The 288358-nt window shown below is 41.4% G+C and overlaps 1 protein-coding gene across 3 annotated transcripts; it reads left to right on the forward strand.

Moving 5' to 3' along the window:
* Positions 1–1890: 1890 nt before the first annotated feature.
* ctif (CBP80/20-dependent translation initiation factor) lies at positions 1891–220814 on the forward strand. Of its 3 annotated transcripts, none has more exons than XM_060848810.1 (12): positions 1891–2014; positions 85065–85250; positions 89056–89136; positions 113178–113251; positions 114814–114921; positions 123255–123330; positions 154183–154259; positions 184339–184786; positions 191511–191810; positions 197138–197293; positions 217152–217205; positions 218671–220814. In XM_060848810.1, exons 2-12 carry the CDS (start codon positions 85074–85076, stop codon positions 218884–218886), a joined length of 1767 nt encoding a protein of 588 aa, XP_060704793.1. In that variant the 5' UTR covers positions 1891–2014; positions 85065–85073; the 3' UTR covers positions 218887–220814. The 3 variants fall into 3 exon arrangements, with proteins under 3 accessions (XP_060704793.1, XP_060704954.1, XP_060704878.1); XM_060848895.1 differs by lacking the exon at positions 1891–2014 and adding an exon at positions 2136–2151; XM_060848971.1 differs by lacking the exon at positions 114814–114921.
* The last annotated feature ends 67544 nt before the right edge of the window (positions 220815–288358 follow it).

Consider the following 288358-nt stretch of genomic DNA (forward strand, 5'->3'; position numbering starts at 1 on the left):
GTTGGAGGATCTGAGCTACAGGGAGAGGCTGAACATGCTGGGGCTGTTTTCCCTGGAGCGTCGGAGGCTGAGGGGGGACCTAATAGAGGTTTACAAAATTACGAGGGGTATGGATAGGATAAATAGACAAGGTCTTTTCCCTGGGGTCGGGGAGTCCAGAACTAGAGGGCATAGGTTTAGGGTGAGAGGGGAAAGTTATAAAAGAGACCTAAGGGGCAACTTTTTCATGCAGAGGGTGGTCCATGTATGGAATGAGCTGCCAGAGGGTGTGATGGAGGCTGGTACAATTGCAACATTTAAGAGGAATTTGGATGGGTATATGAATAGGAAGGGTTTGGAGGGATATGGGCCGGATGCTGGCAGGTGGGACTAGATTGGGTTGGGATATCTGGTCGGCATGGACAGGTTGGACCGAAGGGTCTGTTTCCATGCTGTACATCTCTATGACTCTATGACTCTTCTACAACTGTGTTAAATGGTGCAGGACAGGAAGAAATTAACGATGGGGAAGAACAACAATGGAGAGTTGTCCTTGTAGTGTATTTCATAACCTTTGGACAATGCAAATTACTTATGCTCAATTGGTTACATTTGAAGTGTTGAAAATGTGTTGCTGGTTAAAGCACAGCAGGTTAGGCAGCATCCAAGGAATAGGAAATTCGACATTTCGGGCATAAGCCCTTCATCATCTTGATGAAGGGCTTATGCCCGAAACGTCGAATTTCCTATTCCTTGGATGCTGCCTAACCTGCTGTGCTTTAACCAGCAACACATTTTCAACTGTGATCTCCAGCATCTGCAGACCTCATTTTTTACCCGTACATTTGAAGTGTTGTCAATGCTGTCATGGAAGGAAACATTGCAACCAATTTGTACCTAGCAAAGTCTCACAAAGTCATGTAATTTTGCCCAAGCTTAATGATAAACATCAATCATTGAGAACTTCTCTGTTTTTCTCTAATGGGATTCGATTTTAAACCTTTCATGGCATTGCTCCTTGCTATCTCTGTATTGTAGTCGTGAGGCTTAGGATTTTCCAAAGACTCTTGCACAACCCTGATTTTCATCACTCTATCATCACTCTATCTTAACTTTACAGTTTGGAATTTCTTTCCTGAACTTCTTTCTCTCTTTCCTCATTTAAGATGCTCTTTAAACCTACTCTGACTAAGCTTTGGTCATTTCTACTGTTTCTAAATGTGGGTTGGTGTCAAATGCTGTTTGAGAGTATTCCTGTGAAGTGCTTTGCGATGTTTGAATACATTCAAGTTGCTGCACAAGTTGTTCTGTTTAGAATTATTGATCTGAAACCTTAATTCAATTTTTCCTTTCACAGACGCTGCCAGGCATTGTATAGGTTTTATTTTGGTTACTATTACTATTGTTTAGTAGAGAGATATAGAGAATAAAGCAAAAAACTGTGGATGCTGAAAATCTGACACAAAAATGGTAATTGTTGGAGAAGCTCAGCAGGTCTAGCAGCAATTTTTGTTTTTGTGAGAGGTGGACAAGTTTGGTCAGGAAATACCAAAGCTTAGAGCCTGCACCACACTGACACACTGACACGTGATATTGGTTATTGTTCCTTTAAATCCAAGAAGTGAAAGATTTATTAAATTAGATCGAGCGAGGTGACATTTAAAACATTCCCAAAATTGGTAATTAAACCTGTCAGGCATTGATTCATTAGACAACGCTAATTTGTCGATGTTAAGTTGTAACACGCTGGAACAGCTGCAGTGGAAAGAAGGCTATACAGTACCTGTATTCATGTTAGAAATGAACTACACATCCCAGAATACCAGTGTGCAGCAATGTTCACATCCAGAGGGAGGGTGCCGGGGCCGCGTCACATTCCCGCATCATTGCGTGTACTTTGTGGCACTGGGATCTTGGACAGAAACCCTTGAGTCTGGGCTTCAGGAGAGTGATCCACTCCCAGGAAGGGGTAGTGGTGGGGGTAAACAGTGTTAAGACTGAGGAGACAAGAGCCGCCCCAGAGAATTTTTCAAAGGTCAGACAATGCTTTCTCGAACCATGAGCTGGAGTTTGCTGTTTCTGCGGATATTGAGTGTTACATTGTGTCTGTGAGAATGGCAAATGCTGTACTTTCGATTGTGTTGCCATGAGAGGATTGAAAACGCTACAAAAGTAAGATTGCGGATGTTTCATTGCGAAATGTTGTTGGAGAGGGAGTCACACTCATTTCGCTACCGGCTTGTGCCATTATTGGGGGAGTTGAGACGCGTGATCCGTGTCAACTCCGAATACGTTATGAATTGTTACAGGATGAATGGGCTGCTGGCTGCTGAAACGCAGCAACCAGGATTGTCTAGATTGCGTATTGCAGTGATTTTTTTTAAGGGATAAAGCACACCTTGCAGTATTCTCCAAATAACAGCAAACTGACTTATTCATTTATTTTCTGAAATCAAAGTGGGATTTGTGCGACTATTGAAGGGTCTGTGGGATCTAATGACAAAGGGGATCGATCTCCTTATTTCATTATATAGGTGCAGTAGGCAGCGACATATTTAGCTACGCATTACATCTCCAGCCGATTTCTGAACAGAAATATTGGCGATGGGGGAAGAGGCTATTTCAAACTGTATAATTTCCTCCTTTCAGAAGCGATACATTGTTGATTAATTGTCAACGTGTTGTATAACATTTAAAAATAGTGGTGAGGAAAGTTTATATTAATATGCATGCCGTGAGTGTATTTATATCCTCCTGTGGTAATTCCTATTTAACACGACTGATCCGCAATGACAAACTGTCCTTAAAAGGATCTGGGCGCGGCTGCTTGTCTGAGACCTTTTTTTTCCCCCAGCAGCACCTCGTCTATTGACGGGCGGAATGAGAGAACCCTGTGCTTTTTCAGTGCTGTGTCTCTAGGCTGGATGGTCCGGCCTACCTTCCTGAGCTGAGAGCTTCCAGTGCAGACTGTCTGAAGGAGAGAGGGGGGTGAGGCTGCCTCTCAGACCTTGACCAGCTGCTGCCACGTGACAGGCAGACAATTCCTCCAAACCAGGCATTTCCTGCAACAGTCCAGATGAGGTCAGCTTCACCAAAACCAGTTTGAGATTGAGCAGTGTGTGGTATTCTTTACAGACCCGCCTGCAACCCAATGTAATCAATCCCACTCCAGTTTACCCCTGAAATCTGGGATGTGCTCCCAGAGCTGTTTTGAGGCATTTCCAATGTCCTACTTAATTGCACGACAGACCTCGGCCAAAAAATGGTTATTTGAGCACGGATGGGGTTTCGAGATTGAGGCTGAGCCCATACAGACCATACAAACGGGATAAAATTAGGAACAGGGTTGCTGCCCGATTTCTCGAGTCTGCAGTTCAAAAACAATGTCTTATGTCCCTCATCATGTTAGCCAACTGAGCACAAAATGGGATTCAATTTACTACTTTAACTATTTTTATTCCTGGTGTGTTTAACATTGCACCTATTGATGGTTATTTTATTTGGATTGGGGGCACCAGAAAGACAAATTTTAAAAACTTAATCCTGTGATACCAATATCTTGCAGTTGATTTTTTTTTCATGAAGCAGCAACAATATTGCACATGTATGTTATACATGATTTGGAGGTGCTGGTGTTGGACAAGTGTGCACAAACTTAAAAATCATACAGCACCAGGTTATAGTTCAAATAAACCTGTAACCTGATTTTTAACTATGTATGTTATACTTCAACTTATTTTAAAATATATGTTGTTCTAAGTTCTAATGAAAACAATATATAATCCAATTTGAACATTCTGTTTTTTCATTACTGATATGGCTTGATACTTTGTAAAAACTGAAAGTACTATGGAAGTTGTTAATCAGAACAAAAGCTCAGCAGGTCTGGCAGCATCTGCAGAAGGAAAGCAGAGTTAACGTTTCAGTTCCGGTGACCCTACATCAGTTCTGAGATACTGCCAGCTCTGAACTTTTCCATCAATTTCTGTTTTTGTTTATGGCTTGAGATTTTACTTGGTTAGAAGTGCAGTTCTTGAAATTTTGCATTTTTTTCTTCTCTTTTGGAAAAGGTTAAAACATTCCTTGTTTTCAAGAATGACAGCTGTACTCCAATATGTCTTTTATTTGTCCGATTACTGATATAATCAGGCCTGTATTTGATCCTAGCCTGATCTCTCCAGGTGTACACTATAGTGTTGGGATGTGAGAAACCTAATAGACATTTGTTATTTAACCCAAAAGCTGAGTCCAGTCAGGTATTTGTGGGCTGTGACTTTTAACATTCTTTCATTGTACCTAGTTTTAGGAAACATCAAATTTGACAACACTCACAAAGACCACAATAGAAGACATTTTGCTATGCTTGGGTTTGGTGTGACAAGTGAAGATGATAATGACGCAAAGACCATGTGATTACAATGTTATCCAAGTAACTATCAGCTAACTTTGGTGAAGACTAACCCAGAATCTTGATCTGTGATAATTGGAAGGGGGGGAGGGGTGGAGGAAACCGAGAACTGTGGATGTTGGAAATCAGAAACAAAGTTTAAAAATCACACAACAACAGGTTATAGTCCAATAGGTTTAATTGGAAGCACACTAGCTTTCGGAGCGATGCTCCTTCATCAGGTGACTATCACCTGATTTTTGTACACCTCAGTCCAACACCGGCATCTCCAAATCAAATCAGAAACAGGCTTCTTAAGCCTGAAAATATAAGGGTGTTGGGAGGCGAAGTGGAGTCTCTTGTGGAAGAAAACTTCCAAGAGAGACTACTTGCAAGGTTAATTGGAGAATCGTATGATATTGCTGTAGCTAGAGTGAGTAACAATCAAAATACAACTGAAAGGACTAATGGGATGCCTCAGCTCTGGGAACCTTCAGATGATGAGCTTTTGGCTGATTTTGATGAAGATGATCTGCTTTTAGAGTCCAGAATGGATTCTGAAAGTGGGTATTGTAGTAGAACTGGTACAATGAGCTGCATTTCCAATTGCACACAGCCTTTAAGCAGCAGATGGCAAAGTATGAAGTCCCAGATTCCAGGAATGTCCAGATAATGTCAAAGAGAAAATAGAGAATTATTAGATTGTAATGATGAAGACTTTAATGAGTTTCCCTTGGATGAATTTGATGATTTGTTTGTGCAGGGTGAACTGAATGCAGAAACTGAACCTGATAGAGCAATGAGCCAGTCCCCAACATCTCTCAAATCCTTAGTAGAAGAGCCACAGAGAATTAACATAAAGCATGTTGCAGAAGCAGCAGATAACAGACCTGGTCCATGCCAAGAGCAAAATGTAAAAGCTGCTGATAATACTTCTGGATCTCAATTACAAAGCCAAGCTAAACATCTTAAAAGTGGTATACATACTGAAAATGCAGGGCCAGGTTCTATGCTAAGTGATCATAATTCCACGAAAAAGACAGGCATTCCTTCTGTAGATGGAAGAAATAATACAAGTGTTCTCGCTATGGAACTGAGAAAGAAGCAGCTTAACTCATTAACACTGTGTGAGTCCTTTGACAGAAGGCCAAAGAACGATTCAGTACTTGGCAATCTGTGCATCTCGTCTGAAGTAATTTCAGGTTCCTTTGGCAGTGGAGACAAATTTCATAATGATGGTGCAGAAATAAGCAATGTGAAGGAAAGAAAGTTCAACAATCAGTTTTTGAATTCTCCACCGTTTACATATCCAAACATACTGTAGGATAAGAAACCTAATATAATACCTGTGGTACAAATCAAAGGGTTCATTGTTACCTTACTGGACAAACTCACATGTAATGGTGGACTGTGAAATATTAAAGCTAGAGCTAGAATATCAGACAGTACTGCCTATATGGATGTAGAACTTGGTGATGACATTTTGAGAAGCTTGATTGGGTTCTCAGTAACAGAAATGAGAAACTCCATAAAATGCCCTAATCGACAGCAAAGGGTAACCGCGGAAATACAAAAATGCCAGCAGGATTTGGTGGTCCTTTGTTGTCTAATGACTATTGAATTTAACCCAACCTTAACTACTAGAGTTTTGGCTTTCCATGAAGTAACTCTAGAAGACCTGCAGTATTTAGAATGCCTGAACATTCGGGGGAAAAAACCCTGTAATTAAATAATTAAACAACTGGAGTTTGAGATTTGTTTTTCTGTATGCTGTTGCATTACAGGTTTCGGGGATAATTTTAACCATATTAAGATATATGCTTATGTTTAACTTATAAAATTTGGCTTCTGAAAAATAAACAGTTCTTAAAAAGGAAAAAAGGTGGGCGGCATGGTGGCACAGTGGTTAGCACTGCTGCCTCACAGCATCAGAGACCCGAGTTCATTTCCTGCCTCAGGCGACTCTGTGTGGAGTTTGCACATTCTCTCCGTGCCTGCGTGGATTTCCTCCGGGTGCTCCGGTTTCCTCCCACAATCCAAAAATATGCAGGTTAGGTGAATTGGCCATGCTAAATCGCTTATAGTGTTAGGTGAAGGGGTTAATGTAGGGGAATGGGTCTGGGTGGGTTGCGAGTCGGTGTAGACTTGTTGGGCCGAAGGGTGTGTTTCCATACTGTAAGTAATCTAATCTAAAAAAACAGATTGCTGAGTTTACCCAGTAACCATTCTTCAGGAATGGCTCTGTGCATTTTACTGTATTATTAAGCATATTTATCATTTCTGAATTTTATTACATCAGTGTAGTTGGGTGGAACTTTTATACTCCATCCACTTAACAATGGAAGATAATTAAATTATATTGTTGGCCTAGGCCTCAAATACAACTCCGTCATTGATAGACTTTTCTGTATTGGATGCAGAATTTTTTAAAATCAAACTGGTGAGAGTAGTCTCATTTATCACCCTACCTTAATGAAATGGTCCTTTTATTTTTGTATTAAATAACTAGTTATGCACAACTCAAAAAAAACAGCAGTTTTAAAAGGCAGAAGAACAAAGGAAGCACATGGTGAGGTCATTGCAGGAGAGAAAGATGGGAAGAAACTGACACTGCCTTTGCCGTTTGAATTCATGTATCACTGAACATCGGAGTGCATCTGGTAAAGTCACAAAGGGTGGTATGTGTATGGAATGAGCTGCCAGAGGAAGTGGTGGAGGCTGGTACAATTGCAGCATTTAAGAGGCATTTGGATGGGTATATGAATAGGAAGGGTTTGGAGGGATATGTGCTGGGTGCTGGCAGATGGAACTAGATTGGGTTGGGATATCTGGTCGGCATGGACGGGTTGGACCGAAGGGTCTGTTTCCATGCTGTACATCTCTATGACTCTATGAACTCCATTCATTTCATGTGGTACTGGGAAATGATCTCTTTAATCAATGGTTGAACAATAAGTTTGACCTTGTCAGCAAAGTAAGAGGATCACTAGACTAAGGGCATTTAACAATACCAGTTTTTATTGTCATTAATTGTGTGATCTCCAATTCTAATTAAAAGAACTGTAATCGTTATACAAAAGAACTTTCATTCAGAGTGTGTAGAAAAGAGGAATGCCTCTCATGCAGCTAAAAATTAACAGAAAGATGTGAAATATACTTTCACATGAGGTTAAAGTATATTGATTGTATAAGTGAGGAATGCAATTGGAGGGTCATGCAATTGGCGGTACTATTTTTATTCTGCACCTATAACCTGATGAATAACTCTTAAACACTGATTTTTCGTTTGAAAATCTCTTTGCATTTTTGTCTGTTTTGTTTACAGGACATAATTACCAGCACTCCTGAAGTGTTTGCAGCATTTTTTTCATCCACAAGTTTTATAATAATCATGTTAGTTGCCAGTCCTAGCTACAAAACTGACCATACTCCAGATTGAATTATTCTCCAATGCAGCGTTGTTCTTGTCGCACTTGCTTGCGGGTTTTTGAGGGGGCTGTGTTTTCCTTTAAAAACTTTTGGATTATATATTTTTGAAATCTCAAAACTGATCACTTTATATTAACAGCCAGCAAATGAGTTTCTAAGTTTTAATGTAATTTTGTTTAAAATTGATTTATGAGTAGTGGTGGATTCATCACACTGATTTAAAATGCTTGTTTTTGCGAAAAGTCATTTTCCAGCTATTACTCCATTATGAATCAACTTGCTGCAAGGTATTAATTAAATGTATCAAAGACCTTAATGCAGAAGAATTTGTAAAATATGTCAAATTATTCAGGACCATGGCGAATTTTTACATTTGGAAATGAGTTTGAATATTGAAAAATAAACACTTCTCAACTGCGGGTTGGACAGAAAGGTCTGTTTCTATGCTGTACATTTCTATGACTCTATAACTTTAAGTGCGATTTGCTGAAAACAGTGAAGTGGCTGTTTCTAGATGCCTGTTTCTGTCAGGATAGGTTGTAGCCTATCTAGTTTTATGTGGTCAGGTTCCCAACTGAAATGATGGAATTGCTCCATTAGTTTATAATGTAGGCTGTTTCAATTGATTCAGAATATTCAGAACATGGTCTTCAACAAGTTTCCATTAATGTTTAGTTCTAGAAAATGAGTTGAGCATAGACCACGTCTCACCAGTTAAATTTAGAGCTGGGTGAAAGTCCCGAAACTTTCTTCCTCACACTATGCTTGTCCCTACCCCAAAATGGTCTACTGTGTTTCAAGAAGGCAGCTTATAACCATCTTTGCAGGGGCAACTAGAAATGGGTTCTCTCTAGATGCTATCATTCCAGGGCAAGTACATTTGTCCTTAGACCAAAACTGCACACAGTACGCCAGGTGTGTGGCCTCACCAATGCCCTAAATAATTGAAATAAGACACTTTCATTCTTGTCGTCAAATCCCTTTGTAACAAAATTAATACCAATTTATGAGAGAAGTCTTCCTTTTCAATTGTGTCAAAGTATTTTGATTGTCAACCTGAATTACAGGCACAGGTAATTTAATAGATTTTACTCTCCGTGCAGCTCCTGAATATCTCACAATCTCATGCTAACACTCCAAATTTCTTAATTTGAGACAATAGTGCTGTTAGAGGAGCCAGTCTGGGATTCAATAGCAAACTGACAGTTCATGCATGCAGACGATATCATCATTAGTTTATCAGTTCTGTCTGTAAATGTATGTGTCCTTTAGTAGAAAGGAGATGTACTTGGGGGTATTAGAAAGTGCAATAGGTACCTGTAGTGATAAGTGATAAGTTATGGTAGGCATTCAAGTGGTATTTAAGTATTGTAAAAGTTTTCATTTAGCAGATTAATACTTGAGCATTTTCGTAAGCAGATGAGGAAGGGAAGTTAATTTACTTTCCCAGTGACGTGGAAGTGCTGGGGTGGACAAAGTTAAAAACCACACAACACCAGGTTATATTCCAACAGGTTTATTTGGAAGTACTAGTTTTTGGAGCGCTGCTCCTTCGTCAGTGGTAGCAGTGGAGCAGGATCATAGGACACAGAATTTATAACAAAAGACCGCAGTGTAATGCAACTGAAACAATATTGTTATAGTCATAGAGGGCAACTGCATAGAAAAAGACTGTTGGCCCATCAAGTCTGCGCTGCGATTCTATCTAAACTGTAACTTAACTCTATGCCCCTGTCATTGATCCTTCCACCAAGAGGAAAGCTACCCTCCTGTCTACCATGTCGATGACACTCAATGCTACACATCTCAATCATGTTCCCATATTTAAAAAAAAACTGCTCAAGACAAGACCTCATGCTGTTTTCGGTGGGGTTGGAAAGAGGGAGAGGTTAACATTGTTTCACATTAATTAGTTAACTGTATATCAGTGTTGGGATAAATGGATAATAAGTTATTCAGTGGGAAGATGGTGGCATTATGCTAATATAATCTTAGATTTGGGCAAAGGTATAGAATTCCGAAGATCCCCAATTGAGAAATTTCTCCTCATTTTAGTCCTAAATGGGCAACTCTTTACCCTGAGGACTGTGACTCTTATTGCTATAATATAAGGGAAACATTTATCCTATCAAGTCCCTTAAGAATTTTGTAAGTAATTAGAATGCTTCACATCCCTCTCACCTTTAATTTTTCCTCATGGGATGATCTTGTCCAAGGAAGCAGTTTAAGGAACTTTATTTACACTTCCTCCTTTAGGTAAGGAAATGAAAAGCACTCCAGCAGTACTTTTACAATGCCTATGCAGTAAAATTTCTTGTACTCCAAATCTTTTCAATAAAGGTGAACATACAGTTTGCTAATCTAATTGCTTGCTGTACCAGTATATTAACTTTCAATACTGAAATCATGTACCCGGTTTTGTTGCTGGAAATAGCTAAGGAACTGGTGTTGATTGTTGCAGTACACCATTGGAATATACTGCCAACAAAAAATAGCTCCCTCATTCCTACTGCGTTCTGCCTGTTAGCCAACTTCCAATCAATGCTAATGCATAAGTGCAGCTCTAATTTTATATAACCTTCTGTATAGTATCTCATCAATTGTTTTTGAAAATCTAAATACACTATATTCAATGCCTCCCCTTCTATCCTATCAAATACAACATGAAAAACTCATAAGATTATTTGAATTTCATTTCCCCATCATAAATTTGTTTTCTCTGCTAAAAGATATGATTTTCTGGGACCGTTACTAATTCCCCAATAAATCCTGCACTTAATCTACTACTCTGCTGATGCCATGCAAACTGATTTATAATCCCTTGTTTCCTCATGCATCTTTCTTGAACAACAGGGATAAGTTTGAAACGTTCCACTTTGAAGGGATCATTTTAAAATAAAGGGAATTCTGGAAGATCAAAACCAATGTATCCACTAATTATATAGGCTACATCTCAAGAAATAATAAAGGAAAAATTGTTGGTCCCTAATGCTCCAATTTATATGACTCAGATGACAATATAGATATTACTAACTCTGAAGTTATGTGTTTTAATTTGGATCTTCAAACTCTGAGCAGGACCTCATTCTAGTTCCACTTGTGTTGGGTCCTACATGGCCTGCAAAAACTTATTAGATTACTTACAGTGTGGAAGCAGGCCCTTCAGCCCAACAAGTCCACACTGACCCGCCGAAGCGCACCCAACCAGACCCATTCCCCTACATTTACCCCTGCACCTAACACTCCTGGCAATTTAGCATGGCCAATTCACCTAACCTGCACATTTTTGGACTGTGGGAGGAAACCGGAGCACCCAGAAGAAACCCACGCACACACGGGGAGAATGTGCAAACTCCACACAGTCAGTCGCCCAGGTGGGAATTGAACCTGGGTCTCTGACGCTGTGAGGCAGCAGTGCTAACCTTCAACAGTGCTAACCACTGAGCCACCGTGCCACACACAACTTGATCCTTCTCCTCCTTCAGAACTGGACCCTGTCAGAAGAAGGATCATTAGATTTGTTGACTGCTTTCTCTCCACAGATACTGCTAGACCTGCTGAGTTTCTCCAGCAATTATTTATTGAGTTTTTGTTTCAGATTTCCAGTATTCGCGGTTCTTTGCTTTATTTGAGATGCGTTTAAGTCAGACGAAGGGTAACATTGTTATTGTCACCAGTCCTTCACAACAAGGATGACATCTGTTGAGCTTCATTGCTTATGTGCCCCATGTGATTTAGCAGGCCAATTCTGCAGCCATGCGTTTTGGGTGTAGATTATGAGAGTAGCTGTAAGGAAGGGAGGTGCATGAGCCAGGGTTCTGCTCTCTCCTTTGGTTTTTGTTGCTTTTCTGTAGTAGAGGTTTGTAGTCAGTTACCACTTGTTGCATGATATTCCACCATGTGGTGCTGGTTGTGGAAAGTTCGGTCATGCACTGAATCAGTTTGACTCATTTTCCACGTGACCATTTTCTCTATCCTCTATTAGATCAAGTACCATTCGTAAATTGGCGGACAGGACAGATCTCACAATTATTGGAAGTCATGATTGCTGCTGCAGAGAGCGATAGCTCCCTGACTGTACTATCTCCTACCATTACCACATCACTCACTCCCCCTGCTTGAAAGGCCTCCTGTTCCAGTGCTGTGACCAGTTTGCAGATGCAGCAAGAAATGTGTACCAACATCCCTCCAGCACAGCACCTGATCCATTCGCCATCTTGTTCATAGCCACAAAATCCTGTCTCTTACCAATACTATGCCTGAACCATACTTAACCCAAACGGTGTGATTTGCCTCCTTTGATGTCATTTAATTTTCTTTTTCTCCTGTAGTATTCACTGAACCTCAGCTTTTTCAGTCCCTTTATTCCCTTTTTAAAGGGTAACCCATGATTTAAAATTGAACTAAAGGATCTTCTTGGTCTATTTGGCTTAATTTTTTGACTATCTATTGCATAAGACTATGATGTGCAAACGTTTGAAATGAATGACCTCCCTGGTGATAGTGATCACACTGCATGATGCATGTAACGTCAACAAGGATCTTTCATCTGGTGGTAGAAGAGTACAACTGTGCTCCTGCTTCTGAAATTCAGGCAAATGGGAGGGAAAAGAAGAAAGTGAACGTATTTCAAATTTGAGTTTTCTTGTCTTAATGATGCCTGTTAAGAAAGGCTGTGAATTGCTATCTGCTGGACTGGTTACAGTAGAAATGTGTTGTTGGTTTCACAGTGGCACTGATAACTGTCAGATAGTTTGTCAGCATTCAATGTTTACATCACATATGAAAAATGGCCACTTGGATGAACTGCAAGCAGATTGCCAATTCTCACATATTTGGCAGGAACCTGCTGTGGGAAACTGATTTATGCCTTGCTTTCAGGATGGCATGTATTTTGGCATTTTTTATTACAAGAGGATGTGTGCTATCTGAACAGTTATGCCAATAACAGACCTGTATTCAAACTAAATGATGTTTGAGTATTTTTAAAAGTTTTCACTGTTTGTGACCTGGCTGCTTCCTGCTTTTCTGAGAATCTCTCTCTTCATGCTGCATATCACTTTATTTTGCTTCCTCATTTTTCTTCCTGCTAAGAAAATGTGCTTGCTTCTAGCAAAAGTAAAACCTCAATGCTGTCTCTTGGAGATCACATCTAATAGAATTATACCATTTAAAAACATTACCTGTTCTTAACCTTATGAATCATAACTGTATTTCACAATGAAAACATTATTCACTCCTGTTCACAAAGGGAAAACCTGCTGAAGCATTTCTGAATTCCCTGAACAGCAATGATCTGCAAAATAGTTCGCAAAATGTTAATAACCTGCCATGCCCAGCAGAACTTGTAGGTTCATGCTATGATGAGCAAAATATTTGCTGTATTCTAACCTAATTCTCTTTTCTCTGCATAATAACTATGATAGATACAGCCAGGAGTGTTACCTGCAGTTCAGCCAATATTCTTGTCTGAGTACTTAGATTTTTTTAAAACAAACATTATGAAGGAATACTTGTTTATGGAGTTTTGGCAAATGGCGATAAGCCAAATATTTGCTGCTTGAAGTCACTATTGCAGAATTCTGCAATGTTCATATCTGGTAAATCAATGCAAAAATCAAATTATATAAACTGGGCAGCTCAACAACTTCAATCCCTGATCTGTAGTGACAGTGTAGTTCCTGTGTCAATCATCGAGATCTACAGAACAAAAAAGACCCATTGTGTTTGCACTAGTCTAAAACAACGATTAATTTGAACCATTGTCAATGATTTCTACTTCTGATCACCTTTTGCAAAGCTTGAATTTGTAGACAGATAGGGACAAGAATTTATCGATAATGCTGGTGATCAAATAGCCATCAGCCCTTCCCCATATGCACATGTGCATGAAACATTGCATGTAGCTCCACATGCAGTTGTACCAAAGTAAAATTCAGAACTTTCAACAAAGGAGATGGAAGGCAATTTACTATCTATCAGATGTTAAAACTCTATTTGTAAGAGCTTCTGTGACTTTACAATTTCTTCAATTACCCTACTGGCTGATTTAATGAGTAAAACAATGGGTGAAGTGCTAGTGCTAATGTAAATATAGCCTAGAAATCACCATCAACTATTGATAAATTATGGAGGAACCTCGATTATCCGACAAGATTGCAAGGTCCCGATGCTCGGCTAAACTATATTATCTGGAATTCGATTAACCGAACAAACTATTGCCTACCCGTGTCCTTTGGATAATCGAGGTTTCTGTGTCATCCAATTGAGAAAGGGATTTGGGTGATGATTATAATTCACATTTGCACATGTTGACAGATTATGCAGTTAGATCATTAGTTGATTTGCATATGGAGTACAGTAAATAAAATTAATGCGCATTAGGTTTGGGGGCGAATAGAGTCTAGATTAGAGTGGTGCTGGTAAAGCACAGCAGGGTGCCTCTATTCCTGATGAAGGGCTTTTGCCCAAAACGTTGATTTTCCTGCTCCTCGGATACTGCCTGACCTGCTGTGCTTTTCCAGCACCACTCTAATCTAGACTCTGGTTTCCAGCATTCTGCAGTCATTGTTTTTACCTTGGGGGAGAATATACTAGTAAGGATTGAGATTGATTAACAGACCAAAACAAACAGTGGCAATAAATGGAAGATTCTCAGGATGACAGACTGTTACTAATGATGTGACACACTGATTGGTGTTTAGTCCATAGGAGTTCTAATCTATACCAGTGATTCTCTGCAGTTTTTGTGGCACAATGGTAGTGTCCCTACCTTGGAGTCAGGAAGCCCAGATTTAAGTTCTGCCTCCTTTTTGGAGGTGTGTAATAATAATGCTGAACTAGTTAATTGGCGAATATTAGACTGGATGTGGGGACCAGTTATATGTTTCCAACATTGCTGATGACCTGAAATTGAGTTGGAACACAAGTTGTAAGGAGGATGCAAGATTGCTTCAAGCGACTAAATTAACCTGTGAATCGTAGCAGATTGAATATGATGAGAATAAGTATGGGAGTATTTACTTAGGTAGTAAAAAAATTGAATATTTCTTACGATATAAGAGATCAGGAAGTGTGGGTATCCTTGTTCATCAGTCCCTGAAAGCTAACATTCTAGTGCAGCAAATAATTAGGAATGTTATTCCTAACCGATGTCATCATTGCTCACATCAGATCCCAGAATGAAATCTGGCTTGATGGATCAATTTCTATTTTTAACATGGCAATCTTTCACTGAAAGATAAACCCAGATCTGCAGTCATTTGTTTAACAATGAAACAGAAGTGTACTGTACAAGATAAGTACAAATAAAACAAACCAAACTATCCATGTGTAACAGTTTGAAAGATTTCAAATACACACAACCAAATGAAGTCCCATCTACTTCACAACATGATCACTTCAGAGTCAAACTTCTTTGTCACTGCTTATTTTCATCTGCTTCTTTTCAGTCTGGTCCTGTGAGCTATAAAACCTTTTTCTTTGATTCACATAAACTGAGATCTCAGAATAACCAGTGTAAATTCAAACACTCCTAGTCTGGAATTTTTCAGTAACTGAAATCCTGTATTCCATCAAGTGAACAAACTCCTTTACCCAGCAGAACCTGTTAGATTTCCCACACCGACCATCCAGCTCATTTCACTACATTTTACCCCTGACGAATGCATCCAACACATTGGGCAATTCACCTGACCTGCACATTTTTGGACTGTGGTAGGAAACCAGAGTACCCAGAGGAAACCACTAATCCTATGATCAAGGGCATTTAAAGTAGATGAAGAAGCATTTCTTCAGTGAGGGTGGTGAACGTTTGGAATTCTCCATCCTAGTGAGCAGTGGAAATTCAATCGTTGAGTAAGTTCAAGACAGAAATTAATAGATTGCTGGACTTGAGAGAGAGTTCAAGTGATTATTGAGATCGTGTGGGAACCTAATGTTGAGGTAGATGTTCAGTCACAATCCTTTTTTTTATTATTAGATCTGTTTTTCTAATCAGCCTATTCAGAGACGTTATTACGCACCACAGGTGGGACTTGAACCCAGGCCCCTCTACCTCTCACCACAGGAGCCCCAGCCATAACCTTGTTGAATAAGAAGCAGGCTTAATGGGCTGAATGACCTACTCTTCTAATGATTGATATGCATTGTTAGCACAGCATTCTGTAATCATTCATCTCTTGTCAATTTATTTTAAATCTTTTCCTTCCTTCTCCCCAAACCCCATGTTTCTGTCCTTTCACAAACCCACATCAATGTTATTCCGCTGTCCTCCATTCTCATGTGTTGGTTTTGAGTTGGGTAATTGCTGATCACCAGCAGCCGATGTCATATAATAAGTGTTATGCCCTTTTAAGATTGAAAATGGTGCATCATATTGGTCTCTCTCCCAAAGAGAAAATTGTAGCTTCTATCTCTGATCTGTTTAATTGACCTTAGCTAGGACGTAAGACAATTGGCGTTGGTTTTCCTGGATGACGGTGTGAATCTGCAGTGGGCCCTGCTCTTGATTGTTATCTGGTTGTAAAGTAAGTGTGTATTTCTGTCTTAATTATAAGGTAAATTCACCATAGCCCTACTGAACCATAAGGCTGCTTTCTCATTCAAGAGGCAACTGGTGTTGATTTAACCTGAGAGTCACTATGCCTCTGGTGAGGGCAGAGGTTAAGGAGGAGAGTCCTTCATGGTAACCACAGCTGGTGCAGGAATTCAACCCACACTGTTGGCATTACCCCGCATTGCAAGCCAGCTGTCCAGAACAACTGATATGTTGATTGAGGATAAAACTAAACCCTTCCCCCTTATTTTTAAATAGTCTGCTACGATTCGCTTTCTGGGTGTAAGTGAAAAAGATGAATGTATATGAGATACCAGAGGGCTACCAGCCCTTATGAGATTGTACCTGAGCTGTTCATTTCTGTTAATTTGGTCTGAATATATTATCTATATTGGCAAATAATTTTTAAATAACACTGTTCCATATATTACACTAGGTTTATGACGCATTTCAGGAGGACAGAGAAAGTACTTTAAAAATAATCAACGTCTCCGCATTGCTGATTGGGACTGATCAGAATCGGGTTCTTTACTATAAAACTTGAGTAACTGTGCATTGTTTTTCTGCCCTACCACGAGCATAATTGTTCCTGTTCTGTGACAAAACCCCTGAAGAATGTAACCAGTTTACTTATTTGATAGTAAAACACACATGACAAGGACTGCCCAGTGCTAAAAAATAAAAAGGAGCAGAAAACTTACTCCTGTTTCTTGTTTTTCCCCAGAAGATAGGATCTGTAAGTTGATCCTGAAAGTCATGCATATTTTAGTGATATTTCCTCATTAGGACAGAATTTATTCCTTTTGCCAAGGCTATGAATTCTTTCTGGTGTGTTGTGTTCCCTCAGTGTTTATTTTGCTTCATGATTCTATTTGAGCATCATTGTAAAGCTAACAAACGATGCTAAACATGACATGCAAAATTAGCACACGATTCCCTGAAGATACCCCAGTCAGTAAATACTATAAATAGAGGGCAAATCAGTTTAAGCAACTCTCCTTGCTGAATCTCATGATCATCAATCATTTTGTGAAATCACAGTTGACGTCCATGTTCAAAAATTATTTGGACAAGACCCTTGTTCCTGATCCCTGTCTGGTGAGTGCCACCCTATCTCTGTGCAAGTGTTAACAGTAGGAAGTGCCGTGGTGGACTCATCTGTCATGTGCATCCATGCCCATCATTGGCAAACTGATTGGCACTTACTGTTGCATGCACATACACAGTCAGGTAATGTACTGGAGAACAGTTCAAATTGAAGGATAAAACAAGAAAGAAATGTAATGTGGAGAAAGAAAGATCAAAACTTTTAGTTAAAAAAAATAATTAATGCAGTTCCTTTAAACAGAATAGAATCAGAAAATGGTTACAGAACAGAAGGTAGCGATTTGATCTCTGCCTGTATTCCTGATGAAGGGCTTTTGCCCGAAACATCAATTTTACTGCTCCTCAGATGATGTCTGAACTGCTGTGCTTTTCCAGCACCACTAATCCAGAATCAATTGCATCTATGTCAGCTCTTTGCAAGAGCAATTTCACAAGTTTTACTTTCCTCTCCTTTCCCTGTAGCCACAGACCAATGCTTATCCAATTCTGTTTTCAAAGTCACAGTTGAATTTGTCTCCAACATACTATCAGGTAGTGTATTTCCTCATAGAACTAAAGAAAATATTGCAGAAGTACACCCTTTGAGCATGTTCTGTTGATCATTAGGATTATAACTGATCTAATTACTCCAGAATCACACCTAGCCCAAAAACCTTTCACTTGCCCCTTCCTTACCAAGAATCTATCTACTTCTGCCTTCACCACACTCCAGGACTGGCTTCTACCACCTTTTGAGTTGACCAAAGACTGAAGAAAACTGTCCACTTATCTGTTTTAATGGGGTGATCCCTCGTTAAATGATGACCTCTAGTTCTGGATTCTTTTACAAGAAGAAAGATCTTTTTCACAGACCCTCTGCCAAGAACTCCATAGGATCATGCATTTCAATCAAATCACCTCTTGCTCTACTAAACTCCAGTTTAGGTAAGAACAAGCACTGGAAAAGCACAGCAGTCAGGCGGCATCTGAGGAGCATAAAAATTGACGTTTCGGGCAAAATCCCTTCATCAGGAATAGAGGCAGGGTGCCTGCAGAGTGGAGAGATAAATGAAAGGGGGGTGGGGGTAGGGAGAAAGTAGCATAGAGTACAATAAGTGAATGCGGGTGGAGATGGAGGTAATAGGTCAGAGAGGAGGGTGGGGGAAGGTAGCAAAGAGTACAATGGGTGAATGGGGATGGGGATGAAGGTGATAGGTCAGAGAGGAGGGTGGTGTGGATAGGTGGAAAGGAAGATAGGCAGGTAGGACAGGTCATGAGAGCAGTGCTGAGCTGGAAGGCTGGTGCTGGAGTGAGGTGGGGGAAGGGAAAATGAGGAAACTGGTGACATCCGCATTGATGCCCTGGGGTTGAACTGTTCCGAGGCAGAAGATGAGGCGTTCTTCCTCCAGGCGTCCGGTGGTGAGGGAGTGGAGGTGGAGGAGGCCCAGGGCCTGCATGTCCTTGGCAGAGTTGAAATGTTGGGCTACACGGCGATAGGGTTGATTGGTGCAGGTGTCCCAGAGATATTCCCTAAAGCGCTCTGCTAGGAGGCATCCAGTCTCCCCAATGTAGAGGAGACCGCATCGGGAGCAACGGATACAAGAAATGATATTGGTGGATGTGCAGATAAGACTTTGGATGTTGAAGGTTCCTTTGGGGCCTTGGATGGAGATGAGGGAGGTGGTGTGGGCGCAAGCTTTGCAATTTCTGCGGTGGCAGGGGAAGGTGCCAGGATGGGAGGGTGGGTTGTTGGAGGCGCGTGGATCTGACCAGGTATTCACGGAGGGAACAGTCTTTGCGGAAGGCGGAAATGGGTGGGGAGGGAAATATATCCCTGGTGGTGGGGTCCGTTTGGAGGTGATGGAAATGTCGTCGAATGATGTGGTTTATGCGAAAGTTGGTAGGGTGGAAGGTGAGCACCGGGGGGTTCTGTCCTTGTTATGGTTGAAGGGGTGGGGTTTGAGGGCGGAGGTGCGGGATGTGGATGAGATGCGTTGGAGGCCATCTTTAACCATGTGGGAAGGAAACTTCTGTTACACCCTCCCCTTCCTGGACCTCTCCATCTCCATTAATGATGACTGACTTGACACTGACATTTTTTACAAACCCACCAACTTCCACAGCTACCTGGATTATACTTCTTCCCACCCTACCTCGTGCAAAAATGCCATCCCGTATTCCCAATTCCTCAGCCTCCGCCGTATCTGCTCCCAGGAGGACCAGTTCCACTACAGAACACACCAAATGGCCTCCTCCTTTAGAGACCGCAATTTCCCTTCCCACATGGTTAAGGATGCCCTCCAATGCATCCCACCCACATCCCACCCCTCCGATTCTACTGCATTTATATTTGTGCTTAAATTAAACTAATATTATGCACAGTACTCCAGATGTGATTTCACCAATGCCCAGTATAACTGAAGCATAGTGTCCTTACTTTTGTGTTCAATTTCACTTTGCAATAAATAACATAATTAGCTTTCCCAATTAGGCAGGCACATGGATGGGATAGCTATTGAAGGATACAGACCAAACATGGATAAATGGGACAAGTTTAATTATGAAAACTGGGTGACACGGGCAAGTTGGCCAAAGGGCCTGTTTCCATGCTGTCAACCTCACTTACTGTACCTACGTATCAACCTTTTTGCGATTTATGCACCAGGACAGTCAGGTGCCTCTGCACAGGAGATCTACAGTCTCTTGCCATGTAGATAATACACTTTTTATTCTTTCTACCAAAGTGGCCCATTTGTATTTTCTCACATTTACTCGGTCTTAACTTAACTGAGTGGACAATCAATATCGTTTTATAGCCTCCTTTATGTTTTCTTGCTTTCCTATCTCTCTTTGTGTTATCAGCGTTTGAGAGTCACTTAAATCTGTCCCCTCTGGTGCTTGACTCATCCATCAATAGTAGCAGTTTCTCTTCATTTACCCCTCCTAATGTTTGAACACTTATATGAAATCTCCTCTTGACTTTCTCTAAGGAAAACAACTCGAGCAGCATGGTGGCTCAGTGGTTAGCATTGCTGCGTTATAGCACCAGGGATCAGGGTTTGATTCCAGCCTTGGATGACTGTCCGTGTGGAGTTTGAACATTCCCCCTGTGTCTGTGTGGGTTTCCTCTGGGTGCTCCAGTTTCCTCCTACAGTCCAAAGTTGTGTAAGTTAGGTGAATTAGCCATGCTCAATTGACCATCGTGTTCAGGGATAGGTGCATTAGTCAGAGTAATAGGGTAGCAGAATGGGTCTGGTTGTGCTACTCTTTGGAGGGTCAGTGTGGAGTTTTTGGGGAGAAGGACCTGTTTCCACACTGTACTCCAGTTTCTTCAAGCTATCTAGGTAATGAAAGCCTCTAATCTCCAGGATTACTTTTGTAAATGCGTGCAACACCTTTAAAACCTTCACACTGTTCCTAAAGTGTGATGCTCAGAACAGTGCACTTGATCCATGTGAGACAGAACCAGTGATTTACAAATATTCCTTCTAACTTTCTTGTATTTGTACTGTCTGCCTCTCTTTCTAAAGTCCTGTATGCATTTTATACACTTCCTAATCAATCTGTTCAGAAACTTTATGACAAATCTCTGAAGCAGGTGAGATTTGAACCCAGTCCAGCTGGGTCAGAGAAAGGGTCAAATAACTGGAACACAGTACATGGAATTATATTGCCATCTTTGAAAAGTGTTATAACTTAGCCATTGGATTCTGTTTATCTGTTATAAAAGACTGGGTGTAATGTTGAATTATCAGCATCTGCTTCTGTCTTTACCAAATCAGGCTTTAAAAAAAGAATGATTTCAGATCATCCCAATGTGCTTTAAAGTCAGTGAAGTCATTGTAACATATGAATATCAGAAGGAAAATACGACAATGGAGAGCATAATTGGCATTCGCAGAGCATCCAGAAAATCACTTGTATAAGGGAGCAAGGAATTAAGTCATAGATACAAATCCAGATTTGTGTGCTATACTTGGCCTATTTATCCAAATTTGGTGTTGTCCAACCATTCAAGATGGAAGCCAAATCAAAAGATTCAAGAAGCATAACCAGTAAAGTTCATAGAGATGAAGTATTTGTAAAGATCCTAATTTAACAACTGAATATATTTGAAAATGTAGCTTGAAACCCATGTTCCAATTATTTGACCGAGGAATAGATTTTCCGATTGATGGAAGGAATGCAGTGGAATTTCCCAAGAGTCAGTATGAGGACCACTGCTTTTTTGGAGACATGTTAATGACAAAACATGGGTGCACTGGGTGGAATTTTAAAATGTATATATTTTTAAAAAATATGCAATGGGAACTTTAGTTACCTGCATGCTTTGCTTATTCCTGTAACACCCTGACTAACACATTTACAGATGCATGTAGAATAACCTTTTTTTGTTAGAGTGAAGTATATTTGCTAGAAAACCAAAAAGACAATTCACAAGTTAAAGTGCATGAACTGTGACCTTTGGGAGACCTCATTTGGATGTGCAGATTATTTCCAAATTCAAGCCAAGTGTGCTGAACATTTGATCTCATTGGCTGGCGCCTCTTAAACACACCAGTGGCGCGTGCTCTGTATGTTCAACTGAGTTGTGCAATTGCTGTCATTTATGACCCTGGATACTGTGCACAGGCCCCTGCAGAAGTAAGGATCTGAGCATTCAGGTGAACCGTACTTTAAGATTTTGGGGTTTACTTCAATTTTGACTTGAATCTTATAATTATATTGGATTTTGCAAATTCAATCTAAGCATTTCCTAGTCCTGATTACTTACAGTTCCAGATAAATGAATAAATTCTGAAAAAATGAAGTTCAAAAGAAATAATACTGAATTCAAGACGCTGGGCACAGGTCTCTTCTATTCTGCTGACAGAAGTTCTCTTGTCTTCAATCTTTCGTCTTATGCATCAAATTACTAAAAACCCTTTCTTATAAACCCTGACTAGCACTCTACTCACTGGGCATGATCAGAGGCATCCTGACTGCAACTGATTTAGTGCATGAATAATTCACGATCAGTCTTGGATTGGCCAGGTTTGTCTGTGCACATCCCTGATTTGGATTCTTAAACGTGATGGTCATGTTAAAAATAACATCACTTCCTATTATCTCCTCATTTGTTAGGATGACATCAAGTAACAATTAATATGTCTGCTTGGTTGTGCAACCTCCTAGCGATTGGCTGTCATCCCAAATGTCTCAGTTGATACATCTCTATGTTCTCCCAAATCTATGAACTATGTGGCACATTGGTTAGCACTGCTGCCTCACAGCACCAGAGACCCAGGTTCAATTCCCACCTCAGGCAACTGACTGTGTGGAGTTTGCATATTCTCCCCGTGTGTGCGTGGGTTTCTTCCGGGTGCTCCGGTTTCCTCCCACAGTCCCAAGATGTGCAGATTAGATGAATTGGCCATGCTAAATTGCCCGTAGTGTTAGGTGTAGGGGAATGGATCTGGGCGGGTTGCGCTTCGGCGGGTCAGTGTGGATTTGTTGGGCTGAAGGGCCTGTTTCCACACTGTAAGTAATCTAATCTAATCCATTAACGACATGTCACTGGTACCCAATGGCACATTTAGTCAGATGCCTATCTGGAAGACTGAGCTGCAGAAACAGGAAACAGGCCCAAATAGAAACATTCTCATTTCTTTGCGAGCCAGATGATACAGGAGTGGACCAGAAGAAACCTTTGAATCTTCACCAGCCTAGGATTTCCACCCAACAACACCCCGTTCTCCAAATCCAATCCAGAATTGGTCCCATGGGCCTAATGGCTTGATGTAACCCGAAGCTTTGCTTATGGTTGCCAGAAGCCAGCAGGTAAAATTCCTGACCCTTGTACTGATTTGAAATGTTCTGTTCTCATTCTATATCTCTCTTCTGCTTCCTTGCAATGTTTATCCTGCTACTCATTATCAGAAATTAGCCTTTTTCCTATTTGTAATGTAAGGACTTAAATTACAATCAAATGTACTTCTAGAATATGTCCTACCACTACAGTTGGTTAGCTAAGATGGAGGCGTTAAAGTTGCGTTGTTTTAGCTGCAGGCAGTATATACTACTCATGGGGCTTATCAATCTCTTCTCCCGTCCCCAACAGTTTATGGGCAAGCATTTGTTTTAATTGCACGAGGTTACCGACAGGCAGAGTCTCTATGAAAGCAGAGAAGTTCAATGAATCTGTTTAATGTGTGTAATAATCACGATCTTCAAAGGGGAGGGGGACTTTGACCTGTTGGCATTCTGTGTTTGTTTCACATATGTATTTAACCAGAATGGAACATATTATTGGTGTGTGTGTGTGTGTGTGTGTGTGTGTGTGTGTGTGTGTGTGTGTGTGTGTGTGTGTGTGTGTGTGTGTGTGTGTGTGTAACCTTGGCCAGTTATTTAAATGCAAGTTGAATTCCATTTAAGGAAATGACGGCTTGCAGTAAATGTCTGTGTTTAAAAGGGATTGGCGATGCAATCTGATCCTCATCCACCACCACATTAAGCACATACTGAAGTTAACTTAATACTTTTTTGCTGTCTCTACAGTAAGAAACTTTTGATTTGGAGGTGCTGGTGTTGGATTGGGGTGTTCAAAGTTTAAAAAAATCACAACACCAGTGTTGCTCCTTCATCAGGTGGTTGTGGAGTATAAGATCATTGGACACAGAATTTATAGCAAAAGTTTACAGTGTGATGTAACTGAAATTATATATTGAAAGAGACCTGGATTGTTTGTTAAGTTTCTCATCTTTCAGACTGGGCATGTTGGTTTCTGTTCTTTCATATGTAAATTCCAGAACTTTCTTAAAGTTAAATTCTCAAGTGAACTTTAACAATAGATGCCAGGTTGGCCCAGATAATGCATTGAAGGTGTGAGGTGAAACTTTTGCAATCGCCTAAAAAGATGCAGGATGGCAACACCTTAATTAATGACACAAAAAGTCCTTGTGCCTCCATCTTAGCTAACCAACAACTGTAGAGGTAGGTCAAATTCTAGAAGTTTGGGAAGATCTTAACATGGTCAGCAATAAATGATGGTGTATATCCAGATGATATGTTTCTAAAGTGGCAGCCATTGAGGCCTAGAGGCTCCCTGTAGTTAACAGATTTCTATTTTTATTAACTTGCTAACTTTACTGTTCTCAACTGATAGTGGCACTGTTACTGAAAGCACTAAATTACTAACTTTAAAATATTTGCAGGAAGAGACATTATGCTGTCAGATGTGTGGAGAGATTCTGAGGCATATTGGAGATTCTAACATAATTTCAATGCAGTGGTCACACAAACTGACTCGAAGTATTCTCATTCAGAGAGAGTGGCCCACTATGAGATTAGGAAATCAATTGATGTGCAGCAAAGTGATACAGTGTTTAAATCATTGCTAAATTCCAGTCACCACATGATGGTGATTTTTTGGGTTTTATTTGGTCATGGATTTAACCTCACTTTCTTTTGTTAAAACATGGTCACTGTGGGTGGAGTGTTCATGGTCAGGAGTGTGATGGAATACTCTCCACTTGCCTGGATGAGTGCAGCTCAAACAACATTCAAGAACGAGGATGCTGGGTAATCCAAGATGGAGGATGGGAAAAATTTGTGGCTGAAACAGTTGCACCTTTGTTTTTGAGGTATTTTAGATGTTGGAGGTGATTTGCTCACATTCCAGGAGCAGCAGTTAGTGTTTTATAAGCTGTGGAATTGTTTTGGAACTTTGGAGAAAAAAATGTCAAAACAACGGAACTTTTAAAAGGGAGAAGGACCGACAATAGGCAGCACATAGTCAATGAAGGAGAGAGAGAAAGAAACGCACACTGCTAACTGACACAGCAGTGAGCCTGCACACTTAGTGCCTTTGCTGTTTGAATTCATGTATCACAGGACATCGGAGTACATATAGAAAAACTTAACAAACAGTGACATTCACAACTGATCTTTGAGGAACCTGTTTGGAAGAGGTCACAGTACAGAAACAGATCCATATATAATTTTAAGTGTAGTCTTGCTGTAAATCTACAATAATGAGTAGATGGGTTCTTTCTTGATTATATGTTTTATTGAGTTCTGCCTCTTGATTATATTTTAAAAATATAAGCCAGAACTATTAAGTTAGCCTGGAGCAGTGTTTTGTAGAGCAATAAGATTATGCTATTTTCTGGGTGTGTAGATTGGGAGGAGCAAAAATGGCCTTTTAGTAGGGTGATATGCTCTTCTTGTCAGATGTAAGAGTCTAGGGAGAGTTTACATCTGCAATAAGTGTCATTGGTTGTGAATCCGATCAGATAGAATAGATCAGTTGGAATAACAGTTAGAGGCAATGAGGAATTTACAAGAGCAAGGGGGTGTGATGAATGGCAGTTATAGGAAGAGAGAAAAATCGCAGGTACAGTCACATAGATGGGTTAACTCAGGAAAGGTTAGAAGAGGTAGGCAGGTAGTGCAGTGTGGCTATCCCCATTTCAAACAAGTATGCTGTTTTGGAAAATGTAGGAGGTGATGGACTCAGAGAAATGTATCACATACAGCCAAGTTTCTGGTATCCAGACTGGCTATAATGCAATGAGAGGTACAATTGTGTTAGGGGATTCTCTAGTCAGAGGCACAGACAGCCGTTTCTGCAGATAGCAGCAACAATTCAGAATGGTATGTTGCCTCTCTGGTGCCAGGATCAAGGATTCTCGGAGAGGGTGCAGAATGTTTTCAAGGGGGAGAGGGATCAGCAGGAGGTCATTGTACACATTGGAACCAATGACATAGGAAGGGAAAAGGATGAGATTCTGAAGGGAGAATACAGAGAGTTAGGCAGGAATTTAATAAGATCCTTGAGAGTAGTAATAGCTGGATTACTCCTGATGGTACGAACTAGTGAGGGTAGGAATAGAAGGATAGAACAGATGAATGTGTGGCTGAGGAGCTGGTGTATGGGAGAAGGACTCACATTTTTGGATCATTGGAATCTCTTCTGGGGTAGAAGTGACCTGTATAAGAAGGATGGATTACATCTGAATTGGAAGTGGACTAATATACTGGCAGGAAGATTTTCTAGAGCTGCTCAGGAGGATTTAAATTAGTAAGGTGGGGAGAGTGGGTGGGGAGGTGTGGGGGGTGGGGGTGGGAGGCGTTGGGACGCAGGGAATAGTGAGGAAAGAGATCAATCTAAAACTGGTACAAGGTAAAAACAATGACTGCAGATGCTGGAAACAAGATTCTGGATCAGTGATGCTGGAAGAGCACAGCAGTTCAGGCAGCATCCAAAGTGCAGCGACATCGACGTTTCTGGCAAAAGCCCTTCCTGATGAGTGTTGATAGATTGAGTGAATCCACAGCGCCTGAAATCCGGGTTCAATTCCCGACTCAGGCGACTGACTGTGTGGCGTTTGCATGTTCTCCTCGTGTCTGCGTGGGTTTCCTCCGGGTGCTCCGGTTTCCTCCAACAGTCCAAAGATGTGCGGGTCAGGTGAATTGGCCATGCTAAATTGCCCGTAGTGTTAGGTAGGGGTAAATGTAGGAGTATGGGTGGGTTGCGCTTCGGCGAATCGGTGTGGACTTGTTGGACCGAAGGGCCTGTTTCCACTGTAAGTCTAATCTAATCTAATGTTATAAAGGCAGTAGGAATATACGTAAGAGGGAAATCAGGGAGGGCAAAAAGGGGACTTGAGATAGCTTTGGCAAATAGAATTGAGGAGAATCCAAAGAGTTTTTATAAATACATTAAGGTCAAAAGGGTAACTAGGGGGAAGCAGCTTTTGTGTGGAGCCACAGTAGATGGGGCAGATACTAAATGAGTATATTGCATCACTGTTTACTGTGGAGAAGAACATGGAAGATACAGAATGTAGGGAAATAGATGGTTACATCCTGAAAAATGTCCATATTCCAGTGGAGGAAGTGCTGGATATCTTGAAATGCATAAAGGTGGATAAATCCCCAGGACCTGATCACGTGTAACCTAGAACTCTGCGCGAAGCTAGACAAGTGATGGCTGGGCTCCTTGCTGAGATATTTGTATCATCGATAGTCACGGGTGAAGTGCTGGAAAACTGGAGTTTGGCAAACGTGGTGCCACTGTTTAAGCAAGTGGTAAGGACAAGCCAGGGAACTATAGATCGGTGAGCCTGACGTTGTTATTGGAGGGAATCCTGAGGGACAGGATGTACATGTATTTGGAAAGGTAAGGACTGATTAGGGATAGTCAACATAGTTTTGTGTGTGAGAAATCATGTTTCATGAACGTGGTTGAGCTTTTTTGAAGAAGTATATAAACCAGATTGATGAGGGCAAAGGGTGGACGTGATCTATATGGACTTCAGTAAGGCATTCGAAAAGGTTCCCATGGGACACTGGTTAGCGAGGTTAGATCTCATACAGGAAAAGCTAGCCACTTTGAACAGGCTTGAAGGTAGAAGACAGAGAGTGGTGGTGGAGGGTTGTTTTTCAGAATGGAGGCCTGTGATCAGTGGAGTGCCACAAGGATCGGTGTTGGGTCCACTGCTTTTCGTCATTTATAAAAATGATTTGGATGTGAACATAGGAGGTGTGGTTAGTAAATTTGCAGATGACACCAAAATTGAAGGTGTAGTGGACAGCGAAGAAGATTATCTCAGGTTACATTGGGATCTTGATCAGATGGGCCAATGGGCTGAGGAGTGACAGATAGAGTTTAATTTATATAAAAGTGAGGTGCTGCATTTTTGGAAAGCAAATCTTAGCAGAACTTATACACTTAGAGTCATAGAGATGTAAAACATGGAAACAAAGCCTTCGGTCCAACCCGTCCGTGCCGAACAGATATCCCAACCCAATCTAGTCCCACCTGCCAGCACCTGGCCCATATCACTCCAAACCCTTCCTATTCATATACCCATCCAACAGCCTCTTAAATGTTGCAATTTTACCAGCCTCCACCACATCCTCTGGCAGCTCATTCCATACCACCCTCTGCGTGAATTTTTCCAGATGCACTCCGATGTCCAGCGATACACGAAATCAAACATCAAAGGCAATAACTGTGCGGGTTTTCTCTCTCTCTCCTGCACTAACCTCACCATGTGCTTCCTTTGTCTGTTCTCTTCCCTTTTAAAACAGCTGTTGTTTTGACTGTTTTTTCCAAAGTTTCAAAACAATGCGACAGCATATGAAACAGTAATTGCTGCTCGAAGAAGTCACCTCCACCACCTAAAATACCTCAAACAAAGGAGCAGCTTTTACAACCAGTAATTTTTCCCATCCTCCATCTTGGGTTACCCAGAATCCTTTAATGGTAAGGTCCTAAAGAGTATTGCTGAACGAAGAGGTCTTGGAGTGCAGGTTCATAGCTCCTTGAAAGTAGAGTCGCAGGTAGATAGGATAATGATGAAGGCATTTTGTATGCTTTCCTTTGTGGTCTGAGTATTGAGTATAAAAGTTAGGAGCTGATGTTGCAGCTGTACAGCACATTTGTTCGGCCAATTTTGGCATATTAGATTCATAGAGATGTACAACATGTACACAGACCCTTCGGCCCAACTTGTCCATGCCACCCAGATATCCCAACCCAATCTAGTCCCACCTGCCAGCACCCTGGCCCATATCCCTCCAGACCCTTCCTATTCAGATACTCGTCCAAATGTCTTTTAAATTTTGCAATTGTACCAGCCTTCACTACTTCCTCTGGCAGCTCATTCCCTTTGTGTGAAAAAGTTGCCCCTTAGGTCTCTTTTATATCTTTTCCCTCTCACCCTTAACCTATGCCCTCTAGTTCTGGACTCCCCGATCCCAGGGAAAAGACTTTGCCTATTTACCCTATCTCATGATATTGTAAAGGTCACCAGGGAAAACAGCCCCAGCCTGTTCAGCCTCTCCCTATAGCTCAAATCCTCCAACCCTGGCAACATCTTTGTAAATCTTTTCTGAACCCTTTCAAGTTTCACAACATCTTTCCGCGAGGAAGGAGACCAGAATTTCACACAATATTCTAACAGTGGCCTAATCAATGTCCTGTACAGCCGCAACATGACCTCCCAACTCCTGTGCTTGATACTCTGACCAATAAAAGAAAACATACCAAACACCGCCTTCACTATCCTATCTACTTGCGACTCCACTTTCAAGGAGCTATGAACCTGCACTCCAAGGTCTCTTTGTTCAGCAACACTCCCTAGGACCTTACCATTAAGTGTATAAGTTCTGCTAAGATTTGTTTTCCCAAAATGCAGCACCTCACGTTTATCTGAATTAAACTCCATCAGTCCATTTTTCCAACTGGTCAAGATCCTGTTGTAATCTGAGGTAACCCTCTTTGCTGTCCACTACACCTCCAATTTTGGTGTCATCTGTAAACCCTCTAACTGTACTTCTTATGCTCGCATCCAAATCATTTATGTAAAAGTAGAGGACCCAGCACCGATCCTTGTGGCACTCCACTGGTCACAGGCCTCCAGTCTGAAAAACAACCCTCCATCACCACCCTCCGTCTTTTACCTTTGAGCCAGTTCTGTATCCAAATGGTGAGTTCTTCCTGTATTCCGTGAGATCTAACCTTGCTAATCAGTCTCCCATGGGGAACCTTGTCGAACACCTTACTGAAGTTCATGTAGATCACATCTACTGCTCTGCCCTCATCAATCCTCTTTGTTACTTCCTCAAAAAACTCAATCAAGTTTGTGAGACATGATTCCCCATGCACAAAGCCATGTTGACAATTTAAAAAATGAGGTCTGCAGATGCTGGAGATCACAGCTGAAAATGTGTTGCTGGTCAAAGCACAGCAGGCCAGGCAGCATCTCAGGAATAGGGAATTCGACGTTTCGAGCACAAGCCCTTCATCAGGAATGGAACCCTAACCAGTCCTTGCCTTTCCAAATACATGTACATCCTGTCCCTCAGGATTCCCTCCAAAAATCGCCCACCACCGAGGTCAGGCTCATCGGTCTATAGTTCCCTGGCTTGTCTTTACTGCCCTTCTTAAACAGTGGCACCACGTTAGCCAACCTCCAGTCTTCCGACACTCTCTCCAATGTCCTTACATCCTTTCTATAATGTAGCAACCTGAACTGTACACAATACTCCTGCTGAGGTCTAATAAATACCACATACATGACTCCTCGTCTTTGTGCTCTATGCCCCTATTGTGGGAGGAAACCGGAGCACTGGGAGGAAACCCAAGCAGACACTGGGAGAACATGCAAACTCCACACAGATAGTTGCCTGAGGCAGGAATTGAACCCAGGTCTCTGACGCTGTGAGGCAGCAGTGCTAACCACTGTGTCACCGTGCTGCCTATAATGAGCGTGAGTGAGCAGCAGCTTTCATGGTGGCTCAATACTCACATCTGAAATAAGAACATCTCCCCAGTGGAAAGGGTGAGCCCTGATTGTACCTCCTTTGCATCAGCTATGTGGTTTCTTACGTGTATTGTCAGTCATGTCTTCCGAGGGTAGCCTTTGTCTGCTAAGAACCTCCTGCTGACTCTGCTTGGAGGTTTGAAACCCAGTAGGGATGTGACTGGCACAGTATAACAATAGCATCAGCTTTTTCTTTGTCTCTACAGGCATGCTTTTAAAAGCATCTCACTTTTGAATAGCTCCCACTGATTTGTCATTGATTTTTTTCTCTTTCCTTCGAGTAGCTGCATCCAGCTTCTCCAGGTTACAACAGCTTTTTAAAATTTGTCTTCTCCCAATGTAGAACTTTTACTCATGTTCTATCTTTGCCCTTTTCTATAAGTTTAAAAATTTCACTAATGGGATGTGGGTGTCGCTGGCTGGCCTGGCCTGATCCTAGTTGCTTTTGCGAAAGTGGTGCTGAACTGCCTTCTTGAACCTTTACGGTCCATCTACTGTGGGTAGGTCCAAATTCCCTTAGGGAAGAAATTGCAGGATTTTGACCCAAATTCACTTCGATCAAGCTGGCAAGTCCCATTGAGGAAGTTAGAGTGGTCAGGGTATGGGTTTGAGATAGTGGTTGTGGGAAGGTAAAGGGAGGCATTGAGGTTTGGGGAGAGCTGCCTCTGATAGGGGGAAGTGCGCCTATCCCCCTGCGTGACCCCACTGCATGTGCTCAGCTCGTCAGACAAACTGCTTCTGCAGGTTTCACCACACCATGGTTAAAATAGCAGCAGAGGGAGGATGAGGTCCTTAAGTGATGGAACAGACATGGTAGAAGCAGGGTGTGGCAATCTCTGTCTCAGACTTGGATGACTGTGAAGGGGGCCCTCTCACGGTGCCAGGTCTAGATGGGCCACGGCACAAGTGTCCTGTGTGGTCATTGCCATTGGGGGATTTAGGGTCACTGCCAGAGAGACGAGCAGCTCCTGACAACATTTGGAAAACCTGAAGGAGAATTACTAAGTGCAGATACTGGAATTTGTATTGAAAACAAAAAATGCTGGAAATCACAAAAGGTTAAGCAGCATCCATAGAGAGAGAGCAAGCTAACGTTTTAAGTCTACATGACTCTCCGGTAACAATCCTTTGACCTCCCTTTGCACTGCCATGACATTTCTGAACACAACTGAATCCATTGATGACACTGACTGAACTTTTGAAGATGAAAGTTACTTTCTTGGGCTGTCAAACATTTTTTGCAGTGATATTCAGACATTTGACAATGTATCCAGTTCCTTTTTATTCTTCATTGGATGTGGGTGTCGCTGGCTGGCCCAACATTTATTGTCTGTCTGTCATCGCTCTTGAGAGGGTCGTGGTGTGATGCTTACTTTAACCACCGCAAACAATTTGGTGTAGTTAGATTCATAATGTCATTTGGGAGGGAGCTCCAGTTACACAGAAGGGACGGTGATATATTTCCGAGTCTGAATGGTGTGTAGCTTGGAGGGTACTTGCAGGTGATAGGACTTCGTCATAGAGCTGTATAGCACGGACACAGACCCTTCTGCTCAACTCGTCCATGCTGACCACATATCATAAATTAATCTAGTCCCATTTGCCAGCATCTGGCCCATATCCCTCCAAACCCTTCCTATTCATATACTCCAGCCGCCTTTTAAATGTTGTAAATGTACCAGCCTCCACCACTTCCTCTGGCAGCTTATTCCATACATTCACCACCCTGTGCATGAAAATGTTGCCCCTTAGGTCCCTTTTATATTTTTCCCCTCTCACTCTAAACCTATGCCCTGTATTTCTGGACTCCCCCAACCCAGGGAAAAGACCTTGTCTATTTAGCCTATCCATGTCCCTCGTGATTTTATAAACCTCTATAAAGTGACCCCTCAGTCTCTGACACTCCAAGGAAAACAGCCCTAGCCTATTCAGCCTCCCCTTATAGCTCACTTCCTCCAGCCCTGGCAACATTCTTGTAAATCTTTCCTGAAACCCTTTGAAGTTTCACAACATCCTTCCGATGGGAAGATCAGAATTGCACACAATCTTCCAACAGTGGCCTAACCAGTGTTCTGTACAGCTGCAACATAACCTCACAACTCCTATACTCAATGCTCTGATCAGTAAAGAGCTCTCCCACACAGGTTCCTCCAAGGTCAGCTGTGAATTTTGCTGTTTGTTCATTTTTCTTAGATGCACTCCAATGTCCAAAATACTTGAACTCAAACAGCAAAGGCAGGAGCGGTGCCGATTTCACTGCTGTGTCAGACAGCAGGGTAGGTTTCTTTCTCTCACTGACTATGTGGTCTCTGCCTTTGTTCTCTTCCTCCTTTTTTAAAGTGCCATTGTTTTGATTGTTTTTTCCCCCAAAGTTCCAAAAGAATGTAACAGCTTATACAATGATGATTACTGCTCCCGGAATTGGAGGAAATCAGCTCCCAACACCTAAAATACCTGAAAAAAGGAGTTAAAAATCATACAACACCAGGTTACAGTCCAACAGGTTTAATTGGACGCACACTAGCTTTCGGAGCGACGCTCCTTCATCAGGAGCGTCGCTCCGAAAGCTAGTGTGCTTCCAATTAAACCTGTTGGACTATAACTTGGTGTTGTGTGATTTTTAACTTTGTACACCTCAGTCCAACACCGGCATCTCCAAATCTTAAAAAAGGAGGAGTTTTTACAAACACAATTACTTCCCATCCTCCATCTTGGATTACCTGGAATCCTCATTCCACATATCTACTGTCTTTGTTGGATAGTAGTGGTCATGGGCTTGGAAGATGTTGTTTAAGGAGTCTTGGTAAATTCTACTGTGTACCTTGTATATGGTATACACTGCTGCTTACTGAGTGTTGTGGATGGAATAAATGGCATCACATGCACAAACATCAAGGGGGCTGCTTTATCCTGGGTAGTGTCAAGCTTCTTGAGTGTTTTTGGAGCCACAGTCACCCAGGCAGGTGTGAATACACATGACTTTTATGTAGTAGATTGTGGACAGGCTCTGGGAAGTCAGGAGGAGATTTACTTGCAGGAAGGTTCCTTGCCTTTGACCTACTCTTGTAGCCACATTTTTATATAGTTGATCCAGTTCAGTTTCTAGTCAATGGTAATCCTTAAAATGTTGATAATGGGGGATTCAGTGAAGACAATGTCACTGGTTGTCAAGAGGCAATGGTTCCGTTTACTTGTTGGAGATGGTTATTGCCTTGCACTTACGTGGAGTGAATAATTCTTGCCACTTGTCAGCCTAAGCCTAGATATTGTTCAGGTATTGCTGCATTTGGACATGGATTACATCTGTATCTGAAGAGCTCTGAATGGTGCTGGTCATTGTATAATTATCAGCAAACATCCCCACTTCTGACCTTTTGATGGAAGGCAGGTCATTGAGCTGCTGACGATAGTTGGGCTGAAGAGGAACTCCCAAAAGACTGACCTCTAACAACCACAATCATCTTTCTTTTAGGTCAGTTAAGACTCCAGCTAGTGGAGAGTTCTTCCCCAATTCCCATTGACTTAAGTTTTGCTAGGGCCCCTTGAAGCCATACTCTGTTATAGCAGCCTTGACATAAAGGAAAGTCACTGTAACCTCCACTCAGGAATTCACTTTTTTTTGTCATCATTTGAACTGAGGCTTTAATGAGGTCAGGAGCTGAGTGGCAGAACCCAAACTGAGGGACCAGTGAGCAGTTTTTTAAAAATTCATTGATGGAATGTGGATATCACTGGCCAGACCAGCATGTATTGCCCATCCCGAATTGCCCAGAGGACAGCTATGTGTCATCCACATTGCTGTGGATCTGGAGTCAAATTTAGGCCAGACCAGGTAGGCACAGCAGTTTCTTTCCCTAAAGGACATTAGTGAACGAGATGAGCTTTTCTGACATTCGATGGGTTTTAATTCAGAATACTTATTGAATTCAGATTCCACCATCTGCCATGGGGGGCACGGAATTCAAAGTCCCCAGAACATTAGGTGAGTTTCTGGATTAATAGTCTCGTGATAATACCATTAGGCCATCGCCTCCTCCCCTTTTGCTGAGCACATGCCACTTTGTAGCACTGTTGTTGATCCCTTCCATGATTACCCAAGAGTAGAATAATGGGCGGTCATTGACTCGGTTGGATGTGACTGTTTTGTAGAGAGGACATACCTGGGTAATTTTTCAAATGGTTGCAGAGATTCCAGAAGCTGGAACAGCTTGCAGACAATTCCTGACTGCATGCAGAAGTTTTGTTTTTAAACACCACTTTCTGCCCTTATAAATATGCTGCGTTCCCCGCTTGGAGATCAAGTGACATCAAAGTCATTCTACCAGCCTGATCTAGTGGCATACCCGTACACACTGTTATGAACTTGCTGTTGTATAATCAGGTTCACGAGGCTGCATCTTTCCTGTACCAGATTCTTGACTTCAGAGTCCACTGGTAGGCACATCCATGGTCGGACAAAATTGTGATTGTTGTTTAAGCCCAAGTTGTAAATGTTTTCATCATCCTATAAACATTCCCTCATTATTGAAGAGCCTTGGGCTAATTAGACATCCATAGAACTGACAGTTCACATTGTCTCAAGGAATTCCTGCAGCTGTGCCACCTTCAACCTTTTTCCTGGATATCTCTGATCAAGTGGACTTGGTGTGGATGGCAGTTGAAATGTGCTGAGCTAAATTTTAGTGTTTGTCTGCGCTGTAGGCTTATTTGCTCTAGTGTTTTCACAAGAATAATGCTTTTGCAATGCAAATGTTTTTAAGACTTTTAAGGGAGCTTTTGTATCATTTTTACTCAGCATGAACACCTTGATGTTGTTTACCCCTGAGACAGATCCTTAGAGAAGATGTGCTTATGGATTCTTTAATCATTCTAGTAGGAGACATTGCCTGCTTATATTGGAGGATGTCCAATTATAAAACTATATATGTGTCTTAATTACCTGGGTGAGGAGGGACAGAAGGAAATAGATTGGGAAGGGGATGGGATAGATATCTTTTCTGTTTTTACTTTATTTTTTCTTTTCCATCCTGGACTGACAGTGATGACCTTTGTCAAGAGCAACACAGTGGCTCAGTGGTTAGCACCGCTGCCTCAAAGCACCAGGGTCCCAGGTTCAATTCCAGCCTCAGGTGACTGTGTCTATGCAGAGTCTGCACATTCTCCCTGTGTCTGTGTGGGTTTCCTCCTGGTGATCCCGTTTCCTCCCACAGCTCAAAGATGTGCAGGTCGGGTGAATTGGCCATGCTAAATTGCCCATAGTGTTAGGTGCATTAGTCAGAGGGAAGTAGGTCTGGGTGGGTAACTCTTCAGAGGGTCGGTGTGGACTGGTTGGGAATCTAATCTAAAAAAACTCCTTTTGAGGATCATACTTGGTGTCATCTAGTTCATAGTGCTCAATATCCCCTGTGTTCAGTGTATTTAAAATCAAATTGAGAATTATTTGGAAAAAAAAAGTTAAAATTTCTTCAGATTTTAAGACAGTACACGTATGGTGAACAATTTGTCAAATCAAAAACAAATTGCTGGAAAAACACAGCAGATCTGGCAACACCTGTGGAGGGAAAGGAGTGTTAACTGCAGTTCTTCTTCAACCTGAAGAAGGGTCACAGAACCAAAAACATTAACTCTGCTTTCTTGCCACAGATCTGCTGAGTTTTTCCAGCGATTTCAGTTTTTGTTTCTGATTTCTAGCTTCTATAGTTCTACGGCTTTTTAATTTGACAAATCAGTAGTTTCAGTACAAGCTCCATGATTCTGTTATTTGAAGTTAATCAGAAATGGTAAACATTCCTGATAAAGAAACACAATGTTCTTAAGATATACAATTTATTGGCAGACTGATTCAGGATAACATTATGGATTTCTAAGCCTGAGATCAAATTTGAAGCGATATTGCACACTTAATAATGAAAGTTGCTTTCATCTCCGTATTTAACTGCAAACTCTTTCATTTGGAAGAAGCCATTTTTTTCAGGTTGGTAAATGTATATGGCTCTTTAATGGGGCTTATAGTTGGGAGGGGGCAGAATTTAGGTCTGATTTCAATAGTTTGATACATTGCAGTGATGCTCCAAGTGGGCAGCTTATCCAGGAGGTGTGGAAGCTGAATCATTCACAATGTCCAGGATTCTTCTAAATAACTTTCATTAAAGTCTCACCTGAACCCAGCCAAATGATCCAGCTGTGCAAGCTGAAGGCGATAAGTAGGAGGATGATGCCTGGGACCTGCGGGTTTGATCCCGGGGATTTTGTTAAGGATGGAAAGAGTTTAGAGTAAAGGAGGTCCAGTCTTCATTGTGGGGTCTGGTGAAGCAACCTTATTCCTTTGGGTCCACAAGAAGTCTGAATATTAAAAGTTGAAGCTTGGTGGATCTCCTCTGGCCTTCCATTCTCCACCAGTAAGACTAGTCTGCCAGAAGAAGTTAAACTCTGACGGTAGTTGTTGGTAAAACTGAACAAGTCTGATAGCATCTGTGGAGAAGAAAGCAGACTTAATGTTTTGGGTCCAGTGACCCTTCTTCAGAACACCTGAGGAACAACATTTGACAAGATCCACCATGGTAGGCTTGTCTAGGAGAACAAATCGTTTGGAATCCATGATTAGCATGTTGGATACAAAATTAGCTTGGTAATAAAGGGTACTTGTGGAGGGGTGTCTTTCTGACTGGAGGTCTGTGGGCAGTGGTGTTCTGCAGGAATCAGTGTTGTGACCTCTATTGTTCGCAGAAAAATTGGATGAAAATGTTGCAGGTCTGAACAGTAAGTTTGCAGATGACATGAAAACTGGTAAAGTTGTGGACAGTGAGGAAGCTTAGCAAAGGACGTAGCAGGATATGGATCAGCAGGAAAGTCTGGTGGAGAAATGGCTGATGGAGTTTAATCCAGCCAGATTCAAGGTGATGCGTTTTGGAGGTCATATACAAGAGAAAGGCCTACTGAAAATGATTGTACCCTTAAACGCATTGATATATAGAGGGATCTTGGGGTGTAGGACAATGACTCCTTGAATGTGGCAGTGCAAATTGTTATAGAACAGACCAAACACCCTCAAAATACACGAAGATGATAGCCTAGATCCCAACTACTTGATATTTTTAAAGACCAGTGTAAGGTGCTGTATTTTGGATGCAATTTGATTGGTCTAACTTGCAGCAAAGCACACTTTATTTTTACACTATAGTTGAAATAGAAACAAAGAAAATTAGAATAACTTAACTATTGGCAAACTTAACAGAATAATAGATTACTTCACTACTAATCAGCAGCTGTTCCAATAGTCAAAGTCTTTTTTTTCCCCAGGGTGAATATGTTAAACATAAGGGGACAAAAGTTTAAGGTGAGAGAGGGAAACTTTAAAGGATCTATGTGAGGAAAGTTTTTTTTGAAACACAGATGATAGTAGTAGTTGCCTGGAATGTGCTGCCGGAGGAGGTCGTAGAAGCGGATATCAAAACAAAATTGAAGAGGTATTTAGACAGACACTTAAACAAGCAGGGAATAGAGGGATACGGATTGTGCTAAGGCAGATGCGATTAGTTTGGAATGGCATCATGGTCAACCGAAAGGCCTGTTCCTGTGCTGTATTGTTCTATGTTCAGAGTGAGGCATTTTTAGGCTGATGAGCTGCAATATTGTGAACAGTTGGGCTTCTTATCTAAGACATGTTGGTATTGGACGCAGTCCAGATAAGGTTTACAATGCTGATACTACGTATGGAGGGTTTGTTTTATGAGAACAGGTTGAGTCAATTGAGCTTGTGTACGTTGGAATATAGAAGAATGGTAGATAACTTTACTGAAACATACAAGTTGCTTAGACATGATTTGGAGGAGCTGATGTTGGACTGGGGTGGGCAAAGTTTAAAAAAAACCCCACAACATCAGACTATAGTCCAAAAGGTTTATTTGGAGGCACTAGCTTTTGGAGTGCTGCTGATTAAGGAGCAGCGCTCCAAAAGCTAGTGCTTCCAAATAAACCTGTTGGACTATAATCTGGTGTTGTGGTTTCTAAGATTCTTAGAGGTAGCATGAAAAGGTTGTTTTTTTTCTGAGAGAGTCTAGGAACAGAAAACACAATTTCAAAATAAGTAATAGCACATTTAAGACCGATGAGGAGGAAGTTCTTCTTTGACAGTAGTGAATCTGTGGAATTCTGGCTATTGAGGGAGTGCAGCGTAGGTTCACGAGGTCAATTCCTGGAATGGCGGGACTACCTTATGCTGAAAGACTGTAGCAACTGGACTTGTATACCCTTGAGTTTAGAAGACTGAGAGGGGATCTGATTGAGATATATAAGATTATTAAAGGATTGGACACTCTGGAGGCAGGAAACATGTTTCCGCTGATGGGTGAGTGCCGAACCAGAGGACATAGCTTAAAAAATATGGGGTAGACCATTTAGGATAGAGATGAGGAGAAACTTCTTCACCCAGAGAGTGGTGGCTGTATAGAATGCTCTGCCCCAGAGGGCATTGGAGGCCCAGTCTCTGGATTCATTTAAGAAAGAGTTGGACAGAGCTCTCAAGGATAGTGAAATCAAGGGTCATGGAGATAAGGCAGGAACAGGATATTGATTAAGGATGATCAACCATGATCATATTGACTGGTGGTGCAGGCTCGAAGGGCAGAATGGCCTACTCCTGCACCTATTGTCTATTGTCTATTGAATACTTTCCCACAGGACTGTTGAAGCTGGGTCATTGATTATATTCAAGGCTGACATAGACAAATTTTTAATCATTACGGAAATTGGGGGTTATAGGGAAAAGGCAAAGATAGTTGAGGATTATTAGATCAGAAATGATCTAATTGAATGGTGCTATAGACTCAGTAGCCTCTTACTTTCATTTGTTATTGTCTGATGGACTCCAGGCTCATAGTAATGTTGAGACTCTTTAAATGTTCTCAGAAAAGCCAAGCAAGCACTCCGTTTCAGCAAACCACCACAGATAAATTGAATAACTCATGGGTGTGCCTGGAGTCGACAATGGCAAACCACACCCTATTGACCTGCAAAGTCATAATTACTGATATCTGGGAGCTTTGCCAAACTGGGAGACATCCCACAGACTAAATAAGCAACAACCTGATCGAATCATACTTGTGTAATCGTGCCAAACAAACAAAGTCCCAGACACTGCCAATGCCACCGTGGGTCATCATTTCCAACTACAGGACATAACCAACAGTGCTGATAGTGGAACTGGAACTGGTGTATATAATAACTAGGGAGTTGACTAGGAGTCCTCAACATCGGCTTTGGACCCCATGTCTAATGGCAGCAGGTCAAACCTGATTATCATCTATGCCTCTCCCTCAGCTGATAAATCAGTACTATTCCATGTTGAGCACCGAGGAAACAAATGAAAAATTAGTGGTTGCACATTTAAGACAGATGAGGAGGAAACTCCTCTGAGGGTAGTGAATCTATGGAGTTCTTTCCCACAGGACTGTCAAGGAAGCACCGAAGTTGGCAAAGATGCAGAATATGCTCTTGGTGGGGTACATAATGCCTCATGATCAAGGGTGACTTGGTGCACTACTAGAAGCTGATTGATTTATGAAAGATATATTTGTTAGACTTGGCTTATGGCAGATAGAAAGGGAACCAATAAGAAGATAAACCTTACTAGACCTTACTCTCACCCAATACGTCTGTAACAGTATTGTTGAGAATGGCCACCACATGGTTCTTATGAAAATAATATCCTTTCTTCACACTGAGGATACCTTCACAGAATCACAGAAGTCAGCTATTCTGCCTATTGAACCTGTCTCTACCGCATTTCCAGACAGCACACTCCATATTCTAACTACTCATGGTGTGACATTATTTTTCTCTCATCACTCATGCTTTGTTTGCACATCTCTTTAAATCTACACCCTCTCATTTAATTTGATTTGATTTATTGTTGTCGCATGTATCTAAGTACAGTGAAATGGTTTCTTCGTTTTGCATGCAGTACAGGCAGATCATAACATACAAGAGTATATCAAGAAACAATGGGAGACACTGGACACTGCAAAGGCTAGAGGCCCTGACAACATTTTGGCAAGTGTACTGAAGACTTGTGCTCCAGAACCTGCTGCTCCTCTAAATAAGCTGTTCCAGTACAGTTACAACACTGGTATCTACCCAACAATGTGGAAAATTGCCCAGGTATGTCCTGTACATTAAAAGCAGGACAAATCCAACCAGGCCAAATTCCCCCTTCATCAGTCTACTCTCGATCATCAGTAAAGTGATGGAAGGTGTCATCAAGAGGTACTATCAAGTAGTACCTGCTCAGCAGTAACCTGCTCAGTGACTCCCTGTTTGGGTTCCGCAATTCAGTTCCTGACCTCATTACAGCCTTGGTCCAAACATGGACAAAAGAGCTGAATTCCAGAGATGAAATGAGAGTAACAGCCCTCGACTTCAAGGTTGCATTCGACCAAGTATAGCATCAAGGATCGTTAACAAAATTGGAATCAATAGGTATCGGGGGCAAACTCTCTGCTAGTTAGTCATACCTGACACATAGGAACATCCTATAGTTATTGGAGGTCAGTCATCTCAGCTCCAGGGCACCTCTTCAGGAGTTCCTCAGGACAGTGTCCTCAGCCCGATGACCACCCCTCCATCATGAGGTCAGAATTGGAGATGTGCAATCATCAGTGAACAATGTTCAGCACCATTCATGATTCCTCAGATACTGAAGCAGTCCACGTTCAAATGCAACATGATCTGGACAATATCCATGCTTGGGCTGACAAGTGGCAAGTAAAATTCGTGCCATACAAATGCTAAGCTATGACCTTCACGAATAAGAGACAATCTAACCATCACCCCTTGGCATTCAGTGGTATTATTACCACTGAATCCCCCACTACCAACATCCTGGGGATTATCATTGACCAAAAGCTCAACTAGACTTACCGCGTACATACAGTGGCTACAAGGGCAGGTCAGAAGCTAGAGATACTGCAGCAAGTTACTCACCTCCTGACTCCTCAAAGCCTGTCCACCATCTACAAGGTACAAGTCAGGAGTGTGATGGAATACTCCCCACTTTCCTGGATATTTTGGGGTTGCAGCTCTAAAAACATTCAGAAAGCTCAACACCAGGACAAAGCCACCCACTTGATTGGTGCACATCCACTTGCATCCATTCCCTCTACCACAGACTGCTCAGTAGCAGCAGTGTGAACTATCTACAACATGTGCTACAGAAATTCACCAAGATTCCTCAGATAGCCCCTTCCAAACCCATGATCACTTCCATCTAGAAGGACAAGGGCAGCCGATATATGGGAACACCACTACCTTCAAGTTCCCATCCAAGCCACTCGCCATCCTGACTTGGAATTCCTTCACTATCACTGGGTTGAAATCTTGGAATCCCCTTCTTGATGGCATTGTGGGTCAGCCCACAGCAGGTGGACTGCAGCGGTTCCAGAAGGCAGCTCATCCCCACTTGCTCAAAGGCAACAAGGGACGGGCGATAAATGCTGGCCAGCCAGCCACACCCACATCCCAAAAAATGAATAAATAATAACCAATCTAGATCATAGAGTGATTGAACACAACAAGGCATACAAAGTTACAACTGCTTAGGAGGTGTACAAAAGCAAGATCAATATTAGATTTGAAATTTAAGAGATTCATTTAGCAGTCTAATAACAGTGGGGAAGACGCTGTTCTTGAACCTGTTGATACGTGTGTTTTAAGCTTTTGTATCTTCTGCCTAATGAAGGATGTTGGAAGAGATTATAACTGGGATGAGAGGTGGCTTTGATGATGGCTGCCTTTCCACAGCAACAAGAAGTGTAGCTGGAGTCAATGGATGGAAGGAAGGAGGTCGTCTTTTCTTTTATGAACAGGAACAGCTTCTCCCTGTCTACTCTATTCAGCCTGCTCATTAATTTAAACTATCTATCAAATTTCCTCTCTGCCCTCTCTCCAAGGAGTATAGTCCCAACCTCAGCCTGTCCCCACAGCTGAAGTTTCCCATTTCTGGAACTATTCTTGTAAATCCCTTCTGCACTCCCTCTAATAAATCCATTTTTTACCTATAATATGGCTCTGACAACTGTACACAGTACTCCAGCTGAAATCTAAGATGCGTCTTATACAAGCTCACCATCGCCACCTTGCTTTTGCAGTCTATGCCCCTATTAATGAATCCAGGGACACTGTACACTTTAACTTCTCTTGCCACCTTCAATGATCTATGCACATGTTCGCCCAAGTTCCTATGCTCCTGAACCTCCTTTCGAATTGTAACCCCTCGCTTATATTCCCTTTCAATGTTCTTCCAACCAAAGTACATTACTTCCCACTTCTCAGCATTGAACCTCATCTGCCACCTTTCTGCCATTCCACCAAATTCTCAATGTCCTTTCGGAGATTCACACTGTCCTCCTCACAGTTTATAATTCTCCCAACTTTAATGTCACCTTCCATTATATTCTGTTGTGCTACCATGGTTTTAAATGGAATAGATTCAGAACAGAATGAGCAGTTCAAGAGTGGGCATCCAGGAGCTGATGAATTATGTATGGTCACAACCTGTGACCTTATGACCCAGCATAATAGTCACTCCACCATCAAGCCAGAGATCAACTGTAATTCCATGAGAAGTATGAAACAGCATGTCAAGGGCAGAACCAGGGCTCAATAGGCTGCAGCTGGAACGGAGGTCTATTTGCATGCCAAATAGCAGAAGCAGTATTAGCAATCCCGAAAACAATGGATAAGATCAAAACGCTGCAGTTCTGCCACATCAGACATGAAAAGTGGTCGACAAGTAAACAACTAACTGGAGGAGGGGATTCCATGCAGTTATTGATCCGAAATGATGGTTGGATGAGTATGTAAAGAAGATGGCTGTGGGAGTCGATATGCAGTTAAATAGGTTAAGCAGAGGACTGAACAGAGGAACGTGCTGGATAAAAGGGACAGGAGGGGCAGTGGTATCAAAATCATTGTTGAAGCCTTTGGTTCCCAACACCCAAAAGGAAGAAAAAGGTTTATTCAACTCACAGATGCCTCATCTAGAGTTTTTGAAAGTAGCCAACTGGGAGCCTTCTATAAAACCTTGACTAAGCCTTACACCTAGGAGGAGCAACTTTTTGTCTAGTCTTATCTCATCAAAGTTTTCCATTTGGCTTGTACTGAAGAATTTGTTGATATCAGCAGAAAATAAATAGCTTTAACAGGAGCCTGCTGGAGAGCTGTGTTTTAAACCAACTTGAGCCTATTTGGTGTGTTTTGGATTTAGGTGAGTTTCAGGCTCATTTGTGGTTTGGATTGAATGTTGCTTTTTAATTGTTGAAACACCTACGTTGTTCTTTCCTGTGAAATATCTATTTTAATTATTGACCATTGACATTGGGAGTTGCAGAAGGAGAATGTTGTTGTCTGCCTCTTTTACTTGCTTTACTTACTTTCTCTTAGCTTGCCTGCAATGTTAAAATATTTGGTGTCATGAGGCTGAGTGATTTCTTCTCTCGCTGCTTTTCTCCCCCCACCTACCTACCACCTACCAAATGAAACTACCAAATGAAACTACCTTTTCTGGTGGAGCTGATAGTTCAGGGTTTGTTGTTGGGAAGCTGGTTAAGTGACTTTCTGGTATCTGATGTAATATTTTTCTCTTTTTTGGTTGCTAGGAAACCAGTTACTGTAACAGACAATTACATAGAGCATGAAATATCACAAAGCAGGGAAGAAGTCCTTTGACCCATTACACTTGTATCAGCTCTTTCAAAGCGCAGTCTGACTAGGACCCCTACTCCAGATGACCCCACTCCACTATTCTCGCACTCACTCTTGCTTGCTCGCACACACTCTTACACACTCATATACTCATGTAGACACACACATACACCCCCCACAATCACACCCATGCAAATACCCTCTCAAAGGCTTATACTCCATCACACAAACAAACATACTCACATGCACTCACACAGACACACTCACTCTCTTCCCCTACTCATACACAATCTCTCTCTCTCTGCCCCCTTCCCTCTCTCACATGTGCGCGCGCACACACACGTCTATGGAGTGAATTTGCATTTGCAGAATTGTGTTTGCAGATACATTCTATTTTGTTCAAAAAGCACACAATCTGCAGACATTCAATCCATGTGACATTTTATAACCTCCTACTTTGAAAAGAGAAAGACTCTGACTCAGGATTGGGTTAAAGATAGACCCTAACCTGAGCTGAGATGTCATTTTTTAAAAAATAAAACTTTAAGTTTTTTGAGAATGTGACTTGAAAGAAGTTCTGGGATTTACATATTAATGAACCAAAACTTGCAATCCATTCTAAAAGATGAAAGACTTAACAGCAATCTAGATTTGTTCGACATATCATATCAGTTTCATGACACTATGAACTTTTGCTATAAATTCTATGTCCTTTGATCCTGCTCCACTAGTTACCTGATGAAGGTTCCGCTAGTGCCTCTAAATAAACCTGTTGGATTATAACCTGGTGTTGTGTGATTTTTAAGTTTGTCCACCCCAGTCCAACGCCGGCTCCTCCACATCATGATTAGGATAGCTTTATCCCCACTGCAAATCAGTAATCTTCAAATAGATGACGTCTTGCCAGTTTAAAAGATTGAATGGAATTTGATTGCATGTTTTTGTTTCAGATCGTGCATTCCAGATTTTAACAATCCTGTATGTGAAAATACTTTCTCATCTTGTTCTTTTGCCATTTACTTAGAATGTATGATCTCTAGTCACTGACTGGCTGCTACTCTTTGGAAACAGATTCTCATTACTTGCTGTGTCTAAACCCCTCAGTTTTTAATTGCCTCTATTAAATCTACCCTTAACCTACTCTGCCCAAAGGAGACCAATCCTGGCTTCTCCAGTGTCTCAACTGATTTCACTCGTTGCCTCGAATTATACTCTTAAACCGTCTCTGTATCCTTGGCAGGGCCATGAGATCCTTCCTAATGTATGATTCCAGAATTGTACTGTATACTCTGACTGAGGCCTAACCAGTGTTTTATGAAAGTTCATCATGATTTCCTGTTTTTTTTAATTCAAATCCCTTTTTGCACAGCAAAGTATCCCATACGTAGCCTTACCTTGTTCTCAGCTTGCGTTGAGAGATTTATGAATCAGTACACTCAAGTCCTGTTGTTCCTGTAGCCCTCTCAAATTAGAACCATGTAGATCATACTTGCCTTAGCTAGTTGAGTGCCACAGGGATCAATGCTGGAGGTGCAACAATTTACCCTCATTCTCTTAATCTGAATCATAGGTTTTGGTAATGGTGCAAAGATGGGAAAGCGAGAAGATGTGAGGAGATGCCACAGGCTATGGGCCAACTGCTGAAAAAAATGGGATTAAATGGTTATGTATTTATTTTGGCCAATGTAGGCCACATTGCTCGAAGGGCCATTTCTGTGGTGTAGATCTCTATGATACAAAGAATCTCATCAATTTTGTGCTGTGACATGGCACGTTTGATAACAGGAAGTGCATTTTAATTAGATAAGATTGTGACATGCCTTCCCACATCTGCCAGAATTAAATCCAGTATGGGTAGACCTTTGGTCAGACATCCTAACCCTGCTGCCATTTGACGTCTTTGAGTGAGCAATTAATGACCACTTAAGGACCTTATCTCCCCATTTAACAGAGTGGTGGGCAGGTCTGTCTCTTTGTAGCATTCATGACCGATGTGGCTGTTATGGTACAGTGGTAATGTCTCTAACTCTGTGATACAGGGTCTGCGATCAAGTTCCACTCTGCTGAAAAGGCGTCATAACATGCTTGAACAGGTGAAATTTTTTTAAAAAAGCCTGGGACTTACATGACACTGAAATCACTCGTACTTTACTTGCTGTAGTTAGGAAATTAATAGGTTTTTAAAAAAATCTCTGCAGCCAGCTTGTAGCTACCGCATTCAAAGGCAATCAGTGACTGGTCAAGTGACATGATATCAGGAAGAGGGTGAGTGCTGCTGAGAACAAACCAAAGAATCTTGCTGACCTTGCCCTTACTTCTGATCCTGCTGAGTGCCTAATGTAGGATTTGATAGCCAAGGAAGGTTACACCTGAAGCAGTTACTTTTGCACTTCCTGATGCTGCCTGGCCTGCTGTGTTCTTCCAGCCTCCTGCCTGTCTCCTTTGGATTCCAGCATCTGCAGTTTGTTTTTGTCTCTGTCTCCACCATTCAATCATGGTTGATATGTTTCTCAACTTTATTCTCCTGCCTTCTCCCATAATCCTTGATCCCTTACTAAGTCAAGGGCCTGTCTATCTTCACCTCAAATGCATTCAATGACTTGTCCTCTTCTGATAAGTTCCACAAATTCACCACACTCTAGCTGAAGAAATTTGTCCTCATTTCAATTTTAAAGGATCGTTCCTTCATTCTGAGGCTGTACCCTCAGGTTCTAATCTCTCCTATTATTGGAAACATTTTCTCCATATCTACTCTATCCATGCCCCTCAGTATTTTATAAGTTTCAATCAGATCCACCCTCCCATCCTTCTTAACTCCTCAGAATATATACCCAGCATCCTCAACCACTCCTCACATCCCACAAATGAATTTTCTGAAAGTATCTTTTGAAATCCTTCACTACCACCACCCTCATCATCAGCCACTTCCACATGTGACTAGCCCTTCATCCCAGGATTATTCTTGTAAATCTCCTGTGGACCCCCTGCAAAGCCAGCACATCCATCCTTAGATATGGGGCCTAAAACTGCTCACAGTATTCTCAGTGCAGTCTGATCAGAGCCATACTCAGCAATACATGTCTGCGCTTGTATTCTAGGCTTTTTAAAATTAATACAAATATTGCCTTTGCCTTCCTAACTGCCAACTGAACCTGCATGTTAATTTAAGAGAATCCTGAGCAGCTACTCCTAAGTCCCTCTGTGCTTCAGATTTAAGAAGTCTTTCCCCATTTAGAAAATAGTCTATGCTTCAATTCTTCCTACCAAAGTGTTTAATTTTACTTTCCCACGCTGCATTCCATCCGTCACCACTTTACCCACTCTCCTAACCTGTCCCAGTCCTTCTGCAGCTTCCCTGCTTCCTCAAAATTACCTGTCCCTCCACCTTAACATTATATGCAAACTTAGCAACCATACCCTCTTTCTTTGTCCAGACCATGAATGTATAACTTGAGTAGTTGTGGTTCCAACACTGACCCTTGTGAAATTTCACTAATCACCAGTTGCTATTCTGAAAGAGATCCCTTTACACCCACTCTCTGCCTTTTGCCAGTAGCCACTCCTTATCCATGACAGTTCCTTGCCCCTAACATCAAGGGGTAAAAAATGAGGTCTGCAGATGCTGGAGATCACAGCTGCAAATGTGTTGCTGGTCAAAGCACAGCAGGTTAGGCAGCATCTCAGGAATAGAGAATTCGACGTTTCGAGCATAAGCCCTTCATCAGGAAAACATCAAGGGGTCTTAGCATCCTGCTGTGCGGCACCTTGTCAAGGCCTTCTGGAAATTAAAATAGATCACATTCACTTCTTTGAGGACATAAAAAGCAAGTTAAACAAAGAGTTCTTACAGATGTGTCAGGCATGATCTCCCCTTGACGAAGCTGTGCTGACTCAGCCCTATTTTTCCATGTACTTCCAAGTACTCCACCATCTCGTCCTTAATACTGGATTTAAAGGATTAGCATAGGCCTCTGGATCACTGGTCCAGAGACATCACTGCTACATCACTGTCTCGACAGATGTTGGTACTAGGCCATGGGGACAGAAACTCTATGATTTGGGCAAGAGATACAGGAGAGATGGGAGAAGAAACTGTTTTTATATGTAGAGTGTTGTAAATATGTGGAAGTGGCTGATGGTGAGGGTGGTGGAAGTGAATGATTTCAAAAGAGACTTTTTGAAAATTTGTTCATGGGATATGAGCATTTATTGCCCAAGCCCATTGAGAAGAGTTCAGTTGAGAATCAGCAATATTTCTGTGGACCTGGAGTTACATGTAGGCCAGACCAAGTGAGGACAGAAGATTGCCTTTCTTAACGGACACTTGTCAACCAGATCGGTTTTGGTAAAAGCCAACAATGTTTGCAGGGTTAGATTTTTATTGAGTTCAACTTTCACCATTTACCATGTTGGGATTCAAACTCCTATTCATGGAACATTAACCTGAGTTTTGGAGTACTAGTCCAGTGACATTACGCCTGTACCACTACTTCCTGTGGCACTTGATGGAAATGAACTTGCAGGGCTACAGGAATAGAAAAGTGCAATGGGCTTGATAAGATTGCTTCACAGAGAGCCAGCGTGAAATCCATGAAGTGTTTCCTGTTATGCTGTAATAATTCTGAAAACATCAGTGGAATGTGTTGAGCCTCTTTCAGCTGACTGCTGACAGTTTTTTGTCATGGTGAGATGACAGTATACATGGGATGGCCGTGATATTGCATCTAAGTGAGCCATACAGTCACAAAACTGTTTGGTGCCATTTCTTGAGTGAAGAGATCAGTTTTCTGCCCTTGGAATCCCACATGAAATTGCTGGAGTTTGTCAGCAGTTGAGTTGTACAAAGGCTATTATCCCATGCCTGTGGTGGGTTTGTGCGAAATGGCTGGTCTGTGTTTTAGCCCACCATGTTAATACAGAGCTGTTGTTCTAACAACATAACAGTGCAGTTGCTGCCTGGCAAACTAGGTAAATATTCACAGTAAATTCAGTCAGATGCTCAATGGTAATGAATAAACATTTCTTCACAAAAATGCATTTGTTTATTATTTTGCACCTGGGACCCAGTCCTGTTTTACATATCAATTTCCATGTGTCGAATTAGGCAGCAAAGTGCTTTCAGAGAACTGCAGGGGTTTTATTGAAAATCTGTGCTATAATACAAACATCAGTTTTCACCTTTCCTTTCAGGACACTTTTTTTTGTTTTCTTTTACCTGTCCAGAAATCCACTGGGGAAGAACTCCGTTTTTTTTTAAAATTTATATATTTTCAGAACTCTTCAACAGATGATCGTACCACCAAATTATCAATACTGTCCAACAGAAGTCAAAAAAAGGGAGGAGAAAAGGCTGGGAGCTAAATTAGAATATAATTGGTTAGAGAGAAAAATGCACACAGGTCTGGTTTGTCTCTTTGAAAGCTTTGAGGATGCTGGGAACACTATGTGCTCCATCTCCGAGATCACCCAGGCATGAACATAAACACAACAAACTCCTCTCTTAATCACAAGTCTGTTGAGCATCATCTGCTGTCAATCAACTCTTTGTGATTGAAGTGACCTCTATTCCTGTCTTTGACAATCCCATCCAACTAATTCCCTTGAGTATCTGCCAAGGACTTGGTCTGAATGCCAAGAGAGCTACATAGCTAGCTTAAATTCTTGTACAGTGTTCAACATTTAAATCTGTTTTTTTCAGTTGAGAGGGGAATAAGCAGATCTGCATGCCTGATCCCTGATTTTCATCCCTCCTCCAATAATGGCTATGCTTTCAGCTTTGTCTATCCCAAACCCTGGAACACCATCCCAGTCTTCCCCCGTTCCTTTCAGATTCTCTTTAAAATCCACCCCTTTGAAAAAGTTTGTGGTCTCCTCTTAATAGTCCTGCTATTTCTTCATGTCAAATTTCCTTTGGTTGCACTCTTGTCCAGGCTTGGGATGTGTTAGTACTTTTAAGGAAATACGTTGATTCAAGTTGTTCTTATGATTTATCTCAGCTAAATGGTCCTTTTTAAGTTTGCAGATGGCACCAAAATTGGAGATGTAGTGGACAGCAAAGAAGGTTACCTCAGATTACAATGGGATCTTGATCAGATGGGCCAATGTGCTGATGGAGATTAATTTAGATAAATGTGAAGTACAGCTTTGGAAAAGCAAATCAGAGCAGGACTCATACACTTAATGATAAGGTCCTAGGGAGTGTTGCTGAACAAAGAGACCTTGGAGTGCAGGTTCATAGCTCCTTGAAAGTGGAGTCGCAGGTAGATAGGATAGTGAAGGTGGCGTTTGGTATGCTTTCCTCTATGGGTCAGAGCATTGAGTACAGGAGTTGGGAGGTCATGTTGCAGCCACCGTTGGAATATTGCGTGCAATTCTGGTCATCTTCCTATCAGAAGGATGTTGTGAAACTTGAAAGGGTTCAGAAAAGATTTACAGGGATGTTGCCAGGGTTGGAGGATTTGAGCTACAGGGAGAGGCTGAATAGGCTGGGGCTGTTTTCCCTGGAGCAGTGGAGATGAGGGGTGAATTTGTAGAGGTTTATAAAATCATGAGGGGCATGTGCAGTATAAACGGACAAAGTCTTTTCCCTGGGGTCGGGAAGTCCAGAACTAGAGGGCATAGGTTTAGGGTGAGAGGGGAAAGAAATAAGAGACCCAAGGGACAACTTTTTCACACAAAGGGTGGCACATATATGGAATGAGCTGCCAGAGGAAGTGGTGGAGTCTGGTACAATTGCAACATTTAAAGGCATCTGATAGGTATATGAATAGCAAGGGATATGGGCCAAGTGCTGGCAAATGGGACTAGATTAGGTTAGGATATCTGGACGAGTTGGATGGAAGGGTCTGTTTCCATGCTGTATATCTCTATGACCCTGACTCTATACATAGTCTGTATTAGTCCCCATCAAAAAATCAGTAGAAAGCAGTGTGGAACATGCAACAGAGAAGCTGGTTCTCTCAAAGCTGCAGTGGTGCCAAATGCAGACTGTCCACCCAATTCTGATACTGTATTTGCTGACAATACAACTTGTTCAGTGCTATTTCTTGATCTGTTTATGGTCATTAATATGTCAAAAAATGTCTAGAAACATTCTCGATGATAAGTGGGTACTATAGAGAAAGGGGATGCAAAGGGACTATAGGAGATTACATTTGAGTGAGATGTAGAATAAGTACTTGGTTAGTTTTTTATTGCTTGGGAAATTAGTGCTGATGGGGAAGCGATTTTTTTTCTCTAACCATTTTCACCTTCTAATAACTGTATAAGACACAAGTGGTTCCTGAGTATTTTTCCAATTTCTCTTTCAAAGATGGAGCAATTTATTACAAATTGCAAAATTTTATTTTTAATGATGAGATTTACGACTGGCAAAGTTGATAGATTGGCTGTTGAATATTTCTTATTAATCTTAACTATGGAATTGCAATTGGAATAAGTAGAAAATTTATTGTAAAAGTATTGAATGAATATAAATATAGACAGGGCTAGAGACATTAACTTTAATTTAGTTAGTAAAATAATTCAATGTTACAAAGATGACTAGGCAAGTGATGTGGAATATGTGCACTTGTGGTCCTTTAGTCATCCAAGGTGCAAACATAGTCATACAACACAGAAACAGACCCTTTGGTCCAACCAGTACATGGCAACCATAATTCCAAACTAAACTGGTCCCACCTGCCTGCTCTTGGCCAATATCCCTCCAAACATTTCTTATTTCAATGTCTTTTAACTATTGTAACAGTACCCACAACCACCACTTGTTCATGAAGCATTCTCTGTGTAAAACAAAAATGTGCCTCATGGCATTTTTAAAATCTTCCTTCTCTCACCATAAAAATATGCCTCCTAGTCTTGAAATCTCCCACTCTAGGGAAAGGACATGTACAAGTCACCTTATCTATGCCCCTCATGTTTTTATAAACCTGCATCAGGTAACCACTCAATATCCTACACTCCGGCGAAAAATTTCTCAGCCTCTCCAGCCTGTTACCATACCTCAAACCCTTCATTCCTGGCAACATCCTGGTAAACCTTTTCTGAACCCTCTCCATTGGAATAATATCCTTTCTGCATTGTGTCTGCAGTTAGGGTACCTTTGGCTCAGACTAATTGTGCTGGATGCTAAGCTGGAGACACTGCAGCATATCAGGAAGGGGAAAGTTACCCGGACACTTAGTTCCAAAAAGTGGTCATAATTCTTAGGATAGAATGGTCTGGTCAGGGGCAGAACCATGTGACTGCATGTGTGGCAGGTAGGAAGATTTATAAGGTATTAATAATGAAGGCATCTCAATCTTTACAATTGTCCAACTTGATCAAAGTTATTTCTACCTGAATAAACCAACGTAGAAGGTGAGCTGACTGATCATGGCTTTGCGGTACAGGAAGCAAATTAAACAAAGGACGTTAACTGGAATGTAGTATTAGTTGAGAATTGTACAGATAGTGGATAGGGACTTCTCAGTGTAGCTGCGTGAGAATTCAGGAGGCTGCTGTCAGTCAGAACAGCTGGGCTGAAGAGGTAGTTATAGTGGGAGGGAAAGATTCAGTTGTTATGGTCCATGTAGGTACAAAAGATGTTCTGCTTGGACAGTGAACATCTAATTTTAAGGACAGAGCCTCTAAAGTAATCAGCAAGCAACTTGCAGTGGGTAAATAGAAGTAGAGAGTTAAATGTGTGGATCCAAGATTGATGTGAAAGAATGGGTTTTGATTCATGAGGTCCTGATACTGGTTCTGAACTGACAGTCTTCATATGAACTGTGTTGGCACCACTGTTCTGATGGGTAATACAAACTAGGGTGATAGAAAGGCCGTAAACTATGCAGTGTGGAACAAAGGATCAAGTGAGGGATGATGCAATAAAGAGGACAAAACAAGGGAAGAAGGTTGGAATGAGAAAAAGTGATAATCAGTGTGGCAGCAAAGAACAGTGTGCAAACCTAAGAGCATGCCACCTAGAGATTATAAAAATAATAGACACGTTATCTGAATGCAACAATGTAGATTAATTTATAGCACAAATAGCAGTAAAATCTTCAACGGCAGTGCCCAGCAAGGATGCATTTTCAAACCCCTACTTTAACCCCTGTACACTCATGACTGTGTAGCCAAATTTTGTTGACAAGTTTGCTGATGACACGACTCTTGAGGGCCAGGTATCGAGATGAGACAGAATACAGGAAGGAGATGGAATGCTTGGTGTCTTGGTGCAAAGATTCCAATCTCTCCCTCTGTGTTGACAAAACTAAAGACCTGACCATCTACTTCAGGAAGATAAGAGGAGGGCACGCCCCTACCTACATCAATGGAGCTGAGGTGGAGAGAGTCAAGAGCGTTAGGAGTGACTATAACCAACAATCTGTCTTGGTCCATCTACGTATATGCAATGGTCAAGGAGGCACAACAACTCCTGTTCTTCCTCGGGCAGCTAAGGAAATTTGGCATGTCCAAAAGGACCAGGGACTCTCACCAACTTTTACAAATGCACCATAGAAAGCATTCTACCTGAGTGAATCACAGCTTGATACAGCAACTGCTCTGCCCAGGACGGTAAGAAACTATTGAAAGTTGTGAACACAGTTCAGACCATCTGACAAGCCAATCTCCCATCCATTGACTCCATCTACACTTCACTTCTCATTGCCATGTAAAAGCAGCCACCATTGCCACCATCTCCCACCAACCACTTCCAGCCGCCTCCATCAGGCAGAAGATACAAAGATTAAGCATACGTACCAACATGTTCAAGAACAACTTCTTCCCCACTGTTATTAGACTGTTGAATGGAACCTCTCAAATTTCAAATCTAGTGTTGATCTTGCTTTTATACACCTCCTGCGCAGCCGCCTCATTGTATGCCTTGCTCTGATAAATCACCCTATGATCTGCATGTCCTTGTATGTTGTGATCTGCCTGTACTGGACACAAAACAAAACCTTTCACTGTACTTCGGTACATGTTTCAACAGTAAATCAAATAAGTAAAATCAGCATTAAACACATATGATTCAATTGTCATTACAGCATCATGGTTACAGGGTGAACAAGGCTGAGAACTGAATACTTGAGTATTTGACGTGTAGGAAGTTTTAGGCAAAAAGGAAAAGGAGTGCTGAGAACTGTTGATAATGGATGAAGTCAGTACATTAGTAAGAGAGATGATCTTGAATTGAAAGATTGAGAAATAGAAACAGTTTGGGTGGAAATGAGAAACAGCAAGAGAAAGCAAACATTCCTGGGAGTTGTTTATTGGCCACCAAACAGTAGTCAGAATAGTATAAATCAGGAAATTAGAGACATATGTAATGAATATAATTATGCAAAACATCAATCCACATATAAACTGCGTAAACCGAATGAGTACACATACTGTGGAAGACAAATTCCTGGACCATTCATAAGATGGTTTTCTTGAAAAGAATTTTGGTGAATCAATTAGAAAGTTGGTTCATTTCGATCTAGAAATTATGTAATGAGAAAGTACCAACTAATAATTTAATAAATATTGGGGGAAGGGTGACCATAATATGTAAAGAATTTTACATTAAGATGTGGTGTAATTTGATTTTTGAAGAGTTTCCGTAAGATCCCACATAGGTGGTTTGTACTTAAATTTAGAGCAGATGGGTTTTGGGAAATATATTGGCGTGAGTTGGTTCAAAGCAGAAACCCTACTATTCATGCTGGCAAACTGGAGACAATTGTTAGTTTTCCTGTTGATTGTCAGAACTTGCAGGATCAACAAAGATGATTCAATAACTGTATATTACAACTTGGAATGATTTTTATATTTTATTCTTTTTAACAGCATGATTCCTCAGGCCTAAATCCAAATATTTGCCTACTTCTGAACCATACTTTGACCCTTCTACTTTTATATTACATAACAAAACTTATTTCATATGTAACTACCCAGGGACCGAGACTCAACTGTTTCAAGAGTTGTCTGTTATTTCTGGGACATACAAGCATGTTGTAAGGGTATGACAGAAACATTTCATTTGGTTAAGTATTGCCAATAGCAGTTGTTCCATGGATGAACAGCTGTGTGGAATTTACATGTGTGCAACACATTTGCTTACAGTTTGTTTTAAATTTAAAGGAACTACATCACAAACTGCTACCAGAGTCAAAAGTAATAGAATCATTGAAATCTAGAAGTTTCTCAGGGTCTTGACAAGGTAGATGCAAAAAAGTAGTTTTCCCTTTGGGAGAGCCTAGGGCCGGAGGGCATCATCTCAGAATGGGGTTTGCAAATTTAAGAGCATGATGAGGAGGCATTTCTTCTCTGAGGTTAGTGTATCTGTGAAATTCTTTACCATAGTAGGCTGACAAGGCTGGGTTGTTAAACATATTCAAGGGTGAGACAGACTTTTAATCAATAAGGGAATCGAGGATTATGGGGGAAAGGCAGAAGAGTAGAGTTGAGGATCTTCAAATCAGCAATGATAGAGTCATAGATACGTATAGCATGGAAACAAACTCTTTGGTCCAACCTGTGCATGCCGACCAGATATCCCAACTCAATCTAGTCCCACCTGCCAGCACCTGGCCCCTATCCCTCCAAACCCTTCCTGTTCATATACCCATCCAAATGCCTCTGCAATTGTACCAGCCACCACCACTTCCTCTGGCAGCTCATTCCATACACGTGCCACCCTCTGCGTGAAAATGTTGTCCTGTAGGTCTCTTTTATATCTTTCCCCTCTCACTCTAAAGCTATGCCCTCTAGTTCTGGACTCCCTGACCCCAGGGAAAAGACTTTGTCTATTTATCCTATCCATGCCCCCTCATAATTTTGTAAACCTCTATAAGGTCACCCCTCAGCCTCCGACGCGCCATGGAAAACAACCCCAGCCTGTTCGCCTCTCCCTATAGCTCAAATCCTCCAACCCTGGCAACATCCTTGTCAATCTTTTCTGAAGAATGAGAGGGAAAGGAACAGAAGAACAGGAGTAGGCCATTAAGTCCCTCAAGCATATTCCATCATTCAGTAAGATCATGGCTGAAATTGGCCTAACCCCATATTCTTGTCTTTGCCCCGTATCCCTTAAAGTTTTGTTAATTAAAGGTATTATCTGTCTCAGATTTAAAACTAGCTGATGCAAAATATGCAAAAGTGGTTATTAGTTAAGGCCTTTTCAATTAAAAGATTTTTTTTATTCATTTGTGGGATGTAGGTGGCACTGGCTGGCCAGCATTTATTGCCTGTCCCTAAGTGCCCTTGAGAAAGTGGTGGTGATCTGTCACCTTCAACCACTGCAGTTCACTTGCTATTGGTTGACCCTCAATGGAATTTGGGATGGAATTTTCAGGATTTTGACTCCGCAACAGTGAAGGTACGGTAATCTATTTCCAAGTGATGAAGGTGAGTGTCTTTAGAAGGGAGCTTGCAGGCAGTGATGTTCTCATGTATCAGTTGTCCTTGTCCTTCTAGGTGGAAGTGGCTGTGGGTTTGGAAGATCTTCGGTGAATTTCCGCAATGCATCTTAATAGTATATACTGGTGCTACTGACCATTGGTGTTGGAGGGAATGGATATTTGTGGATGTGGTACAGGTCAAGCGATCCTTTAACATTTCCCTGTCCTAGCCTATTGTTTATCTCAAGGCTTATGTGGGAAGTATTTCCATTTGCATCAGGGTAACTGGAGGGTTAATCGTGCCCAAGGAATTTAGGTTCCAAAGTTAAGTTAGTCTTCAGGCTGTAAATATAAAACATTTAAAAGAAAGTAAAGTTGTCTGTAGATGTAATTAATGACACAATGGCATTACACCTTTTTAAAATCCTACTGAAAAACAGCCTCTTAAACCTCTGAGTTTGATTGCTATTCCTTTATTAACAAATTACAAAACAGAAATTGCTGAAATCGAATTTGTGAAGAGACAAGTGTTTTGGTGTGACATCCATTTGTTTACCCTTTATCAAGGGTGACTGAGAAATTTAGAGTGAAATTCCAGTACCTTTAGTATGATTTTCGGATCTGCAAAAGTAATAGTCTTATTGTGTCCGTGGCCAGAATTACCTCCGATAAGGCAGCTAGGAAAGGAAGAAATCACTTATGTTTTGAGGGGTGGGGTTCAAGGGCAGAGGTGTGGGAGGTGGATGAGATGTGCTGGAGGGGAACCCCTCCCACAAGATCGATGATGTCCTTCCACCTCCCACACCTCTACCCTCGAACCCCACTCCTCCAACTTTTAGGTTCCTTTTCTTGAGATTCTTTCACCCTTGATGCAACTGCAACATGCCAACTTTTGTGAGCAACCAAACTTTTATTAAACAAGTACAAGCTTTCTGGAGGCACCCTTAGCATACTTCCTTGGGCTTGCAGAGCTGTGTCAAAGTTCTCTCTGAACAAAAGAAACAGTCCTTCTTTTGTACAGTACAGGAGTTTCACATTACAGTCAGTAACTCCCACAAGATGGCACCCAGCCATTCCTCGACAGGCACATGCCACTCAAGACAAAATGTAGTGACTGCATCATTTTCAGAAATGATGTAATGTAAGCCATTCCTTCATGGCCAGATCTGTTGTAAATGGTATTTCTTTTAAACACAGGATGTGGTCAGAATTTTAATTGCAATGTTCTTATTGATTCTGAATTGGGGATGATGACAATGCTATCTCCCATCATTCAGAAGGAAATTTATAATGTACTTTTTTTTTACATTCTACCTGTAAGAGAGAGACATATCACTCTAAGGCAGAGGCATACCACCCTACCCCTGGGACATCCAATTTCCTGCAGGTCAGCAGAGCAAATTAACCCTTTAATGTCTCATTCACTCCTTTTATCATTCCATGATAACCGCCCAAAAAGGCGCTACCAGCTTATTCACAAGAATCTGACAGCCAGTATTTAAGCAGGTTATTGACACACAACATACAGTGATTATAACAAAAATTATTAGTCCATGCAGTAGATAGGATCTTGTTGGGATCCATTATTAAGGTTAGGTAGTGTAAGAAACTTTATTGTTAGGTAGTGCTCACGTAAGGTAGTATTAGCAAGTCTGGAACTTGTTAGCTTCACTAGACAACAGTAAGCCATTATGTTACACTAAGAACAGACTGAAAAGCTGATGGCATAGCCTGAAGAGGCCCCAGGGAGGGTGAGAGATAACAGGACATTGGAGCCGTGTCTAAATGCACGTAGCTCAAACTGAGGTAATAGAATGTTATCAGGTGAGAACCAATGACTTACTAAAATTCTGCATTTTACCAAATAAGGATGTAACTCTGGAATGTGAGAGAACAAAAGGATAGACAAATTAAAAAATAGAACGCGCTTTCTCCAGTGAGCTAGACACCTCACTACTGTGTACGATTCTCTCTCATTAAACATGTTTATACTTTTAATCAGACCCGGTGTCTCTCTCCTCCAAACGAACACGGGGACAGAAGATCTGTCTCAACAATCTCCAGGATCCTCCCATGTGGAAAACAAAAGTGTTCATAAGTAGAGTTCTGAAATCCACAGTCCTTTGTGACCATTCCACACCCTCCAAGTTGAGTGGAAATGAGCCAGTTATCCAAAATCTCCTTCAGTAAATTCCAACCTGAAAACAATATCCAGTCTGTCCTTGCATATCAATCCATTGAGAAATCTGATTTATTGGATAAGAGCAGTTAAATACTGAACAAAACTGACGAGACTTCCATCCTTGCAGAGACACTTCAAATGGAGGTTACCAGCACATCTGAGCATGAGTGCAGCAGCAGGCTGGGTGAATGCAGCATTCTTTACTGTGTCTGCTCCTGCTCTGCTGTTAAATGTAGCAAAGCCAACTGGCTGTTGTGACGTTAGCTTCAGCAGTGAACCTTCATATCCCTTAATTGATCGAAAGGCAAGGTAAAGCTCACATGGTTTCATGTCCATAGGAAAGCCACCCCTCTTCATTATTGTTAGCTTTGTCACTTTTTGGGCTCATGACTGGGGAGTTGATTGAATCCGTTGGATCAGGCTGTGAAGGGGTGGGTGGTGTCCAAAGGTGTGCTTTACCTGTGAATGGAGAAACTCTAGAGACGATGTTAGCTGCTGAAAGTATCTCTGCATTTCCTCTCTCATTCCTTCCTTGCCAAGGTGGTTATCAGTATGAAGACAGTCACACATTTAACTACACTAAATTGTGTCTGCCTATTTCAACATTCTTTGAATTTGCAATATGAAGGAGGCCAATATAGTCTTAACAATAATTAACAGAACTGAAACAGCTCAGCCTCAAGTTCTAATACTCTCTAAAATCTTAACAAAACATCAGAATTAAAATGCACTCTTCTTATGAACACTCTGCATTAAAAAAACAGTAAAGATATCTTAATACAATACTCTCATCTGGCTAAAGCATGACCACTGACACAATAGTTTTTTGAAACAGACATTGTAGAATTTCAAACAACCCTGGAGCTCAAGGCCCTCAGTCAATTTGTTTTAAGGTTACATGTTTGATAATTTTAGAAAGGACCTAATGTTGTATAATATTAATGTAAAATTAAAATCTGTCCTATTACATTGCCTACAAAATACATTGAATTGGGATCCTAATTCAAATATGGCAAAACTGTTACTTAAAAGGATTTTGGAATTCATACCCATACTCCCTGTGAAATAAAACCAGTTCCTGAAAATTACAAATATTCTGCCAATTCACTTTTTATTCCCTGAATAAAGGCAATGCTGTTATATCAGGTCATCATTCTTCTTGGGTTTGAAGAAAAATGCTGGAAGCCTTTAGCATGGCTTTCCCTTACATTTTTCAACTGTTTCAACACTTGCAAGTTCAATTGGTGTTATAAGCATCTTCAAGTTTTGACCATACTGTAAGAATCATGAAGATGGCATTAATAAGGGGAAGAGTAGCAGACAGCAGATGAACGCAAAAGAACTGGTGGCCTGAAGTGCATCTGCTTTAATGCAAGGAGTATAGTGTGTAAGGCAGATGAACTTAGGGCTTGGATTGGTGCCTGGAAGTATGACGTTATTGCAATCTCAGAGGCTTGGTTAAAAGAAGGGCATGATTGGCAACTAAATGTTCCAGGATATAGAAGCTTCAGACAGGATAGGAAGGGAAGTAAAAGGTGGGGTGGGGTGGAGTTGCATTGCTGGTCAGGGATGATATCACAGCTGTGCTAAAGGAGAACACTATGGAGGGCTTGGGTAGTGAGGCATTATGGGTGGAGCTGAGAAATAAGAAGAGTGCAGTTACATTGTTGGGGTTGTACTACAGGCCTTCCAGCAGTGAGCGTGAGGTAGAAAAACAAATAGGTAAACAAATTATGGAAAGATGTAGAGGCAACAGGGTAGTGGTGATGGGAGATTTTAATTTTCCCAACATTGACTGGGATACACTTAGCATCTGGATGGGGTAGAATTTGTAAGAAGTGTCCAGGTGAGTTTTGTAGAGCAGTACGTCAATAGGGGAAGGGGCCATACTGGACCTGGTATTGGGGAATGAGCCAGGCCAGGTGGTAGAAGTTGCGGTGGGGGATTTCTTTGGGAACAGTGACCACAATTCTGTAAGTTTTAGAATACTCATAGACAAAGAAGAGAGTAGTCCTCAGGGAAGAGTACTGAACTGGGCCAAGGCCAATTACATCAAAATTAGGCAGAGCTGGGAAATGTAGATTGGACACAGCTATTTGAAGGGAAGTCCATATTTGATATGTGGGAGGCTTTCAAAGATAAGTTAAAGACAGTGCAGGATAAGCATGTCCCGTTGAAGACAAATGATACGAAAGGCAAGATTCGTGAACCGTGAATGACAGGAGAAATCATACGACTAGCCAAGGGGAAAAGGGAAGTTAAGATTGGGTTAAATTCAGTAGTCATTAGACAACAAAGGTCCACCAAATCCTGCTGGCATTTTTGTATTTCCGCGGTTACCCTTTGCTGTCGATTTAGGGCATTTTATGGAGTTTCTCATTTCTGCTACTGAGAACCCAATCAAGCTTCTCAAAATGTCATCACCAAGTTCTACATCCATATAGGCAGTACTATCTGATATTCTAGCTCTAGCTTTAATATTCCACAGTCCACCATTACATGTGAGTTTGTCCAGTAAGGTAACAATGAACCCTTTGATTTGTACCACAGGTATTATATCAGATTTCTTATCCTACAGAATATTTGGATATGTAAACGGTGGAGAATTCAAACCCACAAGCTGATTGTTGAACTTTCTTTCATTCAGATTGCTTATTTCTGCACCATCATTATGAAAATTGCCAAACCTGAAATTACTTCAGACGAGATGCACAGATTGCCAAGTACTGAATCGTTCTTTGGCCTTCTGTCAAAGGACTCATACAGTGTTAATGAGTTAAGCTGCTTCTTTCTCAGTTCCATAGTGAGAACACTTGTATTATTTCTTCCATCTACAGAAGGAATGCCTGTCTTTTTCGGGGAATTATGATCACTTAGCATAGAACCTGGCCCTGCATTTTCAGTATGTATACCACTTTTAAGATGTTTAGCTTGGCTTTGTAATTGAGATCCAGAAGTATTATCAGCAGCTTTTACATTTTGCTCTTGGCATGGACCAGGTCTGTTATCTGCTGCTTCAGCAACATGCTTTATGTTAATTCTCTGTGGCTCTTCTGCTATGGATTTGAGAGATGTTGGGGACTGGCTCATTGCTCTATCAGGTTCAGTTTCTGCATTCAGTTCACCCTGCACAAACAAATCATCAAATTCATCCAAGGGACATTCATCAAAGTCTTCATCATTACAATCTAATAATTCTCTATTTTCTCTTTGACATTATCTGGACATTTCTGGAATCTGGGAGTTCATACTTTGCCATCTGCTGCTTAAAGGCTGTGTGCAATTGGAAATGCAGCTCATTGTACCAGTTCTACTACAATATCCACTTTCAGAATCCATTCTGGACTCTAAAAGCAGATCATCTTCATCAAAATCAGCCAAAAGCTCATCATCTGAAGGTTCCCAGAGCTGAGGCATCCCATTCGATCTTTCAGTTGTATTTTGATTGTTACTCACTCTAGCTACAGCAATATCATACGATTCTCCAATTAACCTTGCAAGTAGTCTCTCTTGGGAGTTTTCTCCCACAAGAGACTCCACTTTGCCTCCCAACATCCTTATATTTTCAGGCTTAAGAAGCCTGTTTCTGATTTGATTTGGAGATGCCGTTTCTAATATTCTTACACACTTGATGCAACTGCAATGCGCCAGCTTCTGCGAACAGCCAAAATTTATTAAGCAAGTACAAGCTTTGGCGAATCACTTAACACACTCTGTAATGCCTGCGAAACGTGTCAAGAGAAGCTCCCTCTGAACAAAAGAAACAGTCCTTCCTTTATACAGTACAAGAGTTTCACATTACAGTCAGTAACACCCACAAGATGGCCCCCAGCCATTCCCCCACAGTCACATTTCACTCAAAAGACAATGTAGTGATCACATCATTTCCAGTAACAATGTAATCTAAATCATCCCTTAATGGCCAGATCTGTTGTAAATTATATTTTTTAGCTATAGGATGTGGTCAGAATTTTAATTGCAGTGTTCTAATTAATTCTGAATAGGAGGTGATGACAATGTAAATTTGCTTCTGATTGATAGGAAATTGGAATGTAAATCTTTTTACATTCTACCTGTAGGACAGAGGCATATCACCCCACCCCCAGGACATGCAATTTCCTGTAGGTCAACAGAGCAAATAACCTTCTAATATCTCACAATCGCAACATAAGGATAGAACCCTCCTGATCCTCACCTTCCACCCCCCCCCCCCCCCCCCAAAACCTCGGGATGCATTACATCATCCTTTGCCATTTCTGTCACCTCCAATCAGACCCTACCACAGGGTTTCCCTCCCCACCCCTATCTGTGTTCCCTCTGTGACGCTCTTATTAGGTCCACACACCCCACCAACCCATCCTCCCCTCCTGGTACCTTCCCCTGCAAACGCAAGAATTGCAAAACCTGCGCCCACACCTCCCCCCTTACCTCCGTCCACGGCCCCAAAGGAGCCTTCCACATCCATCAGAGATTTACCTGCACTTCCATACATCATTTACTGTATCCATTGCTCCTCTACATTAAGGAGATAGGGCACCTGCTTGCGGAATGCTTCAGAAAATATCTCTGGGGGACACACACGAAACAAACTCACTGCTCTGTGGCAGAACACTTTAACTCCTCCTCTCACTCCCCCAAGGAAATGCAGGTCCGGGCCTTCTCCATCGCCAAACCCTTACCCATCCACCGCATGAAGGAAGAACGCCTCATCTTCCACCTTGGAATACTCTAACCACATTGAATCAATGCGGATTTCACCAGTTTCCTCACTTTCCCCTCCCCCAACCTTATCCCAGATCCAACCTTCCAACTCGGCACTACCCCATGACCTGTCTTCCCTTTTCATCTTCCTTCCCATATATCTGCTCCACCCTCCACTCCGACCTATTACCTTCACCCCCACCTTCATCTACCAATCACGCTCTCATCACCTTGCCCCCAGTCCTACCCCCCTCCCATTTATCTCTCAGCCCCCTTGGCTCATAAAATCTGATTCCTGATGAAGGGCTTATGCCCAAAACATTGATTCTCCTGCCCCTCGGATGCTGCCTGACCTGCTGTGCTTTTCCAGCGCCACACTCTTGACTCTGAATATCTCCAGCATCTGCCGTCCTCACTTTCTCTTAAGCTGTGAGTAATACTATAATTGTTGATGCAATCTATAAATTGTGCATTAGGGTTTAAAAGCTGTGCCTTCCAGTGACAGCAGCACCATTTCAGTTATCACAGAACGATCACAGCACTGGAAGAGACCATTTAGCCCGTCATGCCCGTGACACTCTCCACAGAAGCCATTTATTACGTACCACTCTCCCTTCTGCCAGTCAAATAATTTAACTTCTTCAATGTGTCAATTTTATGTTTTCTTCATGCTGCCCTGCCAGGTCCTAACCATTTGCAGCGTGAAAAGCATTTTGTTTTGTCATTGCTACTTTCGACAATTGCCTTAAATCTGAGCTTTCTTCTTGATTCTTTCTCCAGTGGAAACAATTTTCCCTACCCGCTCTACCCAAGCTCCTCATGATTTTAAATACTACTTTTTTCTAAAAGAAAGAAATGCTTTTTGAATACGTTGACCTTCCCCATCGAATCTACTTAAGGGATTTGATCTTTGAAGATGCTACCTGGTCTGTTAAGTATTTCCAGCATTTCTTAACTTTCCAAATTTCATTCCAAAATGACTTGATGATGGGCTGGTATCCCTGAGTAGATAGAGAAGTGTTGGAAAATTTGCACTTTTGCACTTCAGCACTTCGAGGCAAAGATCAGTATGAAAGGCAATAATAGGACCACCTTTATCAGTAGATTAATGGTGATGATGAGGATAGACCTGGGAATACAAACAGCATGTTCAGAGGGAGACAGAGCAGAGGCTCCTTGGCTATACTTGTCTAACCCCAGTCGATGTTGGGATGGTCAAACCACACAGACTAGGAATTAATCCCAAAATCTTCCTGGTCTGTATGGCTTTCCTTCCACATCCATTAGCCATATAGGAAAAAAGTTAGCAAAAAAGCTACAACAGGACTTTGGTCGATGAGAAGGCTGAGGTAACTTTTGCTCAATTAGGTCCCCCAATTGTTAATACCTCTTGGCAAATTGTCAATCTATGCTAACAGTTTGTCATTCATTGGACAGTTGTAAATTCATCTCTGCTGCAAAAGCAAGTACAGATTTAAAGTTTTGATTATTAGCAATGATCCCTCCTCAAAGAAATTAGCATCAGTTGTCTAATTTCCTTTTCCCATCAATAGTCCTTGAATGTGCTGTTACCTCGCAGATCCATGCCCAATTTTCCTGCAATTCCATGTTTGAATCTCTCCAGTCAGAATTCCAATCCCTGAGACAGTGCCAAGGTGACTGTGTGACTGTGACAAAGTTAAATCTTGCTTACCTGTTGTTCAAAGAGTCATTAATATGACTGACTTGTTCTGCGCTGGTCAAATTGAACAGCCTAACTATTCTAACCCCATTTGCCAGAACTTGGTCCATGTCCCAGTATGACTTGGCATCACAAGTGCACGTCTAAATACTACTTAAATGTTAATGAGGGTTTCGCCTCATCAAGCCTTTAGAGGCAATGGGTTTCAGACTGCCACCAGCATCTGAGTGAAAACATATTTCCTCACATCCCCCTCTAAACCTCTTGCCCCTTAAACCAATATCCCTGGTCATTGATCCTTCTGGCAAAGAGAAATGTTTCGTCCTGCCTACCCTGTCTGTGCCATCATAATTTTATCCATCTCCATCATGTCTCTCCATAGTCTCTCCTCTGCTCCTGGGAAAACAACCCCAGTCCACCCAATTTCTCTTAATTGGAACTCTCAATCCATGGCAACTGTTAAATTTTCTCTGCACCCCATCCAGTACAGTCACATGCCTCCTATAATGTGGATTCAGGAACTGCACACAGTACTCAAGCTGTGGCTTAATCAACTGATTTTCAACATTTCCAGCATAAACTCCCTGCTCTTAAACTCTGTGCCTCAGATAATAAAGGCGAGTAGTCCATGTGCCACCTTAACCACTTTATCTCCCTGTCCTGTTACTTAAAGGGAACAGTGGACATGTACACCACAGTCCCTCTGATCATTGGTGCTTCCCACGATCCTACTGTTCATCATGTATTCCCTTGCCTTGTTAGTCCTGCCCAAATGCATCACATCATAATTATTCAGATTGAATTTCATTTGCCTTAACTGCAGTAAAATGTGCCAATAAAATCTAACCTGTACATCTGACCAGCTCATCTATATTCTCCTATAACCGAAGGCTATCCTTCTCATTATTTACCACCTCACCAATTTTTATATCATCAGCAAACTTACTAACCAACTCTTCTACATTTAAATCTAAATAGTTGAAGTATACCATGGACAGCAAGGACCCAATAATAATCCCAACAAAACCTCACAGTGAATACAGGCTTCCAATCACAAAAACAGCCCTTGACCATCGCTCTGCTTTCTGATACTGGACCAATTTTGGATTCCATTAGTCAGGCTTCCTTGGATCCATTGTTCTTGGTCTGCAGTTTTCAAGAAGTTGACTGTATTGTCTCCTCCATCATCATCGAGGTTGGGTGTTGCTGCATTTGTCTAGTTCCATTCTTATCTGTCCATTTGTAACTGGAGAATCACTCGATCGCTTATCATTGCTTCTTCTCCTGAGCCTGCACATTTCTCTCCGGGATTGTCCTAAATGTTCTTGTTGTTTTTAATTAATTTATATCAGCATTTGTCAACCATGCCTAATTATTCTTGAGAAGGTAATGGTGATCGGTCTTCTTGAAGCATTTTAGGTACACCTACAGTGCTGACGGGGAGTTCCAAAAATTGACCCAGTGATCGTGAAGAAGCGATGATATACTTTCAAGTCAAGATGGAGAGTTGCTTAGAGGGGATGATAAAGTGAAGGAACCTTGGATGACAAGAGTTGTGGAACATCTAGTCAAGAGGAAAAAGGAAGTTTACTTAAGGTTGAGGAAGCATGGATTAGACAGGGCTCTCGAGGGTTACAAGGTAGGCAAGAAGGAAATGAAGAATGGACTTCGAAGAGCTAGAAGGCGGCATGAAAAGGGCCCTTAGTGGGTAGCATTAAGGAAAACCTCAAGGCTGAGTAACAAGAGGATAACTGATCAGGGATAGTGGAGGGAACATGTGCCAGGAGTCAGAGGAGGTGGGGGAGGTCCTTAATAAATACTTTGCTTTAGTATTCACTAGTGAGAGGGACCTTGTTGTTTGTGGGACAGTGTGAAACAGGTTGATGTTAAGAAGGAGGATGTGCTGGATAGATTAGTCCTCTGGGAGGAAGTGAGGACTGAGGATTCTGGAGATCAGAGTCAAGTGTGTGGAGCTGCAAATGCACAGCAGGTCAGGTAGCATCTGAGGAACAGGAGAATCGACATTTCGGTCAAAAGCCTGATGAAGGTTTTGTGGCCTCACTGACCACTGGAATGATGGCAGGGTTGCAAATGATATTCCCTTGTTCAAGAATAGGAATAGGGATAACCCTGGGAATTACAGACCAGTCAGTCTTACATTGGTGGTGGTTAAATTATTGGAGAAGATTCTGAGAGACAGGATTTATGATTATTTGGAAAGGCATAGCTTGATTAGAGATTGTCAGCATGGCTTTGTGAGGGGCAGGTCATGCCTCATAAACCATATTGAATTCTTTGAGGATGTGACTAAACATATTGATGAAGGCAGAGCAGTGGATGTGATGTACATGGATACTAGTAAGACATTTGATAAGTTTCCCCATGGTAGGCTCATTCAGAAAGTAAGGAGGTATGGGATACAGAGAAACTTGGCTGTCTGGATAGAGAATTTGCTGGCCCATAGAAGACAGAGGGTGGTAGTTGATGGAAAGTATTCAGCCTGGAGCTCGGTGACCAGTTGTGTTCTTTGGAGATCTATCATAGAGATGTACAGCACGGAGACAGACCCTTCGGTCCAACTCGTCCATACTGACCAGATATCCCAACCTAGTCCAGCCCCACTTGCCAGCACCTGGCCCATATCCCTCCAAATCCTTCCTATTCATATAGGCGAAAGTGAAGACAGCAGATGCTGGAGATCAGAGTCAAGTGTGTGTTGCTGGTAAAGCACAGCAGGTCAGGCAGCATCCAAGGAACAGGAGAATCGATGTTTTAGGCAAAAGCCCTTCATCAAGAATTTTGCCCAAAGTGCCGCTTCTCCTGCTCCTTGGATACTGCCTGACCTGCTGTGCTTTTCCAGCATCACACTCTCCATTCCTATTCATACACCCATCCAGATGCTTTTTAAATGTTGCAATTGTACCAGCCTCCACCACTTCCTCTAGCAGTTCATTCTATAACTGTATCACCCTCTGCATGAAAGCGTTGCCCCTTCGGACCTTTTATATCTTTCCCCTCTCACGCTAAACCTATGCTCTCTAGTTCTGGACTCTCCCACCTCAGGAAAAAGACTTTGCCTATTTATCCTATCTGTGCCCCTCATGATCTTATAAACCTTGTCCTATTCTGGGACCTCTATTCTTTGATTTTTATAAATGAGTTAGATGAGGAAGTGGAAGGGTGTGTTTGTAAGTTTGCTGATGACACGAAGGTTGGTGGAGTGGTGAATAATGTGGAAGGCTGTTGTAAGCTGCAGCAAGACATTTACAGGATGCAGAGCTCGGCTGAGAAGGGGCAGATAAAGTTCAACCTGTAAAAGTTTGAAGTGATTCACTTTGCAAGGTTGAATTTGAATGCAGATTACAGGGTTAAAGGCAGGATTCCTGGCAGTGTGGAGGAACAGAGGGACCTTGGGGTTCACTTCCATAGATTCTTCAAAATTGCCACCCAAGTTGACAGGGCTGGTAAGTCATGTGGTGTGTTGGCTTTCATTATCAGGGGGAATTGAGTTTAAGAGCCGTGAGGTTATGCTGCAGCTCTGTAGATCCCTGGTTAGATTACACTTGGAATATTGTGTTCAGTTCCGGTAGCCTCATTATAGGAAGGATGTAGATGCTTTAGAGAGGGTCCAGAAGAGATTTACCAGGATACTGCCTGGACTGGAGGGCATGTTTTATGAAGAAAAGTTGAGGGAGCTAGGGCTTTTCTTTTTGGAGTAACTGGTGACTTGATAGAGGTGTACAAGATGATGAAAGGCATTGGTAGAGTGGATAGCTGGAGATATTTTCCCATGGTGGAAATAGCTATCACGAGGGGACATAATTTTAAGGTGATTGGAGGAAGGTTTGGGGGAGATGTCAGGGTAGGTTCTTTACAAGGAGAGTGGTGTATGGAGGGAATGCACTGCCAGGATTGGTAGTAGAGACTGATATATTAGGGTTAGGGACATATATAGGACTGATATATTAGGGACATTTAAGCAAATCTTGGATAACCACATGGATGATAGTAAAATATAGGGTATGTAAGTTATTGTGATCTTAGAGTAGGATAAAAGTTCGGCACCACATCAAGGGCCGAAGGGCTTGTACTGTGCTGTACTGTTCGATGTTCGACGTTTTGCCCATAACGTTAAATTAATGTTCCCAAATCTTTGTACCAGCAGCTGATCTATGTTTACCCCTGATCTAGAACTGCCAAAATCTTGTATTCCCGTATTAAATTTCCTCACCAACTCCAACAGGCTTTAGGTAATCAGGAGTTGAGTTACTTATTGTAATACTTGGAGCCTCTGAACTATTCTTCTAGCCAAGCAATGATATGGCTGGTCAGATGGGGAGAAAGAGTCAGTGAGGAGAGGTGTGTTGAGAGTTTGGAAGCAAGGTGGATGGTTTTATTACAGAATGTCACAAGTTGAGTGGTTGGTCAGTAATTTTTCTTGAATATGTGTAAGTAAATGGAAATGAGAAAAATATGCATTTCAAGTGACCCTTAAATAGCTACCTTATGATTCATTAAGATTATGATTAAAATAATAGGTACTATAAGAAGCTAAGTAATAAGCTGGTGAATCTATCATTTTATTTTAATTAGTAAAGGTATATTGCATTACAGAGATTTGAATTACAGTAAGTAGTGGCAAGGAGGCATCAAATTAAAGAAAATTTTTTAAAAATGTAATTGATTTATTGTCACATGTACCTAATTACAGTGAAAAGTATTGTTTTGTGAGCAGGCAAATCATGGCAAATAAATACATACAGATCATAGGGTGCTTAGACAGAGCAAATGTAGGAATAAGATCTGCTGTAGAGAGCTCGCAAAGAGTTGCCTGGTGTTGGTGCGGTTTTGAATCCAAGAGAGATTGTAATAAAGATAGTCAAGTAGATGATGTGTTGCAGCTGCAGAATGTAGGAGCTCAGGGACATCAGTGTGACCCACCGTAAGCCATGAGTGCAGAATGTCTCTGTGGCTAGAAGAGCTCCTGTTCAGAGTCAGTGAGGTGGAAGTTGAGCTTACATCAGGAAAGGAGGAGAGTTACTTTGTTCCAAGATAGAATCATTTCCCTGAAGATGGGATAAGCTGATTTGTCCATTTGTTAAGAATAAGAGCATGTGACTGCCTGTGAACTAGATAAGAAGGCCAGGAGAGTGAGAGCTTCAGCCCTTGTAATTATCCCATTATATGTCAGGATGATTCAGCTAGTATGAATAAGCTCACTGGCCATGACAGCATAGTGCAGGAAGTCCTTTGAGCAGGGGAGTAAATTGAAATATTGTGGTAAGGTATAGCAGTCAGTGGATAGAAACATTTCCCTACAGCTGAGCGCAAGAATTCAGACAACGTTGTTGATGGCCAAGTCCTGCTGTGGGCTCCAGAGGAAATTGACTTGGAATAGGGTGAATCCAGTTGTTGGAGTCACCATGGTATTAATGACATAGACAATACTAGAAAAAAAAAAGTTCCTTCTTAGGGAGCATGAGCTGCTAAAATTAAACAGCAAAACCTCAAAGGTAATGTTCTTAGCATTACAACTAGAGTTATGTGCAGATTGGTGTCTAGTAAATAAATCAGCAATGAAGGCATGGCTCTGACACATGTACGGGAGAAGTTGGATTTGCTTCATGGGGCACTGGTGTCAGTACTTGAGAAAGTGGGAGATTATAAGTTGTACAAGCTAAATTGGACAAGGACCAGTACCTTTATATGCCTATAACTGGTAGAGAGGGGGCTTTGAACTGATTTGCAGGTGGGGACATATCATATGAGAAGAGATGTAGCAAGATATAGTAAATAACAAGATAATGATAATCAGGAATGGCTAGAAATACAAACTGAAGAGTGCAGCAGCAGATAATCAGAGATGTAAAAATGATAAATATTCCCTCACCTGCTGCAGACCGTACAACAGCAAAGTCCTCTGGATCCATCAGTAGTGGTATTGCTCCTGAGCAATTCTTGGATGAACATTAAAGTGTTCCCCACCCAGCGTACATTCTGTGATTTTGCCACTCTCAATGCTTCCTCCAAGTAGTCTTCAACATGGAGAAATACTGGAGTATATGGGGGCGTAGCACACAATAAACATCAAGAAGTCTCCATAGTCAATGATGAGTCCCAGGACAATTCCACTCCCAACTGTATACCACTGTGCTGCCACAACTGCTGGATCTGTCCACTGGTGGGACACCGCATGTCCATCACACAAAGCAGCTTTCCATTCATTGACTCCATCTCGTACTTCCTGCTGCATTGGGAAGGCGACCAACATAATCAAGACCCCTCACACCCCAGTTATACTTTTTTCCACCCAATTCCTTCAGGTAGAAGATATAAAAGTTTGCATACATGTATGACTGATGCAAGAACAAACTTGTTCCCCACTGTTATCAGACTTTTGAATGGACCTCTTAAATGTTAATGTTGATCTCTCTGCACTTTCTCTGTGGCTGTAATACTGTATTCTGCAGTCCATTCTGCTACCCTGATGCAATTCTGTGGTACAACACTCAAAGCAACATTTTTCACTGTATCCCATACATGTGACAGTAATAAATCATATCCAGGTATGGTGATATTGTCTGGGCCACAGTCATACTCGCAGGATCATACTTTAGGCAACATCAGACTTTTGCTTGACCATGTGTGGGACTTGTTATCTCAGTTATGGCACAGGTCCCCAGATGCTGATAAAGAGGACTTTGAGTTTGCCTTTGTTGTTTCTGGTACCTAGCTCCATGCCAGGTGGTCCTTCCAGTTTCCGTCCTTCTTTTTGAAACTTTGATTTTAAAATCAATGTGATGGAACTGAAAGACTTGCTGGACCATTCAGGGAGCAGTTAAGAGTTATGTACAGGCCAGACCTGGGGAGAACAGCGATGTTTCTTCCCTAAACAGTGTTAGTAATCAGATGGGGTTTGATAACAATTGATAATGGTTTCATGGTCACCATTAGACTTTTAATTATTTTTTAAAATTCACGTTGTATTATCTTCTGTCATGGAATATTTAGTCTGAGACTGGTTTATCAATCCAGTGACAAAGCACCACAGTATCACCTCCCTTGAAAGGATATGGCTATTGTTTGGCATTTGCAGAATTTGCCACTTATGAGCCAAAGCCTGAAGATTCATGTGAGAATGTGTGAATATTATGTACTTAGAGTAAACATCTCTACATCTAACCTTCTGATGTATGGAAGGTCATTGAAGTAGCTGATGGTGATTGAGCCCACATCATTGCTACAGGAGTTCCACAGGTTAATGTACTAAGGTTGAGATGATTGATGTCCAACAGTCATTTTCCTTTCTGCTGGCTGTGACTCCTAACTAGTGGAGCATTTTTCCCTGACTCCATTGACTTGAATTTTGATGGGCTCCTTCATGCTGTACCTGTTTAAATGCTGCAATGATGCTGACAGCAGTCAGTCTTGCTTCCCTTCCAGTATTTAGCTTCTTCGTCCATGTTTGGACCGTAACCATAATGAAGTCTGGAACTGGTTGGAATTTGATCTGACCATCTGTTTGCAGGTTATTGGTGAGTAAATGCCATTTGATGGTACTGTCAGTGATACCTTTTGCCACTTGGCTAATGGTTGAGAGGAGAGAAGGGCGATCATTGGCCAGATTGAATTTGAACTTGTCTTAGGACACATCTGGGAATTATCCAAGTTGCTAGGTGGATGCTAGTTTTCTAGCAGTGGTTGAACAATTTTTCTTGAAGCGTAGCTGGAGTGCTGGTTTATTATTACAGGCTAAAAATGTGTTGCTGGTTAAAGCGCAGCAGGTCAGGCAGTATCCAAGGAACAGGAAATTCGACGTTTCGGGCATAAGCCCTTCCATCAGGAATGAGAAATTGTGTTACTGAACATGGATCTAAAGCAAACTCAGCAACTCAGGTAACTGGCCAACAGAAAAGTACAGCAGATCAGGCAGCATCCGAGGAGCAGGAGAATTGACGTTTCAGGCAGCATCTGCAGTCCTCACTTTCTCCTAATTGGTGAACAGGACTTGGTGCAAAATATAAGCAGCAGAGTTTTGGGCTTATGCCCGAAACGTCGAATTTCCTGTTCCTTGGATGCTGCCTGACCTGCTGCGCTTTAACCAGCAACACATTTTCAGCTCTGATCTCCAGTGTCTGCAGACCTCACTTTTTACTTATTGTTACAGGCACTTTGTTGTAAGGCCTTTTTTTTAATGCACTTGTGGGATGTGGGTGTCACTGGCCAGCTCGCATTTATTGCCCCTCCCTAATTACCCTTGAGAAGGTAGTGGTGAACTGCCTTCTTGAACTGCTGCATCCCATATGCTGTGGATTGACCCACAATGTCCTTATGGAGGGAATTCCAGGATTGTGATGCAATGACAGTGAAGGATGGCAATATTCTGCCAAGTCAGGATCGCGAATGTCTTGGAGGGGAACTTGAAGGTCGTGCTGTTCCCATGTATCTGCTGCCCTTGTCCTTCTAGATGAAAGTGGTTGTGGGTTTGGAAGATGCTACCTAAGCAGCCAAAGGAATGTCTGCAATGCATCTTGTAGATAGTACACACTGCTGCTAATGAGTAATGGTGGTGGAGGGAATGCACGTTCGTGTATGTGGCGCTAGTCAAGTGGGCCACTTTGTCCTGGATGGTGTCATGTTTTCCATGTGTTGGTGAAGTTAAACCCATCCTGGCAAGTGGGGAGTATTCCATCACAGTCCTGACTTGTGTCTTGCAGGTGGTAGACAGACTTTGAAGACTGAGGAGGTAAGCTGCTGCAGGATTCCTAGCCTCTGTCCTACAGGACTTGAAAAGTCCTGACCTCTAGAAAAATTGAAGTTATCATAAACTCTGCAGCTTATATTTTGCACCAAGTCCTGTTCACCAATTAGGAGAAAGTGAGGACTGCAGATATTGGCTGAAACGTCAATTCTCCTGCTCCTCGGATGCTGCCTGATCTGCTGTACTTTTCTGTTTGCCAGTTACCTGAGTTGCTGAGTTTGCTTTAGATCCATGTTCAGTAACACAATTTTTAATTACTCATTCTTGTTTAAAATTTTTCCCTGACCTCCCTATCTCTCTCCATGTAACCTCCTCCAGCACTTCAATTCTTTGAGAGCATTCTGTTCAGCTAAGTCTGGCATTTTCAGTGACTTTACCAGCTTTCAGTAGCTTAACCATTGGTAGCTTGCCTTCAGCAGTGAAGCTTCTAATCTCTGAAATCTCCTCCGAAACCTTCTCCTATCGATTATCTCCTTCCCTCTTCCCTCCTCAAAACTGAGAGGGAGGAATTTCCCCCTCCTTAGAGGAGAGAAGAGAAACTCTTCTTGCCACTTCTGCAATTAAATGTTGAGTGACAAGGTCCATGGAGAATTGCTGTACTCATTGATTAATGGCCACTTAAGGACCTTTACTTGCCTACTCCCCAATTGGCTACCTCCTTGTCAAACATGAAAGGGGGTTCATTTCCATGGGAAATCCAACTGAGTTGAGAGTAGGAGGAGGAGACCCCAATATGGGTCAGACCAACGCATGGATGGTATGCAAGAGGGTAGCTTCTGAAAGCCACCTGCTCATTTCTGACTCTGTTGATACTTCTGTCCCCCGACCAACATCTCATGAGATGAAAAATAGTCTTAGCATTTCATCTCTAGATCCCCCACAAAGTAGGCCTCCACTGGCAAACTTCTGGATGAGGAGATGCTGAAGTCTGACTGGCAGCTTCGCAATTATTGAGGCCTGCATGCAGGCCCGATACCCACCTTTGCTCATTTCTCCACTCTTAATGAGCTGCTTGATGGTGAGTCACCTCGTGGATAGGAACGGTGTTTGACTTGCCACACATTTTCTTTTTAAATAGAAAGGGAAAATTGGGCCCAATGTCTGTGCGAAAGGTTAAGGTCATCAGCGAAATCACAATTCAGGATTACATTCATTGGATAACTCTCTTATGAAAGCCATTATGGTATTTAAAGGTCATTTAAAGGTGCTATATAAATGTAAATTATTAAAAACAAAAATGAAAAGGTTGCTGCTTTTCATATTTGGAACTCCGTTCATAAAAGCGATTCAGGGAATGCCATTCTTTAAATTCACATTTCTAACGTAACTTCTCCATCGGTTATTCGAACTGCATTCTGACCTGGTGATTGCTGCTGCCTATAAATAACTACAGAAATTTAAATCCTTGCCAACAAGGCATCAGTTACATTTTAGTGAGGATTAGCCATGTTTATGTTGTGCTTCATGGTCACGTGACTCACTGCTGCTTTGCCTGCCAAGTGGCGTATGGGCTAATCCTGTTTGTCATTGGCTCTCTATCTCTTGAATGGTTGTAACCAGTGAGATTTACTGGAGCTTTGCAAAACACAAGGAGATGGCTTTAGTGTAGAAAGGGAAACAAAAGCCCCTCTTTCTAGAAAGGCCTCTCCGTTGTTTGAAACTGCTGAGAGTTTGCCAGCATCTTTTTAAGAACTCAACCTGACTTATTTTCATTGTTCAATCATTTTAGTTTCCTCACAAGCAAATTGTTATTGTTCTGAATATTGTAGGTGGGGTATAATTTTACTATAAAAACCTTGAGCTAAAGATTAAAGTATTCTAATTCCTTTAGAGAAATTAGCGTTGTTTAAGAAAACATTACCCCTGGGACCCACTCCATTACTGTCAATTCTGTAAAAGAGAGGCTGTTTATAACTTGGTGTGTGTCTTCGTTTTACTGTTAGTTTTAACTCCATCAGCACATTCAGTACTGAGCTATAACAACTAATCAGGTCCCAGCTCTGGGTCCAGTTTGTGGAGTCTGCAGAAGTGCTCTCCCAGATTGTGTTTAGTTGCACGTTTATTGGACTAACATGCACTTTCATTAGGTGGTTACACACCTCTCCTACTGACCAGTTCAGAATTACTAAAGGCCTGAGGGTGACGTTTACTGACACAGCAGATTTGTTGATTGAAACTAAGTGAAAAAAATAACTTACCAAAATAGTGAACGATTCTTCAATGTATTTGCTGTCAAATATCTTATCAGGTAGTAGTTGGCTGTATTAATTCAATTCATTTGATTGGTTCTCTTTGCCAGAACACCAGTCTCACTAACTCATAATCAAACGCTTCTGCACCCAAAACCAAGCACAACACAATAATTAAAGTGACCAAACATTCGAAAAAGGTGATGGACTTTGTTCACATTCTATAGGTATTCCTAATGTTTATTAGGGTCATAGTGGAAAAGTACTTTGGGATGTTCTGAGAATCAGAAGAGGGCTTTATAATACAAACTTGCTTCTTTTCTTTCCCTCTCCTCTTTGTGAATGATTTGTCTGCTGTTCTTTAATTGAGAGATTTACCCTTGTGCCATTTTTAACCCCTATCAAAACTTTAGCAGTTTTTTTTTAGATCTGAGATTAGTCTCTTTCTCAGTGTTTGCATTCTTCTGCATTTTGCTCTTTTTTTCCTTTCTGGCATGCCTCCCAAAAGCACTTCTCTAGCGCTGTAGCACCTGCAATGTTTTGTCTGCCCAGCAAAGTTTTATGTTGCTCTGAGGTACAGAGGGTGCAGAATGTTCTCAAAGGGAAGAGGAGCCAGCAGGAGGTCATTGTACACATTGGAACCAAAACATAGGAAGGGAAAGGTTGAGAGTTAGGCAGGAATTCAAAAAGGAGGCCCTCTAGAGTAGTAAAATCTGAATTAATCCCGGTGCTATGAGCCAGTGAGGGCAGGAATAGGAGGATAGAGCAGATTAATGCATGGCTAAGGAGCTGGTGTATGGGAGAAAGATTCACATTTTTGGACCATTGGAAGCTGTTTTGGGGTAGAAGTGACCTGTACAAGAAGGACAGATTGCACCTAAATTGGAAGAGGACTGATATACTGGCTGTTCGGGAGGATTTAATCTAGTAAGGTGGTGCCATGTTTAAGGAAGATGGTAAGGACAAGCCAGAGAACTATAGACCAGTAAGCCTGACATCGATGATGGGAATGTAGTTGGAGGGAATCCTGAGAGACGGGATGTACGTATATTTGGAAAGGCAAGGACTAATTAGAGGTAGTCAACATGACTTTGTGCGTGGGAAATCACTTCTCAAACTTAGTTGAGTTTTTTGAAGAACTAACAAAGAGGATTGATGGGGCCAAGAGGTAAATGTGATCCGTATGGACTTCAGTAAAGCATTGGGCAAGGTTCCTCATGGGAGACTGGTGAGCAAGGTTAGATCTCATGGAATAAAGGGAGAACTAGCCATTTGGATACAGAACTGGCTCAAAGGCACAAGACAGAGGGTGGTGGTAGAGGGCTGTTTTTCAGACTGGAGGCCTGTGATCAGTGGAGTGCCACAAGGATCGGTGCTGGGTCCCCTACTTTTCATCATTTTTATATAAATGATTTGGATATGAGCATAACAGGTATAGATTAGCTTACTTACAGTGTGGAAACAGGCCCTTCGGCCCAACAAATCCACACCAACCCTCCGAAGCACAACCTACTCAGACCCATTCCCCTATATTTACCGCTTCACCTAACACTGCGGGCAATTTAGCATGGCCAATTCACCTAACCTGCACATTTTTGGATTGTGGGAGGAAACCGGAGCACTCGGAGGAAACCCACGCAGACACAAGGAGAATTTGCAAACTCCACACAGAGAGTCGCCTAAGGCGGGATTTGAACCTGGGTCTCTGGGATGTGAAGTAGCAGTTCTAACCACTCTGCCATCATGCCTTTTAGTTAGTAAGCTTGCTGATGACATCAAAATTGGAGGTGTAGTGGACAGCGAAGAAGGTTACCTCCAATTACAATGGGATCTTGATCAGATGGGCCAATTGGCTGAGAAATGGCAGATGGAGTTTAATTTAGATAAATGCGAGGTGCTGCATTTTGGGAAAGCAAATCTTAGCAGGACTTACACACTTAATGGTAAGGTCCTAGGGAGTGTTGCTGAACAAAGAGACCTTGGAGTGCAGGTTCATAGCACCTTGAAAGTGGAGTTGCAGGTAGATAGGATAGTGAAGAAGGCATTTGGTATGCTTTCCTTTACTGGTCAGAGTATTGAGTACAGGAATTGGGAGGTCATGTTGTGGCTGTACAGAAAATTGGTTAGGCCACCGTTGGAATATTGCATGCAATTCTGGTCTCCTTCCTATCGGAAGGATGTTGTGAAACTTGAAAGGGTTCAGAAAAGATTTATAGGGATGTTGCCATGGTTGGAGGATTTGAGTTATAGAGAGAGGTTGAATAGGCTGGGGCTGTTTTCCCTAGACCAACGGAGGCTGAGGGGTGACCTTATAGAGGTTTACAAAATTGTGAGGAACATGGATAGGCTAAATAGACAAAGTCTCTTTCCCTGGGGTGGGGGAGACCAGAACTAGAGGGCATAGGTTTAGGGTGAGAGGGGAAAGATATAAAAGAGACCTAAGGGGCAACCTTTTCACTCAGAGGGTGGTATGTGTATGGAATGAGCTGCCAGAGGAAGTGGTGGAGGCTGGTACAGTTGCAACATTAAGAGGCATTTGGATGGGTATATGAATAGGAAGGGTTTGGAGGGATATGGGCCAGGTGCTAACAGGTGGGACTAGATTGGGTTGGGATATCTGGTCGGCATGGACGGATTGGACCGAAGGGTCTGTTTCCGTGCTGTACATCTCTATGACTCTGAGGTGGTCTTTCTCCTTCTGTAATCCACTTTTAGATTATGTTTTGATAATGATTTGTTTTTCTTGTCTCTTTATCTTCCCCACTTTTTCAACTGGTCAATAGTTGATCTCTTTACTGGCTACAAACTAATTACAGTTTAGTGGCTTGGTTGGACACACATGTCTCTGTGGGGAGATATCAAAATCCTTTCCAGTGACCTGCTGTGTAAAACAAACATCTGCCTCCTCAGCTCTACAGTCCCTTCTGAAATAACTCCACAAAGGCTGCCACTCTGTTATCAGGTCATCTTTTGTTTATACATGCATAATACATGACAGTGTCCAGGCTAGCACAGAGCTGGTCCCTAGAGTGACCAGAACCCTAACACTTCTGTTTATATCTATCAGCCAGTTCTCCTTGATTGGGCTGTTAACCTGGTCCAGATTAGATCTGATGAAGGGCTTTTGCCCGAAACGTCGATTTTCCTGCTTCTCAGATGCTGCCTGACCTGCTGTGCTTTTGCAGCGTCACTCTAATCTAGACTCTGATTTCCAGTCCTCACTTTTGCCTTGTTAACCTGGTCCAATCAGGGAACTTGTATTCAATGAGGATCCACCTGGCTGACATTTTTCCAAGCACCACATCCCTCTCTTTTAATTCCTGGGACATAGCCTCATTCTTTTTTCTGCAGCTTCTCCTGGACCATTTTCACACCAGGTCCATTTCCTTCAGCTCTGGCTCGGATACTAGCAGTGTGTACCAGGCCATAGGCCATCTCTTGCGCCTGGAGTGCCTCAGCCGAAATTCATCTTCAGGCAATAACGGTGTTGAGGCAGTGACATCTGTCATGTCCATCTCGTCTTCAGAGGTTTCTTCGACACCAGACAGAAGGGGAGAACCCATGGGTTCTGACAACCTTGCAGGATGTTCTGAGGGGGCCAGGTATGTTTTGTTCCTGTTCTGTTTGTGAGGTTGAAGCTTTCATGTGGATCATGTGCTTGTTCAGGTCTGCCTCACCTACCCAAACTTTGCATTCTTGGGACCTGACCTTGCATCGATCATGCCTTTCGCCCATGCAGAGCCACTCCTTTGGTTTTGATACCAAACTTGGTCCCTTGAAGTAAAATGCCTCTCTCTTAGAAGAGTCTTATGCTCGATATTGGAGTTTCTGTTGCTGTTTCACTTTACCCCTCCTAGAATCCAGGCAAATCAGATTTAACATGGTGTGGAGTCTTCTCCCCATTAGCAACTCTGTTGGAGCTGTTCCTGTGGTTGCATGGGAGTGGTCCTGTAATCAAATAGGAAGTGGCACAGTTTGATATTTAGTGGAGTTTCTTTAAGCCTTCGTTAAAGTTTGGGTACTCCTTCTGGCAGACCATTGGATGATGGATGGTTTGGAGCTGTCCTTACGTGCCAGATGCCATTTGACTTTGGAAATATTCAAATTTCTTGCTGGTAAATGATGTCTGTTATCTGTGACCAGTATATCCAGGAATCCGCATATTGCAAAAAAATGCTCACAACTTTTAGATAGTCGACCCCGTGTTGGATGAATGAACTCTGTGCACAATCAGGTCGAATGGCTGCCCACGATTACTAAAAACATACAGCCCCATGAGAGGACCAGCAGAGTCAACCTGTAATCGAATCCAGGGTTTACCCAGCCATTCCCACAAATACGGGGGAGCTGTTGGTGGTTATATTATCCTTGTTGGCACTCTGGGCACTGCTCTACCAACATGATTATGTCAGGATTCAGTCCTGGATGCCAAACATAACTTCTTGCCAATAAGATTCTGATGGATTTCAGCCAGTATTTTGCAGTGACCTTTATTCATATCGATCACTCTTGCTCTCCATAGTAAATATGCCATCCTGGACTGTGAAACTGGCCCAGTACTGCCCCAGAAACATTTCAGTTCTGGTTATAATGGCCCTTTTGTTTCTCCCATCAGCACAGCTGTTTTAGTTTTACCAGGACGTGATCATTTTATGTCCAAAGTCTGATATTGTCAGCAGTGACTGGAAACATATCTTGAAAATTTAAAACCAGAATGGACTCTCCTGGGGAGGCAGTTCAGGGCATCTCCATTTGCTACTTGGCCTCATGGAGCCAACACTACCCCGATACTGTACAGGAAGGCATCATTATATGACAGCACCACATCTCGCTTGTGATCGTAGTATGCCAACACCTTAGACAATGATAGCTGTTTTTTTCACTAGTCCAAAGGTTACATCTTGGCAACAAGACCATTTCTAAGGATGGCCTTTTGTCAATAGCAGATATAAGGGTGCCAGAACGGAGGCCAGGTTGTATATGAATTTTCCATAACAGCCCAAGGAAAGACCTCGGCTCTGATACTGACATGGAAGCCTGGGCACCTTTGATAATTCTCACTTTATCTTCCAATGGCTGTAATCCGGTTTTGTTGACTCTGTAGCCCAGGTAAATCGCTTCAGGTGTCTGGAGCACACACTTTTCTCTTCTAAGGTAAACCCCCCACTTGGCTGGTGAAGTATAATCACTATGTCCAAGTTCTCTAAACGCTCTTTCTTTGTCTGTTATTAGTATATCATCTAGATAAATGGAGACCTGGGGTAGGCCTTGTAAAATGTTCTCCACTGTCCACTGGAAAATGGCACATGCTGATGATACCCCAAATAACAGTCTCATATGTTGGTACAAACCCTTATGAGTATTAATTATAGATAATTCTGGGAATCCTCATCTACTCACATTTGCAGTTACATATGACTCATGTTTAGCTTCATGAAGGAACTGGATATTTATCCGCTATGAAAAGCAGTTTATTGTTTGTTTGAAGTACCCACAAAGGCAAACTGACCCACCGGACATAACAATCATTGGAATCTAGACGGAATTCTGGTCAGGACTGGTTCTGCAATCATTGATACAGCCACATTGGTATCGATTTCCATTAGAATCCGGTCTCCATTTAACCAGATATTTATTTTGATTTGTTCTGATTTAGATGCTGCTAAGCAAATTAACTGTTTAAAACTAAATGTAGGTGGATTTTCTAGGGTGTGCACTCTCCTGGATACAGGCCTATGAGTCCTCTTACTCAGTTCGGGCCTAGTGGGACCCTTTTCCTGCATACTGGCAGCAATTACAATGGTCTGCTGGTCCAGATACTTGAGAAAATTTTAACCGTTTGGCCAAGGCTTGGTTTTATTTTGGGTTTTACTGTGGGTTGACCTAGAGTCCCTCCATTCACCGTATGTCCTGAGTGAGGCTATGTAATTGTCTTCACTCAAGTGTCTCCCCAAGCTCGGCCCTAGTGAGGGTGTTTACTTCTGTCAGCATTCTCTGTAAGTCATAAGCTTCACTTGCTGCATTTTCTGATCATAAAGCCAGTTGTAGTACATCTTTAAAGTCCTGTTGGGCTTCATCTTATAGGCATTTTTGCATAATCACATCATTAATCCCACATACCAAATGGTCTTTCAGCATCTCACTTAAATATCTCACTCTTGTCTCCACTGAAATAACTCCACAAATGCCCGTATCCTATCACCAAGTATCTCTTTATGAATATTTGCATAGTACATGACACTGACCCAGCTAGCCCAGAGCCAGCTCCTCTAGAGTGAGCAGAACCCCTGACACTCCTGTTTTTTTTCTTTTTCTTTCCTTTGCTTTTTTTGTTTTTTTTTTCTCTTTTTCTTTTTAGTGCTTATTTTTTCCCAGCACCCATGTTATGTGTGTGCAGGTGTGAAACACAGTGAAAGACACAAGGTGCACAAATCTTTATTCAAATTCCCACCACCAGGAAGAAAAGAAACACCCAAGTGGCCAGTGACAAGCAGTGCCCTTCACATTAAAGGGCAATGCTGACACTCCTTTTTTTTCCTTCTTTTTCTTTAAACGTGCCTAACTGCGGTAGTGCTTATTTTTTCCCCCAGCACCCATGTTGTATGTGTGCAGGTGTGGGACACAGTGAAAGACACAAGGTGCAATTTTTATTTGGTTTCCACCACCAGAAAGAAAGGAAACACCCGAGTGGCCAGTGACAAGCAGTGCCCTTCACGTCAAAGGGCAATGCTGTGTGATCAAACAGTGAAGGGGAGGGCAGGGACTAAATCAAAATAGAGTTGGAGGGGGAAATAATGCACTCCACTACCTGTGGCGCCCACCTCTCCCTGAACAACTCCAGGGTGTTGGTGGAGACCGTGTGCTCCTTCTCCAAGGACACCCGGGCTCTAACATAACTGCGGAAGGGGGCAGGCAGTTGGCCCTAACATTCCTATTTTTACCTGTCAGCCAGGGCTCCCTGATTGGACCAGGTTAACAGCCTCAATAAGGGAACATCTATTCTGTAGTCCTCCTGATTGACCTGATATGGACAAAGTGTTGGCAAATGGGGTTAGGTCAGATTGGGATATCTGGTAGGTGCAGACGAGTTGGACCAAAGGGTTTATTTCCATGCTTTGTGACTCTGTGACTCTATACTTGAGTTATTGCTTTATTGAGAATTAACTTGTGGTCTAATTGTAATCTCTTACGCAGTCTGTTATTTCCTAGTCCCAGTACAGTATGATCACAAATTATTTTACTCTGTTAAATGCCATGGGCATAGTGTTCAGACAAGCCAAGAAGATTATAATGAGAGTCCACTAATTGGATTCATTTTAATTGAATTTACTTCTCTCATAGAATTGTGAAATTGCTCACTGTAAAATGTTTTTCAAATTAATCTTGTACAGTTTCATTAGCAGTTAAAAGTTCTGCAAAATTGTTTCTGATCTCTGTCTCGCAAATATGTTAATGTGGTAATCTATATTCAATTTTTCAAAAATTGGAATAGTTTCAGACTTTAATCACGAGAATGTTTTAATGCATCATCTTGATCATCCTGCTGATGCAATGAAATCAAATTTAAAGACTGAGTGTGCACAAAAAAACACTCTTCTTTCAATTATCTATTTGATCATATTGTTCTTGCGTCCGGAGCTTAATAAGTTCATTCCCTTTTAATTTCAGTTTCTGGAAGATTATTTTACTATTTAATCATAGAACGGAAACTACAATCAGCATTTTTTTTTTGGAATGTTCCTCCTTAAGATATGGACATTGCCAGCAAGGCCTATATTTATTGCCTGTGAATAATACCAAGAGAGTAAGTTATTGTTATTAAGCCTCTTCAGAGGAGAGCCAAATGTCAACCCCATTAGAATCCGAGTAATTTATGGTTCAGAAGGAAGCTGTTCTGCCCATCAAGTTTGTAATATACTTGTGGAACTGAAGTCAAATGTATTCCAAACCAGGTAGAGAAGCTGATTTGTTTCTTGAAAGGCTGTTAATTTTTTTTGAGGGTATCCATTAACTTTATGGTCACTTACACATTATCGGAGTTTCAGGTTTTGGAACTATTTCCACTAGATTGATGTGAATCATAGAATCCCTACAGGGTAGGCAGTCCATTCAGCCTATTGAGTCCACACCAATCCTTCAAAGAGTATCCCACCCAGCCCTACCCCTCTCCCCTATCCCTGTAAGCATGCATTTCCCCATGGCTAACCCACCTAGCTTGGACACCATGGGCAATTTAGCATGGCTAATCCATCTAAGCTGCACATCTTTAGACTGTGAGAGGAAACCAGAACAACCGCAGGAAACCCACGCAGGCACGGGGAGAATGTGCAGACTCCACACGGACAGTCACCTGAGGGTGGAATGAAACCCAGGTCCCTGATGCTGTGAGGCAGTTGTGCTAATCATTGAGTCACCGTGCTGCCACAGCTAAGCAAGACATGACCCTAAGCTGTCAACAACCATTTATGTCTGAGATGAGGAGAAAATTTCTTCATTAGTATCTCTAGAATTCTCTACTCCAGTGGGTTGTAGATGCTCAGTAACTGGGATTGATAGATTTTTTTTTAGTCCTTAGGGATATGATAATCAGACAGTAAAATGAAGTGGAGGTTAAAGATTAACCATGATGTTATTGATTTCCAGAACAGACTCAAGAGGCATATAGTTTAATTCTGCTACTGTACTTTTCAGTTTTGACACTTGATTTTCATTTAATGTGTTCTTTTTTTCCAGAACATAGACATGGAGAACTCCTCAGTAGCCTCCGCTTCTTCAGAGGCTGGAAGTAACCGTTCCCAAGAGATAGAAGAACTTGAGCGATTCATTGACAGTTATGTCCTAGAATACCAGGTTCAGGGGTTACTTACTGACAAACCAGAAACTGATGCAGACGGTGAAAGGACACCACCAAACTCACAGGTATGTGGCTTCCAGATTATGTTGCCAAGTTGATGCACAAGCATTCTTGGATAATGTTGAATGCTCTTGTTTGAATGGAGCTGTTCCATGTCGCCACTGTGTTATTTGTGCTAGTGATATAGATTGGAGGCAATTCTTACTCCCACAAACTGCCATGCCACTCAGTGTAAAAATGGATGGTGTAAAGATAAAACTAGAACAAGTTGTAGCCCCTTCTGATGGCACTAGCTGCCATACTCCTTGTAGGTGTTCACTAACACACTGAAAAGTTTTAGGACCTTTAAATAGCATTTTGATGTGTCAGTGGATGAGTATGTAGAGTAGCAATAGTAAGAATGGTTAGATAAGATCAGTGGGTATTTGGAGTTCAGCAAAACATTTGAATATAGGAATTGAGATGTCATGTTGCAGCTCTACAAGACATTGGTGAGGCCACTTTTAGAATACTGCATACAATTCTGGTTTCCCTGCTAAAGCAAAAATGTTGTTAAACCTGAGAGGGTGCAGAAAAGATTTACAAGGATGTTACTGGGACTAGAGGGTTTGAGCTATAGGGAGAGGCTGAGTAGGCTGGAGCTTTTTTCCCTGGCGCATCGGAGGCTGAGGGGTGATCATAGAGGTTTATAAAATCATGAGGGGCATTTGTAGGGTGACTAGCCAAGGTCTTTTTCCTGAGGTGGAACAGTTGAAAACTAGAGGGTATAGGTTTAAGGTAAGAGAGGAAAGATTTAAAAGGGGTCTGAGGGGTAGTTTTTTCATGCAGAGAGTGGTGTGTACATGGAACAAGCTGCCAGAGGAAGTGGTACGGGACTGAACTGAGTAGTAATATGTTGCTGGACATATCTTTCCATTTTTCTTTGCTTGAACAAGGATATACTGAATCGATGAAAGATTATGGTTATTGCCTTTGCAAATTCCTCATTTAATTCCCTTAATATCCTTGAATGCATTAATAACAGGAGCTGGGTACAATTACAATAGTTAAAGGGCATCTGGATGGGTTCAGGGGGATATGGGCCAAATACTGGCAAAAAGGAACAAGGGCAGAGTGGGATGCCTGGTTGGTGTGGACAAGTTGGACTGAAAGGTTTATTTCCATGCTGTATAACTCTATGATTCTATTGCAAAATGGAGGGGGACTTTGGGAGGAGCTTGGTTTAGAAGGGCCTAATTAGGGCAGGTAAGCAGAGAGTTGGGGGGTATTGAGGGTGGGGAATGTGGAGGAATACTGCAAATGTCAAAGGGGGTAGTCTGGATGTCAGTTGTACCATTACCCAAGAGTTAGACTGGGAACTTTCTATCTAACATTTCCTGTAAAGTATACATTTAAGTAAAACAGAATTGTCCCAAGTCTGAGTCTGAGGATCTCAGGAAATTGGTGACTTTCCCATCAAGAGTTAATGCTTCCTGGGCAATTTCCATGGAGTCAGTTTGTTCAGACTTCTCTAAGGTCTTGGATCATATGTCCAAGCATACAGACATAGAGCACAGAAACAGATCCTTTGGTCCAATTCGCCCACGCCGACCAGACATGCCAATCTGACCTAGTCCCATTTGCCAGCATTTGGCCATTTCCCTCTAAACCCTTCCTATTCATATACCTATCCAGATGCCTTTTAAATGTTATAATTGTACCAGCCTCCACCACTTGCTCTGACAGCTTGTTCCATACACACAGCACCCTCTGTGTGAAAACATTGCCCCTCAGGTCCTTTTTAAGTCTTTCAATTTTCTCCTTAAAATTATGTCCTCTAGTTTTGGACTCCCCAACCTTACAAAAACTCTACTCATGCCCCTCATGATTTTATTACCATCTATAAAATCCCCCCTCAGCCTCTAATGCTCCAGGGGGAAAAAAAACCCAGCCTATTCAAACTCTCCCAATAACTCAAACCCTCCTGCCCAGCAACATCATTGTAGATCTTTTCCGTGTCTTCTCGAGTTCAACAACATCTTTCCTGTAGAAGAGTGACCAGAATTGTACACAGTCTTCTAAAAGTGGTTTCACCAATGCCCTGTACAGCCATAACATGATATCCTAACTCCCCTCTCCCACTCTGTCATGGACATGCAAGTCCTGGACTTCCTTCACTGCCAAATCCAACCTTGAAGCCTGGAGGAAGAACGCCTCTCATCTTCTGCCTTGGGACCCTCCAACCACCCAGCATCAATGTCAATTTCACCAGTTTCCTCATCTCCTGTTCTCCCATGTCATCCCAGATCCAACCCTGTAAGTTGGCATCACGCTCTTGAACTGTTCTACGTGTCCATCTTCCTCCCCATGAATCCGCTCCACCCTTCCCTCCGATCTATCACCATCACCCCTCTACCTGCATCTGCCTATCACCTTCCCATCTACCTTCCCGCCAGCCCCACCCCCACCCTCCTATTTATCTCTCAGCCCCTTCACCACTCCCCAACATTCCTGATGAAGGGCTTATGCCTGAAATATGGCTTGGATTCTTCCTGACCTTTGCTTTTTCAGTACCACACCTTTCGACTTTATCCTAACTCCTATACACATTGCAATCCAGAGACTGGAAGATCTGGAAAATGATTGTACAGGTACACAGTCCTTTATCCAAAACCCTTGGGACCAGCTGGTTTTTGGAATTCTGAATTTTTTTGATTTTGGAATAGGTGACAGATTAACTGAAATTTTTAAAAATCTTACTAAACAGCAGGTGCACCTGTGAGTACTATGAGCCCGGAGACAGAATTGACACCTGCCTGCGCTGGGTTATGCTCCCACATCACATCTGAGTGATGTGGGTTGAATGGGTGCGGAGTTAGTTTAATTGTTTGCACATTAAAGATTACAACAGGGTCTTGACCAGATGGGCCAATGGGCTGAGAAGTGGCAGATGGAGTTTAATTCAGATAATGCGAGGTGCTGCATTTTGGAAAAAACAATCTTAGCAGAACTTATACACTTTATGGTAATCTCCTAGGGAGTGTTGCTGGACAAAGAGACCTTGGAGTGCAGGTTCATAGCTCCTTGAAAGTGAAGTTGCAGGTAGATAGGATAGTGAAGAAGGTATTTGGTATGCTTTCCTTTATTGGTCAGAGTATTGAGTACAGGAGTTGGGAGGTCATGTTGCGGCTGTACAGGACATTGGTTAGGCCACTGTTGGAATATTACATGCAATTCTGTTCTCCTTCCTATCGGAAGGATGTTGTGAAACTTGAAAGGGTTCAGAAAAGATTTACAGGGATGTTGCCATTGTTGGAAAATTTGAGCTACAGGGAGATGCTGAACAGGCTAGGGCTGTTTTCCCTCAAGCATCAGAGGCTGAGGGGTGACTTTATAGAGGTTTACAAAATTATGAGGAACATGGATAGGATAAATAGGCAATGTCTTTTCCCTGTGGTTGGGGAGTCCAGAACTAGAGGGCATAGATTGAGGGTGAGAGGGGAAAGATATAAAAGAGACCTAAGAGGCAACTTTTCCACACAGAGAGTGGTACGTGTATGGAATGAGCTGCCAGGCCAAGTTGTGGAGGCTGGTACAATTGCAACATTTAAAAGGCATTTGGATGGGTATATGTATAGGAAGGGTTTGGAGGGATATGGGCCGGGTGCTAGCTGGTGGGACTAGATTGGTTTGGGATATCTGATCGGCATGGACATGTTGGACCAAGGGGTCTGTTTCCATGCTGTACATCTCTATGACACTATGACCCATATGATTTGCTGCTAATCAAGTACTTTCCAAGTATAGTCACTGTTGTAAGAAAGAATTGCACTGTGTGCTGGTATGCCCACACTGGACACTTTTTTGAATGATTATTTGTTTTGCCCACAGTGGAATGAAGATTTCACAGACACACTAACTCTAAACTGGGCCTCTCCAAAGGAAAAGAACTCCCGCAAACAAATCAATCAGGTAACCTCTCACTGCAATATACTTTACCCCATTTCTATACACAGCAAAGATCTGTAAGGCATGGAATCGAAACTCCACCATCGTTATAGTCTTGATTTTCACTTAAAAGACCAGGAAAAAAGTGATAGTTGCAAAGAGTTTGAGAAATATGTGGAAAAAATTGATTTGTGGTAGCATTACATTTGGAATTTGTAAGCACATATTTCCATATTGCTTAATCTTCCAGCCCAGTCCAAATTGGAATTTAATAATATTTTGTCAAGTCCACATGAGTTTGAAAAGAAATGGGGCCAGCTAAAGGTCATTTAGATATAAATTGGAGAATCCTAAGTGCATTGTTCAGGATTGAAGTACACCTATATTGCTGTTCTTATAATAAGTAAAGGCTAACATGCTACTTGTCTTCCCTATTACCAGCTGCATTTGGGTGCTAGCTTTGTTGCACTTTATTAAATGCTTTATGTTAACTCAAACATACTACACCTATTAATTCTCCTTCATCCACTCAGCTTGATACATTCTCAATAATTTTGTCAAACAATATCTTCCTCTCAGTGGATGTTACATAGAGCCATGCAGCAAAGAAACAGGCCCTTCGGCCCACCATGTCAGTGCTGACCAATGAAAACCAAACTATACTAATCCCATTTAATGGTTCATAGCTTACTGTCCCCCTGGAGTTTTACATGCATGTCCGGATGCTGTTTAAACGTTGTGAGAGAGTACCTGCCTGCACCACCTTCCAGTCAGCATGTCCATATTGCTGCCACCCTCTAAGTGAAAAAAATGGTCCCCTCAGATCCCTTTAAAACATTTAGTCCTCACCTTAAACTTATACTCTCTGGTCTGCCAAAGGGAAATGATTCTCATATCTACCCCATCTGTGCCTCTCATAATTTTGTATACCTGGATCAAATTTCACCCCCCCAAATCTCCTCTGCTCCATGGAAAGCCATTATGCCAGATTCATTCCCAATGATTAAGTCTAGCACAGTCCACCTGTAGTTGGGCTATCTATGTACTGGCACAAAAAGCTCTCCTGGACACATTTTGAAAATTCCACCCTGTTTAATTCTTTCACACTCAGACGATCCCAGTTAATGTTAGAAAAGTTGAAAACCTTAATCCTCCCGCACCTCTGATTTGCCTACCACATCTGCTCCTCTATCTTCCTCAGAAATTCAATCCAAAGTTCCTAACCCGAGCAAAGTAATCGCCCATTTTCATTCATATGTCCTACTCAGGTGGCCTCATTTCAAGAGCCATCTAAGGCATCCTCCCATCCTCTCTCACAACTTCTATCAATATCCTCGCTGTGAGGTTTGCTCATGCCCTTCCCCAACCAAAAATCATACCTGAAAGTTTGATCCCCTGGAATGTTGAGCTGCCAATCCTTCCTTCAACCATGTCTGAGGGACAGCCTCACAGATGTTTATAAAATCATGAGGGGCATGGATAGCAGTGAATAGCCAAGGTCTTTTTCCTAGGATTGGGGAGTCCAAAACTAAAGGGCATAGGTTTAAGGTGAGAAGAGAAAGATTTTAAAAGGACCTCAGGGGCAACTTTTTCACACAGAGGGTGGTGTGTATATGGCATGAGCTGCCAGAGGAAGTGTGGTGGCTGATACAATTACAACATTTAGAATGCATCTAAATAGATATATGAATAGGAAGGGTTTAAAAGGATATCTGTCAAATGAGACTACGTTAGAATGGGATGTCTGATTGGCATAGACGAGCTGAACGAGAAGGGTCTGTTTCCATGCTGTATAACTCTGTCTCAGTGATTGCAACAATGTCATATTCCCATGTGCTGATCAAGGTTCATAAGTTTAACCATCTTACCAGTCAGGTTCCTTGCCTTAAAATAGATCCAATTTAGCTTTCCAGTCCTTCCAGTGTGCCTTATCTTGTCCATGTGTTCTGTGCTTACTGGTTTGTCCTTCCATTCCTTCTATTTCTAAATGAATCTTGTTACTAATTTTACATCCGCTTTGTGTCCCATCCTCCTGCCAAATCAATTTAAAACCTTCCCAATCGCACAAGCAAACCTCACAACAAGGATATTGGGTCCTTGCAGTTCAGGTACATCCTGTTCAGCTTGGACAGGTCCCACCTATTCCAGAGACTGTCTCAATGATCCAAAAGTCTAAAGTCCTGCCTTCTACACCATCTCTTTCGGGACATTTTGAAAAGGTAGATAGGATAGTGAAGAAGGCGTTCAGTATGCTTTCCTTCATTGGTCAGAGTATTGAGTACATGAGTTGGAAGGTCATGTTGCAGCTGTACAGAGCATTGGTTGGGCCACTTTTGGAATATTGTGTACAATTCTTGTCTCCCAGCAATAGGAAAGATGTTATGAAACTTGAAATGGTTCAAAAAAGATTTACAAGGATGTTTCCCGGGTGAGAGGGTTTGAGCTACAGGAAGAGGGCTACAGGATAGGTTTGAGCTACAAGAATAGGTTGAGTCTGTGTTCCCTGTTTCATGTTGGGAGTTGAGGGGGTGACCTTATAGAGGTTTATAAAATCATGAGGGGCATGCGGTGGCGGAGTCCAGAACTAGGGGACATAGGTTTAGGGTGAGAGGAGAAAGATATAAAAGGGTTCTAAGGGGTAAAGTTTTCACACAGAGGTTAGTGCGTGTATAGAGTGAGCTCCCAAGAGGAAGTGGTGGAGGCTGGTACAATTACAACATTTAAAAGGCATCTGGCTGGGCATATAAATATGATTGGAGGGTGGCAAATGTTATTCCCTTGTTCAAAAAAGGGAATAGAGATAATCCTGGGAATTACAGACCAGTCAATCTTACGTCAATAGTGGGCAAAGTATTGGAGAGGACTCTGAGAGACAAGATTTATGATAGTCAGCATGGTTTTGTGAGGGGCAGTTCGTGCCTCACAAACCTTATTGAATTATTTGAGGATGTGACAAAACATGTTGATGAAGGTAGAGCAGTGTATGTGGTGCACGTGGATTTTAGCGAGGTGTTTGATAAGGTTCCCTGTAGTAGGCTCATACAGAAAGTAAGGAGGCATGGGATGCAGGAACATCTGAATGTTTGGATACAGAATTGGCTGGCCATAGAATGTAGAGGGTAGTGGTAGGTGGAAAATATTCAGCCTGGAGCTTGGTGACCAGTGGTATTCCCCCAGGGATCTATTCTGGAATCTCTGCTCTTTGTGATTTTCATAAATGAGCTGGATGAGGAAGTGAAAGGGTAGGTTAGTAAGTTTGCCAATGACACAAAGGTTGGTGGAGTTGTGGATAGTGTGGAGGGCTGTTGTAAGTTACAACAGGACACTGATAAGATGCAGAACTGGGCTGATACGTGGCAGATAGAGTTCAACCTGGAAAAGTGTGAAGTGATGCACTTTGGACAGTCAAATTTGAATGTAGAATACAGGGCGAAAGGCAGGATTCCTGGCAGTGTGGAGGAACAGAGGGGTCTTGGAGTCCATGCATATAGATCCATCAAAGTTGCCACACATTAGCAGGGGGATTGAATTTAAGAGCTGCAAGGTTATGCTGCAGCTCTGTGGAGCCCTGGTTAGACCACATTTGGAATATTGTGTTCAGTTCCTGTCGCCTCATTATAGGAAGGAGGTAGATGCTTTAGAGAGGGTCCAGAAGAGATTTACCAGGATACAGCCTGGACTGGAGGGCATGTTTTATGAAGAAAGGATGAGGGAGCTAGGGCATTTCTTTTTGGAGTGATTGATGACTTGATAGAGGTGTACAAAATGATGAAAGGCATTGGTAGAGTGGATAGCCGGAGACATTTTCCCATGGCGGAAATAGCTATCACGAGGGGACATAATTTTAAGGTGATTGGAGGAAGGTTTGGGGGAGATGTCAGGGTAGGTTCTTTACAAGGAGAGTGGTGTATGGAGGGAATGCACTGCCAGGATTGGTAGTAGAGACTGATATATTAGGGACATTTAAGCAACTCTTGGATAACCTCATGGATGATAGTAAAATGTAGGGTATGTAAGTTAATGTGATCTTAGAGTAGGATAAAAGCTCGGCACCACATCAAGGGCCGAAGGGCTTGTACTGTGCTGTACTGTTCTCTATTCTATAATAGGAATGGTTTAGAGGGATATGGACCAAGTGCTGGCAATGGGACTAGATTAATTTAGAATATCTGCTCAGCATGGATGAGTTGGACCGAAGGGTCTGTTTCTGTGCTGTACATCTGTATGATTCTATGACTCTGTGACATGTTCATCTAATCTATCTTCCTATTCTGATAACTCAGAGCGTGGCACTGCAAATAATCCTGAGATTACAACCTTTTGTAGTTCAAGGTTTTTGTAAAGATTTGTAGATCGAATACTAATGTCAGTTGTTGTGGGTATGTTTGCTGACCTGTGAATTTGGTTTGAAGACATTTTGTCCCCTTTCTAGCTGACAGCCTCAATGCTGTGGACCCTCCTGTGAAGTAAGTTTGCAGATGACACCCAAAGTTGGAGGTGTAATGGACAGCGAAGATTACCTCCGTGTACAACGGGATCTTGATCAGATTGGCCAGTGGGCTGAGGAGTGGCAGATGGAGTTTAATTCCGATAAATGTGAGATGCTGTGTCCCTTTATTAATTCATGAATGAGGGAAGCACTAGTTAGTCAGCATTTATTGCCTGTCCCTAATTACCCAGAGGGCAGTTAAAACGCAACCATTTTGCTGTGGGTCACAAGTAAGGATGGCAGTTTTCTTCCCTAAAGGATATCAGTGAACCAGGTGTGTATTTCCAACAATCAAATCATGCTTATCATTAGACCTTAATTCCAGATATTTACTGAATTCAAATTCCACCATCTGCCGTGGCAGGATTCAAACCAATGTCCCCAGAATATTACCTGGGTCTCTCTATTAACAGCCCAGCAGTAATACCACTACACCATTGCCTCTCACTTTTTCTTTTGGAAAGGCAGAACTAATACACTTACTGGTAAGGTCCTGGGGAGTGTTGTTGAACAAAGAGCCCTTGAAGTGTAGGTTCATAGGTTCTTGAAAGTAGAGTCACAGGTAGACAAGATGGTGAAGGAGGCGTTTAGTATGCGTTCCTTTATTGGTTAGTGCACTGAACATAGGAGTTGGGAGGTCATGTTGCAGCTGTACAAGGAATTGGTTAGGTCACTTTTTGAATACTGTGTGCAATTCTGGTCTCCCTGCTATAAGAAGGATGTTGTGAAACTTGAAAGGGTTCAGAAAAGATTTACAAAGATGTTTTCAGGGTTGGAGGGTTTGAGCTGGGAGAGGTTGTACAGGCTGGGGCTATTTTCCCTGGAGTGTTTACGCTGTGGGGGGAACCTTATTGAGGTTTATAAAATGATGAGGGGCAGAGATGGGTTAATAGACAAGGTCTTTTCCCTGAGGTGAGAGAGTCCAAAAGTAAAGAGCTTAGTTTTAAGTTGAGAGAGGAAAGATTTGAAAGGGACCAAAGGGGCAACTTTTTTGTGTGTGAAATGAGTTGCCTGATGAAGTGGTATGGCTGGTAAAATTACAAAATTTAATAGGCATCTGGGTGGGTATATGAATACGAACGGTTTAGAGGGATATCGGCCAAATGCTGGCAAATGGGACTAGCTTAATTTAGGATATCCAGTCATATGGATGGGTTGGACCAAAGAGTCTGTTTCCATGTGTACGCCTCCATGACTCTAGTCTGCCTCTTTAATCTACAACCTGTAACTCTCAATTCGTGCTGTAGGGCCTTTTTATTGACCCATACTGCTGGTACCGACATGTACCACCACTCCTGGCTATTAACCCTCTCCCTTCAGAATGCCCTGCAGAAACTCTGAGACATCCTACCCTGACACCAGGGAGGCAACATACCATGCAAAAATTTTGTTTGCTGCCACAGAACCACCTGACAGTTCCCCTTGCAATGAAGTCCCCGATTATTAAAGTTCTTCCAGACGTTTTCCTGCTCTGTCAGAGACAACTATGTTGCCACAAATTTGGCTGTTACTGCTTCCCGCTAAGAGTTCAAACCCCCCTGCCCCCAACCCCCGCCAACAGGACAACAGAATCTAAAACAGAATATCTGTTTGAGAGTGGGATGCCACACGGGAGTGCTGCATTGTCTGCCCATGCTTATCCATATTCTTGATGGTCACCCAATGCTTTTCTGTCTGTAGCCCATATCTGTGTGACCAGCTCACTAGGTGTGCTATCCATGACCTCGTATCATAGATGCTCCATTGTGAATCCATCTGGCGCTCCAGGTGACAAATCGGGAGCTGCAGCTGGACACATTTCCTGAATACGTCATTACCATGCACAGTGGAACTGTCCCTGAATTCCCACATATTGCAGGAGGAGCATTCCACGGTTCTGGGCTTCACTACCATTATGATCCTTACCAACAGACAGGATAGATCGAGTGAATCCTTAGAAGAGTATGAAGGAAGTAGGAGTATACTTAAGAGGGAAATCAGGAGGGCAAAAAGGGGACATGAGATAGCTTTGGCAAACAGAATTAAGGAGAATCCAAAAGGTTTTTACAAATACATTAAGGACAAAAGGGTAACTAGGGAGAGAATAGGGCCCCTCAAAGATCAGCAAGGTGGTCTTTGTGTGGAGCCAAAGAAAATGGGGGAAATATTACATGAATATTTTGCATCAATATTTACTGTGGAAAAGGATATGGAAGATATAGACTGTAGGGAAATAGATGGCGACATCTTGCAAAATGTCCTGATTACAGAGGAGGAAGTACTGGATGTCTTGAAAAGGGTAAAGGTGGATAAATCCCCAGGACCTGATCAGGTGTACCCGAGAACTCTGAGGGAAGCTAGAGAAGTGATTGCTGAGCCTCTTGCTGAGATAATTGTATCATCAATAGTCACAGGTGAGGTGCCCGAAGACTGAAGGTTGGCAAACGTGGTGCCACTATTTAAGAAGGGCGGTAAAGACAAGCCAGGGAACTATAGACCGGTGAGCCTGACCTCGATGGTGGGCAAGTTGTTGGAATCCTGAGGGACAGGATGTACATGTATTTGGAAAGGCAGGGACTGATTAGGGATTGTTAACATGGCTTTGTGCATGGGAAATCATGTCTCACAAACTTGATTGAGTATTTTGAAGAAGTAACAAAGAGGATTGATGAGGGCAGAGCAGTAGATGTGATCTACATGGACTTCAATAAGGTGTTCGACAAGGTTCCCCATGGGAGACTGATTAGCAAGGTTAGATCTCATGGAATACAGGGAGAATTCGCCATTTGGATACAGAACTGGCTCAAAGGTAGGAGACAGAGAGTGGTGGTGGAGGGTTGTTTTTCAGACTGGAGGCCTATGACCAGTGGAGTGCCACAAGGATCAGTGCTGGGTCCTCTACTTTTTGTCATTTACATAAATGATTTGGATACGAGCATAAGAGGTACAGTTAGTAAGCTTGCTGATGACACCAAAATTGGAGGTGTAGTGGACAGCGAAGAGGGTTACCTCAGATTACAACAGGATCTGGACCAGATGGGCCAATGGGCTGAGAAGTGGCTGATGGAGTTTAATTCAGATAAATGCGAGGTGCTGCATTTTGGGAAAACAAATCTTAGCAGGGCTTATACACGTAATGGTAAGGTCCTAGGGAGTGTTGCTAAACAAAGAGACCTTGGAGTGCAAGTTCATAGCTCCTTGAAAGTGGAGTCGCAGGTAGATAGGATAGTGAAGGCAGCGTTTGGTATGCTTTCCTTTATTGGTCAGAGTATTGAGTACAGGAGTTGGGAGGTCATGTTGTGGCTGTACAGGACATTAGTTCGGCCACTGTTGGAATATTATGTGCAATTTTGGTCTCCTTCTTATCGGAAAGATGTTGTGAAACTTGAAAGGGTTCAGAAAAGATTGACAAGGATGTTGCCAGGGTTGGAGGATTTGAGCTATAGGATGAGGCTGAACAGGCTGAGGCTGTTTTCCCTGGAGCATTGGAGGCTGAGGGGTGACATTATAGAGGTTTACAAAATTATGAGGGGCATGGATAGGATAAATAGGCAGTGTCTTTTCCCTGTGGTCAGGGAGTCCAGACTAGAGGGCATAGGTTTAGGGTGAGAGGGGAAAGTTATAAAAGAGACCTAAGGGGCAAGTTTTTCACGCAGAGGGTGGTATGTGTATGGAATGAGCTGCCAGAGAAAGTGGTGGAGGCTGGTACAATTGCAACATTTAAGAGGCATTTGGATGGGTATATGAATAGGAAGAGTTTGGAGGGATGTGGGCCAGGTGCTAACAGGTGGGACTAGATTGGGTTGGGATATCTGGTCGGCATGGACAGGTTGGACCGAAGGGTCTTGTTACTATACATCTCTATGATTCTATGATTCTTAAGTGGCTATATAGTCTTAAGTATTTATAGCTCATCTTAAATTGCCAAAAATATGTTGTTTTTCAGGGAAGTATTGAGGCACCATGCTAGCATCCCTAGTTCTGAGCCAGAATCCCTAGACACAGATAATGTTCTGAGGGTCCAGGTTCAATCCTGGTATGGCAGCTGTTGAAATTTGAATTTGATAAAATTGTATATCTAATGATGACCATGAAACCATTGTCGAGTTGGAAAGTCCTATCATGTCCTTGGGCGAAGGAAACTACCATCCTCACCTGGTTTGACCTACATGTGACTTGAGATACACAGCAATGTGGCTGATTCTTAACTGCCCTCTGCATCATGATGAATGGGCAATAAATCATGGCCTAGCTAATGATGCTCTCATCTCATGAATGAATGAAAACGAAAAATAAGAGTGGGTAAATTTCATGGTTAGCCAGCTGCAGGAAGAAACGGCAACCCACTGTGGTGCTTAGTACATAGCATGGACCAATCCAAAGTCCATAGCCAAATATTAGATAAGTATACAACATGAGTGGATGTTGAGCTCTATACACTAGAATCTGTACCAAATTCACTTATCACAGCTGGGGCAGGGATAAGTCTGCCATAACTGTCTTTGTGCAACGAAAAGAATGAGTAGATAATGATCCAGGCCTCTCATTTTGAGAAAGGTATGATATAATGTTGAACTCTTCTTCTGTTCCCTTTGCCTCCGAGTCCATTTCTTTGCATGAGATTCCTCTCCCTGTCCCACAGACCCCTCCACCCACCTCTCATACTCTCCCTCCACCTGGACCCCTCCCTCTGGCCTTTCACCTGCACTGAACCTGAACCCAGGTCTCAAGAAGGATCTCTGGACCTGAAACATTAACTCTGATTTCTCTCCACAGATATTGCCAGACTTGCTGAGCTATTCCATTGAGTTTTGTTTCTGTATTTCATTTTGATTTGATTCGGGTGACCTCTGCTGCATTGTGCATCACATATGGACCAAAGCAAGTTGTAAAGACCTGCTTAGAAAAATGCTAATGGGTACTTCCAGCCCAAGATTGTGTTGTAGAATGTTCACTTAACCAATGAATCCATCTCTGGACCTATACTTCAGCATGTGTAACCCTATTCAGAAGGAGCAGCAGGGGAAATAAACAGATATTGTGTGTGTTCACAGAAAAAGATTCAAGCACTGTAACATAAGCTTAGCAGTATAACTGCATCAGATATTCTTGGAATTCAGTACAATGCCAAGCTGTTATGGAATTTAATTTCATCTATGCCAGACATCAGTAACCTGAGATGCATTAGTCCATCTGTAAGTAGTGTTGAGAGACAAGAGAAGAAAGAAAATGTTTTGAATTCTTCTGCTAGTCTCTTGGAAACTTGCCGAGCAGATTACACTGAAACAGATTTCCAAGAATGTCAACATTCTGAACCCCGACTAAGAAACTGCAGTTGGATTTAGCACCAGAAGAAAGCAGCTCACGGTGAGGGACTCTGTTACTTAAGCAAGTGTCTTTTGAATATTGATGCAGAAGTTACTGTCACAACTTGAAATCTTAGGATGGCTTTTGGTGATGGAGAGGGCAGTAAAAGAAGATTGTGCAGCAGCTTTTCATTAATAAATTTATCCTTCATTGGTCAGGAAATTTTATGTTATGGTCATGATGAGCTACTTCTTTGCTAGGCATGGAGAATAAAACTTTGTTGTGGTTCTGTTCGCCGAGTTGGGAGTTTTTGTTGCAAACGTTTCGTCCCCTTTCTAACGAAATGTTTGCAACAAAAACTCCCAGCTCAGCGAACAGAACTACAACAACGAGCACCTGAGCTACAAATCCTCTCTCAAACTTTGAAGAATAAAACTTTAATAAGAAGCTAAATGGAGTAGAATGATCTCGAACATAATTCTAAGTTCATGTGGAATAAGTTGATGTGAACCAAGGGAGCTCAATATTGTCTTTGCTTTTAGGAATGAAAAAACTCTGGCCAATTTCAGGATGTACCCGAGGGCTTTACAATAGAGCTATGCATACTGGCTCCAGCTCAAATTTTAAAATATTATCATCATAATCCTAACTTTATTTCAAGCAACAGTGTGGATATTGTTTACTTCTAGTAATAAGAATATTTTGAAGCAGTTGGCCTAAACCAGCTTGCCCACTCACTTATCTCCTCTTCCAGGTCCCACATTCATAACTTTCTTCTGCCCTTGGGTGCATTTCTCTCTCTCTTGCGGTAGGATGTCTGTCTGAGATTTGGGCCATGGGCTTCCATTGAATTGGTTCATGCTTTTGGGCAAATTACAGCAGTTGGTTGTCGTTTCCTCCTGTACATGCAGAACCATGAATTTCACTCAGTGTCACTGCCTGCCATCAAACATATTGGAAGGATTTGTGGGTGACTATTAACCTGTTTTACCATGTTATAGACATTCCTTCCCCAGCAAAGAGGTGTGGGACTTGAACACAGCTTTTGGCATACAGCTGGGGATGATACTCCTTCTGAGCCAGAAATATTGTTTTGACAGAATTTAGAGGATGTCCAAAACAGAGTGGATAAAGGAGGACCAGTAGATGTAATGTATTTGGATTTTCAAAAAGCTCTCATAAGGTGCCACAAAGCTAATGTCCACAGTCAGTGGGGAATAGGGAAGACAAATGAAATAGTGGTCTTTATTTTCATGGGAATAAAGTATGAAAATAGGGGGATTTTGCTAAAAGTACACAAGGCACATGTTAGACTGCAGCTGGAAAACTGAATTTTTTTGGTCTCCTTATCTAAGGAAAGATATACAGAGGAACTCTGGTTATCTGGCATTCAATAATCCGAATACTGGATTATCCGGCAAGATCGCAAGGTCCCAATGCTTGGCTAAACTATGTTATCTGGAATTCGATTAACTAAATGAAATACTTCCCGCCCGTGTCCTTCGGATAATGAAGGCTCCTATATACTTGCTTTAATGGCAGTGCAGGGAAGATTCACTCGGTTGATTCTGCATATGGAGGGATTTTCTTCTGAGGCGAGGTTGAGTAGCTTGAGCTTGCGCTCGTGTGGAGTTTAGATGAATGAGGTGCAACAGCATTGAAACATACAGGATTCTTAGAGGACTTGACAGGGTAGATGTACAAAAGTTGTTTTCCCTTGTGGGAGAGGACATAATCTCAGAATAAGGGGTTAGCAATTTAAGACAGGAGGAATTTCTCCTGAGGATTGTGAATCTGTGAAATTCTTTACTGCAGAAAGCTATAAGACTTGTTAAGAATATTCAAGGCTGAGACAGACCATAGGTGTAATTATCCAATCAGTTATGGTCTTATTGAATCATGGAATAGATTCATGAAGCTGAAAGGCTTACTTCTGAATCTATGTCTTCTGGTCACATAAAGCATTACTTTCAGTATAAGAGCTCATGTAGAGGCATGGATAAAGGATTGACTAATTAATTGTTTGGCAGAGATTGAGAGATGATCTTACTGAAGGTATGCAAGATTCATAGGGGGCTTGACAGTAGGTAAAGGGAGATGAGGAATTTCTTCTTTGCGAGTTTAATATTTGGAATTCTCTTTCCCTGATAGCAATACGTCTGGGTCATTGTATTCAAAGCTGAGGGTTATGGAATGGCAGGCAAATTTCTGGAGCTATAGCCAAAATTAGGTAATCATTTTTCTTGAATCAAACTAGAGTCAATGGGCCAAAAGCCCACTCCCTCTTCTATTTCTTATGATCTTGTGATCATAACAAAACAAACAAACAAACAAACAAAAGCACAACAGTGTCCCTCAGATTTTTGACATCTTTGCTACTGCCAGTCATTCAACTATGAGCACCCAGGGGATAGCATTAACCAGAAACTTCAAGAGAGTCAATGGGCAGAGATGAGTGCAATGGTTATCGTGAAGGAGAAGGTACTGGAGAAGCTGAAAGGTCTGAAAGTAGATAAAGATAATAGGGAGAGGCTTTGAAAAACTGAAGCACAAATGGAGTCATTTGGAGTTGTAGTTCAGGGTTCTCTTAATGGAAACATGCAGATCCACTTGGTATTTAAGAAGGCAAATGCAATATTTGCATTCATTTTGAGAGAGCTAGAATACAAGAACACAAATGTACTGCTGTGGCTGTATAGGGTCTGGTCAGAGTGCTGTTGTAATATTGTGAGCAGTTTTGTGCACCGTTTCTAAAGAAGTATGTCCTGTCCTTGGAAGGTCCCAGAGAATATTTACAAGAATGATCTCAGGAATGAAGGGCTTGTCATAAGAGGAGCAGTTGAAGACTCTGGGTTTGTACTGAATGGAGTTGTACTGAAGGCTCACTCTTAGCTGTTAGCAGAATTATGAATGGACCTCTCATATATTAGAATTGATCTGTACCTGAGCCATCTCTGCACCTGTAACATTATATTCTGCAATCTGTTCTATTACCCTGATGTATTTATGTAAGGTTTGATTTGTCAGGTTAGCGTGCAATATAACACTTTTCACTGCATCTCAGTACGCGTGACAATAATAAATCAAATCAAATCAAATCAGAAGACTGAGAGGCCTGGATAGAGTGGACATGAAGAAAATGTTTCACTAGTAGGCAAGATGAGGATTCAAGGACACAGCCTCAGAGTGAAGAGATAACCATTTAGAACTGGAATGAGGAGGAATTTCTTCAGCCAAAGGGCGGTGAATCTGTGGAACTTATTGCTGTAGAGGGCTATGGAAGCCAAGTCATTACGTGTATTTCAGATGGGTTCAGAATTAGCAAGAGGATCAAGGGTTACAGATAGGAGTCAGGAAAATGGGGTTGAGTGACATAATTGCCATGATTGAGTGGTGAAGAAGACCCAATGGAGCAAATGACCTAGTTCTGCTCCTGTGTCCTATGTCCTTTGGTTTTGCATTAACCTGTTTTTATTAGTGTTATAACTGCAGGAAGTATACATTCAAGTGTGATCTATTAAGTAAATTATGCATGCAATCTGCAAAGCTTAAAACTGGGTGGGATGCAATGCTAGATGGCTTGCAGTTCAAAACTCAACTCCATCTTAGAGCATTTCTATACTGCTCAACTGATCGCCAGCTCTGGATGCGGCTTATCAGAATTTATAGACAGAAACTCCCATTTCTCTGAATTCCACAACCTAGGAAGGATAAGAGAAGTCATGGCCGAGGGATGTCATCACCTGTAAGCTTCCCTTCATGTCCTAGCGAACACATATTATCAGCCCCCATCATTGCAGGATCAAAGTCCTGAATATCCCTTCCTAATATTGTGGGAGCACCAGTGGCACAATAGCTCTTCAGGTTAAGGGGGATTGTGGGTGGAAGGGTTCTCTAAGCAGTGTCATGTGACCAGAATCTCCCATATCCTGAAGACAAATTAGAAAATGAAGTCTTTACTTAGCTCTTCAGAATGCATTATTTAGAGTCAGAAAGTTGTGGAGTTGTACAGCTCATAAGCAGACCCTTTGGTCCAACTCATCCATGCCAACCAGATATCCTAAATCAATCTACTCCCATTTACCAGCATTTGGTACATATCTTTCTAAACCCTTCCTATTTATGTACCCATCCAGACGCCTTTTAAATGTTACAATTGTACCAGCCTCCACCACTTCCTCTGGCAGTTTACTCCATACACTAACCACCCTTTGCGTGAAAAAGTTGCCCCTTACGTCACTTTTATATTTTTCCCTTCTCACCTTAAACCAATTCCCTCTAGCTTTGGACTCCTCTACCTGGGGAAAAGACCTAGACTATTCAACCTATTCATGCCACTCATAATTTTATATTTAGTATCAGCTCAACTTACATTTTTATAAACAAAATACGGGAATGTTTGCCATTTTTAATTGACTCCTATAAATTAACTGTGCTTTTTCTTTGAAAGGAAACCGAAGGGTACTGTGATTGTGAACACCATACATGCTTCAGTAGCAATGTTTTAGCCTTAATTACAAAATTGATTGTCGGTGGGGGAAAAGTTTTTTTTTAAAATCTTTGTGGTTTTTTTTAACGCTGGGTCTCAATATTATTTGGCAGTAAATAACAAAATATTCAATTGCTGAACCACTACAGACTCAACAGTAACAACATGAAAGAATTGCAAGCATATCTCAGCATTGTCCTGAGAATACACATGTAAAGACAAAAGTAAAAGCATTCTTTTAGTTTCGACCTTTGTTAATCAGAGTTGTTCAGGTGGTGGCCTCTTGGTTATGCCTGGGCAGGGTTTGTGAAAAACTGCAAGAAACAGAGACTTGTATTTGTTCAGCTCTTTACAAGTGGGCATTGAAACCGAAAAGTAACAGAATGATATTTAGAGAATGAATCAGAGATATTAAAAAGTAATGCTTGAAAAGAAAAATATAGTATTGAGAGGTGAAGTACATGGTGTCACAGATACAAAATTAATTTCAGAAATTTCAGTATAGGAGAAACTTCTGTACAAATATCATTTCAAAGTTAATTATTAGTGAAGGAAACCATGAGCTGAATATTAATTCCTAAACAAATATCAGGAGCCACCAAGAGGCCATCACCTGAGCATCAACTCCGCTAAAATAAAAAAAATCAGAAATGGGAGCCTATTTCTGGGTCACCCATTTCTGGATTTAATAAAAACAGGGGAAGAAACATTGACTGACCCTTAATAAGTTAGCTTGCCTTTGTTCTAATAGTTATATAGTTTTTAACATCTACCCAGTTTACTTGACTTCTTGAAACTCGGCCGCTGAAAGAAGATGAAAGGGCTGGATGCATGATGTGGCTTGTGAGCTAAGAGAAACAGGCACAACAATTTACCCAATTAAAAACCCCACCCTTTCAATCAGTCTGCTCCCTTTTCTGGCCACCATTGCAGCCCTCCATCCAAATTTGGAAATCCACCACTAGACCTGCCTGTTCTGTTCAACTGCCTTGTGAAGCAGGTTTCTTTGCCCTACAGGTTAAAACTGCAGGATATTTGAGAAACACCCAGCTCTTTGAGTTTCCTGACTTTCCAAACTTCCCATCTTTTCCTTCCACCCCATCGCTTGCCATTGAACTACAATCCAGGCTCTTGTTAAAATTCAGGATTAAATTGAATAAATGCATCAAAGTGAAGTGGTTGCATGAATTTAGTAACCGGGGTAGGTAAATGTATCAGAACTGTTTTTGCACATGCAGTGCATACATTGGCTAGTCTGCATAGACTGACTCTTAATGTGACTTCTTGTTGAGGATGCTGGAAAAACATTCAAAGCTACAGCTAGCTGGAAACTAAAGGCAGCAAGTTCCTTTTTTTGTCATATCTGCTGCTCGCTGACCTTCATTGGTTAAGTACTGTCTTGATTTTTAAACCCCTGCATAGCCTTGCTCCCCCCTCACCCATGTAGTCTACCCTCCCCCTGCAACCGATTCCCATCCTGTAATCTTGTTTCATTCTAAATTATAGTTGCTCCACCATTGCTGACCATGCTTTCAATTGTTTCAGTCCCCAAATCTGGGTTACTTTCCTCTCCTCCTCTCTAATTCATTTTCATCCTTTTTAAGACATTCTGGTCCCGGACATGATATCTCCTTATGTGGCTTGGTGTCATACTTTGTTTACTAATGAGTGAAGCAATTTGAGACCATTCTTTACATTAAATTTGCTATCTAAATGTAGATGAATGCAGAACAAAACAGCGAAACTAAGTGGCACGGTGGCTCTGTGGTTAGCGCTGGGTTAACCCAGGGACCTGTGTTCAATTCCACCCTTGGGTAACTGTCTGTGTGGAGAAAGTGAGGACTGCAGATGCTGGAGATCAGAGCCGTAAATGTGTTTTTGGAAAAATGCAGCAGGTCAGGCAGCATCCAAGGAGCAGGAGAGTCGACGTTTCGGGCATGAGCCCTTCTTCAGGAATGAGGAAAGTGTGTCCAGCAGGCTAGGATAAAAGGTAGGGAGGAGGGACTTGGGGGACCTATCGCATTTCCAACGCCCCTCCCCCAAGTCCCTCCTCCCTACCTTTTATCTTAGCCTGCTGGACACACTTTCCTCATTCCTAACTGTCTGTGTGGAATTTGCACATTTTCCCTGTGACTGTGTGGGTTTCCTCCGGGTTTCCTCCAGTTTCCTCCCACAGTCCAAAGATGAGCAGGTTAGGTGGATTGGCCATGCTTAAATTGTCTATAATGGGCAGGTGAAGTGGGTTAACCATGGGAAATGCAGGGTTATGGGGATATGGTAGGAGATTGGGTCTGGGTGGGGTGCTCTTCAGAGGGTTGATATGAACTTAAATGGTCTGCTTCCACACTGTAGGGATTCTATTACTCAAAGTAAAATTAGCAAAAACAGAGCATGAGAATAGATTAGCAGGTAACATAAAAGAAAGCCTAAAGGTCTTTTCTAAGTACAAGTGGTAAAATGAAGAGTGAGGAGCAAAGCTGGTCTTCCTGTTGAGGCAGAGGTACTCAGTAAATACTTTGCTGTCAGTGTCACAATGAAGGAGGAGGCACTGGTGAAATTGGATTAGATAAAAAAATAAATAAGACCATGTGCTTAAAATATTAGAGGTGTGTAATAATATCTCTGAACAGGTTGATTAGAAAAATAAATTACAAGAAAAGTAGAAATGTCACCTGGCCCAAATGGGTTACATTTGAGGTTACTTTATGAATAAAGATGGAAAATGTAAAAGCTCTGGCCAAATCAGATGTGATGAGGCAAATATGAGTTAACTATAGGCCAGTTAGATTACTGTTGATGGTGAGAAACATGGAGAGACAATATTCTGAGACATAATGCCTGTTTAGAAAGATACATTTAGTTAAGAAATGACATCCGTCATTGCCTTGTTTAAGATGAATTGTGATTGTAATTTTTGAAGTTAAAGAGTGGCTGATAAAACCAGTGTGATTATATATAAATGAAGTTTTGAAAAGGCACAAATAAAATAGTATATTAGAAGCAAAATTGAAGTCAGTTGAATTAAAGGGATAGTGGTAGCATACAAGCAAAATTGGCTCAAAGACAAACAAGTTGTTTCTGGAAGACTGGAGAGAAGTCAATAATGATATCCCCTAGGGGCCACTGCTTGGATGATTGCTGTTTAATTATATATTATTACAATAATAATATGGATATATAGAGGACATAATTTAAAAGTTTGAAGGTGGACATTATACTTGGAGGAGATTTAGTTAATAGTCAGGAGGAAAGTAATAAACAAGAAGATATGTAATGCTGAAATGGGTAGACACGAGACTAATGCAGCTAAATGCAGAGAAGTGTGAAGTGCTGTATTTTGGTTGAAAGAATAAAGATGGGCAACTAAGTGGTATAGTTGTTAAGGGGGAAACTTACATGCAGAGATCTAATGGAGAATGTTACACATCTTCAAAAGTGACAGGAAAATTTGAAGTTTTTGTCTTTATAACTAAAGACATAGAGAACAGAAGCAAAGAAGTTATGATGAACTTCTGCAAATCACTAGTTAGGCTTGAGCTGTAGTATTGTACCATGTTTAGTCTCCATACTCCACTCCACCCTCTCAAGTTCTTAGAAAGAGTGCAGAGAACTTTTATTTGGTATGGGCGACACAATGGCTCAATGGGTGGCACGGTGGCTCAGCGGTTAGCACTGCTGCCTCAATGCCAGGGACCCGGGTTCGATTCCTCCCTCGGATGACTGTGGATTTGCACATTCTCCCCGTGTCTGTGGGGGTTTTCTCCAGGTGCACCGGTTTCCTACCATAATCCAAAGATGTGCAGATTAGGTGAATTGGCCATGCTAAATTGCACATTGTGTCAGGTGAATTAGTGAGTAAATGTAGGGTGCGGGACTGGATCTGGGTTGGTTGCTCTTCGGAGGTTCGGTGTGGACTTGTTGCGCAAATAAGTTAGCTTGTGGATTTGATAGAATGTTTTAATTGAGCAAATAAGTTAGCTGAGTTGCTAGATACCTGGTTTATAATGCAGAGTGTCGCCAACAGTGTAGGTTCAATTCCTGCACCAGCTGAGGTTATCATGCAGGATTCTCCTTCTCAGCCTCTCCCCTCACCTGAGGTGTGGTAACCCTCTGATTAAACCACCATCAGTCATCTCTGTCTAATAAGAAGGTAGCTTTGTGTCTGGTAAGACTATCATGAGTGTACATTTTACATAAACTAGTGTACTTTTGCCCAAGGGCATATTTGACGAGCTTTGTAATGCAACATTTTAATTGATACCTCAAGGGAAATTTCTGCTATTTTACTCCTTAATGATCTTCTCACTTCTGCTCCCATTGCAACTCCTGTCTGAATCTGCCTCATTGCTGTGGGAGTGATGTCTATGTTGTGGGACATCTCAGCTCAGTAAAAGGATTTCCCATCCAATTGTGAGCCCCTGCTGGTAATGGGAATAGAGGAGGCTGAGCCAAAAATTGCAGCACCTGCCAATTTCCCCAGTTCTCTCCCACGATGGGCCATTTTTCCTAAGGTGGAGTGCGGAGGGAGCCCAGCATATTGGTACATAAGACTAGACTGAAGAATTTGAAATGATCTTCAGCCACAAATGTCATCCTGGACTCCTCCTAAGATCGTCAGCATCTTGCCATTTGATTGACTCCATGTGAAAAAATGAAACTTTGGGCCCTGAAAACATCTTGGCAGTAGTACTGAAGATTTGTTCTCCAAATTAAACCGCCACTCCAGTACAGCTACAACATTGCCATCTATCTGGTATTGTGGAAAATTGCCCAGGTATGAAAAAATATAGAACAAGTTCAATCTAGTCAACTTACTGACCCATTAACAGGTTTATGAAAGGTGTTGTCCAAGTGCGATGAAATGTCACTTATTCAACTATAATGTGCTCAGTGTGCTGAGGTTCAGCCAGGGCCACTCAGCTCATTCCAGCCTTGGACCAAACATGGACAAAAGTGCTGAACTCTGGAGAGTCGTGAGATTGACTGCCCTTAATGTCCAAGGGACTTGTGGAAAGCTGTCTGCTGGCTAGTATTAAATTGATCACGCAGCAAGATGCTTGTCATTGTTGGAGACCAACCATCTCTACCTCAGGATAGAGATGTTTTCTGATCAACTGTTCAGAGACAATATTACAGAACTCTGGAGCAAGTGGGATTGAACCCAGGCTCCTCGCATGGGGTAGAACCGTTACCTCTGCACCACAGAACCCTCTCTGTCCCCGGGTAGTTATTTTAATCAAGTTATTAAGATATGGTAAAACACCAGAGGAGGTGAGACTTCAACAAGGTTCCTCAGGATGACTGCCACTGTGCCACAAGATTCCTCTGTCCCATAGTAGATGTTTTCTAATCAACCTGTTCAGGGATTAATATGATCACACATTCCTGATGAAGGGCTATGCCCGAAATGTTGATTCTCCTGCTCTTCTGATGCTGCCTGACCTGCTGTGCTTTTCCAGCACCATACTCTTGACTCTAATCTGCAGCATCTGCAGTCCTCACTTTTGCATTACACACCACTGGAGCAGATGGGACTTGAAGCCTGGCCTCCTGACTCTGATGTAAGGATTTTACCACTGCACCATAAGACCCCTTTTGTCGCAGGGTATTTGTTTTAGTCTACTTATTTTGACTCAGTCACAGTGTAATGTCCTCTGCCCAACCATCTTCAGCTGCTTTACCTTCTCTCTATCTTAAGGACAGAAATGGGGATGTTCACTGATGTTTGGAACATTCAGAACCAATTGCAATTCCTCAGACACTGAAGACGCCAATGTTCAGGTATTGGGCTGCTAAGTAGAAGGAAACATTTGCACTACAGAAGGACCAGTTTTGAACATTTCAAACAATAGAGAATCTAACAATCTAACCTTTACACACCACTGCGATATTTGCTCAGCACCATTTCACAACTTTCCTCGGCTACTTTGCTTCCAAACCTCTGCTGCCTGAAAGGGCAAAGGGAGCATAAGCATAGGAGCACCACCGTGTGCAGTTCACCTCCAAGTTACCCATCATACTGACTTGGGAAATCTATTGCACTTCTTCCACTATCCCTGACTCAGAATCGTTCTGAACTGTACAGCGGACATGCCTACACTGGACGGACAGCATAGAATCAAAAAGACAGCTCACAAGAGAAGCTGGCAAAAGGAGACACCAGACCAAGCAGTTAGCATCACCTCCTATAACATGTAATTTGAGCACCTCAAGGTAGTCAGTCAGCATCACCCAGAGGAGTAGGAGAGAGGAGCTACCTGAGAAGCTGTCAGCAGCACTAGAGGAGCAGACAAGACAAGGGCTCAGACACAAGCAGTCCATACAAACTAGCAGAACAAGCGAGAAAAGGAACCCAAGGCAGCCAGTCTCAGAATAGCTTATTGAAGCTGATTGGTGAGTGTTTTTTTTTTGCTTGCTTATCTGTGGTTTAAAGTAAAATAGTCTTCCTATTACACAAATGATTAATATGGTGTATGAATTTCAGTGATTGGTTTATCAATGTCACATGTACCGAGATACAATGGAAAATGTTATTTTGCGTACTGAATAGGCAGATCATACCATACAAAATGTATCAGGGTAGCAGAACAGAGTGTTACAGCCACAGTGAAAGAGAGAGATCAGAATTAAGGGGTCCATTTAGAAGTCTGATAACTGTGGGGAAGAAGCTGTTCTTGAATCTATTAATACATGTATTCAAACTTTCATAACTATTGCTTGATGGAAGAGGATGGAAGAGAGTATAAGCAGTGTAGGATAGTCTTTGATTATGTTGCTTGCTTTCCCAATGTGACATGAAGTATAGATGATGTCAATGGATGGAAATCTGGTTTGTGTGTTGGACTGGACTGTGTTCACGACTGTTTGTAGTTTCATGCAGTCTTTGGAAGACCAATTGCCAGACCATGCTGTGATACATCCAGATATAGATGCACCATAGAAATCATCTTAAAAATTGGCTAGAGTCCTTGTGGATATGCTAAGTTTCCTTAGCCTTTAACTTGGGCTTCCTTCGGTTGACGTTGATTTTCATCTTCTGGAGGAGGAAAGGGTTTGGGTGTTGGATCCTGTTCTAGATCTGTGGGAGTCTCTGAGGATTCTTTAGTACTGTGTGAATTGACAGTGCCAAAGACTGTAAAGAATTTCATGTTATTTGGAAATTTCATATGTTCTGCTTATGTCAGAACTCTTCATGTTTATTTTCATTTCATTGTCTGAAACCAGTCTTCGGTTTTATTGGAAGTCTCTGTAAACAAGCAATATGGCTAACTAGCAAGATTTGCACTTAATAGCCTTGGGGAAAATGCAACTCCAGATACAGTCTGAAAAACGTAAAGGGGGATGATGCTGATCTACGTACTTCAACATGATGTCAACAATTATTTTAGGGATATAGTGAAGCCTATTTTGCATGATACTAATGGTTCCATGTAGCAAAGCCTTTCTTATAAGGTAATTTGGTGTGAGGATTTAGTCTGTTTTTCTTATTGATTTAAGAAAATGGCTGGAAGGATTGTGTTGATGAATGAAATTTGGGTTTTGCTTTACTGAAATGACAAAATTCTGTATGAAATTTAAATGAAGTTCCGCCATCCATTTATATCAGTATCTCAAAGTAAAAAACTGTGAACTGGCAGTCTTTCTGTAAAGTAGTGGACAATGTGTAGGGAATGAAAAATAAATTGCTGCCATATTATAAAGTACTTTTCTGAAGTTAGAATTGAGTTTATTGTCACATGTATTTACATAAATACAGTGAAACGTTTACAAAATTGTCACTTACAGTGCCATCTTACGTACAAAGGTACCTAAATACAAAATCTTAGGAATAAATTAGAAACAAAGAAGTAAAACGTTCTGCATTGCAGTCCTGCAATTGTGGTGGGCTTCGCCTCCAGACTGCTCCAGACACCAAGCTCCATCACCGCCGATGGCCCACTGACACTGCTCCATGCATGATGTCAGAAGATGAAAGAAAAAATAAGGAAAGGTACAGAAAAGGAGAGCGAGAGAGAGAAGGATGGCCTACAGCATTCTGGTTCAGGAGTCCTAACAATGTTATGACAGAGGCACACTGTATGAATGTAGTGGTGAACAATGGGAGTGCATCCATGTATTTACTAGCATGGATGGAGGACTAGTTAACCAATACAAAGCAGAGAGTTGGGATTAATGAGTGTTTGTCTGGTTGGAGATCAGTGGTGAACAAGGTGCCATAGGGGTAAGTGTTGGGCCCGCAACTGTTCATGATACAGATAATTGATTTTGAAGAGGAGACCGAGTGTAACGTATCCACGTTTGCTGATGTCACTAAATTGAGTGGAAAGGCAAACTGTGCAGAGGATGTGGAGAGTTTGCTGAGAGATGTAGATAGGTTAAGTGAGTGGGCAAGGGTCTGGCAGATGGAGTACAATGTTGGTAAATGTGAGGTCATCCACTTTGGAAGTAAAAATAATAAGTCAGAGTATTGTTGAAATGGTGAAAGATTGCAGCGTGCTGTTGTGCAGAGGGATATAGGAGTGCTCGTCCATGAATCGGTAAAAGTTGATTTGCAGGTACAACAGGTAACCAGAAGGCAAAGGGAATATTGGCTTTCATTGCGAGAGAGATTGAATTTAAGAGCAGGGAGGTTCTGCTGCAATTGTACAAGGTGTTGGTGAGGCAGCACCTCATGTATTGTGCACAGTTCTGGTCTCCTTCCTTGAGGAAGGATATACTGGATTTAGAGGGGGTGCAGAGGGGGGTTCACCAGGTTGATTCCGGACATGAGGGGGTTAGCCTATGAGGAGAGGTTGAGCTGCCTGGGACTGTATTGCTAGAATTTAGAAGAATTAGAGGGGGTCTTATAGAAACATATAAAATAATGAAAAGGATAGATCAGATAGAGGCAGGCAAGTTGTTTCTGCTGGTGGATGAGCCTAGGACTAAGGGACATGGCCTGAAGTAGGGGAAGTAGATTTAGGAGAGAGATGAGGAGGAGCTGATGTTCTGCTTTTCCCAGAGATTACTGAATCTCTAGAATTCTCTGTGCAAGGAAGCAGTGGAGGCAGCTTCATTAAATATATTCAAGACACTGTTGGATGAGGTTTTTGCATGGTGGGGGAATTAAGGGTTATGGGGATAATACAGGTAGGAGGAGATAGATCAGCCATTATCTTAATGGGCAGGCTCGATGGGCCAAATGGCTTACTTTTGCTTCTATTACTATGAAACTACAACATTTTACTTGACATTTAAGCTGGCAATTTTTGGCATTGCGTGTTTAAAATAAATGTTTCATTATGTAGAATTCTAGAGGCTAAACAAAAACAATTAATGAAAGCTTGAAGGCGTTGAACAATGTTTCAAAGATCAATAAGTATAGCCACACTGAAGCAATGTGTTAGATTCAAAACACAAAAAAGGAGGTCCCAGTTCAAGAGCTAAGGAGAATTTGCAAATAAATAGCAACTTTCAGACTCTGGAATTAGTTTCATGGTTCTATTATAGCAAAGTGAAATTGTACTCAACCTGTCTTTGCCCTCTCTTTAGTATCCACACCTAACAAACTTCAGTTTTGAACTTTCAAATTGAGCCAGCAATCTTATTCGAACACTCCTCAGTATTGCACTGAAATGTCAGTCTAGTTCAAGACACTGCAGTGGGCTTGAGTCCATGACCCTTTTATTCCAGAGGTGAAACTGTTATCACTGCAAGAAGGCTAGCACCACAACACTATACGTTTTATTTTCTGTAATTATTTAAAATTAGTAGTTGTATTTATGCAAGTACTGAGTCTGCGATGCTTTCTTCCATTTGTAGAACTGTAATCAAGAGACGTCTTACGATATTTTGGGGACAGATATCTGGGCAGTTAACACTTTTGAGAATGTAAGGTATGTCACTTTTTTACCATTTCAATTGTCTTACCCCAACCTCTGTTCTCTGCTGTTCTCAATGATTCGCCATCCTCTATTTATTCCAAATTGGAAATTAGCTTTCGTATTGAGAAAGGATAATGTTATTTAGCTTTTCTAGTTCTGTCACTAGATTCACCATTCTGAAAAATATGCAGCTCAGCTACCAGAACAGGCATTAGCATGTGATGCTTTTTGTAGTTCAGAGATGTGCACTCGATCTCTTGGACTGTTCTGTGCACATCCAGATCAGACTCCCATGCACAAGGGAAAGGCATTTGTATTTTAATAATGGTGGTGCTTTACCTTCAGGTGATGCTGAGCTTGAAAGAGAGAGACTACAAGAAGTAAAAGCAGCAGAGGAAACTGAAAATAAGTAAACCTATCTTTGTATCTTGCACAGAAATGATTTTGACTGTAACATGGAAATTGTTGTGACTTCCTGTTTTCTAATTTAAATAAAGTGTTTAACCCTTGGAGTTTCAATATCTCCAGGGAGCACTCTGTTTTCTAGGTCAATCATTTTCAAAAATAACTTCAGTTCACAGAAATAGAGTCCCCTGATACTGTAGAAATAGTGTGATTTAGTAGGTAACTTGAATAATATGATATTGTACTCCCAATGCTGTTTTAATAAACAATGCAAATAGTATTCTTAAGGGTTTTGAATCTGTAAAAACAACTCATTGGTAAAGGGGAGAGAAGAGACAACAAATCTTCTTCTATACCCAGGATATTATAATTGAAGGAGCACAATTCTATCTCCTGTTTAATAAACCTGTCTAGAAGCATTCACCTTCTCTCTCTCTCGCTTGCTGTGTCCTCCATTGTCTACACATTCTGTCCCATTCTGCTTGTGTACAAATTGTGGTGTCGGCGTGCAACTGTCTGTTATTCTGATCTTATCCTTCTTTATACCGAACATTTGCCAATAAACTATGGCTTTTACCCATCTTTGTTCGTAATTTCTGTGATCTGGTGCTGTATGTTGTTAAAATTGCTGAAAGGCTTTGCCAAGTAATGACAAAAAGAAAAATGGCAGCTTTCATCTTCTAAGACTGTGAGAGTTCTAATGCAGTTCTTTCTCTCATAGCTGTAACTCCATGTTTGAAGAGCTGAATCTTCTGATGCTTTGTTTAAAAAAAAGATGGGTTAGTGCAAACAGCTTTGAAGATTTGAGAAACAATTGCTTCCTTGCACATAGCAGGCTCTTTTCAGAGTAGGGCTAAAAAAAGCCTAACTTGAGAGCATATAATTCATTCTTTCAATTTGGTACTGAATGTGGGGGGAGCGCTGAGTGAGAGAAGGATATCTCCAGAAAGGTGTAGGTTATTAACTGAAAATACAAACAGGTGGGGAGCAGGGGGTCTATCAGGTACACCTCTATTCCTCTGGAAAGCAGAGTGAATAAGGAAATTTCCTGTTCAACTGAAGACAGACTTTTGTGGGCCTGTCCCTCTGGAAACCAGAGACTAGTTTGAAGACTGCATGATGCAGGCCTGTTTCCCTGTGAGTTATAATGTGCGGGTTTTTTCTTACAGTGGAGCAACATGGGATCTGCAGCCTGAGAAATTAGATTTCACCAACTCGTTTCATCGAAAGCATTTACAAAACGCTTCCAAGTACCTCCCCCACATTGATCAAGAAGGGTAAGTATCATCTCTCCAAATGTCAAAGGGCAATTCTTGATGTTTCTCCCAGTTGGAGAACCATATCCCCACAATTTTCCTCTTGGATGCTCTCAAAATGAACACATTGTTTTCTGAGACTGAGAGGAAGGAAAGCAGTCTATGGAGGAGCATTCTTCAGAACTCTGCATGAACAATCCTAGATAGAAAACCCCACTGCATGAGAAGTTGCATCCTGTTCTCCAGTATTATGTGTACTCAGGATGCAGACATTACTGGCAAGCTTAACATTTGTTGGCCATCCCAGCTTGTCCTGTGAAGACGGTGATGGAGCTTCTTCTTGTTTAATAGTGTGAGAAGACTGACTTGCTGGGCCTATTCATAGAGTAGGTAAAAATCAACCATATCTGTTACCCACAGAGAACATTCTTTAGTGGTCTGAGTAGCTTCATAGAAGGGGGTCTGAGTTCTACTTCACATATGCATTTTTTTTTCTGCATTTATAAATTTGGTGCTGGAACCCTCTGCTATGATTTTGCTATGGTTTTGGCATTGAATATGCAATATTCTGTCAGATGGAGCACAGGCCAAATGCAAAGTTTTAACTTTCTATAACCTTTCCCATGTAGTGACCTCTGATACATCAGTGATCATATCCCTCAGTATCTACCTCTCTAAGATCAGTGCCACAATATCATGAGCAGTTTTGTGGTGAATATCCACATGACACAAGCAGCAGTGTTCTAGTATACATGGAGTTACATTTGCTGACTGTGGGCAAGATTTGAATCAAGATTCCTTGGATGAATGGACAATTAATTGTTATGATCTGTGATTATTCACTGTTCCATCCAGTCTCCTGTATTTGAGTGTATCTTGGTGCTTTAACCAAGTGCTACTGGATCACAATTACATTATTTGCATCCAAACCTTTTCTAAAGTGTGGTGCCCAAAGTTGATGAAGACCTCCAAATGAGGCTAAGCCAGTGCTCAGTGTAGGTTTAAAATGACATCCTTGCTTTTATGCTGTCTGTCTCAGTTAATGTAGCCTAGGATGCTATATGTTTAATTTATGTATGCTCTCAACCTATCTTGTCAGATTCAATAATTTATACCCAGTTCCCTCTGCTGCTGCATCCCTTGGAATTGTTCCCTTTCTTTTAGACCATGTCTCTGTTCTTTCTACCATAATTAATCATTTCTCAATATGCTGCATTAAATTTGATTTGGTACTCGTCTGCCAGTTTCACCAATTTGATTATTATGTCCATTAGAAATTCTGCACATTTCTCACTACAGGTCACAATGCTTCCAACTTTCATATCAACTGAGCATATTGAAGTATGCCCTAGATATCAAGGTCTAAATACAAATGTATATCAGGAAGAAGAAGGATCCCAAAACTGATCCCTGAGAAACTTGACTAGAAACCTTCCTCCAGCTGGAAACTATCCATTAACCACTACTGTCTCCTTGACACAGCCAGTTTTGTATCTATCTTACCATTATTCCTTTTTGCTGACGAGGCTGTTGTGTGGCACTGTATCAAATGCCTTTGGAAATTCATTATATGACTCCCAACAGTGTTATCATTATCGACTCTCCTTTGTTATAGCTCCAAAAATCTCCAGCAAGGTAGTTAAACATGACTTGTCCATAACAAATTAGGAGAATCATAAAAAACAATATGCAGCAAAGTACAGCGCAGTAACAGGCCCTTCAGCCCACCAAGCCTGCACCGACTTCTTACTTAGAATTACTACGTATTGACCATATGTGGTTTCTATCCCTCTGTGTGCCTCCTGTTCTTGTGTCTACAAGATACCCCTTAAACGTTGCTAACCTGCCTGCTTCCACCACCTCCACTGGCAGTGTGTTCCAGGCACCCATCACCCTCTGTGTGAAAAAGTTTCCCTGTACTTCTTCCCTAAACTTTCTCCCCCTCACCTTGAACCTGTGCAGTCTTGTATATGACGTTTCCATCCTGGGGGAAAAAATCCTCTATCTAGCCTAGCTATGCCTCTTAAAATTTTCTTGACACCTATCAGGTCTCCTCTCAGCCTTTGTCTTGTCAGTGAAAACAGTCCAACTTTATCCAACCTCTCCGCATAATTCAAACTGTCCAGATGAGGCAACATCTTCCTAAACCTTCTCTGCACCCTCTCCAAAGCATCCATGCCCTTCTGGTCGTGTGGCAACGCGAACTGCACGTAACATTCCAGATGTGGCCTAACTGAAGTTTTACACAGCTGTAACATAACTTCCCAGCTTTTATATTTGATGCCTCAGTCAATGAAAGCAATTGTACTGTATGTCTTCTTGACCACAATATCCACCTGTGTTGCCACTTTCGGGGATCTGTGGACCTGTATGCTGTGATCCCTCACTGTGTCAATGCTCCTAAGGATTCTGCAATTTAGAGTATAATTCGCACACTTGAACTTGATCACCTTGCATTTGTCGGATTAAACTACTTCTGCCGTTTCTCTGCCCAAATCCACAATCTACCTATATCCAGCTGTGTTCTTTGACAATCCTCCTCACAATCTGCAGCTCCACCAATTTTGGTGTCATTTCCTAAACTTACTAATCAGACCACCAACATTTCCTCTAGATCATTTATATATAATTACAATCAAAAAAGGTCTCAGTACTGAACATTACAGAACACCATTAGTTACTGATCTCCATTCTGAAAAGCACCCTTCCACCACTACTCTATCTTCTGTGACCGAGCCAGTTTTATATCTATCTAGCCAGTTCACCCTAGATCACATAGACTCTACCTTCTTTGCCAGCCTGCCATGAGATACCTTATCAAATACCTTACCAAAGTCCATGTAGACAATACCTACTCCCTTTCCCTCATCAATCATTCTTGTCACCTCCTCATAAAACCCAATCAAGTTGGTGACACATGATCTTCCCCACACAAACATATGCTGTCTATCACTAACAAGTCCATTTGCTTCCAAATGTGAGCAAACCCTGTCTCTCAGTGAGCAAACCCTGTTTCTTCTCCAACAGTTTACACGTCACTGCTCACAGACCTGTAATTTCCTGGATTATCTGTTTTCCTTCTGAAACAAAGGAACAACATTGGCCATTCTCTAGTCCTCTGGAACCTTACCTGAGGCCAAAGAGAATGCAGAGATATCTGTTAAGCTATTTCCTCTCTTGTATCCCACAGGATCCAGGGATAGAACCCATCTGGGAACAGGTCTACCTTAATGTATTTCAAAACACCCAACATTTGCTCCTTCATTATTTTGACCCACCCAAGTGTATTTCGATACCTTTCACTAATCTCAGTATCCCTCACATCCCTCTCTTTCTTTGGTAATTACTGACATAAAGTACTCATTAAGGATTTCACCCATTTCCTTTCAATCCACACATAATCTCCACCCTTTATCCTTGACTACTTTATCCCTAGCTACCCTCTTGCTCCTAATAAAATGCCTTGTGACTCTCCTTAACCCTGTTAACCAAGGACATTTCATGGTTCCTTTTAGCCCTTTCAACTCCCTGTTTGAGCTCCATCCTGTTTTCTCTGTATTCTTCAAGGACTTCATCTGGATTTAGTTGCCTAGACCTTAGGTATGCTTCCTTATTTTTGACTATGCTGATAATTCTGCCTGTCATTCAAGGTTCCTGAATCTTGCCATTCTTGTCCTTCATTTTTACAGGAACATGCCTGTACTGCACTTGCACATGTAAGATCTGAGTTTACCCTCAAACAGCCGCTCCCAATCCACATTCTCCAATTCTTGCCTAATTTGGTTATAGTTGCCCCAATTTTGCACCTTCATCCAATCTCCATTCTTGTCCTTAAACATAAGTATCTGAAAACTTACAAAATTATGGTCACTATTCCCAAAATGCTCCCCCCATGAAACTTTGATCACCTGGCTGGGCTCATTTCCCAAAACAGGTTCAATATGGCCTCCTCCCTTGTTGGGACTTGTTTCAATAAACCTTCCTGGTCACTCCGAACAAATTGCTCCCCATCCAAACTCCAGGCACTAAGGGACTCCCAGTCAGTATGAGGGAATTTAAAATCACCTATCAGAACAACCCTGTTATTTTCACATCTTTCCAAAATCTGAATATATATCTCTTCCTCCATCTCTCATGGGCAGTTGGGAGATCTGTAGTGTAATCCAGCTTTGTGATTGCACCCTTCCTGTTCCTAGTTCTACCCATAATGCCTCACTGCAAGATCCCTCCAGGGAGTTCTCCCTCAACACAGCTGTGATATGCTCCCTCACTTCTTTTGCTTCCTCCTCTGTCTCATCTAAATCACTGATAGCCCGGAATGTTGAACTGCCAAATCTGTCCCTCTTTCAACTATTTCTTTGTGATACCAACAACATCACAATTACATTCATTAATCCAGGTTCTTAAGTTCACCTGTCTTACCTGCTATAGTTCTTTCTTTGAAACAAATAGAATCCCAGCTGCCAATTCCACTGAGCTGAGCAACCCACCCTGACTGCTCTTGCTCTTAACTATATTTGACATAGACTCAAGCTCTTCCCAAGTCTCTATACTCACTGATCTAATGTCCTGGTTCCCAACCCCCCGTCAGACTAGTGGAAACCTTCCAAAGTGGCTCTATAGACCCTCCCTGCCAGGGTATTGGTGCCCCTCCAGTTTAGTTGCAACACGTCCTTCTTGTACAGGTCCCACCTTCTCTGGAAGACATTCCAATGATCCTCCCCCTTACACCAACTCTTAAGCCATGTATTCAAGTGTACTGTGTCTGTGTTCCTAACCTCAGTAGCATATGGCATGGGAAGTAATCCTGAGATTACGACTTTAGACATCCTGCTTTTTAATTTACGACTAAACTCCCTAAATTGTCGTTGCAGGACCTTGTCATTTGTGCCAATATAGTCAATAACTTCTGTCCATTTCCCTTCTTGTTTCAGGGTGCCCTGTACCTGCTCAGAGATCTCTATGCCCTGGCAGCAAGGAAGCAAGATACCATCCTGGAGTCTTTCTCGCTGCTACAGATGTGTCTGTCTGTGCCCCGATTATTGAATCTCCAATTACTATTGTTCTGCTGCACTTTGTATAGCAGGGCCAGACATAGGGCCGCTCCTGTGCCTGCTGCTGCTGTCACCTGATGGGCCAATCCCTTTGTCAGTCTCCAAAATAGAATGCTTGTTTGACAGGCGGACAGCTGCAGGGGGCTTCCACACTGACTAACAGTCACCCATCTATTTTGCTGTATCTTGGGTGTGACCAAGTTTCTATGAATCCTATCTATGTTGCTGTCCACCATTTGTGTGTTCCTCAAACTGTTGCTCAAGCTGATCCATTTGTTCAGTGAGCAGATGAAACTGGATATCCTTCCTGCAGGTGTAATTGTCTGGATAGCCTCCGTGTCCATGATTGCCTACATCTCGTAGGTGGAACACAAAGCACCACCAACTGAGATGCGTAACCCTCTGTTAATTTTTAGGTGGCTAATTAAAATTTTTGTTATTACTTTCAAACAAATAGCATCCTCCAACTTACTATCTGAACTCCCTGTACTAACCAGAAGATACACTAACTGTACCAACCTTTAGAAAAACTGAGACACACATACCCTGTACTGCAGTGCGATTCCTTCATCTGTAGCCATGATGTGGAGGTGCCAGTGTTGGACTGGAGTGGACAAAGCCACAAGTCGCTTGACACCAGGTTATAGTCCAACAGGTTTATTTGAAGTCACAAGTTTTTGGAGCAATGCTCCTTCAAGTGAAGTCTGTTGGACTATAATCTGATGTCATGTGACTTCTGACTTTGTTCAACTGTTGCCCTGGATTAATACGAACTAGCTCCTGATCAGTACCAATCTATCGGGAACTCTGCCCCCATATCTCCCTGTGACTTCAGCAGGGTACTTCCCCAGAATGGGTAGCTGCTGGCTCCTCCAGAGAGGAACCTGCCTGAACCAAAATTAGGCCTGAGAGCCCCCACGCTCAATTTTAAATCATCCCCAGTACAGCCTCCTACCTCTGGCTCCTGCTGAAAGGAATGTGCCTGAACTGAACATCATGTCAAACTTCAACTGTTAACTCTGTTTCTGTCTTCACAGATGCTGCCTTATTGTTTTTTATTCCTCAGCAAATCCATACTAGCTCTCTTTAATTGACATGCCTTTTCTCAAGTGACAATTAATTTTGTTCTGACTTATTGCATATAGAAAAAAGTCAGTGACTGGCCTCTGTCGTTGCTGGACTGACTAACCTTAACACCTTCTTTTGACAAAGATTTGCAATTCTCCAGCCCTTTGGCACCAACGTCAGTCTAAGGAAGTTTAGAAAATTATGGCCTCATTTATGTTAACTGCTAGTTTCTTTTCAGACTCTTGCTTTGCTTATCTTGTGTGCTTTATACTTTTGCTCTGAACCTTCTGAATCTTTGTCGTGTTAACCACCTGTCATTGCTCATAAACACACTTCTTCCTCCTTCATCTTACGCTCTATCTCTTCCGGCATCTAGGGACTTGCCTTTCCACTACATAGGAATATACTTTTGTCGAACTGAAGACAAACCATTCTTCACATTTTGCCTGCCGACTTTTGATTCCAATTTATCTGACCCACACTCACCCTGTTAGAGTTGGCATTTCCTTGGTTAATTATTCTTCTTCTAAGTCATTCCTTGCCCATTTGTACAATCCACCCAAACGTAATGATGCAGGGATAGCTCTCCTTCAAATGTCCTCCCATTGAAACATAGATCACCTGTTTGCAAATAACTAGATATAGCAGTAACTCCTTTCTCATTGAAATGTCTGGCATGCTATTATCTTCCTCTATCAGCAATACTGGAAGTAATTAGTCAACATGTCCTTCATTTCTTTATTTCGACTGTTCTATCACATTTATGACTTTTCATGGGCCTACTTGGCCCTGACTACTCACTTCTACTGTTGCTGGATTTGATATTACTTGCAAGTTTCTTTCCATAATGCTCTTTCAGCTCTTACACGCCTGGTAACTGCAGATTGTATTTGTGTAAAGCAGTGTGTGGTCCTCCATTTGATTTTCCTTTACATGCTGCACCTACGTGATCCAAACGATCAATAATTGTTCACAGAATCTCTACAGCGTGGAAACGAGCCATTTGGCTCAAGTTTACACCATCCCTCCGAAAAGCATCCCACCCAGATCCAACCCCCTCTCTATTCCTGTAACACTCCAGATCCCATAGATGTCCTAACCTGGACATCTTTTGACTGTGGGAGGACACCAAGCACCAGGAGGAAACCCACGCAGGCACAGAGAGAATGTACAGGCACTACACAGACAGTCGCCCGAGGGTGGAATTGAACCTGGGTCCTTGGCACCATGAGGCAACAATGCTAACCACTGAGCCATTGTGCTGTTCAACAAAAATACTTCAGTTGAAAACACCTCCAGGGAAATAGATGCATTCTGCAAAAACATGTATTTCATTGTCAGTGTTGGGGCAAAGCTGCGTACTGAGTTGCAGTGTCAGAACTACTGCACCTTCTTGCTCGAATATCAGCTTTTCCTTTGTGCCTGTGAGGATTGATGGACTAATGCTGCTCTTTTTATGGAAGAGATTAATCTGCTATGTGCTTGTAAAAAGGTTTTGAATGTTCCTGTTTCAACCCAAAACCACTGATCTCTGAATTAACTGAAAGGAGAGCTGCTTATGTCGATATGGCTTCACTGAAGATCACAAATTTAAAAATAAAACCATTTTAATGTTCCATTACTCTTTAAATGGAGTATTTTAGGCATTATTTTTAAGGCAGTTGATTTCATTGGAACAGATAAACGGCTTGGAGAAAAACAGGCAAGGAAGTTCATGAGAGAACTCTACTACAGTATCACCGTCTTATTGTCGGTTCAGAAATATTGACTGATTTTTAAATAAACTTTTCTCAACTGTTTCTAGTTCTGCTTTCTATGACCCAGTCGGTTAATGTACTTCAAAGAATTCTACTGGGAGGATCATGGGCAAATTAATTTTTCACTTGATGGGTCATTGTTTTTGTCTCCTCCCCACGCTGCAGTAAGGGAAATGAATGTACTCTAAGGGGAATTCTACAGTGAATGGGTGGATGGAAAAATTAAATTGCAACACAAGACGGGATAAAAGGAAGAACTGAAGTATTTTCAAAATTGCAAATGGTATTTATGATGGGAAATAGGTGTATTCTGCAAACACATGTATTCATTGTCTGTGTTGGGGAGAAGCTGCCTACTGAGTTGCAGCAGTCAGAAATACTGCATCTTCTTGCTAGAACATCATCAGCCTTTCCTTTGTGCCTGTGGAGATTGAAAGTCTCTGGACTAATGCTGCTCCTCTTGTCATTTGTACAGGATGGTGAAGGGAAAGTTTGAAGAGGATGGAAACATTACCTTGAATGACCTGGAGAAAGTGCTTCCTGTGCGGCAGGTACATGTGAATGTCATACTGCAAACTCGTTTACATTCTCCGTATTGGAGTCAGATCAGGATTTGGTGCTTGTAGAGGCAAAGTTCTATGTAATATCAAGTGGATGTGGCTGTGGAATAGGGAGCAAGGTTTTTGTTTGTCTCAAGTTAACTGTTATTTTGAAGCTTTATAGTTGGGACTCCACAGTGTAGCTTGTCCCTTCAATTCTGTAGTTTGGGTTGGAATCTTAAGATAACTGGGCTGAAAATTATTATGTAGCTTTGTAAGGGTGAGTGCAACTGATGCTGTGCATCTGGTTTAAATCCTCATACAATGACATGCTTGCAGCTTCAGGAGTAACTAAAACCACTGAAAGCAATTACTTTCAGCAATGCTGATAGATCTGGGGAGTTGAAGAGTTTAAAATTTTGTAGCCTGTTCTGCCATCTAGTGACTATGTGTAAGATTACGACTCCACATTGGATGTAGGGAAGAGATTTTGTTAAATCCTAATGTCCGGTGGAAAAGGCATCATGTGTCGGCGTAACTTTGGTGGGCCGAAGGGCCTTTTCCTCTGATATTCTGCTCTTTGTACTCTAATATGCAAAATGTGGAGAACAAACAGGACTTGGATACTTAATCAAAGTGCTCAGAGAGTTGATGTAGACAAAACAGGCTGGATGGCTTCCTTATGCACTGTTATAATTCTGAGATGTGCAGATGCCAGAAGTTGCTGTTTGATTCACTCCTTAATAGTGAGCACTGTTAACCTCATTGTGGGTGTTTCTTAATTCAAAATCCTATAAAGATTTGGGAAGTGCATGGTTACAATTTTTACAATGAACGAAAAACTTGAGAATGATTACAGAAAGATAGCAATGACCTGATAGATGTGACTATCAGTGGTCATTGTACAGTACAAACTGAAGGTGATCACTGAAAGAATTTAAGCAGAGAATAGAAAATTGTTGTCCAAACAGAGACTGGTCAGAATGTAAAACTGTCAGCAATGAACTATTGTTAAAGCAGAGCCACTGAACATTCTTAAAAGAGAATTTGCTATTAATACCAGCAGGGAGAAGAGGATTAGACTCTGGATTATGTAGAGAAAACTACTGCCTCTCATGTTTGCATTGAGAACCACTTGCTGCTCAGTTTGACGACATGTGGCAATTAATATCTTATTCTCTTTGTGATTGACCACCCAGCTACAGTACATAGCTAGGTTTGATTTTCCTTTATTCTTTCATGGAATGTGGACATCGCTGGCAATGCCAGTATGTGTTGCCCATTCCTGATTGCCTTTGAACTGAGTGGCTTACTAGGCCATTTCAGAGGATAGTTAAGAATCATTGCATTGCTGAGCGTCTGTAGTCACATAAAGGCTCCTTTCTCTGAAAGGCATTAGTGGGGTTTTGCAACAATCAATGATAGTTGTCACAGATATCTTTACTGAGGCTAGAATTCAATTCCAAATTTATACTCCAATTGAAATTCTTCCACCTGTCGAGGTTTCATATGCAGTCCAGCTCAATTTCCACGACCTTCCATATCTGCCACACACTTCGAAAGGATGCATGGACAATCCCGATGGAAATACACATGAAGATAATTAGTATTAATAAACACTACATTTTGGATCATGTGAAACTTCACAACAAAGAAACAAGGGCAACAAAGAAGGGAAAAGATCAAAGTGAACATTGAAGGGATGGAATGTAGAAATCATTGAATTCTGTATAGTGTGGAACCAGTCTATTCAGGCCCCATTTCATCCAGTTCCACAATTCAGTACGATTCACAGCTGATCATGCAACTCAATAGCCTGTTCCTGCCTTCCTACTATATTATTTGATCGACCCCATACCCTTAGACTATGACCCCTGGTTCCAGACTCCCCTTCCCCCAAACATCTTTCCTGCACCTATCCTGTTTTACTCCTGTTGAATTTTTTATAGGGTCCTACTAGATCAGTACCTTGACCCCCAAATTCTTCTGAACTCAAGTGCTAACCAATTCAAACTGTACTCATACGTCAGTCTTGCCATCCCAGGAATTAATTTTGGTCAATCTTTGCTGAATTCCTCTATAGCAAGAACATTCTACCTCAAATAAAGGAGCCAAAGCTGCACACAGTATTACAGGTGTGGTCTCACCAAGACCCTGTCCAATTGCAGCAAGACATCTTGTTCCTGTAACTGAATCCTCTCTATCGTGATTGGAACGATGTCAGCCAGGTGGATATCATAGAATATTAGTTCCCTGATTGGACCAGATTAATAGCCCCAATTGGGGGAGTCCTGGCTGACAGATATAAACAGGAGTGTCAGGGGTTCTGCTCACTAGGAGCCAGCCCTGTGCTGGCTGGGTCAGAGTCATGTACTACATGTGTGTAAATAAAAGGTGACTTGGTGACAGGATATTGACCTTTGTGGAGTTATTTCACTCCCACTACGAAGGCCAAAGTACAGTTTGCCTTCTTTACTGTCTGTTGCACCTGCATGCTTACTTTCAGTGTATAAGGACAGCCAGGTCTTACTGGATGTTCTCTCTCTCTCTCTGTATCTCTCTCTCTTTCTCTCTCACTCTCTCTGTCTGGCTCTCTCTCTCGCTCTCTCTCTCTCTCTCTCTCTCTCTCAATTTATAGCCATTCAGTTAACTATTAACTTTCCTGGGGTTTTTTTAGATAAACTTACCTTCATCCACACTACACTATTTCAGCCATGCATTTGCTCACTCATTCAGCTTGTGCAAGAGATTTTAAGTATTGTGCTCAATCTAACCCATTTAAAAAATGCTATTTTGTTTAATACCTTTTAAAAGGGTCAGGAGTCTGGAATTTAATTACTTTGCCAAAGATAGATTAAATAAGACACTAGGTTAGCTATCTAACCTAATCTACAGTACATATTCTTAGCATAGGATTTTTAAGTGGCCAAAGAAAATCTCTGAGGTTTTCCTCACCTTGTATCTATGTGTTGCATTTTTATAGAAAGAATAGGAAGAGACCGGATTCTTGGCAGTGTGGAGGAACAGAGAGATCTTGGTGTCAAGTAAATAGATCCCTCAAAGATGCAACCCAAGTGGATAGGGTTGTTAAGAAAGCATGTGGTGTTTTGGCTGTCATTAACAGGGGGATCGAGTTTAAGAATCGTGAGGTTTTGCTGCAACTCTACAAGTCCCTGGTGAGACCACACTTGGAATATTGTGTCCAGTTCTGGTCACCCTACTATAGGAAAGATAGAGAGGCTTTGGAGAGGGTGCAAAGAAGGTTTACCAGGATGCTGCCTGGACTGGAGGGCTTGCCTTATGAAGAAAGGTTGAATAAGCTTCGACTTTTCTCTCTGGATTGAGGTATACAAGGTAATGAGAGGCATGGATAGAGTCAATAGCCAGAGACTTTTCCCCAGGGCAGGGTTGACTGGGACAAGGGGTCATAGTTTGAAGATATTAGGAGGAAGGTATAAGGGAGATGTCAGAGGTAGGTTGTTTCTGCAGAGAGTTTTGAATGCATGGAATGCGTTGCCAGCAGTGGTGGTGAAAGCAGAGTCATTTGGGACATTTAAGCGCTTGCTGGACATGCACATGGACAGCAGTGAATTGAGGGGTACGTAGGTTAGGTTGTTTTATTTTACATTAGAATTAATCCTGGGCACAAGATCGTAGGCGGAAGGGCCTGTTCTGTGCTGTATCTTTCTATGTTCCATGTTCTAGACCTCATTAAATGGAAATTATTAAACCAAAGGGTATGCTGGAGCAGAGAAATCTGGTGTAAGGAATTAAAGGTGGAAGGACAAGTGGAGGGAACAGTTAATAATGGATACAGTAGCCCCTGGGATTGATTTGATTAGATTACTTACAGTGTGGAAACAGGCCCTTTGGCCCAACAAGTCCACACCGACCCTCCGAAGAGCAACCCACTCAGAACCATTCCCCTACATTTACCTCTTCACCTATCACTACGGGCAATTTAGCCTGGCCAATTCACCTAACCTGCACATTTTTTGGACTGTGAGAGGAAACCGGAGCACCCAGAGGAAACCCACGCAGACACAGGGAGAATGTGCAAACTCCACATAGACAGTTGCCTGAGGTGGGAATTGAACCCGGGTCTCTGGCCTGCCAGAGTGGCACAGAATACAATGGCAGGGAGGTTAGGCTGATTTTGCAAAAGATTTACTTAGACCTCAGCTAGAATATTATGAACAGTTTGGTACCATGCTTTAGCAGGAACGTGAACGTATTGAAGAGAATGCAGAAGAGGTTAATGAGAATGGGTCTAAGGATGAGACACTTCAGTTATTAAGATAGTTGGTAACATGTGGAGGTTTTGGAGAAGTTGGAACTCCTTTCCTTTGATAAGAGTAAGAGCAAGTTAGAAGTTTGTTAGAAGTCTTCAAAATCATAAGGGTTATGGACAGAAAGGTGGGAAGAAACATTTCCTGCTCATAAAAGGATCTAAAACAAGAAGGCACAGATTTAACCTGATTCGCAAATGAAGTAAATCCAATTTGTGAAAAAAACTTTGATTTAAGCCTGAAGTGCACTGCCTGGAAGTGTGATGGGAACACGTTCAGTCAAGCACTGAGGACAGCTATAGGTGATTGTTGGAATAGAAACAAATGCAGGGTTATGGGCAAGTGGTGGGAAAACGGCACCAATTCGTGAGGCTCATTTGGCAAGCCAGTGCAGACACAATGGGCTGAATGGCGTTGTTCTGCACGGGAACAATTCTGTGGGTCTGTTGTAGTCTACTTGATAACATTCGCTACAATTAGTCAACAATTCCATGTGATGGGAAGGGCTGATGAAGGGCTTATGCCCGAAACGTCAAATTTCCTGTTCCTTGGACGCTGCCTGACCTGCTGCGCTTTTCCAGCAACACATTTTCAATTCCATGTGATGACCAAGGTGGAAGAAGGTGAACTAGAATGACCTCCGTATGTTTTTCTCCAGCACTTCCAATGAATGAAATAACTTGCCTTTATAGAATGTATTGAGTTCAACTCCTCATGATGGTAGGGAGATGCGTGTTTTAGAGAATTACTATTGAGGCCATTAGTGCCATCTCATGTTGGTTTCCTTTGTCCCAAACTAGCTGAGTATAAACATCTCATCTGTGGTTCCTTTGTATAGATAGCTGAGTTACACCAACACAATACAAAGAGTGTGGCATTCCAGGGGAGTGACCATAAGACTTCGACCCATGGTTACTGCTGATCAGAGCTTTCCAGAAAGTGTACCTTTCAAAGAATATATAATCAAGAGAATTTTGTTACTGTTTATAAACAAAAATGAGTATCTTTCTTGTCATACCTTCCAAAATTCAGCTGTACCTGCACAAACTGTTGCAAAGTCTCCCTCTTTCCAAACCTGATATTGAACAGGGTTTAGACATAACATTAATAAGGGGTTCAAAGTGTGTTTCTAATACTTTTAAAAAATGTCTGCAGTCTGGCTTTTCGGATCCTCATTGAGATCTTTAGATTAGATTAGATTACTTACAGTGTGGAAACAGGCCCTTCGGCCCAACAAGTCCACACCGACCCGTCGAAGCGCAACCCATCCATTCCCCTACATTTACCCCCTACCTAACACTACGGGCAATTTAGAATGGCCAATTCACCTGACCCGCTCATCTTTGGACTGTGGAGGAAACCGGAGCACCTGGAGGAAACCCACGCAGATCTAGGCAGTGTTACAACATCTCTCTCCAGTACTGAAAGTTATATGCTTAAACTTTTTCTCAATCTCCTGCTACTTCATAGTTTTGCCACTGAGAGTGGAAAGAACCACAATTTTGTCTCTCATTTCCATAGCAGGAAGGAGTGAAAAACTCACAGCCATTTTGACTCACCCAGTAATTCAAAGTTGCAGAGTACTTTTTAAAAACTTATTTCTTCCTGTTTCTTTCAATGGTAGGCTCTCTTACAGCTGTGCAAGTCCATGCATTCTCAGCTGCATTATTCCTGATCTTTGTTTCAAGTGGTTGCATGGGCTGCACACAGTAGAGGTCACATGACTGCGGCAAGTCAGCCACAATTTCTTTTCACCAACCAGTAGTTGCTGTGGGAATGTTGTGAATTCGATTGCCAATAGGGACACTTTGTGCTTCCTGGGAAAGATGTTAGCCGTGAACTTTGCATTGGATACGGAAAAATATTTCATATAGGACTGTGGATCATACAGAAGGAGAAATTGTATATTAAATCCATCGCCAGGCTAGAATTATTTGACACTTTTTTGATGCAACTTATGTTTGCCAGTGGGTGGCGACATTGTGTTGTGATTAACGTGCATTGTAACTATTGATTGCAAATTTTGACAGGGCTGTTCTCATTCTTTCCATGAGTAGAAGGAATTTGCAGAGCTGAAGGTTCTGCCTTTTTAGCACGACTTTGATGATGTGATACCTTGGCTCAGTGTAGCTCGATCACCACTGAGTCAGATGATTCACAGTTCAAGTCCCACCCAGAGGCCTTTGAGCATAGACAGACAAGTAAGAAAATAAATAAAAATGTTCAGACTTAAAAAAAAAGACTTAATGTCCCAGAGGAATTAGCTAAACATCCTGTGAATAAACCAATCTTAACTATATGCTGGGCTTTGTTTTTAATGGGCTGGTGTTTACCTCGTCCGGTTATTCCCACATACTGTCTATAACATTGAAAATATTCTTTATTTTGAAAAATCTGGGTGAAGGGTGAATATATGTAAGATAAGACAGCACCAAAGATAGACCAGGTAAGATATTTCATTTTTTAAGACAGTAATTAGCTATCAGATTTGAGTTTAAATACCTGTAGATTGTAAAATATTTTGAGAGAATTTCAGAGCTCTGCAGTTTTGAGATTTTGTCCAACAAAATGCAATGGATAAAATGCCCCACATGATGTTACACCCATGTTATCCCTGGTAACATAAGAAACCAGTGTTGATATCACTGTATTAAAGAATCCAGCAAACATTCATTACAGCTGACAATTATGTACAAACATTACTTTTATAGACACCTAAGTTACAGAGTTACATTAAGCTATTATGTTACGACAAAGAAACATGTTTTCAGGAGCATGTCATGTGTCAAGTGATCCTGAGTAAGACAGAATATTTGACCCTTGGATCACATGCTGTGATACCATGATGATATCTGGAGTATGTTTCTCAAATGATTGCTAACTGTGAAGATGACAAAACAGTTGCCATTGGTTTTCCTTTATTATCAAAGTCTTTTGTATATATCTTTATATGAGAAATTATGGAAAAGGCAAGAGAAGTGGTCTCCCGACAAAACAGGAGCAATGAAAGTAAGGACCACATCAGCCAATGCATTACTTTTAATGAATATCAAGCTAAGAAAGCGAGTAATGCTTATACCAATGACATCACAGCAAGGCCAGCAATAGCCATACCTTGTGTGTGTTGAGTTTTACATTCTAACTACCTATGGAAGCTGATTTCCTCAGGTTCATCTTCAGAGTCCTTAAACCTTAATCTTGGCCTACCTTGCAGCCTGTGCAACAAGTCCACACCGACCCGTTGAAGCGCAACCCACCCATTCCCCTACATTTACCCCCTACCTAACACTACGGGCAATTTAGAATGGCCAATTCACCTGACCCGCACATCTTTGGACTGTGGAGGAAACCGGAGCACCCGGAGGAAACCCACGCAGATCTAGGCAGTGTTACAACATCTCTCTCCAGTACTGAAAGTTATATGCTTAAACTTTTTCTCAATCTCCTGCTACTTCATAGTTTTGCCACTGAGAGTGGAAAGAACCACAATTTTGTCTCACATTTCCATAGCAGGAAGGAGTGAAAAACTCACAGCCATTTTGACTCACCCAGTAATTCAAAGTTGCAGAGTACTTTTTAAAAACTTATTTCTTCCAAAGGTTAAGTTTTTATCCTCAGTCCTTAGTACTGTTGTATCTGAGCTGATCTCTGATCTTGAATGTGTCAATTCCAGTCATTTTGCCTTATTATTAGACATTTTATCCTCTCATTTGATGCCCATGATTTTCTGAAAGCATCTCATGGAACACGTCCAGTTGCTTAATATGTTTGGTTTTGGTAGTTAGTGTCTCAGAGGCACTAGCAGGGTGTGTATTAGTACAGCTGAAAATGTGTTGCTGGAAAAGCGCAGCAGGTCAGGCAGCATCCAAGGAGCAGGAGAATCGACGTTTCGGGCATAAGCCCTTCATCAAGAATGAGGAAAGTATATCCAGCAGGCTTTGTACACAGCAGTTTTGTTGTTAGTTTGATTCCTCAGCTGCCTGTTTTCATTCCATTACATAAATAAGCCAGTGCTTAGCTTGCTTTGGCAATTCTGTTTACCACCTTACTGTCAGTACAGATATTTCAAGAGATTGTGTTTCGGGGCAGTTTGTTATCCACTCAGTCTTCAAGAATGTCATTGACAGTTACAGTAATACCGTGCAGTTAGAAATTAGTGGTAGGTGAAGTATCTCTGTCTTCCTTAAGCTGATGGCTAGCCAATCATTGTCTGCTACTAATGAAAAACAGCCCATGATGCTTTGCAGACCATGCTCACAATATAACACACAGACACAATTACAGAGGTGTGTTATGACATTGCTGGACAGGTTAATTAGATACTGAAGCTGCCTACGTCCAACTGCAACAAGACCTGGACAATATCGAGGCTTGGGCTGACAATAGGCAATAACATTTGTACTCTACAAGTACCAGGCAGGTACCTGTTTCCAAAGAGAGAGAATTTAACTGTCATTGTTTGGCAGCTGAAAGTAGGAGATTCCATGTCCTGCAAAGTTACTATTGTCTAGAAACTGAACTGGGCTGGCCAAAAAAATACAGTGACTACAAGAGCAGATCAGAAGCTAGGAATATTGCACAAGTTAACTCACCCCGAGCAACTAAGAATGGGCGATAAATGCAAGGTTTGTAGCTCAGGTTGAGGTTTAGGAAGGGGGTCTGTCAGATTTTCCATAATTCAAAGGAATGTGGAACTCCACCATTACAAAGAAAAAGAGTAAGGTGAAACCAATGTCATTATTTAGCGTTAAAATCTTGGCCGTACAGTGATTTTGCAGTCACCATTGGTGCTCAGACGTGTGCACCATAGTGAAACACGAGTAGATCCAGCAGATCCTGGAGTAATGCTACATTAAGAAGCCATTGTGTAATATAGAAGGTAAATGCAGTACAGGTTGGACTTTCATCTACACCATCAGCAACTGGTATTTATAGAGATGCCGAAAAAGGAACACAGGCATATACATAAACCCCAAAATAAAACAAGCCTAAAGCAGGATTGTAATTAAATGTAAGGTTTCCCCCTCTTTAGCAACAGATAATGATGGGGTTATTGGTGCCTGGCCTGAGTCTTTGAAACATATATTGTGTATGGCTACAATTCACACTGTGGAGTTGTTTCCCCTCCAGCTCAGATTTGCAAACCTGTGGTTTGGTGTCAGGTGCGCTTTTGTCAGGTTAGACCAATAAGTAATCAACCACCAACATCTGGTGAAGTGTGTTTTAGCAATACCTACAATCCTAATGTGAAGTGCACAGGCACATTTAAGGCAAGAAAAAAGGTCTTTCATTTTAATGGTGTGATTGTCAGCTGTTAGCTTTGTACGAGGGCAGGGAAAACATTAAAGTGTACACGGGGATTACACTTGACAGTTTTTATTTAGATATTGTTCGTAATTGGTGGGTTTGACACAGTTAGTCCCAGTCTGTTGAATAATCTGTTGAACACAAGTAGTCAGACAGTACAAAGAATTTTCTGTCCCATAATTTATTTTATGTATAATTTTAAACATTAGTTTTTGGATGAATCTATATGGTGTTGAATATAAATTATGTCCGCGTAAGGATATGGGTTGTTTGCCTTCAGTTTGTCAGCAATACCTCACAGTACAATATGACAGATTAATGTGATGCTTTTTCTCACCAATTCCAACAATGTGCCTAATTCTCAGAGAGAACCCTGCCTCAAAGTCCCAGTTTTACTTACCTCTCGTTCTGTGGCTGCCTTGGTTTAACTCAGTACTGTCTGGAAAAAGATAATCTGAAGGGCTACAATCTTCTACTGAGGGCCACCCTCCTCTTCCTCCTCCCACACTGCACACAGGTTGTCCTCTCTGCTACTTGTGCTCCACCTGTCATGCTGCAATCCAAGAGAAATGCGAACTAAAGCCCCTATTCCTGAAAGGATGCTTTTCCCAAACATTCATTACAGCCCTTCCGGCTGCAGCAACTCCCCTCAGAGCACAATACTTCAGCTCACGTAGTAACACTCACTTGTGAGTTGGACAGTTAGCTTGGTGAACAAATTCGAAGTTGTCTGTTCGCCCATTTGAAGCTGGAATGTCGAGGCGCATTTCATCTTGTATCTACCTGAGCCACAGGAAAAAGAAATTTCCATTGAACTTTGCTGGAACTAGACTCCTGATCCAAGGAAGGACATATCTCAAAGCCTTTCACGTACTGCTTGCAGTAATTTTATGGAATAGATATTTTGCATTTCAAGTGATCCTATAACTAGCAATGAGCCAAGTAATTATTGCTTTTTTGGTCTGCGATTTACTGCTTAGGGTCAGAAATACTGAATGGGTTATTAAGATAACTGCCACCCCACTTCTAATATTGATGTGAGATCTTCGACATTCATGTAAACCCCTAGTGCAGGCAGACATGACTTTGGTTTAATGGCTTATGCAAAGAACAGCAGTGGCTATAATGCAGCAATCTGACAGCTCTACAGTGGATTGTCAGCCTAGATTACATGCTCAAATCCTGGATTGGAACTCTCAAAATAACAGTATTACCAACTGATGCAAATTGACAGAAATAAAATGGCAGAGTACCTCCTCCACTGGCCATTAGGGATGAGCACCAACTTTGCCTCCGACACTCCCATTCCTCAAAAGAATTTTTTAAAAATGCTCAGGCCCTATTACACAGTGATACCTACACCCTGAGTGAAGATTACTTGTGAACATATGCTTTTCTGTGACATCTAGCTTCTCAGGTTGAAGTTCTTAATCTGTGATGTTCTACAGTACCATGCATAATTCATTTTATTTCCATTTTACTTTCCCTTGCTCTCTCGCAACATGGACTTCTATTAGAACATTTCTATAGACTTCAGGATCCTCTGTTATAAAATGGGTGTTACTAGTCTATTCAAATATACAGAAAAATACAGCCCAGCCTGATCCTATACTCATTTAATGTCCATTCAGTTACTGGAAAGCGTCATTGGACAGCATTTAGAGCGCTACATCTTCCCCTTCCCCCCCCCCCCCCTTAAGAGTGTACGGAAACCAGTTGCATTCTTCCACTGCAGCCCTGGCAAAGAACAATTCAATACAGATGCTGAAGCATACACAGTGCTTTCTGGTCTGTGTGGTGACTAAACCTCTCCAGGACAAGAGGGAATGTACAATAAATATGTAATTCTCACATCCCAAGAATTCCTTTGTAAAATATATTTACAGTGCAATAGTTTAGGGGTTGTGTGATCGAATTAACAATCCAAAGGTGGAACTGAAATCCTACGAAGGAAAATTGTGTTAATTTAAATCAAACAACCGTGATGAGTGTAAAAACCTTATTGGTTGAGACACCCTTACAGAGAACGAAAACTTTGGGCTACATGTACCTCCAATCCAATCATTTTCAGGTGACTCGGGACGAACAATAACTGTGAACTTACCACATCACCTATCATGAGAACAAACGTTTTAAAGAAAAAATGAATGAAGACTTGATTTTTCAAAAGCAAGGAATATGCTGCAGGTTTTCACCAGCTAGGGTCTTTAAAACTGGGCTCAAGGGCTTACTTTTGATTAGAGAGTACGAAATAAATCAAAAATTCAGTGACAGTCAGAAACAGAGCAGGCCAAATGTCATTGGCAAACACTGCAGGTAGGATGTACAGTTATAAAAGGCATTAACAAACACTGCAGGTAGGATGTACAGTTATAAAAGGCATTAACAAACTAAGAGGATCATATTGAAGGTTAAATTTTATTTGTTGACATGCGCTGTCAGACTAATTCCACATTAGTGGGTTTAACTATGGTCTTTTAAAGGGAATAATCAAACCTCTGCTCAAGGTATTATTAAATCCTAGGGCTGGCTACAGCTACTGGGAGTGACTGTACCTTGAGCTCAGCATTGTAAGGTTCAGTAGGGAATTCCAAAAAAAATTATTTTGTTTATTTAAAGAGCAGCATGATTCTAGGTTTGATCCCTGGCCACTTTTGAATAGGATAACTTCAGCCGGAGTACCATTTTGAGCATTGTAGTTAATTCCATTACTACTGAGGGATTTCCTCCTACCTCCCCAGTTGACTTCACTTCACCACACTACCCCAGAATTCGTCTGATTTCCTACTGGTCTAATGTATAATTGAAAAATCTCCAAAAGTCTTCTGATATTTTCCAGAGCTCAACAGTTCCTTATTCTTCACCCACTACCAACTGTTGTATCACAGAGCTCCACCGGTGACTGTCTCTGTCATTAAACTGGTGTATTTTGGAACCCTGCGGCATTTATAAAACTGATGAATATCAACCAAAGCATCATTGATTTCTTCTTTTAATTTCTTAAAATGTGCTGATCGGATCTTGGAGCTGGGTAGTATTCAATCCTTCCAGTATCATGTGTTCACTATCAGATTTTACAAGCATGGCTTCCGAGTTGTGGGAATATTATACTATGTATTCATGTGAGGCTACACTTCTTTAACCACTTTTTTTCAGTAATGAACTGTTAGCAAATGCTTGCCTGGAGCTGAAGGTAATTCTTACACAGTGAATGCAGAGAAGAAAGAGGCAGTGTACTGTGACAAGTATGTCTCAACCTTTTGCATTTCTGATACGTATCATGTAATAAATATAATGTAAAAATGGGTCTTTCAATGTGCAATGTGCAAGACCTGGACCTTGCAATTGTAATGACTGTCGGCATTGCCATCATTGGAGGGCACGGTGGCTCAGTGAATAGCACTGTTGCCTCACAGTGCCAGGGACCTGGGTTCAATTCCACCCTTGGGCGACTGACTGTGTGGAGTTTGCACGTTCTCCCCGTGTCTGCGTGGGTCTCCTCTGCATGCTCCGGTTTTCTCCCACAGTCCAAAGATGTGCAGGTCAGGTGAATTGGCCATGCTAAATTGCCCATAGTGTTAGGTGCATTAGTCAGAGAGAAAATGGGTCTGGGTGGGTTACTCTTCAGAGGGTCGGTGTGGACTTGTTGGGCTGAAGGGCCTGTTTCCATACTGTAGGGAATCGAATCTAATCTAATCTATTACTGAAACCGGCAGCAACTCAAGAGAAATCAGAGTTAATGTTTCAGGTCTGGTGACCCTTATTCACTGGACCTGAAATGTTAACTCTGATTTCTCTGCATGGATGCTACCAGATCTGCTGAGCTTTTCCAGTAACTTCTGTTTTTATTTCTGGTTTATAGCATCCACAGTTATAGAGTCATAGTCATAGAGATGTCCAGCATGGAAATAGACCCTTCAGTTCAACCCGAACTGTGCCGACCAGATATCCCAACCCAATCTAGTCCCACCTGCCAGCACCCAGCCCATATCCCTCCAAACCCTTCCTATTCATATACCCATCCAAATGCCTTTTAAATGTTGCAATTGTACCAGCCTCCACCAAATCCTCTGGCAGCTCATTCCATTACTGTACCACCCTCTGCGTGAAAAAGTTGCCCCTTAGGTCACTTTTATAACTTTCCCCTCTCACCCCAAATCTATGCCCTCTAGTTCTGGACTCCCCGACCCCAGGGAAAAGACTTTGCTTATTTATCCTATCCAGGCACCTCATAATTTTGTAAACCTTTATAAGATCACCCCTCAGCTTCCCACGCTCCAGGAAAAACAGCCCCAGCCTGTTCAGCCTCTCCCTGTAGCTCAAATCCTCCAACCTGGCAACATGCTTGTAAATCTTTTCTGAACTCTTTCAAGTTTCACAACATCTTTCTGATAGGAAGGAGACCAAAATTGCATGCAATATTCCAAAAGTGGCCTAACCAGTGTCCTGTACAGCTGCAACATGACCTCCCAACTCCTGTACTCAATACTCTGACCAATAAAGGAAAGCATACCAAACACCTCCTTCACTCTCGTATCCACCTGCAACTCTACTTTCAAGGAGCTATGACCCTGCACTCAAAGGTCTCTTTCTTCAGCAACACTCCCTAGGACCTTACCATTAAGTTCTTTCGGTTTTTATTGAGAGAAAGATGACACTGCCACTCGTGGGTGAGACGGTCAGCTCAGTGACTAAGTTGGAGTCTGTCCTTTTTATGCCCATTTGAAAGTGCACTGCCCAGGCTGATTCTTTTTAATCACAGTCCAATTGCCAGTCTACTTCTGTTTTCTTTCATTACTACCGAGCCCCACATTTTTAGCTGGGAATTCCAAGCCCAGCTCATTCAGAAATGTGAAGCAAATGTAAAATAAGTGATGCAGGGTAGTTGGGACGAAGGCAAATTGCACCCACTTTTTGCAGCAGTCACTCCGCAGTGTTCTGAGATGTAAATGTCCAGCCACACAGCTGGCTTTCACAGCTGCTGTGCCAAGTGGTTTAGCTGTGCCATCTGTGTACCAGGTGGGCAGGGTATCCAGGTAAATGATGATAGAGAGAGAGGGGTGGACATGTGGGCGATTGAGCCAGTTTGTTGGCCAACAGTGGGAGATGAGTGTTGGGTCCAGTTGGGGATTGTCAAGTCCAGCAAGGGAGGGATGTTGGGGCCAGGGGATGGGTATTGAGGATGGCAAGGGAGGAATGAAAGGTGAGAGTACGTATGAGGTGGGTGGCTGGGCCAAGGGACTGGTGGTGGTTGTGATAGAGGGTGCTGATTGTAGGCTGTGGTCAGGGGATTTAGTGGGACGGTGGGGGAAGAGGTGGCTATAGCGAGTCACGGGGTCAGTCTGATAGTTATTTAGGAGTTAGACTAGACTTTTAATTGTCTAATCTTTCTGGGATAACTATTAATTGAACTGAAATAGAATCCTTCAAATTTTCCATCTTTAATGGATTTTTTCAGAGGATTCCAGATGCGCAGTATTGCCCATCAGAATCTACATTGCCCAGGTAATTTCCTCAGAATCTGAGTGATCCCACAACTCCAATCTGTATTGCTCCAACAAGTATCTGGACATCAGAATGTCCAGGCTAAAGATTTTCACACTTAATCTTACTGTAAAAATCCTTGTTATACCTTGATGATCTATAATAATTTTGAACAGCACACTATGTTTAAAAGTAATGCTAAACACTTTCATTGTAGACAGGCAGGAGGCTGGAAGAACACAGCAGGCCAGGCAGCATCAGGAGATGCAGAAGTCGACGTTTTGGGTGTAGCCCTTCTGCCCCTCCTGATGCTGCCTGGCCTGCTGTGTTCTTCCAGCCTCCTGCCTGTCTACTTTGAATTCCAGCATCTGTAGTATTTTTTTGTCTCTAACACTTTCATTGAACGTGAAAATCTTATCTAATATTTGTGAAATGATCATTTTTTTGTCATAAAAGATTTTTAAAATGTGTAACTTATTACATTTGTTAATGATATTTTAGGTTCTGTATTATTCCAATCATAATTATTTAACTTGCTGATTGAAAATGTAACTTAAAGTTGACATATAATCAGTGCTTTTAATTCCCTGGTTTGCTGTCTGTGAGAATACTTCAGTATGATTAGTTACTTATCCTGCTTGCTGATATCATTGCTGCTGGACCTTGAAATCCCTTTACTTAATGCCAGATTTAAACTGCTGTCAGGCAATTAAAAATTCATGCCACAGACACCATTAGATCTTGGTCGGGTGGTTGCTTTGAAGTAGTGTTGCTTCACTGTTGAGTGCAAAGTCCAGCCCATGGTTTCAGGTTTCTCCCCGGTACCCTGAACGTCATTTGCCAATGGAAGAATATAAAACTGAACATGTCCTAATCAGCATTTCTATGAAATGAAGCTGCCATCAGAAATGAATAAATTTCCATTTGCTTTCGGTGGGGCGGTCAGTAGAAACTGAGAAATATCAGTGCATTGTGATATCTTTTAATTGCTTGTTCACTGAAATAACACATAGCAAAATAACGCATTCTCAAGTATCCCCAAAATCCTAACATTGCAAGATTTTGAGGTTCACATTAACTTGAGTTGCAACACCGTATGAATGAGAAAAAGTGATTGGAAGGAGACATTCACAGGATGGACGTAATGTAAACATTAAAAGACATGCTGCAAACACTCAGCAGGTCAGGCAGCACCTGGCAAGAGAAACCGTGTTAACATTTCAGGTTGAGTTTTCAGATGTTCAGCAAATGTCTTGATGCATTTACCTTACCATGGTCAGTTTAAGAACATATTCCAAACAATGGACTCAAAGAGAAAGATTAACCAGTTTTTGGTTGTCCTCATCTTCTCCCTCCCCCTTTTCCCCCTTCCCTCGCTGCCCATCCAACAAAAGCAAATTGGATCACAACATTTTAATTTGCATGTTAAAATCTCTGATTTGAGTTGAACCATGCCTCAGTGGCCATCTACGTGCTGCACCACAGGTACCTGTAAATGAATCTGCTCAGCCTGACTTTCTGTCTGCATGCAGCGTGACACGGTCACTTCAACGAGTTGGAAAACTTGTTAATGAAATAGTTCTTGGCTGGGAGTGAGCTATTCTCTTGCCAAGCAACAATATAAAGGGTCAGCACGTCGCAGCTCCCCACCCACACCCTCTTCCTTCCATTGTGAAAGGGATGTGTGGCTGAGGTGCGTCACGGCTCCAGGCTCCACTCAGCATTTCTAGTGAAGTCCACAGGGGTCACCAGTCAGAGACAGCATTGGGCTTTGTTTCAGATAGGGCCATTCCCTTGAGAATTACTGCAGCCAGTAACAACTGCTCTCTACAACTCTCAGAACAAAATTAGTATTTATACATTTAGAAGATACATTTATTCATTTACCTATTTAGCAAGCATTTCCTGTGGAGTTGCAGTAATGCTTTGTATATCTGTTCAGTCATTGGTTTGCTTTTTAACAATGCAGAGTATCTTTTAAAAAAACATTTTAAACTATGCAATAATTAATACACCATGTAGAAGAGTTGCCCACAGACAATTTGGGAAGTTTTGAGATGTTTGAATATTACATGGAGGTCAGTATTTCAGATAATGCTGTTTTTATTTAACTGCTTTCAGAACGTGGGACACACTGAAATCTTTTAGCATGGAAGAGTTCATTTGCCGGTATTTATCCAAGGGCTTGTAAATCCCAAGTGTCATCTTGTTTAAATGCATATTAAATGTCACTTGTTGTTTATTTTAGTTGTTTTGAATATATGGCAATACCTGCACACGATGGTTGACAATATGTATGCAGACTGTATGAACATGGAGGGGAGGAAGATTTTGGTATCACAGTTGACTCTAGTTTTGTAATCATCTGACATCTATATGTGCATACATCTTAGCAGGGTTTATAGAAAAATATCATGAGCAGTTTTCTCTAGGTACAACAGGGCAATTTTCTGAGCATTCACTTTGTATCATAATGAATTGCTAAGATAGGGACCATTTTGCAAAGGGAATCCATGATTCATTGTTTAGGAGATGGGGAATGCTAGCCATTACAAGGCACACAGCTTCCATGTCTCATAAGTTCATGATTCTTTTGCTTTGGCTTCAGTTGTGTTGGCATCACAGATTTACGTCTGTATTCCATGATTACAAATGTGCACAGGCCTAGCTGAACCAGACATGATCTGCTGATGTGGTAGTCATGTGTGGAAATTCACCAACCTGAAACAATGACCCTATTTCTTTTTGCATAGATGCTACCAAAACTACTGAGATATTTCCATCATTTTCTGTTTCTCATTCCATGTGTCATGGTTGTATCTGGTTCAGTTAACAAGATTATAGTCAAGTGTTCAAGTAGCTCCACCATATAACCCTGTATGTAACTGTGTTGTTCTCTTGAAATTCAATTTTTAGAGTCTCCTTTTAGTTTATTCAGTACAGACAGCATCCTCATGCATGAATGTTGCAACCCATCTTGAGTTTTGAATCAAAATCAGAAATTGCTGGAAAATCTCAGCAAGCCTCACAGCATTTGAGGAGAGAAAGCAGAGTTAACATTTCAGGTCCAATTACCCTTCGTCAGAATGAGGCAAAGTTTTGATATCCTTCCTATAGTATAAAGCTGATGTACTGTTATCTTATTAAGGTATTACATTAGCTCAGCATTATCATTTGGCTTTTATATTTACATTTTATGATTAAAAAAAAGAATTCTATTACTTTGAAGTTTGAATTTGAGGTCCTAGCTGTAATATGCCACAAATTTCTCCATTCCAAACTTTATTTCATTCTGAACATAATTACTGTTATTTCTTCTTGCCAAGATACAACACTTAATTGACATTGAGTTCCACCTTCTACTTTCTAGGCTGCTCCCACATTCTCATTCTCATTACTATCCTTATGTGACTTCTTTAAGCCTTCTAAATAAAGGCAATTATAAACACCAGACCCTATTTGCATTTATCCAAATCATTAACTGTGAAATCAGTGAGCAGACGTGTACCAGACATTTCTGTACATTTCTCAAGCACTCTGTGAAACTCACAGAATCACAGAAGTGATGCAGTAAAGGAGACTATTTGGCCCATCGTGCCTGTGTCAGCTCATTGGCACGAGGTAATCTCCTGCTTTTTCCTCAAACCCTTGCGTGTTATTTTTATCCAGGTAATCCTAACTCTAACCCATCAATACCCTCTTGAATGCCTCAGTTGAACTTGCCTACCATCACATTTCCAGACAGGGCATCCCATATCCTAACTACTCGCTGAATGGAAGAGCCTTCTTCACTTCACCTTTACTTCTTCTTGAACCCTTTGACCTTTTTTTCCCCTTTTATGAAAGGGAACAGTTTCTCCCTATTGCCTCTATCCAGCCCATGATTTTGAAAACCCTTATCAAATCCTTCTTCTGCCCAAGAAGGATAATGTAACTTCTGCAATCTATCCTCATAACTGAAGTTCGTCATCACTGGAATCATTTTTGTAAATCCGTTCGGCACTCACTCCAGTGTGCTCATATCCTTCCTATAATGTGGCACCCAGAGCTGTAAACAAAACTCCAGCAGAGTTCTAACTAGTGTCACTTCATATTTCTTTATTCAAAGTCCATGTACAATTCATCCATTGCATTTCCCATGTCTGTCAGCTCCTCAAAACATTCTGAGGCTCTGCCAATTATGATCAACCCTTTTGGAATTGCTGGTGGCTAACTGTAACTATTTTCTCTTTATCCAGATAAGTCGTAATTTGATTTTTGATTAAAGGCTGAATTTCGTTTTCCACGTACGCTAAACCAGCTGGTCTGTAATTACTCAAGTCAGCTCAGACTTTTTTTAAACTGAGTCTGACATTGGCCACTTTCCAGTGCCCGACAGTATAATTTCTAGGGCCTCTGCAACTTTCTTTGCTCATCTCCTTTGAGCCCATTGAATGCGACCCATCAAACTTTGATGGCTTGTTTTCCTAGAGTAAACTACCATATCTAAAATATTTCCATTGAATCATAAAACTGATCACTGTCTCAATGTTTTAAGGATTCCTTTCTATTATCCCTCTCCTTCTTGTAATGATGGAAAATGTTTCCTCTCACCTTGGTGTTTATGGAATCTTGATGTGCTCAAATTTATTTCACTGTCTCGTGATGGTATTATATATTGTTTGCAGTAAAGCTCTTCAGGATGTCCTGAAGTTGTGAAATATATATAAATTCAAACTCTGTCTTTTAATTTATTCCACCATTTTTTAAACTGACCGACAATCCTCTCCCTGGTGATCCATGTCACTTTTATCAAATATATATTTACTGATATTGTTGTAACGTATTTAGGTGTTCCTTTTGATATTAAATTGTTTTCCTCATTAAATGCTTTTGTTCCCTTCATTTTCTCCTTTTTTTTGTAGTTTTCTTAGAACCTCTTCAGTTGGCTTGGTTTCTCTTACACACGTGCTGGTCCCTCACTCTGTCCCGACCCCTCGCACTGACATCCATTCTCATTTGCAGTCTATGGATTTCCTGAGACAAACATCTCTTCTAACTTAGCACAGTGATTGATATTGTATCACCATAGTTTTACCAGACCATAAGGATGCTCCCTCATTAAACAGAGATGACTGGTGTGATTTAACCAGAGGGCCACCAAATCTCAGGAGAAAGTTGAGGAGGAGTCCTGATGGTAACCTTAGCCAGTATGGGAATTGAACTCGCGCTATTGAAGTTACACTGCTTCGCAAACCAGTCATCAAGTCATCTGAGGTAAACCAACCTCCATACTTGCATAGTGTCACCAGCTTGAAAGACAATTTCTGTCCCCAGAATGGGCATCTAACTTGAACAGGGAATTGGTTCTGCATTCTTCTGTTCCTTAACATTCTAGTCTTCTGTAGCACCATGAATCCCAGTTTTCTGATTTTACATTTATATTACAAATTCACTGTTTATTTCTAGAACAGTATGTGGTGCAGTGCATTTTACAATAGGAAAAGTGAATCAAGAGTACGGAAATCAGTATTATTTTCTTTGTATTATGAAAATGCATTCAGTGCGACCAGTTAGCACATGATTTCGACAAGGTCATTAGGATTCTGCGTGGGAATGCAGGAGGAGGAAGCAAGAGAAGCCAGGTTATTAGAATGAAACAAGTATCAAAGGGTTGGTGTAAAAATTATAGCTAGTTTGGAGCCAATAAGTCTAGGTAAGAATGGGCCCTATCTGATGTTAGATTGTGTGCCCCATGATACAAATATCACATGACAATAATCTGATTGTCTGCCAAGAACTCACTTGTCTTGTTTTAGTATTTTGCAGACATCAGTGGATATCCTCTCATGATAAGTGTTTAGACATCTAGCTTGTTTATACCTTTAACCAATGAGAAAAACAGGAAGAACACAAGTTGATTTTTGTTTTGTTTTCTGAAACAGAATGATTTTGATTTCAATTCCTTTCATGGAATGTTAGCAACATGGTCAAATTGTTGCCCATCCCTAATTTATCTTAAAATCAGGGCCAGTTCAGAGTCAACCACATTGCTGTGGGTCTGGAGTCTGACCAGGTAACGGCAATATATGATCTTCCCTAATGAATAGTTGAGAGTCAGATAGACTTTCACAACAATCTATGATAGTGTTTTATTGGTGAGACCAGCTTTCAGTTAAACTAATTAACTTAAATTCCACAAGCTGCCTTGGAATTGGCCCATGTGCCCACAGGGCATTTGGCTGGGCTTCTGGATTGTTACCACTATCTGAGGTTACCAATACCCTATGATCTCAGGAAATCTGGCACTCCTTATCACATTGATGTCCCTCTTAACAAAATTAGTTCAGAACAATTTCTTACCATGCTTGACATTAGCTCAGTAATTTAAGTTGTTAATATCAGTTGAAGTGGGCATGTACCCAGCCAATTGTATGCTGTCTCATAATCATTTGCTGCCTGTTATGTTTCATTGCTGCAGTCAGTATATTCAGTGAAATGACAGCCACGTGAAGCATGTTATTATCATGAACTATCCCCATGCCAATTTCAAATCACATTTCAAATCATGTTTTACTGAAAATCCCTCGTGAATGCAGTGTTGTGAAAGTTGGCTGTGGGATGTTTCAAAGAGAAAGGGCAGGCGAGTGAGCTTGTTTGTTTCTGGAACTCAAATGTAACTCATTGGCAGTCATCCCCAATTTCTATAAGAGTTAAAGGAAGGCTGTTTGCTGAAGCAGTTCCTTCACAGTGACAATAGTATTTCCTTAATAATGTATGTGCGTTACTGCAGTATCCTCTGTGTAGGAAATGGAACTAATTATAGACCTTTAGTCCGAAGACTAAGGGTCCGGAATCTCTGGAATTGAAATTAACATTTTTTTCCTGGTTGTTTATGACCTATTCTGGGGGTTTTCTCTTCTCTTCGCCTGTTGCTCATTGTCTCTCCAATACTCTGTAACCCTAGATCTTACTCTTGGTATTTTTCTCTCTCGTTCCCTCATTCCTTTGCTAATTTATTCTCTTCACCCCTTTTCTCTCTCTCTCTCTCTCCCCCCTCAACTTTCTTTCTCTTTCTCTCTGTCCCCTCAACTTGCGCGCTCTATCTCTCCCCTCAACTTGCGCTTTCTCTCTCTCTCCCTCCTCAACTTGTGTGCTCTCGCTATCTCTCCCATCAACTTGTGCTTTCTCTCTCTCTCTTTCTCTCCTCAACTTTCTCTCTCTTCCCACACTTTTTCATCTTACCCTCTTCCACCATTTCTTTCCCTGTTCTCCAACTCCACCATTTCTTTGCCTCTCCCCTCCAATCCACATTTCCCATTTCTTTCCCTATTTCACCCCATTTTTTCCCCTCTTATTGCCAGTTTTCTTGCTTCCTCACCCTTCCCATTCTCTTTCCCCCTTCCTTTCTCTCGCTCTTCTCCCCACCTTTCTCTCACTCCTCCCCCTCCCTTTTTCTCTCCCTCTCTCGCTTTCTCTCCCTCTCCCTTGTTTTCTCTCCCTTTTCCCTATCATATCTCTCATTCTTCTTCTTGGTCCCTCTCACTGTCTTTGATTGACTCCATTTCTCATTTTCTGTTATGAATTCAATGGAAGAAAGAAGCAACACTGTCAGCACAAAAGTTTTACTTCTCAAAAATTAACATTGCTCTGTGGCAGATCCTATAAATCAAAGCATCATAAAAAAAACTTCCACTGTCTCTATTATGGTGCAAAACTGTTGGCCTATTGGCACTGGGTATGAGGATTTGACTGGATAGTTACAGTATTGGAACACAGCAAATGGCAAGAAACCTGGCAGAGGTGTTTTCCATCAACAATGTATCCTTTTGTTGGTTGAGACCAGATGAAACACTATATCATTCTGATTATGACAGATACAAAGAAAAATGTGGAATTTGTAGCTATATTTATGGAGTCATAGAAATACACAGCACAGAAACAGAATCTTCATTCCAACTCGTCCATGCCGACCATGTATCCTAGATAAATCTAGTCCAATGTGCCAGCATTTGGCCCATATCTTTCTAAACCCTTCGTATTCATATACCCATCCAGATGCCTTTTAAATGCAATTGTACCAGCCTCCACCATTTCCTCTGGCAGCTCACTCCATACACGTACTACCCTCTGTGGAAAAAGTCGCCACTTAGGTCCCTTTTAAATCTTTCCCTCTCACCTTAAATCTATGCCCTCTAGTTTTTGACTCCCCCACCCTGGGGAAAAGACCTTGTCTATTTACCCTCTCCATGCCCTCATGATCTTATATACTTTTATAAGGTCACCCCTCAGCCTCTGATACTCCAGAGAAAATAGCCCAGCCTATTCAGCCTGGCTGTACAGCTCAAACCCTCCATCCCAGGCAACAATCTTGTAAATCTTTTCTGAACCCTTTGAAGTTTCACAACATCTTTTCTATATCAGGGAGACCAAAATTGCACACAGTATTCTAAAAGTGGCCTAACCAATATCCTGTACAACTGCAATATCACCTCCCAGCACTTACCAATAAAGGCAATTTGTTACAACAAAGAAGGTTAAAGGGTGATTTGATGCAGTTGTTTCAAAATTAAAGGAGGATCTGACAGTAGATAGAAAAAGACTGTTTTCAATGGTTGACGGGTATAGAGCGAGAGGCCTTGGACCTAAAGTTTAGTGGAGGACAAGTTAGGATTGAGAAATAAGAAAAAACCTTTTTAATATTGAAGATTAGTTGTTAAATGTGTTAGTGATTGAAACAGAGATAGGTAGTGTTAATATTGTAGAATGGTTAAAAACATGGTTGGTTAGAGTGGAGTATAGGAAACAGATTGTGCACATGGGATGAATACAACGATTTTATGTGGAAAAAATGGACTGATTGTAACCAAGTGGCCAGTTGTCATGTAATTTTCAGGTAATTCTATGGATGTGTTGAATTGAGAGTCTCTGATATGAACTGTTAGATAAGTGACTTGTTTAAGGTTTGACTAAATTATTTAGTCCACTTCTACTTGAATGGTGTAAACGTAACTCTAGTAGTTCAATATTTCCCAATATCCACCTGCACTGAAAACTGAGGGTGTTTATTTAATGCTTTGATCATATCTATATTTGCTACTGCAAACTCGTCTTTTTTCAATGAAGTGAAGTTAATGAATTCAGGACATGCAGGTAGACTGGGAGAATCAGGATGGTATTGGACCTCAGGAAAGAGACTTTGTGGAGTGCCTCCGAGATGGATTCTTAGAACAGCTGGTGCTGGAGCCTACCAGAGAGAAGGTAATTCTGGATCTGGTATTGTGCAAAGAACCAGAATTGATCAGGGACCTCGAAGTGAAGGAGCCATTGGGAAGTAGTGACCATAATACAATAAGCTTCAATCTGTAATTTGAGAGGGAGAGGGTACAATCGGAAGTGACAATATGTCTGTTGAATAAAGGGAACTATGGAGCTATGAGGGAGGAGCTGGCCAAAGTTCAATGGTGCAATACCTGAGCAGGGATGACAGTGGAGGAACAGTGGCAGATATTTCTGTGTATAATGCAGAATCAGTTCATTCCAAAAAGGAAGAAAGATCCTAGAAGGAGGCAGGGGTGACCGTGACTGACGAGGGAAGTTAAGAAACATATAAAGTCAAAAGAGAAAAAGTATAACATACCAAAGATAAGTGGGAAAACGGAGGACTGGGAAGCTTTTAAAGAACAACAGAGGATTACTAGAAAGGAAATACGCAGAGAAAAAATGTGGTACGAAGGTAAACTGGCCAAAAATATAAAGGAGGATAGTAAAACCTTTTTTAGGTATGTGAAAGGCAAAATAATTGTTAAGACTAAAATTGGGCCCTTGAAGACAGAAACAGGGGAATATATTATGGGGAACAAAGAAATGGCAGAAGCATTGAATTGGTACTTCAGATCTGTGTTCACTGGGGAAGACACAAGCAATCTCCTTGAGGTAACAGTGGCTGAAGGACCTCAGCTTAAGGGAATTTATATTTGCCAGGGATTGGTGTTGGAGAATCTGTTAGGTCTGAAGGCTGATAAGTCCCCAGGACCTGAGGTCTACATCCCAGGGTACTGAAGGAGGTGACTCTAGAAATTGTGGATGCGTTGGTGATTATTTTCCAGAGTTCGATAGATTCGGGATCAGTTCCTGCAGATTGGAGGGTGGCTAATGTTGTACCCCTTTTTAAGAAAGGAGCAAGAGAGAAAGCAGGAAATTAAAGACCCGTTAGTCTGACCTCAGTGGTGGGAAAGATGTTGGAGTCAATTATAAATGATGAAGTTATTACACATCTGGATAGTAGTAACAAGATAGGTGAGAGTCAGCATGGATTTATGAAGGGGAAATCATGCTTGACTAATCTTCTGGAATTTTTTGAGGATGTAACTCTGAAGATGGACAAGGGAGATTCAGTAGATGTAGTGTACCTGAACTTTCAGAAAGCCTTTGATAAAGTCCCACATAGGAGGTTAGTGAGCAAAATTAGGGCACATGGTATTGGGGGCAAAGTACTAACTTGGGTTGAAAGTTGGTTGGCTGACAGGAAACAAAGAGTAGTGATAAATGGCTCCATTTCGGAATGGCAGGCAGTGACCAGTGGGGTACCGCAGGGATCAGTGCTGGGACCGCAGCTTTTTACAATATATATTAGTGATATAGAAGATGGTATTAGTAATAACATTAGCAAATTTGCTGATGGTACTAAGCTGGGTGGCAGGGTGAAAAGTGATGAGGATGTTAGGAGATTACAGGGTGACCTGGACAGGTTAGGTGAGTGGTCAGATGCATGGCAGATGCCATTTAATGTGGATAATTGTATGGTTATCCACTTTGGTGGCAAGAGCAGGAAGGCAGATTATGACCTAAATGGAATCAATTTAGGTAAAGGGGCAGTACAAAGAGATCTGGGTGTTCTTGTACACCAGTCAATGAAGGTAAGCATGCAGGTACAGCTGGTAGTGAAGAAGGCTTAAAGCATGCTGGCCTTCATAATAAGAGGGATTGAGTATAGAAGCAAAGAGGTTCTTCTGCAGCTGTACAGGGCCTTGGTGAGACCACACCTGGAGTATTGTATGCAGTTCTGGTCTCCAAATTTGAGGAAAGACATTCTGGCTATTGAGGGAGTACAACGTAGGTTCACGAGGTCAATTCCTGGAATGGCAGGACTACCTTACGCTGAAAGACTGTAACGACTGGGCTTGTATACCCTTGAATTTCAAAGACTGAGAGGGGATCTGATTGAGACAAATAAGATTATTAAAGGATTGGACACTCTGAGGCAGAAAACATATTTCCGCTGATGGGTGAGTGCCAAACCAGAGGACACAGCTTAAAAATACGGAGGGGACCATTTAGGACAGAGATGAGGAGAAACTTCTTCACCCAGAGAGTGGTGGCTGTGTGGAATGCTCTGCCCCAGAGGGCAGTGGAGGCCCAGTCTCTGGATTCATTTAAGAAAGAGTTGGATAGAGCTCTCAAAGATTGTGGAATCAAGGGTTATGAAGATAAGGCAGGAACAGAATACTGATTAAGGATGATCAGCCATGATCATATTGAATGGTGGTGCTGGATCGAAGGGCAGAATGGCCTATTCCTGCACTTATTGTCTATTGTCTATTGTAAAGTAAAAAATGAGGTCTGCAGATGCTGGAGATCACAGCTGCAAATGTGTTGCTGGTCAAAGCACAGCAGGTTAGGCAGCATCTCAGGAATAGAGAATTCGACGTTTCGAGCATAAGCCCTTCATCAGGAATAAGAGAGAGAGAGCCAAGCCGGCTGAGATAAAAGGTAGGGAGGAGGGACTAGGGGGAGGGGCGATGGAGGTGGGATAGGTGGAAGGAGGTCAAGGTGAGGGTGATAGGCCGGAGTGGGGTGGGGGCGGAGAGGTCAGGAAGAGGATTGCAGGTTAGGAGGGCGGTGCTGAGTTGAGGGAACCGACTGAGACAAGGTGGGGGGAGGGGAAATGAGGAAGCTGGAGAAATCTGAATTCATACCTTGTGGTTGGAGGGTTCCCAGGCGGAAGATGAGGCGCTCCTCCTCCAGCCGTCGTGTAGTTGTGTTCTGCCGGTGGAGGAGTCCAAGGACCTGCATGTCCTCGGTGGAGTGGGAGGGGGAGTTAAAGTGTTGAGCCACGGGGTGATTGGGTTGGTTGGTTCGGGCGGCCCAGAGGTGTTCTCTGAAGCGTTCCGCAAGTAAGCGGCCTGTCTCACCAATATAGAGGAGGCCACATCGGGTGCAGCGGATGCAATAGATGATGTGTGTGGAGGTACAGGTGAACTTGTGGCGGATATTGTCTATTGACATAGTAAATAGATGACCATAAGTTTTTGTTTTAAAAAATGGAAGATTGCTTTAGCAATGAAAGGCTTGAGAGAGGTGAGCTACTCTGAAAATTTAAGACCCTGGGAAAAAAATCTGAGTGCAATGATCTTGAACATGGTGAAGATCCAGTAGGAAGAACATGTAGTTTACTGTACTTGGAAAATTACTCTGAAAAGCCTGCATACTCTAGTGGGGTGCAGTTGGGGAGCATGAGGAGTTGTTGGTTAATTGGACTACGTGTTAAATCCTGGATACTCGGGCAATCATTGAAATATTGATTGTATCGAAGTGCAGCTTGGGTTAGATATGTGTTATCTGGAAACTGACTTTGTATAAACAGAAATAGATGGTAGGAAGTTGCTTGGTAGTGAAGCTCTCTGGGCTCCAATCTTCCAGCAGGGCTGTCCAGCTTAGATCATGCTTCTAGCTCGTAATTTCCTAAGTCACTGATATCCAGTTTCTCATCTGAGCAGCTATTCTCGATTGTGAGCAGTGAGTGTTTATAAGATGTTTAACTATATAGAAGTATCACTGTTGAGTCCAGTTCTGTGCCAAACCAACGTCCATGTTCTTCAAGGAGGAATCACTGGAATACTGTAATGAGTAACAGTGATGGCTTCCGTTTACAGCACAGAATCTTCAATATTTCCTTACATGACTTTGGCGTCAAATTTTCTTTAATAATGCTTCTGTAAAGCAATTTGAAATGTTTTCTAGCTTTTAAGGTGCTATGTAAATACAAGTTCTTGATGTTGCATCCATTGAAGCATCAGGGAGAAGATTCCTGTGTTTATTTCGGTATTACAATGTAATTCCTGAAAATATATCGTTCCAAAACTATCAAGTAATGTTTTCCTTTTCCCAGCAATATTCAGGGAATCCAAAGCAGCTAAATTATAGAGACTTCAACCACAGTTTGAACACTTTTACCCACCATCATACCTTTTCAGCTGTATTGAGGTGTAGCCTAGGAAAAAATAAAAATGTTCAAATACTTAAAACTTTAGTGACGAATTTTATAATGTGGTCTGTTATGATTGAACTATTTGAAGCTAGATAGGATGAAAGGAATAAATAACATTGGAGAGAGTATGATACGAAGAGGTTCATGTGGAGCATAAATACGGAAACAGACTTTGAGTCAAATGTTCTGTTTCTGTGCTCAAACACTTCAGTTAATCCTATGGAAAAAACTTAACCTAAATACAAAGTTATGACCTGCATCGTAACACAGGAACGCAGTGCAAGCTTTAAAGGAACCTTCCAAGAAAGCTCATAATACAGAGAACAAGGTGAAATTATTAACTTGGTAGTGTTCGGAAGGAAATATTTTGCAGACATACTTCCTCTAATTGTTCAGTGTCGGTTCCGCAGTATGTGAATTGTCTCCATTGGGTTTTCTCTTGATATTGATGTGATCTAGGCTGCAGAATACAAGACTGAAGAGGTTTGGAAATCGTGACCTTGTTTCCAAACAATCAAGAGCGTCCGCTTTAATGCTGCTTTCTTTGTCAGTGTATACGAGCCCATTCGCATGTCATTCAGAGAACACTGTTGCCTTGCTTCCTGAAATAGTAGCTGCAGTAAGGAGTTAAGAGCATACAAAATTGGAGCAGGAGTAGGCTATGCAGCCCTTTTAGCCTATCCCACTAAACAGTGGGAGAGTGGCTGATCTTTAACCTTGACCTCACCTTCTGACCCAACACCTACATCCTAAGTTCAAAAATGAGTATGCCCAAAGACTGAACATCTGCAGAACTCTGAAGTAAGGAATTCCCAAAAAAAGGGAGAGGAATATTAACTTAATGGATCAGGTTCCAGAGCACAAAATTGCTTAGAATCCGACAAGAATCAGATGTTTTAAGCATGCAAAATCATGCACCTTAACATCAGACATCAAACTGATTCAAGGCAATCTTCATTTGAGGTTAAGAGTCATTTTGTATGCACTTTATTTGCCCAGAGTAACATCAGTATCTTCCAGTGATATGCAAGCTGCATTTGCCTCTTGTAGTAATGTATAAATATTTAAACTTAACCTTGCTTTCTTCAATTAATCTTCATTAGGCAGAGGTGTGCGTGAATATTCTTCTCTTTGAACATCATTGTACTATATGTTTTAAAGAATGCCTCATAAAGTCAGTATAATGTCCTATCTTGACAGTATCACCGATGAAATAACTTCACAGAGGCTCTTTATTTACACGTGCATAGAACTTGACACTGGGCCAGCTCTCAGAATGAACAGAACCTTTAACACTCCTGTTTATATCTGTCAGCCAGGGCTCCCTGATTGGGATTAACAACCCCAATCAGGGAACTCATATTCTCTGAGGTCCACCTGGCTGACATTGTTGCAATCACTACAACTGGGGTCCAGTCGAGAGAGCGTTAATCTGTCACTCATAAGGCAAAATAACCCCTGGTACAGGAATAGGCCTATGATTTCTTTCTATTCCACATTGTTCTGTGAATCTGGAAACATCAATGAAAGCATTTAGTTTGATTTTGCATCTCACCATTCTGTACAATGACACAGAACATCTAATGCAATGATCGAAAATAAAGCTTTGAACATAAGGTGAAGTAGCAGATGTAGGCATTCAACTCAATGAGTCTGCTGCACAATTCAATAAGATCATTGCTGATTTGAACATCCGCAACTGTACTCTTCTGCCTTTCCCCCATAATCCTTGATTCCCTTATTGATTAAAAGTCTGTCTCACCCTTGAATATGTTTAACAACCCAGCCTTGTCAGCCTACTATGGTGAAGAATTTCACAGATACACTTACCTCTGAGAGAAGAAATGCCTCCTCATCGTGCTCTTAAATTTGCAAACCCTATTCTGAGATGATGCCCTCTGGTCCTAGGCATTTTTCCACAAGGAAAAATACATTTTCACAACTACCTTGTCAAGCCTCCTAAGAAATTTTTGGATTTCAATAAGGTCATTTTTTTTAATGTATTCCATGAAGTATAGGCCCAACCTAGTCAACTTCTCCTCTTAAAATGGTTCCTGTATACCTGATATTAGCCTAGTGAACCTTCTCTCGACTGCCTCTTACACTGCCTCTATTTGCCTCAGATAAGGGGCTCAAAACTGTTGCAGTATCCCAGGGGTGGTCTGAGTAGTACCTGAACAGTTTTAATAGGTAGCTTCTAACCTGTACTGTGAATTCACTGGCGGGATGGTGAGTATGGCTCAGTGGAGTGGTGTAAAAACCAAAATACAATGCTCTAAATGTAAGTATTTATTTGGCAGCATAGAGAAATGTTTGCGCAGCTTCTAACTTGTGCTTCACCCTGACCACTGAGCACTGAATGTATTTTTCAATGCAGCGCTGTCACTTCAGATCCCGAGGTGGGACTTGAACCCAGACCTTCTGGCCCAAAGATAGGGACGCTACCTCTGCACCACGAGAGCCTCTCTGCAGTCTGTGTTTACTCTCTACACACAGCCACCTTTTTAACAAGCAGACTTGTTTGGTTTTTTCCAGGTATATCAGCCGTTGTCTAATGAAGCTGAAATCGCACAAACTAAAAAACTCTTCCGGAGGCGAAGGAACGACCGGAGGTGAGTCTGGTACCACTGATCGTCATGGTAACTTGAGCTGGAGTAGACTCTCACTTACCTTGTAGGTTTGACAGTTTTAGTTCTTCAATTTTTCTTTTTTATACAACTAATTGGATCTGTATCCAAAGCAATAACCCAGTTAAGCTGAAAATGTTAGCTTTTTATCAAACATCATCTGATTCTGGTTGGTATACCAAATATTTTACAGTTCAGCTTGCTTTCCCAAGGAACAGTATTTTTTGTTTGTGAGTTTTATTCTATGCCATTTTCAGGGTTTTTTTCTGTTTTGTGCTTAAGAATGTGAAGGGTTTTTGTCGGAGAATTAAACAACACCTCACTTTCAGGGAACTAATAAGTCACCTGTCCCAACAATTAGTCCCAAGCGCTGGATTGTCACTGAACATAACTCACATTACAATCCATACAATAGGATGAGGAGGTCCATGCTGCAGCTGTCACTGAAGAGGAGAAGGAGAAAATGGGATTAAAAAGCAGCAATCACCTGCTTCCAGTTGTTCCCACATCTGGTCCCTGTACAAACTGGAGCTTTTAATTTGTAACTTACTTAATTATTTTCTTTCCCCTCCAGTAATCTTACTGCAATGCACCATGACTGGTGGAGAGGGTAGTCTGTGCACCTGCTCCTAGGCCTCTTCCAATACTGGTCTGAACGCCAGCAGCTGGAAGGTGAGTGAGGGTGTTCTTGGGGTGACTTCCTCTGATTTGTTCCTCCTCTATTCCTCTGTAGGAAGTATCCCTGGCCTCCATGTAGCGCCACCCCTCCCTGGAGGTGAATGAACTTCCATACTACTGTTCCTTAGTTCCTTGTGCACCTCGGCACAATTGTTTGTAGCAGACCTCAAGCCTTACAGCCAGTAGGAAGTGTTCCCCCTTTTTATTTCTTCTTGTTCCCATTCCTTGATGTGATCTGGGATCTGGTCACAGATCAGTCATTTGAATGATCTGTTTAACTGTCAAACTTGCAAGAGGTGATGGTGCGAAATATTTGGATCTTTCCAACATGTAAGGCACTAACAGGTAGAACTTTATATTTAAAAAAATGCTTTGCATCACCTCTGTAGCTTGGAGCTTTTCAGTGCAACCTTTTACCTTTCCCTGTCTTTCATTGCACATCAACTTCTCCTTTGTCACAAATAACCCAAGTTTAAATGTTTCCTAATCTTTATGATTTATATTTGGAACGTTAGTGATTAGGTTAACTATTGTGAATTAGTAGTGTGTTAAACTTTGTTGACCATGTCTAGTTAGTTTTGTTGTTAAGAGCTTTATTGCAAGGAAATGATTCAGGTATGTTATTTTTGTTTGAACACATCAATGTGTAGAATTTTAGGATCATTACAACATAGAAAGAGACTATTTAGTCTTGTGTGTTCACTGCAAGATCAAGGCATTTCATCCCCCATCCCTTGCCTTTTCCTGCACGTTTGTGATTCATTTTGAAAATAATTGCAACATTTTCTTTGCTTTTGTTGCCAGTTTGCACTATGCATCTGGAACTTGTGACTAGCAGAGACCAAAATAAAAGGAGCTGAGCTCAATTCCTTGGTTTCGATGGAGCTCAGTAAACCTATTCTTACAAAATGGTGATCTGTTGTTAAATGTGGAGAAGGTGCTTTTGTATTTTTAATGAAATTATTTTTTCAGCTTTTTATTTATTGACGCTGTGCAGTGAGTATGAAGAAAGATAACAGACAGGCTGTAGAAGATAACGCAGTGGGTGGAAAGGAATCAAGCATTACCCATAGTAATCTTTTCCTGTTTGTGCATAATGCTGCTGCCTATTATTCCTCCTGTTGTGTGTTATATGGAGGATTGTATTTCATTTGGCATTAGGAAGAAAACAAATTAATTGTCTAAGTTTTAAACTAAACAATTTCGCCAACCATCAGCAGTTCCTAGAAAAACAGAATTGAGTTACCAAAATTTTGCAAAATGTTTGGTCCATTCATTGAAAGACTTGTGTAATTTGTTCAAGCTGTAGAAACAAGCGATCAGAATTTCTGGTTAGTTATTTGCATGCATTGTAACCATTAGCTTATGATTTGTTCATTTTTAAGTTTGCTCATTTGAGGCTAAAGGCTCTGCCCCAGGAACTGGAAAATGAAGTTACAGGATGTGGGCATTGCTGCCTGTGTCGCCATGTTTCACTCATACCTAGTTGCCCTTGAGAAGGTGATAGTGAGCTGCTTCCTTGAGTTTACTTGGTGTATAGGTGTTATTAACGAGGGAGTTCCAGGATTTTGACCCAGTAACACTGAAGGAACAATGATATATTTCCAAGTCAGAATGGTGTGTGGCTTAGAGGGAAACTTGTAGGTGATTGTGTTCCTATTTATTTACTGTCATTGCCCTTTTGGATGGTACTGGTTGTGAATTTGGAAGGACTAGTGCTATTTAAGCATAGTGTTGTTGGAGCTACATGTATCCAGGCAAATGGGGAGTATTCCATCGCACTCCTGACTTGTGCCTTGTGGACAGCTTTGGAGGTCAGGAGGTAAGTTATTCACCGCAGTATTCCTAACCTCTGACCTGCTGTTATAGCCACTGTGGTTATGTGGCAAGTCTGGTTGAGTTTCTGATCAATGATAACACCCCCCCTCCCCCTCAGCATGTTATTAGTGGGGGATTCAGTGATGGTCTTGCTACTGAACATCAGGGACAATGGCCAGCCACTCTTGTTAGAGATGGTCATTGCCAGTCACTTGAGTGTCATAAATGTTACTTGCCACTTGTCAACCCAAGCCTGGATATTGTCCAGATCTTGTTGCATTTGAATATAGACTGTATCTGAGGTGCCATGAATGGTGCCAAACATTACTCAGTCATCAGTGAATTTTTGACCTTATGATGGAGGGACGATCATTGATAAAGCAATTGAAGATGCTTGGGCTCAAGGCCACTACCTTGAGGAACTCCTGCAGAGATGTCCTGGAGCTGAGCTGACTGACCTGAAAAAATCACAAGCATGTTCATTTGTCTCAGCTGTGATTTCAACTCACATATAGTTTTCCCTTGCTCATCTCTAAATTGCCCAGACGCTCGTTAGAAGTCAACCACATTGCTATGGGTCAGGAGTCCCGTGTAAGCTAGTCCAGGTAAGGACAGCAGCTTCTTTTCCTAATTCGTGAACCAGATAGATTTTTCTGACAATCCAATGGTTTCATGGCCCTTGTTAGAATCTTAATGAAAGGCATGTTAGTAGGCATGGCCAAGTGGGGTGCCATGACAGAATTCAAGCCTGGGTCCCCACAACATTACCTGGGTATCTGGATTAAAGGTCTAGTGATATTACCACTATGCTATCACCTCCCCAGAATCTAGTTTTGTTAGGGCTGCTTGATACTACATTTGGCCACATACGGCCTTAATGTCAAGGGCAACAATTCTCATCTCAGTCTGGAATTTAGCTCCTTTGTTCACATTTGAACCAAGGCTGTAACGAAGCCAGGGGCTGAGTGGCCTTGGTGGACTCCAAGCCGAGCGTTAGTGAGCAGGATGTTGTTGAGCGGGTGCTGCATGACAGTCCTGTCAATGGCCCCTTTCATCACGTTACTGATGATCGAAAGTAAATTAATAATTGGCTGGGTTGGAATTTGGTTGAAAATGTGTTGCTGGTTAAAGCACAGCAGGTCAGGCAGCATCCAAGGAATAGGAAATTCGACGTTTCGGGCATAAGCCATTCATCAGTTGGATTTTACTGATTTTTATGCACAGTTCATACCCGGGCAATTTTCCACATTGTAAGGTAGATGCTTCTAGCTGAAGATTGTTACAAATGCTTCAGCCTTTTTACACTGATGGGCTGGGCACGCCCAGCATTGAGGATAGCGATATTTGTGGAGCCTTCTCCAGTGAATTGTTTAATTGTGCTCCACCATTTATGCAATTTAATGAGGGTGAGGTCAGATATGTTTTCCCTCTTGTTGTATTCCTCACCAGCTGCTACAGACCTGTTTTGACCAGCTTGGTCCATATTAAGGAGCCTTAAATTAAATGTGCATGCACTTTTGTGTTGATAAATCTATATCAAGAAAGTGTGCATGTATATTCTTTTTTAAAAAAGATTGACCTTTCCAGTTTTTAAAAATTCTTATTGTGCCAAGCACATGGGTGAAGGAGCAAAGATATTTCACGTGTTCACTTCGTTTTGTGATTCAAGGGGGTTTAAGGTTGTTCTCTTTGTGTTATAAGCAGAATATGAAACAATGTTAGTGGCACCAAATTCTTTGCTGGAAAAGCGCAGCAGGTCAGGCAGCATCCAAGGAACAGGAAATTCAACGTTTCAGGCATAAGCCCTTCATCAGGAATCCTGATTCCTGATGAAGGGCTTATGCCCAAAACGTCGAATTTCCTGTTCCTTGGATGCTGCCTGACCTGCTGCGCTTTTCCAGCAACACATTTTCAGCTCTGATCGCCAGCATCTGCAGTCCTCACTTTCTCCTCGCACCAAATTCTTTACTGAGGAGATGAGTTTAAGCACACCAACACAAGCAGTATTACTTCATGGCCAACATGTCCGCCATCTGTATTGTCAGCTAGGCTGTTTGCAACTGTCGTTATGGATCTGGCCTGGAATATATTGCAAAAGAACAAATATTTCTCCATAGCTTCAGAACTCTCAGCATTCCAGAATTAAATTCAGCCTCCAGATCCTGTTACTAATTAAATCAGTTATATCCATTCATTTGAAAACCTGTTCAGTATTGCAAAGAAAGCTGAAAAATTTAGTGATGGTTCAAATTCTGACATGATTAATCTAATGACTGCTTGTACATGGCCTAACAATTCCTCAGGATCCTTGTCTCTACCTTGATTCTTGTACTTTGGAAGTTAATTCATCCATGACATGTGTGCCTCGGTATGATCAATTGAAGTAATTGTTGGTATCATTGATGACCTTTGTGTAGCTGGTTCATTTTTGGAATGAATCAGGCTTTGCCAACAGGAATTGCCTCAGTACTTTCCCTCATAGTACCTGAGATACACAGTCACCTATTTAACTTATTTGACATATGTACAATACTATTTACGACTGCTATAAGATAGCAAACAGTGTTGGTTGTGTAAATTCATTGCAGCTTGTTGATCTGATGTAAATCATCAGCTTTTTCCATTTGTCACAGTTAGGCAGGGCGTGCTAGAGCTGAGCTAACAGATCTAACTTGCTGATCTGAGCAGGAGCAACCATTCTCCTCAACAACTGAATGAGTGGCAAAAGGCCATTTCCATTCAGCACGTCAAAAGATTGAGAAATTTTGATGGGTTAGCCGCAGAGACACCAGAAAATAATTGTAGATGATAATCCAATTGAATTTTTAAAACCAGTAGGAAGTGAAGGCTGAAGGGCTGAATTAAAAACAGATACCACCGCAAATAATCAGAAGGGCTAGCAGCATCAGTGGAGAGTAACAGAGTTAATATTTCAGGTTGATGATGACCCGTTTTATACATCTCCTGCAATATTTTGCTTTGTAAGACTGAAGGGCTAATGAGTTTCACAATCTTAAGGTAGATTAAAAGTAGACTAAAAGCCAGCACATTGAGGATACAAAGTGGTAGTAGGAGAAGATTGTCTAACAACTCAAACTTTATGTTGAGGAGGAGCAAGAGAAAGATGTTTAGAAAAGCTGTGATCATCCTCCCCATTAAATAGCAAGAAAGGTTGCTATTAAGAGGGTGTTGAAGGCCACAAGGAACAATTAAATCGTCCATCAGGCCACAATTGCAATTATATCAGAATTCGGCAACAACAATTTGTATTGATATTGCATTTTTAATCTAGTAAGTTGTACCGTTCTGTTTCACAGGAGAATTGACAAAATATCTGACGTTGTACCTTATAAGAAGACAGCACAACAGCTGAACAGGAGCTTGGTAAAAGAAGTAAATTTTTTTTAGAGTAATAGAGAGTTTTCGGCACAGACGGCTGAATGGATGTCCGTTAATTATGGAATGAAGACAATTAGATTGATCAAAGGGCAGAATGGATCAAACATAGAAATTTCCCGAAGGTTGTAAGGTTGAGTTTTAGATATGGAGAGATTTGATCTCAGGACGAGAATTTTAAATTCAAAGCATTGCAGGAACAGTAGTCACTGTAGGGCGCTGGGTGACCAGGATTTGATGTGAATTACAATGTGGACAATAAGGTTGTTTCAGCTCAAAGATGTTTCCATTAGTAGAGTATAGGACCCAAGGGCACAGCTTCAGAATGAAGGGATGACCATTTAGAACTGAGGAGGAATGTCTTCAGCCAAGAGGGTGGTTAACCTGTGAAATTATTGCAGCAAAGGAATGTGGAAGCCAAGTCATTCAATGCATTTAAAACAAATATATAGGTTCTTGATTGGTAATTGTATCAAGGATTATGGGAAGAAGGCAGGAGAATGGGGTTGAGAAATGCATCAGCCATGATTGAATGGCAGAGCAGACTTAATGGGTCAAATGACCTAATTCTGCACCTTTTATGTTATGGTCTTATACCAAACACCTCTATACCCAAAACTCATTCCTGTGCCCGGGAATAATCTCACAGGGTTCTGGCATGGAATAAAATTAATGTTATTCCTTCTACTGTGAACAGAATAGCTTCATTACTTTTCAATGGAGAGGGAGCACACTATTGGGGTACGCGAATGGAGCAACACCGTGGGAGATATCCGCGAGCATCGGAGATACCATTATGAGTGAGAACGCCAAAAGGGTTGATGCATAACACATAATTGGACAGGCCCTGCTCCTCACTGTCCCTCAACATCCCTTCATAACCACCTTGAAATCCCGCCAACCTCTGGTTCTGGCAGAATTCTATCTTCTGAATTCTATCTAAATACTACCTTATAAGTTAGGCATTACTAATGTCATGATGTGAGCATTTCAGTAGGTTGGATACTGGCCTTCCATTTCTCTCTTAGTTTTAAACTGTTAAATCCTTGTAACTTCACAAAGAAGCATTTTGGAAATCTTTTGAATTAAAGGTGTTGTGGGAGTGATGAATTGTAGCACCTAATGCTCTATATCCTAATGTCCTTATAAACTGAAAAGATGCTGCTCTATCTGCATCAAGAGGACTTACACCCAGTATTCAAAGTATATGAAAGATTATGGAGCAGTTCCGAGGTGCACTATATGAGAATGTGATGAGTTGGAAGTTAACTCTTTTACTTCACCCAAATCCAGATTTCAGCAGCAGTGATCTAGGGATTTGTACCAACTCTTTTCTCAGATCTAGAGATGCCATTGTTGAACTGGGGAAAGTTACAAATTACACAACACACAACACCAAGTTATAATCCAACAGGTTTAATTGGAAGCACTAGCTTTTGGAGCGCCACTCCACCAGGTGGTTGTGGAGGACACAATTGTAAGACACAGAATTTACAGCAAAACTTTACAATGTGATGTAACTGAAATTATACATTGAAAAATACCTTGTTTGTTTGTTAAGTCTCTCATCTGTTAGAATGACCATGATAGTTTCACTTCTTTCATATGTAAATCATAAAACTTTTTTTAAAAGTTACATTCTCAGGTTAACTTTAACAATTGGTGTCAGCCCAGATAATGTGTTGAGATGTTGAAGGTGTTAGCCCCCTGTGTTCCCTGTCTGTGCCACAAACACACACACACACACACATATATACGTTTGTGGGATGAATTTGTACTGGCAGAGTTACATTGTATTTTGCTCAAAAACTGCATGAATCCATGTAAGACACTGTTAACTCACTTTTTAGATTAGAATCAGTCTAAACATTATGGCACAGACAGAGAACCCAGGGGCTAACACCTTCAACATCTCAACATCTTATTTGGGCTGACACCAATTGTTACAATTAATCTGAGAATGTAGCTTTTAAAAAAAGTTTTGTGATTTGCATATGAAAGAAGTGAAACTAGAATGGTCATTCTAACAGATGAGAGACTTAACAAACAATCAAGATATTTTTCAGTATATAATTTCAGTTACATCACGCTGTAAACTTTTGCTATAAGTTCTGTGTCTTATAATTGTGTCTACCAAACTACTTGAAGGAGCGGCGCTCCGAAAGCTACTGCTTCCAATTAAACCTGTTGGACTATAACCTGGTGTTGTGTAATTTGTAATTTTCCCCAGATCAATATACAGCATTAACATCGGTCTAGCATTGCATTTAGGATGACCAAGAAGACATTGAAAACAGCCTTTGTTTATGTTGGATCTTATCATTCATCATTCACCATTTTCTTTCTTCTGCTAATTTCTTCTCAAATCTATTACCACTTGGCTTAAAAACAGAAAATTGCTTAATCACCACAATCTGCATGTTCTTCACAGCTACATTTTAAAAGCATTGTGCTGGGCTTTGATGATTAAATTCTTCTTTATACAGCAGTTAATGTTTTTATATGATTTATTACCTGATTATTTTATTACTTAGATGACTGCAGAACTAAACTACAAGAAAACTTAAAGACCATCTCATTCAATAAATATTCTGAGACCAGCTGAGCTGATGTCAAGTTGAGACTGAGTTTGGCTTAGGCAGCTCAGTGGGACTGCATTTTGGAATAATTGGCTCCATAGTAGTGACTGGCCTGTGATTTTCCAAGCATCACATTCTCAATCTCTCAAGCACAGTTTTTGGGGGTGAGGAGATGTGATAAGGTTCATGAACACTTCTCTTGAAGGAAGAAAAATTACTGTGAGCTTTAATTTTACCCTGAAACAGTTAGTTAAATATTATTAAATATTTGAGAGCAGGGCCTTGGTTTTCTCTGGTTACAGAGAATGTCATGTGTTCTTAACAACATTGAGGCACTGAAATACAAGGCTTCACTTTAAGAAAAAGAACAAAGAACAATGCAGCCCACCAGTCAGGCACCAATTCCTAGCCCCTATGTAGACCCACACATGGTTTCTGACCCTGTGTTCACCTCCCATTCATGTGTTTACCAAGATTGGCCTTAAATATTGCTAATGTGCCTACTTCCACCACTTCCACTGGCACTGCATTCCACTGCATCACCCTCTTGATAAACATTTTCCCTCAACTTTTCCCCTTAAACTTTCTCCCTCCCACCTTGAAGGTGTACTGTCTTGTAGTTGATCTTACCACCCTGGGAAAAAGACTCTGAAAATCCCCCCCCATCTATGCCCCTCATAATTTTGTATCGCTCTATCAGGTTGCCCCTCAGCTTCCAACTTTCCAGTGAAAACAATCCAAGTTTATTCAACCCCTCCTTATATGTAAAACCCTTCAGAGCAGGCAACATCCTGGTAAACCTTCACTGCATCCTGTATAAAATTGAAGTTTTATACAGCTCTAACATAACTTGACAACTTTTATATTCGATGTCCTGGCTGATGAAGCTTCAATTGAGAAGTTATTAAATTTCTAAATAGATGCCGAAAGCAGAGCAAGAGCCTTCAAACAGGTTTCTCTTTACAACTGTACTTCCAATAAACTCTTGCATGTGAAAGTGTGTCAGATTTTGGTGTTTAACAAAGTTCTGGAAATGTAGGAACAGGAGTGGGAGGGTTATTTAGCCCGTTGAACTTGTTCTGCCATTCAGTACGATCATGGCTGATCTGTGGTCTAACCTCCATATACCTTCCTTTGCTTATATCCGTTAATACCTTTGCTTAACAAAAAAAAAATCTGTTGCCAATTTAAAATTAAAAATGACCTAGCATCATTTTTAATTTTAGCTGCTTGTGGAAAAGAGTTCCAAACCTGTACTAAACTTTGTATATAGAAGTGCTTCCTAACATCTCTTCTGTACAGCCTGGCCCGAGTTCTGAGGCTAGACTGCCTAGTTCTAGAATCCCTATCTAATGGAAATAGCTTATCTTTATCTACTTTGTTTTTTCCTGTTAATTTCTTGAAAACTTAATCAGATGACTCCTTAACCTTCTTGCCTGTGTTCTATTCCCAACAAGGCTAATATCCTTCCGACGGTGTGATGCCCAGATCTGCTTTCAATACTCCATGTCAGATCTAATCAGTGTTTTGCGTAGCTGCAGCATAACCCCTGCATCCTTATGTTCCAGTCCTTCAGATATAAGGGCCAGCATTCCAATAGCTTTCTTGATTATTTTCTGCAACTGTTTGTGTCATTTTAAAGACCAATGCACCAGAATCTCCACATTTCTTTGGACATCCACTGTATTTGGCTTCATACCGTCCAGAAAGTGTCCTGATCTATCCTTTTTCAGTCCAAAGTTGATAACCTCACATTTGCTGACATTGAAATCCGTCTCAAATAAGAATCAAAAATATTTGGCACAAAGAAGCAGGCCGTTGTATCTAAGCTGCTTCATTGCTGGGTCAGTCTGAAGTGAAGATTACAGCCTGGTTTTCTTCCAATAGTTCTGAGTTTTCCTTTGTTTCAAATACTAATCCAGTTTTCCCTTAATTACTAGCACTGGTAAAACACATCATGTTCCTACAATTCTCAGTAAACACATTTCTCTTGAAATTTCTCCCCATTTGTCTGGTGACATTAAGTTCTAAGACCAGTCACCAAAGTTTTTTTTTCCCTACAATTTAGCACAAACCTTTATAAGATAAAACTAAAATTATATCAAATCTCTACTTTGCCTTATATGTCCTGATAGTGTGGAATGTCAATTCCTATTCTCCTCCTACTTCTTCATTCTGTTGAATCTGTGATATGCACTAAATAGAATTACATAACTTTTTTGATTGCGCAAGTTATGAGCATGTCTGGCTTGGCCAACATTCGTTTCTCATTCCTAATTGCTGTTGAGAAGGTGATGGTGAGGTACCTTCTTGAACCACTGCATTACGTGTCATGTAAAATTGGATAACAGTGTTGTTGAGACTTGTTGATACTGGCTGTCTATTCTGTTCCCCTCAGTCACAATATTTCCAACTTGCATATGTATGCCGAAGATACCAAATTTTATTTCGTCATCGCCACCCCCAGCTTCTACTGACTGCACCCTTCTCTGTACCATCCTGCGGTACAGCTCTTCGTTGTTGTGGCTGCATACTTTGAAATTCCATCCTTCCATTATATTGCATTATTCCTCACCTTCAGAGAACTTCTGAAAACCTGGTACTTCAGCTATGCATTTCCTCCAGTTTTATTCAAATTCTATCAGTGGCCTAACCTGTCCCCTTTGGGCATCACTTGGACAATATATTGAAGTGGTATAAGTGTAAATTTTCAGCATGTATTATTGTGAGTTTCTGAAAACTGGCTCCATCCCTGTGCTGTCAATTTTCTCTAGTTTTTATTGAACTGGACTCCTCATGCCATCCCATGTTATGCTCCTGGAAAGGCTGCACTGAAATTGGAGGTAGTTCAGAAGTGATCGTTACGCTGATTTCTAGGATGGAGGGCTTGACTAATCAAGATTGGCTGATCAGGTTAGGCCTTTATTATTTAGTGTTTAGAAAAATGAGGGATGATCTTATTGAAACATGCAAGATTTTGAGGCGTCTTCATTCGGTAGGTTTTGAGATGTTTCCACTCGTGGAAGAATCTCCAACTAGGGGATATAGTTACAGAATATCAGGATATTCATTTAATACTGAGATGCAAAGAAATTTTTTCTCCAAGAGGGTAATGAATTCTCTACTCCAGATAGTTGTGAAGGCTACATCACTGACTAGTATTTAAAGAGGAAGTCGAGAATATTTTGAAATATTGAGAAGTTGAAGACTGTGAGGACATATTAACGAAAGAGGAATTGCTACCTAGGACTGATCAGCCATGATCTAATACATGGTGAGGCAGACTCGAAAGGATATATCCTATCTCCTATTTAATATGTTCTTATTGCATTTCTCTCCTTGAATGTGTTGCTGCTTCCCAAAACAATTACCATTTTCTGCAACTGGAGGCCTGAATCTCTTCATACCAGTTTCTTCCCAGATCAGACGTAATGAGCTATTTGATTAAGATAATGTTAAACTATCTTTAATCACAATTCTTGACCTATCTTCTGCCTTTTGCACAGTTGATGATAGTGGTGCTGGAAAAGCACAGCAGTTCAGGCAGCATCTGAGGAATAGTAAAATCGACATTTCGGGCAAAAGCCCTTCATCAGGAATACAGGCAAAGAGCCTGAAGGGTGGAGAGATAAGTGAGAGGAGGGTGGGGGTGGGGAGAAAGTAGCATAGAGTGCAGTAGGTGAGTGGGGGAGGGGATGAAGGTATTAGGTTAGGGGGGAGAATGGAGTGGATAGGTGGAAAAGAAGATAGGCAGGTAGGACAAGTCATGGGGACAGTGCTGAGCTGGAAGTTTGGAACTGGGGTGAGGTGGGGGGGAGGGGAAATGACGAAACTGTTGAAGTCCACATTAATACCCTGGAATTGAAGTGTTCCGCAGTGGAAGATGAGGCGTTCTTCCTCCAGGCGTCTGGTGGTGAGGGAGCAGCGGTCAAGGAGGTCCAGGACCTCCATGTCCTCGGCAGAGTGGGAGGGGTAGTTAAAATGTTGGGCCACAGGGTGATGTGGTTGATTGGTGCAGGTGTCTCAGAGATATTCCCTAAAGCGCTCTGCTAGGAGGCATCCAGTCTCCCCAATGTAGAGGAGACCGCATCAGGAGCAACGGATACAATAAATGATATTAGTGGATGTGCAGGTAAAACTTTGATGGATGTGCAAGGCTCCTTTGAGGCCTTGGATGGAGGTGAGGGAGCAAGTGTGGGCACAGGTTTTACGATTCTTGTGGTGGCAGGGGAAGGTGCTAGGATGGGAGGGTGGGTTGTAGGGGGACGTGGACCTGACCAGCTGGTCATGGAGGGAAGGGGTGGGGAGGGAAATATATCCCTAGTGGTGGTGTCCGTTTCGAGGTGGTGGAAATGTCGTCGGACGATTTGGTTTATGCGGAGGTTGGTAGGGTGGAAGGTGAGCACCAGGAGCATTCTGTCCTTGTTACGGTTGGAGGGGTGGGGTCTGATGGCGGAGGTGTGGGATGTGGACGAGCTGCGTTGGAGGGCATCTTTAACCATGTGGGAAGGGAAATTGCAGTCTCTAAAGAAGGGGGCCATCTGGTGTGTTCTGTGGTGGTACTGGTCCTCCTGGGAGCAGATACGGCAGAGGAATTGGGAATTGGCATTTTTGCAGGCGGTAGGGTGGGAAGAGGTGTAATCCAGGTAGCTGTGGTAGTCGGTGGGTTTGTTAAAAAATGTCAGTGTCAAGTCAGTCGTCATTAATGGAGATGGATAGGTCCAGGAAAGGGAGGGAGGTGTCAGAGGTGGTCCAGGTAAATGTAAGGTCAGGGTGGAATGTGATGGTGAAGTTGATGAATTGCTCAACCTCTTCATGAGAGCACGAGGTGGCGCCAATGCAGTCATCAATGTAGCGGAGGAAGAGGTGGGGAGTGGTGCCGGTGTAATTATTGCAGGATCTGTCATTGACCCCTCCCCCTCCCCTCCCCAAAGAGAAAAGAAAATTACAGCACAGGGACAGGCCCTTCTGTTCTCCAAGCCTGTGCCGATCCAGATCCTCTATCTAAGTGTGTCAGTTGTTTTCTAATGATCCGTATCGCTCTGCTTCCTGCCCATTCATGTATCTCTCTAGATACATCTTAAATGACGCTATCATCTCCACCCCACCACCCTCTGCATAAAGAACTTTCCACACATATCTCCCATAAACTATTCCCCTCTCAACTTGAATTCATGACCCCGAGGAACTGAGTCCCCCCACTCTGGGGAAAAAACTTCCTGCTATCCACCCTGTCTATACCTGTCGTGATTTTGTAGACCTCAATCATGTCTCCCCTCAACCCATGTCTTTCTAATGAAAATAATCCTAATCTACTCAACTTCTCTTCATAGCTAGTGCCTTCCATATCAGGCAACATCCTGATGAACTTTCTCTGCACCCTCTCCAAAGCATCCACATCCTCTTGGTATTGTGGCAGCCAGAATTGTATACAGTATTCCAAATGTGGTTGAACCAAAGTCCTATACAACTGTAACATGACTTGCCACCTCTTGTACTCAGTACCCCATCTGATGAAGGAAAGCACGCCATATGCCTTCTTGACCACTCTATCGACCTGCGATGCCATCTCCAGGCCACAATAGACCTGACCACCCAGATCTTTCTGTACATCAGTTTTCCCCAGGGCTTTTCCATTTACTGTATAGTTCGCTCTAGAATTGGATCTTCCAAACTGCATCACTTTGCATTTGCCCGGATTGAACTCCATCTGTCATTTCTCTGCCCAACTCTCCAATCTGTCTATATTCTGCTGCATTCTCTGACAGTCCCCTTCACTGTCTGCTACTCCACCAATCTTAGTGTCATCTGCAGACTTGCTAGTCAGACCACTTATACCTTCCTCCAGATCATTTATGTATATCACAAACAACAGTGATCCCAGCACGGATCCCTGTGGAACACCACTGGTCACAGTTCTCCATTTTGAGAAACAACCTTCCACTGCTACTCTCTGTCTCCTGCTGCCCAGCCAGTTCTCTATCCATCTAGCTGGTGCACCCCCATGCAACTTCACCTTCTGCATCAGCCTACCATGGAGAACCTTATTAAACACCTTAGTGAAATCCATGTATTTGACACCGAGAGACCTTCCCTCATCAGTCAACTTTATCACTTCCTCAAAGAATACAATTCAGTTAGTAAGACATGACCTTCCCTGCGCAAAACCATGTTGCCTATCACTGATAAGACCGTTTTCTTCCATATGTAAATAGATCCTGTCCCTCAGTATCTTCTCCAGTAGATTCCGTACCACTGACGTCAGGCTCACTGGTCTATCATTACTTGGATCATCCCTGCTCCCCTCCTTAAACAAGGGGACAACATTAGCAATTCTCCAGTCCTCCGGGTCCTCACCCTGTTCCAGGATGCTACAAAGATATCTGTTAAGGCCCCAACTGTTTCCTCTCTCTCACATCCTTCAGTAACCTAGGATAGATCCATCCAAATCTGAGGACCTGTCCATCTTAATACCTTTTAGAAAACCCAACACTTCCTCCCTCCTTTTGTCAATTTGACCTAGAGTAATCAAACATCTATCGCTAACCTCAACATCCGTCATGTCCCTCTCCTCGGTGAATATCCTTAAGAATCTCACCCATTTTCTCTGACTTCATGCATAACTTTTCTCCTTTGTCGTTGAATGGGCCAACCCTTTCTCTAGTTACCCTCTTGCTCCTTATATACGAATAAAAGGCTTTGGGATTTTCCTGAACACTGTTTGCTCAAGATATTTCGTGACCCCTTTTAGCCCACTTAATTCCTCATTTCAGATCGCGCCTAGACCTAACGTTTGCTTCTTTTTTTCTCTTAGCTAGTCTCACAGTTTCACCTGTCATCCATTGTTCCTAATCTTGCCATTTCTATCCCTTATTTTCACAGGGACATGTCTGTCCTGCACTCTAATTAACCTGTCTTTAAAAGCCTCTCACATATCAAGTGTGGATTTGCCTTCAAACAGCTATTCCCAATCCACATTCCCTATCTCCTGCTGAATTTTGGTATAGTTGGCCTTCCCCCAATTTAGCACTCTTCCTTTAGGACCACTCTCGTCTTTGTCCACTTTAGGACCACTCACATTTGCCAGTTGCCCCTCAGTGGCTTCATCAAATGCAATAGCATTAATCTTCATATTGAAACTAATAACACCCAGCTCTACCATCCATCCACCCTCTTGACTCCTCCACTCTTATTTAATTTGACCTCAGTTGAATAATTTTCTACAAGTAAGTATTGAAGCCATTATCTTCTGTTTCCAACACAAACTCTGTTCCATGGTTACTCATTTCATTCCTCTGTCTGCCTGAGGCTGAGTGTGAGGCAACCCTGGTGTCATACTTAAGCTTCTGACTACATTCCTGTGCTATTGCAAAGGTCGCCTCATTCCAAACCTGTCACATTGCCTGACTCCACCCTTGTCTTAAGTGATCTGCTGCCTAATCCCTCATTGAAAGGTTGCTGGTGCCTGCACTTGGTTACAGCCCATTGAGGAAGGGTTTCCTTCTGTGTTATGTAGCGAAGTATTTACTCTTAACTTCATTTGTGAAGCCTGCATTTTAACAAAATCACAGTGCCATGTTTTAACTCTATTGAAATCACCTCGGATTGGACTTGATGGCTGACAGCTTTCTGCTTCCTTCCACATTCGGTTATATCGGTTTATCAGATTTATAACTAATTTTCATCTGATTTCACAAGTAAGACTAAACCATGCATTCAAATATCTAGATTTAAAAATCCAAGTTGAATTTGAAAAGACTATTCTCACCTGCAAATTTCAGTAATAAGATTACTTGAAGAACGTATGAGTGAAATGTAATGCTCCTCCCTGTAGCAAGAGGGCATTTACAATCAGGCAGGTGGCTGGTGGGGACCGCACTACCTTCCCACCTCAGTACACGTGGACAACCTTTCCATTCACTGCCATTTGAGCCACTTAAATGTATATTTACCCAACAGTGAATGGGGAATTTACCAGGTGGGAAGCAGAGAGGTAGTGGGAGAGAGTCCTTCATTCAGAAGTGCTTAAAGCCTTATCAAGGGGCCCATCATGAGGATTGGAGTGGGGTTGTGCTGAGAATCATCTCCATGTCACTGCTGGCAGCCATCCTTCCTTGGGATCTCTCCTCTTCAGTCCATCTGCCATCATTTCCTGTGTCCTGTACCCCTCACTGATCCAGGACATTGGATGGGTACATTACTGGCAACAAGTACCACTTCCAGACTGGTGATGCCAAGCAATGAATAGCTTCTGGCCACTTTTTGGCTAGCAGCCCACAGCAAGTTATGTCTACTGTCTCTGAGGTCCTTGATCCTATGAGAAATGCCTAGACTGGCACTTAATTTGGTGGATCTTTCAACAGCTGACTGGTAGGACCTCTAATACTTACAATAAATTACACTCTGTGAATTTAATACACATTCGCAGATATTTGTTGAATTGTAGAAATGCTATTTTAGAAAATGTTTACTAATTAGTTTTCCTTACAAAGTACCTTTTTAATTTTATTTTAATGAGCCCAAACAACCTGTGAAGCAGACTATAAAGTAGCTTTGTGTTTTATTACTGCACAGTTGAGGGAGTGCCAAGAGCTTGAAAGATAATAGGAGAAATAATACTTTTGATAAGTACTCCTTAATTTCCTTTCCTTGTTGCTTTCCAACTAAACTGCACAAACTCACGAGATCTTGGTTACTGAGTTGCTTTGGGATGGGTAGAGTCCTAATTTCAACGTTTGGTGCATTCCAGTATCGGCACTAAACCCACAGTAGTGTGATTTACACATGACATCAGCTCTGCTCTCAGTCTGTTTAGTCATTATTTGGCTCCATCTCTGTTATTAAAGTCCACCATATAATCATTGGAGGATTTGCGGCTTTAAATTGGAGTATTGTGCAAAATCCAAGATGCATGTAATTGTGTATTCTGTGGGAAGTGGTGAGTAGCCTACAGTTTGAAGTATTGCCAGTGATGCCACCATGCTGTTTAAATAACTAATGTGCATGTTGGAATGTTATTCTTTAGCTTTATTGGTTGGTACAGCTTCTTCCCACAATGCCATTTTATTAAGTACCATAGTGTCACTGAGTTTTTGATGGATAATTGGTTGACGTCTGGTTGTCATCCTCCCATTGTTTTGTTTTTAGTGTTATTCCTTCTCTCTTTCCTGCTATCATTATATCATTGCCCATTATCCTCAAGTGCTTGATATATCACAATTATAGATATGTTTACATCGGCCAAGAGAAGCTAATGGTGGTCCTTCCAGCCAATGACAAAAGGTCCAGTGAAAGGTTAGTTCTACTCTGGGAGGAAGTTGGTGTTGGCATTCTGTCTCTCAGCTACTCATGCTTAAAATACTTGATCACGTCCTTTTTAAATGGATAATAGTGTTAGTTCACTTGGTAATTACTTTGGTGTTTTAAGATATCATCGGAGAATGTGTTAGAAATAATTTTGTTTAGCTTCACAATGGCTTAGCAAACAAAAATTACAACTAGCCCATACAAATCAAGATCCTGTGCTAAATTCAGATCAGTGAGAGAAGAGCTTGGTAAAATCAGCCAGTATTCTTTCTTCTGTTCATTACGCACTGGCCCATGCTGGAAATTACAAGATGACAACATTATCACTTATTGAATAATGGACTGGTCCGCCTCAAAGTTTTGCTGGTAGATTGAAGGACTGGGGGTCTCCAGTACCTGCTGGACTGCACCCTGTTCTTCCTACCCTCTTCTCCTTCCCCCAAGTCACTATTGTCAGTAAAAGAAGGGTTCATCACTTTGATTATTTGTTTCTTCACAGCAAGTTAGCCATTTTGATGGAGAAGAAAAGGAACATTCTCAGAACAAACTAAATAAAATGTTAATGAATTGAATCATGCAATGCAGCAGAGGTCTTCAGCCCATCAAGTCTATATCACCAAAACCCGGCTACATCTATACTGTTCCCCCTTCCCACCACTTGGCACATAACCTTAAATGTTTGACACTGCAACAGTTCATCCCAAGTACATTTTAAAGTTTGTGAGGTTAGCCACCTCAACTACTCTCCCAGACAGTGCATTCTAGACCCACTCTCCCTCTATTACTCTCAACCTCCTGCCTTTTGCTTTTAAATTATGTTTACTCAATATTGGCCCTTCAACTAAAGGAAACTACTGCTTTTAATTTACAGTATCCATGCCCCTCACAATCTTATGCATCTCTGTAAGGTTCCCCCTCGACCTTCTCTGCTCAAAGGAAAGCAACCTGGTATCACGAACAATAAGGTTTCCAACTGATCCCTGTATTACACCACTGGATACCAGCTTCCAGTCTCACAAACAGCCTTCTACACCCCCCTGCCCCACCCCTCAGGCCCAGCCCTCAGCCCCATCCTCCTCTCCTGCCACCAATTCTGTATTAATGCAAGTTTTTCAGAAGGAAAACATAGTAATATAAGGAATCAGTGTAAACTTAAGCCAACATCCTTTTGATTATAGTCAGTCTGGAATGAGAAAGAACTTATCGAACAAATGTGGACCTAGTTGAGGAAACAGACCTTTCCTTAATCAGCGAGACTAAATACAATACAACCTCGATTATCTGAATGAGACGGGTGGGAGTGTTTTGTTTGGATTACTGTTTGTTCAGATAACTGATTGTTCGGCTAATGTTTTCATGGGACCTTGAGATTTTGTTCGGGTAATCCGAAATTCGGATAATTGATGTTCGGATAACCGAGGTTGTTCTTAACTCAATTAATAGAGAAAATGAAAATCAGTTCAAAGTAATTGGCAGCCATGCCTTCAGCTGCTCAGTGCCCCCATTGAAAAAATCCCTCCATCCATCTCTCCACTTTCTTCCTTTCAGACATACTTTAAAACCTGCCGCATGGACCAAGTTTCTGGTCATCTGCCCAAACATGGATTAGCATCAGATATTGTTTGATAATGTTTCTGCAAAGTGAGTTGGAATGTTTTACTGTGTTAGATCTGACAGATCATCTCAAGCTGTTACAGTTGTTGTGAGTGAGATTGTCAGACCAATTTGAGGACTACCATTAACATTTGGTGGATGTAGAAGCCATAATGCCAACACCAAACCAGTGACTGAGATTCTATCTGCATGACAAATCTTTCCAGCTGTTTGTAACATTGAAATATTCTTTTGTATCAACTTGTTGAATATCTGCCAAAACCTTGTGGGTGTCTCATTTTTCTCAATGGATTATCCTGCATTCCCCATGACTCAGGAAATTAATTTTCTCTGGTGTTGGGATCACATCTGAGCATTTCTGGGCATTCTGTCATGGTAAATATATGGTTGAGGGGCTTGATAATTAAAGGGCCGTGCAGACAAATCATTTGTCAAGGCAGTTGTGAGATTTCTAATTGTGAACACTTTATCCTGATGGTTAAAGGGGTCATCATACCAGTTGTTGAAAAATGTTAACCATTTGACTGACACAATGTTGTAAATTGGAGCAAAAGAATAGTTCCAGCAAAACTTTTCCTTTTTGTTTTAACTCCTTATTGGTAAATGATCAGTATAATATTCATGTGCAATTCTCCAGTAGTTCGAACCCATGTTGGTCAAACAGATCTCTAATGCAAATTCAAATTTCATTAAAAAATATTTATTCCAGAGAATAACTGTCTGGAAGGAATGAGTTTTTTTTTGTGTCTTCAAGTAAAATGGTGTTTAACTCAATGTTTTATTAGGAAAAGAAAGAGCTGCAAGTCATTTCACAGAAAGACTCCATGTGACAGACTCATTTTCAAGCTTCTTTATTTGATGAATCATCCACACTATTTCCTTCATGCTGGAGATCACAGTAGGTCAGACGGCATCCGTGGAGAGAGAGAGCAAGCTAATGTTTCAAGCCTAGATGACTCGTCATCAGAGCTGAAGTGAAGTGCTTTGACAACGAGTCATCTAGACTTGAAGTGTTAGCTTGTTCTCTCTCAGTGGATGCTGTCTGGCCCACTGTGATCTCCAGCTTTGGTTGTTTGCAGTACAGACTCCAGCATCTGCAGTAATTAGCTCCTCCCTAGTTCCTTCATCTCCAGATTGAAGCCACCACCAAATACACGTTTGCCTTCCCTTCCCTTTCAGTATTCCAATCGGACCATCTCCTCCACTGCTTGAGTGTACGCATGGAACAAGTAATATAACAATTTGTCAGGAGCAGTTGTGAATAATGGAATTGGAAATGGTTGAAATGATTCACTGAATAATTGAAATGGTTCACTGTGCTTGATCATCATATTCAAGATAGCTTTCAATGCAAAGACTGGAAATGAAACATCTGCTGTTGTCTTTTTCCCTGTTAATACCTCTGTTCAGTTCACAAGCATGACTCAGAATTTCAAGTTACCTGAAAACCATAGCTGTGGTACCATCTGACCTCTCTGTCTTCAGCTGCTGAGTGTTCAAATGAACCTCACAGAAAGCTTGAAGATATCATCTATCAATTAAGCACTTTGTTCATCCATACTCAAGATTGAGATAGTCAGTTTTACACCATAAACAGAGTCTCCATTATCTTTCCATATTTGTTTGCAGGTCTTGGTATTTCTCACTTTGCTTACCAATTCCATTATTCACAACTGCTCCTGACAAATTGTTATATTACTTGTTCCATGTGGACACTCTGCAGCCTTGCACTTTTGTTATTTGATCTCACCTGTCTCCCTCCCAGTTAGTAACCTTGCCAATCATTTTTTTCCCAATGTCTCCTCTTTTTCACTTGCTTATGACCTGTTCTACCTCCAAATTTTCCAAGTTCTAATGTGATGTTATCGGTTTGGAACATTGGACTGAGTTTTGCTGACTGTCAATCCCAACTCAAGATGAAATCTGGTTTGATAACCAGGAAGAGTTGGTGGTGCGATGTCAGTGTCATCCTCCTTGAAATGGATAATTAAGAAGTTGTCCCTGAGAGCACTGTCCAATTACTGGTAGTGACCAGGTTCTAATGTCATGAGGCCCATTCACTTGTAACCCTTAAAGGTAGACTTTATAATGTGGACAATGCCTGACCTTTAAGAGAAGTCCTGACCCTGGCAGTACCTTCAGTGGGAGGAAGTCAGCTGCCATTGAATCAGGGCACGTATTAGTGGAAACATGTTAGAATGAGTGGCACATGTGAAGTAGGGAGATCCCTTGTGGTATGAAATATTTCAGATAAGTAGTTCATTACACCCTTAATTGGCTTCCTGCCACCGCTGGGAATTTGCCGTCAAACCTGTTAATCTACCTCCAGGAAAAATGCATGGAGCCAGGAATAGTTGGGAAGTTAGCACATTGGAGGCACAGGTGTGAGGAAATTTACCCAAAGGCAAAGTGAGAAAATTTCAACTTTTAATGCTGCCTCCCTGTCCACAGATGCTGCTAGACTTGCTGAGAATTGTCCCCATTTTCTGTTTATAAGACAGCATTTTATGTTTCAGCCGAGTACAAGTTACAACATCACATGTTTGTTATAGAAATGAAACATGAAAAAGATTCATCCTAATAATTATCATTGTAGTGCTGTTTTGTAATATGATTTTGTTTTTACTTTTAATTGCCCATTCTAGTATGAGCTGCTTTAAAATAAAGATAAAGGGATATTGGATTCCAAACTGAAAACTAGTGAAATTGGAAGTAATATTTCTTGCTGTTTCTGTCTCCCATATTTGAAAAGGCTGATGTTAGTACTTCAACCTTGATAGAGATTGTATTGTACATTATATTTCTTCCATATGAATATAGCGTTCGGTAACACAGATCCATAGTTTCTAAGTCTTTTTATTTTCACATTTGCTGATTTATAGAAATGAATGGGTAACTTGGTTGTACACCAAATACATTTATGTGTTTATGTCTTTTGAATATAAGGAAGTAAATATAGAGTGCATGCACAGGTGCCTGGGAGAGCGTGTGTGGGAGAAGGGTTACAATGGCAGATTTAGATGAGAAAAGCCTTAAATAGAACTTAAACACTGATCTGGATTTGCTGGGCCAAGTGGCCTGTTTATGTGCTTTATATCTTGTGTAATCCCATAAGATAGTTCCATAGGACCCCTATTAAAAGTTCTGCACTTCATTGACAGATATGCAATAGAGCCAGATTGATGACCATCTGCAATCTAAGGCATAGATCCCACCTCAAACCACAAATATTTCAATACTTTGATGGGTTATCAAGTCTATACCGGAGCATCTGTGATTGACTGTCTTTTTCAGTCAGATAGAGGCCTTTACCAGGATTGCAATGAAACTACTGCCAGCTCTCTTATCCAGCAGAAGTTCTACTTGATTAAAAAAAGAGAAAATGTTGGAAATGTTAAACAGGTCAGGTAACATCTTGCAGAAAGAGGGAAGGGAGATGCGTTTGTTTTGGGGCCAGAATCTCACCTCTGGGGTTGAGAGGGATAAGAGTTGAAATTAATATTTTTACATGGCAAAGTCATTAATTGACATGAAGACCAACTTCCTATCCTGTTAAGGGCAGTAGGCAGGTGTTTGAAGCTTGAGGGTCAAACGCCTTCAGAGGAACGCACGGTTGCGGTACAGAGTACTGCTATAAGAAGCTGTCCTTTCAAACGTTTCTTCAAAAACATTTAACGAAAAGCAACCAGCATTGGGTTATGAAATCATGGCAGGGTGCTCTTTGGCTGTCCCTTCACCCAGGTGTGCCAGGAATGCTAGCAGCCTAACCTGGCATTGGATGCCTGCTTCCGGGCAGTTGATATTCTCCTCTTCCCAACCCATCCTGTCAGGAATCTGGAGACAAATTGCAAATTATTCTTCTAAACATAACTTTAATAATGTTGTCCAAAAATGACCAGTGCTAGCAATGACATTCCAGTGCCATTATTGTTTGGCAAACCCCCACCCTCATGCTCCTTTCCCAGTTTAAGAAGTGGAAGAGATTGGGGCAAGTGTTGGGGTGGGCGGTTCTGCAGACAAAGTGGAGGCAGAGAACAAAAGGCAAGATCTGTGATTGAGTGAAAGATGGGAGAGAGGTTAACTGACAAGAGTTTTGGAAATGCAAGAAACAAAAGATATGTTTATAGGAGGTGTGAACAGTGAAATGTGTTCTACTAACTCTACGAAAAGTGTGACAGGCACAATTTCTGGAATAGCAGAACAATTTTCTCAGACCTGCCCAAGAATAATGTTTGAACATTGAATAATTGAAAACCCATATACTCCACACCCAACCTGAAGTAGAACTAGATTTTCTAGCATCCCAAAATCAGGCACTGCCTCGCTTACAGCTTGTTCCCTCTCCCTATAAACAAGCTATTTGTTCAATGGCCCTAGCCGATCTCTTGGCTTTAGGCCTACAAAGCAGTAGACAGAGAAGGATAGTCCTTTGCTATCCTTCTGAAAGACAGTTTGTTTAGTCCCATTTTTATACCATCTCCCCACATATGGTCTTACATTTTTTTATTTTTCAAATATATAAAAAAGTTCTTTGTTTAAATATACCATGGATTCTGTAGTTGTCTACTGGGGCCCTGAGAACCATCTCCATGCAAACTAAATCTTGTTATCCCTCCATTCAATTTTATAGGTAAATAATTTTATTAAATTATTTACTGGATAATTGACTGGTAGAAATATTTTTCCAGATTAATTATTCAAAATTTTTTAAAACCTACTTGTCATTATTTAGACATATCCACCTAGTTTATTATTTTATAACGAAGTGGCCAGTTCCTCCACATTATTGAAGCTTCCTGTTATCTTAATGAATTACTCTGAATACACTCCTTGCCATTTTTCCTGAAGTAGGATGCCTATAAGGCAGTACGTTATATTCTAACTGAAGCTTAGCTAGTGATTTTTTTTATATAGAGTTTAGTATTTTCTCTTTTCTTTACACACAAGGGGAAGTTTTAACTTGTTGACTGGAAGGGAGCCTGGTTCCCTTCACATGTGATACCACTAACGTGTTCCTTACTCAGATTCCAACCAGATTGACACACTTTGCTCCTTGCCTGACTGGAAGCTATGGAGAAGAGGTTTCAGGGTCGGTTAGTGCCAGGTTTGACTGGGAGGGGAGCTGCTGAGAGGCCACCTTGAGGCAGAGGATAGAATCTGAGGACTTGAGGTAGAGGTCAGGGATGTTGTGTTTTATCTTGGAGATCTGCAGAAACGATACAACCCTGGTGTGTGTCTGCAACAGAAGTTCTTTGAAGTGCTTTGAAATGTCGAAACTCATGCTTCCAGCAGCTTGCCTACAGTTTAGTTTCTTTTTATTGGGCACCTGAGTATTCCCAGCATGTTCAATTTGATTTTAACTCGTATTTCCAGCATCCAGAGTATTTTGTGCTTGTGTCTACATACTTGGGTATTGGATTTATTCTAAAAAACTACATGGTTAGCAACAGGATAACTTGCCAATCTCAGCCATTTCATCTGAATAGATATTGAGTTAAACTAGAGGGAAATCAAGGGCCAGTTCCTCCCTTCCCAACGGAACTTTTCAATTTTTAATGATTAACAACGCAGGGCCTGAAATCAATTTATCTGTTTGCCCTACAGGTCTAAGAATAATGCACACCATTGGGACAGAACAGAACAGCAACAGATGGCAAAAGAAAGAACTCTTTTGTTTTTCAAAAAGTTTTAAAGCTGTGTAGAGAAATAATTGCAAACATTGAGAAGCATTGAGAATATTTAAAATACAGTCATAGAGTCCTACAGCACAGAGACAAGTCCTTTGGCTTACGCTGATCCATGCCGACCAAACTGTCCATCCACGCTAACCCCATTTCCCTGCACTTGGCCCATATTGTTCTAATCCTTTCTGATCCATGTATTTGTACAAATGCCTTTTAAATGTTGATAATGTACCCACCTCAACCACTTCCCCTGGCAGCTCATTCCATTTCCATACCACCCTCAGGGTTAAAAAAAGAGTTCAGTTTTATTTTTTCCCCTGTAACCTTAAAGTGATGCCCTCTAGCCTTTGATTCCTCAACCCTGAGGAAAAAGATTGAATGCATTCACCCTATCATGCCTCTCATGATCTTATACACTTCTATAAGGCCCCCCCCCCCCCCCCCCCCCGCCTCAGTCTCCTACGCTCTAAAGAAAAAAGTCATGGCTTGTCCAGCCTCTCCTTATAACTCAGACCATTGAGTCCAGGCAACATCCAGGTGATTTCCTTCTGCACTCTTTCCAGTTTAATAACTTCCTTCCTTTAACAAGGTGACCAAAACTGAGCACACTGCTTCAAGTGTGGCCTCACCAAAGTCCTGTATAACGCAACATAACTTCCCAACTTCTATACTCAATGCCATGACTGATGAAGGCCAATGTGCCCTATCTACCTGTGACTCCACTTTCAGAGAACTGTGAACCTGAACTCCAAGATTCCTCTGTTCCACTACACTCCTTAACACCCTACCATTCTCCATGAAACGCCTACCTTCATTTGACTTTCCAAAATGCAAAACCTCACACTTATCTATATTATACTGCATTTGCCATTTCCCAGCCTACTTCCCCAGCTGATCAAGGTCCTGCTACAATTTCCAATAAGCATCCTCACTGTCAGCAAACTTACTAACCATGTCTTGCACATTCAAATCCAAATCATTGATATAGATAACAAACAGTAATGGGATCAGCAACACCCCCAAGGCATTCCATTAGTCACAGGCCTCCAGTACAATAAGTGCCCTTCCGATATTACCCTCTACTTCCTACTATCAAGCCAGTTTTGTATCCATTTTGCCAGCTTGCCCTGGATTCACGAGGTCAATTCCTGGAATGGAGTGACTGGGCTTGTATATACTTAAGTTTAGAAGGATGAGAGAGGATCTGATTGAGATGTATAAGATCATTAAAGGAGTGGACACTCAGGAGGCAGGAAGCATGTTTCCGCTGATGGGTGAGTCCAAAACCAAAGGACACAGTTTAAAAATATGGAGTAGGCCATTTAGAACAGAATTGAGGAGAAATTTCTTCACCCAGAGGATTATGGATATATGGAATGCTGTGCCCCAGAAGGCAGTGGAGATCGAGTCTCTGGATACTTTCAAGAAAGGGATGGATAGAACTCTTAAAGATTGGGAATCGAGGATTATGGGGATAAGGCAGGAACAGGATACTGATTGTGGATGATCAGCCATGATCATAATGAATGGTGGTGCTGGCTCAAAGGGCTGAATGGCCTACTCCTGCACCTATTGTCTATTGATTCCATGCAAACGAAAAGTAGATTTCAGGTTAATTATTTTTCATTATTTTACTGAAAATGGGCAGATTTTCCGAATTAGTCCTCAAACTGCACTCTAACCAATATGAATCCCAACATTGGCAATAAAAAAATAATCATAGTTCAATGCTTTAACATCTGAACTGGCAGAAAAAAATGTAACAACAGGTGTTTCAAGTGTAGAAATCCACTTTTGTTTCATTAAAGTGAGACAGTAGTGGGAACCAATAGATTCCTAACAAAGCATCTCACAGAATCATATCGAAAAAGTACATAATTGATTCTTAGATTTGTCAGCCCTCTGGGAATGGCTGGTAGTCCCCCAGAATCGACCTCAGTCTCCTGGCAGCCAAACAAAGCATCCCAGGACTATGTCAGCTTCCAACAACAGCAGCCAAGACTGGCTACCAGCCAATCAGAACTCCAGCTCAGGAACCACAAGACCTTCCCAACATCAGAGATTGGCCAACAGCTTATACAAATGATTTGGATATGAATATAGGAGGTATAGTTAGTAAATTTGCAGATTACACCAAAGTTGGAGGTGTAGTGGACAACAAAGAAGGTTACCTGAGATTACAACGGGATCTTGATCAGATGGGCCAATGGGCTGAGGAGTGGCAGATGGAGTTTAATTAAGATAAATACAAGATTCTGCATTTTGGGAAAGCAAATCTTAGCAGGACTTGTACACTTGATAGTAAGTGTTGCTGAACAAAGAGACCTTGGAGTGCACAGGTTCATTGTTCTTTGAATGTTGAGTCATAGGTAGATAGGATAGTGAAGAAGGCGTTTAGTATGCTTTCCTGTCAGAGTATTGAGTACAGGAGTTGGGAGGTCATGTTATGGCTGTACAGGACTTTGGTTAGGTCACTTTTAGAATATTGCATGCAATTCTGGTCTCCTTCCTATCGGAAAGATGTTGTGAAACCTGAAAGGGTTCAGAAAAGATTTACAAGGATGCTGCCAGGTTTGGAGGATTTGAGCTATAGGGAGAGGTTGAATAGGCTGGAGCTGTTTTCCCTGGAGCATTGAAGGCTGAGAGATGAGCATGGAGAGTCATGGATAGGATAAATAGACAAAGTCTTTTCTTTGGGGTCGGGGAGTCCAGAGCTAGAGGGCATAGGTTTAGGGTGAGAGGGGAAAGATATAAAAGACACATAAGGGATGACATTTTCATGCAGAGGGTGGTGCGTGTATGGAATGAGCTACCAGAGGAAGTGGTGGAGGCTGGTTTATTTCCAACATTTAAGAGGTATCTGGATTGGTATTTGAATAGGATGGGCTTGGAGGGATATGGGCCAAGTGCTGGCAAATGGGACTAGATTGGGTTGGGATATCTGGTCCGCATGGACGAGTTGGACTGAAGGGTCTGTTTCTCTGCTGTACATCTCTATGACTGTATAATCACCCTCCCTATATGAGGAACCCAATTCAATACCAACTGAAAATCTTGACTCTGTGTCAGCTGATGAGACCTGACGGACATATCCAAGCTGCCCTCCAACCACTCCAATCAGAGATGAAGGAAAGGGTGTTGATTTTGAGTTATGTTTAGACTCAGCTGTGACTAGTGAATAATTAGAACGTAGAACTGTACAGCAGAGGAACTGGGTCCTTTGGTCCATGATATTGTGCTGAACAAATTATACTAATCCATTCTACCTGCCCATGGTGCATATCCGTCCATTCCTTGCATATTTAAACGCCCTTATCGTATCTGCCTCAGCTGCCACCAATGGTACTGCGCTCCTACCACTCAGTGTTTTAAAAAAACTTGCTCCCTGCATCACCTTTGAACTCACCTCCCCTCCCCTCCCGTGCCTCATCTTAAATGCATGCCACCTAGTATTAGACATGATTCATGTAATTAATGCTACTAATGAGTCTAAGGCAAGCTATAGTGCACTCTAGATTTGTATCCTCTGAGAGCAACTGCTAGGGGAAGGAATTGTTCAGACTCAAGCAGAATTTAGTTGAGACAGATTGATTCCCTCTCACTCATTGTCAGATCTTTAGGATGCACTTGTAGCACACAGTGGCTCAGTGGTTATCACTGTTGCCTCACAGCAACCAGGGTCCCAGGTTCAGTTCCAGCCTCGGGTGGAGTTAGCACATTCTCCCTGTGTCTGCGTGGGTTTCCTCTGGGTGCTCTGGTTTCCTCCCACAGTCCAAAGATGGCCAGGTGAATTGGCCATGCTAAATTGCCCATAGTGTTAGGTGCATTATTGGACTTTTTGGGCTGAAGGGCCACTGTAGGGAATCTAATCTAATCTTATATCCACCCCTGAACCTGGTAGACCTAGGTTTGAGTCCCACCGACTCCAGAAATGTGTGACAAAAGGTTGATTAGAAAAATATTAAATTGAATCAACAATCTAAATTAGTCTGTGGTATTTATGTTCCTTCTCTACCTTATCTTACTGTAAACCTCCTTACATGTTTTTCTAACCACTTTCTTCTAGTTTCACCTATTCACACGCATCATCAGCTTTCCGTGACATCTCCTTAGCTGACCCCTCCCAGGATAGGCCTACTGACAATCCACATTGTCATGCAAAAATCTATTTAAAAGGAGATGAGAGACAAATTATCATTTGTGTGACTCCTTGTTTAGAAATTGGTCTCTCTGTGGTAGAACTCCTCTGATGACTCAGTAGGTAAATAAGTGGTTTTGGCCTGAGTCAGACAGACAAGGAAGGCCCCAGCTTTGATCCCTAATCTGTAATGATTTAATGAATCTATATTGGCAGTAGGGTGTGACAATAGATCTTCCAAAATAGGGAGGAGAAAGATTGGCCAGAGCTTCAATGACATTGGTTGAGAACGGCACCCATGGCACATCCCTCGTGACCATGCCTGGGGTGCCATCTTAGCAGAGTCTGAGTTTGTAACCATATGACAACAACTTACATTTATATTGCGCCTTTTATAAACTAAGCATCCTGAGGTACTTCACAGGAGGCTAAAGCTCACCTGCAGACTCACTCCAGCAGAGGTCTCTGGATAATCCTGGCTGACATTTTGTTCTAGTCCTTCATTGACAATGCTTGCAACAACTGAAGTGCACATAAGTTAACATTTACCAGTGCACAAAAGAAGATCAACACAGTGAAAACTCCATATAGAGCCAGAGTCCTATCTGATATAGGTTAATCTATACTGGAGAGTATATTCATTCACTAAACCATTAGAAAAATAAATGTTCTGTCTAATATTAGCACTATAGTAGCAACATTGGTATCAGGATATTCTAACTCTGTGAGGAAAACAGTATGCAACAAACTTGTATGGAAAGATGTGCTTGGTGATGCAAAGAGAGTACAGTAATAGGTAAACTATTTTTTGTGAATGAATCCTGTTTGTGATTTATTGCCCTTATTTGTAGGAGACAGCAGAGGACTCCAGGGGGAAACAAAGTGCAGCAACAACATGGTGAGCATCAGCCAAGCAACACAAAACACAACCGAGATCACTCCAGACAATACCAGAATCCAGCACCACACTCCGCAGGAAAACAGGGTCCACCAAACCATGGCTACAGCCAGCAGCGCCGGTGGCAGCACAACCAGAGACATTCTCCTAATGAAAAGGAGTTGAACAGGAATGCCAAAGAAAGCAGTAATGTCCAAAGTGAGGATCCCTCACAGAGCCCTGTCCAGGTGGCTGGGGAGATGCAAAAACCTACAGAACCACCCAGCAGCCCAACTCCACAGAATCTCCAGAATTCCGAAATAAAACGCAAAGACAGCATTTCAGATCGACAGGTGGACCAACCAAAAGTCAATCTTCTGGAATCATCCAAAGATAGACTGAAAAGAAGGCTGAAAGAAAAGGTACTTATTTTTCTCTTTCTATTTTCTTCAGTTCTCTCCTAAGACAAAATTACCATACACAAGTTGCTGCTTCTCTTATTGTTATTAAATTAATATTTCTTCCACTTAATCAGAAAGTGCATATGGAAGTTATTGGGCTAGTGTAGGTTAGGTAGGCTTCAGTCGGCGCAACATCGAGGGCCGAAGGGCCTGTACTGCGCTGTATTTTTCTATGTTCTATGTTCTAAAGTAAATTCACAAAAGGTGATGTGGAACAGTAAATGGGACTTCAGCTTATTCAATCAATTTGCCTCTTAAATTCTTCAGAACTGGTGGTAGCTAGGAAAAGGTTGATAATTATGCAGGGAGAGGTTCAGAAGTAAACAATAGTTGGAGTTAGAACCCAAGAAGAGAAAAAAACAGTTGCACAGACAAAGGAGACAAACAGCAATTTCTGTTTCTGGTGTTGGTAACTTATCTGGATGGATACCAGCCATGTACTTAAGTTCCAAGTTAAACACTGGTTAGGGCCAAATGTAATATATGATATATGATCGAAATCCATTGTTATTACTGCTTTCCACAATTTTTATTGGTGTGCAACAAGGTGGTTTTTAGTCTTCCAGAGAAGATCAACGGAAATGCTTTCATTCAGAGTTGTTGGGATCTGGTAAGCTGCACTTCAAAGGGTGGTGGAAGGTGGCTCCATAAATAATTTTGAAGGATTTTGGACAGGTACTTGAGGATAAGGAACTGACAGTTTTACAGACGAAAAGCAGATGATAAGAATGTTCCTTCCTTCAAAAAGCCAGTACAAATGCAATGGACAGATTGGCCTCCTTGTTTGCTATAATGTTCTAGTGACGACACTAAACTGTGTTGACAGATAATGAATTGAAAGGAGATTTATAATCATGAGGGAACTTAAATAAATTACAGAGATTAGCTGTTACAGTAGATGGATGTTAATATAGGTTGTAAGTAATACCATAGACTATAAGGGTAAAAATGTGTGAGAAGAAAATATTGCAGAAATCTTTTAAAAAATTGTTATTGATTGCTGGTCCTATTGGGTGTAAGTAGTTACTGTATAGCGTCTAATAATGGGTCATGTCATGTATTGGATTGTAACTGGATGGGGTTTAACCTACAAGTATAAACTAATTATGCTGATATTTTACAGATTAGTGAAATTCTACAGTCTGAAGTTGATCTTTCATCCCCCTAAATAAAATAGGATATAAATACATCAGAAAAATAATTGCAGGCTTTAAGAGTCTTAGTTTATGAAGAAATGTTCATGTGACTGAATTGATTTTTATCAGAAAAGATGTAAAAAAAAAGACATGATACTTGCCCTGCAAATAATTTTGAAGTAAACAAGCTATTTAAAATGAAAAAAATGTATGTAGTTTAAGAAGTCATGGATAATATTCACAAGCCGTGAGAAACAGAGACTGGAAATAGATTTCCCCTCCCACTGTCAAAGAATAGTCAACTTGCAGACGATACTCCAAGAAAGGAATTAATTTGGAGTTAACTAGCATCTTTAAAGGGGGCTAGTTCTGTGGAGTAAATGGATTGAGGGTTTTAAAAAAACATATTAATAGCAACACTTTGATTTTATTTCAAGGAAATTAGCAGAAGGAGCTTCATGTTCTGTAAATTAAAGGATCACCAGGTGGGAGTGGTGGGACTCAAGGTTAGAGGCCCTAATTAGAATAATCACAGAGTGAGAGCCTGTTGGTTCACTTTCTGAATTTCGTCCTTTAATCCAGTGAAATTTGCCACTGGCGCGTGGTTTTCAGCAAGTATTTTTGTGTTGAAGTTCAAAATTTAAGGAATGTATTTGTTGTGGCAAAAACAGCTTCAGTTTAAGAGTGCCTCACGATGTAAAACTACCTGGATTAAATTGAATGGTGACATTTGATTCTGGTTTTAACATCTTTAGTCTGTTAGACTGTGTTTCGATTATCTCAGACAATGTTACTAATGTAAGGCACTGTAACTATAGGTTTTACACATCATTTATTTTCAAATTCTCAGAGGACTAAAGTAACATATGAGGATATTAATCTTTACTTGCATCCAGAGCACTGGTGGACATGTGAAATTAGGACAGTTGTCCAGTTTATGGCACTACTTTGTTACAAATGTAATGCATCTAAATTGCCAATAATGGAGTTAGTTTTGCAAAGCAGTTAAGAGGAATGACTATCTATTGTAATCCTGACTGAACATGAGAAGGTATATTGACCCAACATTTCCCCCATTTGAATTCAGGAACACTTATTTCCTCGCCACAAATGTGAGGCAAAAGGGTCAGGGCTGTTGACAATCTGGGATTTCCAGAACACTTGAAGCACAGCAGGAATTGTGTTGCAAATGCAAATTGGACAAGTGTAAAAGTATTTCTCACCTAATTTTTCCCTGGTAATATCACTTGGGACTGTATTTTGAAGTCATGAGCAGGTCTTGTACTAGGGCACTCCTAGGTCAGATGATCAAATAAAGAGGTCAGCAGCAAGGCAAAGATGACCAAAAAGGTTAGTGATATTTCTCTCTAACAGAAACCCATTGAAATCAAAGGATAGTTTTCCTGTGTCAGCAACCAGAAGTCATTAGAGCCAACAGCTGTTACTGCCTACACTATGCTCCTTTTTCTGTGGTGGAAGGTGATGATGGGGGCAGTGGTGAGATTAGCTGAGTTGCTCTTGTGGAAATCTGGCATGCACATAGCAAGCCAAATGGTATGCTCTAATGTAACCATTCAATGATGATCAACTATGTCCCATGCTGTGGAATTCTCCCTCTATGTCCCTTTGTCTCTAGGGATCCCACTGCTCCTATCTAAGAAATCCACTTTTTTCAGAACTTCTGATCATCATAGGCACATAGCAACAGGAGCCAAACGTTCATGACTAATCAAACACTTTAATGCCTTTTACCTAGCCCATCTTTATACCTTGTGCATAATTTATCATCAGAAATTTATAAATCTCTATTTTAAATATACTTAAAGATTCAGCTTCCTCTGGAGTAGAAAATTCCAAATATTCCCAACTCACTGAGTAAACACAATCTTCTCATTTTGGTCCTAAATGCTATGCCCCTTATTTAAATTACAGTCATTGGTTTTAGACTCGCCAGCAAGGACAAACATCTAATCTACACCTGCCCTTTCTATACATTCTGTATGTTTCAATGAGATCACCACTCATACTTCTGAACTGTAGAGAATACAGGCTCAATTTACCAATCTCTCTTCATAGGACAGTCCCACCACTCTGGAAACAAGTCTGGTGAACCTTCATTATGCTCCCTCTATAATAATAATATCCCCCTGAGGCAAGGGGACTGAAATGTACACAGTTCAGTAGGTACGGCCTAATCAAGTTCATAGACAATTGAAGCAAGACTTTACTACTCTATACACAAATCCACTTGCAATAAAGTCTTCCTAATGTTAACCTTCAGTGGACTGATTGGCATGAGAATGTCAGACTCTTTTCACATGTATATGTTTCAACCTCTTATCTTTTAAGAAATGCTCTGTGAACTAACTACACAGAGGCCAATATCTTATCACAAAGTCATCCTTTATTTACATGTACATAGCACACTGTTACCAACGAGCTCACAGTCAGTTCTTAAACTGAGCAGATTCTGAATCCTCTGTTTATATTGGACAGATTGGGCTTCCTGACTGGCCCAGGTTAATGACCCCAGGTTAGTCAAGGATCTCATAGTTAAGAAGACCTACCTGGTTCCAGTCACGACAGTCTGGGCATCTGTTTTTCCAACCAAAATGGATAATCATTCATTTCTCTGCGGTAGCATGCTAGCTTTGTGGTTAGCACTGCAGCCTCACAGTGCCAAGGTCCTGAGTTCAATTCCAGCTTTGGATGACTGTGGGGAGTAGCCACATTCTCCCCATGTCTGTGTCGGTTTCCTCCAGTTGTTCTGGTTTCCGCCTACAGTCCGAAGTCTAAAGGTATTCAGTTTAGGTGGATTGGCCTTGCTAAATAGCCCATAGCTTCCAGGAATGTATAGCTTAGGTGGATTAGCTGTGGGGGGTAGGGGGTGAGTCTGGGTGGGATGCTCTTCAGAGAGTCAGTGTGGACTTAGAAATACTGCCATTTGGCCAAACATATTGTAGGGATTTTATTATATTGCATCTACCTTGTTAAACCTGTTCAAATCCTCCTGAGCCAACATTTTCGTTACAACACTCATTTCTGCTCGGTTTTGTATTATCCACACATTTGAAAATATTACATTTGGTCCCCAATTCTAGAGAAAACAGGACTTTTTTTGATTGGTGGTCAAACTGACACCCATGGCTAAGTATGATCACTGGATCCTAGTGCACAGGAATGGGATCGCAGGCAAGTGATGTCAGCAACAAAGGTAAAGGATGGTTCCCAGTCGGCTTCTCCTCTTCTTGATGCCATGTCCCTTGATCAGGCACTGACTTTCCCTTTCCAAAGGGAAATCGAAGGCCCTTTGGCGGACATTAATTGGTTTAGTTAATTACATTATTCAATGGACTTTGAAATATATTGTTACAGCCAGTGTTGGAGTAAGGTTCCCCACTTTGCTACAATTTTAAGCAGAATACTCAAACTGTTGAAGTCCTGGATGGAGAGATTGCAATGGCTCCCCTTGGTCATTTACATGCCTCTTCTGTTGGTTGCAGCAAGGTTAGTTTCAATAAGAATCCCTTCACTTGTGGAAGCCATTCTCTGAGACCCATTCTTCAAATACTTCTGTTTCATAAAGAAACAAGTTAATCTGGCTTTCTTAAAAGAAAAAAGTGAGTTACAATCCCTGTTGAATGCATGTTTAAATAGTGGCTCAGCACACATTGCACACAAGTTAAAAATAAGCTATGAGTCCAAAAAGGTAAAACTCCATAAAGATATGCAGATCAGTCTCTGAATTATTCATGGAGGGCAGCACAGTGGGCGGTATGATAGCTCAATGGTTAGCACTGCTGCCTCACCATTGGGGAGCCAGGTTCAATTCGAGCCTAGGGTGACTGTCTGTGTGGAGTTTGCACATTCTCCCTGTGTCTGCATGGATTTCCTCCTGGTGCTCCGGTTTCCTCCCACAATCCAGACATGTGCAAGTTAAGTGAATTGGCCATACTAAATTGCCCACAGTGTTCAGGGATATGTAGGTTCGGAGCATTAGTCAAGGGAAATGTAGAGCAATAGCATAGGGGAATGGGTCTAGATGGGTTACTCTTCGGAGAGTCAGTGTGGACTTGTTGGGCTAAATGCCCTGTTTCCATACTGTAGGGATTCTATGTTCTGAGGTGGGTGTTACAGGTAGTATCAATGTTAATAATTGAGCAGTCTATTTTGAAATGTGTGACTTTGTAGGTTGTAGGACGTTTTTTATCCTAATTCTTTTTGGCAATAGTTGACTTGCAGCACTCAGTGAGAGGTTTTCTGGTCCTTTTTCCTGCAGTGCAGAGGTGTTTAAATGGCTGTTCTCAGAGCTGTGACCTTCACAACACATAGGTCCACACTTGGTCTGTGTGAATTAATAGGTAAAAAACGAGGTCTGCAGATGCTGGAGATCACAGCTGAAAATGTGTTGCTAGTTAAAGCACAGCAGGTTAGGCAGCATCCAAGGAATAGGAAATTCGACGTTTCGGGCATGAAGGGCTTATGCCCGAAACGTCGAATTTCCGATTCCTTGGATGCTGCCTAACCTGCTGTGCTTTAACCAGCAACACATTTTCAGCTGTGTGAATTAATGGCCTGAAGTCAAAGGTTGAAGCTGTCTTTCAACTCTTGTTCTTGTATATCCTTAAAAGGGAAGAATGCAAATATCATCCAGACTGCTGTTTTTTTTAACCACCATGTTCACGGCCTGAGATACTCCCAGGATACTGGACATTCTGTTTTAAATGCATGTTCTCTGAAGTTTCTTTGACATCTGGTCAGGTGTGACATTCCAACGTGTCTCTTCCCATGCAATCACTGAATTTACATATGTAGTCAACTTTACACTGTACATCCTTTTCTTTAAAAAAAAATCTAATAATTACACTGTGATATGTGCATATGACCATATCTAAGGTTATGATTTGTGGTTATGACAATACATATATACTTTCCATGATTTGGAAGTGCCGGTGTTGGACTGGGGTAGACAAAGGTAAAATCACAGCACCAGGGTATAGTCCAGCAGGTTTATTTGGAAGCACTAGCTTTCGAGGTGCTGCCTTCACAACCACCTGATGAAGAGGCAATGCCTTGAAAGCTGGTGCTTCCAAATAAACCTGTTGGACTATAACCTGGTGTTTGTATGATTTTGAACTTTATAACTTTTCAGTTAAACTTATTCAGGCCGGTCTGTAATGAATATCCAGTTTCATTCCTTCCATTATGTGAGTATGAAAAGCTTTTGAATTTTAAAACATTTGTCTCACTCCCAGGAACCAGTGAAACTGATTTTAACTCTGTGTGAGTGAAGTGGATTGTCAGTGAATTAAAATTGGGCCTGGTGTAGTTTCAATAGGGTAAGACCAAACTAAATATAACAAAAGCTTTCTTTGCTCAAGACTGTTTTTTCTGTCTTCTATATTAGTTGCATCTTACATTCTTGGTCTCCTTCAATTTCAAATCTATTTGACTTTAATAAACAGAAACTGAAACTTAAAGCATTAAGAGAAATCAAAATAATTAAAATATCATTTAAGTTGGAGTTGAACTATTTTTGAATGCTACAGGATGAAATTTCCTTGGAGACAACAAACCCTCAACGAACCAAAATGGACAAGTTGATAGAAATCCTCAACAGCATGAGGAACAACAATAGTGATGTGGACTCCAACCTTACCACCTTTATGGAGGAGGCACAAAACTCAACCAACTCAGAAGAGATGCTAAGTGAGATCGTTAAGACGATTTATCACAAGGCTGTAACGGACAGGAGCTTTGCTTCAACAGCTGCCAGACTATGTGACAAGATGTCTCTCTTCATGGTGGAAGGAACTAAATTCCGAAGCTTGCTCCTCAATATGCTGCAGGTAAGGATGAGTTTCGTTGTTATGAAGAAATTGTAACATAGAAACATGGAAACTAGCCAGTAATAATGTTTACCCTCTGCATAAGCAGTTTTGTTAACCCCAAGTTCCTGCATCCTTCTATCTTTCTCAATCACTTTTTTGACAGTTTTAAAGGCTACTATAATCTTTGTTTTAATCACTAACTCCAGGACTGCATTAAATAGCCCTCAGCTCTCTGCTTTCTATTCCCAATCTCTTATATTCAGACTGTGTGACTTTAATCTGAGACTGTAAAACCATGAGATATAGGAGCAGAAGAAGGCATTTGGTCCATCAAGTCTGCTCAGCCATTCAATCATAGCTGATATATTTCTTAACCCCGTTCTCCTGCCTTATCCCCTTAACCCTTGATTCCCTTTCCAAACAAGAACCTACCTACCTCTGTCTTAAACACATTCAATGACTTGATTGCGACAGCCGAGTGGCTAATCTGTGTCAACAAATTCCACAGATTAACCACCCCCGGCTGAAGAAATTAGTACTCGGCGAAAGTGAGGACTTGCAGGTGCTGTAGATTAGAATTGAGAGTGTGGTGCTGGAAAAGCGCAGCAGGTTAGGCAGCACCCGAGGAGCAGGAGTAGGTTTCACACAAAAGGCCTACATCAGGAATGAGGCTGTGAGCTGAGGGGATGGTGAAATAAATGGGAGGGATGGGGCTGGGGGGTAAGATAGCTGAGAGTACAAAAGGTAGATCAGGGTGAGGTTAATGGTGATGGGTTGGAGAGGAAGGTGGAGCAGATAGCTGGGAAGGAAGACGGACAGGTCATGACAGTGGTGCTGAGTTGAATGGGTGGATCTGGGATAAGGTGGGGGGAGGGGAAATTAGGAACCTGAACTTATTAGGGATAGTCAACATGGGTTTATGGTGGGGTGATATTGTCTAACAAACTTGATTCCGTTTTTTTGAGGAAGCTATGAAGCTGATTAATGAAGGTAGGGCAATGGCTGTTGCCTGCATGGACTTTACTGAAGCATTTGACTAGGCCACTTTTGATCCAGAAGATTGAGTCACGTGGGAGAAAGAGAGAAAGGAATCAACCACTGGCCTGGAGTAATGAGAGACCATTAATGTAGTTATATGAAATGTTTTACTAACCTAATAGATTTTTTTCAGAGAACAATAAGATTATATGAAGTGCATTGTGTTAATAAGGGTTTCTAAAAACATTTAATAACACGCCACATTGGAATTTGGTTGAGGAAATTAAACTCAAAGAGAGATTGGTACAGATCAGGATGGCTAAAAGGCAGACAACAAAGATGATGTCAAATTGTTGCAAACTGCCAGGAAGAATGCAAGATGTTACAGATGAACAGAAAGGCCAGATAAACAGGTAGGTAAGTGGTAGCTGTAGCTTAATACAGGCATATATGAAATAATATGTTTGGTAAAGAGTAAGAAAGAATGGAAATATAACTTTAAAAGTTTTAAAATGTTTAAAAAATGTGTTTTGGTCTGCAAACAATCCAACTCTTCAGTGGTTGGACAGTATTTTTAAAAAAAAACAGTTTTTTATAATACTCAGGCATTGAGTATATTTATCAAGAAACATTAGATACAAGATAGTAGTTAATGATAGATCTCTACACTTAAGCCTCTACCAGAAAACTATGTGCAGTTTTGGGATTCTCATTTAAAAATGTATGATGGCTGTGGAGTAATGCCCATGCAGATTAGGAAGATGAAGCCAAAAAATAAGAGACCACCGTTATGGAAAAGACTTGAGAACCTAAGCCTGCAATCTCATTGAACTGACAAGATTGAGGAATGACTTGATTGATGTTTTCAAATGATTATAAAGAAGGATTGGCAACAAGTCCCTTTTAAGTGTTTGATAGACTACAAATGATGAAGTCAAGTTGTCAAACAGGATACATAAAGGAAAATAATTAAAATAATTCTTTCAATGCAAAGTGCTTGGCGTGTGGACTATTTTGTTGCAAGTGATGAGTGAAGCCAAGTTGATTACAGCATTGAATCAGTGAGCTGGTATCATTATTTGTACTATAATAAGCAGCTTCTTTTGTAAATTTATCTGAGTGGCCCAAATGTTTGCCAAATCAGGTTGACTCAGGAGCTCATTTCCAAATGGCAGACAGGTCCTGATTCTAAGATTCCTTGGATTTTCACAAAGGGATTTGATTAAATCCACATCTGGCACTCCTGACCTAGCCAGTTCCATTGCACATTACATGACTTACTGAACCATTGTTTTCATGGCATCATGCCAGCTTTTAAGGGGTCATTGTTTATTGCACATCAGAGATATTGTCAGCCATAGGTTACATAAGGAAACCTTGAGAAAGGTAAGTTCAGAAGCTCTTCCTGATGTTTTCCCATGCCAAGTTCTACCACCAAACACCCCCCACATCCATCATGGCCCCATGCCAAGGTATGTCCCTAGTACCTCCCATGCTAAGCTATGCCACCAAAAAACCCTTGACCTCTCACACCCACCTCCCGATGCCAAGTGTTATCTGCCAAACAGCTCCGTGGTTCCCAATGTCCAAATGCAAAGGATGCCTTACATCCCTCCTTAAGAATGAGTTGTGTACTGTAGTCCAATATAGGCTGGATTTGGGATGGAAAGGGAAGGGTGGGAGAATGTTAACATTCCATGGACTTAGTTGTTTAAGAGGTTAGCTACTATGACCTTCTCAAGGGTAACTAGAGATTGGCAACAAATACTGGCACAGTGAGCAATGCTCACTCCCGTGAAAAAATTAAAAATAAAGGTGTGCCTGTGACAACACTGGTTTAGCTACAAGCACAAATTTGAACAGAAAATACTATCAACACAGTGCAGGCAAATGTACTTTACATCTGTAGTTACTAAGCAACCATCTATCACTATTCAGTAACCAAGGATGTAAAGCATTCACTAAGGTCAAGAAAAATAATACCTGCAAGCTCTGCTTTTCACCTTGCCATTTCGCCAACAAAGCCACAAAACGATGACAGTACACATGGATAAGTCACATATGTCTTTATTATCCTGGCTCTCCCCCCATTCTTTTTTTTAAATAATGGAATGACATCTGTAATTTTCCTATCCAAAGGCACAACTCTTGAACCAGAAACGCAATTGACCACTGTGGTTAGTGTCTAATATGTTGCTCAGTACTGTACTAGTCAAAAATTACCTGATTTAATTCAGTTGTACAGCTAGATATAGAATATGAATTCTGATGTCCAGTCTGGTGCCACAAAGCATATATACATATCACTTATACATGTCAGCTGAGTGTACTTGTTAAAGGCATGATAGCCAATGCCACTCCTTCTGTCACTCCATCTTTGAAAATGGCCAATTCCCCATCACCAACCACTTAGAGCCGGGGTTTCCGAACTGTGGATCAAACTCCCAAAGGAGCTGTGGCTGCTGTGAAGCTCTGACTTGGTGACAGTCGTATTATGGTCCTTTTAACTTACGGCATTCTTGTTAATAGATGACATAGGCTAATTAGATAACCTTTGAGGCATGGCTCCTGTTGTAGAAAATGGAGTGAAGTGCTAGAAGCTTTTTAGTTATTTAAAAAAAAACCTGCAGTTTAAATAACATCCTTCTTTCAAGCATCAAATTAGGATTAGAATGGGAAAATATTTGGGAAGCACTGACTTAGTGAGTTCTCCAAAATGAATGTCTTTTTCCTCTTCCCAATTGCACACTGAAGTCCACTGTGACATATGATGTTTGGTGAGTTGTGAATTTGTGCATAATGAAAGTGAGTATAATCTGTCACAGTTCTAACAGTCACGTAGCATACTTATACCTATACATGGGACATGAGGCAAAGCACCAAACGATAGCCTTTATCTGTGAAACTGAATAACTGTTTCAGGGCGGAGGTAGAAATATAGGATAAAACAACAATGAGTTTTGTAAACTCTTGGCATTTTTGAGTTTGTGACCTAATCAGCCTAATATTATATGGAAGTTAAATGCATACTCAGTACATTGCCATAGCAGTCCAACGAATTTGCCAGCTCAGTGAGCTACCTATATCCAGAACCTCAACCTGAGCTACAAATCTAATGAAAACTTGCTAACAGCTATGCAAGTGGAAAAGGTTCTGTAGTTAGTAGACAGCAGTCAGGAATCAAATGTCTCTCCCTTCTCATACAGTATACAGTGTTAAAGAGATCAGGTCATAGAACTGAGATGAATTGAGCTTGATTGACTCTTTTAGTGACAGAGATCTTGCCAAAGGCGATAAAAAGGTAGATTTTGTGGTATTGTGGCTTCCTGGATGCCTTGTCTTCTTCTTGTGATTGACCCTGTTTTCTACAAATGCTATTCTTATCACTGGCAAATTTAATTAGTGTTCGTTTCAGGATCATTGCAAAGTCATGTTGTCTTGGTTACCGGCATAGTATTGTTCATATTTGCATCTTATTTATTACTTTAACTCTTGCCCATCCTTAAAGCTTGAAGGAAAACTGCTAGGAACCCAATGATAAATATTGGAATTTCTACTCTTCCTCAATTGAGGAAAGCTTAAATAAAACTTATTAGTTAAGTTTATCTTAGTGTATGTGAATTACATTTAAAGTGGGCATTGCATAGACATTTCATTGTCATCCGATATGAGCTGATTAACTGCACAAATAATTACAACGGTATGGTGCATTTCAACACAACACTAGTTCTTTACATTGTTGTGAAAAAGCAAACACAAGGAAAATGTCCATGTTTTCGTGACTGTACGTTCCTCTAAACGTCAAAATGAGTGCCCATCCATTTCTTAAACAAAGTTTGCATTTAAAGTCACGTGCTTCCACAATCCTTCAATAATTTGTTAATGGGACGGGGTAACTGTAACAAAAAATTAGTAGTTAGATATCAGGGACTGCTGTAGCCTAACTGGCAAGCGTTTCCATTTTATGTATTTCAAATAATGCAGCACTGAATTTTAAAAACAGAATGCGCTGGAGAAGCCCAGCGGGTCTGGTAGTATCTGTGGATTCAAAACATTAATTGTGTTTCCCTCTCCACAGATGCTGCCAGAACTGCAGTATTCTCTGTGTTTATTTCAGATTTCCAGCATCCACAATTCTTTGTTTTATTTAATTGTTCTTTTTCTACATCTAATGTCTCATTACTCACTCACTTGTTTTTCCTTGTTCTCCCCCCCCTCTCTCTCTCTGTCTCTATCCATTCCTGTGTTTTCTCAACCAATATGTTTTAAGCATTCATGTTACTTGTAGGGAGGCCTACAGAATGGATTTTCAAAGGAAATGGAACAACAATTTAAGATTCCATTCTTTTTGTCTTTACTTGGTTTAGAAAGATTTCACGGTGAGGGATGAGCTGCAACAAACAGATGTAGAGCACTGGCTTGGGTTCATCACGTTTCTCTGCGAGGTTTTTGGAATAATGCGAAGCAATGCAGGAGAGCCTTTCCGTGTGCTTGTCTGCCCTATCTACACATGTCTACGGGAGGTAAGTGAAATGACAGATTTGCAACCCAGTAAACCTGTGATCATGAAATTTGTACAATAGTCAAATAATGTTTTTGTCCCTTCAATCTGTCTTATGATATGACCTGAGTCAATCCTTTATGGAGTTCTATCTTTCTCCATAGAGAACTTGATAAGAAATCTAGATTGGAAAATATTATTATTAGAGACCAGTAAAGTAAGGAATTTTCAGGTTGGTAATCCGTAACTAGTGCTTGACTCTCAAATATTTAATTGATATCAATGACTTGGATGAGAGCTTTGTCTGTCTTGTGGCCAAATTTACTGATGGTACCAGGACGGATGAAAAGCCAGCTGTAAGGAGGTTGCAAAGTAAAATGGATAGGTTGAGTGAATGGGGCCAAGTATGGCAGATGGATCATAATGTGTGAAAATGCGAAGCTGTCCACTTTGGCATGCTGAAGAGTAAAACAAATAATATTTAAGTGGAAAAACTACAGCATGCTGCAGTACAGTGGTTATCCATGTATATGAATCACAAAGTTAGTATGGCCTCTTGATGACCAGCCTGCGATGACAGCTACCCTGCAATACCCTAAAAGGAAGCTCTTGCCTTCTTCAAAGTACAAATTAGGAGCAGGAAGAAATCACTCAGCCCCTTCAAGAAAATATCATAATAATTATTCAATAAAATGTAATAATATAGTAATAATTAGGAAGGCAAACGGAAGGTTGGGGTTCATTTATCCCATTCTTAGAGGTGACAAAAAGAACAATTGATTAGGCGAGTTGGCTCCAGAGAGATACTTGACCCTTCTTGTCACCTCAGCAACTAAACTGCCCTGAAGGTGCCACACACTGCAAGCCACTGAATTCAAGGGAAATTGGGGATGGGGGACATGCTTCATGAGCATTGCTCATGTCACGTGAAAGAATAACAAAAGAAACATTCAGCGGGAACTTATCAGGATGATTGCAGAGAGAATGTTTCCCCTTTTGAGAAAATTTAGAATGGGGGTTATGGTTTAAAGACAAGGGATCTCTTCCAAAAGATGGAGATGAGTAATTTCTTCTTTCAGAGAGTCTTAAAATCTTTGCAGTTCTCTTAGTCAGAGTCATAGAGATGTACAACACAGAAACAGACCCTTCAGTCCATCTCGTTCATCACGACCAAATACCCTAAATAAATCTAGTTCCATTTGCCAACATTTGGCCCATATCCCTTTAAACACTTCCTATTTATATACCCATCCAGATGCTTTTTAAATATTGTAATTGTACCAGCCTCCACCACTTCCTCATTGCATACACGCACCGGCCACTGTGAAAAAGCTGCCCCTTAGATCCCTTTTAAGTATTTCCCCTCTCACCTTAAACCTATGGTCTCTAGTTTTGGACTCCCCCACCCTGGGGAAAAGACCTCATGATTTCAGAAATCTCTAAGGTCAGCCTCCAATTCTCCAGGAAAAATAACTACAGTCTATTCAGCCTTTCCCTACAACTCCAGCCCTAGAAACATCCTTGTAAATCTTTTCTGAAGATTTCAAGTTTCGCAACATCCTTCTGATAACTGGGAGACCAGAATTGCACACAATATTCTGATAATGGCCTAACCAATGTCCTGTACAGCTGCAACATGACCTCCCAACTCCTATACCCAATGCTCTGACCAATAAAGAAAACCATATCAAATGCCTTCTTCACTATCGTATCTACCTGAGACTCCACTTTCAAGGAACTATGAACCTGCACTCCGAGGTCTCTTCATTCAACAACACTCCCGAGGACCTTACTATTAAATGTATAAGTCCTGTCCTGATTTTGCATTCATCTAAATTAAACTCCATCTGCCAATTCTCAGCCCACTGGCCTATCTGATCAAGATCCTGTTGTACTCTGAGGTAACCTTCTTCGCTGTCTACTGCACGTCCAATTTTGGTGTCATATACAAACTTACCAGCCATACCTCCGATGTCCACATCCAAATCATTTGTATAAATGATGAAAAGCAGTGAACCCAGCACTGATCCTTGTGGCACACCATTGGTCACAATCTGAAAAGCAACCCTCCACCACCATCTTCTGCCTTCTACCTTTGAGCCAGTTCTGTATCCAAATGGCTAGTTCCCCTTGTATTCTATGTGATCTAACCCTGCTAAACAGTCTACCACGAGGAACCTTCTTGAATACCTTACTGAAGTCCATATCGATCCTGCCCACCGCTCTGCCTTCATCAATCCTCTTTCTTAATTCTTCAAAAAAAACTCAAAACATTGCGACACTGTTTCCCATGTAGAAAGCCACGTTGACTATCCCTCATCAGTCCTTACCAAATAGATGTAAATCCTGCCCCTCAGGATCCCCTTCAACAACTTGCCTCCCACCGATGCCAGGCTCACCGGTCTATAGTTCCCTGGCTTGTCCTTACCACTTTTCTTAAATTGTGGCACCACGTTAGCCAACCTCCAGTCTTCTGGCACCTCACCTGTAACTATCAATGGTACAAGTATCTCAATAAAGGGTCAAGCAATCACTTCCCTAGCCTTCCACAGAGTTCTAAGGTAAATCTGATCACGCCGCAGGGATTTATTCACCTTATGCGTTTTAAGATGTTCAGCATCTCCTCCATTGTAATATGGAGATTTTTAGAGATGTCGCTATTTATTTCCCCATATTCTTCACTGTAAAAACTGATGCAAAATGTTTGTTTAGTATCTCCCCCATTTCCTGCTGTTCCACGCAAAGGTAGCCGTGGTGATCTTTAAAGGGCCTTACTCTCTCCCTCTTAACTTTTATGACCTTAGGGTATTTGTAGAATCCCTTTGTATTCTCCTTTACTATATTTGCCAAAGCTATATCATGTCTCCTTCTGATTTCCCTCTTAAATTTACTCCTACTGCCTTTATGCACTTCACGGGAATTACTTGATACTTCGGTCTAGATTTGACATATGCTTTCTTCTTATTCTTGACCAAAATCTCAATTTCTTTCATCATTCAGCATTTCCTACACCTACCAGCCTTCAGCCTAACATACTGTATTTGGACTCTCGTTATCTCATTTTCAAAGGTTTCTCATTTTCAAAGGTTTCTCATTCTCCAGCTGTCCCTATACCTGTGAACACCCACTCCCAGTCAACTTTTGAAAGTTCTTGCCTAATACTGTCAAACATGGTGAGGTCATTGCAGAAGAGAGAGAGAGAGAGAGAGAGAACCTGCACAGTTATTGCCTTTGCTGTTTGAATTCATGTATCGCTGGACATTGGAGTGCGTCTGGGAAAATTATCAAACAGTGAAATTCACAACTAACCTTGGAGGAACTGTTGGGTAAAGTTCACAGCACAGAATCAGATAAGTTAATCGTTGTTTTAAGTGTGGCTTGCAGAGAATTTGCAGTAGTGAGTAGAGTAGGTTCTTTCTTGATTATATGTTTTTGGAGATATGTCTCTTGATTAAAAACTTAAATTAATAGTTATGGCTTATATTTTAACCTGGAGCAGTGTTTTGTAGAGGAATAAGACGGTGTTATTTTCTGGGTCTGTAGATTGTGAAGGAGCAAAAATGGCCTTTAATAGAGTGATATGTACTTCTTGTCAGATGTGGGAGTTTAAGGGAGTTTAAGGGTTACAGCGGATTATATCTGCAATAAATGTTGCTGGCTACGAATCTTATCAGATCGAATGGATTGGTTGGAGAGACAATTAGAAGCAATGAGGAATTTGCAACAACAACAGTATGTGACAGATGGTAGCTATAGGAAGGGGGTAAGTCTCAAATACAGTCACATAGACGAAAGGTAAGAGAGATAGGCACCTAGCACAGGAGTCTTTTGTGGATATACCCCCATTTCAAACAGCTATGCTGTTTTGGAAAATGTAGAGGATGATGGATTCTCAAGGGAATGTAGCACGAACAGCCAAGTTTCAGTTATTGAGACTGGCTCTAATGCAACAAGGGGTACGTCGGGTTCCAAGAGATCAATTGCGTTAGGGGATTCTGTAGTCCAAGGTACAGACCGACGTTTCCGTGGCCAGCAGTGGAAAAGTAGAATGGTGTGTTGCTTCCATGGTGCCAGGATCAAGGATGTCTCAGAGAGGGTGCAGAATGTTCTCACGGGGGAGAGGAGCAAGCAAGGAGTCATTGTCTACATTGGAAACAAGGACATGGGAAGGGAAAAGGTTGAGATTCTGAAGGGAGATTACAGAGAATTAGGCAAATATTTAAAAATGAGGTCCTCAAGAGTAGTAATATCTGGATTACTCCCAGTGCTACGAGCTAGTGAGGGCAGGAATAGGAGGATAGAGCAGATGAATGCATGGCTGAGGAGCTGTGTATGGGAGAAGGATTCACATTTTTGGATCATTGAAATCTCTTTTGGGGTAGCAGTGACCTGTACAAGAAGGACGAATTGCACCTGAATTGGAAGGGGACTACTGGCAGGGAGATTTGCTAGAGCTGCTCGGGAGGATTTAAACTAGTAAGGTGGGAGGGGGTGGGACCCAGGGAGGTAGTGAGGAAAGGGATCAATCTGAGACCGGTACAGTTGAGAACAGAAGTGAGTCAAACAGTCAGGGCAGGCAAGGACAAGATAGGACTAATAAATTAAACTGCATTTATTTCAATGTAAGGGGCCTAACAGGGAAGGCAGATGAACTCAGGGCATGGTTAGGAACATGGGACTGGGATATCATAGCAATTACAGAAACATGGCTCAGGGATGGGCAGGACTGGCAGCTTAATGTTCTAGGATACAAATGCTACAGGAAGAATAGAAAGGGAGGCAAGAGAGGAGGGGGAGTGGTATTTTTGATAAGGGATAGCATTACAGCTGTGCTGAGGGAGGATATTGGGGCCAGCGACCATAAAATAATGATGGAAAAGGATGGACCAGATCTAAAAATTGAAGTTCGAAATTGGAGAAAGGCCAATTTTGACAGTGATAGGTATCCGTACTGACACTTTGGTAGAAATGTTGAATTAATCTCCCTCACCTCTTTCCCAGACAGCCCTGTGATTTTGTGTTTTGCTTTCCGATATTTGAATGGTTACTGTTAAATCTGCTTCCACCACCCTTTCAGGCAGTGCATTCTTTGAGAAGGTGACTAAGGAAGTGGACGAGGGTAAAGCAGTAGATGTTGTGTATATGGATTTTAGTAAGGCGTTCGATAAGGTTCCCCATGGTAGGCTAATGCTAAAACTACGGAGGTATGGCATTGAGGATACATTAGAGGTTTGGATTAGGAATTGGCTGGCTGGAAGGAGACAGAGGGTAGTAGTTGATGGATTATGTTCATCTTGGAGCGCAGTTACTAGCGGTGTACCACAAGGATCTGTTTTGGGACCATTGCTTTTTGTTATCTTTATAAATGATCTAGAGGAAGGACTTGAAAGCTGGGTAAGCAAGTTTGCGGATGACACAAAAGTCGGTGGAGTTGTGGATAGTGAGGAAGGAAGTGGTAGGTTACAGCGGGATATAGATAAGTTGCAGAGCTGGGCGGAAATGTGGCAAATGGAATTCAATGTAGCTAAGTGCGAAGTCGTTCACTTTGGTAGGAATAACAAGATGATGGATTACTGGGCTAATGGTAGGCTACTTGGTAGTGTGGATGAGCAGAGGGATCTTGGTGTCCATGTACACAGATCTCTGAAAGTTGCCACCCAGGTAAATAGTGCTGTGAGGAAGGCATATGGTGTACTGGGCTTTATTGGCAGAGGAATTGAGTTCCGGAGTCCTGAGGTCATGTTGCAGTTGTATAAGACTCTGGTGAGGCCTCATCTGGAGTATTGTGTGCAGTTTTGGTCGCCATACTATAGGAAGGATGTGGAAGCTTTAGAACGAGTGCAGAGGAGGTTTACCAGGATGTTGCCTGGAATGGTAGGAAAATCTTATGAGGAAAGGCTGAGGCACTTGGGGCTGTTCTCATTGGAGAAGAGAAGGTTTAGGGGAGATCTGATAGAAGTGTATAAGATGATTAGGGGTTTAGATAGGGTAGATACTAAGAACCTTTTACCGCTAATGGAGTCAGGTGTTACTAGGGGACATAGCTTTAAATTAAGGGGTGGTAGGTATAGGACAGATGTTAGGGGTAGATTCTTCACACAGCGGGTTGTGAGTTCATGGAATGCCCTGCCAGTATCAGTGGTGAACTCTCCTTCTTTATGGTCATTTAAGCGGGCATTGGATAGGCATTTGGAAGTTATTGGGCTAGTATAGGTTAGGTAGGATTCGGTCGGCGCAACATCGAGGGCCGAAGGGCCTGCACTGCGCTGTATCCTTCTATGTTCTATGTTCTATTCCATATTATAATTTAATTTAACATAATAGTTTTCTTTGCATCACCATGGTTCTTTTGTCGATATCTGTTCCCCCAGGGTATTAGCCCTTCTGCCCTGGAGTCAGTTTCTCCTTATTTAGTCTGACATACCGTTCCATTTTCTAAAATTTCTATCAAGTATTCTCTGTTCTGAGAAGAACAAACCTATAGTGTCTCTACATACTGCAGTTGAACTGAAGTCATTCATCCTGTCTGTTCTTTAAACGTTTCTCTGTATTCTCCAATGTCTTGACATCTTCCTGCAGAGTGATGCCCAGAATTCTACACCATTCAGCTTGAACCTTAGCCTTTACAACTGCTTAAGATAATTTTGGGCTGAACGTTTTGAGCTAGGAGCACATTCCTCACGTTCCTCTGTCCTAGGTCAAAGCCTCAATTGACTTTACATGGGTCATTCTGCATCAATAATATGCTGGGGTTGGCCTTAGGAAAGTTTGATTGGGATATCCATTCCCTCCAGTTCTATTCTTAAGAGCTGCCAGCCAATCTAATTGGCCAGCTACTGGGTAATCCCAGCGATGACAGACCCCAGTAGAGGCTACTATTGGGACTGCAGAGAGTCCTGAGAATAAGAATGTTTGATACCAGACTTCAAGATAAGCCTGGAGATTTTGGTTGGGGGGTGGATCAGGTCTCTAGCGAAAGGGGCAAAGAGAGAAGGAGGTTGGGTTTTGAGGTCAAGACAAAAGGCATAGAAGGAAGTCCCCATCTTGGTAGAAGGTGCTACCACTGGGAACCAGGGATCCTTCAAAGAAGATACCCCAACCTCCTTTCACCCTTTTAGCTCAAGCTGTTAAAGTTCCACACAAACCATCTCCCTTCTGCCTTCCTACCCAAAATATCATGACAGCAAATGCAGAGTGAGATCCTAATGGCCTATAATTGGCAACAAGATCCTCAATTAGACTAACAATGGCTCCTCTTCCCTAATAATGGGGGAGGGGTGAGTTCACAGCTCAGGAGTTTGCTGGAAAAGTACTGAGTATATGTTTGTGTCTCTACTGCATTTATAGTGGATCTCTGTCCTTGATAAGAGGTTCAGCACTGTACAGAACAGTATGTTGCCAACTGAGCCTTTTATGAAGCGTGTGAATCACAAGATACACTGAAGGCCATATAACTGAGTGATATTTATGTCCACAACAATCCCAGAGGATCTTCCTGTTTGCTGAGGAGCATCTCATCATCTGTAGAATTATTTTGATTTTCCAGGTGATCAATTGTTCATCTGGCTGACGTTTTACTCAAAAGAAAGTGTAAAATTCATCCTAAAACTTTACTCCAAAACATTCCTGCCTTTGCCAGTTTTTTTAAACTTTTGCTTCGAACACAGTGTAACTTGTATTTTTCCTTTTTTTTTCTTTCCTTCTTCCAAGCTGTCAGGGTGTTTTGATAGAATCCAGGAGTTTTTACTCCCACTTTGTTCATCCTCAACTTCCAGCCCCCCCATTTTTAACAAAGAGGCACTTGTGTTGTTTCTGGGTTTTGTTTTGGCATGTGTAAACAATACACTTTAGCAAAGTGGCAGTGAATATCCTGTAATTTGAGATGAAGAAATCATCACAGAAAAGAACAATTTTTAAAAAAGTCATGTATAGTTTTCGAAGTAGAGCGTTTAAAGGGACAGTTAATTTGTGGCATAATGTTTGCAGGTAGGGCTGGTCTTATAGCACTCTACCAATAGCTCACAACTTTCCAAATTCAGATTGCAACCAATCATGTTCTTTCCGAATTAATCTATTTATTGACACAATTGTTGGTATGTCGATATCCTTATGTGATTATTCAGTTTACAAAAGTGAACCAGACGTTAGATTGTGCAATGTGATTTTTAAAAAACTGATGGCTATTGGAAATGGAGTGCTCGTGCTGGACCCATGGAGATGGAATGGGTGGTCTCTGGACATGAGGGTGGGAAGCAGCTTTATTCCTCACCCAATCTCTGCTACTGTTGGTGGAAGGTGATAGCCATCACTGCAAATGGTTGTCAAACAACAGCAGATCAATGAAGGGTCACTTGAGATCCATACTGTATGAAGCTCAAGGATGTCCACTGAACATTCAAAGTATTGTATGTGAAAGTAACAATGAATGGACATGGAGATTGAAATGACTGTTGTTCAGTGTGATTCCTTAATCACTAAACCATCAATAAGGTGGGATTGTAGATGTCTGTTGGTGCACAAATTTGGGTTGGATAGACTTCCAGCAAGATAGGAGAATGCTGAAGTTTTAATTTCCTGAGCAATAGTTCTAGAAATCCAGCCTATTTAACATGTGAGAGGACTGACCCTTGAAGATGCCTACATCAACAAGCATGACTGGAGAATATAGTCACGATTGAGCATCTTGCAGCATGTGTGGAACAAATTGAGATGCTTTTTACTTCTAATAATAGAATCCCTACAGTTTGAAAGCAGGCCATTTGGCCCAACAAGTCTACACAGACTCTCCAAAGACCATCCCACCCCTCTACCATGTCCCTGTAACCCTGCATTTCCCATGGCTAATCCACCTAGACTGCACATCCCTGGTCACTATGGGAATTTGGCATAGCCAATCCACTTAACCTGCACAGCTTTGGGATATCCTGGATATTCTTGATCATCCAGTTGATAATCAGGCAGTGAAAGTTCGGGTTTCTACTTCTTACCAAACAAGCCCAAAAGTGTGTACAGCACTAAATCTCGGCTAAATCAAAGACATTCTTCTGTCAGGCACTTTAAGTTTGGGCAGCACTTGAGTCCCAAGCCATTGGCAATTGCACAATGCTAATGACCTGCTGAGGATATCAGAAAGTTTATCATGACTTTGAAAATATGTATACATCCATTGTGCTTGAGGAGAATTTCAAAAGAGAACATTTTAAGACCATTTAATGTGTAGTTTATAACATGGAGGAAGTTTCTGACATTGTTAAAGTTAACTTTTGACATAACTTGCTGTACAACATTGTCCATGAATATGGCAGAACAGGACTCGAGAAGTATGAGTTAACAAGCCCTTCATCAGGAATGAGTCCCCAATCCTGATGAAGGGCTTTTGCCCGAAACGTCGATTTTCCTGCTCCTCGGATGCTGCCTGACCTGCTGTGCTTTTCTAGCACCACTCTAATCGAGACTCTAGTTTCCAGCATCTGCAGTTCTCACTTTTGCCTGAGTTAACAACTGCCTGCTGTCTGCTGTACTGAATAAGCTGGAGTTGAATAAGTTGAAGCTGCTGACGAAAGCAGTTAGAAACAGCTACTACTGGTGCTCAAGCCAGTATTGGGCACAGAATTGTTCATTTGTGAAAACAACGTGTAATAACTGCAAGCAGAAGGGTCATCTCACAAGCTTTATTGGAAGAGGGACATAGAGAAAAGACTGCAATTGGTTGTTGAACAGCAGCAGGTTGATAGAGGGCAGTCGTGATCCGTATAACAAGAAGCACAAGCATGTCCGATGAAAAATTCACAGGACATGATAGTCCAAGAGAAATGCATGGAGCATCAGTGGACATAGTGATGACATGGGGTGGTTAGTCCGCGTAATTCCTAAAACACTATACAACCAAATATTAAGACATAGATATCACCAAAAGCAGCTTTATTCTGTATCCAGTTTCTACTGTGCCCTGCCTGAGTGCACAGGGTTCATAGTTACATCAATCTCCCTGACCTACGTGAGAATTGTTAAGAAAGGGGAAAGTTTTCATATAAGCTGTTATCACAAGAATTGTCTTATAAATATCATTATTGAGTTGCTAGGATGTTCAGAGTTGTGCAGGTATTTCTATATGAAACATTGGTCAATAAAGGAGCCATCAATAGTGTCATCTAGTGATACCTTTGCACTAGGAAATGCACTAGATTGACCATGGTAAAACCCTGTCATTGGAGTGAAGGAAAAGGCTGGCTACTTGAAAGCCAGAAGCTCATCTCCTGACCTCAGACAGCTTCTCCGTGCTCAAGTCATTGGGTGCCACCACAGCAATACTCCAACTTAACACCATTAGGGACAGAACGGTTTGTTTGATAGGTGACCCCTACCACTAGACTTGCTGCTTTCAAACCCTCCAGCACCAGTGCATTCTACAATACACAAAGCTTGCAGATGATACCAAATTGAGTGGGAGGGTGAACTATGGCGAGGATGCAGAGATCCTTCAGCATGATCTGGACAGATTGGGTGAGTGGGCAAATCAAGGACAGATGATAAATGTGAGGATATTCACTTTGGAAGCAAAAGCATGGTGGTAGATTACTACCAGAATAGCTGTAAATTGGGAGTGGGGGGGTGGGGGGCGGGGGGGGAATGTGCAGTGGGACCTGAGTGTCCTTGTGCACCAGTCGCTGAAGGTAGATATGCAGGTGCAGCAGGCGGTAAAGAAGGCAAATGGTATGTTGGCTTTTATTGTGAGAGGTTTCGAGTACAGGAGCAGGGATGTGTTGTTGCAGTTATACAGGGCCTTGGTGAGGCCACACCTAGAAAATTGTGTGCAGTTTTTGTCTCTTTTTCTGAGGAAGGATGCTTTTGCTGTTGAGGTAGTGCTGCGAAGGTTTACCAGGCTGATTCTGGGGATGGTGGGACTGACCTATGAGGAGAGATTGACTAGGTTAGGATTGTTTTCACTGTGGCTCAGGCAAATTAGGGGGGGATCTAACAGGCACTTATAAAATTCTAACAGGACTAGTCAGGGTAGATGCAGGGAGGATGTTCCGATGGAGGGTATGTCCAGAACCAGGGATCACAGTCTGAGGATTTGGGCTAGACCATTTACGATGGAGATGAGGAGACATTTCTTTACCTAAAGAGTGGTGAGCATGTGGAATTCATTATCACAGCAAGTAGTTGATGCTAAAACATCAAATGCATTCAAGAGGCAGCTAGATATAGCACTGGGGTAAATGGGATCAAAGGTTATAGGGAGAAAGCAGGATTAGGCTATTGAGTTAGATGATCTGTCAAATGGCCTCCTCCTGCTCCTATCTTCTATGTTTCTATCCTTCAGTAACTTGACAAGTTTAGTTTGACCACATCCACTACTCTTGATCTTCTCCACCCCATTAGTGAGAAGAAAAGGAGCAGTAATGTTATGGTAGCATTTTTATCTCCCAAATCACAAACCGTCTTGACTTGGATATGTGACCATCCCTCCTCCTTGTTGTTGAGTCATCGATGTGTCATTTCTGACCTAACAGCATTTCAAAAGCAGCATCACAAAAAAGGATTCAAGATAGGCCTTTCCAGCATCATTCACATTCAAGTCACTTTGAAAAATGCATGTCTTACATTGTTTAGATAAATCTTTATGTCTGTAAACTAGCTAAACTAAATAAACCTAATGAAGCAGAGATCCTTTGATGGTGTTCAGTAAGTTTAATAAATGAGTAACTGACAAACCAGGCAAGAGGCTGCTTTAAAAAATGGCTCTTGATGAGTAGCTAATCACATCCAGCGGATGGTAATGACAATGCAGTTAATGTCATGATGCTTCACTGATCTGAGATGAAAACTAGCAAGCATTCCCAATCCTGATGATTATTCATTGGTCCCAATGGAAGATTCCATGTGTTGATTTTGAGGCAAATTAAGATTTGATTATGATGTTTTCTATAGTTGGATAGCTGTCATCACTCATGTGTTAATAACCACTTTGGTTGTGGTTGTGTGAGCTGTATTTCAGTGAACAGTCAGTGCCTTGATGAGTGAAAATTGTTGAGGTGAAAAAGTACTCCATAAGGTACATAACTAGCAATTTTCTTGCAAATCATATTGACAATTCCAGAAGTGTCACTGAATTTGCGTTCTTTGCTGAAAAGGACACTGAGGGGCCATGATCCTGGTTTTCAAAATGCTCAGAGCATGAGATTAGAAGAAATTTATGTTGAATACTAGATGAAGAACATATTCTCAGATATCAATTTGTGTCAATCAATAAAAATCGATGAGCATTAAATTATAGAACAATATGACACAAAAGAATACCATTGGGCTCTTTCTGCTTGTGCACAGCACTTCAGGCAGCATCCAAGGAGTAGCGAAATCGATATTTCGGGCAAAAGCCCTTCATCAGGAATAAAAGTAGAGAACCTGAAGCGTGGAGAGATAAGCTAGAGGAGGATGGGAGTGGGGAGAAAGTAGCATAGAGTACAATAGGTGAGAGGGGGAGGGGATGAAGGTGATAGGTCAGCGAGGAGAGGGTGGAGTGGATAGGTGGAAAAGGAGATAGGCAGGTAGGACAAGTTATGGGGACAGTGCTGAGCTGGAAGTTTGGAACTAGGGTGAGGTGGGGGAAGGGGAAATGAGGAAACTGTTGAAGTCCACATTGATGCCCTATCTCCTTTTCCACCTAAACACTCCACCCTCTCCTCCCTGACCTATCATCTTCATCCCCTCCCCCACTCACCTATTGTACTCTATGCTACTTTCTCCCCACCCCCACCCTCCTCTAGCTTATCTCTCCACCCTTCAGGCTCTCTGCCTTTATTCCTGATGAAGGGCTTTTGCCCGAAACGTCGATTTCGCTGCACTTTGGATGCTGCCTGAACTGCTGTGCTCTTCCAGCACCACTAATCCAGAATCTGGTTTCCAGCATCTGCAGTCATTGTTTTTACCTCTTTCTGCTTGTGCCAACTGTTTGAAAGATCTATCAAATTTTGTTTTAAATTTATTCGCAAGAAATAGACCAGCATTTATTGCTCATCCCAAATTGCTCAGAAAACAGTTAAGAATCTGTGGGTGTGGAGCCACATGTAAGCAGACAGATAAGAATAGCAGTTTCCTTCCCTAAAGAGTATTAGTGAACCAGATGGGATTTTCTGATGGTCATCATCCCACTCTTAATTCCAGATTTTTATTGGGTTCAAATCCTGACCTGGCTGATCTCCAGAACATTATCTGGATTTCTAGATTAACAATCCAGCAATAATACCACCTGGCCGTCATACTCTACTCTCCTTCACTACTCTCCTTCTCTTTCCCAAAAGCCCTTTGCTTTTCCCTGCAAATATTCCCCTTTTAAAAGTTACTATTGAATCTTCTTTCTCTAATCGTTCAGGTAGAGCATTCCTGGAATTCACAACTGTGGGAAATGACCAGGTGACAGAAAGTAGTCAAAAGATCCATTATGTAGGATGTAAGGTTGGTTGGATATCCTGCAGTATAGTTCAGTCTGCTGTCAGACTGCAAGATAATTTAGTAGGTGCTGTACTTTGGGAACATAAGGATTGGCTGTTATGCACAGGTTGAGAGGTTTTGCCTAAAGAATGAACTAGATAACAACCATCCAGAGATAGATTTTTGTGGAGGAGGTAGGAAATCCAAGTCTGAAAATTTTCCAATTCAACAGATTTGTCTCCTTTAAAAACATCTTGTATGCTATATATTTTGTGTCAGGGAGGCAGTGACTGGATAGAGATAGGTCTAAGGCGATAATGGAGGACTGATGGCCATTTTAATGATGACTGACACCCACCTCATCCTATCCCGCCTACTAGTGTGGCCCCTCCATGTTCAATCCTATTCCCTATAGTTTGCGTCACCTCATTTAAAAAAAGAAGAGTATCTTTAAGAGTCATAGAGATGTACAGCATGGAAACAGACCCTTCGGTCCAATCCGTCTATACCGACCAGATATCCCAACCCAATCTAGTCCCACCTGCCAGCACCCGGCCCATATCCCTCTAAACTCTTCCTATTCATATACCCATCCAAATGCCTTTTAAATGTTGCAATTGTACCAGCCTCCACCACATCCTCTGGCAGCTTATTCCATACACGTACGACCCTCTGCGTGAATAATTGCCCCTTAGGTCTCTTTTGTATCTTTCCCCTCTCACCCTAAACCTATGCCCTCTAGTTCTGGACTCCCTCACCCCTTGTCTATTTATCCTATCTGAGCCCTAATGATTTTATAAACCTCTAAGGTCACCCCTCAGCCTCCGACGCTCCAGGGAAAAGAGCCCCAGTCTGTTCAGCCTCTCCCTATAGCTCAAATCCTCCAACCTTGGCAACATCTTTGTAAATCTTTTCTGAAGCCTTTCAAGTTTCACAACATCTTTCTGACGGGAAGGAAAGAGGTGTAATACTTGCAAATATTCATGTTCAAAGGAACTCTGATATACCAATACCCGGAATGCAGAAAGCCAACCTGTGGGTTCAACAAGCAACCAGAAAGGTACATGATAAGTTTTTCTATTGTGCGGTGATTGGAGTAGTAGAATTAAGAAATATTGCTACAATTATACTTCGGGTTTTGGTAAGACTACCCAGGGTGGTATGTTCAATTTTGGTCTCCATACTTAAGTGCCTGAAGTGAGGAGTTTGCCCTATGATGAGAAGCTAAATATATTCTCTGTAATTTAGAAGAAAAGGCAATCTTATTGAAACTTATAAAAAAACTGAAGGTGTTTAACACATGTTGAGGGATTACTTCTCTGGTCGAGGAATCTAAAACATGGCAGGACAAATTCAGTGTGAATTTAGGATTGAGATGAGAAATTACAGTTGGTTCTGCTGTAACACGCGTTTCTTCAATGCGAAATGGCTTTAATGTGATTGAAGAACATAGACTGTTATTTATAGAACATGAACTTTCTTTACCTGCATTGACTCTGTTAGGACACGGGGTAAACCCCTCTGCTAATTTAAACCTGCCACACAGAAAAGGTTTAATCTGTTAAAATTTGAGAGGCAGACTTATCCCAGAGGTCACTATTTAAAGTGAAAATTAACAACTTTTTACTTAAAGTCCAACAGAGAGTATTAAAACCAACAGCTATTTACAACTCCTTTCTCTTAAACCTATCTTTTACCTCCCACTCTACGATACTAGTCCAATTTTTTAAAAATCCAGATTAAGATTTAACAAAAAGAATTCAACTTTCAAAACCAGTCAGCTGTCGAATCTTCTCTTTGTATCTTCCTCTGCAAATTTTCCTCTTTCTTCATTTTGATGTTCTGCTGCGCAAACTTCTAATGATCAGATACCTTTCAGAGAGCTGTTCTGCTGGCAATCTGTACTTGTTGGTGGCTTGGCAGTTCTCCTTCAACTGTTCAAAAATATCCAGTTTTATATCCCAAAACATTTCATTGGTTTTAATATTATCAAAATACTAAATTCAAACTTGATTGGATTTTGGTATCTTGAGGCATATTGGCCAAATTTGAATTTGTTTTTGTCTCATGGTAACATAGCTGCTGCTAGCTGTTTCAACCAAATGTTACATTGTTACCTTGTTCAGAATACTTTGTGCTGTGTCCGGCAGGCCTTGGTAGCTTTTCAATTCTCTTAAAAGTATAGGACCTCTACACCTTCATAACAACACTAATGCCATTACAGCACCATTAGTTTACATAGCATGGCTATTGCATAATTTTCTTATAATGTGAGATCGCACAAGAATAGACGTATCATGTTATATCAGAACTGAATATACCTCGCTGATGTGAATAATTGGAATTTTCTAACTCGGAGGTTTGTGATTGCTTTGTCATTAAATATAATCAGAGCTAGCACAAATAGATTTTTGGTCTATCAGGATCCAGGAATATGGGAGCAGAGATTTAAGTAGAGACAAAGCCCAAGATCAGCCATAATTGTATTGAACAGCAGAGTGGGTTTATTGGGCCATTATAGACTATAGTCAGTTCTGATGTAACATGACAGTTTCATTCTCATGCAATCTCACATTATAAGAAAATCGAGCAATAGCCATATCATTTAAACTGTTAAAACGGAATCGTGTTTTAAGCGCTACAGGTCAGGAAAGTTTCTGTTCATTAAAGTCAACTGGCATTGAAGAAATACACTTTATAGCAGACCCGACTGTACTCATGCTCCCGTTTCTCATTTAGTTCCTATGTGCCTTCTCTATATCCAATGTTTCATGTATTCACCATATCCCACATAACCCCATCTTCCCTCATGCTCCCCATGACATCTCGGTGCCTTCTGCCCCTTGTATCCTCCATACTCAATCACAAGACCTTGGGGCCATGTCCTTGAAATAAAAAATGAAAAATAAATTACAATGATCTACTGCAAAACCTTTCATTAATAAAACTCATCCAAAAATATACAGCCCCTGTAAATGAATCTGTTATAAAAGACCTATATGTTATTCAGGTCATCAACATATCAAATGTAGATATAAACAGAGCTGAAAAATGTGTTGCTGGAAAAGCGCAGCAGGTCAGGCAGCATCCAAGAAGCAGGAGAATCGACATTTCGAGCATAAGCCATTCAGGAAGCCTTCTTATGCCCAAAACATCGATTCTCCTGCTCCTTGGATGCTGCCTGACCTGCTGCACTTTTCCAGCAACACACTTTTCAGCTCTGATCTCCAGCATCTGCAGTCTTCACTTTCTTCTAGATATATACAGACACAATTACAGATACAAAATAAAACCTTAATCAAAACATGAACACAGTGCAAACACAAAATGTGAATCCTGCTGATTAAGCAATTCAGGATCTTTTGAAGCTCATCCAAGCATTCATATGAGCTATGATTTAGTAATACACCCTGGGAAATGTAAACTGTGATGTCGATTGAAACTGGATGCCCAGATAGCTTTTCTTTTCTTAAGTTATACCAGATATTCTGTCAACAAATGCAAGACAGGAGCAGGCTGGGCACTTTTTTCTTCTTTAGCTGAAAGCTACTGAAGATTGATTCTCTTTTAAAAGGACTCGAGACGTTTAAATCTCTTCACATTATTACACTAGGGATCTCATGCAGTGTTCTCTTCAGTTTTGCATGCACGCTAACACTTTACCCAATGGAATTTTAACATTTACATAATGCAGATCAAGGCAATGATGTGCATGTGCCAATATTGGACTGGGATGGAGAATGTCAGAAGTCACACGACACCAGGTTATACCCAACATATTTACTTGAATCACAAGCTTTCGGAGCAGTGCTCCTACATCAGATGAAGTCACTTCACTTGATGAAGGAGCAGCACTCTGAAAGCTTGTGATTTTAAATAAACCTGTTGGCGTATAACCTGATATCATGTGACTTCTGACCTTGATCAATGCAATGGTTAATTAACTTAGCTTTCAAGGATTAAAGCCTATATGCAACTACTTTAATAAAAATTAATCTAACTTCCAATGTAGCATTTAATGACTGAAATTGAAAGAACAGTTTTTTTTATTGTTTCTATTTCACTGTCTGTCAATGAAAGAATTGCAGGAACCACTGTTGTTTCCCCACTTGGTAAGAGTATTCTGCTTTGATTCATGACACCTCGGAGGTGTCATCAACTACATGTCCTAAGAAAAGGTGCGTAAGATGAAGTGCATAAGAGGGGCATGGACAGGGTGGATAGAAAGCAGCTGTACCCCCGAGTTGAAGGGTCAGTAATAAGCGGGCTTAATTTTAAGGTGAAGGCAGGAGGTTTAGAGAGAATTTGAAGGGATAAAAAAATCAGCCAGAGAGTCGTTGAATTCTGGGATGCACTGCCTGGGAGGGTAGTAGAGGTAGAAAACCTCACAACCTTTAAGATATACTTGGATGAGTACTTGACATGTCATAACATTCAAGACTTTGGCTAAATGCTGGAAAGTGGGACTAGTGTAGATTTAAAGTAGTTTTGGTGCAGCCATAATGGGCTGATGAGCCTCTTCTGTGCTACATGATTCAATGATTCCATTAAAATGGAGTGAGGGATCTAAAATGTGCATTCCTACGTTGAAGTAGGCAAGTGTGGAATTGTTGAGTGTAGCCTCATTGATGACATCCTTATCCCATTAAAATCTGACATGATGGGAATGTGAGGTCAAACCCATAATTGAGTTCTACACACCATTTTAAATCCCCTCTGCCTCTGCTCCAAATGCCTGGAGGCATAAAAATCAAAGCCCTCATTTTCTCTTTTATCTTAAAATGTACAAGTTCTGCAAATGGCTAGGAGAAATTGGGGAATGCAAAATTTGTAAAATTTGCAAGCACTCTAACATCAGCATTACAGTCTTGTTTAAATTGTATCTATATGATGTGACTGTGGAATTGTATGAGGTAAAGATGAAGAGCAGATGCTTGGCCTTTGGTCCTTTCTAATATACAGGATATGAGCGTTTTGCAAGAACTTCGGCATGTTGATTAACCCTTCAAAGTCTTTAAGTACCTTCTGATGAATATTTAAGACAGTAAAAATAAATATTTCACACGCCAAGATTTGTGAATCTTTGGATTTATACACCCAGGAGACTCTGGGTGCTCAGTTGTTGAGTATACTCAAACCTGAAATCGTTGGAACTTTGATCACTAACGGACTTTCAGGACATGGGGATAAGGTGGGAATGTGAAATTGCATTTGAAGGTAAGCCATGGTCTTACAGAGTAGCAGAACAGACTCAAGGGTTTCATTTTCTGTTACTATTGTGCTTAAATCAGCCAGATTTATACACATCATTGAGAATATAACTCTGTATCCTTAAAGTCTGAAAGCAATACCTTATTTAACAATTCATCAATTTTGTTTCCGATTAGACTTCTTTTCATCTCCCGGTTTGAAGGCATAGGTTTATGGTAGAGTGCTGTCCAATGAGGACTGGTTACCTGCCAGTATCACAGTCCATTCTTTACAAGCTAGGTTAGACAATGAGGGCTGTCAGCATATGTGTGGAAGCCATCAATAAACTCAGCATAGAGCAAGCACCAACTCAGATACATGGTCAGCATTACACCATGAAGTATCCTGGTCCATCACAGAAGACAGTTCAATTTTTAATTCTTGGAGGGTAAGCACCTGCAATGATAAACATTTTCCTTCATACATGTGTTCCCTCTTGTTACTAGAGAAAATATACATGCATCACATTTTGCAGAGTTTTTTTCCAGTTTAGCAGTTCAAACTATAGGGCAGACAAACTTAGGTGATCTATGTCAGAAGATTTAAATCCTACTGTTAGTCTGTACATATACGACTTGTTTAAGAAGGACAAAGCTTACAAGGCACTGTCAAAAATTGATGGACAGTGAATATGTTGGCTGCAATCACAGGAGCTAAGCCAGTCCTAGTTTAATGACCAAATGGAGAACTTGTGAGGGCTTTTAAGCTGTAATTATTTTAGCTAGGATGTTTCTGAAACGAACGTAGCAATGGATTTATGGCGGCTGCAAACACTAATCTGAATGTGACACATCTCCCGGAGAGTGTAACAGTGGCAGCACACAGATCCTTAGAGTGTAAAACAGAGAGTATTCAATCCCTGAGTTTAAGACTGACCGTGGCAGTAATTATTCTTAAGAGATACATTTCCATTTAGAGGAAACAAGGTAGAAAATTACAGTTTGGATTGTAAGTTCCCTGCCTTCTCAGTTTGCAAATTGGAGGAGGCTCTGAGGAAAAGTGATCTAAAAGGAAAATGTCCCTGGCCTGTAAGTCTCGGTGCACCACAAATTGTGATGATCAGTGAAAATGCCAGTAAACTTTCCATAATAATGTCATTGCAAGTGGATGATATATAATCTCTGAATATATGTGAAGTCAACTTTCCTTTTTTATTCTCTTGCTTCCATAAATCGGATTTTGCCACCTCGCCTTAGCTGTTACAATCACAAGATGTCAAAGAAGATGCCGTTCTGTGTTGCTCGATGGAGGTAAGTTTTTATTTAATGTTTTCAGTGTTAGAGTTCATACAGACTGTCTTTAAAATCCAGCAGATAATGTCAATATTGGTCTTATGGTGAATCTAAACAGTTTTATCATCTTTCATATTGGGCTCTGCCATACAGAGTTCTGAACAGTTCAGGGTTAGTTAGTTATTCCTGTAGCACTAAAAGATTTTTGGCTTGCAATGGGTTAGGAAAATCAGTATTCATTCTGATTGGTGAACCTTTCTGAGGCCCTAATTAATAGTCATTCCTGGAGATGATAGAGAAGGGGGACATTACTAATCCACATTTACACCATCATCACTGATTAAACTACATTGATGCTCCCTGTTCCGCCACACTGTTCATTGTTGGGTACAGCAGAAACAGTAAGACAGTGAAGTGAAAATATTGCCACATTGAACCAATCTGGGTATAACTGGCGATCAAATTACCCTTTTGCGGCTAGAATCCAAAGAAGACTAAGTTGGGTATTGAGAATACTGAGTCATTTTACATCACCACAAAAGTAGGACATGATTTCAATCTTGAGTTCATTCTTAAAGAAAGTTCTTGAGACCAAGGAATTGCACCTGAGTCTACTACTCCCACCATATGGACAGAGGATGGAGGAAAATTAAGGCCTTCCTAGTACTTGAGTAACTACAAGCAAAGGATTGTAACAAAATGTGAACAGTATTTTTAGGCTGATTCTCTCATGTTGTGTTGCATGATGCAGGGAGCTTTGAGAAAGTTAACGCTGACAAAAATAGCCAGCTGTTCTCTCTTAAAGCTGATACATACAAAATGACAGAACTATAAAAAGTGTTAGTAGCTTTTACATTACAGTTACAAATACATTGTGATTGTAAGTAGATTCATGCAGGGAAGGTATATCTTCACATTTATTGTGTTGTAATGGACTTTTATTTATGACTATCTTTCCAGTACCTGAGTAAACATATGTGCCCAGGCAGTGAATGTTGGAAGATTATTCATAAAGTGCATTACCTGCAATATTTTTTTTCTGTTCAGATGCAGAGATCACTAGATAGCAATAAGTTGGGGAGGAGGGGGAGCAAACAGGGCTGATTTCTCCAACTGCTTCCAATTTGTGGTCCAATGTTGTTCACCAACAGTCAACCTCCTTGGGATGGGATAGCAAGTGTAGATCAGACTTTTAATTCTTGGGACCTTGTATTACCTGGTACTCAGTAAGCTGTGTCTTTGTCGCTTGAGCCATTGGAGTTATTTATTGTACTGAAACGTTCTACCCTCTAACGCAAGGGTGGAAACCCTATTCAAGCAGGCCTCATTCAAAGTTTGAGTAAAAAGGGAGAGATAAGAGAGGTAATAATTTAACATCGTCCTAGAAATAATTTTCAATTTCCACCTCTGACTTTTCTTAAGCATTGTGTTTTCAAATAGTTGACAGTGTAACTTTGACCTATGCCCTTTACCCATTTGACAGCTGCAGAGCACAGGCAAGCTGCTGGAGGAACAGCTGCCAGAGATGATGACAGAGCTGCTAGCCGCAGCACGCGACAAGATGCTGGGCCCCTCCGAATCAGCGTTGACACGGTCCCTCCTCCTTGAAGTCATCGAGCTGCATGCCAATAACTGGAACCCACTGACCCCTACCATCACGCAGTACTACAACAAAACCATCCAGAAATTAACTGCTTAAAAAAAATGAAAATATAAACAGGGGGGATAAAGATAAAACAGGAAGAAGGAGGAACAACATATGGGAAGGTGCTGTCTTTTTTTATATAAAAAAAAGACTCTTTTTACAGGAAAGAGAGGGAAATGTATTAAATTACAAAAAAGGAACAGAAAGATAAGTCCCAGCATGCAGAGAATCATTTTAGGGGCACATTCTTTCATTCGAGTGCCAAGCCTCCTTTCCCCCTCCTGTGTTTTTGATTGTAGTTGATCCGTTGACAACACACCACCCCATGGTTTGTGGAGGTCTGGAGCTAGCCTGGTATTGTGTTGAGTATGTGTATGTGTGCGCTCAGTGTGCTTTATTTGTTCTGCCATTGTGACAGCCGTCTTGCTAAGCAATTGGCAGAAGGTGACACTCAGCAGATGGCCTGGCAGGACAATAGGAAGCACATTCTATGCCAGGCTTGAAAATCAATTACTACATGCAGGGCAGGTTTTAAGTTGACCTTTTTTGTTTTACACATTTTCTAATTGCTCAAATTTTAGGAAAGGGTGCAAGGAAAAATAAAAAAGAAGATTGAGTTTACATCGGAATCTCACATGCATGTTCTTTTCGTACAAAGCCGAAAATTTTAATTTTACACAGATTCCAAATCAGTTCTTTCCAAAAGCTATGCATTTGTGTTAAGTGACTGAGAGGACAGTTTTGAATCTTTGTGTTGCATTTTGGTTGAAGTTTGAAATGATGGTGCCTGGGTACCAGAGTGAAACTGCCAATGTTTCATTGTCCTGGTGCTGAGATTGTGAAAAGCTGAAAGAAGACTTGACTTGGCCTCATACACTAAAATGAATGATGGTAGATTCAGTATCTAAAGCTATGAAAGGACATTGTAGCATAAATGTGAAGTACTTGCTAATATATTGTTAAGGGAAGGATATTCCCATGAGTTTACAGTATTCTATTTAGACTATAAGTCTACAATTAATTTAGTGTAATTGATTTTTTTTCCCCCTTAAACCAGTTTACCTTCATCAACCAGTAAAATGGCTCCCAGTATTATTTCTGGCTCAGGCACATGATGTGCACAAAAAGCTGTCTCCATGATACTTCGGCTAACAAAACCAGAAGTGGTACATTTTGAGAATTGGCTTTGATTTTCATATTATGTCAGATGATGCATATTCTGAAGTGTGCTCAAAGCAGTTTGATTTCTTGGGGCTGAAGCAATGATAAAGCAGGTATTTGCTCATTATCATATTGCTGTTTGTGTGAGCTTGCTGTACACAAATTGACTTCCACCTTGCCTCATTACAACAGCGTCTACACTCATAAATGCTTTATAGGGTATAAAGAGCTTTTGGTGCCCTGAAATTGTGCAAGGCGCTATGTAACTGCAAATCTATCTTTAATTTTAATGTTATAAAATGTTGAGATTTAAATTTTGCAGCTTCTGAGTTTGAACTCCACAGTATGTTGCTGCCTCTAACACACTACACATTGTGTTAACCTGTGTAATAAATGCTGACTGAATTATCTCACATGACAAGTGCTAAGTGAATCATTTTGTGTAATATGCGCTGACTGAGCTTGTTTGTGGTAATCACCTTGATTATCATTCAGCCATCTGACAATGATTGGTTTATTGTTATTGACATAATTCAATTGTATGAAGTGTCCAATCACCATTCTCTGGTATGGCTCCTGTTGAAAGAGGGAAGGGAGAAAATTGACTGTATCCTGTGCATGATAACAAATAGTTGGGGGCACTTATGAAACTAGGCTTCTTGCTAAGTCGCTGTATGAAGTTGAACAATTTAAAGCCAACAATGTTGTTTGTGATGTTTCCAAGGGCCTTGTAGGATGTTCGGCTCTTGACAAAGTGACAGAATACCAGTTTGTCTTAGAAGAATGAATTACAATGCATTCTCGTTCTTGGTTAAGTCTTTTGAAACCTGTCAGTTTTGTTTTTCTAGTAATAAGTAGGTTATGGTACAGTGAAGTCCGAGATCCAACAAATTAAAGGATTAAACAGTACCTTCTACTTTAATGGTATACAAGAGCCAATCACTATAAAAGCAGCTTCAAACTGACACTTTCTCTATTTCTTTTTGCATTCTTGCAGTACAACTGGAGACTGGCATTTATTTCTGCTTTTACTCAAAATTCCAAACATTTGAGTGGGAGTACCATTGGAGGTGTTAAATTCCTACCCTCTACATTATGATATTCAGCATAGAGTGGGAACATCATATAGCTGCTGCAAGTGGGATATTGAAGTCAGAGTGAGATGAAAGTTGAATTTAATCTGTTTTCACGTAGCACTAACAGGGCAATACCAGCCTCAAAATTGGCTTGATGTCTATATAACCACAATGGTTGAGCCAATGCAACCTTGATAGGCATTGTCAGTGGTGCCCAAAGCACTGACCTTGGTTCAAAGGACAGGTCACTACTATTGTGCAACCACATATTCTCAAACCCAAATATTTTGTTGTTAATTCGTAAGTGACATCTGAGCATCAGCATTTGTTGGTCATCCTTAATATCCCTTGAGAACATGGTAAAAAGTCACTCTTGAACCACTGCATTCCATGTAGTCTAAATTCATCAGTTACAGAGGGACTTCCGCACCTTTCACCCACTGACAGTTTAGTAATGGCAATATAGTTCCAAGTCAAAATGGTACGTGGCTTGGAAGGTACCTTCCCGATCGTGATGTTCCCATATATCCCATGTAGCCATATTCTTTTAGGTAGTGAAGGACATATACTTGGAAGATCTTACTGTTGAAAGTTGCCATGGCGCATCATGTAGATGGTACATACTGCTCCCATTGTTCATGGTTGGTGGCTGCATATTTAAGATGGTGGGTGGAATGCCATATCAAATGATCTACCTTGTCAAGGAAGGCTTTGAGCTTTGATAGACTGATACCCAAGCAAGTGGACAGCTTCTGTTACATTTTTGACATGTTAGCTTGAAAAGATATTCAGTAAGGGACTACATGAAAGATTATTGCACTAAAGCCAATAATGTTGGGGTGATGGATTAGTATGGATAGAGGTTTGGCTAACTAATAGAGAACAGAATAAATGGATTATTTTCAAGTGGCAAACTAATCAGTGCTGCAGTGATCATTTCTGGGACCTCAAATATTTACAATTTAATGATCTGGAAGAAAGGACAGTCTGTACTGCAGCCAAATGTGTTGATGATGCAAAGACAAGTAAGAAGGCAAGTTGTGAGGATACAAAGAACATGCAGAGGATTATAGATTTAGTTTGGGAATGAGTATAGAGATAATGTCATTGGAAAAGTAATCTAAAGCTAATGCTGTGACAATACAGGTTCAAATCCAATCAAGGTGGAATTTAAATTCAGCTAACTAGTCTCGGTAATGATGACCATGAAACTATCACCAATTTTTACATTTATAACAATTAATTCATGTGATGTGGGCATCGCTGGCTGGGCCAGTATTTAGTGCCTGTCCTTAGTTGGTGCTTAAGAAGATAGCGGTGAGCTGACATTTTGAGTTGGTGCAGTCCATGTGCTTTAGGGTGTAGGTTTGCTCACTGAGCTGTAGGTTTGATATCCAGACGTTTCATTACCTGGCTAGGTAACATCATCAGTGGCGACCTCCAAGTGAAGCGAAGCTGTTGTCTCCTGCTTTCTATTTATATCTTTCATGTGCTATAGGTAGACCAACAATGCCATACGAGGAGAGTTGCAAATAGCATACGTACTAATTAGGAACAGAAATAGGTCATTCAACCCCTAACAATTGTCCCACCATTCAATAAGATCATGGCTGATCAATTTGCTACATATTTCTACAAGTTACCCTCTATTCCCGGCAACATCCTGATAAATCTTTTCTGCACCCTCTCCAATTTAATAATATCTTCCTATACCAGAACTGTCCACAGTATTCCAAACATGACCTCACCAATATCCTGTACAACCACAATGTGCTGTCCCAACTCCTGTACTGAATGGTCTGAGCAATGAAGGCAAATGTGCTAAGCACCTTCTTAACCATCCCGTCTACCTGTGATGCAACTTTCAAAGTTCTATGTACTTGAATGTCTGTCTCTTTGTTCGACAACACTTCCTAGGGCCCGACCATTAACTGTATAAGTCCTATCCTGATTTTGCAGAATGCCACAACACAGAGAGATGTGGGTGTTTTAATTCATTTATCCATAACATTAGAATACAAATATGGTAAGTAATTAGGAAGGCAAATGAAATGTTGGTCTTTATTGCCAACGTGGTGAAGTATAAAAGCAGGAAACTCATGCAACCATTCTACAAGGCATTGATGACACTGCACTTGGAGTGCCATATGGACTAGGTCTCCTTACTTAAGCAGGAGAGGGTCACTCTGCTCTTTCCTGGAATGGAGTGATTATTTTAAGACGAAATGTTGAGCAGGTTGTACCTATACCGGTTGGAGTTCAGTAGAACAAAATTGGTTTTATTAATTATTCAGGTGGTGTGGTCTTTACTGATTGAACCAGCATTTATAACACATTCCTAATGACCTTTTTGAGAAGGTATTGGGCAAACTACCTTCTTGAACTGATGCAATTTATTTCATGCAAATAGACCCACCATGCTATTTGAGAGAGAGTTCCAGGAGTTTGACCCAGCAAAACTGAAGGAACAGGAAAGATGTTCAAGTCAGAATAGTGAGTTTCCTCAAGAGGAACATGCAAGTGATGGCGCATGTATCTGTTTCTTTGATTCTAGATGGTAGTGGACGCAGGTTTGGAAGATGCTATTGTAAGGAGCCTTCGTGAATTGATATTTTTATTGAAAATTATGAGAATGTAAGCAGGCATGACCATGTAGATGCTGAGTGTTTCTTTTGTTGGGATAATCTGTAACTAGAGGGTGCAGTTTAATAATAAGGGCTTCCCATTTAAGAGGGAGATGAGAAGGAATTTATTTTCAAATTATCTTCCTCAGAGAACAGTGGAGGCTGAGTCATTGAAGATGCTGAAGGCTGAGCTGAACAAAAACAAGACAAATAAAGGGTTATGGGGCCTCTGTGGGTAGTCTGGAAGTTAAGACCACAGTCAAATCAGCCATAATCTTATTAAATCATGCTGTAGGTTTGAAATGTCAAATGACCTACTCAAGCTCCTAATTGTTATGATCTTCTGAAAATCGTCAGAACCTCCATTGCCCGAGCTGCAATCAGCTCCTTGTGAGACAAACCCCAGTAGCTCAGTAATGATCAGTTTGAAATATTTTTTAATGATGACTTGAAAGGCAGGAATACTCCAGATGATCTTCTCTTCTTTACCCTTATTATGAAGTCTTTTGGTGTCTTTCTTTGGTAATCCCTCAGGATTGAAAATTATTTTCTTCCAATCCGATATTGAGGGGCCTGAGCTGACTAATATGTCCAGTGTTGGATCCAAAACCATGCCACAGGTTGGAGAGGTAGCATTTGCTGAAATGGATGGGTGAGATTTGCAGTCTTTCACAAAATCCTTCCCCTGTTTGTGTTTGGACATCTCACTCCATCTGTGTCCGTCAGGGACATGAGGAATGTTTGGCACTAGGATACGTCTTCTGTCGTTTATTTGGTTTTAAGATTCCCATGATGGGAGTAGAGAGCTCACGTTGGAAGTCTTGTGTCAAATATGTGAATGGATAGCCCTCCTTGTCTTCCTCCCCCCGCCCCCCCCCCCCCCCCCCCCCCCCCCCCCCCACCCCATGCAGCAGATTAATTGTAACTAGTGCCTCAACAGTGGAGATGTTGGACTAAGAGATGGCACTGGTATTGGTGCGCTTAGTTTGCCAGTGCATATACAGGTATTTGTAGAGGCATCACTGTAAATATTTCTTAAGGGAGTTAATGTGTCTGCTGTATATTGTCCATAATACCAATGCGTACAGGGGAGCAGGTAATCCAATGTGCCAGTGCAGTTCATGGCTGTTTGAGGAACAGAATGTTTGATGAAAAAGACCTCAAATCAAATAGGCATTAAATTGTGAGAGTGTAGAGTAATTACCAGAATGTGGAGGACAAGGAAAAGCTGAAGTTATAGGCTCAACATTTCAACACACAGCTTTTTGAATAATAAAAGGGCCTTTACTCTGAACCAATTAGAAGAACTAATGTAAAATACAAATAAGCTCTGTAACAAATGGACTTGAATGCACTCTGAATTATTATTTTATCAAATCTTATAGTACACAAAATGAAGGAGCAGTTTGTGAATAGATTACTTCCTTATTGGTTAACAGAAAGCTCAGCTAGTATAATTGCACATCTGACTGATGCAGAGACCAGCAAAACCACAGTTCAATTTCTGAAATGTGCTGAGCTAGCTTATCGCAGGTGGGAGTGTGAAGTGCTCCAATTAACCTCTGGTTTAAGCACAAGTGGAACAAAATCCGGCCATGGTTTTGTTTTTGTCCTGTGCTGAAACATGTGGACAACTGGTAAACGTGACTGAACTTGGCCTGTTAACAACCTGTTAACACTGAGAGATGTGAAATATAGATGAGGCACCAGAACACAGTTGTCACCTGTGAAACTTTGTCACAGTGTGAGTTAGTGAATAGAAGAGATGTGAGAAAAAGTAGAATAAATCATAATTGCCACAATATAATTCTGCAAGACTCTATTTGTTGATAACACTATAGTCAAGTTGGACCAATGTAGAATTCGAGTTCATAATTTCTCTACAAATAATTGATAGAGGCACATGACATACCAGGCTATATAAATATGCAAATGGTGAGCTCCTAATCTTGGCTGAGGCTTAGTAAATTCTTCTAGCATTATGGACAACAAAAAATAATTTACAAATTTAAAAGAACTCTTTCTCAAAGTAGTTCTATGCACCAATATAATTTGAACACTACTAAAGTTGGTTTTGTGGATGTTCTAAGTATATGTTCTAAAAGAATGGAGCTTCATGATTTCATACTCAGCAAATTATCTCTGCCCTTTTCTTCTGTAATTAAACAAAATGAAAGAATAAAAATTAAGTTATAATGGTGCTTTGATATGTACTTATATGTACAAATATATATACTGGGGAGAGCTTCATTTATAATTAGTTATGTGCAAGTTGAATAACTTTGACTATTAATAATTATTGCTGAAAAGAAAGCCATTTTCCCAAATCTTTTTGTCTTTAGCTCCTCAGGGCAAAATACCAAATTGCAAATCATCACAACAGGTTATACTACTGGGAAAAAAAGGGTGCTGATTGTTTAGTAAGAACATGGCCAAAGACCTGCAATAATCAGTTGACTTTTTAACTAGGCTCATTAAAAGTAACAAAACTTTATTTGTAAAGACCCATTTTCAAGAAACAAAAGGAATATGTTCATGCTTAGCCTTTTTTTAAATGTTGTTCAGGAGCTGGGTGAGCCTCAGTTTCCCTGTTATTTCCATCATGGCAGTACCTTGATCGGTCAGAGTCAACTTGCCAACCAAGCAAGTTCTTTTCTCTAGTAGTATAAATTGTGGTCATTTGAATTTTGACATTATTGCATTTGTCATGATGAACACAAGCTTAAAACTTTGACAATATCACTGTCTTTTGATAATATTCAAGTTGTGTATTATCAATAGATAATTAATGTTTTTAGTATCTGTCCTCCATAACGTAACATAAAAGAGGCCTCATTTTGTTACATCAGATTTTATGTAGTTAGCTAATTATGTTTGAGAGATTCATTTGACTATCTTTTAGTTTTTAAAATGAAACAAAACATTATATAGGTCAATATAACCCCCTCCCCAACTTTCTACTATTGACCAATGCAGATGAATCAATGCACAACAGTTTTGCCCATGACTTCTTAGTGGTGGTAACCTGTTTAAGCAATAGCTGATTTAATCACCGCGATGCTTCTGTATTACTTATAATAGTGTTTCCTCTGCAATGACAAATTTGTTGATTGATGCATGAGGACATCTTTTCTTAGTGAGTTATATTGAGTGTGCTCCTTTTGCTTTATACCCTATCTCTGACTGAAAATGTATCAGAGAAGCATTAGCAAGTGGTCAGTGTAGGGGTCAGTTTAATATACTTCCTTTATTGTGCTGTGAAATACATTTGTATCTAACCAGTATCGGTAGTGACAGAACTTTACAAAATCGGTTTTCAGTGACCCAGATGAGGAAGTTATTCCACAAAGTCCCTCACTTCCGTAGTTTACAGAGTGGCATATGATTCCATTTACACGCATGATGTGCATTATCCATTGAAAACACAATTTGGGATTGCATTTATGTCTTCTGTTGCTCTGGCCAAGTCAGTTCAGTAATTGACAGTTGAATGGACTGGGGTGAGGCAGTCAAGGCAGAGTCAATTGTTACATAATCCTGAAGAGCTGTGCAAGTTGGCCGAGAATCTCTTAAAAAAACAATTTTAAAAGCATTGCAGGGGTGATCAAAATGTCAGTCTGAGAAATAAGATTTTTAGTGTTTACACAAGCATATACAAAATTCTTTTTAAAAAGACATTGTGAATTTTGGGGGCAGCATCATGTTTCAGTGGTTAGGTGGCGGCACACTGGTTAGCACTGTTGCCTCACAGTGCCAGAGACCCAGGTTCGATTCTAGCCTTGGGCGACTGTCTGTGTGGAGTTTGCACATTTTCCCTGTGTCTGCGTGGGTTTCCTTCAGGTGCTCTGATTTCCTCCCACAATCCAAAAATGTGCAGGTCAGGTGAACTGGGCCATTTAGGCCATGCTAAATAGCCCATAGTGTTCAGGAATGTGTAGGTTAGGTACATTCGTCAGGGGTAAATATAGGGTAGGTGGATGGGTTACTCTTCAGAGGATCGGTGTGGACTTGTTGGGCCAAAGGGCCTGTTTCCACACAGTTGGGATTCTATGATTTTCAAAACTGTGATGCATAGATTTTTCTTGGGAATATGGAATTAAGGTACAGATCAAACAAGATCTAACTAAATGGCAAAACAGGCTTGAGGTCCTAACTGGTCAACTCCAGTTCTTGTGTTGCTAACACAGAAAATGTTGGATAACAGGTCTAGCGGTATCTAGGGAGAGAGAAACAGAGTTGATGTTTTGAGCATGCTTCAGAACTTCATTCAGTATATAAACAACTATGTAAAATTATATCTTGTAAAAATGCTTTGAAGCTTCTCAGGGTGCGCATATGCACAGATGATTTATAGAGGAATGCAGACATGAAATTTGGCGCAGCGTAGTATTTTTAAAAATGAGGTAATTTTATCCGGTTGCAGTCACGTCCCTAGACTTTACACCTGGTATTCTTGAGAAATGTCGAGCTTAGTTTGCCACATTTTATAATGCCTTTGAGCTAATTTTTAAATTCTGGGTTGTCTGCACGATTCCACAATTTAAATTGTGAAAATATCACCAATGTGTTTGGTCAATATATCAAGCTATCTTCAAGGAGAGTAGCTATGTGTGATACAAATGCCTTCACACCCCTGTTACTTGCCTCCATGGGTTTTTTTTAAACTATTAGTGAATGAACCAGGAGTCATCTTTAAGGGAAGCAATTAGACATCTCAGCTGACCTATACAAGTGAACTGACATTAGTTGTTATTGGCCCTTACACAATATTGAAAGTAGCACTGAGACTTGTCCTGGTTTTTGTTGGGTGGATTGTTTAGAAAGCATTTTGATATAGACGAGGCATCGGACATCCTTGATTGAAAACTAGTTTTTTTTTCATTTGTTTGCAGAGAGGCATTATGCATGAACATTTTAAATCTTTTATCAGCAGCAGAGCATCAGGCATCAGAATTTATGTTACAATTCCATATTCAGTTCAGCTTCTGTCGGGGCTTTGAACTTGATAGAAGACAGCCATCCAAGCAAAGGGTTTTTAGATTAGTGGAAGGTTATGCTTGTTTAATCTGAATTATAGATTTATATAAGAATTAAATTTGGGTAAATAGTAAAATTTGATAAAAAGAATCACTTTTGCAACTTAGGTATCCTTCATCCTGAGCTTCCTCGAGTGTGCATAATTTTCAATCTACTATTTATTAATTCTGAAATAAAACATAGTACTTGAGAAACTCAGCAGGTCTGGCAGCATCTCTGGAGAGAGAAATAGAGTTAAAGTTTCAAGTTCAATTGTTTTTGTTTCATTAATATTGGATTTTGCATGCAAATCTGCAATAATATCAGCCAGCCTGAAATGTTCATGGTTAATACTATATAACTATGTGGAGTAAGACAAATTGATTTACAAATATGTATTTTTTTGACTGTTCCCTCTTAAGCAGAGAAATTGTATCAAATTCCAGGTTTAATTTTGCTTTACCAATGTTAAACTAAATAGCATGAATTAATACCTCAGTATACAAATATGTATTATTTTGCTTATTTTTTAAATTTGTTTTGCACTATTTTTAGTTTATTAATTTTTGTCTTTAAATGTATGTTTTTTTAATATATGTTCAAAAAGAATACATGTTCAAAACTTCCATCTGTCATTTTCTTTTCATTTGAAGGTTTGCTTATAAAACACACTAACCAAATCATTGTTTGGATCATTTAAAACCCTGAACTCTGCCTTTTATGTAGTGAACCTAATTTTGGTTTGGTAATATGGAAGTTAAGGCATAAAATTCTTTGCTCCTACTCCATGTGATCACAGTAAGTAAATTTTCCTATCCCTCCAAACTGGCTTTCTGACACATTTGTCCAGTGAGAATACAGTGCTCAAGTGCAGGTTGAAATGCCAGCACCATCTCATATACTTGTAAACATCTATAGGTTTTGGGTTGGATTATGGTAGATGAATTGTCCACAGATGAAACCACTGGCATTAAAAGTGGAATTGGTGGGACCATAGAGGAAATACACTCATATCTCATGTCATTGTTGACTTAGCCAGCTGTTGCAATTGACCTCAGTGTCCCAATAATGAGGGGAAAGCAGCAGAACTGCAGCAATCCACAAAATGCAAGTAAAAATCCAATACTATAAAATAGAACACAATGTTCACCATAAACCTGTCTCTTTGCTTTTAACACAACACTGTGGTATCATGATCATTCTTGTGATTTCTCTCTGTACCACTCTTTCACCATTTCAATGTCTCCCTTGTGCCTCAGACTGTAGCATATAAACTGCAATCTGACCAAAACATTGTGGTTTTAGCATGACATTCTCCATTCATTCTGCATTGTTCAGTCAAAAGGGATTGAACTTGCTAAATTCCCATCTACTAATACATTGAAATTCCTTTGTACATTAGATTTAGCAGTTCATGCATTTCCAATGACAGATGAGTTTTCTTCCATCTGAACACTTTATACTTTAATCTGGCACTGATCTACTTGCTCATTTCATGTTCTGTAGATGGTGGCATGTTTTATTCATTTTAACTACTACAATCTCAATTGTTCACCTTCCCCACAATAATTAACATAATCTGGGAATTTAACAAATTTGCATAAAGCAGATGAGCGCAAGTCATTACTATGAAGTTGTAAAAGTAAGGGTGTCAAACAGACAGATCTGTTTTCTCTTATCCAAAGCACCGTACCCTGATATTGCATGTATCACTGCCTAAAATCAAGGAGCTCATCTTTCCATATATTAAAAAAGTACAGCAGATGCTGGAAATCTGAAATAAAAGCAAAAAAGTGCTGGAGAAACTCATCAGGTGTGTGGAGGGAGAAACGGGATCATTTTCGAGTTCCATTACTACTTCAGATTTGAAGAAACCTTTTTGTTACCGAGGTAGAAGTCGGCGCCAAGTTTACCAAGTGCTGGCCTTTGATCGACCTTCGGGGAATAGATTAAAAACTATTTTAAACCCCCCGCTGCAGAAATGGCTGGTGGTCTCCTTTGACAGGTGGAAGCCAGCTAGTGTTATAAATATTTAACTGAGTTTCCATGGTAATGTGTGTAATCCACCACCCACTGTATCAGCGGAATGAGGTGGCTAGGGGGTGGTGTCTGTGCACTCCTCGATGACAGCCCTGGGAACTTTCCCACGGGAAGTGACCCCCTACCCACCCACCCCAATGCGTTTTAGTCAGGAAAAGAGAATCAAACCGGTTCTGTCGATGCACTAGCGATGAAAATTGAACCTAATTTTTGAATTTGAAGGCGCGATTCAGAGTTCAGTGATCTGTCAGTCACTGGGCTGTGGGAGGTCTGTGCAGGATTCCAGGCGCCTCTGCTCCACGTCGCCTCTCTCTCTCTCTCTATAAATGTCCTGTCCTTCGGGGGAACATCAAAGTAACGCACGTCTTCAAATGTGCTGTCATTATTGGAGCCACCTCTCCTCATATTTACATTGCTCCGATTATTCGATATTTGGATTAAGCGGTTCAACTGCATGAAGTAATTGGGTGGGGGCAAAGGATGACATTTCACACCCCGATTTTAATCCTGCCTGGGTCCAGGGCAGGGCATAGTGAGGCCACACAGATGAAGCTCGAGAATGAAAGCCTGCCGGTCAGTCTCAGGCAGTATGTAGGAAGCCGGATAGACACTGGATCATTCCCCCACCAAAGACAGCATTTCCACCAGCCCTTAACATTCAGGAGTGAACTGGGTGGGTGTCTTTCTGGAAAAAATACCGTGAAGCGAGGCGTTCAAAATAAAACGCCGGCCTGTTCCTGAACAGTAATGTGACATTTTCTGTCATTTCAGGTGATGAATAAATACTACTGATGTATCAATGTTTTAATGACACGGAGGCAGACTGTTTTCTTGCCCGGTTCTGAACACTGAACTTTTCTCAGTGAATAAACTGCAGTAACCCTTGCATTTACAGCGAGATAGACTCACTGGCTGCCAGTAAAAGAAAATGCCTGTGCCGTGCTGTTGTTCAAAGATCTCAATGAGGAGGCATTGTTTCATGGGCAGTAGCTTTTGTATGTTTTTAAAATCAGGCTATTCAGTCATATTATAACTTAACTCCATGGCTATGACATTCTGAAGGGGGACTCGAATATTCCGGCTCACAGTGGCACAGAACCTTGGTTTTGGTTTACTTAAGGGACAGCAAATACAGTAGGCCCAGCGCTGAGATTGTACTCTGACCTACTCCCACATTATTCAGAAGTTCTTATTCTAAATATTGCATACAATAAAATCATTTCTGCAGGATAAGCCGCAGTCATAGATCCCCTACGGTGTGGAACCAAGCCATTCAGTCCATTGAGTTAACACGACCCTCTAAACAGCATCCCACCCAGACCCAAGCCCCTTCTGTATCCCTGGAACCCAGCACTCCCCATAGCCAATCCACCTAACCTGCACATCTTGGGACAGGTAGACACAGGAACCCAGGTCCCTGGTGCTAACAATGAGCCACCATGTCACTGGCCCATCCACTGAAGTAATTTCTCAATGGAAGAGTACTTTCAGAGGTTGTTTATGATTTCCTAAATCATATTTTCATATCAATCAGCATCACAAACAGCATTATTTGGCTAACCTGCTTGTATGAGTTTGCTGTTCTCATATTGAGTGTAATGCTTCCTACTGTACAATAGTGGCCACACTTCATTAATGTTGAGTTTCAATAGTCCTAAGAATCACTATAAACACAACCCCTTCTTTTCCTTTTATGAGAGAATCTATTTAACATACAAAATGCTTTGAATTTTAAATAGTATGTGCAAATTTATCAGTTTAGAAAAATGTAGGTTGTAGTTTGGGGAGATTCTTCACCAACTTTGATGCAGGATCTACACCAAAATCAGTAAACTGTCTTTTCTGTAATGCTGATGAACCAATATTTACAGGATTTTCCAAAAAAATGATATCATATTGAAAGCTTGCTGCCATTTTCACAAGTGTTGTTTGTTAATGACACGATGACATTGCAATGAAAGATAGATTGGCCCTGTGAGACTGAAATGCTATTGGATTGCTTGTGTATAAACAAACCACAGTAAATTACTCCCTACATTTGTAGAGGTACCAATGGTGCTCACTAAGATTTTTCTCTAGAGCAACAACATAGTAATGCCATGTAGAGGCAATGCCTCTGAAACGTTAGAAAATTTTACGCTACTGCATGAAGATCTACAACTGCTACCCATACCCTACTCAACACTAAAACCCACTGATACCAATAAGGTTACCTTAGAGAGTGCAATTGGAACACTTCAGGAAATTGTCATGGTGCCATGAGGCTCATCATGCCTGGAATGTTACTGAGAAATTGAATATAAATATGTATTAGAACCTTAGTAGTCTTGACAGAGTGGATGTGAAGAGGATGTTTCCAGTTATGAGAGAATTGAGAACTGGGCTCACTGTTTAATAATAAATGATATCCCATTTAAAGGAGGGATAATTTTTTTTCTCTAACTTGGAGGATTGTGAGCTTTTAGAAATCTCTTCCTGAAAAGGCTGTAGAAGCAGAGTATTTTTAAGGCAGAGGTCAATACATTCTTAGTAAGCAAGGTAGTGATTGGTTTTCAGGGTAGGTGGGAATGTCAATTTTTTGCTGCAATCATATTAAATAACAGAACAAGCTCAAGGTGTTGAATGGTGTACTTCTAAACCTTGTTTGTAAGTACAAAGTAGGTGGAAATTTCTTTTTACTACTTCTATCGGATGTGGCATCATTGACAAGGCCAGCATTTGTTGCCCATCCCCAATTGCCCTTGAAGTTATTGACTTACTTGGTCATTTTAGATGATATTTAAAAATTAACAACATTACTGTGGTTGAGGAGTCACATGAAAAAAAACTTTCTTCAGTAAAGGGCATTAGTGCAGTAGATGTGTTTTTATCATAATTGATCAATGATAGTTTATGGACTAGACGTTTTATTAATTGCCATTAAATTTCACCAGCAGCCAAGGTGTTAATTGGACCCAGAGGCTCAACTCTGAATTACTATTTCAGTGACATTACCATATCCATCTCACTAAATAATGTCTACTCTTTACTGTAGTTATTGATGGGGAATATTTCCCATCAGTCCTGTTGCCTCAAGGCCCTTTTTCTAGTCTTTGATTTGCTCCTTCTCCTATTTATTATTATTATTAGTGTTGCTATTTTTCACAGATTGTAAGAAGGTGACGGGGAGACTGGCTGAATGCTGAAGTCTCTTTAATTTGCATTAAATCTTTCCAAAATGTAAAATCAACATTAAAAATCCAGAGCAGGGCAATTGGAAAATTAAGTTTGAGGCTAACTACACCATCAGTCTCTAATTCTAACTGACCTAAAATACATAATCAGTGTTTTAGGTTTTATATCTTAGGATTTCTACGCTTACAAAACATTGAACTATATTTTGTTTGTTAAAATAGAAGGAATGTGATCAGACTCCCCAAAAGTTACAGAAGGTTTTTTTAAGAGAAGCAAAAGAGAGCTTCTGTGTTCTGACAGTATGAGCCCCGGGCAGACCACACTTGGTCCTGAAGCTGCACAACTGCTGTTTCATTCGAAACAAAAGCAGTAATCCAATATTCTTTCAATGTTTTGTGAACCTTCAGTGCTCCCCTTACTGAAATATAGCTGAAAGTGTTTTTACATTAACGGCCAGATGGTCCATTATTTTTTCCGGCAGCTGAATGTCTGCCGCTCAAAGGCACTGAGTATTTCTAATGCCCCTTTGTAAATGCAGTTCAACACTCTGTGACCTTTTCACCCGAGACTTGTCGACTTCTGGGTGCCAACTGTCCTTATCAGACGAGACCATGAAAAACCCAGAGACATGAGACAGCACAGTGGAGCCAGTGAGGTTTTGATTAACAGATGGCAACAGTGTGGACCTCACCCTCCCTACTCATTGCCCACATTCTCTCATCCCTGAGAATGTAACCTTTTTCTTCAAACAAATCTAAAAAAAATTATGAAAAATAAACTTTCAGTGACTAATACAAAGTCACCTAAAAGGCCAAGATATTTGGCTGCATTGATAAATAGTGAATTAAGCCACAGAGAACTTCAGAGTTTTGGCACTGGTCTGAGTCAATATAACTTATTCAGTGAAGTTGAGATGAACTGTTTTCCTCCATGTACTGCCCTCTATGGCCTGAGCTGAATGAACAGACCTCAACTCAAACTTCCATAGAATCACACAACACAAAAATAAGCCATTCAGCCCATTGTGTATATACCAGCTCTTTGAAAGAGTCAATCCCATACCCCAGCTGTTTGCCGTAGCCCTTCAGATTTTACAAATATTTATCCTATTCCCTTGGAAAGTTACTATCAAATCTGCTTTTGCAATCTGGTCAGCCAATTAATATCAGTTCGCAACTTACTGTGCAAAATCAATTTCCTCTTCATTTGACCCTTGCTAAGTATCTAAATTTTATGGACCCTGGCTACCCAACCATGTACCAATGCATACAGCTTCTCCTTATTTATGAACACTCTTAATAATTTTGAACACTTCTGGTAAATCACCCCTTTATTGGCTGACTGGCAGAAAGGCACAGAGTGGAGAGAGATGGGTCTTTTTCAGGTTAGCAGCTGGTGACTAGTGGAGTTTCGCAGAGGTCAGTGTTGGAAATCACACCTATTCAGGTTGTACATTAACAGTCTGGACAAAGGAATTGAGGCCATTGTTGTTATGTTTGCAGATGACATAAAGATACGTGGAGGGACAGGTCATTTGAAGAGATGAGGACGCTGCAGAAAAACTGGCAGGCTAAGAGAGTGAGCAAAGAAGTGGCAGTTGGAATACAATGTGGGGAAGTGTGAAGTTATGCATTTTAGTTGGAACAGTAGAGGCATAGACTATATTCTAAATAGAGAGAGGCTTTGGAAATCTGAAGCATAATGGGACTTGGGAGTTCTAGTTCAGAATTTTCTTAAGGTTACCGTGCAAGTTTCTGTCTTCAAAGATGCTGCATGATCTGCTGTGTGTTTCCAGCATTTTCTGTTTTCAAATTATTCATTCAAGGCAATTTGGACATCATTGGCCATACCACTTGTTAGTGCATATCCCTAATTTTCACAGAGAAAGATGTTGGTGAGCTGTCTTTTGGAACTACTGCAGTTCTCAGGAGTGTAAGAATAGCCACAGTGCTAATAGGATGGAAGGTTTTTTGACCTAGCCACTGTGAAGAAACAGTGATATTGTTGAAAATCAGGATGGTGTGGGACTTGGAGGGGAACTTCCACCATCTGCTGTGCTTGTCATTCTAGTGGTAGAGTTAATAAGTTTGGAATGTATTATTGAAGGAGCCTTGGTATCATGCTGCTTCTGGAGCCCACGCTTTATCCTCAACAAACAGTGGTGTTCCTCTGGGACTACCTATTTCAAATGTTTAGATACCTCTAGCAGGGCACGACCACACAATACCTTGTCATTCACTGGATCTGTCCTGATGTCATAGATCTTTCTGAGGAGTCATAAATGGAAATTGGCAGCATATCCTTCCTAGTGTTTTGACTGCAGCCATTTCTAAGTCTGATTTTGGCCATATTAAATGTCATTTGTCATCGAGCTAGCAACCCTTCTAACCTGATCAGTCTTTTCCATTGTCCTACTTTCTTATCCTCCATTGGCAAATTTGGCGTCATATGTAAGACCATAAGACTAAAAGAAATAGGAATGGGAGTAGGCTATTCAGCCCCTCAAGCCTGCTGCACCATCTAATAGGATCATAGCTGATCCAACGTTTTTCACATCCATGTTCCTGCATTTTCCCCATAACCCTTGATTTCTCAGCTAATCAAGAATCTATCTAAACCAGCCCTAAAAATACAGAAAGACTCTGCCCCACAGCTCTCTGAGAGAAGACATTTCTCCTGATCTCAGTCTTAAATTGGCAGCTCTTAATCCTGAGTCTGAACCCACTGATTCTATACTCTCCCAAGAAGAGAAACATCCCCTCAGCATTTACTCCTTAAGAAACCTATATGTTTCATGGGCTTTGCTTTTTGCAGTATTTTCCAATCCTTGGCACTACTGTCATTTGTAATGATTTCCACATTGCTTTGGTGTGGCCCTTGATTAATTTCTCCTTTGGCTCCCTCCTTGTCCTAAACCTTGGTGTTGGTGATTTACTTCTCCCTCACGGTCTTCCATTGTCAGCAGGGAGCTGTAAGTAAAGGAATATGAAGATTGGGCCACAAAGTTGTAGCCCGTTATGATTCATTTAATCCCAAGAGTTTCTTGGAATTGTGAAGTGTAGCCATGCAACCCATTAAAAAGAGTTCAGACAGTACTTTTATCCATGTGTGGTCACTTCACACTCCAGGCTTCTGTCCAATGTGTGGAGCACTGTACTTCTAACAATTTTCAAGTAAATTGAGGATGCCGTAAAATATTCCATCACTAATTTTAAAATGGCTGGGTGAGGGTGGATTAGACCAACAAATTACAGCAAATGTTAACTTAATTTGCTATTGTTTTATTCCACTTGCCTTGCTTCATATCTGCTACCATGTGTCTTGAATAGTACTTGTTGGTGGACACAAGCAAGACTTGACAAGATTGACTTGTTAGTCAATCCTTCCGCCCCACAAAACACTGTTCTACACCTATTCATTTTGTTTGCCTACTTTTTGGTCTCAGTCTGCAGCTTCCGGACCATCCTGGTCTATGCTTTTCAGCTCCAGTCATATTCTATATGTATTCTCTTAAAAGTAAATTTATTGAATTTATCCCTCTAATGTTTCATAGAACTTCATAAAACTAGGTTCTGTGTGCGTTTTTTGTTAGTAGCCAACCTGAGGTGAGGAACTTCCCAGTTCTCAAATCTGACAGCTTGTTTGTATGTTCAAATAAGTTCCCCACAAACCCTGACAGCCGGCAATGTCAGACACTCGATGTGTTACAGAATGTGATCTCCGTCTCCTCCCCAAGCATCAGTCCCGTAGTTGAAACCCTCTAATGTCAAAAAAAGAGTGCTCATGACAAGTTCTGAATTGCTTAAAAGCAATCTAATAACAAAGTCACTAACAAACAAGTCTGAAAAATGAGTTGCTGGAAAAGCGCAGCAGATCAGGCAGCATCCAAGGAGCAGGAGAATCGATGTTCCAGGCATGAGCCCTTCTTCAGGAATTAACAAACAAGTGCTTTGTTTGATTTGTATTTTTGTTCATACCTTTTGGGGAGGAGTTAGGAACAATTGGGAGGATTAACAGGCTATTATCAACCCATTTGAACTGTGCCATAAACATCCCCTCTGTGGTCAAAAGGTCCAAGAGTGGGATTTGAAAACAAAGCTTCTGGCTTGAAGTAATGCACTAACCAATGAGAGGTAAGACCTATGAATAAGTGGTGTATTGCTTTGTCACTTATCACTTTCTGGGCAACCACCATGGTGTGACCACCAAGGGGAACAAAGGGTAGGCCACTACAACATTAAGCTGTACTTGAAGTGACAAACATAATCTGGGAAAATATTGGCCAAATTAAAGCTTCTAAACACATGTTGGTTCCCTCAGCTTGAGATTTGTTCATTGGACTGATGCAAAGTGGCAGGAGGGTTGTATAATTATCTTATTTTCCTTAAGGTAAAAGAGAGCAACATCAGCCAGATTTCCTGCTCACTGTCCATTGATTCCAAGTGGAAAATTTGCACATTGACATATCAGTTAAAGATAAGATTGGCTCCAACTGCAATACCCTATGCAGTTGAAGCAGGCTCCCAACATTTAAAGTGTGCAAGTGTGTTTGAAGAATGGTGAGTTCAGGGAGATAGCTGAGGACAGTCAGCACCCATCAAGCTACTATTCTCCAGCTGTCAGCACCTTTGATTTAATGTTATTGGATTTATTATTGTCACAGGTACCAAAGTACAGTGAAAAGTATTGTTTTGCATGCTATCTATTGTTTGAATATTGCATGCAATTCTGGTCTCCTTCCTATTGGAAGCGTGTAGTGAAACTTGAAAGGGTTCAGAAAAGGGTGTCGCCAGGGTTGGAGGATTTGAGCCATGGGCAAAGGTTAAATAGACTGGGGCTGTTTTCCCTGGAGCATTGGAAGCAGAGGGGTGACCTTATAGAGTTGTATAAAATCATGAGGGGCATGGATGGAATAAATAGACAAAGTCTTTTTGCTGGGATGGGGGAGTCCAGAACAAGAGGGCATAGGTTTATGGTGAGAGGGGAAAGATAGAAAAGGGACCTAAGGGGCAATCTTTTCATGCAATGAGTGGTACATGTATGGAATAAGCTGCCAGAGGAAGTGGTGGAGGCTTGTACAATTGCAACTTTTAAAAGACATCTGGATGGGTATATGAATAGGAAGGGTTTGGAGGGATATGGGCCAGGTGCTGGCAGGTGGGACTAGATTGGCTTGTGATATCTGGTTGGCATGAACAAATTGGACTGAAGGGTCTGTTTCCGTACATCTCTATGACTCTAAATCATACCTTATATAAGTACATCAGAGTAATAGAGCAGAATGCAGAATGTAGTGTTACAACTACAGAGAAGTTGCAAAGCAAGATCAACTCTAAGGTCCACTCATAAGTTTAATGTCAGTCGGGAAGGAGATGTTCTTAAATTTGTTGTGAGTTGTTTTCAAACTGTTGTATCTTTTGCCCAGCGGAAGAGGGTGGAATGGAGTATAACCAAGGTGGGAGGGGTCTTTGATTATGCTGGCTGCTTTCAAAACAGCAGGAACGAAGGCTGGTGTTCATGATGGACTGTTTTACATTCGCAATTCTCTAGTTCCTTGCGGTCTTTTGCAGAGCAGTTACCATACCACGCTGTGATGCATCTGGATAGGATGCTTTCTATGGTGCATTTACAAAAATCGTTGAGTCGTTGTGGACATATTGAATTTTCTTTGCCTTTTGAGGAAGTAGAGGCATTGGTGTGTTTCCTTAACTACAGCATCGAAGGTAATGGATCAGGATAGATCGTTGGTGATATTTACTCTCAACCACAGCCGTATCCATTGATGCAGACAGGAGTGTGTCCTGCAGAACAGGAGAGAAGATTGTTGCTGAAGAAGGGCCAATTTGGCAAAGCTTTTCATTTTGCACTCATGAGGGCATTTCACAAGAAGGCAAGTTCAAGAAGAACAACCAATATTTATACTGTACAAGAGGTGAGTGCTGATTGGTTGGCAAGTTGATTCTGACTGATAGAGGCATTACCATGGAGAATATACCTATTAATCCTGATTGACAGTTAACAGCTAACCTAATCCTGATGAGTACAAGGAAAAGATTGGGAAAAGTATGTATTTCATTTATAAAATTTAATTAAATCTGATTTTATATTATTTCCTCATAACCTGAATTGATTGACAGCTGTCTTATTCAGATCCATTCTCAGCACTGTAAATAATTGCTTGTATTTTTGCAGTGTTTCTTTCCAATACAAAAGAAACAATTTAGCAAAACTTTTTTAAAATATATAAACAATAAATAGCTTGCTTGATAAAAGCATGTCTGTGTTTTATAAAGGCAGTTCATAAATGTCTCTTTCATAGGTAACTTACTGAAGTTGGCCAAATATAAACAGTTAACCTTTTAATTGTAATTTTCTCAAACCATACATATTGCATGATCCAGATTTTCCCAAAAGAAATGTCATATATAAAAAGTATTCATTCTTTCAAGTCTAAATCCTAGTGCCCTCTTCCTCTCAGTTAACCTTAATACTAGTTCACACAAGCAAATGAATCCCATTTGATCACAATAGTAAAGTGCACCTGGATTCAAATAAATCAAAGCTCTGGGCAGAATTGTTTGCTTCCAATTTGCCTTTAGCCTGTAGATCTGAACAGCAGAGCAAGGCAATGGCAGCTGTTTGGAGATTGTGATCAGTGTACTGGGTATTTCTAATTATTACTTCTCAAATTCAAGAGTAGATCAATAAAATGTGTTTCATCTTTAAACTGTTAACATTCTGCAACTTCATTTGATAAAGCTCAAAATTGGCCACAATTGTGAAACCAGTCACATTTGAATGGCTTATAAGGTAGTATTTTGCTGTTTATAATGCACTGTAACATTGTGAGCCTTGTGTTAATGTTCCACTGATAGTGTCATATAGTTCCATAATTCGCCATACTTAATGATAAGAATGAAAATAAAAGCTCTTTTCCTTCGCTATGTAATCTTCTATTGTGATGGTATCAGCCATGTTACACAGGAAACCATCATAAAACCTTCCCTTGGTGACAGCATAATGGTGAGGATGATGTAGCATTTGCCATTCTCAGCAATGATCACTCTTTAATAAAACATAACCAAACTCTTTCACAGGGACTTTTAATATACCACATGCTGTTTATGCTTTCTTACAAATCCTGTAGTCAGGTTTCTCTCATGGCCACTTAGTAAGAGTGCTGCACAATGCAATTAGAGGCTGTGCAGACTAGAAGGGCCTGGGTATGACTCCTGTTGTTAACTGATCTCAGTTGGTGCACCAGTTACAACATCCTGGTACATGAAGCTCAGATGAGAGCAGGGTCAGGCTTGAGTCTGCAACTTCAGAAAAGTGTGAAATATTCTTTTTAAAAAAAGATTAAGAAAGACAATGTAAAGATAGTCCTCACTTGCTTAATATAGTTCCTTCATAATAATTATCTGTGTCTGCTAAAGATTATAATATTGTTTTTATAATCTGAGGCCAACAGTAAAGCCCAGCCACCTGAGACCTGACAGAGATCACAAATGAAGGGTGCAGTTGAGGATCTCTGTATAGCCGACCAATGTGTTTATTCATTGAACAATCAGGTGTAATTTCATGTCATTCTTAGTGCAATTTTCACTCTTTTGGCTCAAAATAAAAGAGAAAAAAAGATGTTTTAGAAATTAATTCAAATAAATCCACTGTTTGTTAGTTTAATTTTGATCCTATTTCAAATTCTGCTTTGAGCTGACTGCTTTGTTAGAGGTTATACATCACAAAGCCTCCCTTTCTTTTGAAAACGACAGTACTTAATGGGTTAATGTAACCGCAGAGGCTATAATAACAACTTTGTTATTGTACTAACTTTAAAAAAGGGGTTAATTAGTTATTGAGGATTGGATGACGGCTGCCCAGGCAGGCAGGCTCAACAAAAGAAACCGCACTCAGCTTGATGTACTAGGAGACCTTTGGGAATCTTGCCCCCTGTGGTAGTGTGGGACTTCATAAGGACACAATCCCCACAGTGAGGTATAATGAACTGTCTGTACTGAGTCCATTGAAGGAATGCTAATGGCAGCCAGAGCGAAGGGAAGGACCCAGCCCAGTCCCTTTGAACTGCAAAGTACAGTCTTACGGGATGTTAAAAGCAGCATTCTTAACCATCTGTATGGATTTGTAAGTTGGCTGTTACTGAAGTGAGCAAAAAATACTTTAAAGAGAAGAAAAATGTTTGGATAGGACAAGCCTTCTTTAGTGGGCATTTACTGCTTTTCTAAAATAAATGTTTTTAATGTTTCCTTGTTTCCACATTCCTCAGGAGAAGTGTTATTTTTACTCTAATGCCAGAGCTAGTGCAGTTCTTTTATTAAATGGTTATTTTCACATGATGGGAGAGACCTTTTCTGAGAGGGACTGTTACATTTACTTTACAGCCCAAGAAGCAGCACTATGTTAGTTTCTTGCTTTCTTTTTTTCTTCCAAAAAAGGAAAGAAGTTCTATTTCAGGCTTTGTGAAAATGAAGATATTTGGTTGCAGGATACACAGGATGCAATCCCATTGCTCCGATTCTCCAGCTAGTAACTCTTGAAGAGATATTGGAGGCCTTTATCGAAGGAGATGAAACCCTTCTCATTAGAATAATCAGGCTGTGCAGGAAGTACTATTGCCCACCTTCTGTGAGTTTTCCTCTTCCTCATCTGCTACAATATCATTCTATAGGAATTGGTGAGTTCCCAAATGGCCGTTGTGCATAAGAATGTATGAAATAGGAGCAGGGACAGACTAGTCAACTCCTTATGTCCTGCTATTTAGTAAGATCATTACTGATTGGCCCCAGACCTCAACTACCTTTCATGTCCATATTACAGAGGAGGAAGTGCTGGATTTCTGGAAATGCATAAAAGTGGATAAATCCCCATGACCTGATCAGGTTTACCCTAGAACTCTGTGGGAACCTAGAGAAGTGATTGCTGGGCCTCTTGCGATAGTCACAGTTGAGGTGCCGGAAGACTGGAGGTTGGCTAACGTGGTGCTACTGTTGAACAAGGATGGTAAGGAAAAGCCAGGGAACTATAGACCAGTGAGGCTGACATTGCTGGTGGGCAAGTTGTTGGAGAGATAACTGAGGAACAGGATTTATATGTATTAAGAAAGGCAAGGACTGATTAGGGATAGTCAACATGGCTTTGTGCATGAGAAATCATGTCTCATGAACTCAATTGAGTTTTTGGAAGATGGAACAAAGAGGATTGATGAGGGCAGAACAGTGGACGTGATCTATATAGACTTCAGTAAAGCGTTCAACAAGGTTCCTCATGGGTGACTGGTCAGCAAGGTTAGATCTCATGGAATACAGGGAGAACTAGCCATTTGGATACAGAACTGGCTCAAAGGTAGAAGACAGAGGTTGGTGGTGGAGGGTTGTTTTTCAGACTGGAGGCCTGTGACCAGTGGTGTGCCACAACGATCGGTGCTGGGTCCACTACTTTTCATCATTTATATAAATGATTTGGATGTGAACTTAGTAGGTATTGTTAGTAAGTTTGCAGATGACATGAAAGTTGGAGGTGTAGTGGACAACGAAGGAGGTTGCTTCAGAGTACAATGGTATCTTGATCAGATGCGCCAATGGACTGAGAAATGGCAGATGGAATTTAATTTAAATAAATGTGAGGTGCTGCATTTTGGAAAAGCAAATCATAGCAGGACTTATACACTTCATGGTAAGGTCCTGGGGAGTGTTGCTGAACAAAGAGACATTGGAGTGCAGGTTCATAATTTCTTGAAAGTATAGTCACAGGTAGATAGGATTGTGAAGAAGGTGTTTGGTATGCTTTCCTTTATTGGTTAGACCATCGAGTATTGGAATTGGGAGGTCATGTTGCGGCTGTACAGGACATTGGTTAGGGTCTAGATTAGAGTGGTGCTGGAAAAGCACAGCAGGTCAGGCAGCATCCGAGGTGCAGGAAAATCGACGTTTCGGGCAAAAGCCCACACATCGGTTAGTCCACTTTTGGAATTTTGCATGCAATTCTGGTCTCCTTCCTATTGGAAGGATGTTGTGAAACTTGAATGTGTTCAGAAAAGATTTACAAGGATTGGAGGATTTGAGCTATAGGGAGAGGCTGAATAGGCTGGGGCTATTTTCCCTGGAGCATCGGAGGCTGAAAGGTGGCTTTATAGAGGTTTATAAAATCACGAGAGGCACCGATAGGATAAATAGGCATGGTGTTTTCCCTGGGGTGGGGGAATCCACTAATGGGCATAGGTATGGGGTGAGAGGGGAAAGATATATAAGGAACCTAAGGGGCAACTTTTGTACTCAGAGGGTGGTACATGTGTGGAATGAGCTGCCAGAGGAAGTGATGGAGGCTGGTACAATTGCAACATTTAAAAGGCATCTGGATGGGTATATGATTAGGAAGGGTTTGGAGGGATATGGGCTGGGTGCAGGCAGGTGGAACTAGATTAGGTTAGGATATCTGGTCGGCATGGACAAGAAGGGTCGTTTTCCCTGCTTTACATCTGTATGTCAGCTCCGCATTGCCCTCAACTCCGATATCTACCTTCTTCTTAAATAATTTCTGTGTCCTAGCCTCCATACCTTTCTGGGATAGACAATTCCAGACATTCACTACCCTCTGGAAGAATAAATTCCTTCGTATCTCAGATTTAAATATTTTCACCTAGTTCTAGATTTCCCACTAGTGGAAATGTCTTCTGAAGATTCTTGAATGTTTTAATAAGATCAATCCTCATTCTTCTAAGCCGTAATGAATTAAAGCCAATTCTGTTTAGCCATTCTTGAAAATTCAATCCATTATCCCTGAAATCAGTCTCGTGAGCCATTTTTATTTAACAGCCTCCAGTATTAATAGAGTTGCAAAAACTGTACACAGTACTCTGTGTATTGCTTCACCAATATGATGTTTCGTTGTAACATGACCTCCGTGACCTCCATGACCCTAGCAGCAGAGGACAAAATTTCATTTGTTTTCCTAATTACTTGCTGCATCTGCATGCTGACTTTTTGATTTCATGTACAAGAACATCCAGATCCCACTGCACTGCATGTGTTTGAAATCTTTTCCAATTAAATGATGCCTACTTTTAGATTCTGTCTGTCAAAATCCATGGTCTTGCAATTTCCAATATTAAAGTCCATCTACAACGTTTTTGCCTACTCACTCAACGTGTCTGTATCCCCTTGCAGATTCCTTATGTTCTTATCACAACGTGCCCTTTCACTTACTTTTATAACATCAGCAAGTTTGAATACATGACTTCTCCCCCATCTTCCAAGTCATTAAAATAGATACTGAGCCTCTAAGGACTGGTTTTGTGGCACTCAACTGGTTATATCTTTCCAAACTGAAGAGGACCCATTAATTCAGTATCTCTGACTTCGGTGTTTTTTTTTAATTCGTTCATAGGTTGTGGGCATTGGTGGCTGGCCAGTATTTATTGCCCTTGAGAAGGTTGTGCTGAGCTGCCTTCTTGGATTGTTGTAGCCATGTGTTGTAGGTAGATTCACAATGTTTTTAAGAAGGAAATTCCAGGATTTTAACCCATTGGCACAGAAAGAAAAATGATATATTTCCAAGGTAGAATAGTGAGTGGATTGGAGGGAAACTTGCAGGTGGTGGTGTGCCCATGTATTTGCTGCACTTGTTCTTCTATATAGAAGTGGTCATAGGTTTGGGATGCTGCACAACCACTTTATGAAGGAGCATCGCTCCGAAAGCTAGTGTGCTTCCAATTAAACCTGTTGGACTATAACCTGGTGTTGTGTGATTTTTAACTTTGTACACTCCAGTCCAACACCGGCATCTCCAGATCTTGACCCTCATGATAGAGACTATGACAAGATCTTTCTTCCATTAGCACCTTGTTTATCTGTTACGTTTGTGGTATTTATAATATATTTATAGGTCTTTGAATATGAAGACCGAGTGATTGAAATTACCTGCCATTTCTCTGTTAATAATTCCCCAGTTGTATCCAAGGATCCTGCACCTACCTTAGCTGCTCTCCTTGTTTTAACCATAGAAGCTCTTGTTGTTCATTTTTATAGTTATTGCAGGTTTACTTTCATAGGCGAATTTCTCCCTATTTATTAGCTTTTTAGTCCTCATTGTGCCTAAATGAATCTGGATAGTGAGGCTAATGGTAGCACCTCAGTATCCCAGCTTAGATCAGCCAACTCAGCATGGCCCAGGGTTTAAAGCTGCTCCTTCCCACTCTTTACAACCAAATGCAATTGCAGGTGTTGCATTTACCCTTGAAAATAGTGATTTGTGTTCTCAATGACTGAACTACATTTTTGCCATGTCACTGTATATTGGTTAGACCTGCAGAAGCTTTAAATAAAAGAAGGAATAATTGGGATTTGTGATTTTGGGGTGGAAAATTGACAATTGGAATTTGATTTGATTTATTGTAATCACATGTACCTAAGTCCAGTGAAAAGCTTTGTTTTGTGAACAGTGCAGGCAGACCACAGCAAACAAGGACACACAAATCATAGGATATTTAGACAGAGGTTTCAGCTGTACAGGAGATGTGCAAAGCAAGATCAACATTAACAAGATCAACATTATTTGAAGTTAGAGAGATCCATTTAGCAATCTAATAACGGCAAGGAGAAAGCTGTTCCTGAACCTGTTGGTACGTGTGTTCAAGTTTCAGTATCTTCTACCTGATTGAAGAAGTTGGAAGAGAGGATTACCAGGTTGGGAGGGGTCTTTGATGATAATGGCAGCCTTTCTGCAGCAACAGGATGTGTAAATGGAGTCCATGGATGGGAGGTTGGCTTCCATGATAGTCTCGGCTGTGTACACAGCTTTCTGTAGTTTCTTACGGTTGTGGACAGAGCAGTTGCTGTACCACGCCATTATGCACGCTGATAGAATACTTGATCTGGTGCGTCTGTAAAAGCTGAATTTCCTATGCTGCCTGAGGAAGAAGAGACATTGTTGTGCCGCCTTGTGCAGGGGGTCGACATGGGGGGGGGTCGACAGATTGTTGGTGATCGTCACTCCTAGAAACTTGACGCTCTTGACCCTCTTGTCATTACGCAACTTTCTACCCATACATTCACAGCTTCTGTAGGAAACCTTGGACAGCGCCAATAGATATAATGATCATTTTAAAAGGAACTTGATCTTTCCACTTATTCAGAAGTGAGATTGAATGGGGCACTTTTAATAGAACCACTGTTTTCTTCTCTGGGAAGTTTGAAGGAAGTTAGAGCCCCACAGACAGTGAATAGGTGATGTAGGAGGGAAGTCCATAATAGAATAGCTTTTCTCACTGTGGGCTAACTTATGTTATTATTTTCAGCTCACCTATTGTGCTGCTGACACAATGCTATTGCAGTGACATAGCTATTGAAATGTTATAGAAATAAATATCGTATACACAGTTTGAATTCAAAATGAAAGAAATTATACACTTATACAGCCATGAGCTAATCACTCTTGTTCAATTTCCTGTCTGTTTTTTTTTGTTTTTAAATGGTGTTACATCTTACTCAGCTTGTATGATAAAAGGTCTGTATTGACCTTACCTCCATTTAACATTGGTCCCCATCAATTCTTATAGAATGGATAGTAAAGATAGGTGGGGATTGTAACAAGGTTCTGCAATATGTAAGAAAATACAATTCATGACATGGGAAAAAGGCTATGCATTCAATTTAGCCTATTTTCCCAATGGACCTTACATATATACTTAGAATCCTAAAATCCCTACAGTGTGGAAACAGGCTATTTGGCCCAACAAGTCCACACTGACCCTCTGAAGAGTAACCCATCCAGACCATTCCCCTACCACTCTAGGTTTACCCCTGACTAATGCACCTAACCTACATATCACTGAACACTATGGGCAATTTAGCATGCCAATTCACCCAACCTGTGCATCTTTGGATTGTAGGAGCACCTGGAGGAAACTCACACAGACACTGGGACAATGTGCAAACTCCACATAAACGGTCGCCTGAGGCTGGAATCAAACCCGGGTTCCTGGCATTGTGAGACAGCAGTGCTAACCACTGTACCTCCCTTGCTTAGAGACTATGCACTTAAATTTTAAACATGTAAGGACTCTACTCCACTCATCTGCTTTTCAAAGGAAAAGTTCTATTAAAATACTTCCTTTAGGAAAGACAAACAGTGATCCTTACACTGTCTGCCTTATGTGACTCCAGTCCCATACAAACATTGTCCACTCTTAACTGTGCTTTGAAGTTGTCTAGGAAGCACTCAGTTCAATCTTCAAGGAGAAAGCCGATATCTAATCCGCAAATCAAGGCATGGGAAATAAATGTCAGCCTTGCAAGTAAGACCCACAGCCCAAGAATGATTTTGTTTACATTTCTTTCAACATCTCAAAAGGAGAGTGTTCATGAGCATGGGTTTAAACCTCATTAGCCTGATAGTAGGAATTACCCATGGACAGTCTGGCAAGCTGAACAACTCACTATAAAACAAATTATCATGTTCTAATTTACCACAGGATAAATGTACATTATAAACCACCAAATGGGACTATATCACAGTTACTACCTGTTTGCTATTGGATTGTGGTAGATATTGAACTGGATGTGTGTCTTTTAATGCTTAATCTCTGGTTAGAATAGTCCAGCAAGTGTCTTGCTCTCATTCTAACCAGAATATAATTTCATCAGTTAGCTACCCATTCAAGAAAAATCCTCCTGATTATGAGTCCTAAATTTTCTGTGAAGGTTTGTCCCCTTATTCTATTGTCATGCTTTAGTTTAATTATTGCTCCAAAACTTTTTGTTTTCAAATTATCTCGTGGAACTTGGCAGTTGCTGGCTGGCCAGCATTTATTGACTATCCCCAGTTGCCCTGAGAAGGTAGTGGTGAGCTATCTTCTTGGACCATTGCAGTTCATATAGGTTGACCCACAATGCCCTTCGGGAGGGAATTCCAAGACTTTGACCCAGCAACAGTGAAGGATGGTGATATATTTCAAAGTCAGAATGGTGCGTGGCTTGAAGGGGAACTTGGAGGTGATGATATTCCCATGTACCTGCTGCCTGTATCCATCCAGATGGAAGTGGTAGTGGGTTTGGAAGGAGTTGTGTAAGGAACTTTGGTGAATTTCTGCAGTGCGTTTTGTATCTAGTTCACACTGCTGCTATTGCTCATCAGTGGTAGAGAGAATGGATAATGTGGATGTGACCCTGATCAAGTGGCCTGTCTTGTCCTTGATAATGTCAAGTTCCTTGAATATGAGCTCCACTCATTCAGGCAATTGGGGAGCATTCCATCACACACTTGACTCGAGCTTTGTAGATGATGGACAGGCTTTGCGGAGTCAGGAAATGAGTTACTCACCACAGTATTCCTAGCTTCTGACCTACTCTTGTAGCCTTTATATTTATATGGCAAATGCAGTTCAGTTTCTGGTCATGGTAACCCCAAGGATGTGGATTGTTGGTATTCAGTGATGGTAGCACTCTTGAATGTCAATGCATAATGGTTAGATTGTCTCTTATTGGGATGGTCATTGTCTAGCACTTGTGAGGCACAAATGTTATTTGCCAGTTGTCAGCCCAAGCCTGGACATTGTCCAGATCTTGTTGCATTTAAACACAGACTGCTTCAGTATTTGAGGAGTTGCGAATGGCACTGAACATTGTGCAATCATTGGCGAACATCCTCACTTCTGACACTAGATGGAGGGACAGTAATTGATGAAGCCACTGAAGATGGTTGGGCCTAGGCCACTACCAGAAGGAATTCCTGTAGAGATATCCTGGAGCTGAGATACTGACCTCCAGCAACCACAACTATCTTCCAATGTGCCAGTATGACTCCAGCCAGCAAAAAATATTCCCCCTGATTCCTACTGATTACAGTTTTGCTAGGGCTCCGTAATGCCACACACAGTCAAATGTGGCCTTGATATCAAGGGCTGTCACTCTCACTTGAACTCTGGAATTCAGCTGTTTTGTGCATGTCTGAACTGTAATGAGGTCAGGAATGGCCCTTGCAGAACCCAAACTGGGCATCACTGAGCATGTGCTGCTTGTTAGCACTGTTAATGACACTTTCCATCACTTTATTGATGATCGAGAGTAGACGGATGGGGCAGTAATTGACAGGTGAGATCTCTCCTGCTTTTTTTGTACAGGACATACCTGAGCAATTTTCCACGTTGGTGGGTAGATACCAGTGTTGTAACTGTTCTGGAAGCAGAAAATTCTGTCTATTCTCTTCCTTTAACTTTTTAAAGCACTCTATAAAATCTCTCTTAGGTTTCACTCTTGAAATCTGAAAAGCTCATATTTTTCTAGTTCAGCCTGACAAACAGGCTGTTATTTTGACACTCAAGGTGGTATGCGGTGGCATGACTTCTTCTGATTTATACTTTTTTTTTGGTTCAATTCAGTTGCATTTGTTAGTTACTACTGTAGACTATGGGTACTGGTTAAATCAGATGGCTGGTTTGCAATGTAGAGTGATACCAGCAGCATGGGTTTAATTCTCGCACTAGCTGAGGTTACAATAGAGGATTCTCCTTCACAACCTCTGCCCTTGCCAAGATGTGGTGGCCGTCAGGTTAAACTACCACCAATTGTCTCCCTCACTAATGAGGGAACAGCCCTATGGTCTGGTAAGACTATTCCAATTTTACTTTATGGTACAGTGGTTGGACAAGATGAGCATCGACTGTCCTGGAATTTAAGCCTCTTTCAATTACTACCTTTGTCATTGAAAATCAATAGGTTTTCCTTCTCACATTTCTTCATTTACAGCTGTGTTTATATAATTTCATTTGTCATTGCACCAATCACTTGCATATTTTAGCTCTCAAGCCGTTGCAACAAATTCCAGTTTGGTATCATCTGTGATTTTGAGTGATGATAATAACGCTTGACTTAGATAATTTCAGAGGTCAAGTGCCACGTTATTTTCAAAGTTTTACCAAAAAATAGCATGGTAACAAAGGGCAACTGGTTCCCAGTTTAACAATGACAGGAGAATGGAGAAAATTGTGCAAAAGAAAAGATTTGAGGGCAACTTTAGTAGGGACCAGTATGGAGAAGGAGAATGTGAAGATATTTTGTGGAGACATCAGGCAAATTAGTGACAGAGCCCACAATTTGGAAGGGGAACGATTAATGTGCATATAGGTACATGGTGCGTTTAGAAACAACGTTTATCCTAATACATAAGGAGAGTGAGTACCAATCCAAATGATACGATGTAAACATTGAATATTTCACATATATCACATTTGTTTGACATCAATGTGTGAATCAGTGGCCTAACTGACCACAGGTCATATAAGTCCAGTAACTTTATACCTATAGCACTTCAAGGCCATTATTATAAATAAGAGCTTCTTAATGAATCTGTTTCTCTAAGAGAATGAAGTAAAGGATGTTAACAGAAGGAAAACATTACTCACTCCAAATATGTATGCCTGCAGTGACTGCTGCGGACATGTGGCAATGTCTTAAGTCCGCTGCTATTTGTTTACAACAGTCAACAATGTAAAATCATCTAAAGGTGTGAGTCATTCTGAAAAGTTGTTTTTATGATACTCCCGCCATTGAGGCTCCTTCTGGTGTGCTACTGGTGTATAGTGGTGATGTGTTTGAGAACTGTGCTTTCCAATCAGTACAATATGTAGAACAGTTACCCACAAGCAAGCTGTGTTATAGGTGGACTAATTTTTTTTGTTGGAAAATAAAAAATTCTAAGCAATTGTAGTATTTAAATTTGGCATTTTAACAGTTATTACTGCCATGGCGAGCCTCGCTGACAGCTTGGTGAGAAGCTACATTTTGTAACTTGGCCAAATGGCCCAGCCGGTCTTGGCTTGGGTTGCTGAGTAAGTTGATCTCAGCCCAGGTGGATGGTGAATAGGCAGATCACAGTTCACCTTCACTTCACAAGGTAAAGGAGGAAGTAATAAGCCAGTGTTCCTATTCCTCACTGTCATACAGTATTATCTGCCAATAAGAGCAGCACGGTGGCTCAGTGGTTAGCACTGCTGTCTCACAGCGCCAGGGTCCCAGGTTTGATTCTGGCCTTGGGTGACTGTCTGTGTGGAGTTTGCACATTCCCTCTGTGTCTGCATGTGTTTGCTCTGGTTTCCTCCCACAATCCAAAGATCTGCAGGTCAGGTGAATTGGCCATGTTAAATTGCCCATAGTGTTAGGTGCTTTAGTCAGAGGGAAACTGGTGTGGGTGGGTATCTGTTCGGAGGGGCAGTGTGGACTTGTTGGGCCGAAGGGTCTGTTTCCACACTGTACGGAAACTAAAAGAGGGTAAGTGTAAATGATGGATTAAGAGCATGACACTATACCTTAGCATCTCAGGAGAGAAAACTGGTCTATACCAATACTATGACATGTTTTGTTTTATTTGCTGTGCTGAAACAGTTATGTAGCTAGTAGAAGACTAATACACGTCAATAATATAATTGTCAATATTGTTGTGGGGAACCTCCATGGAACTGACTAATTTTAATTTGATGTCTAAGAGCACTTATGAGTGCATTTGTAAATTCTGTAAATTAGTGAATATTGAATGTTGCAGTGAATTGAGTGGCTTTAGAAACAACTGAGAATATAATGGTAGCAACATCACCTAGAAATACATGGAAGTTACAGAATTCAGTCATCTGGACCAACTTTTAAAAGTGTACACAATAAAAAAACTAATATTTAGCCAGCATTTCAGCAATAGTTTGAATCACAGTTATCCATCTTTTTCTTACATGCCTTAATTTTATTTCTTTTCTCTCCTGCCTGAATTAATTTTGAAATCAGAACTAGTTTCAATCTCAGCTACCAATCGAGGAAGTGTATTTTGCAGCATTGCAACTTTTGTCTGTGAAGAATTTTCTCTTGACTTCTGTTCTAAATCTCTTACATTTAAAGTTGTATTGGTGGATCCTCATTCTACCCTTCTCAAATAGTGAAAGTAGTACATTTCTATCTCCCCTGTCCCATCCTTTCAGAATTTTAAGCAAATCTGTCAAATGTATTTCCTCAGAGTTTGCATTATTTGAATAAAATAAGATCGAACTTTAAAGTTTTTAAAATTCATAACTGGCAGTGCCCAAGTGAATCTGTGCGATTCTCTTTCTAAATAACACTGTACATTATATTCTAAACAAGATGTTAAGATTTTTTAAATGGCTGTTAACTATTCATATTAACATATTCTATATGTTAGATATAATTCCTATGGCTAAAGAAATCAAAGGATATGGAGAGAAAACAGGAACAGTGTACTAGGTTGGATGGTAAGCCATGATCATATTGAGTGGCAGAGCAGTGGCTTGAAGGGCTGATTGGCTGACTCCTGCTCCAATTCTCTATGTTCCCATACATGGAAAATTCCATTAGCCTGGTTTTATGTTTGCCCATTAATGCCCTGTACACATGTTTGCCTCCATCACTCTACTGCTGAAAAACACTTCCCACTTAGGATGCAAGAACTGCTTTTGAGAGTCATTGTGCCATCGAGTCCTACAGCACGGAGACAGGCCCTTCCACACTAAAGTACCATCCACACTAACTCCATTTCCCTACACTTGGCCCATATCCTTCTAAACCTTTCCTAATCATGTATTTGTCCAAATGCCTTTTAAATAATGTTAATGTAGCCACCTCAACCTTTCCACTAGCAGCTCATTCCATATGTGTACCATCCTTTGTGTAAAAACGTTGCCCCTCAGGTTCCCTTTTATTCTTTCCTCTCTAACCTTAAACTGATATCTCTAGTCATCGATTCCCCAATCCTAGGAAAAGGACTGAGTGCATTCACCCTATCCATGTCTCTCATGATCTTATTCACTTCTATAAGATCCCCCTTCAGTCTCCTACACTCTAAAGAAAATTGTCCTAATTGTCTAACCTCTACTTATAACTCAGACTGTTGAATCCTAGCAACATCCTTGGAAATCTCTTCTGCACTCTTTCCAGTTTAATAACATCCTTTCTATAACAAGGTGTCCAAAACTGAACACAATACTCCAAGTGCGGCCCCACCAACATCCTGTACAACTGCAACGTAACTTCCCAACTGCTATACTCAATGCCCTGACTAATGAAGGCCAATGTGCCAAAAGCCTTCTTGACTCCCCTGTCTGCCTATGAGTCCACTTTCAGAGAACCGTGCACCTAAACTCCAAGGTCCCTTTGTTCCACTACGCTCCATAAGGTCCTACCATTCACCATGAAACCCCTACCTTGATTTGACTTTCCAAAATGCAAGTCCTCTCACTTATCTGTATTAAACTCCATTTGCTTTTCGCGGCCTACTTCCATAGCTGTTCAAGGTCCTGCTGCAATTTCATCCCTGTCCACGACTCCACCTATTTTAGTGTCATCTGCAAACTTATTAATCATGTCTTGTACATTCTCGTCCAAATCATTGATAGAGATAACAAACAGCAATGGGTCCAGCACCGACCCCTGACACATCACTAGTCACAAGATTCCAGTCCGATAAGCATTCTTCCACTTTTACCCTCTGCCTCCTACCAATTTGCCAGCTCCCCCTGGATTCCATGCAATCTAACCTTCCAGAACAGCATACCATGTGGAACCTTATCAAAGGCCTTACTGAAATCCATATAGATTACATCTACCACCCTGCCCTCATCAACCTTCCTGGTCATTTTATCAAAGAGCTATTTGTTTTAAAACAATAGATCATCAATACTTTATTACATTGAATTCCATCAGCTAACGTATTAGCCCTTTTCTCTTTCCTTATTGATATTCTATTATAGCTTCCTGTGCACTTCTAAAGACTATCTCGCCCAACTCCACCACGTAGACCAATATCCAAATAATTATTGTGCTTAATGATTAGAAATTACCTTTGAGACAATACTAGTTATTTACAAAAACTGAAAATATGCCCTCATTTCTATTCCCTGTTTTCTTTTTCCATTGTTTTAATTCTATTTGCTATTCTCCTCATAATTCTATACCCTATCGCTTCTAATCCTCTTTCATGATTTGTAACTTAATATTTTATCAAAAGATTTTCTGAAGACCATGATAGTGACATCCACTTCAGTGCTTCTTCCTGTCAATATTTAGACTTCATATTGAAAGGACCAACCTAAAAGAGAGTTGTGAGACTGATCTTTCTGCTGGGAGTGAAGCCATGGATGTGGCACTTTGGAAGAATAAGGATTATTCTTGATTTGCTGTTACTAAGTTGTTTGAAACAGGATTAATGAACATGCACCAAATTGAGATTCTCTGGAGGCTTTAACAGGGCATCTTCTGGTGGTGGACCAGCACCAAAATGGCAAGATACAGGAATGGAGAGCTGTAACTGCTCTGATAAAAGCTGGATTGAATTTAAACATAGGACAGAAACCTGAGAAATATCAAGGCAAGAGGATCGGTGACTTGACACTAATGGGCTGCAGATATTGAGATGGAGAGAGGGTCAGGAGTTCAGTGAAGATTGGAGGAGTTCTGAGAAGAGATTGAAACGGAGTTGTCATATTTGACAGAGGGAAAGGATGTAGTGAGGCAAGTGTTGAAGATGGATCTGCCAGGTAAAAGGAGAAGAGACAACCAAATGCAGATGGAAAGATGTAGCAATGAGACCCTGAAATGCAGCAGGATTGAAAGAGGAATTGGTGGGAGGAGATGAAGAAGGATAATCAGTCAGCATTGTGGCAATTCCAAGGAAAATGGGAAAAGCAGAACAAGAATGAACACAATGTACATGACATACACTGCATTCCACTGTCTACTGTGTGTGCTATCTCCTTGAGGAGCTCTATGTTTGCCAAGCATGATCATCACTTTGGAAGTCTATGTTAGCTACTTCAGTCCTACTTTTATGTGTAACCATTTCATCTTTAATTAAAGGCCATAAATTTCCCTATTACAGATTTAAAACTCATTGCCCTGTAATTACCTGGATAAGTTCAGCTCTTTTTTTTTAAAATGGGTACTGCATTGGCCACTCCAGTCCTCTGGCAGACATCCACGTTCCACAGTGTCCTGATATATAATTTGTAAGGACTCTGCAATTTCCTCCATCATCTCCTTCAAGATGTCACGATACATTTTGTTGGGCAGCAGTGTTTTGCCTTTATTTAATCAAATGAAGACTTAGCTTTTATCAATCATATCATAATATTTATCCATCACCTTCAATCACTTCAGGAATTTTCTTTTCTGGATACATGCTTCTTCAGTTAGGACTGACACAAGGTATTTGTGAAATATCTTTACTGTATTGATAATCCTCTCCTCTCAGGAGGTCCCACCTCACCTCTAACAATCTTGCTTTTGCCGATATAAAAAGTGAATCCAGAGTTAACACACTGACTAGAGAAAGCAGAGATCATGGTCATATTGTAACTTCCAGATGAACATTGAATTTTCTTAATTGGCCTGGAAATCTGAGCTGACCTCAGTTTGTACTGAAGCTAGTTAGCACAAAGTGAATAACACATGCACAGAAACCAACCCATAGCAACTGAAACTGATAAAATGAAGCTCCATGCATGTGCACATGAGCACCTTTAATACATAAGCGAAAATTTGCTCAGTTGATATATTTCAAGAGAATGATAATGACCCTCTCGATTAATAAGAAGGGAATAGCTGAAAGAGACTTTCAGCTAAGTTATTCAGATGTGCTATATGTCTTATGAATGCCACTATAGATCTTTTAAATGTTATTGAAATTTATAATGATTGGAGGAATTTGGAGTAAAGTTGCTGTGGCCAGACAGGGTCAGAGGGATATGGGTTATGGTGAGATTGTGGCAGAATCAGACAAGGCCTGGCAATTCCTACCTCAATGTTGAGGACAGCTCACTCAGTCTTTCTTTGCTTTTTGCAAGCTTCGTGGCACATTTCTTACTGGGCAGAGCCGATTTGTCAATTGAGGAGGATTATTGCTCATTAAATGCCTTGTTGACAACCCAGCTCGTTTCTTTAATAGACAGCACCTTATCTTATTGAACTCACCAAATCAGATCAACACTGAGAAAACCCGAAATGGAAATCAGTGCAGCTCCCTGGTTACTTTCGCTCACCACTTGCTCTGTTCTGTGTGGCACCAAACAGCATCTCAGGGAACAGTCCACAGGCAGTCTCTGTATGCTCTCCTTATCCACAGACATTGACCACTACTATTTACTAACCCCCTAGGACCGTCAGATCATTTCTAAGGTACACATATGGGCAGCTTAGGAAGCACAGACCTACAGAGTGCATCGGTTACTTGCATTGTTGGTCCCATTATAGTAGGGACACATTGCACACTCGGAGACAAATCCAGCCTCTGTATTGGATGAGGCTCCATCTCAGAATACTACACACATTGTCTTATTTAGTGCCTACCTACACACTCGCAGAATCCTTGCCAATCAGTGCAGTTACACAACCAGGCAGCTTGACATGCTGCTGAGCAGCCCACAGGCAGGAGCTGTACATCTTGCTGTATGGCAGTATGTGATGACAATCTCACATCTATACCATGTGCCAGCAGCTTACCCAGCAAACGCACTGTATGGGCAGCAAGCAGGCAGCCAGGCTTCAAACTCTCAGGGTGTGTCCTCACTGAAAGTTTATGGAGGCATCCATCAGTCAAGGAGAGGGTCCTAGCACAGAAAGTCAAAGGTAGCCTCCCCTCTCAGTCCAAGGCATTGGCAACAGTCAGGCATCTGGGATAGGGTGTTGTTGGTCAGGTGTCCCTGCCTCTGTCTCACTCACGGGAATAGATTTCAGTCAGTCCATAACAGCCAGTCCAGAGGGTAAAGGAAATGCATTTGGGGAGGAGTACATGCATCAGTCATGGATCTGGGCTCTGCTCATCTTGGGCTGTCTGGTTAGGTTGCTCAAGATGGTGGATCATGGTTGGTCTGTCAAGTCTGTTTACAGAAACTAAAGGGAAAGTGGGTGAGGGAACAAGGGGCCATTTTCCATAGGAAAATGGGAGTTTTCCATCAAATCCTGATTTGTGCCTTGTAAATGGTGGAGTCATGAGGCAGTTTAATAAAAAGCAGTGCAAACACTCGCTAGGACTCACAGCAATAAATTCACCAAAAATCTTGACACAATTCAGCCTTAACCAAAAATATAATATTCAACCCTGTATATTCAAATAAGTCCTTTCCTTTGTCATAAATAAGGTATCATTTTTTGCCAAAATTTTCTGTAGCAATTTTTACTCAAGAACAGGGTAGTTCAAATGACTTTGAACCAAACCAAGTACTTTCAATGTTCAGACATTGTTATCATTTTGGGAAACATAGCAGTCAATTTATTCATTCGACGGTCCTATATTATTGGCCAGAATGCTGGGCAGAATTTTACCTGTCCTCCTTGAATATTGCCACGGGATCTTTCACAATCACCTGAGGGGGCAAAGTGGACCTTGTTTTAATGCCTCATCAAAAGCACAGTAAGCCTAATGGTGATGTACTTCACCAGTGCTGAGGTATCAGTCTGGGTCACATTATCCACAATGTTCTGCCTAAATGTTTTCAGCGTTACTATTAACTTGAAGAATGATAGAATTGTAAGTTAACTGGGAACAACGTAGAATCAGACTGTGAAAGAGGCACTTTTGGAGAGAAAGGAGGAGATTGTGAGATTTTTGAGAAGCTGTTGGATTTTTTTGGCCTGGACTTTCATGCCTGTGGTCATTTGGAAATAGAGGGGATTTATCAATGGTGGACTGTACCTGATTCCCGCAGTCCCATTGTAATGTCACTTGGCTCATCATCCAGAGCCTCTGGCTAATGCTGTGGAAACATGGGTTTAAATCCCACCATGTCAACTGGTGAAATTTTAAATTCAGTAAATAAATTTGGAATTAAAAGCCCATCTAATGGTGACAGTGAGAAACACATCCAGTTCACTAACGCTCTTCAAGGAAGGAACCTCTTACCTGGTCTGGTCCAGCTGTGATTGTAAATCTATAGCAATTTAGGTGACACTGTACTGTTTAAAGAGCAATTAAGAATGGACAACAAGGCAGGCCTTGACAGCAGCTCCCACTCCCTTGAAAGAATAAACAAAAAATTCCCAGTGCTCCCAATCTTTTTAACGCACATCCTGTGCTCCCATCCTGACCAGCTTCGTTGTTGGGAGGTATTTCCAAGCCGTGGAATTCCTTTGTACTTTTCATGGAATCTGGCCTGCCCTGCCTCTTCAGGGGTGTCAAAAAAACTCACACCAACACTCACTACCCATGGGCCCTCAGACCCCCCACCCCAAGCTGACTCATGACATTCCTATGGACATTTACCCAATATTTCCTGCAGTACTAGTGAATCTTATATTAACAAATATTCAACTACATGAATTTGGAGATGCCGGTGTTGGACTGGGGTGTATAAAGTTAAAAATCACATAACACCAGGTTATAGTCCAACAGGTTTATTTGGAAGCAGTAGCTTTCAGAGCACCACTCCTTCATCAGGTGGTTGTGGATTGTGAGATGATAAGACACAAAATTTATAGCAAAAGTTTACAGTGCGATGTAACTGAAATTACATGTAGAGAAACTACATAAAAGCACTGTTCCATGAATCTCACGAAACAAATGCTGTTGTTGCAATCCTATAATTGTGTCAATCATAGAGTATCAATAACAAAGCTATAAATATTAAACATCTTCTCATCTTTTGTTTTAATTTGTTTATGAGATTTGGGCCCGAATTTTAATTGTCCACCGAATGTCCTTGAGAAGGTGCTGGTGAGCTATCTTTTTGAACCTTTGGTGGAGTGACATTTACAGAGCTTTTAGGGAGGGAGTTCTAGGATTTTTATCAGTGACACTGAAGGAGCAGTGATATATTTCCTAGTCAGGGTGATGAGTGGCCTGGAGGGGAACTTGCTATTGGTGGTGTTCCTATGTATCTGCTGCCTTTGTTCATCTAGATGGTAGAGGTTATGAGTTTAGAAAGTGCTATAAAAGCTGCTTTGGTGAGTTACTGCAGTACACCCTGTAGATGTTATACACTGCTACCACTGTACATTGATGGTGAAGGTAGTGAAAAGGTTTCAGTCAATGGGCTACTTTGTCTTGATGCTGTCAAGCTCTTGATTGTTGCTGGAGCTGCACTCACCCAGGAAAATGGGAAATTTTCCATCACATCTTGACTTGTGCCTTGTAAATGGTGGGACAGGCTTTGAGGAGTCAGGAGATGAGTTATTCACCACAGAATTCCTAGCCTCTAACCTGCTATTGTAGCCACATATTTGTCCAGTTCAGTTTCTGGTTATGGTAACCCCAGCATGTTAGTAGTGGAGGATTCAGTGATAGTAATGCCATTGAATGTCAAGGAATTATGTTTACGTTTTGTCTTATTGGAGATGGTCATAACTTGGCACTTGTGTGGCGCAAATATTTCTTGCCAGTTTGAAGTCCAAACATGTATATTGTCCAGGTCTTGCATTTGGACGTGGACTACTTCAGTGAATAAAGCATTGTGAAAGGTGCTGAATATTGTGCCAAAATCCACACTCTGACATTATGATGGAGAGAAGGTCATTGATGAATCAGCTGAAGATGGTTGAGCCTAGGACACTAACCTGAGCAACTCCTGCAGAGATGTCCTGGACCTGAAATGATGAAGCAAACCTCTTCCTGCTGATTCCCACAGACTTCAGTTTTGTTAGAGCTCCTTAATGCTATACTTGGTGGAATGCAGCCCTGTGAACAAGGGCAATCACTCTCACACATCTTTGCAATTCAGCTGTTTTCTCATGTTTGGACCAAGACTGTAACGAGGTCAGAAATTACATTCCATTGACACAATCCGAACTGAGCAGGTTATTCCTTTGTAAGTGGCTCTCTAGAGCACTGCCAATGACTTCCTCCAATAGTTTGCTAGTGATGGGGAGTAGACTGATGAGGTGATAATTGGCTGGATTGGATTTGGCTTGCTTTTGCATACAGGGCATTTTTCGACATTCTCAGTTAGACGCCTATGTTTTACATTATGCACTGGAAGATCTTGGCTAGAGGCACATTTAATTCTGGAGCACAAGTCTTCAGTACTATTGTAGGAATGTTGTCAGGGCCCATAGTCTTTGCAATATCCAGTTTTTTCAGCTGTTTCTTGGTGTTACAGGGATTAAACTCTCTGCTGGAGTCATACCTGGCACATAGGAAAATGGTTTTGGTTGTTAGAGGTCAATTCCACCAATTGCAAGTTCCCCACCAAGCAACTCGCTGTCTCATTTGGAAATGTATCTCCGTTCCTTCATTGTTGCTTAGTCAAAATTCTGGAATTGCCTCCCTAACAGCTTTGTGGGTCAACCTACAGCACGTGGAGTGCAGTGGTTCAAGGCGGCAGCTTACTATCTCCTTCCCAAGGACAACTTAGAGCAAGCAATGAATGCTGGCCAGTCAATGATACCCACATCCCATGAATGAATTTTAAAAAAGAATCAAACTGGTTGAAAACTATTACCTGTAATGCTGAAATCACAGGAGGAAGTATTAATGGATGGCCAATTTGACACTTCCAGCTGAAGATGGATGCAAATTTGATTTTGCTTTATCAAAATCTTTTTCACTGATGTTTTGGGCTCCCTCCGTTATTGAGAATAACGGAGCCTTCTCTTCCTGTTAGTTGTTTAATTGTCCACTATCGTTTACAACAGGGCTGCAGGGCCTAATTCTGATCTATTGGTTGCGGAATTCATTCCATCCTGTCAGTTGTATTTTGCTTTTGCACAAAAAGTGTGGCACTGGAAAAGCACAACAAGTCAGACAACATCCGAGGAGCAGGAGAGTCAATGTTTCCAGCATAAGCCCTTCATCAGAAATTTGCTTCTATTGTTGGGCGTGCAAGTAGTCCTTGTATTTTACCTTCATCATTTTGACATCTCATTTAAGGTGGTGTTGCTCCTCACCTGCCCTCCTGCACTCTTTATGGTAATGGTACCGTGAGGGATATTTTGGACCAGGTTGTTCCAGATTGTGGTTGAATTATAGTTAGGGTTATTCTCAGCAATTCTGATGCTGCTGATGGCCCACACTGTCTCTCGGATGTTCAGTTTTGAGTTGCTGCATCTGTTTGAAATCTGCGCCACTTTGAATAGGGGTGGTACCACACAACGCAATGAGGCGTTCCTCAGTGTGAAGATGGAATTTAGTCTCCTCAATGATTGAGCAATGGATACTCCTTCCAATACTGTCATGGATAAACAATCTGCGATAGGTAGATTGGTAAGGATGAGATCATGTAGATTTTTCTGTTTCATTGGTTCTGCCACTAACCCAGTCTAGCAGCTATGTTACTTATGACTCAACCAGCTCAATCAGTAGGGGTGTGTTGCCAGGCAACTCTTAGTGGTGGACCCTGAAGGACAGAGTACATTCCCTTGCTACAGTCAAAATGGAGGAGCACTGATTCATCAGCTAAGGTGGCGGTGATACTGGGGGCCATGGTCCATGTAATCAGCAAAAGATCTCCTTGTCCATATTTGACCTGGTGCCATCAGATTTCATGGGACCCAGAGTCAGTATTTAAGACTTGGAGGGCAATTCATTCATGAATGTGTGTAAATGTTCTACCACCTCTGCTCTGTATGTCCCGCTCGTGAAACAGGAGATACCAAGAACAGTGTCTGGATCTTGTTAGTGTCGAGGGTATGACTCCATAAGTAAAACTATGCCTGGCTGTTACTGAACTAGTAAGCAGGAGAGGTCTTCCAATCTTTTCAGGTGTCAAGAAGGAAGACCTTGCATGGTTGATAGGTTGAGTTTACAGTTATCAATTCCAGTGCCTAGGTTAATGCTGTGTGGTCTGTTCAGGTAAGTTCCTTGCTTTAGACTTTTGTAAAAGTTAGATACAACTGATACTTTGCTAGGCCATTTCAGAAAGCATCTAAAAGTACGGCTGTATACTGTTCTGGTCACTGCATTGTTGGAAGAATGTGGAAGCTTTGGAAAGGGTTCAGAGGAGATTTACCAAGATGTTGCCTGGTATAGAGGAAAGTCTTATGAGGAAAGACTGAGGAAAGACTGAGGAACTTGAGGCTGTTTTCATTTGCAAGAAGAAGGTTGAGAGGTGATTTAATTGAGACATATAAAATAATCAGAGGGTTAGATAGGGTGGACAGTGAGAGCCTTTTTCCTTGGATGGTGATGGCTAGCACGAGGGGTGAAAGTGGGCGGCACGTTGGCACAGTGGTTAGCACTGCTGCCTCACAGCGCCAGAGACCCGGGTTCAATTCCCGCCTCAGGCGACTGACTGTGTGGAGTTTGCATGTTCTCCCTGTGTCTGCGTGGGTTTCCTCCGGGTGCTCTGGTTTCCTCCCACAGACCAAAGATGTGCAGGTCAGGTGAATTGGCCATGCTAAATTGCCCGTAGTGTTAGGTAAGAGGTATGGGTGGGTGGCGGGTTGGTGTGGACTTGTTGGGCCGAAAGGCCTGTTTCCACACTGACAGGGCTGATGTCAAAGGTAGTTTCTTTACTCAGCGAGTAGTAGGGACATGGAACGCCCTGCCTGCACCTGTAGTAGACTCACCAACTTAATGGAATAGTGTACAATAGAAAGGCTTCAGATTGGTTCCACAGGTCAGCGCAACATCGAGGGTCAAAGGTCTTGTACTGCATCGTAATGTTCTATATTCTATGCTAAACGTCATTGCTGTGGACTTAGAGAGTGAGATGTAGACCAGATGAGATGAGGATGACAGATTTCTTTCACTGAAGGACTTTAATGAGTCAAGTGGACTTTTACAACAATCAATAACTTATGTAGTTGTCAATAAGGTAGTTTTTACATCCATATTTTCTTATTGAATTCATATTTCACCATCTTCAATGATGGGATCCAAGCCCATATCCTCCTGCTCCTCTGGATTACTAGTCCAGTGATATTACCACAACACTACTGCCTTCCCAAATAAAAGACGTTCTAACGAACGCTGACAAAAAGATTACAAATCAAAATAGCTTATTATAAGATCATAAAACTGCCAATCAGGCAAACCTTTCTGGTCTTTTCAGCTCTGTCAGAAAAAAAAGTTTTATTGGGAATTTGGGCTCTCGAGTATGGTCACCTTCTCAACAGTTCACCTTGGCAGGCAGTTCCCTGAGTGGTCACACTGATTTGTTTCCAGACGCCCAAAACATTGACTCTCCTGCTCCTTTAATGCTAGGTAAAAACAATGACTGCAGATGCCGGAAGCCAGATTCTGGAGTAGTGGTGCTAGAAGAGCACAGCAGTTCAGGCAGCATCCGAGGAGCAGTAAAATCAATGTTTCGGGCAAAAGCCCTTCATCAGGAATACAGGCAGAGAGCCAGAAGGGTGGAGAGATAAGTGAGAGGAGGGTGGGGGTGGGGAGAAAGTAGCATGGAGTACAATAGATGAGTGGGGGAGGGGATGAAGGTGATAGGTTGGGGGGGGAGGGTGGAGTGGATAAGTGGAAAAGAAGATAGACAGGTAGGACAAGTCATGGGGACAGTGCTGAGCTGGAAGTTTGGAACTGGGGTGAGGTGGGGGAAGGGAAGATGAGGAAACTGTTGAAGTCCACATTGATGCCCTGGGGTTGAAGTGTCCCGAGGTGGAGTGGGAGGGAGAGTTGAAATGTTGGGCCACAGGGCGGTGTGGTTGATTGGTGCGGGTGTCCCAGAGATGTTCCCTAACGCGCTCTGCTAGGAGGCGTCCAGTCTCCCCAATGTAGAGGAGACTGCATTGGGAGCAACAGATACAATAAATGATATTGGTGGATGTGCAGGTAAAACTTTGGATGTGGAAGGCTCTTTTAAGGCCTTGGATGGAGGTGAGGGAGGAGGTTTTGCAATTCCTGCGGTGACAGGGGAAGGTGCCAGGATGGGAGGGTGAGTTGTAGGTGGGTGGGAATGCTGCCTGACCTGCTGTGCTTTTCCAGTGATATGCTTTTTGACTCTCCTTTTACTTCATAACCGGGAAAGTTGCTGTATCGAGAAATTTCCCAAGTCAAGTTACCTGCCTTGGTCATGAAAATCCAGCCCTTCCTTTGAATCTGACATTCTTCTGGAGGCATGATCAGTAAATTTGGAGATGACAGAAATATTGGTGATATGGTAAATAACATTTGTTGTTTTTAGTACAGATTCCAACATCTGCCGTAATTTGCTCCTACATTTTGTTTAACCCATTCTCTCATCTCTTTGAGGAATGCTTTCCCTGAAGAAGGTTTGCTCTCCCCATGACAGGAATTCCGGTTGACTCTTTCACCGTGTACATCTTCCTTGCTCTCCATTTCACTGCTGGTGCTCGACCAAGGTGTTTGCCAAAATTCGCTTCCACAGCCATGTTTCCTTCCTCAGTGACTACCAACAACTTAGACTTCCCCACAAGGATTTCAACTCGAGATTCATCCTTCATGTTTTGAATCCTTCCAGGATTACAAGTATCTCCAGGATATACAACGTTCCTTGGACTGCTGTTCCTGTCGGATACTGTGATCCACGATCAATGCCATGTGCCGGCATATGTACACACTTGACTTCACTCTGCAGCAACATCGACTCACCTTCTCTCAAAGCTATTCAAGTCCCCAGTTTCACATCATCCTTCACATCATCCATTGCCTCAACAAAATACTTTTTCTCTTTCTTACGGACATCCAGGCATACAATGTCCAGCAACTTACAGTTTCCAATATTCATCCTGTGGACCACCTCTCAGCATTCCCCCCCCCATCCCCTTGCAACCCTCAGACGCCATCATTTTCTGTCCCCCTAAGGCCACTCACTCCAACCCCAGCTCTTGCTGTGTGTTCACTATACCTCCTGATCTTCCCCTCTCTGAGTCTGAACATACGGTGCTTGGCAAAGGACTCAGCTTCAAACCCTTACACCCCCACCTTCATGGATTTTGGGCTTGTGATGATGTTGAACTGTTTTTCGACTACTTCCATCTTAAGACCATAAGACATAGGAGTGGAAGTAAGGCCATTCGGCCCATCGAGTCCACTCTGCCATTCAATCATGGCTGATGGGCATTTCAACTCCACTTACCAGTGTTCTCCCCGTAGCCCTTAATTCCTCGAGACAACAAGAATCTATCAATCTCTGCCTTGAAGACATTTAGCGTCCCGGCCTCCACTGCACTCCATGGCAATGAATTCCACAGGCCCACCCCCCTCTGGCTGAAGAAATGTCTCCGCATTTCTGTTCTGAATTGACCCCCTCTAATTCTAAGGCTGTGTCCACGGGTCCTAGTCTCCTCGCCTAATGGAAACAATTTCCTAGTGTCCACCCTTTCCCAGCCATGTATTATCGTGTACGTCTCTATTAAGTCTCCCCTTAATCTTCTAAACTCCAATGAATACAATCCCAGGATCCTCAGCTGTTCCTCACATGTTAGACCTACCATTCCAGGGATCATCCGTGTGAATCTCCGTTGGACGCGTTCCAGTGCCAATATGTCCTTCCTGAGGTGTGGGGACCAAAACTGGACACAGTACTCCAAATGGGGCCTAACCAGAGCTTTATAAAGTCTCAGTAGCACATCTCTGCTTTTATATTCCAACCCTCTTGAGATAAATGACAACATTGCATTTGCTTTCTTAATCACGGACTCAACCTGCATGTTTACCTTTAGAGAATCCTCGACTAGCACTCTTCACACTCACCTCTTCAGGCAGGAATCCACCCCCCCCCCCCCCCCCACCGCATCATTCCACCTGCTTCCAGTATTCACTCTCCATTTGGACTCCTTCTCCAGTCTCTTATCTTCCCTCGATCTCTTTGTTGAAAACTGCCGATGTGACATTGGCCGTCTCAATTTGTCTGCTCCTCTCACCCACTCTCACCTGTCTCCTTTTGAAATTGCTGCACTTTGCTCTCTTTGGTCTAACCCTAACTTTGTTATCAAACCGGCCGACAAAGGTGATGCTGTTGTAGTCTGGCATATTGATCTTTGCGTAAAAAATGAGGTCTGCAGATGCCGGAGATCACAGCTGAAAATGTGTTGCTGGTTAAAGCACAGCAGGTTAGGCAGCATCTCAGGAATAGGGAATTCGACGTTTCGAGCATAAGCCCTTCATCAGGAATGAGAGAGAGTAGCCAAGCAGGCTAAGATAAAAGGTAGGGAGGAGGGACTTGGGGGAGGGGCGATGGAGGTGGGATAGGTGGAAGGAGGTCAAGGTGAGAGTGATAGGCCGGAGTGGGGTGGGGGCGGAGAGGTCAGGAAGGAGATTGCAGGTTAGGAGGGCGGTGCTGAGTTGAGGGAACCGACTGAGACAAGGTGGGGGGAGGGGAAATGAGGAAACTGGAGAAATCTGAATTCATACCTTGTGGTTGGAGGGTTCCCAGACGGAAGATGAGGCGCTCCTCCTCCAGCCGTCGTGTAGTTATGTTCTGCCGGTGGAGGAGTCCAAGGACCTGCATGTCCTCGGTGGAGTGGGAGGGAGAGTTAAAGTGTTGAGCCACGGGGTGGTTGGGTTGGTTGGTCCGGGCGGCCCAGAGGTGTTCTCTGAAGCATTCCGCAAGTAAGCGGCCTGTCTCCCCAATATAGAGGAGGCCACATCGGGTGCAGCGGATGCAATAGATGATGTGTGTGGAGGTACAGGTGAACTTGTGGCAGATATGGAAGGATCCCTTGGGGCCTTGGAGGGAAGTGAGTGTGGAGGCGTGGGCGCAAGTTTTACATTTCCTGCGGTTGCAGGGGAAGGTGCCGGGGGTGGAGGTTGGGTTGGTGGGGGGTGTGGATCTGACGAGGGAGTCACGAAGGGAGTGGTCCTTGCGGAACGCTGATAGGGGAGGGGAGGGAAATATATCCTTGGTGGTGGGGTCCGTTTGGAGGTGGCGGAAATGACGGCGGATGATACGTTGTATGCGGAGGTTGGTGGGGTGACGGCAGGTGATACGTTGTATGTGGAGGTTGGTGGGGTGACGGCGGATGATACGTTGTCTTTGCCTTGTGGAGGCTCAACACCAGCTCTTGGACACTTCTTCCTATCACCCCCTGGACCATAACCCTACTTCCAAACATCAATCCATTGTTGTCAGGACTGTTACCAACCTCATTACCACCGGAGATCATTCCCACGACTGCCTCCAACCTAGTAGTCTCCCAACCCCGGACAGCCCGCTTCTATCGCCTTCCCAAAATTACAAACCAGACCACCCCAGTAGGCCCATAATTTCAGCCTATTCCTGTCCCACTAAGCTCATTTCCTTCACCTTGACTCCATCCTCTCTCAACCTATCCAAACCCTGACCACCTACATTCACAATTCCTGTGATGCCCTCCACCATATTATCATTTCCAGTTCCCAAGCTCTAACTGCCTCTTGTCGAGATTAGAGTGGTGCTGGAAAAGCACAGCAGGTCAGGTAGCATCCGAGGAGCAGGAAAATCGGTGTTTCGGGCAAAAGCCCTTCATCAGCCCTTCCTGCTCCTCGGATGCTGCCTGACCTACTGTGCTTTTCCAGCACCACTCTAATCTAGACTCTGGTTTCCAACATCTGCAGCCCTTGTTTTTATCTAACTGCTTCCTGTTCACCATGCACGACCAATCCCTCTATACCTCCATTCCCCACCATGATGGTCTGAGAGCTCTCAGATTCTTCCTTGATCAGAGGCCTGAACAATTCCCGTCTCCCACCACTGTCCTCCACCTGGCTGAACTTGTTCTTTCACTAAATAACTTCTCCTTTAATTCATCTCACTTTTGCCAAAAGTGGCTATGGGCATTTGCATGGGTCCCAGGTATACCTGCCTCTTTATCGAATATGTGGAATAATCCTTGTTCCAGTCTCACACTGGCCCCCTCTTTTTTAAGTCCATCAACAACTGCTTTGCTGCTACTTCATGCTCTCACCTGGACCTTGAAAACTTCCTTCATTTTGCCTCCAATTTCCACCCCTCTATAACATTCACATCGTCCATTTCCAACACTTCCTTTCCTTGACCTCTCTGTCTCTATTTCAGAAAATAAACTGTCCACTGCCATCTACTACAAAGCCATGGACTCCCATAGCTACCTTCGCTACAGCTCTTCACACCCCACATCCTGCAAGGACTCCATCCCATTGTCCTAATTCCTTCACATATGTCACATCTGTTCGGATGATGCCTCCTTCCAAAACATTGCTGCTGGCATGGATTTCTTCTTCCATGACCATGGTTTCTCACCCATTGTGGTTGATAGGGCCCTCAACCACATCCGACCTATCACCTGTGCTTCTGCCCTTGCCTTTCCCATCACTCAACAGCGAGATACGGTCCCCTTGTCCTCACTTTTCACCCCACCAGCCTCTGCATTCAAAGGATCGTTCTCCGTCATTTCAGACAAACTCCAACAGCACGCCACCACCAAACACATCTTCCTCTCACTACCCCATCTGCATTTCTCATCGATCATTCCCTCTGGGACACCATTGTCCATTTCACCGCCACCAACACCACCACCACCTCTTCCCTCAGCACCTTCCCATGTAACCGCAGAAGGTGCAATACCTGCCCCTTCACCTCCTCCCTGCTCACTATCCAAGTCTTTCCAGGTGAAGCAGCATTTCACCTGTACCTCCTCCAACCTTGTGCATCGTATTCGCTGCACCTAATGTGGCCTACGCTACATTGGAGAAACCAAACACAGACTGGGTGACCGCTTTGTTGAACACCCTGGTCTGTGTGCAAACAGACCCCAACCTTCCTATAGCCAGTCATTTAAACACAGCATCCTGCTCAGATGCCCATAGTCTGACCTCGGCATGCTGCAGTGTTCCAATGAACCACAGCGCAAACTGGAGGAACAACATCTCATCTTCAGGTTAGGCACTTTATAATCTTCGGGACTTAAGTTCAACATCTTTAAATTGTGAACCAACGCCCATTTCTTTCCTTTAGCTTTCCTTGTTACATTCTCTGTCACCATGTCTTCTGTCCCCTCTACCTACCCCAGTGGGACTCACTTCTCTTTCCCGTTTGGCACACCATTGCTCTACCATTCTCACATTCTGATCACTTAATCTGAAATATCAGTGTCTTTTCTCCCTGACCGTCAGAACTGCTCCCCCACAACAGTAACATAAATGCTGTCCTCTCCACACTTCACTTCAGCCCTGATGAAGAGTCATCTAAACTCAAAATGTTAGCCTGCTCTCTCTCCCACTATCGTCTGACCCGCTGTGATCTCCAAGATTTGTTGTTTTCAGTCCAGATTCCAGCATCTGCAATAATTTGCTCCTAGATGGATTGCTCAGATGGGCTGAACAGTGACAAATGGAATTTATTCATAAAAAGTGTGAGGCGATGCATTTTGAGAGGTCTCACGAGTGAGGAATGGAAGGGTCCAGGAAAATACAGAAGGTCAAAGGGACCTTGGTGTTCATGTCCATTTATCCTTGAAGGCAGCAGGACGTAGGTAAGGTAGATATGAGGACACGTGGGATACTTAGGTTTATTTGTCAAACATTGAATACGAAAGCAAAGATGTTATGATAGAGGTGTATATAATGACAGTTTAGCCACAGTGAAGTACTGTGTTCAGTTCTGGTTGCCACACTATAGGAAGGATATAGGGGAGATTCACCAAGATGTTGCCTGTGTAAGGGAGTTTTAGTTATGAAGAGAGATTGGATAGGCTGGTGTTTTTTTAGAATGTGAAGGCAGAGAGGGGAATCTGATTGAGGTGTATAAAGGTATGAGGTGCATTGATAGGGTAGATTGAGAAGTCTTTCCTCTTAATGAAGAGGTCAAAAACCAAGAGTCATTGTTTGAAGGTAAGGAACAGGATGTTTAGAGGGGATTTGAGGAAAATGTTGTCTCACCCAGAGCATTGTGGGTATCTGGAACTCATTGCCTAAAAAGGGTGGTAAAGACAGGACCCTCAGACATTTAAAGTATTTAGATGAACACCTGAAATACCATCATATACAAGACCATGGGTCAAGTGCCAGAAAATGAGATTAGAATAGATAGATGTTTGATGACCATGTGGATGTAATTGGCCAAAAAATCTTTTGTTGTGCTGTTAAAAACTCCATGATTATGTTTTCGAGCTGTTGAAAATTCTTGTTGTACTGAGAATTTGAATATTGTTGAAAGGAAGAGTCATAGAGATGTACAGCATGGAAACAGACCTTTCGGTCCAACCTGTCCATGCCGACCAGATATCCCAACCCAATCTAGTCCCACCTGCCAGCCCATATCCTTATTTTGTACTTATCAGGCTACACACAAGAATGTGAAACTTCAAATGATCACAAATACTTCACATTGGACAGTTCCTTCACTCATTCAACCGTCAAAAACTTAATAAAGTTAAAATAAAAACTGTTTTCCAATCAACATGTTCAGAGAACCCTCTGGAACAGTTGGGACTTGAACCCAGGCCTCCAGGCTCAGAGACTCACAAATCCCAAAGGCCTAATCTGCCTAAACTGTAATAAAGCAAATATTGGAAGCACTGGAGTCATCTTCCAAAGTTCTACAGAGCAGTTCCCGCAGATTGGAGGGTGAGCCCACTATTTTAAAAAAAGGAGGAAGAGAACAAACAGTTAGCCGAGCACCAGTACTGGGGAATATGCTAGATTTGATTATTACAGATGTGACAACAGAACACATGAAAGCATTAACAGGATTGGACAAAGTCATCACAGGTCTATGAAGATACATCATACTTAATAAATCTACTGGAGGTTTTTTGAGGACATAACTAGTAGATAAGATAAAGGAGAACCTATGGGTTAGGTGGTTTCGGATTTTCAGAACACCTTTGATAAGCCCCAATAAGAGTTTAGTGGGTAAACTTAAAGCTCATGGAATAGGAGGTAATATATCAGCATGTTTTGAGAATTGGTTGACAGACCAGAAATAGAGACTGGGAATAAGTGGATGTTTTCTTATGTGGCAGGAAACGAATAATGCAGTACTGCAAGGATCAGTGCTTGGTCTCCAGGTATGCTGATGACACAAAATTGGCAGGATTGTGAGCTGTGAAGGGGATGCAAGGAGGTTTCAAGCTGGTTTAAGCAAGTTCAGTGAGTGGGCCAACACATGGAAGGTGCAGTATGGTGTGGCTCAATGTGAAGTTTTACACCTTGGTGTGAAAAGCAGAAAGGCAAAATATTATTTAAGTCATGGAAATATGGATGTACAAAGGGATTGGGGTATCCTTATGCATCAAAGAACAAAGAACATTTACAGCCCAGGAACAGGCCCTTTGACCCTCCAACCTGAGCTGATCCAAATCCACTGTCTAAACCTATCGCCCAATTCCTAAGGATCTGTATCCCTCTGCTCCCCACCATCTCATGCATCTGTCCAGACGCACCTTGAATGAATCTACCGTGCCTGTCTCTAACACCCCTGCTGGTAACGCATTCCAAGCACCTATCACTCTCTGTGTAAAATACTTTCCACCTATATCAGTCTTTAAGAGTAGACAGGCAGGTGCAGCCAGCAATTTGCAAGTGTTTATTGGTCTTAATTGGAAGATGTTTGAATTCAGAAATGAGGATGTCTTGTTGTAGTAATACCGGGTCTTGGTGAGATCGCCCCTGGAGTATTGCATGCAATTTTGGACCCCCTACTTTAAAAAGGATATATTAGTTGTATGGGATGTATATTAATGGTTCCCTCGGCTGATTCCAGGGATGACTAGATTGTCATGGGAGAGAGATTGGTCAGCTGGGACTTAATCACATGATTTTAGAGGAATGAGAGGGGATGTGACCGAATACTATACATTTCAATAGGACTATATAGACTATATGCAAGGAGGATGTTTTCATTGCTTAGGAACCAGTGGACACACTCTCAGCACTGAGTGAAGGAAACAATTCTTTATTTGAAGAGGAGCGAACTTGTGAAATTCTCCATCACAGAAGGCTGTGGTGGCCAAGTCACTGAATATATTCAATAAAAAAGATAGATAACTGTTCAGGTACTTTTAAATGCATCAAGGGATCTGGGGGAAACATGAGAATATGGCACCGAGATACAAGATCAGCCATAATCATATTGAATGGTGGAGCTGGCTCAAAGGGCCGAATGGCCTACTCCTGGTCCTTGTTTCTATTTTCCTATGTTTCTAACAAGGTGGCTGCACTTACTGAAACATTCAAACAAGCTTTCCTTTATTTTAAACCAAAAGAATGCTGCCATCAGTCCCAGAGATGTCCTGCCTACCCTCCCACTGAGCAATAACATTGTCAGTACATCCCAGTAATTGACTCACTGAATCCAGCAGCATTTTCCTTTAGTTGTTCATAATAGATTGGTTTGATTTGATTTGATTTATTTTGTCACATGTACATAAGTAGTGAAACGTTTTGTTTAGTGTGCAGTACAGGCAGGTCATTACATGCAAAGATCACAGGGTGATAGAACAGTCAGAGTATAATTAGCCTTTGCGTGGTGGTCTCTCGGCCCAGCGTGATGGTCTCTCGGCCTGGCGTGGTGGTCTTTTGGCTGTTTGTCGCGGTCTCTCCCCCGGCATGGCTTCATTATGGGCTTCTGATCTCAAGGTGACTCCTCAAAGTCCCACCGTGGCTAAGCACTTAAGATTGTTAGGTTTGAACTTACAGTTTTATTTCTTTAAACTCTACTTAAAACTAGGAATGTCTGAAATGTGTAACTTTTAACCTTATTTTGTATGTTTTATGCTATACAATAACTACTGCAATGTTTAACTTTCAACTTTGTTTTTTTATTTCTATCTTGTTCTTTGGATTCTGTTCCTAGGTGTCTGTAACTAAGATGGCACCTTGTGTGGCAACATTGTACACTTTTCCCTGTACTCCTGTACTTCTGTACATGGGAGAATCAAATCAAAATCAAAAAGTTAAAAAAGATAATTATAATGTGGTTGATTTATATTTGCTGGAAATTACATACCCATTGTCTGCTTACAAAAGAAATGTGTTTAAGCTTTGTGCCTTTTTTTGAGTTAACAGGGAGAATGGAGAGCCTATGGATTCTATTACTTTCTCTTTTGGAAAGCTTGGCCAATCAGATTCAACTTGTTAAGCAGTCAGTAGCCTTTCCCCCCTGTACTATATATTGCTGTGAGTGTTTGACATTCTTGTACTTGCCCTGATGAGTGAAAGCTGAAAATCTTTGTCAATATGTCCTCCTTCCAACAAAATATTCTTGTATTATTATTTCAGGAGATATTTGTTGTAATCTTCCTTAAGTCTAATCCTATCCATTAAAGGCATAGAAATATATTTTCTTTCAACACAGTAACAAAGTAAAAGCAAAAAACAAACCTTGCACTGCAATAGAACCTAATTAGTCAGCAGCACTTGTTTTATTGCTAAACAGTTTGGCGTAGCTAGTTCTTACCGTACAGTCTGGAATCATGCTGATCATCTATTGCACTGAGCATTGGAACAAGCGGCTTTTTCAAGTATATTCCTTTGACAGTTGTGGACAGAAGTACTGGGAGAATGAAAGATAGGAAGGGTTGAGTAGCTGTCTGGAAAAAAAAACACATGCAGGCTTAGAGAACTTTGTGTCACAACAGCTAGAAGATAGTGACCTGGAATTCGCTCCCATTCTGCACCATAATTTTGCCAGTTGTGTGGTGGAAAGCCCTGTTTTTTAGCCAGTGACTCTTGCTAGGAAGCAGCTGCGTAGATGCTCACTGCACTCACTTAACTGACCGTTCTTAATGTGTGAACCTCAATGATAAGTGTTGACAGGCTTCTGGGAAATCACAGCAGCTTCTGATCCAATGATAACCAGATGGTCATACACACAAATTTTCCGGCAGGAGTAACTGGTTAATGAGCAGGAGCGTGAATCCTTGCTTATTTTTCATTTCCTTGCCTAGAGACACAGAGATCAATCGCCTCAGTCAGCTATCCTGATGCAAACTACATAATAAACATGAAACCTTGCTAATTTGTGTATCTCAGTTCCACACAAACTACATTCACACATTCAACCATCAGGGAAGCTACACCTGTTTGTAACATTTGAACAAGTTTTGTTTCTCTTGCTTTTGTTCTTTTTTATGTTCATTTATTGCAGTTGCTGGCCAGAGCAGCAATATTTGCCTATTCGTAATTAGTCTTCAGGGAGACACAGCAAACCATTTCTTGAACTGCTGCAGACCATGTAGTGCAGGTGTACCCATAGTGCTGTGAGAGATTGAGTTTCAGACTGCTGATCTTGCAATACTGAAAGCATGACAATGTAGTTCAAAGTCAGGGTGATGTGTGACCAGGAAGCCAACTTGCAGGTGGTGAGGTTTTCATGGAGTTATGATATGCAGTTTTGTTTATTCCTTTCTAATTAGTTTCTACTGCTCAGGTTGGGTGTCATGTCCTCCTAAAGATTGAAGCAATTAAGTCAGTTTATTTTGTTTCATGTATGCAGTTGGGGAGGCAATGGCCTAGTGATGTTATTGCTAAACTGTTAATCCAGGGAGGAGAAAGCGAGGACTGCAGATGCTAGAGATCAGAGTTGAAGAATGTGGTGCTGGAAAAGCACAGCTGGTCAGGCAGCATTCAAAGAGCAGGAGAGTCAACATTTCAAGCATAAGCTTCTGAAGAGCTTATGCTCCCAATGTTGACTCTCCTGCTCCTCGGATGCTGTCTGGCTGGCTGTGCTTTTCCAGCACCACACTTTTTGACGACAACAACTGTTAATTCAGAGACCCAGGTAATGTTCTGGGGGGCTGGGTGCGAACCCAGCACAACAGATGGTGAATTTGAATTCAATAAAAAAAACCTCGAATTAAGTCTCTAATGATGACCATGAATCCATTGTCAATTGTTGGAAACACCCATCCGGTTCACTAAAATCCTTTAGGGAAGGAAACTAGCATCTTTCCTTGGCCTGGCCTACACGTGACTCCAGACGCACAGTAATCTGGTTGACTGTTAACTGCTCTTTGTGCAATTAGTCAGGCTATAAATGTTGCTAGTCAGCGATGCCCACTTCCATGAATAGATTTTAAAAAAGCATAATCACAGAGCCAAGCAATAGCATTGTTATTGGTTAGATGGTATGCATTAAGCCGGCCTTCAGGTTTCATCAACAGACACTCATTCAATAAATGTGAGTCAATCTTTGAACTTCATCACAGCTGTAGTGACAACCTCACTGACTATGTTGGGGTGTCTGAACAAAGGCTTTGGCCAGCCAGAAATGCTTTGATAGGGCCATTATCACTATGGGAAATCGGAACACTTCAGGGAAGGTTTACCTGAAATGGGCAAGTTGTCTTTTGCCATAAGATTGGACAGGCTATGCTTGTTCCTGCTTCGAAGAGTAAGAGGTGAATTGACTAAATGTATTCAATTCTGAGGGGTCTTGACAGAGTGAATATAGACAGAATGTTTCCTGTGGAGGGAGAGTCGAGAGTTAGGGGTCACTGGTTAAAAATCAGGGCTAATCCATTTTAAAAAAATGAAGCATTTCTTTCTCTCTCTCTGAGGGCCATGAATATTTGGCCTTCTCTTGAAAAGATGATAGATTCTTGTTAGGCAAGGGCATGAATAATAATTACTGTCGGCACACTTACACATTTGAGCTTACAATCAAATCAGCTATGATCTTATTAAATGGCAGAACAGGTTTTGGTGTGGGGAGGGCATGTTGCTGATGGTCCCTGCTCCTTCTCCTATGTACGTACTTACAGCCAGATAAATGAGCAGTAGAGACTGCAATGAGACATTTGGTTTGATTTATTATTTTCAGATGCACTGAGATACAGTAAAAAATATTGTACTGTGTGTTATCCAGACAAATCATCCCTGACATAACAATATCAGAGTAGTAGATCAGAATGCAAAATATAGAGCTACAACTACAGAGGAGGTCCAGAGAAAGATCACACTAACATATGCATAGTCTTTTCATAAGTGTGATATCAGTAGGGAAGAAGCTGTTTGTGAATCTGTTGGTATCTGTTTTCAAACTGTTATATCTTCTGCCTGATGGAAGAGGATGGAAGAGAGTGTAACAGGGGTGGGAGGACTCTTTGATTATATTAGCTGCTTTCCTGAAGCAATAGGAAGTAAAGATGGAGTCAATGGATGGAAGGCTGGTTTATGTGATGGACTGAGCTGTGTTCACAACTCTTCGTGGTTTCTTATGGTCTTGGGTAGAACAGTTGCCGTACCAAGCTGTGATGCATCCAGATAGGATGCTTTCTATGGTGAATCTATAAAAATTGATCAGAGTCATTACGGACTTGCCAAATTTCCTTAGCCTTCTAAGGAAATAGAGGCATTGGTGTGCTTTCTTGACTGTAACATTGACATGGTTGGACCAGGACAGATTGTTGTTATTATTTCCTCCCAGGAACGTGGAGCTCTCAGCCACCTCTGTCCCAGCATCATTGATATAGACAGGGGCATGTCCTCCACTCCACCTCCTGAAGTCGATTGAAGTGAGAGTGGTCTCTGGTGAATGTTTTCTTCTGACGTTTGTCCTCAGCTGTTAGTTCCTGGCATTGTGGATTTATCCATATGACATGGAGTGAAGGGAGGTGCACTGCTTGACGAAATTATTGAATATGAGCAAGTCTGGATTGGAGAAAACCCTGTGCAATTATATGCCTTTGGCTATTGCCTTCCTGATGTGATGGGGTGCAATGTTGCTCAGGCCTGAGAGCCATGAGAGGTGAGTTGGCTGAAGAATATCTATGCTGATGCACATTGTTGAGTCACACATCAATAATTTTTATGTATGCAGATTGTGACCATTTTGGGGCACAGTATTCTGAAGCTGAGTTGCTAAAGGCAAGAGCAGAGGCTCCTTAGGTATTGCCCTGTGATCCCCATGAAGCTTTGATCAGTTTGAAAAGGGGTTGTTGCAAGTTTTAATATTTTTCTGCACTCTTGATGAGGTGCATTGTGTACATGAGGGTTTCATTAAGGATGATGTAGCTGAATGGGATGACATTGTGCCTCAGTCTCTGGCCATCCAGTATGATCTAGTTTCCTTTTAGTACTGCTGGCTTTGGGAAAGTATGATATGGAGGTGTCAATGTTGGACTGGAGTGGTTAAAGTTAAAAATCACATACAACCAGGTTATAGTCCAACTATACTAGCTACCTGACGAAGCACTAGCTTGTACTTCCAAATCGACCTGTTGGACTATAACCTGGTGTTGTGTGATTTTTAACGTTGGGAAGGTCGGATGCGATAGCTGGTGTAGTGGTGCTTAATTGTAGCTACCATGCCTAACAATAGATGGCCAGCTTTAAAATGTCTTCAATTAATTGTCTTCCACCTCAAGGTAAGTATGAGCCTGTATGCATAGTAGATGTCATCTGAATATGTAAATTTGTAGGAGTAGGTTGGGGATAGGTCTTTATTGTACAAATTTAATAGAGCTAGGGCTAAGATAGGCCCATGGGACAATCCATTTGAATATATATGAGTGAGTGTCATACAACACAACATTTAAAAGACATTTAGATGGGTATATGAATAGGAAGGATTGGAGGGGAATGGGCTAGGTGCTGGCAGGTGGGACTAGATTGGGTTGGGATATCTGGTCGGCATGGACGGGTTGAACCGAAGAGTCTGTTTCCATGTTGTACATCTCTATGACTCTATAACTGGTTTCGATAATATGGCTGACATGGTAGAATAGCTGGAAATGTGTCCAAGTCGTAGGATGTGGATGTGAGGCTCGGAGCAGTATTTGAGGGTGAGATAAAGCTACAAATGTTAAGAAAGAGTCCTGATTGATAACGCCTTTTATTCATTCACAGAATATGGGCATTACTGACTGGGTCAGCATTTATTAACCATTCCAAACTGTCCAGAAAAAGGAGATGCTGAGATCCCTTCTTGAATCACAACAGTCATTGGGGTGTAGAGACACTCAAAATGTTGTTAGGAAGGCAGTTCCAGGCTTTTTGTTGGTAGGTGTGTGTGGTGATGTGGACTGTGGCTGAAGTTACTGAGCGAATAGTGGTAGTCTTAATCACCCTGTGCAAACAGCTATGGTCTTATTGAATGGAGGAACAGCTTAGAAGGGCCAAATGGCTTCCTCCTACTCCTAATTAATTTGTTCACATGAATGTTTGTGCCTCTAAGCTTACTTCAGGACTGTACCCAGGTCCTTGGAGCTTCATTCCTGACATCAACCGTCATGATCTTCCTTCTACTCCCCATGTCTTTTGAGAATTCGGTGCTCTCTTTACTTTACAAGTCCAACCGACAGTACAGCATAGAGCACCCTCAGCCTCACTCTTTCTCCTCTGCCATGCCATTCTTCACTGTTTGCCAGCTCAGATTGCTAGCTAGCTGCCAGCATTTGCTCCAGGCAAAGGGCATGACCCCTTTAAGAGATGCTTTGACTTCCTTTCCCTGAAATTTGCAAATTATGACATTGGGCCCCCTGCTGATATAAGCAGCCAGCCTTTAGCAAGGTTAAAACTGGTGGGAGACAGAAGTCAATGAGCAGAAGGTGTGTAGTTAATCTCCATGCCTGTCTTGGGAGTTATCCAGTTTATCCTCTACTATCTCCATGCCCTGAAAACAGGTTCATACTGAACGTTTGTGGGATCACAAAAATAAACTATTATTGCCATCTTTGACAAAACAAATCTAGACTGAGCACAAGAACAGCAAGTCTGGCAGCATCTGTAGAGAAAAAGCAGAGTTAAGGTTTCAGATCAAGTGACCCTTCTTCAGAATGGCTCTGAAGCTGGATGGGCTGAGTTTTTGCAGCAATTTGTTCTTGTTTAAGAACTACAGCATCTGCAGTTCCTTTGCCCCTGCACAGTTGATGCAACTCTTGGGCATGAAAACCTTAAATTAGAGATGATCAACAGATTGTTTTCGATTGTTGTCTGTGGAGCTAGGAAGAACACAATCAATAATCTCATGAGTTGACCTTCCCAGAGTAATACAAAGCCATTCTGACTGTGCTATGCTGAGTTACCTGAATTTAACTTTTTTCTTGATCCCCACCTTCTTATTGTCCTGGAACCATCATTCCTTGAGGGCACCAACTTCTAGTAAGCTGTCAATTCCACATTTGTGTCAACAACAGAGAATCTAATCTCTTCAGCACTTCAGCGCTTTAAAATCCAAATCCGATCTTTTTGTCAAAGTGAATTGTTTTACCTCTGAATCATTGCCTACTTACACCATGACTTCACCAGCATAACTTTGTCCTCTTCAGCATCACTTTCTGACTGTTCTGGCCTCCAAATTTCATTTTCATCTGCAAAGTTTTCCCGGTCAACTCTACCTGACCATTTTTTGCGACTCTGGATTCTTGTGAGTTCTGCTTCTCTGACATTGGATATGTTTTCTACCCATTCCCTCTCCCACAGTTTTGGACTTTCACTCAGGATGGCTCTGCCTTCCTGAAGTCTGAAAGAAGTTTACTTCCTGTCTCTAAAGCTTCCTTTGCTTTCTTTTTATTCCTTCATATGAATTGTGCCTGGCTGGTATTCCTGATGAAGGGTTTTTGCCCGAAACGTCAATTTACCTGCTCCTCGGATGCTGCCTGACCTACTGTGCTTTTACAGCTCCACTCTAATCTAAAGCTTAGCTGTTATTGCTCATTCCTAGTTGTTTTTGAGAAGATTGTGTTGAACTGAATGTTGGAATCTAATTGAAATTCTTTTATTTCCCATTTCCACCTCTCACCTGTTTAAATTCCTTTTAGAAATGTTTATTCTTGTGAGAAATGGCAAAATACAAATGTAAGGAAAGACCTGAAAAGTTGAAGATTTCTTTATTGATGACAATGCAAATTGTAGGGCACTGTGATAGAAATATTGAAAAATATAAAATATGAAAAGATGTAGTGGAAGTGGAGTGTAGAAATGGGCTGTTTCAAGTTGAAAGGTGGAGGTATAGACTTAGAATGAGAGCTTGAATAAAGAGGAGAAACTTATCTACACAGAGAACGAGGATGTAGAGTGCACTTTCTATGATAATCCTTGAGGCAGTGACCATATCAATAGTCAAGATTAGGTTTGGAGTAAAAGGGTTAAGAGATGTAGGAACAGGATTAATAGATTTGATTAGAGCTGTTTGCTTGACTAGAATGTATGTGCTAGACAAACTGGTTAGTCTGAATAATTTCCCTGTTGTAACTTCTATGCTTTTCTGTGTGCGTAAGTGTAATATCGTCAGTACTGTATTTGTTTCAGTGTTTCGGTGCTAGAAAACGGAAAAACTAAGTAATGTTCCTATTCCTGATCAATAACGAGTGAGGACAAAGTTGGACTGATGACAATGTTTTCTGCTACACACAATCGACTAGCTTGCCAATGATCACTGCCTAATGTCACACATAATAAATGACCACTTGGGTGAGGTGAGGGACCAGAAAGCTGTCAACACCACTAGGTTTCCAATCTAGCATGAGTCAGAATCTAGCATGACTCTAGGAGAGGAAAGGACAGGACCAAACTGAGGGGAAAAAGAAATGTAATATTGGGTCATTTACTCATGGTGTTACCATGACTCTTACTTCAAAATGAATTTTTACAAGAACATTTCCAAATGTTTCTCAAGTGATTTGTTTTATGTAAATAAGCTGGTGTGTTATTTTGCAAATATAGGAATATGCTGTTGTATAAACGCACCACATGTGTGCTAAATACATGAACAAGAAAGTCAAGAGTTCAAATGGTTATCTCGGTTGAGTTTGTTGATTACAGGCTGTGTAGTGATACTTGTGCTGCAGTTGTCACTTGACCAGGACAGAGCAGAATGACTCTGGGTTCCCATTCCCAGTGTAAAATCCTGTGACCTACAGGAAAGTGCATGCCTGGTGACACACGTGAAGACAGAATCAGCTTAACTGGGATATCATTAAAAAGTCTGTTAGCACAGTCTCGGGTCACATAAAAATAGCCACTTGGAAGCAGTCCCAGAAGATGACAAGTAAATAATTGAGGGTAGGTGGAAGTGATTAAGGGAAAGAATCCTCTTTCTAATTTGGGGTAATGTTGAAATGATGCATGGCTCCTCCCTGAAGCAGTGACAAATGATGACGACATTGTATTGTATTGCTAGTTTAAGGAAGCCTAATACAGTTTAGAGAAATTACTTTAAAAATACAGAACCAAGTATGTATTTCTTGCTGTGACACTTGAAGACCACATTGTTTACTGTAAATTTGTGAGTTAGTAGCATTTAATAAACTACCCACTATACTATAGCAACCAATCAACTTTAAATTCAAAAGAATCACTTCCATTAGCGCGAGTAAATATTTTGATGCCATCTCTCTTCCTCTTTCTGCACCAATCCCCTACATTTCCAATTAAACTTGTATGTGTGTGTGTGTATGTATGTGTGTGTGTGTGTGTGTGTGTGTGTGTGTATGTGTGTATGTGTGTGTGTGTATGTGTGTATGTGTGTATGTATCAGTCTATGGTATTTTTAAAGTAATTTTATTTAAATGAATTACAAGCCTATGATTCTGTTTCATGCATGCCTCTATGTACACTGTTGTATATGAATGATTCCCCAAAACCTGTTTTTTCCTGTGCTCTGCTATTGTCATACCGTGTAACTGTAATGTACTGTATAACCACAACACTGGGTGACACAAGACCAACTCCATGTTGAAAAATAACATAAAAGAACCTGGCTTTAACCTATTTCTTCTTACTGAGTGTATACTTTTCTAACGTTTCATTGTGTTCGGTTAGTTGTACAATAATGTGTCATTTAGATCTTATGTTTGTGCAGAAGAGGTGACTTGAGAGCATTTGGTTGTCTGCAGCAACACAGTGAATATAATTTTAGATGTTGTGGGCCAAGTACACAGCATCAGTCATTTTATTGCCCAGTTACCACCCCAGGGGAAAATATACCAACAATCTATTATCCAGTTACATAACTCATTTTGTGACCATTTTTTCCAAGGTTTCTTTTTCCTTCTGTTCCCTTCCATTCCTCAAGATGACTCATGTTAGTTCCATGTATACTGACAGGCCTCAAGCAGCTCATCCAAATATCCATTCTCCATGTGTCAGCACCTCCAGGAGAAATTGGGAAAAAAAACATTGGGCACAATCTCCCTTAGGAACATATGAACACAACTTAACCGAGAGAAAATCATATGCAGTTCGGTCAAAGCCAGTTTTATGAACCTCAGAGTACAACTACAACATGTTCCGAAGAAGAGTCATGTCAAATTCAAAATGCTAACTCTGTTTCTCTCTCTCTGCCGATCCTGGCAGACCTGCTGAGTTTCTCCAGCATTTTCTGTCTTTGATTTCAGATTTCCAGCATCCGCAGCAATTTGCCTTTATTAAAGTAGGGGCTGATTCTTACCCTGTTTTTGCAAAGTGCCATTTCCATTCAGTTTCATAGAGGGTTTCTCCCCATGAGGCCTGCTCAGCTTTTTTATGCTTTCATCACAAACTCATCTTATTAACTGCCCTATGGTGTCCCTCTTATCTGATGCTAGCCTGATTCTCCCACCCAGAAAAGTCAAAAGTATTCAGCACTGCCAGGATGGACCAACAGCCCTACTGCTGGGACCGTACTTAAAAGTCGAGAGTGCGGTGCTGGAAAGGCACAGCAGGTCAGGCAGCATTCGAGGAGCAGGAGAGTCGATGTTTCAGGCAAAAGCCCTTCATTAGGAAGGGCTTTTTACAAAACGTCGACTCTCCTGTTCCTCGGATGCTGCCAGACGTGCTGTGCATTTCCAGCACCACACTTTTGACTCTAATCTCCCAACATCTGCAGTCCTCACTTTCTCCTCATTGATTTCAACCGTACTTAAAGGCTATGCCATTCCCGCTCAAGTATTGTGGCCTGGAGCTGCCCCCTCAACATTTGCGGGTATTTGACCTGGGCGTGGCAGTGAAGAGAAACGAGTGGCCTGCTAAAGACTGAGAGCACTTGGTGGATGGGGTGATAGAGAGGAGGGCAATCCTCTTCCAGAGGTTCACCAGTGGAGGTCAGGCCACAGCACCTTGCCAGTCTGGTCTGAGATTGCTAGTGCAGTCTCCATGTTCTGGAGAAGCACCCAGCAGGGCATGAAGGTGAACTACCTTCTCCATTCTGCCAGGGTAAGTGCTATCATCCACCCCATTGCACTCATTCTATCTCTTCTGCCTCATGCTCGAGCTATATCTTCTCCCTCACATTTACTTTTTTGCTCCGTCACCCTCCCTCTATCTCTGCTCCCTCACACTTGCTATCTCTGCTGCAGCATCCACTTCCCATTAAGGATCATGTTCCTCCACTCTCACTATTGTATGCATGATGTTTCCTCACACACTCTTGCTCCCCTTCCTCACCACCAACCCTGCTTGGCCTCTATGATGCCTGGGTCTCACTCACTCACTCACTCCCTCATCTGCACCACCACCCACAGCTGAGCTACCCACTTCTATCTCAACCAATCCCTCCTTTCTTTCATTCCAGAAAAAAAAAACAGCCCATTACAAGATCAAAAGAGTCAGTTCGGGTGCCCCATCTTCTCACACAGTGTTGTCCCTGGACAGTGAGGAGCAGGGGGTCTCCTTTAGGGATCCAGAACCCATGTAAGAAGCATTGTTCATGTTGTGTTACTCCGGCTCTCCTCATGTATTTATTGTTTTTTTTTATAGATATTTTTATTGGGAATTTAACATTTTGACAAATTTACAAAAATAAGCAGAATTTTCAAGCACAAACATTAATATAAAAATAGATCTTAAATATATAATCATCAAAATTCAACTAATCCACAATCATCCAGAGTGTATAGTTGAGTCGCTTACATCCTTCAAATAAGAGAAAATGTTCTCTAATACACTCATAACAGTATGATAAAAAGGAAGTTATTTCCAAACAATAAGAACAAAAAAAAATTAAACATGTTTGAATGGAGATCTTCCCCCTTGTTCTCAGGGGGCCTTACTACCTTTCCAACGTTCCACCATATCCTCTCCCAAACAGTGTCCCACCCTCGACCCGGGCGCTCCTTAATAGGATTTAGATATAATACCGAGCTAGAGTTAACAGTGAGCTCCGCACCCCCACCCCTCCCCACCCATACCTGAGTATATCTGCTAGCATCAATGCCACGTACAAACACACATAACTATAAAATTACAACTCCAACAGATTACAGTTAAGTATAATAACATAGCAAGGAAGACAACCCCGCTCCCAGAGGCAAAAGTAAAGTAGAATAAAGTATCCATTTCTCCCCACGGAGTGTGGGAGAGGCAAGCCAACATAAATTGTCTCTTACGATTTATTTAACAGAGTCTAAAAGTTTCTTGGCCTCTTCCGATGATCTAAAATTATACTCGGATCCTTCGTGGGTAAAGCATAACGTCGCTGGGTAGCGTAAGGTGTATTGAATATTTAAGTTCCTTAGACATTTCTTCACCTCATCAAACGCCTTCCTCCTTCGTGCCAAAGCCGGGGAGAAGTCCTGAAATAACATAATCTTGGATCCTTCATGAATCATAGCTTTAGGATCCTTTCCAAGCTTTCTGGAGGCATCCAGGAGTATCTGCCTCTCCCTATAACTCTGCAGCCGGAACAGGACCGGGCGTGGGTGCTGGTTTGGGCCAGATCCGCGTACTGTGACCCGGTAGGCCCACTCCACCCTTACCCGGTCAGTTTCAGCCCCCAGGTTTAAAAGCTGGGGCAACCATCGCTCCAGAAATACTACTAACTGTTCTTTCCCTTCTTGTTCTTGAAGGCCCAGCAATCGAATATTCTTTCTCCGATTTCTGTTGTCAATATCATCCATGTAGATTTCAAAGGCCCGGACTCTCTGCTCCAGAGCTCGCACCTGTTCTGCAGCTGTTTGAGCTGCAGCCTCGGAGGTCGTGGCCTTTAGCTCCGCCCCCTCCACTCGGCCCTGTAATTCCTCGAGAGCCTGGCTGTACTTTTGTAACTTTTCTTCGAATGCATTCCATCTCTGTCTGGATTCTGCGATGAAATTGACGAGTGTCGTTTCCAGCCTGGCAATCATCTCTTCAAGGCCTGGTTTTACATCAGCTGCAGCCACAGGAGAGGAGGGTGGGGGAGGGGTCTTTGTTTTCTGAGAGCTGCGGGGTCCCTTTGATTTACTCATTATCCACTCAGTATTAGACTGTTTAAATATAATATTCAGCAGCTAATTAAGATTAAAGAAATTTTTTGGGTGGTTTGGCAAGTGTGGTGGGGGCAGGAAACCCACTTTTCCCAGGTTTTGGGAAGGGCTCTGTAGACTCAGACTTGCTGAGTCGCCGCCATCTTGGATCTCCACGTATTTATTGTTAACATGCCACAATTTCTAATCCTTGCTCATGATCTTCTCTCTTTTGTCTTCCACAAGCAGCAGCAAAATGTCCACAGTGTCCGCCATCAATCCCACAAGGCACGCTGTCCTTCACAGATCCCTCAGAGGAAACTCAGGCAAGGATACCTTCTGGCCCAAACCCCCCAGTTCAGATACAGACATCTCGAGGGTATTTTCCGTAAGGTCAGGGACATATATTGATGAGCACTTCGCTGCCACATCTCTGCAGTTGGTCAAGGAAGAAATGCCCAGTTTGTTGGCACTCAGAGGGCTGCCGGTGACCGCGCACCTCAGGCTGGAGAACCTCATGGCGTCAGCAAGCAGAGAGTTCCCGGGCTATAGGCGCACAAACTCCTGACTGTGGTTTCCCCAACCAGCCAATAAGTCATGTCCAAGTTCCTGGACTGATCTTGGAATGTGCCCTGTGTCGGCACACCCTGCCTGAAGACTGTCTCTCTGAATTTATCTAAGGACTTAGACTCCCTTAGACTTTGGGATGTGGCAATTTGCTTGCAGTATATTCTATTTACACGGCTGTCACTTGGTGTAGCATGTGTCCCCTCCTTGACTGACTGCTGCCTTATTTCTGCACTAACTGCAAGGCAAGCCAGGAAAAGTGTGAGCATTTAAAATGTGGCTGAGGGGTCAAAGTGGTAAAAAAATGCGAGTCCAATTCGGTATTCTCTGAGCGTTCAGGTAGGTGCATTGACAGAGCAAGTGAGCAGCCCTGAGATGCCCCAATGAAGGGCTTATGCCCGAAACGTCGATTCCCCTGCTCCTTGAATGCTGCTTGACCTGCCGTGTTTTCCCAGCATCACAGTCTCGACTCTGATCTCCAGCATCTGCAGTCCTCATTTCCTCCTAGCCCTGAGATGCAGCATGATCCAATTTGTGAGCTAGGTGTCTGTCCCTGTGGGCAAAGTGTCCTCACAGCAGCATACAGTGATAGTTACCAGTGCAGCTCAAAATGCCACATGGGAGTGCAGAAGCATGCTGTAAATGGATCAGGCATGTTCCATCATGTTGCAGAGAAGCTGGGAGAGCACATTGTATACATTTGGTACATGTGGCCACTATCCATAGACCATGCCCAGAGTTGTTGGTGCCCAGTGTACACGATGGAGGTCCAAGGAGGAAGCAATAAGCTGGAGGTACCCACTCTGACGTTCACATCATGAGTTTGTAGTGTCTAATTTCTGTCAATGGATGGAGAATGGGACAGTACATTTTAATGAGGTGAGATTAAGTAAGGGGGAGAATGAACAATAATCTCCATTAATAGGCCTTTTGCCACCCACTAGGTAAGTTCAACTTCAGAATTTAGATGAGAAATTTGAATAGGTGCTCCCAAAGGCAAGAAAGGTCTTGTTTGACTTTTCATCCAATTCTCCCAAATTTCCCACCATAACCCATGCTGTTCAGGACCTGGAAATTGTTCTATGTTATATGTTATATGTCATTTGGTGTTGCTTGGTATTGTTGGTAGAATGTGTTCTCAATTGTCTGCCAAGTGAAGGCTCAAGTCCATGCTTGTAAATTGTCAATTGACCCATTAAATAGGATCATAGAATCATAGAATCACTGCAGTGTGGAAGCAGGCCATTCAGCCCATCAAGTCCACACCAAATTTCCAAAGAGCATCCCACTCAGACCCACTTCGCCCCCCCACCCCCACCCCATCCCTGTAACCTTGCATTTCCTATGTCTAATCCACCTAGCCTGCACATCCTTGGACATATAGGCAATTTAGCATGGCCAAGCTACCTAGTCGAGCTGAAAATGTGTTGCTGGTTAAAGCACAGCAGGTTAGGCAGTATCCAAGGAATAGGAAATTTGACGTTTCGGGCATAAGCCCTTCATCAGGAATGAGGAGAGTGTGCCAAGCAGGCTAAGATAAAAGGTAGGGAGGAGGGACTTGGGGGAGGGGCGATGGAGATGTGATAGGTGGAAGAAGGTCAAGGTGAGGGTGATAGGCCGGAGTGGGGTGGGGGCGGAGAGGTCAGGAAGAAGATTGCAGGTTAGGAGGGCGGTGCTGAGTTGAGGGAACCGACTGAGACAAGGTGGGGGGAGGGGAAATGAGGAAACTGGAGAAATCTGAGTTCATTCCTTGTGGTTGGAGGGTTCCCAGGCGGAAGATGAGGCGCTCCTCCTCCAACCGTCGTGTTGTTATGTTCTGCCGGTGGAGGAGTCCAAGGACCTGCATGTCCTCGGTGGAGTGGGAGGGAGAGTTAAAGTGTTGAGCCACGGGGTGGTTGGGTTGGTTGGTCCGGGCGTCCCAGAG

This window comes from Hemiscyllium ocellatum, chromosome 1, assembly GCF_020745735.1.
Source record: "Hemiscyllium ocellatum isolate sHemOce1 chromosome 1, sHemOce1.pat.X.cur, whole genome shotgun sequence".
NCBI lineage: Eukaryota > Metazoa > Chordata > Chondrichthyes > Orectolobiformes > Hemiscylliidae > Hemiscyllium > Hemiscyllium ocellatum.

Excerpts from the sequence above, each read along its gene's own strand:
- ctif (XM_060848810.1), top strand. The coding sequence starts at position 85,074 with ATGGAGAACTCCTCAGTAGCCTCCGCTTCTTCAGAGGCTGGAAGTAAC. Across the intron at positions 89,137-113,177 it reads CCCGCAAACAAATCAATCAG|AACTGTAATCAAGAGACGTC; the intron begins GTAACCTCTCAC and ends TTCCATTTGTAG. Across the intron at positions 123,331-154,182 it reads AAGTGCTTCCTGTGCGGCAG|GTATATCAGCCGTTGTCTAA; the intron begins GTACATGTGAAT and ends GGTTTTTTCCAG.